This window comes from Orbicella faveolata, unplaced genomic scaffold, assembly GCF_042242905.1.
Source record: "Orbicella faveolata isolate gen_17 unplaced genomic scaffold, um_ofav_v1 contig_3, whole genome shotgun sequence".
Taxonomy (NCBI): domain Eukaryota; kingdom Metazoa; phylum Cnidaria; class Anthozoa; order Scleractinia; family Merulinidae; genus Orbicella; species Orbicella faveolata.
Window position 1 is genome coordinate 2,670,957 of NW_028301558.1, and position 286,769 is coordinate 2,957,725.

Genomic DNA, 286,769 nt, shown 5'->3' on the forward strand with positions numbered 1-286,769 from the left:
CAAAGTTTTATATGAGGGCGGGAGAGCCGCACAAGGTAGAGGTCCAAACCTTTACACTCTTGATATATGCATGAGGCTAAAATTCTAAAAGCTAGAAAAGAAAAACTTAATTATTACAAAAACCGAACGTTTTCGACTTATTGTCGTCATGAGGGTTTCCCTTTCCCTTTTTATTAACCATTTTTGACAGAAAAGGTAAAGCCTTTCATAGACCATTCAGTGCTGTGGTATCCCTTTCGGGAGGCTTCACCCGAAAGGGATACCTATACCGGACAGAGGGATACATATGCTGTTCAGTACGGGGCTTTTACTAACCTTACAAAACAGTCCACCAGAAAATTCCTAACCTTAGAAGCCCCCAGATCATTTCAAATCCCAAAAGGCCTTCACAACTCCTCGTCACTAATATAACGTTACAAGATATTTTGAAAGGTTCTTTTACATGAAATAACAGTTTTTGCTACCCTTCTCTATAATATAACTCGTGAAGACCCTACCCTTTTATCTACCTTCAGCATCTACCTTATAGTTCATTATAGGAAGTACTTCATTGAAGAGGAGGTAGTGGTGGGGGGGTTAAAGTCTGAACGGCAAAAACAACAGACCAGAAATGTGTTATTTGAAGGATGTTTGCAAATTAAGTCTAGATCTCCTGCTGGGAATAGATTTTTGATATTTAAAGACGTGAAATCGTGAAAGCTCTCCTATATTTGAAGTGTTGTCTTTCCATCTGCAAATAACGACGAAAACTGGATTATCTTCAACTGCAACAGCAGAACATTTTTGCAATCGCTGCCAATACCACTTGTCGTATTTCACGAATTTTCCAACAGTACAGAATCGGATTCAGCGAGGAGTTCACAAAAATCAAAGTCGCACTTAGGAACCTAAGAATCTTGATGATTCTGTTGACTCCCCTTACATGAATGACAATCAAAATGCAGAATAGTGGAAGATAGCAAAGGATGAAAGCTAAGTAGACATACAACATATTGTTAACAGTCTTTTTATAACGAGCTAGGTTGAAGTTGTGTCTCTTGCTTAGTGAGCGAGTCCCAGATGAAAGCTCTACAGGGGCTACCGCTCGAAAGCGCCCATTTTGATGTCTCAGTGTTAAATATATCTTAAAGTAACAAACCGTAGTCAAAAATAGAAACACTGCTATTATGGCATTAGCCAGAGCGTTGTAAACGATGTGATTCCACAAAACAAATGACGTGCCAGCAATTGTGAGTATCCACAACAGGATCAAAAGGATGATCACCCTTTTCGTCGTAACCAAGATACGATACCGCAAGCGAAAATACAGCGCCAGATAGCGGTCAATGGCAACCCAGTTAGAGTCGCGAAAGAAATATATGGTATAAGCCAGTTCACTACGTAGAAGATAGCTCCGATCGTGCGCGAAGCTTCAAGCCGGCCAGTCATCGCCGTCAAAACAGCCGTGATGTACAGCGGTTGAACCACAGCACCAACCCCCAAATCTGCTAATGCCAAACTGAACAAGAATACCTTAAGCACCGAGTGGATTTGCAAAGGGGACAATTTCCGAAGCGCAACCATTATGAACGTGTTGCCAAGTACTGCTGCAGCTGAGAAAACCACGTTTACTGCAACATCTGCTATGTACAAAGCGAACGGAATATCTGAATCGAAGTAAAGTCTACTTAAAACGACGGAAAAGTTGTCCGCCATTCTTTTGTATATACCGGAGTTTCTTGTCTTGTGTCGACTGTTAGTCACTCTGGGTAATTTGAGACGTTCAGTTGAAAACGATGTGCATTAAGCCACTTTATAAGGTTCATTCACAGTCGCAGTTTCCTTCTCAAACTTGTGACATGAAATTTGATCTTTCGTTCGCTTGGATTAAACAGCCGACAAATTAAAAAGAAATCACTTGGGTATTGCAATTAGTGTGTACATAAGGAGCATTTTCTGTTGATTTTGATTATAGCTTATGTTCTAGGAGGAAATTGGGTTTTAGGAAAGGAAACCATTGAAGATTCAAATGATATTAAGAATCTATGATGAAGAAACTGTAATAAATTAACCCAATGGTAGATGGTAACTCACTCTGTCTTACTTTATCAACACTGACATTAACTTACTGACAACGACCAAGTTGCTGTTTTCGATTGAACAAGGGTCTGTGTACCACATGATTTCTGAAAAGGAGGGAAATTGAGAAAACACATGATTATTTATCTGGTTCTTAGATGTTAACTCTGGGGTGGATAGAGGATTTTAGGGGGTACGAGATACGGACCGCCGAATGCGGTCCCCTGTAGGGGTGGGGGGGGGGGGGGTTCCGAGGGCATCCTCCCCTGTAGAGTTTTTAAAATTGAGGTCCTTGGAAATGCGGTTTCCCGCATTCTGAGGCAAATTCAGCATGTTATATAATGTCTCTCTTTTTTAATTTAGGGGGTCATTGACCGAACCCCCCAATCCCCCCTCCTCTTTGATCCGCCCCAGTAATTGCGGTCAAAGCTTCATTCACGGTATTGCGGCCTTCAATGTTTATAGTCTTAAAAGCAGAACTTCAAGGATTTTCTTTTTCAGGCGATATGTTAGTCGAGGAGAAGCACGGAAACGGCCAGAGGAAAAAAACAAACGATCATTTAATTTCGCGACTGTAAAACATCGCGAACTTAAGCCTCGCGAATAAAAATCCTCGCGAAATTTACCCAATTTGGTAAGAAATTTAAATTAAAAAAAGGTTATAAAAATGATCAAAAACAACATATACAGCTTGTATATTGACATAAATAAAAAAATTATTAACTGGTAAGCTCCATTTTGCATCTTTTCTTGTGAGCAATAGAGTTAATTTAATTGCACGGATATGAATATATCTAACATTATGGAACTTCAGGGCAATATACAGTTAATCTTATTTTGTTCCAGCATAATTAATAACTGGGAATGACTGAACTTGACAAAGTTCTTTGTCGTATGTTTTTATTCTCATTTTTGGCCATGACCGTGCAGAAAACGCAATAGCTTTTTACTACTGACCGAGGAACTAACCAATAGAAACGTTTTGGTTACGTAATTCATGCATAGCGTATGAGCGCAAAACAAAAGATTGTGCACGGTCGTGAACCTTCCAACGTAAATCTTGTCAGCTTTGTTTGCTCCTTTGATGTTTGCCGGGCTTCATAATCATTCCCCTCTATTAACTATGGTTCCAGTTTGCTAAGAAATTTTTTTACCATTTCTTCATTTTCCCCTATCGAAATTGCGAACTAGTAAAGCCTCGCGAAATACTCTAGCAAAAATCGCGAAATTAAGTACGAATAAAGTAGAATCCAATCATTAAATGCCGAACAAATCGAGATACTGAATACTGGCTTCTCACAGGCTTTCAGAGTTTTTAAGCGAGCGGTCTACATTGCTATCTATGATGATCTATTGCTATAAACAAATAGTTACTTTTGACGTTGTTTTTCTTACTTCAGAACTTTTGCCATGTTTGCCTCCAGCTTAATTTTGATGCGAACAGGTGTTTCAACAGTCGTAATGATGAAGTTGAAGAACTGGCAGAGCTGTAAGTCCGCTAGTTGAAACAGTTGACAGATGAGAAGATTGGAAAGAAGTATATATAAATATAGTGTACACCTTTAATATCATTGTATTACCATAACTTATACAGTATTTCTCGCATCTGTTCTAGGTTTTGTTATTTCAATTTGTCTTTGCAGAATATATAATGGCCACATGGCTGGCAAAATTAACTCAGAGGTTCACGATTCCCTATTCCCTAGCCTGCGTAGCAAGCCGGCATTCCGGTAAGAACAGCTTTATCCACATTTTGGCCGCGCGCAAATTGGCGTGACAGGTGCTTGATCTGTACAGAGTCCAATGCGCTAACTGAGTCTCCTAGAATGTCAGTTTTCCAGCTCTATAACGAGCTTTTGCAAGTGGGTTCCACGCAACTGTATGTAAGCGGTATTCCATTTCGTCATGATCATACAGTACTGGCTATTCCTCTTCGGTTGTTTTAATTGCATTTATCTAAAACGAGTGGACTCGTGGATATATAATATGACGAAAAAATAAGTTAACCATTTAACAAAAAACATTCAATTTGGATGTTAATGGCTATCCTTGGAAACCCAGGGGGATTAACTTAAGGTGGGACCACGGGCTCTTCAAGCCGTTCTTGAAAACGTTTGCCGTGTTTACTTCGCCGGTCCCGTTCCAAACAACCGTCCTCGGGTCTCCACGGGTGGATGGCAAACGGTAATACTATTGTGGTCAGTTTCCATAATTTCTGACCAAAATGTTCATTGAAACGGACTACCATTTGCCACTTCAAGTTCCTGGCCTTCTGTAAGTCTCGACCGGAATGCGTGGCTGCTAAGCTCACCTCGAGGCGCTGCGAGTAAATCCTGGTCAATGCATGGAGCACGTTCACAACCATATGAAATTTCCATTCGGAATGTTTGCTTATCATTTGCTCAAACCGTGAAGTAACAAGTTTCACCGTGTTAATGGAAAACTTTGACTTCAATCCATTGAATCCCGCGTCTCTCCCCATCACGACTATAGCGAATCTATTCTTATTAGAAAAATCCAGACTAATTAAATGACAACTTTAAGCACGACTAGTCTGGTACTTATCGCAGCATAATAAAACGGATCTTGATTCAAGAGCGCATTCACTGTTACTCAATTTTGTCGTCGCCGTTTACTTTTTGGTGTTTGTTCGGTTATCCGAGACATTCCGTACACACTGACGGCAGAAATGTGTTAAATTTCAGGATTATCAGCTGAGGACTGAGAAGTTTTTTTTTCTGCTGGCTTAGATCACAGATCAGCAAACTTTCTATGAAATAGGCTGTAAGCAGGAGCCATAATCAGGGATGGAGACTATAATTAAGTAGCATTTGGGGGGGGGGGGGTGGGGGGATGGGCTTGTCCTCCAGATATGTATCAATTTTGAGGAGATTAACGAAGTTTACTTTCATTTTGTTCAGTCCACGTGATCGGGTGGGTCATGGACTAACTACTCTACCTCCATATTTGCTCTCCCCGTTACGCTCTCCTCCGTCTTTTAATTCAGATTACTAAGCTAAGATTACCTATTTAGCTTGCCCAAAGCGACGCTAATGAGCTGCGAGCTTGCTCAAGCTCGAAGCGTTTAACGCTTCACCGAACAACTGCTCAACCCCAACTTCTCTTACAATGCACATAAATTCCAAACTCACTAATTGAACAGTTTAATGTGCCTCGTCTAAGTCCAGTGACGGATTCGCTTATATTTAAACATTTCGTCATGCTTATCCTGAGCACTTGGCGATATACACATAAACTTACCTTTAAGCTAATAATTCTATTTATTCTCATAATTCGTCTCGTTGTCAGTCTATACATATTGTAAAGAGAAATTGAATGTTGATCATACTGAAGATTGACAGGTAGAATAACAAGATAGAGCGGGATCAAAGGCTTACGATCATAAACTGAAAAACAAATTGATGTTTAAACCATATGGATTGTGGATAATGTACCTGGATGTTCACCGCAAACAAATTCCTTTGGTCGGTTTCAAAATGTGTCAAGAATTTATTAAAGGAAAATTATGAATAAATCAAGTTTGTACCCTCTTTCTAGAAACGCAATTCAACAAAAGGCCATCGCCTTAGCAACCAGCGAAATACTTGCTCAAACAAATGATTAACATTGATTGATATCAATTCTTTCATCTATTAAAAGTAACAAACAGACTTTAAAGAGAGTGTTTCAGAGTGAACGCTTCATTGCGTTGGAGCTGTGCGAGGAACAGGCCCAGGCAAATAACTTGCCCTATGACGCATTAAGATACAGACTTGATTGAATGCACTTTCGTTTTTGTCAAAACAGTTTTCAACTGTCTCTCTCTTGAAACTTAAACGTTTAAATTCGCTGCGGTAAACAAAAGCTGATTTATGGCGTTGAAAATGAGGAACAAAGTAAGCTCATTTATGTATGATGTCATAATAGCGGGAATTTCCCAGGTACGCAGAAAATTTAACCAGCATACGGTATGGCAAGAGCGTTTGGTAGGAGTGTTGACAGTGCTTTGATGCCGACTAGCAGCACAAATAACGCAGTAATAAGCTTGCTGCCGCATTGTTTGATTTTTCTCAACTGGCCAGGGAAGCAACAACCGAGGTCTTGTGACTGTAAGTACTTGTACAGCGACAAGTGCAATGTGTTCTTTTCATGACACTGATGACGCTGGCGGCGTTCTGTTTAAAAGCTCGGATTGCTGCGTGCCCGGAAACGACAAGACGACAATGGACAAAGAGGACAAAGACGCTGCTCTAAACGAAGAAAAGTGCAATCATACACAAATTCTCTTCGAAATACATGCTTGAACCACAAGGAGGAGGCATTTGAAGAACTCTAACGTGCTACGAGCAACTGCACTGACATCAGCCGGTACGATCTGGAGTAAACAGGCCCCATACAACACATCATCTATGTAACTGAGATAATGAAGCATTTGATACAAGTCGCCATCTTGACTTCGATCGCGTCGGGTCGATCGGGTCAATCGCGAAAGACACTGGGACGAGGATAGGACGCACATCGCAGCTGGCACAGTCCAATCAAGAAACCAGAGCTGCAATCATGCTTTCTCAGTGAAAAAGACACCACTGAAAGTTGAAGTTTAGTCTTCTAAGGGTACAACAGGACGGTAAGTTCCATTTTTATCATTCGAGGATACTATCCATGCTGGTATGACTTAAGTTTCGTTTCATATTGACGTCTACTTAAAATAATCTTGCACGTGGTTCCAAACAGCGAAGCCGCGCTGAAACACAAAATGAAGACAAAGTTATAGCACATTTGTGAACTAACAAGTATAGTATAGTTTCTCGTTTAGTGGTGGTATCAAACCATATTTGTGTTGGTCTAAACCCGCAGAAAGCACCGGATGTTCCACTTATAAACAAGGGCTACAAGGACCGGCTCGTGTAGTTAGCGAGGCAAATCTAGCGGAAGGGTACACGGCTACCCTTCTCACTGATGCGATTTACCCTGCTTGATGAAAACATGCTACATTTCAATTGTCAAGAACCTTTTATTTCTAAAATTCATTCCTAAATTCCTCTAATCCATGCAAATCTAGAATTTATTACTAAATTTTTCTAATCCATGTTACACTGGGTGTTCTTGTATCTTCGCAGGTCGGGGTTGTGTTCGTAATTCACCAATTAAACAGGATCCAAGCGTCAGGTAACAGCTTCTAAAATCATTCTTAAGGAGTGAAAGGAATATTTGAATGTACATATAACACAGTTTGTAGGGTCTTCAGGTAACAGTACTTATTATTACACACCGCCTTCTTGTCTTGAAACATCGGATAAACACTCTTCGCTTTCTACAAGCGAAAGAAAAATCGAATACATCTCGTATTGAACAAAACTTCGTTTGGAGATCGTACTTTTGATACAAATTTGTAGCACACACTGCTAGAAAGTGAGATGACAATCATCGCTTCTTGAATTGTTTCATTTGTTTAAAGAGCATTGAACCTTTATTTTCTAGTACGAAATGGCCACTACATGGCAAAATATCCTCGAGACTCTTGTTGCAAATGGTGGACTCGTCGCAAACTTGGAAAACGTAAAGGTAAGAAGTCCTATAAAATTCCAGTGATTGATAAAGGTTGTTCTCACACGTACACCACGGTAAACACATAGCTCTTAAAGTACTATAAAATTATTGTCTACATGTTTTTATTCGATTGGCTTCTAGAGAGAGTTTGAATCAGTATTTGAGCTTCGAAGTTCGACTGGCTATCAGAATGGTAAAGTAACTGCTTGAGTAAAACGTGGATATTCAGGGTTTTAGGTGTAATATGTGCCCGAAAACGTCAACACGTGGAAAGTAATCAGACTCGAAGGAAAAGTGGTTGCCCCACATCGATTCCAATCACCTAAACAACGAACCCCTCCAAGATTGGAAATAAAATTTTCTAGACATCTGCTCTGAGACCGGGAACTTTCCAGTCAAAAAGCCCCTTACTTTCATACACAATTAAAAAGGTCTCAATTAAACGAGTTTTCCCGAGCTGGAAAAGAGCTGCATGTGTTGTTTCTTGGCTTCAAGTGCTGATTAAAATAACAGGACCCCTAAAATAGCAACGTGGCCGTATTTTAATCAAGAAAACAAACTCAAAACAGAGTCCGAGTAAACTATGTTAAAATACCGTAATAAAGAACAAAAAAATCCCGAAAGAAAGTAGCGAAAAGGCGAGAAAGGCTAATTTACAAAGTGCCGAGTTAATGTTCCTCTTCACTGGACAGATTTACACATTCTGCTACTACCAAGCTGGTTTCCTTACAAATTAGTACTCTAAATAGCTTACTTCTCGGCCCATAGCGATAACGAAAAGTCGTATCTATATGGTTTTCTTTCGCCTTGATATTGACAGTTCCTCTCATAGATAACACTATTGCCTTGCTAGGACTATAATCCCTTTGGATTAACAGAAAAAGGAAAAATAGCTGCACAGTGCACGGAGGAGAACGATGTCCACGCAGGGTAAGTTACAAAAATAATCTAACCTCAAATGTTTGACACCCCAGAACGGTTTTCCTCCAGCATTTAAAACACTACTGCATCAGATCCATTTTCTCCTCGTGTCGTCTATTCTTCTCAGCAAGCTGGCTATTATTCAGATTGACAACTAACGCTGGAAAGGAGACAAGGAAAGAAATTAAGCCAAAAAAGGATCGTGCGCTTTTCGCCTTGTCTAAGTCTTCAAGCGTTTAGATGAACTACCCGAGGTCTAACAAAATATTCTGCTGTAAATTGTTTGTAGTGAACTCACATGTTCGACTATAATTCACCGTATGACAATTGGCAGTACAATGATTATAAACTGAACACACCGAAGCATTTTATTGAGTTTTGAAATTGTTTTGTTTCTGTTCAGAGCCACTTTTCCACGAATACTGTCAGCCGCTGTCAGCAGGGTAAGTTCCTATTTATATAAAGAAATTACAAAGAAAGTACTTCTGTACCCTTGAGGAAAGCCTTTCGTTCCACTCTCAAAAAAGGGATTCTTTAACCGCCTCCCTTATGTCTTGATGTGTCAAATGAGCTGGCCATGATTCACGGAGCGCTTGGTAGTGCTATGACGAACTGATAACGAACATCTGACTCCAACTCACTCTACAACAACGCTCTGCTGCCACAGACGGTCCAAAAGGAATGGCAAGAATCAGACCTCCTTTTGACGATATAAAGCAATCATAAGCGCACGAGGATTGATCAGTTTTTCCCTTTTCAACACCTCTTGTGTTTTAGAAGAATGTTCGCGTGTTTGGTTGCTTGCTCAGCCAGTGCGCATCGAGGCTATGCATCCAAACTTATTCGTCTTGCAACTGAACTCTTTGCTTCTGACCTGAAAGAGAAAGAAATATTAACAAGAGTTAGAAAGTGGTTCTCAATCGAGTGTCGTTAAGCCAAATCAATATGATTCCAGAGCCAATCACATGGGGCCAAGTGAACTTAAAGGAAAGACGTGTAATTCTCATTCAGCGCGGGAACTAGGTTCGATTACCAGGCGCTGTTCGTAGACCGGACTCGAGAAAGCGGCGGAAATCGAGCCTACGCGGGAACGCCGGGGAAATCGAGTGGCTCTGGTTTTCCATCTGATTGGTTAAATAGGTGGTACAAGGTTTTTTTAAACCAGTGATAGAGCTTAGTAAAGCTCTATTACACTGAAAACCGCTTTATTGATCAGGTCCTTACCTCGCAGTCGTCAAAGTTTACACATTCTACCACCAATGTCAAACTGACTTTTCCCGCTGTCTCATTTCATCAGTTCTTTTGTTTTTTGCAGATACCTGTAAACATTCCAATAAGGACATCAGGAAACACACCAACAGAGGGAGATGATAACACCCTACATGGATGTTGAAGATCCAGCATGAAAATGTTCTAAAGTATTTATTAGTCTATGTCACGGACATGACCTTTTATTACCGAAACATTTAAGGGCGCGATGTACATTCACTACTCGTTACAAAGATAGAGTCGATATAAGAACACGAGTAGGACATTTCAGGACAACAATAGGTAGTCACAATTGATAACATTATTAATGAAGTCCACCAGGTCTCCGTCGTTCAAAGGGTGGAGTAATCTATCCACCGAATAAATCACTATCCATTGGATAGCGGGGTTTGTTTTGTCGACCTCTACCCACTGGATGCTGATTTATCTGCTGGATAGCGTTATCCAATCTTTGAACAACTCAGCCAAGTGCCCATGCTCCTGTACTTAAGATTATTTATTAACATCTGTTAAAAAAGGATTTTTTGTCACATAAAATTTTTTAACTCTGGAATTTGCTCGTGTAGACGGTTCAGTAAAGTAAACTTGTCAAAGATTTGAATAAAGTTAGTCCCCAGACCTTTCGATCGCGCGTGTTTTGTGCTGTTAAGACTGCACACTAACGCCCTCGACCCAGTGATTGCTCCAATGTCCAACAACTGACATTGTTCCCAAATGGAAAGAAAACTTGTCAAATGAAATTTTAGACTGCGAGCAGTCTCCCTTTTCCTCGAAAAGCCGTGCGGAAGAACGCAAAACAAGTAAGCGTGCGAGCGTGACTGTGAGCGTGACGTGCGAGCCCCTAGGAGCGCGGGCGTCGCACGTCACGCTCAATCACGCTCAGTCACGCCCGTACACTTGCTTGTTTTGCGTTTTTCCCCACGGATTTTCGAGGAAAAGAGAGACTGCTCACAGTCTAATTAAATGTCTGACCAGAAAACAAGAGAAAATAATTTGTCAAAGAAAATTTGCTCCTGTGCAAGTATTCGTCTCGTTTGTAATCACGTTACTGTTCAATGCCTGGTAGACCTGTCAATTTCAATTAAGTTGCACGCATACCACGAAGACCTCTTTTTCATACAAATAAAGTGGAATAAAAAGAGAAGAAGAAAAAAAGAGATATTGAACCCAAGAATTGAACTCGGAAAGCTGGATTAACTTACGAGTGTGGAATCCACATGACCACCGACGACAGTTTTGCCACCAAAGCCTAACCCCATCTTTTGACACCTATCTAGAGTAATGCACTACTTGTTTGTTATCTGAAGTTCTATTCTCTTGTAGCTGGATATCTAAGTAATTTAGTGACCGCTCCGCTTAGCTGAAAAGCTACTTCACAGGAAGCCTACTCTTGAAATAACATTAATGTACATTATTAATAAACAAACAAATAAAAAATAATAATAATAGCAATAATAATAATAACAATAATAATAATAATAATAATAATAATAATAATAATAATAATAATAATAACTTTATTTATCTGGTAAAGACCGGTCAGTCGATCAAGATATAGATTGACTGGTATTAATCGGTGACCAGTATAAAAAGCATAAAAAAAAAGTCAATAAAGAATTACAGGCATAGAATTTACAATTACAAATCTAAAAAGTATAAATTATATACAAAAGTTTAAATTTAAATTGTACGAGTGTGATTTGCACTATCCATGTTTATTAGGTAAGTGAATGTTTTGCCTTTAAATTGTGCAAGTGTTGTGAGCTCGCGAATCTCTCTTGGCAGTTTGTTCCAGGCACTCGCAGCCGAAAACTTAAACGAGGTCTGTTCACATTCGGTCTTAACTTAATAAGTTTATCAAATTCATGGCCTCTTACCGCGTTCACAAGGTTATTAACTATTGTCTTCCTGTGAAGTGAACGGAACGAAATTGTCGCAGATTAGCATTTTAACAACACGCAGCAATGACTGTGCCCTAGACTGGAAAGAAAACTATTAAAGAAAAATAGCATATTTGTCGACAGATTAATGTCAATGCTAGAGCGACTCTTTCACTTTGGTTTATCTTGGTTTCCACTAGACATTCAAAAGTGGTGAATAATCCCGAATAATCTAATCTATCTTTAATTAATAATTTAGCAACAGAGATCAAGGTCGTAGAACACTATCTCGCATTACTTTTTGTATCTATTTTCGGGTTTAGTTTCAAATGCTTCCTTTACTGATGGCAATAGCACGATGGTATTGGCTAAGTTTGTATAAGGACATGCCAATCTGGTTATCTAATCTAAATAAATAGCTGCACTCTAGAAACTGAATGACAGCAGAGGGCTAAAGACAAAAGGAAATCCAATATGGGGTCATTCATAACCCTAAATAGAGCTCGAAAAATACCGAGTGAACCAATCATGAGAGAACCTTTTGGACCGCATCATCCGATTCACCGCATGATTCGTGCCTGTTTCGTGCCTGATTCCAGCTGAAGAAAGCTGGTTTCGCTAGCGAATATTCTCACGACAATCTGGTTCTTTTTTCGCATCATGTACTTGTGATTTGATGGAACTGCTAATGCTACCGTCCACATCGCTAAGAAAAAGACCACCACGATCAAGATGTTATTTCAAACGTACGTAATCACAGGCCGGAAAAAGTATCTCAACAAGCCACAGACGCAAACTTTGAGAGAACCGACGCTGTAGACGAGAAGGTAAAGTCCATTTCTTTGGATAGTCAAGTTTAACTTGGCATTAGCTTGACAACATTTGTCCATGATGTCGTACAACCTTTTAAACCCACAAAAAGTTTGTAAGTAGCAACAGTTGTTCCGTTGCTTAACAAAGCATGCAACAGTGATCCTTTTACATATCATTTTATTAACGAAAACCTTTCTTTTTCAGTGGTTAGTTTGGGTCACGAATAATCATCATATCAAATCAAAAGGATGAAATAATCCATTCTGTTCCAAACACCAAGAGTACCGAGACGTTTGACAAGGACACTTAGAACTTGCCAAGCGTAACTGAAGCACAACTGTAACCGACGTTATTCGATAGTACGTTAACAAAATCCTTCACCCCAACAACGATAATGCATAGAGCGAGAAAAGACCCGAAATGGATACAGCTCCGCTCCTTCTAAATATGGGGCACGGGTTACCGTTCGAGTTAAATCTTCAAGTTTATAACGAAGAAGAGGGCTGCATTTGCGACGATGTCCTGTTTGACTAACGACATGCTACGCACTTTCCGCGAAAATGACGTGCTACGCGCGAAATGCAAACTGGGTACTCGCAGTAAGCAGAAATATCCAAGAATCTTTCCAGTTTGGCCTAGCGCGAACGTTTACACTTCGGGCAAGAACTGAATTCCAAAGGAAGCTTAAAGCAAGGTAAGACCCTAATATAACCAAACTAATGAAATACTGTTCGACGGCCAGTAGTTACTTTCGATTGTACATTTATACCTTTCAAAAGGAACATCATAAGTTCAACACCGTCGCTTTTGCGGCCGCCATGTTTTAAAAGAACATAACGCAAATTCGTCGCCAAATTCTACCAAGCAGACTCACTTTTCGGTGGTTTCTCATACTAAAAATGTACAAGACGAATTCCATCCGTGGGAATCCTAGATGTAGCACACGCAAAGGAAAAACGACCTTCGTAACGATCGCTGGTTGCAAATTAGTCATTGTGGAAAACTTATTCGAGACCACCACTCAGTCTTGTCGAAAGAATCAAACTGACTGAGGGAAAGGAACGGTCTACAGCTGTTATCACGGTGGAAAGCTTCAAGCGGAGCATCACACAGTTATCATGTACAAAGATCTCCAGGTTTAAAAAACAAAACAAACATATCAGAATTTGGTGTTATAATAACAAGTCTTTCAAGACTCGTTTGAAACAAACACTGAACAGACTTTTAATAAGAACTTCGAAGACATAACCCATCTCCTTATGTATTGGTAGTCAGCATCACAACATTTTCAAAAGGTGTGAACTGCTCAAGCAATACCTTAATGTGTTTAGGACGTGTTTACTAAACGATTAAAGTACTCCTATAATTAAAAGCGCATGGCCTCGTGTGTGCTATTTTATCAATCTCAAAGCATGCCAAGTTTACCTAACTTTTGTGCAATTTTACTATCCAAATACAACACTACCAGCTTCCAACGTACATTTATACAAGATTAATTATCCGCCGAAACGGATTGCTCGTGGATTTGTAATAATGGCAGGAGTAGTCAACACGACAATGTGCTACCTAATTATCCCTTTGTTCACAATTCAAAGAACATTCAACACTCGATTGTTATCTCTACTGACGGAAATACTCGAAATAAATACAATTATATGGCGATCAATGGATTTTAAGTCCTTCACAGTCTAGTAACGCACGTGGCGATCACCTCCTGTGTTCTTTCTAGAAAGGAAAAAAAAACATTCCGCTTATTATTTCCGGCCATAACAATATTTGACTGTTACTGTTAAGAACACGGTCGGTTTGTTTTGGAAACTTTTATGAACACAGGTTGGTTTGTTTTGGGAGGCTTCGCCTGTCGTGGCAATTGAGTTAACTGTGTGAGGTGACACTCAGTTTGCCTTTTCTAACAAAAGTAAACCGCAACCGCCACAATCAGTCACCACAATGCAAATTGACTTCAATTAATCTTGCGTCAACAGTAATCATGCTATCGAATTTGAAACATTCCTTTGATAATCAAGATGCAATTTCCACTTTCTCGTTTTCTTATCCATGATTATAACGGTGGACTTTCCTGGTAAATGATCAAATAAGAGATTTAGTTGCAGTCTGTTACGCTTTTTGGCATTATATGGTTTATTGATCAAGCTTGCTCGGTATCGGTAGGGCGGATATCGGCCGCGTTCATTTTTTCGTGTTTATGGACCGAGAGGCAGACGAGGTCCATAAACACGCAAAAAACAAGAACGGGCCAATATCCGGCCATCTTTATCGAACAAGCTTGGTCAATAAAGGATTTATCAAACGGTATGAAAAAAAAATTTCAAGCGGGTAATAGCGAATAATCCCAAGCGGACGAGACAGTTCAATCTTGTTCGCTCGACTACCCAATCACGGCGCAGGATTTGACTGATCTCGACCACTCGGGAAGCTTGCCTAAATGTTTCACCAGGTATGAAGTTTCACTAGCTCTTTAGCTGCCTCGGGTCAATTCATATCTAACATGTTTCCTTCTGTACGCAAAGCCGTATGCAAATGAGCAAAAATGTAAACAATGACGTCAGCATGAATCTCCCTATACTGTCAGTAAGGTGACAACAATTGTTGTCCGAGCTTTCAGTTCAGAAAGTCGCGGTTGATCGACTCGTTACTATTTACATGTACTCAGATGCGAAGGCATGCTCGTGGTTGTTTATGTTCTCCTTTGGAATCTCACAAGTGGAACCATACACGAGCTAACTGCCGTCTAGAGATTTTGCACGTTCGAAATTGTAAATCCCATATCTCCTGCGTTTGCAAAGTAATTCGTTCACTTAACCAGTCTTGTAGCTTATTTCGCTACATAGCTAATTTTGGGTCCTTTGCTAGTTACTTTCGGGGACTGGTTCGTTTGGTTATTACGCATGCTCAGTCGAAAGCCCGCACCCACGCAGTCACCCACGTAGTCTGCAGTGGAACTTTCTTGGAACGTCTGCAAGGAACGTGTGTCACGAAGCTATAAAGGAACGGTTCTTCGTACAGATTAGGGTCTGGTATGTTTGCTTCGTCTGTGTCAATATACAGCTATAATACTCTCCACAAGCTATTCAACTACAGCTTCTCGAGCCGCTGGCGAGTAGAATCATAATACACAAAATCATGCTAACGTATCAAGTACCAGGTAAGCCCAGGTAAGCAAGCCACGTGTAGCTTTAGTTTTATTTCAGTTACCAGTACTTGACGGATTTCGAGGCTTGGCTACCAAGTTCCCCAACTTTGTTTATCGAGTCGTTTTGGGAGAGTCCTGAGCTTCTTTGGTGTTTTGCCTGTCTTGTAAAGCCACTTCTTATCTCTTCACACTTAAAAAGGTTCGTTTGAAATCATCATGTTCGATTTTGTGAGCATTTTACAAAAATTATCGTCAAAAAGTCCGTATACATACATGTTGCTAAACTAGATAAAACGCTTGTGTACATGCCATAATAAGCTTACTAAAACTTTCTGTTGAAACTTGCTGTGATTTGTTCACATATCCGTAGTAGCTGAAAGAAAATTCTGAGAAATACAAAATAAGTTTTCCAAGAAATTCTTACCTGGAAATTAAGAAAATCTAGTTTTTGGCCTCAAAAATTGGGGGTCGACTTATACACGGGATCGACTAATACACGGGTAAATACGGTAGGCACGACTTTCTACCCAACTTTAAAAATTCAAAATATCAACCTTGTTACTCTAATACATTACGCGGAGTACCAAAACAGTTGTTTGCTTCGTGAAATAAAGAGGAGAGTCTACAACCAAGGTTTCCATATCGTGAACTGATAACGTGCAAACAAGGTCTAGAGAATTCTTTTCAGTTTCAATTTTTCCTGTCAGGTTTTCAAGATTAACTCGCTTTCAGATAGTATATTTGCTGTAATTCACGTCCACGATCGCAAAGATCAATGCAACGGACACAAAATGGCGCCCACATGGCCCTAAAGATTCAGCGATAAACTTGTTCTTAGATCTCTTTAGCATCTGAACCTCAGCACAACGAAAGCACTGCATATGGCGACAATTAATGACAAAAAGACCAGTCCGAGTGTTTGAAAATTACAACTGCCTTATATTTTTTTCTTTTTGATTTCAGATGGCAGCTAAAAAGCAGAAGGTGAGAAGTTCAAAGAATTCCCTGTTTTCAAAGGATAATAACCTCCAAAGTGTAATTGTATTTTGCATGAAACGCCGAATATAATTCGGTAAATATTAAATCGAGTTTTCAGCTTAATGTAATGCCATCGGACAGGAAGAAACTAATTGCTACAGCACGGCCAAATAATCTGTTTTTTGGGACTGCAGGAAAAAGAAGGAAGTTCCTCAGACGAGGATGAAGGCACTCCGGCAGAGAAGTTTCCTCGTGAGAGTACCGGGTAGGATAATGGGCAGTTTAAGCAACCTACGAATCTCGCGATTCATCTCTCTCTCATCCACTTTTTATCATTATCAGAGTTTCTCAAAAAAGAATTCGTAAGATAGCTTCAAACTCGCGTTTCTGTTTTTAGAGAATGACAAAGAAATGCACCAACATTTTTCACATACGTGCAAAGCCATTGAACTGCTTTTTTCGGACAAAAAGGAAATATTTCTAAACCCGAGTCAATATCTAAAATACTGTCCTCCCTATAATGCTGATAACGTTGTTGTACGTGTCTTAGAACACCAGCATTGGAGAAGAAAGCGGAAGAAGAAAGGTCAGTCGCCATGACAGGAAATGAGAAAGAGGTGAATGGTCTGGATAACAGTCCTCAGGTAGAAGGATATTACTTGCTTACAACACAAACATAACTGTACAGCACAGTCAGTGCTGCATATATCTTGGAAGACTTAACATAATAAAGTTACGAACTTTTCACCAATGTACCTAACCTTTACAATGACCCTTTTAAGAATTAAACACAATTTATTTCATACCATACGGAAATTTCTTCATCCAATCACAATCGGGAAACGACTTTCTCACACGTAGGAAAAGCGTTTCATCCAATCAGAAATCAGCTGTCAAGATGAATCAGTCAGTTCGCAACGCTTTCGCGTTGTTGTTGGCGCCTCTTCAATCTTCATTCACAGAAGTTTGTAGAGTTTCCACGAGTTTCCACTAGTTTCCTAGCAAATTAGCTATGAGCCACATACAATCTCTGAAGACTTCTGAATGGCGGAAAGTCCGAACAGTGTAGATAAACCCATTGAAGACAGCAGAACAAAAACACTCGGGCAAAACCCTGACGCGATGTTAGCTTGTTCTAGCCAATTCCTCAAAGAGAAGGAAGAGATAAAAAAAGTGGAAGAAATCAAATCAGAAATTCAACTTGTATTTTAAACGGCAAACGAAAAGATGAACGGGATTACAAATCATCAAGCCTTCGGGGGCTCTTTTCAAGTTTTAGCCGGTTTTTAAAGAAGGTAAATATCCCGTAAGCATTATCGAGGACAAAGGGTTTTACCAAGCAAGGAAATGTCTGGAAGCTCGAAGCAAAAAACTTAAAAAACAAGGCAAAGGAAACAAATCAACCGTGGCTGAGGCGTTGACTGATGAAGAGGTAAACATTCTGTACCAAAAATATTTATAGTAACTTTCGAAGAAGCGTCAAAGTGCTCTCGGACTGAATAAAAGCATAACTTGACTATTGTTCAGCTGAATGCTTTGTACGATATTCACGCACTCATTGTTTTTGTATCAGAATCTGATACGTCAACAACTCGTGCGTAAATATCGTACGCGCGCACTTTCCACGAAGTAATCTATTTTCGTTTTTTCTTGTTTAGGAGGACGATCCGTTACCAGGCTGGACAACGTCCGGCCAAAGGATTCATCAATGTTCTGACCCCGGAGACGAACACAGCCCAATAGTGTAAGCAACGCATAGACAATCACTGTAAATCAAATTGCAGACTTATACAAGCCTACAATTACTTGCTTGGCAACATATAAAACTAAATATCCGTGCTACTGTAAAGTGCCACTGCAAAAGCTGATTCTATGGCCTCAAGGATCTACTATGATAAATGGCGCACGCTACACATCATGGGGGAAGGGGTGGCAACTTTTCATGGTCGCAGGTTACAACCTGAACATTGTAACCTCTTACTTTGCAATTGTAAATTGTGTAAATTATGTACTGTATCAACACAAATATTTGTAATTTTTCCCCGTCTTTTTATTGATTTTTTTTCTTCTGGCACTTTTCTTTTCTGAGGGAAGGGGGTATCTGCCTTCTTTTCATCCGTTTGTCGCGAAATAGTAACGAATTTAAAGTAAATGCTTGTTTTTACAGGGGTGTTGCTTGCCCACTATCCTACGACGGAGATCGTCAGGTGAGTAGCTATACACCTGATTGCAAAACGTTGTTGAATGAAAAGTATAAAACATAAACGATACGACGTTATGATTTATGGCAAGACTGAAGAAGCGTGGGCACAGTCATGAATATTCAAGATTGTTTCTTCGTGGCATTTAAATGATCACAGATAACAGTGATGCAGAAAAACATGGAAACTACTCATACCTTCCTAAAGGTGGCGAAGTTAGAACAAAGGAGAGTTTACACTTACGGAAAATGCGAGCAATCCTGCAATTCCTTCAATATCATCCTTCAGTTATACAGCCCGTGGCATGTTGATCTCGTAAACCGCTTTAAAGCATGTACACGGTGCGAAACAATGCAAATTAGTATTAGTTTGCAAGTTTCCCAGAAACTACTGTGTCGTATCGTTCATAGGTTATACTTTTTTCTTGACAATGTTCTTCCAATTAGGTGTATACTTTTGTTACCTTTATTTCTAGCCAGAATACTACTTAAACATCACCTGTTGTAAGTGTACCAGCCTTACCTGTACTGTACATTAAATGACAATGACTAAAAGCAGGCCAATTTTATGCAAAAATTACAAAACATCCTTAAGTAGCTTCTTGAAAGTGTTCGCGGGAAAAAATCCCGGGGGTGGTACTGTTGAAAACATATATCAAACAAAAAAAAAGTTAGCCAGAACCCCGAATTTACTGGAACTTCAAATGAATCGAAACGATTACGTGACAAATATCAAGCATTACAAGGCTAATGAAAAAGAAAAAAATACGCAATGACTACAGAAAGCATTATCATGTTTTTGAGGAAAGGTACAGGCTCCAATAATTGTTTTGGGGGGGATTTTTCTATCTACGATCTTTGTGTGGTTTTGTTACAGCAATATGACAGTACGTCTTATCTTTTGTTCAGTTTGCATAATATAATTACTTTTTTCCAGTTAACCAATACTGACAATGCTTGAAAACAAAAATACTGAATAGATTCACTTTACACAATTATTTAACTTTGTATAAATTTTTCTACTGCAGGAGCCTGACGTAGATGCAGCAATCATAATATTTATAATAATGTATCTTATATTCAAGATGTAAATAAATTTGCTTTCACTTCTGGTTATGTCATCATGTTTTTTGGGGGCGTATCCTTTAGTACTACGAATAGCAAACAAAGATTATTAGTGTGCGTTCGACACCTTCAGTAGCTTCAACGATTTCATTAGCCGACATTCAACCCCTATATATTGCTAAAATTACCTTTTTTATATGTATTACTCTTCGTTGGCTGTAGGTGATTTTATTCAGAAAACAAAGTAAGGAGTGACTGGATAGCCGAAGTTTTACTGGCAGTTATAATATCATAATGATAAAGCGTAGCATTTTCCTGTTGATTTGATTCCCTTGGTTTACGGTTAGCAAGAAAGGATTCACTCTATAAACTACGATTTGTTTAGAGTGGAGTTGATATGCCGGGAGACAATTTCCAAAGATATAAAAATAAAATATCTATATTTGTCTTCAAACTTCACACAGAGAAACTACTTCGTGAAGGTGTAATTCTTCTACATGTAGTGTTTTAAGCAGCTAAAGCACGAATATTTGCAATCGCGTGCTCGTTTGATGTAAACAAACTATGTGCTACTAGCGGGTGATTCGAATCGGCTGTGATGTTTTCAACGCTCGGCTAAGATTTGTTTTGCTATAAAGAGAAGAACACAGGCCGTATTTGCATTGCTGTTTCTTGATACTTGTTTCAGACTTGCTGCTATAGATCTTAGCTTTGGAGGTTCAAACTAGGCTGGACTTGGACTGAGTGTGTCGCAACTTAATCTAGAAGCCAGTGGAATTCAGCTGTTCCCACAGTTAACACACCAAAGCCAAATCCCTTCAAAGTTGTGTTCTTGAGCGAAATCAAAATAATTGTCCAACTTATATAGCAAATGCTCATCATCTCGCATCTCGAACCAGGTTAATGTTGATTTGCACGGTTCAGAAGCGCTTGGCACATATTTCACTCAGACTTTGACAAGTCAAATGAAATTTCTTAACATTGGCTTCAAATGGGTAACTAAGAGACGCATACTTGCCCAGAAATATCCGGGGCCAGAGTCCACGTTACCCTTGATCAGCGGTTCGCGTCATGCATAAAAAATGTGACGTCATTGGTCGAAAAGTGATGAATAAAAAGACTGAAGGGTAGCCTACGTGTAGCCGTACCCACCCCCCGAGGAAAAACGGGAGGGAGGGAACGTCTACGAAGAGCTGGCACGAATCGTGTTATGTGACGTCACAGTAATTTATGTAAGTTATGTAAATAAATTATCTTTTCCGTCCGTACTCGTGTCCTCGCGCAGACAAATGCCTCGTAAATATTTATTCTTTCGAGCCTATTTGCAAGTCAATGTCCCTTTTCAAATGTATATTGTGTTTTAAAGAGATTGAAAAGGATTCCGAGCGGTTTTTGATCCAAAACAACAAGAAGACAATCTTTGATGTCTACGTCGCGCTCGCAAATTTGGAGTTCCATGTATACGCTGCATCAGTGTACATTTGTAGGCAGAGTCATGGTCTCCTCAAGAAAAGAAATAATTTGCCGCAGAACCTGGAAGAATTACAAAAATCTATGAGAATCAACTACGCCACAAGTTTGGCCTTGTTTTCCAGCCGAAAAATTCGCTAGAATGCGCGAATTTAGGTTCGAAGAGGTTGACTTTTCTACAAGACTTCGACGGTTCGTGACATTTGTACATTTGCCGTTCTCTGTTCGGTCACTTGACCTTTTTTGTCGCTTCACTCGTGTTTATGAAGGGCACTTCATGTTGTGTAATAAGGAGGAAGTTAGCCGTTAGATCGTGCTATGGCAAATTTTTGTAGGTCATGGGTCTGCATGGTTTCCGCTGTTATCTGCATGTCGCTTCGTAGAGTTTGACACCTCTGTAATTTGCCATGTGTTTTTGCATTGTTTAGGCTCATTCGTTTGCAAGATATGCTCTCAAGTCTCCACGAATTTGCTTTTGGGGGACAAAATATGAAATTTACCGTGAACATGTTGCTTTATACTTGCATTCTATATTGCAACGCCGGGCCCGGCTGTGATTTGAGCTGTTTGCAAGAACAGTAGGTAGATCCTTATCACGGATATCATATTTGTTGTTGGTCATTCTGGAACCACATGATTCAAAAGTAGCTGTTTACGCGCAAGTCTGCTGACTGTTTTGCGTGTTTTATATGCCAATGTTCGGCTTAGTTCAGACAAGACCATGGTTTCGATCCTCCATGTGGATCTCATCAATTGCCGGTATTTCAAACTGCTCTGTACGTTTGTAGTTGCCACTAACTCAACTCGTACAGACGTGAGAATGAGACATTTTGCGGCTTGGCACAAATCTATTTTAGCCAATCAGTATTATCGAAAGTATTGCTCGCGGTCTTTATCCAATAAGGAACCATTATATATTTTTATGCAAAAGCGTGACGTCACATAACACGATTCGCGCCAGCTCTTCGTAGACGTTCCCTCCCTCCCGTTTTTCCTCGGGCGGTGGGTACGGCTACATGTAGGCTAACTGAAGCGTTGGGTTTAGCACTCACGCGACTCACACGCGAGAACACACGCAAGTGTGCGCGTGGTAAATATGCGGGCCACAAACACAATAATTCTGTATTGACGTCTGTATTGATTTGAAGGACAGGGCTCATGTAGCCTGTCCTAAGCCTGAATTCGAAATGAAAACTTAGATGATTGGTGCAGAAAAAAAGATCGCCTATGCTTTAATAGGAAACTTGTCCCAGCAAATTACTGCTAAAAAGAGGTATTATGAGACAACGTTAACGCGACAGTAATGTGACCACTCAAGTCAACACACGAACGGCCTGTGACACGGATATTTGTACGAGTTAAACTACGAAAATATAATTCAAGTGTACATTCAGTGTGTGCTCGAGATAAAGTGAGATTTCGTTGTCAAAGATAAGTGTTACAAGAGTACAATCGCGATATGAGTTTACCCGCTATGGTCTTTGATAAGCATGTTTATAGACCGAGACAAGTCGTTTATTAGTATGCAAAAGGGAGGTCTACGTTCTCCGCTTTGTTAACTGTTTAGTTATCTGGCTGTCAACACATATCAAGCGATGCATTGTACACCAACACAAGCTTCACCACTGTATAAAAAAACGCGCCGTCATTAGTGGAGGGATTAGAAGCCCTTGAGCCATTGAGTAACAGAGGAAGTACATTCACTCTCGGTACTTATCCCTTGGCAGTTTTCATTAATTTTGTACTCATTTAAGTGCCTCTCCGATCTGCTTTATGTCGAGTCATGAGTCAATCGGTCCCTTGCTTATTGTTTACTTTATGACTCATGTTCAGGGCAAAAACCCCGCATTGTAAAATTTAATGTCACGCAAATTGCTGGTAAAAATCCCTCATCCCGCATATATTAAAATCTAAAATAGGGCTTTGTCCCAGATAAATCGGCTTCCAATAAAGAACTAAACAAACACAAATATATTGTGCTCAATTCTAGAAGCCAAAAGGACGAGCTTTTGATCTATTGCAGGTCTTTGGCAAACTTGGTAAATTATGCAAACTCAACTACCCGTTAACTGGCGCTCCAAATTTAAAACGAGACGTCATGTTGTTTACAGAAATTCCAGTCCGCCCACACAAAACCCCAAACATTATTTTGGTTTCAGTTTCTACATTGTTTATTTACAGAAATCAAGTCATCCAAAATTACTAATAAAACCTTAAAAACACTACCACTCGGTGATCAAAACGCCCGAGACATATCACAACTTATTATCGCCAGTAAATCGAAGACAGTTAACAACCAAGTTTGAACCCCAACCTAAAGTTATGTTGACATTAGAACACAATTGGCATAACCAACGTTCTATCAAAACTTGCCCGGGCAGATCCCGTTTAAAACAAAGGGGTATATCCCGCCGTATTCGACAATTTAATATCCACTTCAATATTCAAGTTCCAATTTGACTTCTATTGCGTCAAGTCATGTTCTCTGGCTGATCTCTGGCACAAACGTTATACGTTCTACAATACGCTCTACACCATTACCGCAAGTCTACACGAGAGAGTGCAAAATGACAACAAAACGGAGGTAAGTCTATTACCAAAACAGCAACAAACAAATTGACATAAAAGTTCCTCAGAACTTTCAGCTGGAGTTAAGTTCAAAACTCGTTTGTCCTCTTAAATGGATGTACTTCTATATGCAAAAGGAATCAATAATTTCTTGCAATATTTCATTTTCGTGTCGAAGATTTTAAAATGATGAGCATTTTTTTCCTTGCTGTAGTACCCAAGATGGATGGTTTATTTGGGCCAAGGAAACACGAGTGCGGACTGGAATGATATTACGATTAACAACCATTCCAAACCTCAGACACGAGAGCTGTGGGCTAAATCGTAATATTGATTGGATTGAATAACTAAATACACCAAACGAAACCTTCACACTAGCAACTTAACCAGCTTTGAAAGAGTTTGCAAACGAAAGAACGGAAAGACAGACGTTAACAATTGGCAATAAACGAAAAGGAGTTTGTATGGATTAGATAGAACATTGTCTAACCAGCGGACATGTTTGTAAAAATTTAGCCAATTTTTTAAAGCCTTGTCACGCAACAATTTGCGTGACGGCCCAGAGAAGACTGCACATTCCGTAGCCTGGATATATAATTTACCACTCGAATTGTCAAACTGTTTCTCAATCCAATCAACAAAAGACCAATCCCCTGCATTCTCCTCCCTTTTGGAATGGACCTGTCCATTAGCCTAAACACAACCTTTCAAGTTGGGTCCGTCACGCAAGGAGCTTTCTGACGTCACACAAGACAAGATGTTACAAAGAAGGTACATGTACTTGCGTTAATGAATTTCTTTTCCGGGTATATACTCACTAAAGGATTCGTAGCCGAACAAAAACATAGCATGTAATTTACTGAAAAAGATTCAAGTACGGCAACAGCTTGGAATCATAGGTTCTCCTAGGTCATGAAAATAAAATATTTTCCCGTTTTCGATGTAAAATAGATCCACATACAGTTCCTAGTCTAACTGATTTTTCCAAATCTTTGTTCCACTGGACCTATGATTACAATATCAAAATTCAGTATTTAATTTTGAAGAACTGTGTTATGGTACCTCAAAACAATATCACTGAAAGTGCACTTTATTTAACTGCAACGCGATATATCCAAAAGGTATATGCAAATATTTAACAAAGATGACGACCGTGTTTTACTTTCTAATCGAAGTTTAGAATAGGAGAGTATTACAAACAATGAAAGAAAAAGGCTACGATCGCTAAGATACTTGTCATCGCTCTTTCACCAGTTTCCACAAAATCAACACCAAATTGCCACCGAGTGAAAAAAAAAAATTGCCCGACAGGACCTCGCTCAAACAACGACACAGTGCATTCTGATAAATTTATTATCGCAACGATCGCTACAATCTGTGGAAATTATTTTTACGTCGTCGACGAAAACGATCGTGGAAATGGAAGTGAAGTATCTGGTAGTGTTTTCAAGGGTAATATTTAGCTCTAAAGTTAAGCCGTTTCATTTTCAAGCCTGTTGTTAGCGTAACAATCGATTTCGCATGGTCTGAATTCACCCAAAAATATATCATTCAGCAGGTGCAAGTGGAAGACGTCGATGTTTGCTGCCATTAAAACTAAACATGTTTCGTTTTCATAATCGAGGTTGAATCAAGTACTTTAATACTACTCGTTTCTTCGTTGTCTTTGAATTTAAAAAAAAATAGCAAAACTACTACTGGAAAACAATCGGTATTTTTCCACGGGGTAAATACTACTCAAAGTAAAACAGCCAGAAGGCCTAACTCAGCTTGAATCTGATTTCATTGCTGCTTGAGAAAGCGGAAACCGCGTCTAATGGCCATTCTGAAAGTATTCCCCAACGGGATCGTGCAAGAGCCACAGGCCGTCAAGGATAATAAAAGAGTTTTGCACGGCCTATCACGCACTAGATGCTGGCTTAAAGTCAGCAAACAACGCTATAAACGAAGCTGTCCGGCGACACTTCCAACACAAACGGATCTACTCAACGTACCATGCTGTTTTGGTATCCACATGTCGCGTAAACCCAAACCAGTCATCCAGGAGATAAGCGTTATTTCACTGGCTGAAAAGAGCGCTTAATAATAATTCTTTTGTTGCAACCACCGATCGTCAACAATATAGCAGTTTTCATTCGAGCGTCGAAGAAAGTTCATAAATTTGTTTTGCATCAACCACGTGATACTGTTGGCATCCAATCAGCAGTCGCACTGGTTTTCTCGCGCTTTGGGTCAGCTGCATGTAATTACTGCGAGTTTTGATTATTGGTTCCCCGTATTGTCTGTTTCCTTTGCGATTGGCTAAAGTGATTAGTTTTTGTTTTGGCTTAATGACACTCAATTGAAAACGGCTCAACACGCAGCGTAGTAAGTGCACGTGCGTTTTAGAGATCTTTCGGTTCCCCGGAATCTAACTGCACTCACGCTAATCTCTGTGGATTTTTCTTCCCGACTTCGGATAAGGTAGGCTTTAATCGACAATGCAGCACATTTAAGGTCTCAAAAAACGCCCGAAATTCGCAAGATGATGCGCCTCATTACAAGGTGAATTTGAGATCGTTTCATTTCGTAGAGAGGAATGTGTACACCTCACTCGGCGGCAATTAACAGGTACTTTTTGGATAGTCGAATTCCTCGGAAAATGTGCCATAACCGTATATTTCAGTTACTCGGTAAAAGCATTGCTTCAGACACTTTTCGACGGTCCTAAAAGATAGCAAATTATCGGTTAAAGGAACGCTCACGACGGGCGAGTGTTTTACATATAGAAAGGGTTATCAATCTTGTCCGAACATTCAGATGCAATCGCAGGCTGTTTCTTGTAGTTTAAAGCCTTGTAAGAAACGAATCACTGTAAAACCAAGAACTAGAGAGCCTTAGCATCACATAGAGGTGAAAACTTAACATCACCAGCAGCTATCACACTACGCAGGCCATGAACATTAATTTTGATTGAATTTGCATTCGTACACACGAAGAGGTCCACCCTATAACATTACCAACGTTTTCTAATTTTGCAGCAACCTAAACGAGATGGCTGGAAGTGTCAACCAAAATGTAAGTAAGAAACACGTCAACATGTATTAACAACTTTTAGTCTTATGCTAATACTCGAACGGGTACATCACAAATCTTGAAAAAGTTCGTGTTATTTCATTATTGTAACGAGGACGATTGATATTACCTGCTTTATTGCTTGTTTTTAGGCTTCTCGTCCCCTCCTTCTAAACCCATTCTATATAATTCTTTTATTTGTTTGCACGTCTAATTGTTATGATCAATAAAAGCCTTATGCTAACAGGAATTCTCTTTTTTCTTTTTTTCAGCACGAGTATACCAGGTAAATAACACCTTTCCTACTACTCTGCTGCTATCTAAATATTTATTTTGCCAGTCTGAAAGCAAGTAATAATATTCCTTATGTTGTTGGTAGTGTATGACTATAGTATCAGTACTACCTGTAGAAATGTTATCTAATTTTGATGAACGAAATAATAATTATGTACACTGGACTTGGATGAAGTTTAACACCAATTTACACTGGTCAATACTGCAGTGATCTTTCTCTTGCAGGAATATAGTTATAAAATATTCTATAATTTAGAGGTGTACAGCAAAATCAATGTACCACACTGGCTATACCATACATGAGTGACATACATTCAGCTATAAAAAAACACTTGTTCTTTGAAGTTGTTAAGAAACAGAAAAATGTGTGGAAACAGATCTTGTGTGCAATGAGCCTCACTGGAACAAGCAAATGTTTCCATTTCTTTAAAACTTGCCAGCCATAAGCAGGGTAGCCCCAACCTTACCCATACACTGCATGTGATTATCACAGATTTAATACAGGATTAATTTTACACAAATATTACAGCAGCTTATAATAAATGTACATGTACTTACATCGATTTGCTTCAATTCCAGAGACCAAACACCGATCTTCTTCTTACAGGATCCTATATTAGACCTAGAGGTAAGAAAAAATAATGCAGATTAGTAAAATTCTACTACTAGTATGATGCAAATGCCGCAATCTGATTGGCTGAGCTATTGTAACTTTTAAGCCATTGGTGTACTATGGCTGGAGGTCATCTTCGAAATGGTGATGATTTGTATGTTGTTTTCCAAAACAAAAGTTTTTTTTGTCAGGAACATTTTTTGGAAAGAATAACTTGGGTGATTGACCATATTTGTATTCTCGGTATTGGACTGGAACTAGCTTGCAATGGAGGCTCATGCGGGGGATATCATTAAAAAGAAATTAATGTCATTTGCATTTGAAAAGACTCCCTGCATTAGCCTCAGTTGCAGTCCAATACCAAGAATACAAAAACGGTCCATTCAGTTCCAGAGAAGACAAAATGAATGTCACTTACAGTTCCTTGACTTATCACGACTGAGAAAATAACTTCATTCTTGAGAGAATTTTGAGAGAATTTTCAGATATCACTTGCAGTGTAAATCCTTAACTGTACTTGCATTCACGCAATTACCTATACTACATGTAATTGTTGAGAAAACTGGTCAGCAAGTATTTTTGAAGGGATCTTGATCATGTGCAATTTTTTATTATCCAACAGATCAGTGATCAAGAATCTGAAATGATAAGGTACATGTAACAACTACCAGCAATCAACAAATGAAAAAAATACATGACTGTAAACATATAGATGTTGGGACACATTGCTTTGTACATGTGTTATTAAGGGGGGGGGTCCTCCTTAACTACAGATTTAGAACAGTTGCTAAGGGATTGCTAATGGCGATATTTAAAGGAAAGTTGTTTTGGAGCATTTTGCAGTGCTAATTAATAGTGAATTTTATACAAGGGAATGTTTACTTTGCAAAAAGATGATTTCAAGTGCGTAACTAGTGTTAATCCCAAACCGTGCATTAGCATTTTAAATCCCTCAAACTTGGAAGAAAAGAGGAATAGTTCTGATTTTTCTTATGAATCAGAAATAACTCAGCCTTCTTTTTAATTGTATGTATGGAATTGTTGTTTACATGTAAAAGGAAAGCTACTGTACAAAGTCTGTTAATACCAGTGTTTATTACTTCATAACTTTTATGATGCATAGCATTAAGCACCTGGACATTCTTAATCTATTGACACTGATTTAAATTTTTGGATTTAGATGCCTTTAAAAATGTTAGGGTTTTTTTTTTTTCTATTCTGGTCATGTGACTGGTCAAATATGGCCGTGATTAGAAACTTTGGCAGGACTCTACAGTGGGACAAACCTGTGCAAAAAGCTTATCCTTAGGAGGTCTGGTTTTCAAAAAAAATGGTTAGAAAACTTCCTTACAGCAACAAATTCATGGCCAATTTTTAGTTAAGAAGGACCCCCTTAAGATAAATGTACATGTACTTACATCTGATTTGCTTCAATTCCAGAGATATGGTGACAACACCGATCTTCTTCTTACAGGATCCTATATTAGACCTAGAGGTAAGAAAAAATAATGCAGATTGGTAAAATTCTACTACTAGCATGCTGCAAATGCCACAATCTGATTGGCTGAGCTATTGTACCTTTTAAGCCATTGGTGTACTATGGCTGGAGGTCATCTTCGAAATGGTGATGATTTGTATGTCGTTTTCCAAAACAAGTTTTTTTTTTGCAGGAACATTATTTTGGAAAGAATAAGGTAATAGACCATATTCATATTCTCGGTATTGGACCGGAACTAGCTTGCAATGGAGGCTCATGCGGGGGATATCATTAAAAAGAAATTAATGTCATTTGCATTTGAAAAGACTCCCTGCATTCGCCTCAGTTGCAGTCCAATACCGAGAATACAAAAACAGTCTATTCAGTTCCAGAGAAGACAAAATGAATGTCATTTACAGTTGCTTGACTTATCATGACTGAGACAATAACTTCATTCTTCATTTTGAGAGAATTTTCAAATATCACTTGTAGTGTAAATCCTTAACTGTACTTGCATTCACGCAATTACCTATACTACATGTAATTGTTGAGAAAACTGGTCAGCAAGTATTTTTGAAGGGATCTTGATCATGTGCAATTTTTCATTATCCAACAGATCAGTGATCAAGAATCTGAAATGATAAGGTACATGTAACAACTACCAGCAATCAACAAATGAAAAAAATACATGACTGTAAACATATAGATGTTGGGACACATTGCTTTGTACTTGTATTATTAAGGGGCGGGTGGTCCTCCTTAACTACAGGGATTGCTAATGGCGACATTTCGAGGAAAGTTGTTTTGGAGCATTTTGCAGTGCTAATTAATGGTGAATCTTATACAAGGGAATGTTTGCTTTGCAAAAAGATGAATTCGGGTGCATAACTAGTGTTAATCCCAAACCACGCATTAGAATTTTAAATCCCTAAAACTTGGAAGAAAAGAGGAATAGTTCTGATTTTTCTTATGAATAAGAAATAACTCAGCCTTCTTTGAAATCATATGTATGGAATTATTGTTTACATGTAAAAGGAAAGCTACTGAAGAAAGTCTGTTAATACCAGTGTTTATTACCTCATAACGTTTATGGTGCACAGCTTTAAGCACCTGGACATTCTTAATCCATTGACACTGATTTAAATTTTTGGATTAAGATGTCTTTAAAGCGTTAGGGTTTTTTTCTATTCTGGTCATGTGACTGGTCAAATACATGTATGGCCATGATTTGAAACTTTTGCAGGACTCTTCAATGGAACAACCTGCACAAAAAGCTTATCCTTAGGAGATCTGGTTTTCAAAAACAATGGTTAGAAAACTTCCTTACAGCAACAAATTCATGACCAATTTGTAGTTATAAGAAGGACCCCCTTAACATTATTGTGCCTTTGGCAATGCATTGAGTACTCTCCCTTGATTAAGGGCCCATTAACCGATTCACGTGCGCACTCTCGCGCTTTGCTAAGGAGGTGAAATTTCACTCCTGGTCACTTACGTCAGCCTGAGCACAGAAAACAAAAACAGCTCAAAAACTTGCAAATTCGCATACATTTTTGATGTTTTGCTTTGTGTTTTGCAAAATGCAAAGTAAAAAATGTACAAGCAAAGACAAAATAAGAGAAAGACAGAAAAACAAAAGCAATAGAAAGAGAAAAACTAACTCCGTGTGGCTTTGTTTGATCTTACCGAAGTGCACTGGTAGTGTAAATTGCGCACACGCTGATAGGGTAACTTCCAATATATATCGAGCGCACTTCCGGTTTCTTTAAATGCTAAAGGAAACACAGTTTTTCATTAAATCAAGCCTTTTTCGATGAATTTCAATTAAAGCCAACGTTGGCAACATAGCCATGCAGTCCTTTTTTGAAATTATGCTTTTTTCAGAAAATTACAAATTTTTCAATATTTTGAAATGCTCTCAAAATCTGACCTTTTAGAAATGAAACAAAATCGATGCATAGTGTAATAAGGATTTAAATTAAATTTAAATAAAGATATTAAATCAATGAAAAAAATCCCGAGAAAGTAATTTGCCGGGAGCCTTTGCATTTATTCTGTATTAGTCACATGACCATGGGCGTGGCCTGATGACGTCATCACTAGTGTTACTATTCATAAAAAAGTTGAAACACATGAAATAACTCTGAACTAACTAAAAATGATGAGGTTATATGAGACTAAATTTTCCTTAGCAACGGCTCGAAAAGATCGGTTAATGGGCCCTTAAGAGGCCTCTACTGATAACATTTAATTATGCTTAGATCACACTGAGCTTATAAATGCATGAATATACTGCTCATATGAACATAACACAAGAATCAGTGACATTAGTACAAGTAACAAATTTCTCATAACATTTGGATGTTAAAAACTGACAATTCAGCCCGACTTTTGACTTTAAAACAGCCTTCTATAAGAAACATCGATCTAGTTTATTCTCTTTCTTATCCATGTTAGCACGAGAATACCAGCTTTAAAATCCAAGTCTGATTTGATGACACCAGACTACGAAAGACAAAATAACTCCAGCTAACATACACACATGTATATATACAAAATGTTTATCACAAACTTCATTTAAAGAGCTTAATGAGACCTGTATCAAGAATGATGCAAACCAAAAGCTGTTCATACACTGTACCAAACTGCAACTGTCCCTTTTAACAAATGATCAATAGTGGTCATCAAAGTTGCTTCCAAGAAACCAAAAGCAACGAAATGCAGTTCAGTTTGAAACAGATGTAAGTGGAGTGATACGTCACAAAACATCTGACTTGTAACTATAATTATTATACATTGAACTCACTATCTCTTTTCTGATTGGCCAAAAGCGTACAGTGAATTTTCAAAATCAGTGCCTGTGACGTCATCTCCGCAGATTATACAATAATCATGTCGAGGATACTCAAGGTCATGGGTAATCATGTCATGTATGACCACGGTGCATGGTTTCTAAGGGTAATCATGTCAAGTTTACGTGCTTTGTGTTGCTTGCCGTTAGTGAAGAAGCAAAAACATGACTTCCATTTTTTTTTTCGGTCAATGTAGAATAAAACAATAATTATTATTAGATTTGGTTTTTGTGATATCCAGAATAATCAAGGTCTTGGTAAGGGTTATCAGCCTCAGCCTTCGGCTTCGGCTGATAACCCCTACCTCAACCTTGACTATTCTGGCTATCACAAAAACCTCATCCACTAATTGTTTATAACATGCAAATTGAATCTACATGTAACTATAAAGTACTGAAATTTAAAAAATAATGGAGAAACCAAACTATCGACTGTGAATGTTCATTTCATGTTCATTTCATTTTACAGAATTTTAGCGCAAAATATGGCCCAAAATCAACCCGTGCCTGCTCTGCAAGATGTCCAGGAATGGCCAGGGATGGTCATTTTAACAAATGAAGTGGTAAGTACAAGATCAAGTTACTTGCTGATTTTTTTAAATGTTTGTTTTTTTTATGTAGTTCATTTATAACCTGAGACAAATGTATTGGAAAAGGTGGCCTTTTTTCTCCTCCTCTAATCCACTCCCCTACTATATTAAACATTGAGGTTGAAGCAAAAAACTCAGGTCACACCATATTATCCAACATTGATATCAGGAAGAGGGGAGATCATCAAAAACCTCAGGCTTGTTGTAAGTCTACATGTACATGTAGTTCAAATTGAAATACACGTACATGGTATATGGTTTTCTTTCATCCTCTCCAACTACATTGTCATCCATAGTGTGAAGAAGCCATTAAAAAGGTCTGTGGTTGGCATGGGTTTCATTAAGGGACAAGCAGTGGGCAAATTGACCAGCTGTGAGGACAATTTTGCCCGCCTGGTTTGACCATCTAACAGAAAGTTTTTATTACAAAAAAAAGTTGAGTTCTAATAGTTTTGTCCACCTGTGAAAACCAGTTGCCCTCCTGCCGACAATGTTAATGAAACCCCTGGGTTGGTAAATGATGTTTGACACCAAAACAAAGGTCATCATCAAGTTGTAACCAGCAATCGGGAAGTTGCTCGTGCACTTTCATTTTCAATCTATCCACTGCTAGTCATTAATTACCTGCACTAGACAGTGTCAGTTCTATTTTGTAAGTCAGTGTGTTTCTCTTTTTTTGTTGAGATGATTAATGAGCCATTTGTAAGGTGCTAGCTGTGGTGGATGTTGTTGAAGTTGACCAAGTAGTGTTTGTTCTAAGTTAGTGTACCTGTGAGTAGTGTCTCAGTCAATTCTGTTAGTTGCATTTTCATTGGTGCTTTTCAACAAGCATTGTTCATTTATGGCACTCATGAGATGCCAACTTAATCATGACCTCAACAAAACCAAAACTGAAACTTGAAAATGGATGAGTTAACACTAACAACATGTAACTGACCAATCGCATTAAGTACAACTTGTTTTTGCACGGCTGAAATAACGGCCTTAGTCATGGCTGCCAGTCAAGATGGCTAGCCAGATTTTCCCTTGTTTCTGGTCAATCAAATACCACATGCAATTTTCCCCTAGTAATCAATAACAACCTGGCCCTCCCCCTCCCTAAAGCAACATCTAATTCCAAACAATACAAAACTGTTTTCAAATTGCAACTTGTATGTTATGCTCTTACCCACTGAATGAATGAAACACTTATTACAAACATTGTTTGCCTCAGTTCAGAATACATGTATATGCTCCACCCTCTTTCTGGGTAAAAAGATGTGGTAAATACATGTATGAATGCTTTCTCTCATATCTTCGAATTTTTCTTGTTTCAAATTTTCTTTTCTTAAAATTTTTGTTTTGATACTGCCATATGACTGCAAAATTTTGCTTGCATGAATTTCTGCCACTCCAAAATTTTGCTTGAACCAAATGTTAAATTTCTACCCATTTTTGGCTTGACAGACATTGGAGGCTTTTCAAAATTTCAAAGAGCATAATTTGACAAAATTTGTTTGCATTACCAGGGATCCATATTCGCAGTTGTTCGGTTGTCTGAGACGGCTAATAATTTGTAAGGACAACCAAAACACCGAAAAGTAGTCTGTAGGATGAGTTTAGTTTGACTCTACCAGAAAAAAAAAAAAAAAAAGATCTTAAATTTTGTCATTCGTGAGTTCCCATTTTGAACTTTTAGAAATTAGAGAAAGATTTGCAGCTTTCTTTGGTGACAAAATCATCATTTTTGTCCACCATCTTGGATGATGTGTTTTCTCCATGAATGAAATCATTGCAGGCTCAATTTTCATTTTGTCAACCACTGATGCTCTACACTGCATCTGCTTCAGCAAAAATATGCAGCGCAAACATTGCACATTGTCAAACATTGTTTACTGCTAACACCCTTAAGAAGTCTGAGGCCTTTCTGTTAACTTTGCTTCTGATCCTACTAGTATAAAATATATTATAATTATTTAAATTATAAACAGATTGCTGAAACAGTGAGAGAGTTCCAAAACATTAGTGTTGTATCTTTCATCTAAGGTTGAGTTTCTTTACATATTTAGGGAGGAGAGGCACTATAAACAGTGAAAATGAGGGCACTGCATGTGACCAACAAGTCAAGTTGACTTTTTTGTAAATTTTAATTTGTTTTCAATGAAAAAGATATGTCAAACTCCATACGTTAATGAATGTAACTGTACATTTCTTGATTTAATGTCCATCTACTTGGACAAAAAGTAAAAATAGTTCAACAGATTACACCGAGAAATTTTTTGTCACACATTAAGTTTTTAGTTTAGTTGACATTTGCGTAGGTATATACAATCATGTACAGTTCATTGAAACATAAAATGTATTATTTTATAACTATACACAAATAATAAAAGAAAGATTGATTACATTATCCTGCGAATATTGAAGTTTAATAATAGGAATAAGATAGAGTGAAAGGCACAAGACCGACTTAAAAACAAACAAGGACAAGAAATGGTGAAATCAACAATCAAATTGCACATACATTGTAATCACCTTGAAAAAAAACATATTATCTAATTGCTGGGTAGTCCTCCAGAAATGTACATCACAAAAGCAACAACATGACACCATTGTGCTGTTGCCATGGCAACACTCTTGGCTCCACTCTCTTTCTGTCAAAAACCAAATATTCCCATTTGCAACCCTTTAAAGTGGGACTTGGGGTCCTGTTTGGAACACACAGTGTGCCCATATTGCCTTAAGGTATCAGTATTTAAGCAATAGAGCACTTTTTCCATGTTTACAAAGCTCCATCTAAATACAAGGAGGGTTAAGAGAACTCAACACAGTTATGCAAACCCAAGACATATTTGAGGGTTTGCATAACTTTCAGAAATTCTCCCAGCCCTCCTAGTGTTTAGATGAGGTTATGTAAACACAGAAAAAGTGCTTTATTGCTTTCATCAGATAATTCTCAAAACTGTGCGTAATTGATATGAGCTCTATTGTTAATTAGTAAAATGAGCCTTCACTTTATCAATCAACGCGTTATTATTTTCACACGTTTTGTGTAATTATCTCATTACATTGGAAAAATGCCCCAAATTATATCTTCCTTTGTATCTCGAAAAAAAATTTCAGAGAATGAAGCACACCTCTTGAGTTCATTTCCAGAGAGTTTTTAACACTTTTTTTGGAGTGAAATCTGGAGAGAATTTTGCCTGACAATCAGGCAAATAAACGGTGGTGGGCAACTTTTAGTGTTTACTTCTTTCAAAACTTATGACTATTTTAGTGAAGCAAATGCATGTTTTATCAACTCTTAAAGTTTAACTGCGTGTCAAAAACAAACTAGACAAGTAATCAAAATTTCCAAACACCATTTCTAAAGAAAGGTGTCAAGAAGACATCCAAGGTTGATCACGTCTTCTCACTCAAATCTGACCAGAAACAAACTTGATTAGCGAACCTCTGTACTTTGGGAAATAGGGCGGTACAGTTATTCAGAAACCTTAATTTTTTTTTCGTTTCAATAAATATACTTCGTAATTTACAATTCTTAAGCCTTTAGAAAATATATTCTTTACTGGGATTTGCGTCAAATGTCCGTTCGTAAAGCAGCGCCAACGAATGAGAGTCATTTGGGGTATACTGTTACCTTAACTCTCCTCATTAGATTGTTGGGAGTGCCAAGTTTAAAGAACACTACTCTGACACATGTATTTCTAGAGATACATGTATTTTTGATTCAGTGTTATATATTTTAGTGGAATGATTTATGACTTCATCACTCTCCTCATTTGCATAATTACAAAGACATAAATCTCCAAAATGAAAGGAGATATTTCGAAAGGGAAAACGCTATGATGATTCCTATTTTTTGAAAAGCCTTTCAAATAAGGAGCAATTGACTTTTTTCTCCTTCACATAAGCACTTCAAACAACGCTGGCATTCTTTCAGAAGTGTGACAAATACATGTACAAACGAAGTAGTGAGATCATGCTCGTCATCTCTACCCTACACACCATACATAACAGTGCACTTTAATTTACATTCTCTACTCAGTCATACATGTGTACATGTATGTACATTTATATAGTCTACACTTTACTTCAATGTCCACACAGTACTGGACACTGAGACAAGTCTACACTGTATACTGTATGCATTGTTTTGCTCTACACTTCTCACCATATCACTTCTCACTCGACCATCTACATCACGTATACTCAACAACACTCTATAGCTCATTTATCAAGGTCTTTTATACAGAGTAGTATTCCACTATAATGATTTTAGCCACATTGTGTAAGAATTGATATTACATGTACCTCTATTGCGAACAAAGGACAAAATTTTCCACACATCACATGTCCATTTTTTATGAATTATGTGTAAACTAAACAAAAGGTAGACTCTGGACTATTTGTTGTTAGTCACACTGTGTGATGGAATCAGAAAGCTAAAAATGCAATAATTACATGTATTAAAAAAAATTGATTTGACAATTAGGGATAACATAAATTAAATTCATTTAGCTGCTAGAAAATTCTCATTTATTTCAGTCAACTTCAGTAATATCATTATTTATTACTGGTACTAATAAATAACTATTTGAATTCTAGAATATTTGATTATGAACATACAGTCATGACCTAAATGATTGTCCTCAACCAAGTATTGCATAAACTTACCTTTACTTAATTACCATAAAATGATGGTTTAAACATTCTGATCCTTATTGCACGATCTTGTAAACCTTGTGTTGTCGGGCAATGGTTGCCATGCATTTCCACAAAGTCACAAAAACAGGTGAACTGCAATGAAATTTACAATACAAAATCAGTCTTCATTTCCTCCAGAGAGGTCTCCTGGTTTAAGACATACATGGCATTAACCATAGCATAGTATGAATAGTATGATTCAGTGGTGGATTCAGACCTTGAGCTCCTAGGGGGAGGGGGGTGGCTTTTTTTAACCCAAAATAAGTGGGGCCTGGGACCCCTGAGCCCCTGCCCTAGATCCCCCACTGTGATTGTATTTGTTGATGTGCCAGGCAAAACCTTGGGTATGTGTCTTGTTTTTGTGTCAAAATGTGAGCTTACTGTGATAAAATGTATGTTATTGAGATACTGATGATAACAAATTAAAAAAGAAATTAAAAAAGAAATTATAATAATTGCAAGATGCCATTAACAAGACTAAAAAGTTAAAAATTAAAAGAAAAACTGAAGTTTTTGACTTGTTAGTCATTTCTCTAATCTATTCAAACCTACTTTGGATATTTTTTGACGTTCCTGAAAAATTTTGAAATCCAAGATAGCAGACTTTAAATATTTACATACATATACATACATACATATACTTTTTGTTGAGGCAGGTTGGTTTGAGGCAACCTAAAGGCTGGTGGGGACCCGCCAGAAACTTAATTAAAAAACTATTTATAACAAAAACTTAGTACTTAATTTACAAAAATTAACAACAATTTAAAAATACAGAAAGTCCGTTTTTGAGCTTCTTTAGGTAAAAAAACAAGAACTTGGTGCAGAGTAAGTTAAGGAGAAATATCCGAGTCCGAGTATCCGGCTGAGGTTATCCATTCGAAGAAAATCTTAATCCGTTCGAATGGCTGAGGTTAGCCGTTCGAAAAAAATCGTCATCCATTCTAATAAAATCTTCATACATTCCAAAACAATGGTCATCTGTTCGAAAAAATAGTTATTTGTTCAAAAAAAAAAAAAAAAAATGCAGCCATTTGAACAGCTGATGATGTCCGTTTGAAAGAAACTGTGGTGGTTCAAACAGCTAATGTCACCTGTTAGGGAAAATAGTATTCAGCTGTTTGAACAGCTGCAGCCATCCATTTACTTAAAACTAATCAGCCATTCGATCGGTCAATGATATCTGATGGGATTCAGGTTTTTGAACGGCTGGGAAAATCTGTTCAGAAGGAACCTTATACAGCCGCCCGAATGGGTATGTTCGTTTAAAAGAAACATTCAACCTTTCTGATTTAAACACCCACTCTAAGGAGAGATGTTGAAACAAGACAATGTTATTGTTTTCTATTGAGTTCTGTCAAAGTGCACTTGATCTCTATAGCAAAACTTGCATTACAGGTCACGCACAATGGGTCAACGATTGGCGTGCAAATTTCCGCACATTAATTTTGTGAAGAGACAGATTTGGGTCTATGATGGAAAACAGTTATTGCTGGTTCTATTCTGTTAAAAGCTTTTGGTGTCCATTTCTAAGTTTTGTCAAGTTTTGAGAGCAGAAATGAAGAAAATTAGTGTGTAATAAGAATTGCAGCTATAGACCTATGAAACGGGAGCAAAAACCCATCCTTTATCAAAACATCAAGATCTCCCGCATTTAGCTGCTGGGCCATTTATAACCATTCGTTCAATAGAAACCCTTTTCTTCGATCGTTCGAATGCCTGGAATCATATGTTCCAAATGTTTCTTTAGCAGTTCGAACGCCTGGTGTCACCTGTTTGAAACTTTTCCTTACCTGTTTGAACAGCTGGCATCATCCGTTTGAAATTTTTCGTCAGCCATTCGAATGGCTGGCATCACCCGTTCAAAATTTTTCATTAGCCATTCGAATGGCTGGCGTCATCCATTCAAAATTTTTCATTAGCTGTTCCAATGGCTCACGTCATCCATTTAAAAATTTTCCTGTGCCGTTCAAACGGCTAGCATCATCTGTTCGGAATTTTTCCAGTGCCGTTCGAACCTTTACAGTATCTGTTAGAAATTTTTTCCTGGCCGTTCGAACAGTATTTGAAATCGTTTGAATGGCTGGAACATCCATTTCTGATCCGTTCATTAGCCCTTCACCAGCCGTTCATTTTGACCATTCAACGGATATCCGTTAGTGACGTTTCGCATGAGACATTAGATACTCACAATTGATCACTTTTGAGTTTCTGATCCAAGAAAAACAAATCCTCTTTTTTCTTTATGATTAATTATTGCAATCAGGAGGCTTGGCTAAATCTATTTAGTATCACCCAACTAGTGGACTAATGCAAATCCTGCATTTTAATTGGCTCCGCCACTAGAGGACTAGTAGTAATAGTCCTCGAGTAGCGAAATTGGCACAATCAAGCGTGACGCTTTCTTTCGTTTTATTCCCAAATAAAGATTTCTTCAACTTGCATTTGCTAACTTTATTATTGCCTTTTCTGTCTGAGTAGTTGGGTGATACTAAAACAATTAGACCCTTCACCCTCAAGGGCCACGGGTCAAGAGTCCATGAGGCAAAGCCCTTTACCTTTAAAAAGCCCAGGTCACAGAACACCAAAATGATGTGACCCATTTCAAAATGTCTGCCATCTTGAATCTGCTATGTTGAATTTCAAAAATTGTTCAAATAAGTCTGAAGAGATTGACAATTCAAGGATATCAGAGCTGTAAAGAATTTGCAATAAAATTGTCATAAATCCAAATTCAAATTATAACAGAAAAAATAAGCTATAGAAACACCAAATTCGGTCAAAACATCCTTTTAGAACCTGGTTGCCATAGAACTGTTAAGTGGCATGACTAAACAATGTTCCCTGAATGACATTTAGGAAAAGTCACAAAGTTTGACTGCCATAGCTTGAATGTTGTTTTAGTTAGAAAAGATTGAAATTAGCATGGGCACTTTCAAACATTGAACACGAAGTGAAGACTTGAAGTGAAGGCTTGAAATTCTATTTTAGAGGGAATACAACCTTGATACTTTTAGTAATAGGATGGGACATAATCACATTTAGAGGAAAAAAGTGTTTATTCTCAGTCTGCATTTTGTATCCAATCTGCAGTCTATTTCAAAATAAAAATGAGCGATAGAAATTTTATGCAACATTTTGATGTCGTCATGACATCATTATCAAGTGACAAGAAAATAACAGTTCAACAGTGTTATATATGCGGTGAGAGGTGTGATTGTTCATTAACATATTTGTTTAAACAAATAGTTTCGCGCAGATGGAATCTGATTGCGTGTTCAGGCTAGATTTCTTCTTTCTAATAAACAGCATTTCGTAAATCAAACAATCCAGTTTTCCATTGCATTTCTTTAGGAAGGAAAAATTATTGGCAAGGTCGTCGAGGTTATAAAGGCCATGAACATTCTTTAAATGCTTTCCGATTGCGGAGAACCTGTGTTCATCAATACGTTGGTGTAAATGCTGGCTGGTATACCCAACATACTCTGCATCGCACAGATCACATTGGTAATTGCACACTACGCATTGTTGATTAATTAGAGGTGGTTTTGGTTCACGCATCTTGAGATCTTCACAGATTTTGCGACTCTTGAATACTGGTTGAAGAGTGTGATCGATTTTCTTGCTCAGATCAGATAGTTGTTTTTTCACTGCATCGGCCGACGTTTGATCTTTAAATGGCAATACCACTCGGTGAACAGTATCTTTGTTGACGGGTAGTTGAGGTGACATGGGAGGATCTTTGGTCATCATTGAGGTGACAAAGTGAGAAATGATGGAGTTAATTAGGCTTTCAGGGTACTTGAGGTTCGTAAACATCAGCTTCAGGCGATCACATTCAGTCACGAAAGACTCCCATGTGGATGACAGGTGAAAAGGACGGTTTGACATGGTTTTAATGAGTGATTTCTTGTACCTTTTGTCCACATGGCTTTGGTGATGGAGTAGTAGGCCAGTATTTGTTGGCTTCCGGTAAACACTGGTTTCCAGTTTCTGACCTTTCTTAAGTATTTCCATACCAATAAATGGTAGCTTGTTGTCAGAAGCTAGTTCCATTGTGAAATTATGGATGGGTGACAGTTGTTAAGTATTGTGGCAAGCGTGTCATCGACGTACCACCTATAAAACTCTGGGAGCTTGTTGTCATGTTCTAATTTCTCTTCGATGGAGCAGAGAAAAGCGTTTGCCATAAGGGGTCCCAAAGGTGAGCCCATTGCCACTCCGTCAGTCTGTTCATAAAGCTTGCCATTGAACTGGAACAATTGGTTCTTAGTTGCTACTTCTAGAAGTTGAATCAGGTCAGGCTGAGTGATGTTTAACTTGTGTGTTTCGTTAAACCAGTTGTTTACAAACGCTTTTTTGGCGATCATTTCGATAGTTTCCTTAAGTGGTACATTAGTAAACAAAGACGTGACATCATAGGATACCAAAATGTCGTTTTCGTCAACTTTTAGGTTTTGAATCTCTTCTGCAAAAGCGAACGTATCAGAAATCGCGTAACGATTAACTGACAGTGGCTTCAGTTTTTCATCAAGCCACTTGGCAAGGGCAGTCTGCATGCAGTTTTGAAAATATGTCACCCATGCATTGCTTCCACACTAGAATGATTCTAAAATCTGCCCTCGATGTAGGCTCGACTTCCAGCCATTTTGGGAGTATGGTTATGATTGGGCCACTTCGGAGCATTCGTTGAGCTGTCACTCTGAAGAACTGTAAAAGTAAGCTTGTCGTTATATAAACGACATGCAACTGCGCATGGTCGTCATTTAAACAGCAAGTGTAAAACGCCGACTTCAGTTATGATGTTATTTCCATATTACCAAGTGCTCATAACCGTCTAAACAGGGTTATTCAGGATAATCGTAGTGAAAGTCTGTACTCTTGAACAACGCTTCGGTTATCCTGTTTATGGTTAGCTCTCAATGATGGAATTGGTGGCACAATTCAGTTTTAAAATGTCTACTGTCTGCAGTCTGCATTTTATTCCCGGTCCGTAGTCTGCAGTTCGCAGTCTGCGTTTTACACGGACCGTTAGTCAAAGCTTTCCAACACATGTGAACGAAGGTGAACCTGAGTTCTGTACTCGCTAAACATCGCTGCCAGTAAGCTTACAGATTGAAAACAGCCAAGCATCGTCGCCATTTTAATTTTATTAGAGTGCGACTTCAATCACATTGAAATTACACGAAATCAGCGCTTTCGTTGGAGACGTCTTTCGGAACTGCAGATTAGCCCAGTTACTGAAAAATTTGTTCAGCTCTTGTTGTTCCTTTTAGCGGTATCTTGTTAGTTGAGTTGGAAAACATATCATAGCGCGAAACAAACTGCTGAGCCATTTATAACCATTCGTTCAATGCAAACCCTTTTCTTCGACCGTTCGAATGCCTGGAATCATATGTTCCAAATGTTTCTTTAGCAGTTCGAACGCCTGGCGTCACCCGTTCGAAACTTTTCGTTACCCGTTTGAACGGCTGGCATCATCCGTTTGAAATTTTTCGTCAGCCATTCGAATGGCTGGCATCACCCGTTCGAAATTTTTCGTTACCCGTTCGAATGGCTGGCGTCATCCGTTCGAAATTTTTCATTAGCTGTTCCAACGGCTCGCGTCATCCGTTTAAAAATTTTCCTGTGCCGTTCAAACGGCTGGCATCATCCGCTCGGAATTTTTCCAGTGCCGTTCGAACCTTTACAGCATCTGTTAGAAATTTTTTCCTGGCCGTTCGAGCGGTATTTGAAATCGTTTGAATGGCTGGAACATCCGTTTCTCATCCGTTCATTAGTTCGCAGTCTGCGTTTTACACGGACCGTTAATCAAAGCTTTCCAACACATGCGAACCAAGGTGAACCTGAGTTCTGTACTCGCTAAACATCGCTGCCAGTAAGCTTACAGATTGAAAACGGCCAAGCATCGTCGCCATTTTAACTTTATTAGAGTGCGACTTCAATCACATTGATATCACACGAAATCAGCGCTTTCGCTGGAGACGTCTTTCCGAACTGCAGATTAGCCGAGTTACTGAAAAATTGTGGCGTAGGTTTTAATTTGTTCAACTTTTGTTGTTCCTTTTAGCGGCATCTTGTTACTTGAGGCGGAAAACATATCATAGCGCGAAACAAACTGGTGGACTTTCAACACGACCATGCATGTCCCCGGCAAGGTACTTCAAGTTTGGTTTTCGGACTTTCTATCCTGAACGCAATGTCGTTTGACGTAAGTTTAGTTCTCTTCTCCACAACCTCACTTACCTAAATTTTGCTTTGTTGAACTTCCTTCGCCCAAAGACGTGTTCGCAACTACAACACGATGACACCCGGGGAAGACACCCGGGGAAGACGCGCGGGGAAGACGCCCGGGGAAGACACTAGGCTACGAAATGAAAACCTTCCCAAGGGAGACCACCGGCACGGTCCAATCGCAGCCCGCCAAAGGTTTGTTTGGCCAATCAAGCGTTTGTTTTGGTCAGGAAAGATGGAGAAAAAGACATGGAAAAACAACAACAACAACAACAACAACAAAATCAGAGAAGAATAAGAAATACCGTGTGGCACGAAATTTTTACGTTTCCTATTTTGTTCGAATTTTGCGTTTTTTTTTTCCCCACGATCCCCAAAAATACGTCGACACGAAAATTCTCTCCACACAAATTTACTCCACTGGCAAAATTATCATGCAAACAGCACATGTAGAATCTTGTTTCGTTCAGAAACAAAACTCGAGGGATGTGCATCAAGTGGTACCGTAGTTTTTGCTGAGCCATAGGCCTTATCACGGTTTTCGACGCCATCTTGACGGGTAGGCAAAGCGGTCAGAAATTACAGTGTATGTATGGGAATCCGATGGCAAATAACTTTATCCAAAATTAAATTTTACACAATTTGTAAATCACAACGTTAAAATATTAGGTAGAAGATTGTATTCACCAAGTTTGGAGGGTGTAGCTTAGCTAGAAGACGCTCAGTTAATTTTTCTGATTTTCCATACATTTGTCTATTTGTCTGTAAAATTAATTTGGCTGGGTAGACGGACGTCTAGACGCGGTTCGCGGGAAAAAAATACAGACAAATGTATGGAAAATTAGAAAAATTAACTGAGCGTCTTCTAGCCAAGCTACATCCTTTCCGACGAGCATTCCCGACCTTTTCATGTGGGAGTTCCCGCCCCGAGCTTTTTTATCCATCTTACCGACCCCAAGAAGTGAGTTCTGTGCCATTTAGTTTTGATTTTGATTAGAGGTCAAACTCAAGAAAAGACTTGCAGTGAAACACTTCTGATGCAAAAGAAATTATATGAAAAACCTCGATTTTTATTAGCAATCATCGGCTTTTCATACCGTACTGTATTGAACTATTACGGGTAATTCTGGCGGGATTTCGTTCGCGCCTGTCTAGGACAGCAAAACTGGCAGCAGGCCTTGTTTTTCTCGTAAACTTGTGTCGAACGAACGCATACGTACGTATTTCATCAGCCTATCGCGATTTATAATGGTAATAGCACTGAGTGGAGTCCAATTCGGTCTGTAATCATACGAGTGATTAACAAAATCGGATTTGTTAATCCGATTTGCTAATTAACTACCATGATTCCCAGCATGCTTTTCTATTCAGGTGGCAGTGCATCGCACCGTTTTTACCAGACCTACCAAGAGAAGTAGAAGATCTGTGAAAGACTATTGCAACCGGGGAGAAGCGGTGGACGAATCAGTGGTTAGCGCGCTGGACTCGACTCCGTTTGAACACCGGGCCGGGGGTCCTCACGTTGTGTTTTTGAATCTAAGAGGAGAAAAAAGACTCCTAGTTTCTCCATGCTGTAGAAACCCGAGCGAGGATATGGACGTTTAGCGTAGCTAAAGCAAGCTTACCATATTCCTGGTCATAACAGCTTCAACCTGTTTCGGTTTTGTCTATTATGAAGGGGACATGGGGATTTGCGGTGTTGCGGTGCTGATGTTTTTTCAATGCGGTGATGCGGTGAATAAAATTTCAACTTGCGGTGTTGCAGTGATCTCAAACCCTACGGTGTGCGATGTTTGTGTTTTTCACGCTGCGGTGTTCGGTGAAATGAAATTGTTTGCGGTGCTGGGGTGTTTTGCTTTACCTTTCTCAAACCTAAATTTGACCTAAATCTAGCATGTAAACTTCGTTAATCGAAGCTAATTTGTGACAAACACGTACCATTGAGGTTAATAATTTGTAACAAAATACAGACCATCACTTTCCAGGCAATCTTCAATATGCTTCGGCTGCCAATCCGAACCTGTTTCCATTTATAAGTAACTTGTCAAGTAACTCGACCTCTGCCACCCGGAGCTCAGTGTTTGGTAGACACGTGGAGGAGCGAGGACAGAAACAATCCTGGAAATTCTAGAAACGCCAAGGCCGAATATAATGTATTATTGACTGCGCAGCTTTTTCCTACGAAAAAAGGAATAGGCGGCGAAAACTACCGGCCACAAAATATATTCAGATGTCGTGTCGGCAGGGTAGAAAGAAGGCTTTCTAAGCTAAGGAAGCTTTGTAACTTACACGCGTTTACAATTTTTTTCCTTTTGCTATTCGGCTTCGTCTAGAGGTCATTCTGATACCGGTCTATACCCGCTCCAAGGTCCTGCGACTTTCTTCACCTTCTATTTTTTCAAACGATTATCGATATCGAACACAAACGCAGCTAGCTCTAGAAAGCAATACTTTCAGTCCAGATAGGGTTTCAGTCAGTGGGTTTAGACACCTAGAAAAGTGAGCGAAGTAGAAGAAGAGAGGGATCTCGGGGTAAAGGCCATCTCTCGAGGCTCCTCTCTTTTTTCTTCGTCCGCTTCCTAGCTTCGCGCAAGGTTTCTTCACAAGAGCAAGAAAACGGATTTACAGGCATCAGCAGTATCGACATATGCGCAATGAAAAGCGTTGTGATGTGCTTATTTTGTGGAAAATTGTTGAGGTATAAAGGTATTATTTAAAGTGTAGACTCGAATCATGGCGCTAAAAATACGTGTCGCGGCCGGGTGACGGTGTCTCGTTGACTTTTCTTGCGGTGATGCGGTGTTCGTTAATTTTTTTTTTTTTTTTTTTGCGGTGTTGCGGTGTTCAGAACCCTCCATGTCCCCCTCTATTATGAGCGTCATCACTTTATGGATCTGACCGTGGAGTTGGACGTGATTTGAGCCGAGTGGTGGGAACTGGTAAGAGCTGGAAGAATTAAACACCTGGGTCGAGCTGTGCATTGCAGTAGCTAGCCGACAGATACGCAGAGTGTGTATTTCCGCTCTTGGTGTGTGGTCATAATAAACCAACTTTACATAGCTGCATACTATTACAGCCTTGAAACATAGTTTTAGTTGACTTTTTTTTTTCCAAACAGTAGAGAAAACCTCGAGAAGGATGGGATCAGTGAAGAGACTCATACCAAAACTTGTTATCTCGCTCTTTAAGTCATTAAAATAAGTCATTTGTTATCAGTCTATCATACGGGAATTTACCCTTGAAAGACGCTTGGGGGCTCTCCCGTGAACAATAAAAAGTGAAACGTCACTGCAGCTGGGCTAGATTTCCGCAGCCGCTCTCTCGAGTCCGGACTTCCCTACTGCAATGTGAACGTTATAGAAAGAAACAAATATAGCAAGAAACGAAACAAGTCCGGTGACGTACCCAGACAGGACACAAAACTGGAGAATTCTTCGTAACTCGCGTTTACGACGCTTCTAGCTCCGCTGATAATCGCAGATCCAGTGAGATTAAGGTTGGTAGCTAGAACGTTGTGCATTATATAATTATATCATAACTCGCTTTGTTTTGCTTCGAGAATTCATCTTCTAGATACAACTTATTCCAGTAACTGAAAGTGCACTGATGTTCAGAGGAATTTAGTTCATCTGCAAGTTTATGGTACGTATTTCAGGAATAAATTAACACCTCTAAAAAGTACCCCGTTTGAACGTGAAATAACTTCTTTACTATTGTTTTCTTTGGTTATTTTTTCCTGCTCAGATATCTGCGAGGACCATGCCAAGTCCGAAGACATCGTGTGTACTGTAAGTAATGAACAGTCTTCATTTTGTATTAAATTCGATCGAAATTATGCTGTTGTTGCTTTGTTGGCACTTCTAGACCGTCAGGTCGTGCGCGAATTTCTCGACAAGATACAACTAGAGACGGGCTTTCCGGCAAACCATCAGAGACACCGTGAAAATGCCTTTATGCAGGGAAATAGCTAGTGCGCTCAGTAGAAACGCGCTAAAATCGCACACTTTACATACTACAAGCTAAGTTTGAGGACAATTTGGTAAGTTAACTAGGATTTTAATCCAAAATATATGCTGAAAACAGGCTTGTAAGGACATGCTTGAACATGCCCTTGGAGGGGTTTTCCCGCTTCTCAAACCTGTGATGTGATAGGATAAGAAGAATTAAACGGAAATGACGCAAGTCTGAAATTGACCAATAGGGAGAATAGTTCAGGCACAGCACTAATTTTGAAAGTTTTAGAAAGTTTATGGACGCTAAACTATTAAGACAATAATTATTGTTGCCACGACCTTTAAAATATTACTACTCCATGCCGCATTGTTTGTGGTCACTCTTGTGGAAGGCCAAGCCCGAGAGAGCACGGTTAGAGATCAAATTGAGCTGCAAATCAAAGCCAACGTAATTATAATAACTTTTTCAAATGCACAGTGGCACTGATGAAATTTGGATGGCACATAAGTGATTTAACGAAATAGCCTGCAATGTTAATATGATAGATATTTTAATGTCCTAGCCACTAAATCTAAAACCAATATCCCTTGTTCTCGCTTCTTATCTGTCTATTCATCTAGTTCCATATTCCCGATCTCTCATTTTACATCTAATTAAAGCTAGCGAAGCTGTATTTGATGAACCAAGTTAAGCAAGATTTACTCCTCGGCGTTCTTATTTTAAAATACACCTACTGGGACAACTTATCAGGTTCGGTTGATAAAAGAAACCATTCTTTGCAATCACTTGACGCTCGCTGACCTAGGCGGGCATGACCTCTACAATCAGTAATTGCAAATATAAAACAACGAGAGTTGCAAAAATCGGCTAGCTGCAAATGGAAATCGCATTTCCCCAGTAGAACCTAACTAAAAAGATACAGAAGAGCCCTTGACATAGATACCGTGCGACATTGCCACCCATTGGCATTTCAAACTCCGAACAAATATCTTTTTACCGAATGAAATTTGAATTTTAAATGGTTTGGTAAAATGAATGTTTGTTCTTCCGAATTCACAAAATGCCATGCAAACAATAATACGTACACACCAATCTTTCTGTCACAGGCTATGATACAGAGTAGACAAAACCATTCTCTTTGGCTCCGAACAAGTATAACCTCGCAAAAGAAGTCTATGTACTGTAGACGTCACAAGCGCACAGATTGCGAGAACCTACGAGCTCCAGATAGTTTGGCAAAAATGTTCATCGTCACAAACGTCATGTTCAAAGTGAAAGGTAAAGTGACCTCGAAATTTGAAATTTCGAAAGTTGAAGGAAAACTGACTTTCTATTATCTATTATTTATTGCAACTGGCATGAACGTAAGAAGGCTCTTCACACCCCTAGGAGATGAGAGGGTGTAGAGAATTTCTACTTTTAATCAGTAGACAAGACGACAACCAGGAGATTCGCTGTTGGGCTAACTACGATTGTGAAAGCTGGCTAAGGTTGGTTTCTATATGACTGTTGCGATCGCTGCAATCGCTCTAAAAGTTGAGCAAACCTTACCGTACTAGATTCCATATGATCCCTACGATCGCTTCAGGGAATTGATAAAAGAAAAGCTTTTACACCGAGGGCAACCCCTCGCGAGGACCTGGATCAAACAACGATACCGCCACATTCTGGTTTGTTTTTTCATACAATCTCGCAGCTGGAGTGTGGTATTCACATGATCGCAATGAGTGATGTTCATATGATTCTACTGATCGCTCAATCGTTGATATAGAACTGATGGAGATCATTCTCAGCGGCGATCGATAGTTGTCACAACGATCGCCACGATTGCTGACCAAACGATGGAAATGATCGCAGCGATCAAATGGAAACCAGACTTTAATTTAGGGAAGACAAAGAAAGCCATGCATTGTATTATACACTGGTTTTCCGGTGCTCCGCAATAGAGAGTGCATTTTAATATCGCATATATAGAGGTTATCGTGCTTGTATGTGGGCCAACTTTTGCGCCACAGCTTAAAATTCGAGGAAGAAACATAGATTAGAAAACTATTTCGGCGAAATTGGCTTTTGTGGCGTGATGGTTGACCTTCACATGCTTTAAAATGATTTACACAGTGTAAACAGCGAAGAAAGCATGCATTCAAATCACCAGACGAAATGATAAGAACACGAGAAGTCGAATATTTACTGACTGTCTCCCCCAAGATTTTAACTGTTCCAGATGAAAGCTTGTGAAGCCTACGATGTCAATGAAAGAAGAAAGAAAAGAAAGTTACATACCTTTGTTTATATCTTCTGAACTCTCATTAACGTACTCCTTTCTGAGCTCCGTAAATCGTAAAAGGTTTCAAAACATACTTCGCGTGATGGTCTAAATTGAGAGCATAAAAGCACTAGACACTACTAAGGTTTAAACACGTTGGAATTGCGTGTCTTGTTCCCCTTGGCCAGCGGTCGGGAACCGAACGACGCATTCCGAGAATATCGGCTGAATTGCGCATGCCTAGCTGAAAAACACGTGATGTTCTACTTGCGCTCATTTTCATTGCTTCTAAAAGCAAACAAAATGGATCCGGCAACGGAATCACCCGTTTCCCCAGGCTTGCGCACTTCAGAACGAAGACTCGAGGTACGAGTTAGATTGCCGCTGTGTCCATTCTCGCCCCCAGAGGCCGCGCTCCTTTTGATCAGCACCAAGAATCACGATCTCTGGATAGGTCTAGTAAGATTCCGGTTCTGATTGGCTTTGCAAACACAATAGAATGAGACTGGAACCAATCAGATTTGTCAGACTTGACTCTGAGCATGCACAGAGTGACGGAAAGTCCGTGAATCGCGGACTTCCGGTGTTGGACTCGGCCGGAGGTCGCGATTCTTGGTGCTGACCAAAAGGAGCGCGGCCTCTGGGGACGAGAATGCGCTGTGTCGAGCATGGGTGGTCGGGAGGAGGGGAGGGGGCGGGAAGAAGAGGTATGTGCATGCGTCGTAATTGTTTAATGAGCGTAGTGAGATATTTATGCTCGGAACTACAGTTTGTAGTCGAATGCGTCACCCGCAAAGGCTGTTTTCAGGTGTATTCCGAAGTTGTGATTTTCAGGGTGTAAAAGGCAAGTTCTCGGGGTGGGAACAAATAAGTTGGTTAAATGCCCCTGGAGGGGCAAATGTTTTACCCACTGTTTACCCTAACATTAGGTCTTGTGTCATTGTGCTCCTAAAATTGTCTATAACTGCTGTTAGCATTGTTCCCAATTTAGTTGAATTATGCCAAAATTATGCCAAAGTTCACAAACCATGCTCTTAGCATACGAACTTATGCTCACAAAATCAGAAAAATGTTTCCGCGTATATAACTGCGTAAAGATATTTCAGAAACAAATGATTACAACTTTTAGCGCGTTTTTAGAATATTAAATTTTTATTGGTTGTGTTTTTCTTAATTAGTTTTTAATGGTAACTAGGCAAGTGAAAATTCCTAGATCTACTGAAAAAGTAAATAAACAACACTTATTGTGAACGTGTAGCAAACACACTAAAAAATTAAAATAAGTGTTTAAGTCTGTCGTATATAATTATGCTAGAGTAAAGCATATTTGAAAATTATGGTCGGATACTCGAATTATGCCAAAAAGTATGCTAGCACAATGGGCCAACGGTTATACATTGAATCCTTCAGCGGTCAATCCACAATGGAGGACAAAAATCCTTGGAACAGTTATGGAAAACCTTGCTTCCACATCCTTAACTTATCAAACAATCAAATGTAGCATAGTTTCTCTAACCACGTGGATACCGAGAATGGCCCTCCCCTCCCCCTCCAAACAGTGTTGGGATGAAGAAACACTTTCAGGACAGGCGAAAGTGTACAGGGCTGCACAAACTACAACATTGCTTGGGGGCGAGGGAGAAAGGGGGAGAAATTAAGGCATATCGTGTTAATCGTCCTTAGAGTTTTGTCCCCCATTGTAGATCTGAGCTGAGAATGTCCTGCATCACATCTTACGTTGGCCAAAAACGCATTTATGTTTTTGTCCTGACGGCTTTTGTGTTTTGTGGTCATTACACTTCGCAGTAACTAGTTTAGTACTGAGAGCTTTGTATTTTGCTTTGCTATTTATTTTTTTTCTAATTTTTGTCGGCTATTTTGTCCGCCATTTTGTCTGAGCTGCATCTTTCAATCATTACCAATTTCACAGGTTTACTCTCAATTTCACTTTTCTTCATTCCACTGATTTAGGATTAATCGACCAATCGGAATACGGTATAAAAGGAATAAAAGTAGTGTTTATAGAGGTCAGGGGTGCCTTTTTGTTAAATTGACCGTCATGTGACTATAAATGTTACCGTAACTGACGAGTGCGTCTATACAGCTGCAAGTTTCAAACAACAATTCTGTTCAGCGCGCGGTTTTGCTAACGCTTTTGGCTTCTTATTTTTTTTCAGTTATGACAGTAATTCAATTCTATTTCCCGAGTGGAGGCAAATGCCAGGCCCCCGGGCACAAATAAAATTTCAAATGCACTATGCCGTGATTAGGATATGAGCAGATAACGGCTATTGCCCGAGGGGGAGGGGGGTGGGGGGGTGGGGAGAGATGGCCGCTGCTGGAATTAACTGATGAATTAAAGATCTTGGCGATTGTAGGTAGTCTCGGCGAGAAGGCGCCACACTTCGATCGCCTGTAAAATCTGGAACAAACCCGGCAGAGCATCTTGGAACACGCCGGAATCTCTCCCACTGACACGCCAGAAAACTCCCGGAACACCACGAAGCAGCTACGTAACAAAGTTGACCTGCACCTCTTTAATACTTCTAGTTTGATTCGTTCTTGTTAATCTGCAACTCTTTTGTTTTTAGGGCTAGGGACATTGTTTGTGTTGTATACCTATTGTTTCGTTTGGCCAATCATGAAGAGCCTTGTAAACGGTGCGTGGTCACACACGGAACCACCCGTAACATTAAAAATACTCGAATAAAAACAACAAGTATGATATCTCAACAATAAAAAAAACTCACTGACTAGTACATGTTGAAATAGAGCATGGTTCGTCAGCGCTTAGAATATTTCCTGATAAAACCCCGATAATGGGCAACTCCCAAATCGAGGAATTGAAAGTGAAGGCTTTCAAAGATAAACGAAAATCTCCGAAGTTGTCCGAAATTAAGCGAATACTTCCAAAAATAACAGGGCTGCTCCGAACGTTTTAAGAAGGCTGCCGAACATTTTGGAAGCTTCTACGAAAAAAAAACCCCAGCAAATTAAAGCCCCATTGCAATTATAACGTAGATTGGGTAATTTGTTTGTTTGTTTGCTTTTTTCTAAAAAAGCGACATACATTATTACATCAAAGAAATTTTAAAAGTTTCCATTAATCCGAGGGTTTATTTTCATTTCATCCTTCTGAAGAAAACTTATGTAGCGTCAAGGCAGGGGACCAGGGATGAATGTAAAAGTCACTTGAAACACTACATGCATGACACCTACAGGACAAGATGATTCCTAGTCGGCATTTTAACTACTTCCTTATTCTTGCTTTAAACAACTGCTGGTTGAAAGTGTTACTTTTCGATTTCTGACCCTAATTAGATCCTGAATTAAATCCATAAAAATTGTCTTTGTATTTCTTATTGTTCTTGTTGTTTTATTCTGGATTGACACTTTGGAAAGCCGTTATAATCATTTCAGAAAAGTATTACGTTTTCGTTTACTTGGTGAAAGATAACAGCGCTACCGGATGCCGTGCGCAAGAGTACAGTACGATCACGTTTATACACATCGCAAATTCGAGGACAAAAAACTTCGAGAACGGTTACAAGCCCTTTGTTGCTCGGTGAACATGAATAACATGCCTCCCAAAAGAAGACAAGGGCGGATCAAGATGCCAAAGAAAACAGTAATTTAGACAGATGATGAAGTGGAGTAACTGTTAGAAATACAGTTTGTAGAGTTCCCAAAAGGAAAGTGGAGGATTGGAGTGAGAAAGCGTTTAAAGCGAGTTCTCAGGAGAGTCGTTGTCTTCCATTATCTTTGTAGACTGTGTTTAACGTTAAGATTGCTTGCGGCAACAACTTCTAATGTCACTATTAATTAAGTTCAGAGACGACCCCATTTCGCTCTGTAAATTAAAGTGATCAGCAGGAAAAGAGCGGTATTGTTGACTACTGTCGCTGACAACAGTTTCCAGCATTTTTTAACACTTAACTTCTACTTTGATCTATTAATAGCATCATTCTTTGTCAGAAAAATCAAACAAATTTGTGAACAGCTCATAAACATTCCCTTGACATCACAAGTTACCATGGCAACGGTATGGTCTGTTGAAAACACCCTTAATTTTAACTTTAAGTGCTTATAACTAAATGAAATAGGAGTTTAGTGACCACTGCATTTTATTATCTCGAAATTGAAATCAGCATGTCAAGATTCAGAAAGTTTAAAAAATTTCAGTAACATTTAAGTGGCTGTGACCCCCCCTCCAACCCCTCCCCCCCGCACCTACTTGGCAAAAATTTGTATTTTGGCATGCTAACCACAGTTAGGTAATAAAAAAAAGGTCCCACGTGCAGACTCGTTTTTTAGTTGAAAACAACTACAAGTAAGGTTAATGTTATGCTGTAGCTACGCTAATCTTATTGGCCGCGAATCACCATAGAATAGACCATTTAACAGTTGTCTGCTCAGTGACCTGACTTTTGAATGGCAGCGATGCTGGAGGTGACCTTCTTTGCTACAGACCTCTCTGCTTTTATCATCAGTAAATGCACCTAGTTAACATTAGAACAACTTGATTTACACAACAAAAGCAGTGAGGTCTGTATCAAAACAAGGTCACCTCCAGCCTCGCTGCCATTCAAAAGTCAGGTCACTGAGCAGACAACTGTTAAACGGTCTATCGTTGTTTTTTTGTTGTTGTTGTTTCACGGTACTGTTTTGGCCTCAGGGATGAACTATTCACGTAGTGGCGATACATTCCAATCAGAGTGAAGTTCGCTGGGCAAACTAGCTGGTAAAGAAATGTTTACAACACAAAAAATAAGAGTAAAGACAGTAAATGTATCACAAATTAAAAGTTTGGATTATTGAAGTGATTCTAACTGAACTGAAACGACATAGTGTGCAACAATGCAAAGACGTTCCTTTCCATGTTAAAATTAAAATTTCGCCTAAATTCAGTGCGTCGCAACAAAAAGTGACATGGCGCTACTTGTCAACTGTTGCCGGACTCTTACAAAGTAAGGAGTCTCGCTTGAAATGTTCTTTTATTGTTGTTAGTGTATTAAAGAGCTATGTACTAGTCACTGTAATCGCAGCCTAGTCTTACCCTGCAGCGCACTCTTACACCCAGGTCTCCTAAAATTTCTCAACACTCTAGTCATTATATTCCAGAAACGAAACACTACTACTTTTTGAATAGCTCCTGTTTTTGACACCATTATTATAGTATCAACCGAATAAAGGGTCACCTGATTGATGGATCAAAGAAGGAGTTCTAAAAAATGGAGGACACTGCTTAGAGCCACCTTAGGCTTATAGTTAGGCACTTTAAGTTAGAAAGTATTGACAGCAAACTGCAACACCTTGAGGGTGCTTTTTACTTTTCCCAAAACATTGCATTTGCTCGTATTGGCCAATCTCTTTTGCCTAGTTAATAAAAGTGTGGTTCTCTTTCCTCTTTTTGTAGGGTCATGGGACGAAGTGTCCGTGTTAACCTGTTTTCACGTGGAGAAACTGCCTGTGATAAATTTTACATTAACAAAACCTTTTTCAGAACTCGTTGTATATATCGCAAAGCTCGATCCATCTCTGCGGTAAATTTTGGACGATCGCTCCACGCAAACAAAGTCTAAAGGCTGGTTTCCATATGATCGCAGACGATCGCGGATCGCAAATAGCAGATCGCAGACGATCGCAAAGAGAGTTGTTTCCATATAATCGCAGACGATCGCAAGCGATCGCAGAGCCGACTGTTGCATACATTTCGGACAGCGGAACTGTCAAAATTACACGCGTGTTGTGCTGGCGGGAAATCGCAGCAAACAATATGGCGGACGTCGAGGAGGAAATTTTGCTGCAAACAAATTTATTTCTTCTTTTAGTCAACCTATTTTGAAATTCTCTTGGCACTGCATCTCGCCCCGATCCAGAAGGTAGCGTTTTCAATCGCTTCAGATAACGACCATACGCAGTTCTTATGTTGCGGAATTTGACCTCCGCCTCAGCCGCCGATAAATTAAATTTCTCCCCGATTTTTTTCCCAGCAGTTAGCCTTTTCGTTTTTTTCTTTGAAATCTTTACTGTTACGGTGCTAAACCCAATGATATCGCGCAACTTCCTCCATAAATTTCTCGTTACTAACGTTACCTTGTTCAACGCCAGCCATGTTCAGTTTACAACAAATAAGCGGTTGCTTTGTTGCAAAGAAGTGTTGAATCATGGGTCAGAATTCAAAATATTATGGGATACGTTTCGATCGCAGATCGCAGAACTTTGGTTTCAAAGAAAGAAAAGTAACAAATTGTCCACAAGGTGTACAAGCAAATTGTTGTCGGTTTTATTGAGTTATAAGAAAAGGATGAGCTTTTTCGTGACCCAGACTAACAGGAATTGCTCCGAAAATTCTTGATCGTTCTTGGCCTGCTTTTCCACTAGATTTGTATTTTAAATATTCAAAAATTGCAGGAGCTGAAAACTGTCACTGCATCATGGGATCCTGACTGCATTCATTTTGGTTTTGCATCATCCTCGTTTTCTCATTCAATGTCAAGGATGCTATCAACAAGCTTGAGTTAAAATTGAAATCGAAACTGCTCATCATTATCAGTTTCAATAACAAACCGTTGATTTTCTTCGCTTCTTCCCCGGCGGCATCCTCGCAGATATCCGCGTGTACCACACGAGATGACGCAATTTGTTATTTACGTTCCTTGACGAACTAAATTATCAAGAGACGATTATCGTCTCTTGCTGCAAGCCCCTTCCGAAAGATGCTGCTAAATACTTCACAAGTGACGGTCTCCGTCCGCGATCAGAGCACCATACATACTCTGGCGGGGCATCCTCGTCCCTAGGGCCTTGATGAAAACGAGCCGCCATTTTGAAAATCGTCGAGAAGGCCCTGGGGACGAGGTTGTCTGGCGGGGTATAGTCAATGCTACTTACACAAAGTAAATTCTGATATTACAGGAACGCCGCTGTTGTTTGAAATCTCGGGTTAGAGGTACATTTCAAGATGGCGGCGGTGGCGGCAGAAACGGAACATCTCAGTATTTCAATACTCCTTTTGTTTCAGAATACATAGAATAAAGTGTTGATAGGAGAAAATTGTTTTTTTTGGAAAGGAAACCATTGAAGATTCAAATGATATTAAGAATCTATGACGAAGAGACTTGATAACATTAGTCCAATGGTAACTCCCTCCGTCTCACTTTATCAACACACTAGCTTACTGCCAAGGATCTGTGTACCATGTGATTTCTGACGAGGGGGGAAATTGAGAAAACACACGATTATGGGTGCTTACCATTTGCCAGAATGAACCTGTTAAGATCACCGTTGAATAATTCTAAGGCAATACTACTGTGGTCAGTTTCCATACTTTCCAACCAAATGAAACGGACTGGCCTTCTGTCAGTCTCGACCGACATGCGCGGCTACTAAGCTCACCTCGAGGCCCTGCGAGTAAGTTCTGGTCAATGCATGGAGCACGTTCACAATCACATGGAATTTCCATTCGGAATGTTTGCTTTTATCGTTTGCTCAAACCGTGAACTAACAAGTTTCCCCGTGTTAATGGAAAACTGACTTCAATCCATTGAATTGCGCCTCTCTCCCCATCACGACTATAGCGAATCTATTCTTATTTAAAAAAGGCCTAAATAAATGACAACTTTATGCACGACTAGTCTGGTAGTTATCACAGCATAATAAAACGGATCCTGATTCAGGAGCACATTCACTATCACTTAATTTGGTAGTCGCCGTTTACTTTTGGTGTTTGTTCGGTTATCCGAAACATTCCGTTTACACTGAGGGCAGAAATGTGTTAAATTTCAGGATTATCAGTTGAGGACGGAAAAGATTTTTTTATCTGCTGGCTTAGATCACAGATCAGCAAACTTTCTGTGAAATGGGCTGAAAGCAGGAGTCATAATCAGGGATGGACGCTACAATTAAGTAGCATTTGGGGGGTGGTTGGATAGTCTTATCCTCCAGATATGTATCAATTTTAGAAAGTGGATTTATTTCATGCAGAAAACGAGGTTTACTTTCATTTTGTTCAGTCCACGTGATCGGGTGGGTCATGGACTAACTACTCTACCTCCACATTTGCAGTCTCCTGTTCCGCTCTCCTCCGTCTTTTAATTCAGATTACTAAATAAGATTACCTATTTAGCTTGTACGAAGCGACACTAATGAGCTGCGAGCTTGCTCAACGAACAATAACTGCTCAACTCCAACTTCTCTAACAGTGCACATAAATTCCAAACTCACTAATTAAACAGTTTAGTGTGCCTCGTCTAAGTCTAGTGACGGATTCGCTTATATTTAAACATCTCGTCATGCTTATCCTGAGTACTTGGCGATATACACATAAACTGGTAATTAAACTGATAATTCTATTTATTCCCATAACTCGTCTCGTTGTCAGTCTATACACATTGTAAAGAGAAATTGAATGTTGATCATTATTGAAGATTAACAGGTAGAATAACAAGATAGAGACGGATCAAAGGCTTACGATCATAAACTGAAGAACAAACTGATATTTCAACCATGTGGTTTGTGGATGATGTACTAGGACGTTCACTCGCAAACATAAATTCCTTTGGTTGGTTTCAAAATGTGTCCAGAATTTATTAAAAGGAAATTATAAATAAATCAAGTTTGTAACCTATTTCTAGAAACGCAATTCAACAAAATGCCATCGCCTTAGCAACCAGCGAAATGCTTGCTCAAACAAATGATTGACATTGATTGACCTCAATTCTTTCTTCTATTAAAAGTAACAAACAGACTTTAAAGAGAGTGTTTCAGAGTGACCGGTTCATTGCGTTGGCGCTGTGCGAGGAACAGGCCCTGGCACAAATTGCCCTATGACGCATTAAGATAACAGACTTGATTGAATGCACTTTCATTTTCATCAAAACAGTTTTCAGCTGTCTCTCTCTTTAAACTTCAACGTTTAAATTCGCTGCGGTAAACGAAAGCTGAATTATGGCGTTGAAAATGAGGAACAAAGTAAGCTCATTCATGTATGATGTCATAATAGCGGGAATTTCCCAGATACGCAGCAAATTTAACCAGCATACGGTATGGCAAGAGCGTTTGGTAGGAGTGTTGACAGTGCATTGATGACGACTAGCAGCAGAAATAACGCAGTCATAAGCTTGCTGCCGCATTGTTTGATTTTTCTCAACTGACCAGGGAAGCAACATCGCGAGGTTTTGTGACTGTAAGACACCGTCCAGCCACAAGTGCAATGTGTTTTTCTAACGATGCTGATGACACTGCGTTCTGTTCAAAAGTTCGGATTCCTGCGTGCCCGGAAACGACAAGACAGTGGACAAGGACGTCAATAGACAAAGACCACAAAGACGCTGCTCTAAACGAAGGAAAGTGCAATCATACACATATTCTCGTCGAAATACATGCTTGAACCACAAGAAAGAGGCATTTGAAGAAGTCTAACATGCTACGAGCAACTGCACTGACATCAGATGGTGCGATTGGAGTAAAAAGACCGCATACAAGACATAATCTATGTAACTGAGATAATGAAGCATTTAATAGACAAGCCGCCATCTTGGGGGCGATCGCGCAGGAAAAGACACTGGGACGAGAACAAGACGCACATCACAGCGGGCTCAGCTCCAATCAAGCATCTGCCAGAGTTGCAATGCTTTCTCAGTGGAGAAGAGACCACTGAAACTTGAAGTTTAGTCTTCTAAAGGACACAACAGGACGGTAAGTTCCATTTTTACCATTCGAGGATACTATCCATGCTGTTAAGACTTAAGTTTCGTTTCATATTGAAGTCTACTTCCTTTAATCTTGCACGTGGTTCATAGCAGCACGCCGCGCTGAAAGGCAAAATGAAGGCAATGTTATAACACATTGGGAACTAACAAGTGTAGTATAGTTTCTCGTTTAGTGGTGGTATCAAAACATATTTGTGTGGGTCTAAACCCGCAAAAAGCACCGGATGTTCAATTTATAAACAAGGACTACAAGGGCCGCCGCCTCTTGTGGTTAGCGAGGCAAATTTTGCACGAGGGTACACAGCTTACCCTTCTCACTGATGTGATTTCACAAAATCGAGCTGCTTGATGAAAACGTTTGTAAGCTACATTTTAACTGTCAAGAACCTTTAATTCTTCTAATCCATATTACACTGAGCGCTCTTGTATCTTCGCAGGTCGGGGTTGTGTTCGTAATTAACGAAACAAACAGGAACTAAGCGTCAAGTAACAACCTGCAAGTTACTACAGAAAAATCATTATTAGTAGTGATAGGAATCTTTTAATGTGATGTAACACAGTTTGTATAGTTTTAAGGTAATTTAAGTGGCAGTACTTATTATTACACACCGCCTTCTTGTCTCGGAACATCGGATAACCACTCTTCGCATTCTACGCGCACAAAAAGGTTCGAATAAATCTCGTACTCATCAGCTAGAAAAAAAACTTCGTTTGGAGATCGTATTTTTGATACAATTTGTGCCACTCACTATTAAAAAGTGACATGGCAATAATTGTTTCTTGAACTGTTTGATTTGTTTAAAAAAACTGAACCTTCTGTTTCTAGTGCGAAATGGCCACTACATGGCAGAATTTCCTCAAGAGTCTCATTGCACACGGTGGAATCGTAACAGGCGTGGAAAAAGTAAAGGTAAGTCCTGTAGGAAAAAATGTCCGCTGATTGGTAAAGGTTGTTCTCAGACGTGTACCACGGTAAACACACAGCTTTTAAAGTACCATAAAATGATTGTCTCGATGTTTTTATTCGATTGGCTTCTAGAGAGAGTTTGAATCAGTATTTGAGCCTCAAAGTTCGACTGGCTATCACAATGATAAAGTAACTGCTTGACTAAAACGTGGATATTCAGGGGTTTAGGTGTAATATGGTGCCCGAAAACGTCAACACGTGGAAAGTAATCAGACACGCAGGAAAAGTCGTTACCCCACATCGATTCCAATCACCTAAACAACGAACCTCTCCACGATTGGAAATAAAATTTTCTAGACATCTCTTCTGAGACCATGAACTTTCCAGTCAAAGAGCCACTTACTTCCATACACAATTAAAAAGGTCTCAATTAAACGAGTTTTCCCGAGCTGGAAAAGACCTGTATGTATTGTTTTTTGGCTTCAAGTGCTGATTAAAATAACACTACCCCTAAAATAGAAACGTGGCGATAATTTAAACAAGAAAACAAACTCAAAACAGAGTTCGAGTAAACTATCCTAAAATACAGTAACAAAAAACAAAAAATCCTGAAAGAACGAAGCGAGAAGGCGAGAAAGGCTAATTTACAGAATACCGAGTTAATTTTTCTCTTCACTGAAAAGATTTACACATCCTGCTACTAACAAGCTGGTTTCCTTACAAATTAACACTACAAATAACTTACTTCTCCGCCTATAGCGATAACGAAAAGTCGTATCTATATGGTTTTCTCTCGTCTTGATATTGACAATTCCTCATAGATAACACTATTGCCTTGTTAGGATTATTATCCCTTTGGATTAACAGACAAAGGAAAAATAGTTGCACAGTGCACGGAGGAGAACGATGTCCACGCAGGGTAAGTAAAAAAATAATCTAACCTCAAATGTTTGACACTCCAGAACGGTTTTCCTCCAGCATTTAAAACACTACTGCATCAGATCCATTTTCTCCTCGTGTCGTCTATTCTTCTCAGCAAGCTGGCGATTATTCAGATTGACAACTAACGCTTGAAAGGAGACAAGGAAAGAAATTAAGCCAAAAAAGGATCCTGCGGTTTTCGCCTTGTCTAAGACCTCAAGCGTTAAGATGGACTACTCGTGGTCTAACAAAATATTCTGCTGTAAATTGTTTGTAGTGAACTCACATTTTAGACTATAACTCACCATATGACAATTGGAAGTACAATGATTATAAACTGAACACACCGAAGCATTTTAATGAGTTTTGAAATGGTGTTTTTTTTTTTGTTCAGAGCCGGCTTTCCAAGAATACTATCAGCCGCTGTCAGCGAGGTAAGTGACTATCTATATAAAGAAATTACAAAGAAAGTATTTCTGTACCCCAGTTTAAGTGAGAGAGCTGTGGAGGGACGCCTTTCGTTCCACTTTGAAAAAATGTATTCTCTAACCGCCCCTTTATGTCAAATGAGCTGGCCATGATTCACGGAGCGTTTGGTGGTGCCATGACGAACTGATTAACGAACATCCGACTCCAACTGAATCTAAAACAACGCTCTGCTGCCACAGACGGTCCAAAAGGAATGGCAAGAGTCAGACCTCATTTTAATGAAATCAAGTAATGATAAGCGCACGAGAATTGATCAGTTATTCCCTTTTCAACACTTCTTGTGTTTTAGAAGACTGTTCGCGTGTTTGGTTGCTTGCTCAGCCAGTGCGCATCGAAGCTATGCATCCAAACTTATTCGTCTTGCAACTAAACTCTTTGCTTCTGACCTGAAAGGGAAAGTGATATTAAAAGTGGTTAGAGAGCGGTTGTCAATCGAGTGTCGTTAACCCAAATCAATATGATTTAAGTGCCAATCACTCAAAGGAAAGACGTGTAATTCTCATTCAGCGCGGGTACTAGGCTCGATTACCAGGCGCTGTTCGTAGACCGGGCTCGAGAAAGCGGCGGAAATCGAGCCTACGCGGAAAGGCCGGGGAAATCGAGTGGCTCTGGTTTTCCATCTGATTGGTTAAATAGGTGGTACAAGGTTTTTCTAAACCAGTGATAGAGCTTAGTAAAGCTCTATTACACTGAAAACCGCTTTATTGATCAAGTCCTTACCTCGCAGTCGTCAAAGTTTACACATTCTGCCACCAATGTCAAACTGACTTTTCCCGCTGTCTCATTGCATCAGTTCTTTTGGTTTTTGCAGATACTTGTAAACATTCCAATAAGGACATCAGGAAACACACCAGCAGAGGGAGATGATGACACCCTACATGGATGTTGAAGATCCAGCATGAAAATGTTCTAACGTATTTATTAGTCTATGTCACGGACATGACTTTCTATTACCTAAACATTTAAGGGAGCAGTGTACATTCACTACTCGTCACAAAGATAGAGTCGATATAAGAACACGAGTAGGACTTTTCAAGACAACAATAGGTAGTCACAGTCGAAACACACCAACAGAGGGAGATGATAACACCCTAAATGGATGTTGAAGATCCAGCATGAAAATGTTTTAAAGTATTTATTAGTCTATGTCACGGACATGACTTTCTATTATCTAAACATTTAAGGGCGCGATGTGCACTCGTAATATAGATAGAGTCGCTATAAGAACACGAGTAGGACCTTTCAGGACAACAATAGGTCGTCACAGTTGATAACATTGTCAATGAAATCTACCAGGTCTCCTATGTTCAAAGTGTGGAGTAATCTATCCACCGAATAAATCACTGTCCAGTGGAGAGCACGGTTCGTTTTGTCGACCTGTACCCAGTGGATGTTGATTTATCTCGTGGGTAGCGTTATCCAATCTTTGAACAACTCAGCCAAGTGCCCACGCTCCTTTTATGAACAAATCTTGAAAAAGGTTTTATTTTTGTCACATAAAATTTTTTAACTCTGGAATTTGATCGTGTAGACGGTTCAGTAAAGTAAACTTGTCAAAGATTTGAATAAAGTTGGTTCCCAGACCCTTCGTTCATGCGTGTTTTGTGCTGTCACAAGTGCACAGTGGCACTGATGAAATTTGGATGGCACATAAGTGATTTAACGAAATAGCCTGCAATGTTAATATGATAGATATTTTAATGTCCTAGCCACTAAATCTAAAACCAATATCCCTTGTTCTCGCTTCTTATCTGCCTATTCATCTAGTTCCATATTCCCGATCTCTCATTTTACATCTAATTAAAGCTAGCAAAGCTGTATTTGATGAACCAAGTTAAGCAAGATTTACTCCTCGGCGTTCTTATTTTAAAATACACCTACTGGGACAACTTATCAGGTTCGGTTGATAAAAGAAACCATTCTTTGCAATCACTTGACGCTCGCTGACCTAGGCGGGCATGACCTCTATAATCAGTAATTGCAAATATAAAACAACGAGAGTTGCAAAAATCGGCTAGCTGCAAATGGAAATCGCATTTCCCCAGTAGAACCTAACTAAAAAGATACAGAAGAGCCCTTGACATAGATACCGTGCGACATTGCCACCCATTGGCATTTCAAACTCCGAACAAATATCTTTTTACCGAATGAAATTTGAATTTTAAATGGTTTGGTAAAATGAATGTTTGTTCTTCCGAATTCACAAAATGCCATGCAAACAATAATACGTACACACCAATCTTTCTGTCACAGGCTATGATACAGAGTAGACAAAACCATTCTCTTTGGCTCCGAACAAGTATAACCTCGCAAAAGAAGTCTATATACTGTAGACGTCACGAGCGCACAGATTGCGAGAACCTACGAGCTCCAGATAGTTTGGCAAAAATGTTCATCGTCACAAACGTCATGTTCAAAGTGAAAGGTAAAGTGACCTCGAAATTTGAAATTTCGAAAGTTGAAGGAAAACTGACTTTCTATTATCTATTATTTATTGCAACTGGCATGAACGTAAGAAGGCTCTTCACACCCCTAGGAGATGAGAGGGTGTAGAGAATTTCTACTTTTAATCAGTAGACAAGACGACAACCAGGAGATTCGCTGTTGGGCTAACTACGATTGTGAAAGCTGGCTAAGGTTGGTTTCTATGACTGTTGCGATCGCTGCAATCGCTCTAAAAGTTGAGCAAACCTTACCGTACTAGATTCCATATGATCCCCACGATCGCTTCAGGGAATTGATAAAAGAAAAGCTTTTACACCGAGGGCAACCCCTCGCGAGGACCTGGATCAAACAACTATACCGCCACATTCTGGTTTGTTTTTTCATAGACAAGACGACAACCAGGAGATTCGCTGTTGGGCTAACTACGATTGTGAAAGCTGGCTAAGGTTGGTTTCTATATGACTGTTGCAATCGCTGCAATCGCTCTAAAAGTTGAGCAAACCTTACCGTACTAGATTCCATATGATCCCCACGATCGCTTCAGGGAATTGATAAAAGAAAAGCTTTTACACCGAGGGCAACCCCTCGCGAGGACCTGGATCAAACAACTATACCGCCACATTCTGGTTTGTTTTTTCATAGACAAGACGACAACCAGGAGATTCGCTGTTGGGCTAACTACGATTGTGAAAGCTGGCTAAGGTTGGTTTCTATATGACTGTTGCAATCGCTGCAATCGCTCTAAAAGTTGAGCAAACCTTACCGTACTAGATTCCATATGATCCCCACGATCGCTTCAGGGAATTGATAAAAGAAAAGCTTTTACACCGAGGGCAACCCCTCGCGAGGACCTGGATCAAACAACTATACCGCCACATTCTGGTTTGTTTTTTCATAGACAAGACGACAACCAGGAGATTCGCTGTTGGGCTAACTACGATTGTGAAAGCTGGCTAAGGTTGGTTTCTATATGATTGTTACGATCGCTGCAATCGCTCTAAAAGTTGAGCAAACCTTACCGTACTAGATTCCATATGATCCCTACGATCGCTTCAGGGACTTGATAAAAGAAAATCTTTTAAACCGAGGGCAACCCCTCGTGACCACCTGGATCAAACGACGATACCGCCACATTCTGGTTTGTTTTTTCATACAATCTCGCAGCTGGAGTGTGGTATTCACATGATCGCAATGAGTGATGTTCATATGATTCTACTGATCGCTCAATCGTTGATATAGAACTGATGGAGATCATTCTCAGCGGCGATCGATAGTTGTCACAACGATCGCCACGATTGCTGACCAAGCGATGGAAATGATCGCAGCAATCAAATGGGAACCAGACTTTAATTTAGTGAAGACAAAGAAAGCCATGCATTGTATTATACACTGGTTTTCCGGTGCTCCGAAATAGAGAGTGCATTTTAATATCGCATATATAGAGATTATCGTGCTTGTATATCGGCCAACTTTTGCGCCACAGCTTAAAGCTTAAAATTGTATCTTCGCAGGTCGGGGTTGTGTTCGTAATTAACGAAACAAACAAGAACTAAGCGTCAAGTAACAACCTGCAAGTTACTACAGAAAAATCATTATTAGTAGTGATAGGAATCTTTTAATGTGATGTAACACAGTTTGTATGGTTTTAAGGTAATTTAAGTGGCAGTACTTATTATTACACACCGCCTTCTTGTCTTGGAACATCGGATAACCACTCTTCGCATTCTACGCGCACAAAAAGGTTCGAATAAATCTCGTACTCATCAGCTAGAAAAAAAACTTCGTTTGGAGATCGTATTTTTGATACAATTTGTGCCACTCACTGTTAAAGAGTGACATGACAATAATTGTTTCTTGAACTGTTTGATTTGTTTCAAAAAACTGAACCTTCTGTTTCTAGTGCGAAATGGCCACTACATGGCAGAATTTCCTCAAGAGTCTCATTGCACATGGTGGAATCGTAACAGGCGTGGAAAACTTAAAGGTAAGTCCTGTAGGAAAAAATGTCCGGTGATTGGTAAAGGTTGTTCTCAGACGTGTACCACGGTAAACACACAGCTTTTAAAGTACCATAAAATGATTGTCTCGATGTTTTTATCCGATTGGCTTCTAGAGAGAGTTTGAATCAGTATTTGAGCCTCGAAGTTCGACTGGCTATCAGAATGATAAAGAAACTGCTTGAGTAAAACGTGGATATTCAGGGGTTTAGGTGTAATATGGTGCCCGAAAACGTAAACACGTGGAAAGTAATCAGACACGCAGGAAAAGTCGTTACCCCACATCGATTCCAATCACCTAAACAACGAACCTCTCCACGATTGGAAATAAAATTTTCTAGACATGTGTTCTGAGACCATGAACTTCCCAGTCAAAAAGCCACTTACTTCCATACACAATTAAAAAGGTCTCAATTAAACGAGTTTTCCCGAGCTGGAAAAGACCTGTATGTATTGTTTTTTGGCTTCAAGTGCTGATTAAAATAACACCACCCCTAAAATAGAAACGTGGCGATAATTTAATCAAGAAAACAAACTCAAAACAGAGTTCGAGTAAACTATGCTAAAATACCGTAACAAAAAACAAAAAATCCTGAAAGAACGAAGCGAGACGGCGAGAAAGGCTAATTTACAAAATACCGAGTTAATTTTCTCTTCACTGGACAGATTTACACATCCTGCCACTAACAAGCTGGTTTCCTTACAAATTAACACTCTAAATAACTTCTCGGCCCATCGCGATAACAAAACGTCGTATCTATATGGTTTTCTTTCGTCTTGATATTGACAGTTCCTCATAGATAACACTATTGCCTTGTTAGGATTATAATCCCTTTGGATTAACGGAGAAAGGAAAAATAGTTGCACAGTGCACTGAGGAGAACGATGTCCACGCAGGGTAGGTTACAAAAATAATCTAACCTCAAATGTTTGACACTCCAGAAAGGTTTTCCTCCACCATTTAAAACACTACTGCATCAGATCCATTTTCTCCTCGTGTCGTCTATTATTCAGATTGACAACTAACGCTGGAAAGGAGACAAGGAAAGAAATTAAGCCAAAAAAGGATCGTGCGCTTTTCGCCTTGTCTAAGTCTTCAAGCGTTTAGATGAACTACCCGAGGTCTAACAAAATATTAGGCTGTAAATTGTCTGTAGTGAACTCACATGTTAGACTATAATTCACCGTATGACAATTGGCAGTACAATGATTATCAACTGAACACACCCAAGCATTCTAATGAGTTTTGAAATTGTGTTTTATTTTTGTTCAGAGTCACTTTTCCACGATTACTGTCAGCCGCTGTCAGCAGGGTAAGTGGCTATTTATATAAAGAAATTACAAAGAAAGTATTTCTGTACCCTGGAGGGACGCCTTTCGTTCCACTCTCACAAAATGTATTCTTTAACCACCTCCTTTGTGTCTTGATGTGTCAAATGAGCTGGCCATGATTCACGGAGCGCTTGTTAGTGCTATGACGAACTGATTAACGAACATCTGACTCCAACTCACTCTACAACAACGCTCTGCTGCCACAAACGGTCCAAAAGGAATGGCAAGAATCAGACCTCCTTTTGATGATATAAAGCAATCAAAAGCGCACGAGGATTGACCAATTATTCCCTTTCCAACACTTCTTGTGTTTCTAGAAGACTGTTCGCGTGTTTGGTTGCTTGCTCAGCCAGTGCGCATCGAAGCTATGCATCCAAACTTATTCGTCTTGCAACTGAACTCTTTGCTTCTGACCTGAAAGGGAAAGAAATATTAACAGGGGTTAGAAAGTGGTTCTCAATCGGGTGTCGTTAAACCAAATCAATGTGATTCAAGAGCCAATCACATGGGGCCAAGTGAACTCAAAGGAAACACATGTAATTCTCATTCAGCGCGGGAACTAGGCTCGATTATCAGGCGCTGTTCGTAGACCGAACTCGAGAAAGCGGCGGAAATCGAGCCTACGCGGAAAGGCCGGGGAAATCGAGTGGCTCTGGTTTTCCATCTGATTGGTTAAATAGGTGGTGCAAGGTTTTTTTAAACCAGTGATAGAGCTTAGTAAAGCTCTATTACACTGAAAACCGCTTTATTGATCAAGTCCTTACCTCGCAGTCGTCAAACTTTAAACATTCTGCCACCAATGTCAAACTGACTTTCCCCATCTCATTTCATCAGTTCTTTTGTTTTTTGCAGATACCTGTAAACATTCCAATAAGGACATCGGGAAACACACCAACAGAGGGAGATGATAACACCCTACATGGATGTTGAAGATCCACCATAAAAATGTCGTAAAGTATTTATTAGTCTATGTCACGGACATGACTTTCTATTATCTAAACATTTAAGGGCGCGATGTACATTCACTACTCGTTATATAGATAGAGTCGATATAAGAACACGAGTAGGACCTTTCAGGATAACAATAGGTAGTCACAATTGATAACACTGTTAATGAAATCCACCAGGTCCCCAGTCGTTCAAAGTGTGGAGTAATCTATCCACCGAATAAATCACTATCCAGTGCATAGCGCGGTATGTTTTGTCGACCTCTACCCAGTGGATGTTCATTTATCGGGTGGATAGCGTTATCCAATCTTTGAAAAACTCAGCCAAGTACCCATGCTCCTGTACTTAAGATTATTTATAAACAAATGTTAAAAAAGGTTTTTTGTCACATAAAATTTTTTAACTCTGGAATGTACTTGTGTAGACGGTTCAGCAGAGTAAACTTGTCAAAGATGTGAATAAAATAATAAAGTGTATTATCGTTTGTCTCACGATGTAGTCACTGAGATGTAGATCGCGACGTTTCGACTGCTTACTGCCAGTCTTCTTCAGGCGATAAGGTCGACTGATATCACGGTATCATTTATATCACAAAGGTCGGCTGTGATTGGTGCATTTCGATCCTCCTATTGTTCCATTGTTCGGGCGAGTAGCTGTTCCCTCGGTGGTCCGCTGCTGTACTGTTCTCCTGTTGTTGTGTTTCTTGATCGTGGGTATCCATGCTTCAGGAATGTCAATTCCACTATCCCTGTTGATGTTATTAGGATGAAGTCTTATGTGAATAGCTTCCTTGACCCTACGTGTGTACCAGTGAGGATCTCGATCAATAAACTTGACCTCATTCCAGATAGGATAGTGGCCGGTCTGGTGGGTGTGTTCAGAAACGGCGGAGGTCTGGGTACGGGCGAGTCGTATATCCCTGTCGTGTTCTTTGATCCTCTCCTGCATAGATCTCCCTGTTTCCCCGATGTAGACTTTGCCACACTCATAGGGAATCCTGTAGACAATACCATCTTGTTTAGCCGGGTTGACGGTGTCCTTTGGTCGCACTAAGTGTGACCGAAGTGTCGTGTCAGACTTAAAGACGGTGCGAATGCCTTGTTGTTCTAGGCAGCGGCGGAGAGACTCCGAAACTCCTTGGACATAAGGTAAACCGGCGGTGGATTTAAATTCCGCGACAGGCTCTCTTCTTGGAGTTGTTCGTGCCTTTGTGATCTTCTGTACAAAAGAGGAGGGATATCCGTTGGAAACAAGTACAGATGACAGATGTTTCTTCTCTCCAGCGATTACTGATGGTTTGGTGACGAGACGTTTAGCCCGGTCGTACAGACACTTCATAATACCGCGCTTTACTGACTGAGGGTGGTGTGAATCATACGCTAGGTACTGATCATTATGTGTTGGTTTCCTGTAGACACTGGTGGTAAGGCGACCATTAGGTTCTCTGTAAACTGACGTGTCGAGAAAGGCGATCTTGTTGTTGTTCTCGATCTCCATAGTGAAACGGATTGATGGTTGTTGACTGTTCAGGTGTTGCAGGAAGACGTCAACTCTATCCCGATCCAGGATGGTGAAAGTGTCATCTACGTAGCCTTTCCAGATCTTAGGCTTGCAAGGTGCGGACTCTATTGCTTGTTCTTCAAATATCTCCATGTAGAGATTAGCAATAACCGCGGATACAGGGCTCCCCATGGCTGCACCGTGTCGTTGTTCGTAAATCGATCCGTTGTACTGGAAGTACGTAGATCTTAATACGAAATCCAAGAGGTCCGCGATTTGAACTGGTCTAAGTGTCGTGCGGTCAGCCAGGCCTGCGTCGTTCTCCATTTTTTGTAGCGCGGCTTGTACGGCGCCCTCGATCGGTACGTTGGTAAACAGTGACTCTACGTCGAAAGACACCATGATCTCGTGGTCCTGGATCTCTTCACTGGCGATGGTGGAGGCGAAGTCAGTTGAGTTCTTCACTGTGAAGTTCGAGTTACCTGCAAGAGGAGATAATACGTTAGCCAAGAAAGCAGACAGGTCGTATGCAAAGCTGGTACGGTCCGGAATCAATTAGCGCTGACATTGAGTCAGCAGTCAAGTCAAGTTTATTGATCGAGATCCTCACTGGTACACACGTAGGGTCAAGGAAGCTATTCACATAAGACTTCACCCTAACAACATCAACAGGGATAGTGGAATTGACATTCCTGAAGCATGGATACCCACGATCAAGAAACACAACAACAGGAGAACAGTACAACAGCGGACCACTGAGGGAACAGCTACTCGCCCGAACAATGGAACAATAGGAGGATCGAAATGCACCAATCACAGTCGACCTTTGTGATATAAATGATACCGTGATATCAGTCGACCTTATCGCCTGAAGAAGACTGGCAGTAAGCAGTCGAAACGTCGCGATCTACATCTCAGTGACTACATCGTGAGACAAACGATAATAAACTTTATTATTGCATCTACCACGATGAATAACAACAACCTTTTCCTCGATGTGAATAAAGTTAGTCCCCAGACCTTTCGATCGTGCGTGTTTTGTGCTGTCAAGGCTGCACGCTAACGCCCTGGACCCAGTAGCTGCTCCAATGTCCAACACCTGACATTGTTCCCAAATGCAAAGAAAACTTGTCAAATGAAGTTTTAGACTGCGAGCAGTCTCCCTTTTCCTCGAAAAGCCGTGGGGAAGAACGCAAAACAAGCAAGTGTGTGAGCGTGACTGTGAGCGTGACGTGCGAGCGGGGCTTCTAGCAGCGCACGCGTCGCACATCACGCTCGTACACTTACTTGTTTTGCATTTTTCCCCACGGATTTTCGAGGAAAAGAGAGACTGCTCGCGGTCTAATGAAATTTCGGACCAGAAAACAAGAGAAAATAATTTGTCAAAGAAAATTTGCTCCCGTGCAAGTATTTGTCTGATTGGAATCACGTTACTGTTCAGTGCCTGGTAGACTTGTCAATTTCAATTGAGTTGCACGCATACCATGAAGACCTCTTTTTTCATTCAAGTAAAGTGGAATAAAAAGAGACGAAGAAAAAAAAAACAGAGAAATTGAACCCAACAATCGAACTCGGAAAGCTGGATTAACTTGCGAGTGTGGAATCCACATGACCAGCGACGACAGCTGTCAAAACAGCCCACAGTTTTGCCACCAAAGCCTAACCCCATCTTTTGACACCTATCTAGAGAAATGCACTACTTGTTGCTTATCTGAAGTTCTATTCTCTTGTAGCTGGATATCTAAGTAATTAAGTGACCGCTCCGCTTAGCTGAAAAGCTACTTCACAGGAAGCCCACTCTTGAAATAACATTAATGTACATTATTAATAAACAAGTACACAAATGAAAATAAGTTTATTAAATTCATGGCCTCTTACCGCGTTCACAAGGTTATTAACAATTGTCTTCCTGTGAAGTGAACGGAACGAAATTGTCAGAGATTAGCATTTTAACAACACGCACCAATGACTGTGCCCTAGACTGGAAAGAAAACTATTAAAGAAAAATAGCATATTTGTCGACAGATTAATGTAAATGCTAGAACGACTCTTTCACTTTGGTTTATCTTGGTTTCCACTCGTCATTCAAAAGTGGTGAATAATCCCGAATAATCTAATCTATCTTTAATTAACAATTTATCAACAGAGATCAAGGTCGTAGAACACTATCCCGCATTACTTTTTGTATCTATTTTCGGGTTTAGTTTCAAATGCTTCCTTTACTGATGGCAACAGCATGATGGTATTGGCTAAGTTTGTATGAGGACATGCCAATCTGGTTATCTAATCTAAATAAATAGCTGCACTCTAGAAACTGAATGACAGCGGCAGAGGGCTAAAGACAAAAGGAAATCCAATATGGGGTTATTCATAACCCCAAATAGAGCACGAAAAATACCGAGTGAACCAATCAGGAGAGGACCTTTTGGACCGCATCATCCGATTCACCGCATGATTCGTGCCTGTTTCGTGCCTGATTCCAACTGAAGAAAGCTGGTTTCACTAGCGAATATTCTCACGATAATCTGGTTCTTTTTCCGCATCATGTACTTGTGACATCGATTCGAGATTCGATGGAACTGCTAATGCTACCGTCTACATTGCTAAGAAAAAGACCACCACGATCAAGATGTTATTTCAAACGTACGTAATCACAGGCCGGAAAATGTATTTCAATAAGCCACAGACGCAAACTTTGAGAGAACCGACGCAGTAGACGAGAAGGTAAAGTTGATTTCTTTAGATAGTCAAGTTTAACTTGGCATTAGCTTGACAACATTTGTCCAACAAAAACCTTTCTTTTTCAGTTGTTAGTTTGCGTCACCAATAATCGTCATATCAAATCAAAAGGATGAAACAATTCATTCTGTTCCAAACACCAAGAGCACCGAGACGTTTGACAAGGACACTTAGAACTTGCCAAGCGTAAATGAAGCACGACCGTAACAGACGTTACTCGACACTACGTTAACAACATCCTTCACCCCAACAACGATAATGCAAACAGCGAGGAAAGCCCCGAAATGGATACAGCTCCGCTCTTTCTAAATATGGTGCACGGGTTACCGTTAGAGTTAAATCTTCAAGCTTATTACAAACAAGTGGGCTACATTTGCGACGATGTCCTTTTTGGCTGACGACATGCTACGCACTTTCCGCGAAAATGACGGGCTACGCGCGAAATGCAAACTGGGTACTCGCATTGAGCAGAAATATCCAACCATCTTTTCAGTCCCTTTCCAGTTTGGCCTAGCGCGAACGTTTTACACTTCGGGCGAGAACACTGAATTACAAAGGAAGCTTAAAGCAAGGTAAGACCCTAATATAACCAAACTAATGAAATACTGTTCGACAGCCAGTAGTTACTCTCGATTGTACATTTATACCTTTCAAAAGAAACAAAATAAGTTCAACACCGTCGCTTTTGCGGCCGCCATGGTTCAAAAGAACATAACGAGAATTCGTCGCCAAATTCAACCAAACACAACTTCCAGACTCACTTTTCGGTGGTTTCTCACACTAAAAATGAACAAGGCGAATACTACCCGCGGGAAATCCTAGACGTAGCACACGCAAGGAGAAACAACCTTCGTAACGATCGCTGGTTGCAAAGTAGTCATTGTGGTAAACTTATTCGAGACCGCCACTCAGTTTTGTCGAAGGAATCAAACTGAATGAGGGAAAGGACTGAGGGGAAACTGACTGAGGGCAATAGCTTCGGCTGTATTAACAGCTGTTATCAAGGTGCAAGGCTTCCAGTGAAGCATCACAGTTATCATGTACAAAGATCTCCAGGTTTAAAATTAAAAATCAAAACAAGCATATCAAATTTGGTGTTATAATAACAAGTCTTTCAAGACTCGTTTAAGAACTTCGAAAGCATAACCCGGTCTCCGTATGCATTGGTAGTCAACAACACAACATTTTCACAAGGTGTGAACTGCTCAAGCAATACCTTAACATGTTTAGGAAGTGTTAAGTATTTCCGTAATTAAACGCACGCGCCTCGCTGCATGTGTGTGTTGGCGCTAATAAGGCGTAGAAATAACAATTTTGCCTATCTCAAAACATGCCATGTTTACCTAACTTTTTGCAAACCTCTAATAATCTTGCCATGCAACTGCAATACTAAGCCATACACAACATCACGTTTTAGACTTACTAGCTTATTACGTACATTTACAGATGATTAATTACAGACTGACACCAATTGTAATTTGCAATAATGGCTTGAGTAATCTACACAACAATGTGATACATAATTATCCTTTTGTTCACTATTCAATGACTGTCATCACTTGATTAACATCTTTACTTACGGAAATGCTTTAAATATAAACACTATTATATGGCGATCAAAGTGATATGAAGTCCTACTCAGTCTAGTGAAGCAAGTGGCGATTTTGTGTGTTCTTTTTAGAACAAACAAACAAACAAAACAAAGTGCCATTGCAGTTATTATTTTCCGCCATAACAATATTTGACTGTTACCGTTAAGAACACAATTTGCGGTCAGCTAGTTCTAGAAGCTGTTATGAACACAGTTTGTTTTGTTTTGAAAGGTTTCGCCTATCGTGACAATTAAGTTAAGAGTGGGAGGTGACAGCAAATATGCCCTTCCACAGAAAAGTAAACCGCAATGACGACAATGAATGAGTGATTTCGATTTGAAACGTTCCTTTGATAATTAGAATTGTAATTTCTACTTTCTCTCTTTCTATATCCATGATCCTAACTGTGGACATCTGATACGAAATTTAGTTTCTGTTTTTCGCACTTGTTCCATACTCATGGTTTATTGACTATGTGTGAGGTCAAGATGACCGGATATTGGCCAAATTCCTCTTTTAGCCAGTCTTCCTAACGCTGAATAAACTAGACGTGTTTTTAAATGCTGGTTCGCCTTTTAGGCCTGCCACGTGCTTGGTTATAACGCATGCTCAATCGTAAGTGCACGTGTAATCAAAGGTAATCTAAAGTGGACATTTCTTGGGACTCCCATCACGAAGCTATAGATAAACGGTTCTTCTCACAGATTACGGACCGGTATGTTTTCTTCGTTTATCTTCAGACATAGATATGATTCTCTTTACAAATTACTCAGCTACACTTAAGAGGCTGTGGCATAGAATTACAACACACAAAATCATGCTAATGTATTATACAGCCAAGTCCTTCTATTCAGCCTTAAAGTGCCACTGAAACGAAATTTTTGTATGTGAGATTTTTGCTTAGTAATAAAGTTTCAACCTTACTTGGAAACACTGCAAACTTTTTTTTCGCATGCGGTAAGCGAAAACTGCTTTTTCAGCCGTTCGAAGTTGGCTGGTTAAGCCCAAAATTGGCGGCCATTTTGGCGCGGCCAAAACAGCCTAGTGACGTCACTGGTTGTATTACTCTCATGCTGCGCTGAAAATTTAGAGTGATTATGGGAGAAGAGATTACTGTTCGAAGCCCCCCAAAAAACATCTTAAGGACATCTCGGAGCTGTAAAGCAGATAATCACAGTAGCCTTAAACATGAAGAGGTCGAGAGTCGATCCTGGGGCTTTCCAGTCTATTTAATTGGATATTTGCAGGATATTTTATGTAAGCAAGCAAACGAGTGGGAGTTCTTAGATCGCAAAATGATCGGGACTCTTGGTGAAATGCCAGCACTCAATTAAACAATATCTACACTCATAAAGTAAAAAAGACATGAAAACAAGAGAAAGCGGCTTTTGAAAATATTATCCGGACTGCTGCTGCACGAATCGCAGCAACAACGCTTTGAGTTTTCGAGTTGCTTCGCTTCGAGGAAACCGGACGCTTTGTGAGTTTCACGGCGGACGAGATTGTGCCACAGTGACCTTTAGTCCAGTTGTATCTGCTACATCCTGCAAGTTATCACAACAGCAACAATTTAAGAAACCCTCTTCTTTTATATGAGGGAGCGAATTTAAACTATAAAGGTAAACTAAGCTGCCATGACCCTACAGGTATGTTTTCAGGAAACGAGAGAAAGCGTGACAATGTCGGCGGCGAAAGGTCATATATGCAAATTAGTTCAAATTCTGTTTAATGAACCTTCGAAAGGAGTGTAAACTAGTGACGTTTTAACGAATTGTTTTGAACTTGGATATTATTAAATGAAGATCATAGACATAAGTATGTGCTAAAGAACTCAAAGTAATCCATCGGCCGTGGAATATTGCAATTGGGAGATACGTGTAAAAGAGAAGCGAAATTCCCGCTTTGTTTACACTGATACGTATGCGGCGATAAAGCAAACCCTGCTGCGGATCACAATTTTCAAAGATACATTTTGTCTACCACAAGAACTCTCACTTATTAGTATCATAAAAAGATGCCCTCAGTGTGCAAAGAAGTACTCGACTCAAAGCTTGTGGACCGTTAATAACTTCGTGATTGTGCGGATGGCTGATGCGCTTACGGCTTTTAATGCAGTAAAGTTGCCGAGGATATATTCGAACCTTGTTAATAGACCTTAGATCAACGTGAGAATCCAAATTTCAGAACCAGGCTGAAAACAGACGACGAAATATCGTGTTTAGGCTTCAGGACGTGATATAAAAGTTGCCACACTCGTCTTCGAAATCTCCAATCGAGTACTCAAGATGTTCGAAAAGTATACTGAGCTGTTATAATCTGTAGCATTTACTCTGGTGAATCTACACTCTCTGGCGCCCTCCAACGTTTATGATGTGTATTTCCTGTCAAGGCTGGACAGAAATTACAAGGTAGAAAACTAGTAGGTATCGACAATATGAAGAATAAACTTGAATAACTCAAGTGAAAACAAGAGAGAATCTATAGCGCTTCTTGCGTGAATACCAGTGACGTCACAAGGTCCTTAAACTCGGTTCCAGAGCCCGGACACAGTTTTGCTCCAAAAAGTCGATTTCAACATCTAAAAAAAGCACTTTCTGTTGGGATATGGCAGAAATAAAGTTCACCATTATTTTCAGCACGTTTGAAACTATAGATTGGGATAAAAAAAGAGAGTACGAAAATTTCGTTTCAGTGGCACTTTAATAATTCAAAACAAAATCCTTGTCATTCTAAAACATTACTCGGGCTATGAAGCATTCCGATGATCCATCGGTCTTTGTATTGTGATAAATAGAGGTGTACATTTGATTCGCTTGGCAACATATCAAGGTTGCCTCTCGCTACATAAAACAGGGCACGAAATTAACTTTTTTTCAAGGAGCCATCTTGCTCCTAAATTTTCTAAAGTGGTCGCCAAGTCCAAAAAGTGAAGAGCCATTTTTTTTTTCAAAAACAAGACGCTTTAGGAAGTGTAACTGGGTTGCATTTATGATAGTGAATATTTCAAAATTGGAAAAAGGAAATGGTAAATTGTATATGTTGCATGGAAACCTAGATATTACAATGGTACATCTTAGGTTCAGTTAAATGTTATACACAGTGAAATTTCTGCAAAATAGAAGATAGGAAAAAATATGCAAGAATCAAGGAAAAGCTGAAGGTTTTGTCAATGTTGATGTGTTAAACTCAAGCAGTTACCTTTCTCGTTGATGTACTTGTTGTTTAGGCAAAATGACTGCCTCCATTTTAAATGTGGAATTGTAAGGCGTATAACGATTTTACTTAAAAGAGTCTGCACACGAGTCAAGCGGCCCATCAGCACTATGGTTATTTCTGGTTTACCTCTGTAGCATGGAGCAACCAGGAGTATTTCCTGCAGTTTCCACTCTAAAAACTGGCAGCCTAAACAGTCTTCTGGTCGACCAAGAATAGGTTCTTCTCTCGTTCGAAAGGCGCGAAGGAAACAAAGCACACACGCATTGTCTTCTGGGTAGCGATTGCGCAATTTAGCCATTTTTCGACGTAGGAGACAGCCCCGTTCGCACTTTATGACTGGGTTCGCCTGCGGCAACCCAGTAATTAAAAACCGGTCGGAAAAGTACGGACTGTTTTGAGCTCGCAATATGCATTGTTAGCAAAAGGGACATTTCATTTCACAATATACAACGTAACGTTTGGAAAATCCAAGAAGGCGGATGTTGACCTGTTTGCTTCGTTGCATTCGTGACGATTTTGCTTAACAGCCCTCATCGTAAGCACCGATTTATATACCTTAAAGCTTTATTTACGGGCAAAATACATTAAGGTAAGATATACAAAATCCAAAGAGTTCTGGTCGGCAACTTGGTGACTAATTTTTGAATTTTGGTCGCCAGCTTAGGAGTATTGTGCGACGTCGAACACTCGCGCAACGAGAAACACATTTCCCTTGCGGTGTATACGAAGTTAACCTTACTCTGGCCACGACCGTCTATCACTGAATTAAAATGCACGCTTACGTGTACCGAGTTTGATAGTGCGGCTTTCCTAGCCATATTGTAACTGTGTGAGTTTCATAATTTTTTTCGCCATGCAGTCTTCAGTTACTAGACTATAATAAATTACAATAATTATAAATAGGTTTTTGCTGTCATAATCTCGAAAAACTTTCTAATTTCAGATGGCAGATAAAGACAAGAAGGTAAGACGTCAAACACTCCGCTGTTTTCATAAGATAATAGAGACCTTGCACAAAACATGACGGCGACTACAACGACATAACACTTAATGAGCAGAAAGATGGATCTGCTCGAGCATTATGTAACTTTGTACATTTCGTAGCCGTCCTTTGTAAATCAAAAACATGGCATGATCAATTTACAAGTTTCTGGACAACGTGAAGCACTGCGGCTAATTTGTCTAATTTCTATTTTGGAACTGAACGCATTTGCAGCACATTCGACAGGGTCAGCTTTTATACAGATAGACACAATAAATAGATCTACAACCCTGGCAAAATGTCCTGGGAACACTTGACAAAATGACAACTGGTGATTCATTATTTTAAAGTGGGAAGACATTCAGCTTTCCGAGCCCCCTCCTACTCTCCCAAAGTAATGTTGGAATAGTGGGTCTACATTGGATGAATTAACATCAAAATTGTGTTGGGGGTGGGGAGGGGAGGGTGGACAGAAATACCATATGATAGCAAAAGTTCAAAGTATTTCAGGACTTTTGCCGACCAGGATTGTAGATAACTGCGAAATTGTGAGGTGAAATATACCGTTACTAGTAGGCCTTGTCCTCGCCGTTGCCGTCGTGTATGCGTAAGGTCTCTAATAAAACCATTTTAGTTTAATCCTATTTTGTGTGAAAAGTCAAATCTAATTCGGTCGACAGTAAATGGAGTTTTCAGTTTAGACCCATTTAGCGTCTAAAAGAGAGAACCAAATTCCTATTGTCCCACCAAATAAGCAGTATTAGCATAATCCATCTGCATAATTTCACTTAATAGGTTCGTTCAATCATCAGCAAAGTTGAGTTCTTTCTTCAAACGAGGTACTGATTTTCAAATTAGGTCAACATTAACATTTTCTTTGCATATTTTGTTCAAATTCATTTCTCAACTCATTGACAACTATCAAGATCTAAACAATTTCACATCTTATTTTTTTGGATTCCAGGACAAAGGAAAATTAAGTTTATCAGACGAGGATGAAGGCATTCTCGAGGAACAGTTTTCTTGTCTAAGCACCGGGTAAGAGAACAGGGCATTTAACCAACCACGACAGCAACGCCGAAGACATTTAAGTTTATCTCTAACCTACGAACGCAAAAATCTAGTTTCATCAATTTTTCTTATCATTAACAGAGTTTCTCAAAAGACAATTTGTAAGACAGCTGAAAGTTCACGCTACTGTTTTGAAAAGAAAGGAAAAGAGATGTACCAAAATGTAACATACGAGCAGAGCCATTGTACTGCCAGTGTTAAAAACCTTTTGGTCATTAAGAAGGTCCCTAATGGTAAGACCTTCAGAGACGAAGCCACGATTGTCAACCGTTATCCCAAAGGTTGGACGTACTTCATAACCTTTTGAGATACTTCTGAATCAAGAACCCGGAAATCGTTGACTCGACGTGATAGTTTGTCTGCTATGTCTAATCTGATCATATTCTAAAGCTGTGCCTGATTTCTTAACTGAAGGTGTTTTTGATCGCATGTTGTATGCAAAAAAGAGAAACATTTCTTTGCAACTTTGCTTCCTCTTTTACATTTAAAGATTTATATGTCATAATGATACTACAAACAACACTTCCTTCAAACAGAATACTTTTTCGGGCAAGAAGAAAATAGTTCTAAACCCAAGTCAATACCTGAAATGCTGTCCTTTAAATACAAGATGAGATAGAGACCCTGTCTTGGAAGTTAAATTTAAATTCATTCTCGGTTGTTCAAAGGCGGTTTTGTTGGAGCAAGCATCACATTATTTATCATTTAAGGCTTAAAATATCCGTTAACGTTCTATTCACCATAAATATTTGTCATGCATTCCCCTTACTAACATAGTTCCATTGTCAGGCTGAGCGGAAAACAGCCAGAAGAGGAAACGGAAGGGGAAGAGGACGACGAAACGGAAGAAAAGGCGAAAAAGGAAGAAGAAGAGGAACAAGAAGAGGAACAAGAAGAGGAACAAGAAGAGGAACAAGAAGAGGAGAAAGATGAAGAAGAAGAAGAGCTTGTAGCCCTAGCACTGGCACAAACTGAAACAGAGGCGAGTGGTCTAGATAATAATCATTAGATGTTTGTGACAAAAACCTGGTGGTAATTCCAAAGCGGCACTGTCTGTGAGTTATCTAACTTTTAGAATAAATATACACCAAAGTTACTAACTTATTACTTGTACATTGCCTTAACAATGGCTCTTTTAAGAATTAAATGCAATATCTTTTTGTTGTTGTTGTTTAGGAGGACGATCCGTTGCCAGGCTGGACAAAATCAGGAAGAAGGATTCATCAATGCTCTGATCCCGAAGGGCGACACAGCCCAGTAGTGTAAGAGATGCATACACAATGGTTATAAACTACAGTACATTGTTTGGCAACATATAAAACGAGAACTCTGTTGAAAAGGTGCAGCTGCAAACGCCTATTTAAAAGTCTCAAGGACCTAAAACAGGATGTGAAGGTGGCGCATGGCCGAGTGGTTAAGGGTGCTGGTTTTGAAATCTGAAAACTCGGTAGTCCCGAATTCAACTCCTCGACCGCGTTGTGTAAATAGCCAACTGGTCAGCCTCCTACCAGTTGGGAATCTTAATAGTTTAAGTTCTATTTGCAATATTTGTTTATTTATTTACAGTGTTCCTAATACATTTGGCGCTTAAATTAAGTTATTTATTGTTATTTATTTATTTATAAGTGGGGGCAGTTGTAAATTGTGTGTTTGTATCAACTCAAAGATTCCCAATTACACTTTTCTTTTCTGAATTTACTTGTGATGCAAAGTAGAATAACGAAAAATTTTTAAAAAAATACAGAAAAGCAGTCCTGGTACCAAAGGTTTTCTTTCTGTTTTCTTCTTATTTGATCGAAAGAGAAAAAAACTTCTATAACCAGGTTATTGACGATCATTATTCTCACTGTGGTCTTGGTAGGTGTGGAAGGGAGTCTACCTCTTTTTCATCCGCTATGTCGCGAGATAGTAACAAATTTAAAAAATAAATGACTCTAGTGTTTTTAATGTCCTGTTACAGAGGTGTTGCTTGCCCGATATTATACGAAGGAGATCCAGGAGATCCTCAGGTGGGTAGTTACAAACTTTTGTTACCTTTCTTTCGAGCCAGAATATGACCTTAACAACAAATGCTGTAAGTGTACCAGCCTGATTTTACTGTACAGTAGATGATTAAAACTAAACGCAAGACAATTTCAGGCAAAAATTACAAAACATCCTAAATCTCTTCAGCTTTTTAAAAGTGTTCGCAAGGAATAAATCCCTGGGGTGGTAGTGTTGAAAACATATATCAAATTAAAAAAAAATTAGCCAGAACCCTTACTTACTGGAACTTCAAATGAACCCGAACGATTACGTGACAAATATCAAGCATTACAAGGCTAATGGAAAAAAAAACGCATTGACTTCAGAAAGCATTGCCATGTTTTAGAGGGAAGGTACAGGCTCCCATAAATTTTTTTTTTGGGGGGGGGTGGGGGGATTTTTCTATCAACGATCTTTGCGGTTTTGTTACAGAAACATGACAGTACTTATCTTTTGTTCAGTTTGCATAATTATAATTGCTAATAAGCACAGTAGTGAGAATTTAATCAATACCGACAATGCTAGAAAACAAAAATACTGATTCACTTTACATGTTAAACTTTGTTTAAATTTTTCTACTACAGGAGCCTGATGTGGATGCAGCAATCTTAATATTTATAATAATGTATCTCATATTCAAGATGTAAATAAATTTGCTTTCTTTTCTAGTTCACGTTGTCATGTGTTTTTGGGCATATGCTTTAGTACTACGAATAGCAAACAAAGATTATTAGTGCGCGTTCGACACCTTCAATAGCTTGAACGATTTCATTAGCCGACATTCAACCCTTATTTATTGCTAAAATTACCCTTTTTTTATGTATTACTCTTCGTTGGCTGTAGGTGATTTTATTCAGAACACAAAGTAAGGAGTGACTGGATACCCGAAGTTTTACTGGCAGTTATCATATGGTTAGCAAGAAAGGATTCACTCTATAAACCACGATTTGTTTAGAGTGGAGTTGATATGCCGGGAGACAATTTCCAAAGATGAAAAATAAAATATCTATATTTGCCTTCAAACTTCACACAAAGAAACTTCTTTGTGAAGGTGCAAATCTTCTTCATATAGTGTTCTAAGCAGCTAAAAGCACGAATATTTGCAATCGCGTGCTCGTTTGATGTAAACAAACTACGTGCTACTAGCGAGTGATTCGAATCGGCTGTGATCTTTTCAACGCCTGGCCAAGGTTTGCTTTGCTGGTAAATAGAAGAACACAGTATTTGCATTGCTGTTTTTTTGATACTTATTTCAGGCTTGCTTTTATAGATCTTAGCTTTTAAGGTTCCAACTAGGCTGGACTTGGACTGAGTCAGTGTGTCGCAACTAAATCGAGAAGCCACTGAAATTCAGCTGTTCCCACAGTTCAACACCCCAAAGCCAAATCCCTTCAAAGTTGTGTTCTTGAGCGAAATCAAAATAATTGCCCAAGTTATACAGCAAATGCTCATCATCTTTCATCTCGGACCACGTTAAAGTTGATTTGTACGGTTCAGAAGTGGCACATGTTTCACTCAAGCTTTGATACGTTAAATGAAATTTCTAAACATTGGCTTCAAATGGGAAACTAACAGACATATACTTGCCAAGAAATATCCACGGGCCAGTGTCCACGTTACCCTGAACCAGCGGTTCGCGTGATGCATTACAAAAATGTGACGTCATTGGTCGATAAGTGATGAACGAAAAGACTGAAGCGTTGGGTTTAGCACTTACGCGACTCACACGCGAGAAAACACGCAAGTGTGCGCGTGGCGTTCCACAAACACAATTCTGTATTGACGTCTTTAGCGATTCGGAGGACAGGACTCATGTAGCCTGTCGTGCGCCTGAATTCGAAATGAAACCTTAGATGATTCGCACAGAAAAAAAGATCGTCTATACTTTAATAACTTGTCCCACCAAATTACTGCTAAAAAGAGGTATTATAAGACAACGTTAACGCGACAGTAATGTGACCACTCAAGTCCACACACGACCAGCCGCTTCAAAGTGTGTGACACGGATATTTGTACGAGATAAACTACGAAAATATAATTCAAGTGTACATTCAGTGTCGGCACGAGATAAAGTGAGATATCGTTGTCAAAGATAAGTGTTACAAGAGTACAATCGCGATATGAGTTTACGGCTATGGTCTTTGATAAGCATGTTTATTGACCGACACGAGTTGTTCATTAATATGCAAAAGGAAGGTCTACGTTCTCCGCTTTGTTAACGGTTTAGTTATCTGGCTGTCAACACATATCAAGAGATGCAGTGTACACCAACACAAGCTTCACCACTGTATAAAAAAACGCGCCGTCATTAGTGGAGGGATTATAAGTCCTTGAGCCATTGAGTAACAGAGGAAGTACATTCACTCTCGGTACTTATCCCTTGGCAGTTTTCCTTAATTTTGTACTCATTTAATTGCCTCTCCGATCTACTTTATGCTGAATCATAAGTCAATCGGTCCCTTGCTTATTGTTTGCTATATGACTCATTTTCAGGGCAAAAACCCCGCATTCTAAAATTCAATGTCAGGCAAATTGCTGGTAAAAATCCCTCATCCTGCATATATTAAAATCTAAAATAGGGCTTTGTCCCAGATAAATCGGCTTCCAATAAAGAACTAAACAAACACAAATATATTGTGCTCAATTCTTGAAGCCCAAAGGACGAGCTTTTGATCTATTGCAGGTCTTTGCCAAGCTTGGTAAATGAAAAGTCAACTACCCGTTAACCGGCCTTCCAAATTTAAAACGAGACGTCATGTTGTTTACAAAAATTTAAGTCCGCCCACGCAAAACCCCAAACATTATTTTCGTTTCAGTTTCTACATCGAGTCATGCAAAATTACTAATAAAACCTTAAAACACCACCACTCGGTAATCAAAACGCCCGAGACATATCACAACTTAATCTCGCCAGTAAATCGAAGACAGTCAACAACCGAGTTTGAACCGCAACCTAAAGTTATGTTAACCGATTACAACACAATTGGCATAACAAACGTTCTAACAAAACTTGCCTCGGCAGATCCCGTTTTAAAACAAAGGGGTCTATCCCGCCATATTCGACAATTTAATATTCACTTCAATATTCAAGTTCCCATTTGACTTCTACTTGTGTCAAGTCATGTTCTCTGGCTGATCTCTAGCACAAACGTTATACGGGCTACAATACGCTCTACACCATTACCGCAAGTCTACACGAGAGCGTGCAAAATGACAACAAAACGGAGGTAAGTCAATTACCAAAACAGCGACAAACAAATTGACATAAAAGTTCCTCAGAACTTTCAGCTGGAGTTAAGTTCAAAACTCGTTTGTCCTCTTAAATGGATGTACCTCTATATGCAAAAGGAATCAATAATTTCTTGCAATATTTCATTTTCGTGTCAAAGATTTTAAAATGATGAGCATTTTTTTCCTTGCTGCAGTATCCAAGATGGATGGTTTATTTGGGTCAAGGAAACACGAGTGCGGACTGGAATGATATTACGATTAACAACCATTCCAAACCTCAGACACGAGGATGTGTGCTAGACCGTAATATTGACCGGATTGAACAACAAAATACACAGAATGACACCTTCACACTAACAACAACCTAACCAGCTTTGAACGTTTTTGCAGACGAAAGAACAGAATGACAGACGTTAAAAATTGACAACAGATGAAAGAGAGTTAGTATGGATTAGACAGAACGTTGTCGAAGAAGTGGACATGCTTTAGACAAACTTAGACGATTTTTTAAAGCCTCGTCACGCGACGATTGACGTGACGACCGTCGTGACGACCGTCGTGACGACCCAGAGAACACTGCACATTCCGTTGCCTGGATATGTAATTTACATGTACAACTTGAACTGGCAAAATGTTTCTCAATCCAGTCAACATTTAAGACTAAAGAATAAAGACTAAAGGCTCTCCAGCATTCTCCTCCTTTTTGGAATGAACCTGTCAATCAGCCTCCTAACCAACCTTTATTTGGGCTCGTCACGCAATCAGCTTACTGACGTCACACAGGACAAGATACAATTACAAATAAGGTAAAGTGTATATGCAATTACGTTAATAAATGTATTTTCCCAGCTGTTTACCCAATGCAATAGGGACTTGTTACCGAACAAAAACGTGGCAAATAATTTAATTAGAAAGATTCAAGTACGCTGACAGCTTGTAATCATAGGTTTTCACAACGTCAGAAAAATAGTCGTAAAATGGGCCCCCGTGGGACGAAGATTTAGAGAAATCTGTAAGGTGGTTTTGGACTACAACGACAATAATTTTTTTTGCCAAGGATTTTGCTTGGTCTCTACAATTACTTATTAAAATAGTCTATCTTTCAATAAATTTGAGTTAATTTACCTCAGCTTTTTCGGATAGTAAATACTGTGTAAAGTTAAGGATGCATGGTTACGACCCAAAATATTGAATTTCGAACTAATGCGTTGTGGCACCACAAAACAATATTGCAGAATTTTCGTAAAATCGGTCAGCCATTACAATGGTTATCTCTGTCAGCGATTGTGTTATTTGGGGCAAACTTTTAGCTTCAAGTAAAGCCGTGTCATTTTCAAGTTTGTTTTCTTGGTAACAATTGATTTGGCATGGCCTATTTTCCCCCCAAAAATACTTCATTTAGCAAATTAAAATGGAAGACGTCGATCAGTATTTATTTAGTGCACCTGCCATGTTAAGATCGTAGGCGAAACCCCAGAATGTTTGCCGGTATCAAAACTTAACGCGCTTCGTTTTCATAATGGTCCAATAGAGTGCATTAATTTAATACTACTCATTTCTTTGTTACCTTTGAATTACAAAAATAGCAAAAATACTACTGGAAAAAACATCATTATTTTTACACTGCTAATTATTACCTGAACTTCGACGTCGGGAGGCTTAACTCTACTTAAAACCGATTAATTGCTGCTTGAAAAAGAGAAACCGTATCTACACCATAAGGGGCTTTCAAGTTTCCCTAATTGTTTCCCTAATCGTGCAAGATTCAAATGTCAAAAGAGTTTTGGACTGTCTAGCACGTACCAGATCCTGGCTAAAAGTCGGAACACAACGCGACCAGCCAAACGGCCGGCGACAATAGACTCCACACGAAAATACTCTCTATTCCTGTAGCTGTTTTTGTAACCACATGTCGCGTGTCATTGTCGTAAACCCAAACCAGTCATCTTATCTTATCCAGAATATAAGCGTCTTCACTGGCTGAAAGCAGCGAAAGCATGATTTCTTTTGTCTTAACCACCAATCGTCGACAGCTCTGATCACGTGAACAAAGCGTAGTAACAGTTGCACGTGCGTTGTGCAGGTTAGTTCCCAGTTCGGCTTCACGTCTTCTTGCTGAAATCACGCTAACTTCTGTAGTTTTTCTTCTCCGACTTCGGATAAGGTAGGCGTTAATCAACATTGCTTCACATCTAGGTCTCCAAAAACGTCCGAAACTCACAAGATGGCGCGCTTGTTTGCCTCGCTACAAGGCGGACGAGAGCTCGTCTAGATGCAAATGTCATTTCGTAGAGAGAGATCATTTTGCACTGATTAACAGGTACTTTTTGGGTAGTCGAGCTCCTCGGAAAATGTACTATAGCCGTATATTTCAATTACTCGGTAAAAGCATTGCTTCAGTCATTTTTTGATGGTCCTAAAAAGCTAGCAAATTATGTCAAAGGAACGCTTACGACGGGCGAGTGCTTTACATTACATGTGGAAAGGATTATCAGTCTTGTTGGAGCATTCAGATGCAATCGCGGGCTGTTTCTTGTTATTTAAAGCCTTATAAGAAACGAATCACTGTAAAACCAAGAACTATAGAGCCTTAGCATCACATAGATGTGAAAACGTAACATCATTAACACCCATCACACTACGCATGCCATAAACATTTCACTGAATTTGCATTCGTGCAGACGAAGACGTTTACCCTATTTAACATTACCGACTTTTTCTAATTTTGCAGGGATCTGAACAAGAGATGGCAGGAAATGTAAGTAAGAAACACGTCAACAAATATAAACAAACTTTCAGTCTTCTGCTAATACTCGAACGGATACAAGTACTCAAAATTACTGCGCTTCCAAATCTTAAAAAAGTTCGTGCTATTTCATTATTGTAACGAGAAAGACCGATATTATCTCCTTTACTGTTTGTTTTTAGGCTTCTCGTCCCCTCCTTCTAAACCCATTCTATCTATTTCTTCAATTTGTTTGCACATCCAATTGTTATGATCAATACAATTTCATTGTAGAGCACGAAAATCCGTTTATAAATTAATGTTGCTCGCTTACTGAACAGAGCACCACAAACCTTATGCTAACATGGATTCTCGTTACTTTTTTTTTCAGCGCGAGTATACCAGGTAAATAACGCCTTTCCTACTACTTTGCTGCTATCTAAATATTCATTTTGCCAGTCTGAAAGCAAGTAATAATATTCCTTATGTTGTTGGTAGTGTATGACTATAGTATCAGTACTACCTGTAGAAATGTTATCCAATTTTGATGAACGGAATAATAATTATGTACATTGGACTTGATGAAGTTTAATACCAATTTACCTAGGTCAACACTGCAGTGATCTTTCTCTTGCAGGAATATATTTATAAAATACTCTATAATTTAGAGGTGTACAGCAAAATCAAAGTACCACACTAGTTATACCATACATGTACATGGTCTTCATTTCCTATGAGTGATAGACACATTCAGCTATAAAAGAAACACTTGTTGAATATTCTTTGAAGTTGTTAAGAAACAGAAAAATGTGTGGAAACAGATCCTGTGTGCAATGAACCTCACTGGAACAAAAAATTGGAACAAGCAAATGTTTCTATTCCCTTAAAACTTGCCAGCCATAAGCAGGGTAGCCCCATCCTTACCCAGACACTGCACGTGATTATCACAGATTTAGAACAGGATTAATTTTACATTACAACAGCTTATAGTACATGTACATGTACTTACATCTGATTTGCTTCAATTTCAGAGTTATGATGACAACACTGATATTCTCACAAGATCCTATATTAGACCTGGAGGTAAGAAAAAATAATGCAGATTAGTAGAATTCTACTACTAACAGTAGCATACTGATGCAAATGCCACAATCTGATTGGCTGAGCTATCATGCGTTATCAGCCATTGGTGTACCATGGCTGGGGGTCATCTACGAAATGGAGATGATTTGTATGTTGTTTTCCAAAACAAAAATTTTTTCTTTTGCAAGCTCATTATTTTGGAAAGAAAAACTTGGGTGATTGACCATTTTCTTATTCTCGGTATTGGACTGGAACTAGCTTGCAACGGAGGCTCATGCGGGGGATATCATTAAAAAGCGATTAGAGTCATTTGCATTTGAAAAGACTCCCTGCATTAGCCTCAGTTGCAAGCTAGTTCCAGCCCAATAATGAGAATACAAAAACAATCTATTCAGTTCCAGAGAAGACAAAACAAAGGTCATTTACAGTTTCTTGACTTATCATATGACTGAGAAAATAACTTCATTCTGATTGGCTAAGACTGGACCAGTTAATTGTTACTTTTAATTTACACTGCAGCAAAAAATTAATGCAGGTGCATTCATTATGTTATCAGTAATATAATAAATGAATAACCCCACAAAAGCTCAAGCCATTAAAGATTTACACTAATCGCGATATTTAAAAATTCTTTCTAATTGAACTCACCTAAAGGCTCACGCAATTTTCAAATATCACTCGAAGTGTAAATCCTTAAATGCACTTGCATTACTGCAATTTCCTATATTATTATACATTGTAGTCGACATCTGCCCTCATTGGCTAAAAGCCTACAGTTAATTCTGGGAAACAGCGCAACCAGTAGATTAGTGAACAATTCGTAGGTTGCGCGTGCAATGCATGATTTCCAAGAGCAATATCAAGTTCACAGACAGTGAAGTAGAACATGGCTTGTCGAAAATAAATTGTGTTCAGTGTGATAATGCATTTGTCGTTGTTTTCTTCAAAACAATGTATAATAAAACAATTATTAGATTTGGTTTTTGTGATATCCGAAATCATCAAGTTCTCGATTAGTGTTATCAGCCTCAGCCTTCAGCTTCAGCTGATAACACTTACCTTGACCTTGATTATTCTGGATATCACAAAAACCTCATCCAATAACTGTTTACTACATGTAATTGTTGAGAAAAGTGATGAGCATGTAGTTTTGAGAAGTATTCTTGAAGGAATCTTGATCATGTGCAATTTTTTTTATTATTGAACAGATCAGTGGTGAAGAAGCTGACACAATAAGGTAAATTATAACTACCAGCAATCAACATACAAAAAAACATACATGGCTATACACATGTACATGTTGGGACACATTGCTTTGTACATGCATTAATTATTAATATTAATGTGACTTCAATGCACTGAGTACTGTCCCTTGACACAGAGTCCTCTACTTATAACATTTATTTATACTTCAATCAAACTGAGCTTATAAATGCACAAAGACTATGCTGCTCATATGAATATCACACAAGAATCAGTGGCACTAGTATGGATAACCAACATACAAATACCGTGGATGTTCCGCAGGGTATGCAGAGAGAAAAATATGGCCATTATTTTTATCAAGCCTGCAGTTCCTAACAATGTTTCAATAACATTTGGATATAAGCGCATATAACCCCAAAATTTTTTTTTACTCCAAAACAATATTGACACATTCTTGATCACAATACCGAAAAAAAGTTTGGTTTTGGTTGAAACTGCAATTTTTTATGAATTTTCAGTCGTGAAAAATTGCTATAATGAAATCATTACCGAGTCAAAGAATGAGTCAAAAGGATCTGGGTCTAGTACATTTTGTGACATCATACACAGAGATCATTTGCACAACATTCGCACACATATACTTGCTTGCCTCAAGTTGTTGTAACATTATTCTGCGCAAGAAAATGTACATAAAACTGTGAGAGCCGATCCAGTTCTTGGCAGTGTACATTAAGCACCTCAGCAAACAAGATTTGGGAAGATTGAATCACCAGGTTTGATCAATTGGAGAGTCTGCAGCGAAGAATGAGTAAAGCTGAAATTATAATTACAAGGCTTTGGTTCATTCAGGTTACAGAATTTTGGTAGAATTCAGGGTAATTCATCTTGTCAATTGAAACAATTACCTTTGTTTGAATGCATTAAGTGATTCTGGTGGCCACTGCTGATCTGAGTCAGAGTTTCAAATCTTCTCAGTCTGTTTACACGTACTACGCGAATGATTGACTCGATTTGTGGCAGTTCGCATTTGTGCATAGTTTACTGAATGATCTGAACAAATACCATCACAAAATTAAATGTGTCAGACTTTCGTCGGCAAATTGCAATGTAAATAGTTATTCCAGGTCAAGGTATTCTGAAATTCTTCCTACAAATCTTCAAAGCAATTCCAGTTTATTTAGATCGGCTTTGCATTCCCTGTGGAATGAGAATGCTACATCAACTGGGTTTACAAGCTCATGGACACAGTCTTCCAGAGTTTAGAATCTGAAGAAGTTTGGATGATAAACGTGCAATACATCTAAACAACTTACAGTATATGTTTAAGATTGCCAAGAAAAGGTTATTTCATTGACATACTAGGGAAGTTCATCACTACTCTTCAATGGCAGTCTACTCTGGAGACAACCATTTATGTTCACATCACTTTACAGGATTTTAGATGAGATTATGGTTGAACTTGATTACATGCCTTCCCAGCAAGATGCCCAGGAATGGCATCAACTTTTAACAAATGAGTTGGTAAGTACAAGATCAAAGTATAATGTTGATTTATTTTTTATGTAGCTCATCTATAACCTGTGACAAAAGTATTGGAAAAGGTTACCTATTTTTCCTCCCCACTCCCCTACAATTCAATATTGAGGTTAACCAAAAAACTCAAGTCACACCATACTATCCAATCATTGTCAATCACTGAGAGAGGCAGTCCTGGTCATTTGACACCAAAGCTGACGTCATCAACAAGTTGTAACAAGAAGATCTTTAAGATCTTACAGCCGCACTTTTAAAAGTTAACTGTTTTGGTAGCGCTACAGTCACAATGTAATGCACATTCCAAAGCAGTCGTTGATGATTCATTGATTACTGCAGACACCACATCACTTGATCAACACAACCTGTATTATTGCACCATCAGTCATAGCCATTGTGAAATCTCCAATGACGTAATTACTTCCAGCACATGTCATAATATGGGATCCTGAGTGACCCGAAGAAAAAAAAAAACATGAAAAAAAATATATATATCGGTTTTGAACCTATTTCCAGCAAATTTGGCACACCAGAAGCTGAGAAAATTACCCTATTGCTGGCCATCATTTTTCAGCTCTTTTCGTCATATACCCCCTCGGGAGGGTTTTGTAAAGTTAGCAAATTAGTATGCAAGCCACCGTATTGGTGATTGCCGTTGGCAAAATGTTTATTTGCTCAAAAATTGCGGCCAAATATTTTCGGAGATGGAAGTCAGGACATTTTTAAGGATACAGAAAGTAATTTGGGACCAGTTGCTTGCTTGCAAGGCTGAAATTATCCAGAAGTAAGGATTTTTTAACTTGAACATAACGAAGGCGACGCGGTGAACAAATTGAATAAATTATCGGCTCTTCTCACTGTCTCGTTCTGTTTTTTGTTTCGTTCTCTTTTGGAGCCTGCCGAGGTCATTTTTTCGTCTAAATAGCCTGAGAAAAGTTCGAAAAAGATGTTCCTCTTCAATTTTCAGCTCTCAGGCAATAATCCTGGATTTTTTTGACCGAAAAGTCGGTTTGTCTTATGTTCGTGTGTTTCGGTGGCTATGGGCGACCATCGCTTCCTTTGTTGACTCAAACAATGAAGCAAGGTGACAAAAAAATCTAATTATATTTAGTTCTGGTTTTGTTCGATTTCGTTGAAATTTTAATATGATGAAGCTGGGTTTTTAAGGAATAGATTTTACTACTGCTGATATGAGGTAGCTATTAATGCTAAAGTGATATATTGCTTCAAAGTCAGGGTTTTGAAGAGATTTTTTGCAAAGCACGAGTTCGGCATGACTTTGTAATCTGAGATTTTTGTTGACCCTGGAGAAACAAGGTTTCGCGAATAAACATTACAGATTGCGTAATTCAAAGTTGGCTGAGTGGAGGTCTGCATCTGGTCTCCGACAAAAAAAAAAAAAAACCACGGGTAGAACATGAACCGCACTCGGCCCATGGCCGCGCGGTTAACAAGTGATTGACCAGTTGTTCATGAGTGGTCATTTTCAATCTATTGATTGTTAGACATTCAAAACAGTGTCAGTTCTTAATTTGTAAGTAAAAAAATTGTTTCTTTTTTGTTGAGGTCATAAATACAAGTGATCAAAGGTGCTAGCTCCAGTTGTAGTTGTGGAAGTTGACTAAGTAGTGCTTGTTCTAAGTTAGCATACCAGTGAGGGGTGTCGCAGTCAAAATTTTCTGCCATAAGATTAAATTTATTGTTTCAATTGGTGTTTTTATCAGATGTTACTTAGAGGTAATTAAACATTTTTTTGGTTATAACTTTGCTTAGAATCCATCCCTTTTCATATAAATTTTTTTAAATGAAAGATCACAATAAGATCTATCTGAAAAGCAAAAACAATTTTTTTTTGGTAAAATGGTCAATTTTGATGTATACTGATACCTTAATTGAATGTTACTGGTCAACATGACTGCCTAGATGAACGGTTGACTGATCAAATCCCCAATCAGGTTAGACAGTGTCCAATGCCCAGTCTTTATTTCCAGCCATGTTTTGAGTTTGGATGTTCAAGAGGTTGCACACTTACTAAAGCAGAGATTTATACAATGCAGTTCTTTCAAGATTAAAATTCACTCTTGGCTTTTTAGCACCTTTTATCTCTCTAAAAGTTGGACTGCTAAACTCAAAACAGTTTTCTGCTTTTCTTTCTTTCTTTCTTTTTTTTTGGAGACTTATAGAACTAGGTGCAATTTTTCAGGCTTGGTCAACTGCATTGTTTTGAATGGCTGTGCAATTTTTTAAAGATTACTTCCCACCTTCAAGGACACAAAAAAATTAATAGTTTTTTTCTTCTAATTGACAAAATTTAAGTCGGTCATTTTACCTAGAGTTTACAACAGAAAAATATTAAAAATCTCAAAAAGCAGCCGAGTTATTTAGAAAAAACGTGTTTTCAAATAAAGTTAATAAACCAGGAAGGTGTCATAATTGCTTAAATAGATGAAACCGCCAGGGGAAATTTTCGTAGCAAGCACTCATTTTGGAACTCATATTTCATGTCTTTTCGCATTGTTTTTATCAAGCATTTGTTCTTTTGCCTTTGGCTACTTTGCCCAATTAAAGTGTCTTTCTTGCGCACACGTGAAGGTGGTCCACTGATCAGTAAAGCCCGCAATTCCACGTGAATAGGACCGTGAATGTTTTCTTTTTTGCTCTTGTCGTTAGCAGCATAAGTGCTAGAGGAAAAGTTCCATAAATACCCGAAGGCGAGACTGGCCAAGTAGAAAGAATGAAGAAAACCCGAAAAGTAGTTTTTCCTGCAGTTTTTTTGAATGATAGCTGGCCCGATTGATCATAACATCAACATCACAATTTTTGTTTCAGCACAATGGTTTAAAAGAATGTTTTTCCTTTGAAATTGCCTGAAGGATGGATGTTTTTGAAAGAAAAGATAACTGATAATGCAAATAGCTAACTTAACTTGGTGGAAACAAAGTTTTACGAAGTAGGCCTCACACCGCCATGTTTGATTTGATTTTTGCAAACTTCAATCTCGCAACCCCTCACTGACAGGTGATTGCGTGATGCCTTGCGCTGAAGTGCGCGCTAGAGCCCAGGTGTCTCACGCAATTATTACTGTTTTGAGCCACCTTAAATATGGTGATTGAAATAAGCCTTTCTCGAGCCTGTCATCCTATCAACAAAATAATAACTCCCAAAGACTAAACAGAACCCACAAAGAATTGGCGAGAACAAAAGGATAAAAAAAAACTTATTAAACAAAAAAGACAGAGAGTGGAAAGTAAACAATGACATATTAAAAACACATGCTAGCTTAATAATTATTATTCTTAATTGGTAATTTTGATTTGCGTTGCTTCAAACAATCAATGAATGCAGCATTTTTTGTTTTCTTAAGCATTGATCAGCAATTTTATCCTTATACTATATTTGTTTATTTGTGGGTTGTTTCCACCATTTGTCAAATTATCATGATGAACTGCTCAAGCCTGTCCAACATTGCACATTGTTTACTACTCACACCCTTAAGACAAGTCTGAGGCCTTTTATTATTTAACTCTGCTTCTGATCCTGCTAGTATAAAATATATTACCTTTAAAATATAAACAGATTGCTGAAAGAGTAATAGGGTTCCAAAACATTTTAGTGTTATCTCTTTCACCTAAGCTTGAGTTTCTTTATATATTTAGGGAGGAGAAGAACTATGAACGGAAAATCAAGATGGCCAACACTTGAGTCAAACTGTTGACATTTTTGTAAATTTTAACTTGTTTTCAAAGAAAAGAAAAATTAATGTTAAACTCCACACATTAATGAATGTAAATGAATAATTATACATTTTATTGATTTCATGACCACTGCACAAGTAAAAATTGTTTGACAGATTACACTGAGCAATTTTCTGTTACACTTTTAGTTTAGTGGCAATTTTTGCATATGTATATATACACTGTTTATTGGAACATAACATGTATAACGTTTTATGTACAAACAATAAAAGGATTATTGATTACATTATGCTGCAAATATTGAAGTTTAATAATAGGAATAAGATAGTAAGAGTGACAGGGCTAGCCTGTTACAAGAGACTGACTTTAAAACGAACAAGGGACGAGAACTGGTGAAATCAACAAATCACATTGCAAGTACATTGTAATCACTTTAAAAACACACATTAATGACTGGGAAGTCCACTGGGAGTCCACCTGTCATACAGAAACAGTGCTGGAGATAATTTTTCTTCTTTAACAGGACAGGTGTCCTGTCAAATCTTCATTTTGGTTGGACATCTCATCAATTTGACCGGACATCAAAGATTTTCAGCTCTAAAGATTTTCAATACAAATCCTTCAAAAGTAAATTTAAATTTGATTTATTTATCATTTATGATTAACCAGATGAATTTATCTACTAGATGACTGCACCGATCTCTCCTGGTTATCTCCTGGTTATATGTTCCTCAAGCAAACCTACTGTAGTTTTCTATTGAATGCTATCATTAAAGGCACACAGTCAGCTTTGGGACCACGCTGACCTGGACACTAGTTTCTCTCTTTGAAAAAAGTTCACCTCAACCTGAAATCAAAGTACATCTAGAAATCCACTTCAATCTTCGCAGTGTTTCAATCACTTACTCAAAAAGCTGTTTTCGAGTGTGCTTTTGCTCATCCTGTAATTTATTTTTATCATATTTGGTTAAAAACAGTGTGGATGGGGTCTCTGTGATATGCAAATTAGCTACGGAATGGTATCTAATACGCATGTGCACCAGCTGACTGGGTCCCTTTAAAGCAGGAGCCCATCACTAGGAGTGTGAAACTACCCCAATTATTCCTGTCCTGTCCTATTTTTAGTTTGAATTTACCGCAAATTCAGACTCCCATAGGACTCTAGGGTACATACATGAAATGCTAACAGCATATTGCAATGTACGTAATACATCATAGGGCGATTTCTGAAGAGTACTTTATTTGGCAAGTACAGGAAAGATGAACACTTCTGCTTTACGATATGGTAGAAGGCCGTAATCGGCTCCTGGATATGGCTCAAATTGTCAGAGTCATTAGGGCCCAAAATTAAAAAAATTCTTACATGTAAGTGGCCATTTGGCAACTAGATGATGAAATTCAAGTAGGAATTTTATTCAGAAAAGAATTCAATCATTAAATCTGTAAACTAAGAAAAATATTCCAACACTTTTTTGGTAGGCTCGATTTCCGCCACTTTCTCGAGTCCGGTCTACATTCCTCCCCAAGAAGAGACAGTTGGACGTGTGAGGGGCAAAGCATGTCTGTGACATAAATTCATAATTCAATTCTAGTGGTGCTTCAGGTGGCCGGAAATGTCATCTGATGACAATCATAGGCAGGCCCATATGACGCCTACGGCTCATAAAATTTGTGGCTTTTTCACCACTTCTTCCTTTAATTTTCACCCTCCAACCTATTTTGTTTCACATTTTGTTGCGGAAGGGCATTACATGCTGTGTTCTATAGAAGAATTCTTTTTAAAAAAAGTAGAGCAGCACTGTTTGACTATAGTGTAGCAACTGTCATGTCAAAGGTCACACATATGTTGTATGGTGTGCATGGTGTTGACACCATGTCTATGTTTTGCTAGTTCGGTTTGCTTTGGCTCATTTAAAAATTTAATTTTGTCTGGCTTTGCCAAAGACTGGTGCCACGCTTCCCTTCAAGAAAACTAACATACAATTTGACTAAGTGTTTTGTTTCTTGAGATCAATGTTTGCATTTATCCCTCTCTTTGTTGACTTTGTTCATTATCTGACATTCTGGCACCACGATTCAAATATAGATTCTAACACATAAGTCTGTTGACTATTTTGCGTGTTGCATATGACACTATGGTTAAGATCTGGCAAGGTTTCATCAGTTGACAGTATTTGCATTTCAAATCGCACAACTTCTTTGCTACTGCCAGAAAGCTAATTTATGCAGCCTGCTCAATTCACGCAGGCAGATTTCTTATTGGTTGGAATTAACAATGCCAAAACCACGAGTCCAGCCATGCATTCAGGGGAGGAGGGCGGGCTCCTTTCCTGAACAGCGGCTGGTAATCGAGCCTACCTTTTTGGCTGCTAATTTTGTATATGTAGCTAATGTAATGTCTATGAAGGATTAATGCATTCCAAGAGACACCATCAGTAGGCATACATGATGTACTCAATGCTCAAGGGTTTGCAATGCATTATAGGGCGATTTCAAACCCCGATCAGCCATTTGCAAGTTTTCTGATGTGAGGGAATCCTCTACAGCAAAGCAAAAGGATATATTGCTTTCTTTTCTCATGCTGAATATCATAGAAGCAAAGATCTTTCACTGTGTATTTCTGGAAGGTCATAGTGTTTGAGAAAATAACTATTATTGATCATCATAACAGAGAAATGTAGTTGCCATTATGGTAGCCTGTGAATGCTGATGTATTTTTGGCTGTCCACTAAACCAGAATTTTTGGTCACCAAAGATGAAATTTAAGCCGCATTGGTGACCGTTCCCGTCGCAATTTTTAGCCTTTTAACAATGTATCTAACCAAATTTTATGGATGGATAATAACTTGGTGTACTAGGTCAAATGTTTGGACATCATGTCCGATCATAATGTGAAATTGACCAGACATATTCAAAATTTGGTCAGACTATGTCCAATGACCGACTGTTATTTCCAGCCCTGCAGAAATGTACATCAGGAAAGAAACGAGACACCCACTGTGCTGTTGCCATAGCAACACTATTGTCAAAAACCAAACATCTCCTTTTGCAACCCTTTGTGAATTTACGACTTTCCTCTTTCCTTTTTATCATTTTCCTCACTTCCATAATAAAAAAAACGTAAATCACAAAAACGAAATGAGATACAGTCGAATCTCCGGTTGCCACCACCTCTCGTAAGCAACCACTTCTCCTCAGCAACCAGTTTTCCACAATACCAAAAGTTTCCAAGTCAAATCACTATATTTGGAACCTCTTGTAAGCAACCACCTCTCTTAAGTGACTGCAACCACTTTTAGAGCTAAAAATTTGAACTTTTCCGTGAGCGACCATTTGACACATAATAGATAGAAAATTGGATAATCAGTTGTTGTAAAGTTATTGTATTCCTAGATAGTGCAAGAGACGAAAATTTCTCAATTGGAAAAACCAGATTTTTTCTCGAAATTGACTTTTCATAAGAATAAAACATTGCATAGGCATTGGTGCATGGGGTAAGTCTTGGCAGTTACCATATTCTTATGAGGCAAAATTTTGATTCAATGTAGTCTAAGCTCTCATAAGCGACCACCTCCTGTAAGCGACCACCTGCATGTACAATCCCAGACAAAAGTAGTTGGGACAGTTGAGCTAGATCCCGTATCCCCCATCCCCCCTAATCAATGTTGGAAAATATCACATTTTTCTCAACAAAACGGGAAAACATCACCCGATTATCAACAATGTAACTGGGGGAAGGGGAGAACTTGTTTCATGTCCCACCTTTTTTGTCTGGGATCGTCTGAAAGAATAATTTAAAGAATGTCACACCACACTCTGTAAAACAAGTTGGAGAAAAGGGGAGTTGTACTGTCTCGAGGGTACAGCTAATGAGTGTCACTAAAAAGAAACAGCATGCAACGACATGTTTTACCTGGGTAGGCACTAAAGAGTGTAAAGTAAAAAAAAAAGATCTTGTTTACTTCTTTAGAGGGGTGGTTGATTCGCGCTAAACAGAAATGATGCAAATTCAGTTGAAACAGTGGGCACCAAGCAGGTGGATATTTTTGCTTTGTCCAAGCTGTTTCATGGAGTTTATCAGTGGACAGCAACAAAGCGTTGCTGCTACCTAAACACAATTAAATCATGGATGTCTCTCTCTGTTTTCCTCTCTAACACCGGAATGTGTATAAAGCGAGGTGTGTTGTCAGCTCCAGAAGTGTCAGCGAGTTAACTGCCACGATTAGCCCTCACGATTAACCATTACTGGTAAAACAGTTTGGTTCCAGGCTGCTTCGTGTCCTTCGAATTACACATGTACCTTTTTCCGCTTTATAGGAATTACTAAAAACCATTTAACATTGTTTGGGATCAAGAGCTAGCAAAACAGAGCTTTGCGAGAAGGTTTATACCGTTAACTGTTCCATTGAAATAGAAAGAATACTTACGTATTTAACTTATTGTCTCCGGCAAATGGTTAACCAAATTTCAAGTGTCAAACTCTACTATTTTCCACACATCACACGTCCATTTTTTATGAATTATGTGTAAACTAAACAAAAGGTAGACTCTGGACCATTATTTGCTGTTAGCCACACTGTGTGATGAAATCAGAAAGCTTGAAATGCAATAATTACATGTATTAAAAAAATTGATTCAACAATAAAGGATAACAGAATTTAAATTCATTTAGCTGCTAGAAAATTCACTTTTACCTAAGTCAACTTCAATAATATCATTATTTAATACTGGTACTAATAAATAACTATCTGAATTCTCAAATATGTGATTATGAACATAGTCATGACCTAACTGATTGCCCTCAACCAAGTATTGCATAAACTTACCTTTATTTCATTGTCATAAAATGATGGTTTTAACATACTGATCCTTATTGCACAATCTTGTAAACCTTGCGTTGTCTGGCAATGGTTGTCATGCATTCCACAAAGCCACAACAACAGGTGAACTGCAATGAAATTTACAGTATAAAATCAGTCTTCATTTCCTCCAGAGAGGTCTCCTGGTTTAAGACACATAAATGGCATTACCCAAAATAAGCGTCCACCGCTAGATCCGCCACTGTGATTGTATTCTCTTCAAATGTATATTTAAAAAGTATAATTTCCTATTGTTGATGTGCCAGGCAAAGCCTTGGGTATGTGTCTTGTTTTCATGTCAGAATGTAAGCTTGTTGTGATACTATGTATTTTGTTGAAATATCGATGATCACAAATTGAAAAAGATGCAAGATGCTACTAACAAGACTGAAACACTAAAAATTAAAAGAAAAACCAAAGTTTTTGACTTGTTAATCATTTCTCTAATCTCTTCTCTTGGATATTTTCTGACGTTCCTGAAAAATTTTGAAATCCAAGATAGCAGACTTTTTTAAATGTTTGAGCTTCTTTATGTAAAAAGCAAGAACTTGGTGCAGAGTAAGTTAAGGAGAAAACATCCGAGTCTCAAGAAGAGGTTGGGGGTTCTAGTGTGTGGCATCTAATGCTGACCTCAAAATTGGCATGATACATACACAGGTACGAGGGTAACAAAGAGGGCAACTGTGATCCCATCTCACTCCAAAATTTTAACAAAATTACCACACCACATACTATAGTTTTAACAGACTGGTAATCAGCGTTAATTTGGTGAAAGGAAATTTCAAGATGGGTTGATTGAGAATGCGGTTGTTACCGGTAACCAGTTTTATGTGTCAAAAATGGATGCGTGACTACTGCATATTGGTGCATGCCATGTCACAGTGAAAGAGTTGATCATTACCGATCTATTGTGATGCAACAGCATCTAAATGAGAAAATATGTTTGTTGCAGAATGTTTGTGCTATATGTTACTACAGTCGAACCCCTATTAAACAGCCACCTATTAAACGGGCACCCCTATTAGGCGGCCAGTAATCAAAGTCCCGATGACGGCTTGTCTATTGCTTTTACTTCTATTAAACGGCCAGCCCCCATTAAGCGGCTAATATCCATTTCCCCCAGGGTGGCCATTTAATAGGGGTTGAACTGTATATATAGTGTCCTGGATTTTTTAATGGTATGTGTCTTACTAACCAACTAAATAAATATATTATGGCAATGTAATAAATCAAAATCAATCACTAGAAGGATATCAATGAATTGATATTAAACAGTCAATATTAATGGCTGAGCTACTCCATGCCGACGAATTTGGTAACCCATCGATCTGAAAAAATTGGTTGTCGCACGACTGTCCATATGTCCACATCCCAAACCCAATATCTTGAAAAATAAGATAGTAGCACCATTACCATAGATACATCTTGGATATTGGACATCCATGTTATGGTTAATTGACAGCTGTGAAAATAAGGTATTCGCTGACCAGTATCACATGACCATATCATGGGCTCCAGTTTAGAGCTCATTGAGGTCGCTTTTTTTTTTGTTTGTTTGTTTGTTTTTTTCTGGGGGAAGAAGGACAGAGTATGTGCAAAGACAAAATTTTGGCACAAATTAGCCTCTGGCACGTTGTTGACTTTTCTTTCAACATATTCCTTGCACAATCGTCTCTTGGAAAGTCCCTGATATATTGCATACGTAATTCCTACAATCTTAGTAATGCTTACTGGGCATAGCTTGTTAACATTTAACTGGAAAAATCAGCAAAACCACACATTGAACAATTAGATGCTCACAATTGATCATTTTAGAGTTTCTGATCCAAGAAAAACAAATCCTCTTTTTCCTTTATGGTTAAGTATTGCAATCAGGAGCTCTGCTTTTAGGCTCAGCCAAATCTATATGTTATCTTTAAATAGCCCAGGTCACAGAACACCAAAATGATGTGACCCATTTCAAAATGTCTGCCACCTTAAATCCGCTATGTTGAATTTCAAAATACTATTCAATTAAAACAGATTGACAATTCAAGGATATCAGAGCTGTAAAGAATTTGCAATAAAATTGTCATAATCCAAATTCAAACTATAACAGAAAAAATAAGCTTTAAAAACACTTTATTCAGTCAAAACATCCTTTTAGAACCTGGTTGCCATAGAACTGTAAAGTGGCATGACTAAACAATGTTCCCTTAATAACATTTAGGAAAAGTCACAAAGTTTGACTGTCATAGCTTGAATGTTGTTTTAGTAAGAAACGATTGAAATTAGCATGGGCACTTTCAAACATTGCACACAAAGTGAAGACTTGAAGTGAAGGCTTGAAATTCTATTTTAGAGGGAATACAGCCTTGATACTTTTAGTAATAGGATGGGACATTATCACATTTAGAGGGAAAAAGCGTTTATTCTCAGTCTGCATTTTGTACCCAATCTGCAGTCTCCATGCAGTTTTGAAAATGTGTCGCCCATGCATTACTTCCACACTAGAATGATTCTAAAATCTGCCCTCGATGTAGGCTCGACTTCCAGCCATTTTGGGAGTACGGTTGTGATCTGGCCACTTCGGAGCATTCCTTGAGCTGTCACTCTGAAGAACTATAAAAGTAAGCTCGTTATAGCGACATGGAACCACGAATGCCGACTTCGGTTATGGTGCAGTTATGGTGCTATTTCCATTACCAAGTGCTAGCATAACCGTAAACAGGGTTATTCAGGCTAACCGTAGTGAAAGTCTGTACTCTTGAATAACGCTTCGGTTATCCTGTTTATGGTTAGCTCTCAATGATGGAATTGGTGACACAATTCAGTTTTAAAATGTCTGCTGTCTGCAGTCTGCATTTTAAACTCGGTCTGCATTTTATCTCCGGTCCGTGGTCTGCAGTTCGCAGTCTGCGTTTTACACGGACCGTTAGTTAAAGCTTTCCAACACATGTGAACCAAGGTTAACCTGAGTTCTCTACTCGCTAAACATCGCTGCCAGTAAGCTTACAGATTGAAAACAGCCAAGCATCGTCGCCATTTTAAGTTTATTAGAATGCGACTTCAATCACATTGAAATCACACGAAATCAGCGCTTTCGTTGGAGACGTCTTTCCGAACTACAGATTAGCCCAGTTACTGAAAAATTGTGTCGTCGGTTTTAATTTGTTCAACTTTTGTTGTTCCTTTTAGCAGCATCTTGTTAGCTGAGTTGGAAAACATATCATAACGCGAAACAAACTGATGGACTTTCCAACACGACCATCGCATGTCCCCGGCAAGATACTTCAAGTTTGGTTTTCGGACTGTCTGTCCTGAACGCAATGTCGTTTGACGTAAGTTTAGTTCTCTTCTCCACAACCTCACTTACCTAAATTTTGCTTTGTTGAACTTCCTTCGCCCATGAAAAGACGTGTTCGCAACTACAAAACGATAACACCCGGAGAAGACACGAGGCTCTGAAATGGAAAACTTCCCAAGGGAGACCCTACCGAGGAACCGGTCGCACCGGCACGGTCCAATCGCAGCCCGCCAAAGCTATTGTTTGGCCAGTAAAGCGTGTGTTTTGGTCACGAAAGATCGAGAAAAAAGGACATGGGAAAAACAACAACGACAACAACGACAACAAAATCAGAGAAGAAGAAGAAATACCGTGTGGCACGAAATTTTTGCGGTTTCTATTTTGTTCGAATTTTGCGGGTTTTTTTTCCACGATCCGCAAAACTACGCTGATAGGAAAATTTTCTCCGCACAAATTTACTCCACTGGCGAAATTATCATGCAAACAGCACATGTAGAATCTTGTTTCGTTCAGAAACAAAACTCGAGGGATGTGCATCAAGTGGTACCGTAGTTTTTGCTGAGCCATAGGCCTTATCACGGTTTTCGACGCCATCTTGACGGGTAGGCAAAGCAGTCAGAAATTACAGTGTATGTATGGGAATCCGATGGCAAATAACTTTTTCCAAAATTGAATTTTACACAATTTGTGAATCGCAACGTCAAAATATCAGGTAGAAGATTGTATTCACCAAGTTTGGAGGGTGTAGCTTAGCTAGAAGACGCTCAGTCAATTTCTGTGATTTTCCATACATTTGCCTGTAAAATTAATTTGGCTGAATAGACGGACGTCAAGACGCGGTTCGCGGGAAAGAAATACAGACAAATGTATGGAAAATTAGAAAAATTAACTGAGCGTCTTCTAGCCAAGCTACATCCTTTGCGACGAGCATTCCCGACCTTTTCATATGGGAGATCCCGCCCCGAGCTTTTTCCTCCATCTTTCCGACCCCAAGAAGTGAGTTCCCGGCGTTATAATCTTTTTCGGTGCCATTTAGTTTTGATTTTGATTAGAGGTCAAACTCAAGAAAAGACTGGCAGTGAAACACTTCTGATGCAAAAGGAATTACATGAAAAACCTCGATTTTTATTAGCAATGATCGGCTTTTCATACCGTACTGTATTGAACTATTACGGGTAATTCTGGTGGGATTTCGTTCGCGCGTGTCTAGGACAGCCACATTGGCGGCAGGCCTTGTTTTTCTCATAAACTTGTGTCGAACGAACGCATACGTACGTATTTCATCAGCCTATCGCGATTTGTAATGGTAATAGCACTGAGTGAAGCCAAATTCGGTCTGTAATCATACGAGTGATTAGCAAAATCGGACGAGAGTATTGATTAAAGTCTGCGAGAAGTTAGCCTTGGAGGAGGAGAGCTTACCATTAGGCTTTCAAGAGGTTGATCATAAAAATTACAATTTCCTCGATTATGATTGCTTTAAAAAACTTCTATTTTCCACTAATAGGCTCTTTGCACGATCCGGTCACATGGTACAAAATCACACATGCTGGTGAGCAAGTTGCACAGTGGAACTTCCAAAACAATGCCACTCGAACCAGTCCACCTGGACCTGCCTTTGTTTTGGAAGTCCCACTGCGGAACTTGCTCACCAGCATGTGTGATTTTGTACCATGTGACCGGATCGTGCAAGGGGCCTATTCACTTGCCAAGTTGTTATCGGACAGCTTATTGTCGGACAGTTTGTTATTGGACAGTTCAATAAACCAATCACATGCAAACTGTAGTTTAAATCAACCAATCACAACCTTGGTCACATTTAAACAATTTACACCTGCATTGTCAGTCTTTCAATGCAAATTTTCCCTTTCTTTCATAACTTGGCTATTCTTCTTTTCTCGGAAATCGTAATTTTTATGATTAATTGGTAATAAGACTTCGTGTCGTCCAATTCGGTCTGTAATCATACTCGTGATTAACAAATCGGACTCCCGCTGCGCGGTCGTCTGATTTTGTTATCACTCATGATTACAGCCCGAATTGGACTCCACTCAGTCCTATTAGGCCCAGTTCAGACGGCGTGCTTCTGCCGTGCCGAATTAAATTCAGGAATTAAGTTCGACAAAAGCACGGCAGAAGCACGGCGTCTGAATCAAACTTTTGAATTAAGTTCGGCAAGCAATTAAGTTCGACAAGCTCTGCCGTGCTACACGACTCTGGCACGGCAGCGATTCAAACGTCGTGCCTCTGTCGCGCCAAACAAAATTCATAAATTAGATTAATATATTTTGGCGGGATTGCGTTCCCACGGGGAGTTAAGAGGAGAATTGTTACGAGGCATCAATAAATTCTAAATTTGATTCGACTCTGGCACGACGTCTGAATCAGAGTTGTTTTTCTGCCGTGTCATAGTCGAACCAAATTGCAATTGAGTTCGGCACGGCAGAATCACGACGTCTGAACTGGGCCTTACCATTACTAATTAAGCGGGTGTGATAAGACGTGACGCGACGTGAAAAATGTGTTTGCACCAATAAGCCTGAATCTCCAAAGGGATTGAATACTTCGAGCAGTCCTTAGACTCGCAGTTTAACGAGTCTAAATAGTTTGAACCTATGACCACTGCGTATAGACACATAAAGCCACACATTGGCTCTCATAATGGCAAATTTCCTCTTTGATACGCACCTGCAGGGAATCATGGTAACTTTATCGACAAAATAGATTATGAATTCAACTACCATGATTCCCAGCACGCTCTTCTATTCAGGTGGCAAGGCATCACACAGGTTACTATGAGGTAACGTGAAGGATCTAGGAACGATGTTAGTCATCAGTTCAAATCCTGCGCGCATGTTTTTACCAGCCATACAAATAGAAGTAGAAGGTCTGTGAAAGACTATTGCAGCCGGGGAGAAGCGGTGGACGAATATGTGGTTAGCGCGCTGGACTCGGCTTCGTTTGAACCAAGAGCCGGGGTCCTCACGTTGTGTTTTTGAATCTAAGAGAAGAATAAAAACTCCTAGTTTCTCCATGCTGTAGAAACCTAAGCGGGAATAAGCAAGCTTACAATATTCCTGCTTATAACAGCTTCAACCTGAGTGCCATCACTTTATGAATGTGATCGTGGATCTGGACGGGATTTGAGCCAAGTGGTGGCGCCTGGAAAGAGCTGGATGGAGGATCTGGCCCGAGGTGTGCATTGCACCAGCCGACAGAGCCGGCTGGCAGCAGAGTGTGTATTTCCGCCCTTGGTATGTGGTCATAATAAACAAACTTTACATAGCTTCAGACTATCACAGCCTTGTAAACATATTTTCAGCTCATTTTTTTTCCAGCAGCATAGAATTCCTCGAGAAGAATGGGATCAGTGGAGAGACTCATGCCAAAACTTCTTGCTCAATCGAAACAACTGGTAATAACAAATTCTATCTCGCTCATTGAGTCATTATACAAGTCATTGATTTTTAGCCTATCATACGGGAATTTACCCCTGAAGGACGCTTGGGGGCTCTCCCGTACGTGAACAATAAAAGGTGAAACGTCACTGCAGCTGGGCTAGATTTCTACAGTCGCTCTCTCGAGTCCGGACTTCCCTACCGCAATGTGAACGTTATAGAAAGAAACAAATATAGCAAGAAGCCAAACAAGTCCGGTGACGAACCCAAAGGTAGCACAAAACTAGAGAGCTGTTGAACTTGCGTTTACGAGGCTCCTGGCTCCGCTGATGATCACAGATCCAGTGAGATTAAGGTTAGTAGTTAGAACGTTGTGCGTTATATAATTATATCATAATTCGCTTTGTTTTGCTTCGAGAATTCATCTTCTAGATAACAACTTATTCCAGTAACTGATAGTGCACTTATCTTCCAAGGAATTTAGTTCATCTGCAAGTTTATGGTACGTATTTCAGAATAAATTCACACCTGTAAAAAGTAGCCCGTTTGAACGTGAAATAAATTCTTTACTGTTGTTTTCTTTGGTTATTTTCCCCTGCTCAGATATCTGCGAGGATCAGGCCTAGTCCGACGACATCGTGTGTACTGTAAGTAATGAACAGTCTTCATTTCGTATTAAATTCGATCGAAGTTATGCTGTTGTTGCTTTGTTGGCATTTCTCGACCGTCAGGTCGTGCGCGAATTCCTCGACAAGATACAACTAGAGAAGGGCTTTCCGGCAATCCATCAGAGACACCGTGAAAATGCCTTTATGCCGAGAAATGGCCGGTGCGCTCAGTAGAAACGTGCTAATATCGCACACTTTACGTACTACAATCTAAGTTTGAGGACAATTTGGTAAGTTAACTAGGATTTTAATCCAAAACATATGCTGAAAACAGGCTTGCAAGGACATGCTTGAACATGCCCTTAGAGGGGTTTTCCCGCCTCTCAAACCTGTGATGTGATAGGATAAGAAGACTTAAACGGAAATGACGCAAGTCTGAAATTGACCAATAGGGAGAGTAGTTCAGGCACAGCACTAATTTTGAAAGTTTAAGAAAGTTTATCATGGACGTTTCCGACCTTTAAAATATTACCACTCAATGCATGCTTTGTTTGTGGTCACTCTTGTGGAAGGCCAAGCCCGAGAGAGCACAGTTAGGCCAATGTGATTATGATAACTTTTTGAAACGCGCGATGGCACTGAACAAATTTCAATGCCACAGAAGTGTTTTAACGAAATAGCCTGCAACTTCAGCTTGGCAGAAACGTTTATGTCCTAACAACTAAATCTAAACTGACCAATATTCCTTGTTCTCGCTTCTTATCTGTCGATTCATCTTGCTCTATATTCCCGATCTCCCATTTTGCAATCTAATTAAAGCGAGCGAAGTTACATCCACGAGCCAAATCAAGCAAGATTTACCCCTTGGGGTTCTCATTTAAAAATACACCTACAAGGATATCATCTCAGATTGCATCGATAAAAGAAACCATTCTTTGCAATCACTTGACTCTCACTGACCTAAGCATGACCTCTACAATTCAGTAATGGCAAATATAAACTAGAGTTGCAAAAATTTGGAATTTGGCTAGGTGTAATTTAAAATCGCATTTCTTCAGTACTAACTAACAAGATCCAGAACAGCTTTTGAATAACATAGATCCCGTGCCACATTTCCACCTATTAGCAGTTCGGACTCAAAACAAACATCGCTTTACCGAATGAAATTTGAATTTTAAGTTTTTAGTTCCGAATTTACAAATTGCCATGCAAAACAATTACACATCAATCTTTCTCTGTCACCGGCTATGATATAGAGTACACAAAACGATTCTCTGTGGCTCCGAACAAATATAAACGCGCAGAAGAAGTCTACTGTAAAGAGTGTCGAAAACCTGGTTGAGAATTAAATGTTAACGCACAGATTGCAAAAACCTACGCGGTTCTGAGAGGTTGGCAAGGATTCCCCAACGTCAACTTAATCAAATTGAGAGATAAAGTGATTTTGGAATCAACTTGAAGGAAAACTGACTTTGTTTTATTTATCGCGACTCACGTGAACGTAAGAAGGCTCTTCGCACCCATACGCTAGGGCTGGTTTCCATATGATTGTTGCGATCGCACTACCCGGCGAGTAGAGTCTCCTTCGATCGTCCTATTTGTCTAGGAAGATCAAAGGAGACTCTGCTCGCAAGGTACGATCGCACCAGAAATCGTTGAGCAACCCTTACTCGACTACCAGTTTCCATATGATCGCCACGATCGCTACAGAATAATAATAAAAAATTAAAAAGCAAGAGAGGACCTAGATCGAACACCGATACACATCCTCGGTGTGTTTTTAGTCGGTGCGATCTCTGGAGAGTGGTGTTCAAATGATCACTACAATCATAACAAAAAACTGACTAGAACTGAGCCCACATCTCAGGGGCGACTGTTGTCGGAACGATCGCTACGATAACGTTCTCAGTGATCACAGCCTAGCCTTAAGTAAAGACACAGCGAACTATGCATCGTATTATATATACACTGGTTCTCACTGGTTCTCCAGTGCTCCTAAGCAGACTTTGTATTTTAAATGATCACATATAAAAAGGTCATCGTGGTATCATGACTACTGTACCGAGAGAACATTTCATATTAGAAGAAGAAACATTGATTACATGACCATTGTATCTGTTTCGGCCAAACTAGTTTGTGTACGGAGACCATTTACATGCTTGCAGTGTAAATAGTGCAGAAAGTATGCAAAGCAGCGATGAAATCAGTAGACCAACATGGTAATATCGACTAAACTGACTGTCTTCCCCCCAACTGAGTCTTTCAGATTATTACTTGTGGAGAATATGATGCCCTTGAAATTAGAAAGAAAAGAAAGTTACATACCTTTGTGTTTATATTCTGAACTCTTTAAACCAATCCTTTCAACGACCCCACAAATCGTCAAGGTTTACAAAACGAAGTTCGCGTGATGTTCCAAAATTGATAATCAACACCAGACACGCACAACGTGATGATGCCTGGTGTCTTCGTTCCCATTGAACAGCGGTCGGAAAGTAAGAGAAATGCGCACGCCTAGCTGACAAACAAACACGCGAGTTGCTGGTGTTTTACGGCTCTTGCTTTCGTTTTTAAAACCAATCAAAATGGATCCTGCAACGGAACTCTCGATAGTCTAGTCGCTCGTTTCCCCACGCTTGCGCAGTAAAGAACGAACTGAGACACAAGATTGCCGCTGTGTCGAGCATGAGACGCACGCGTGGCATGCGTCGTCACAGTACGCGGTCTCGTGAACTCGGCGAGATATTTTAATGAAAACCTCGAATGTTTATGGTCGGTTCTAGAGTCATTTGTGGGGTTTGCCGTCGAATTTCTCGCCCAGAAAGGTTGTTTTTAGGTTTAATCTGAAGATTTCACATCTAGGGTCTTTGCATCTTCCCCAGATAAATATTAAAGTGGGTCAAATAGCCCTGGGTGAGGGCAAAAAAGAAGGAAAATGCCCCATCCCAGGTTCATCCAGAAAAAACTACACGTCTTCGCAGCGATAAATTTAAAGTGAAATATATCATATTGAAAAGATGCCATTCACTCCGGCCGTTATGTTATGTCGTTTTGCTTAGCAGCGCGTCTAGCTTATCGTAAGGACTTAGGCCCAATTGTGTTCATATAAAAAGCGGCATATGCTGCTAACACGGCTCCCAATTCAGTCGAATTAGGCCAAAATTATGCCAAAGTTCTGAAGACAGGAATTATCGATTGTTATCGATTTTTACTAATCGATAGCGATCGATAAAGATGTTTTCCTGTGAGCAATCGATTATTCTCGATTGACTACGCCTTGAGCGTGTCAGATTAGTTCCCACTTAGTTCTTAACAGGAATTCTGTAGTAGCTGAATAAGACTCAATAACAACACATTTTCATTCAAGATGAGGCAAAAAGAACTTTTCTAAAAGGAAAAAGATGTCCAAAATTTTGCAGACGTGCCGGCTTCGCTGCATTACAGCATGTTCATATTATTCTTCAGGCTAAAGCGAAAGCTTGACTCTGTTTTGCCGACGACTTTTGCAGCCATTTTATCGGCCGTAGCTTTACTAGTCGTTCCAAAAATTCAGCTTCGAGGCAATACTGTACATTACCATTTTTGTTTTCTAAAGTCCAGGAAGTTGCTTTAAATCCCGGCAAGATCTGTGTTCAAAACTCACTTGAAAGCGCACCGATCGTGATGTTTTTAAAGGAACGAAAAATTCTTCGCCAGAAAGGTTTGAGGACTCTGTACACTTTGATATTCCATTCTGAGGTCGCCTAAAGGACTTGACTGCCATTTGCGATTCAACGTAAAAAAACAAAACAAACGAAAACAAAAACAAAAACAAAAAAACAAAGCCGAAATTTCAACTGGGGCGTTTCCTTTGGAAAGCCCGAGTAAAAAATGACAACATCTTTGTGTACATAACAACAGCGAAAAAATAATTCAGTGGCAAATTATTACAATAATTAGTGCGTTTTTCGAATATAGTATTTTTATTGAATTTTATTGATTAGTTGTCATTGGTAATAACTAACTAGGAAAGTCAAAATTCCCAGATCTACTGAATAAGCCGGGTAAACTAACAGAGGTTGCAGTTATTCTAAAACCCCAGGTTATGACGGTTATGACTGTGTAGCTAAGGCACCAAAAACTAAGACTGAATTTTTTATAATTCTTCAAAGAGCGTGAGCATCGTATACCTGCGCTAGAGTAGTGCCTCTTGTGAAATTGTGCGACTCAGATACTCGAATTATGCCCAAAAAATATGCTAGCTCAATGGGCTAAGGGCTATGCCTATTTTGGCATTGGTCACAATATTGTCTTGACATCTCCCTGACAATACTGCAATCTATTTTGAAACGGCACAGTTCTTCTGTACGGTGTATTTCAATAGTTAAGCTTGTTTTAAAAATTGTTATATGGCCTGTCTCTTAGGACTCGGAACTACCATATTCACGAATGTGATCGGCTAAAATCGATATAGACCACAGCCTAGATTTTCCCATCTAAACCGGCATCTTGATCGCTCTGCCTTTTACATTCGCACTGGGAAAGTTGAAAATCATTTGGCTTGTTTCCAATAAAAATGCTAAATAGAAGACCGTTAGCCCAAAAGACGAAAAGAAAAAAAAAAATAAATAAAACGAGCAAAATTTGATGAAAGTTCAAACCAGGCAATCAAAACAACAGCTAAATGCGAAATTGAGAGCGAATTATATTAAACGCATGTAAGAAAGTTTGTTCTATATATATAGTCGATAAAAGAAGCTAGAGAAATCGAAAACATACCGGTCAGTGGGTTCGACTCTCATAATTCTGACCAAATTTTTCATCCCATAAATTCACAAGCAAAATGGCAGCGCTTATAATTACAAACCGGCTACACCGAATTGAAGTTTTCTTGTTTTGTGAGCCATATAATGATAAACATCTTATCAACCGAGCTTGGTCGGCCTGTGTGGCAGCATCTTGACATCGGTCGTAAGTACAGACCTCACTGCGTTCTTCGAGTGCTCATGAGGAAATGAGTAATTGTCATTGAGGACTTAAGATGTATTATACTTTTGTGACCAAAAAAAAAGATTTTATGAAACTGATCATCGCCGTATCTTAAAATTTTTACATAATATAGAGTTAAATTCTCTTGATCCATATTTGATCAACAGGGGATTAAAGAGATAAGGAAACCTGCAAACAACTTCATGTTTACATTCTCCACGGAAGAGCAAAATCACAAGCTAAGGATGCCAAATGCGCCGGGGTTATCCGGTTATCCCGATGGAATGTAAATACCTGGCCTCCGGGCACTAATGAAATTTCAAATGCCCCACGTCGGGATTAAGATGTGAGCAGATAATGGCTATTGCCCGGAAAGATGGGTGCTGTTGGAATTAACTGATGAATTTAAGTTCGTGGCCGTTGTAGGGTAGTCCTGGCGAGAAGGCGCCACACTTAATATCTGGAACAAACCCAGAGCATCTTGGAACACGTCGAAAGATCTCCCACTGACACCCAGAAAATTCCCGGAACACCGCGAAGTAGCTACGGAACAACCAGTAACGTTAAAAATACTCGAATATAAATAAAAAAATATATTAAAATCTTAACAATAAAAAACTTACTGATTTATACGTGCTGAAATGGAGCATGGTTCGTCAGCGCTTAGCATTTTGCCTGATAAAACCCCGATAATGGACAACTCACAAATCGAGGAATTGAAAGTGAAGGATTTCAAAGGTAAACGATAATCTCCGAAGTTGTCCGAAGTTAAGCGAACACTTCCAAAACTAAAAGGACGGCTCCAAACGTTTTAAGAAGGGTGCCGAACATTCTGGAAGCTTCTAGAAAAAAACAGCAAATTAAAACCCTATTGAATTTATAACGTAGATTGGGTAATTTGTTTGTTTTTCTGCAAAAAAAAAAAAGACCGACATACATGATTACGTGAAGGATATTAAGTTTCTATTAATCCGAGGGTTGATGTGTCGTCAAGGCAGGGAACCAGGGATGCATGTAAAAGTCACTTAAAACACTACATGCGTGACACCTAAGGGACAAGATGATTCCTAGTCGGCACCAGATCTAGAGGAGCCATATTTTACTACTTACTTATTCTTGCTTTGAACTACTGTTGGTTGAAAGTTTTATTATAAGGTTTTTGACCCTAATGAGATCCTGAATTAAATCCGTCAAAATTATTGTTGTATTTCTTATTGTTCTTGTTATTTTTTTCTGGATTGACACTTTGGAATGTTGTTAAATCATTTGAGAAAAGTATTACGTCCTCGTTTACTTGGTGAAAGATAACAGCGCCACCTGTTGCTAGCTGCATTGCACAAAAGTACAATGCGTAGACTTTTTCACACTACGTTTATACACATCGAAAATTCGAGGACAAAAAAACGTCGAGAACGGTTACAAGCTCTTTTTTGCTCGGTGAACATGAATAATATGCCTCCCAAAAAGAAGACAAGGGCGGATCAAGATGCCAAAGAAAACGGTAAGTTAGACAGATGACGAAGTGGAGTAACCGTTAGGAATACAGTTTGTACAGTTCCCAAAAGGAAAGTGGAAGATTGGCAACGGTATGATATGTTGAAAACACTCTTAATTTTTACTTTAAGTGCTTATAACTAAAATCAAATAGGATTTCAGTGACCACTGCATTTTGTTATCACGAAATTGAAATCAGCATGTCAAGATTTAACTTTCAGAAAGTTTAAAAAATTTCAGTAACATTAAAGTGGCTCTGACCCCCCCCCCCCTGCCCCACCACTTCTCTTCATAATTCCGACTCTTACAAGGCAAAAAGTTGTATTTTGGCATGCTAACCACAGTTAGATAATAAAAAAGAGTCCCACGTTCGGACTCGTTGTTTTAGTTAAACGCAACCATAGGTAAGGTTAACGTTATGCTGTAGCTACGCTTATCTTATTGGCCGCGAGAATCACGATAGAATAGACCATTTTACAGTTGTCTGCTTGGTGACCGGGCTTTTGAATGGCAGCGAGGCTGGAGTTGACCTTGTTTTGATACAGACCTCACTGCTTTTGTCATGTAAATGCACCTAATTAGCATTAGAACAACTTGATTTACACAACAAAAGCAGTGAGGTCTGTATCAACACAAGGTCACCTCCAGCCTCGCTGCCATTCAAAAGTCAGGTCACTGAGCAGACAACTGTAAAATGGTCTAATGTTTTTCTTTTGTTTCACGGTATTATTTTGGCTTCAGGGATGAACTACTGGAACTACTCACGTAGTGGCTTTACATTCCAATTAGAGTGAAGTTCGTCATTGTCAATGTTAATATGTCTCGCTAGACAAACCAACTGGTAAAGAAACGTTTAAAACACAAAAAATAAAAGTGATCACAAATTAAAAGTTTGAATTACTGAAGTGATTCTAAATGAACTGAAATGACGTAGTGTGCAACAATGCAAAGAAGTTCCTTTCCAAAATAAAATTAAAATTTCGCCTCAATTCAGTGCGTCGCAACAAAAAGTGACATGGTGATTCTTGGCAACTGTTGGCTATTAAGAAAACAAGGAGACTCGCTTCAAATGCTCTAGCTTTTCTTGCTGTTATAGTGTGTTAAAGGAATATGTACTAGTTACTATCATCGCAGCCCGGTCCTCCTCTGCAGCGCACTCTTACACCCAGGGTCTCCCAAAATGTCCCAACACTCTAGTCACCCCAGAAATGAAACACTACTACTTTTTGAATAGCTCCTTGTTTTTGACACCATTATTATAGATCAACCGAATAAAGGGTCGCAGTAATGGATCAAAGAAGGAGTTCTAAAAAAACGCAGAAAACTGTTTAGAGCAACCTTAGGCCTATAGTTGGGCGCTTTAAGTTAGGAAGTATTGAAAGCAAACTGCAATACCTTGAAGGTGCTTTTTACTTTTCCCCAGAAACATTGCATTTGCTCGTTTTCGCCAATCTCTTTTGCCCAGTTAATAAAAGCGTGGTTCTCTTTTCTCTTTTTGTAGGGCCAGGGGACGAAGTGTCTTTGTTAACCTGATTTTACACCGAGAAACTGCCTGTGATAAATTTTACATCAATAAAACCTTTTCCAGAACTCGTTCTGTATATCGCAAAGCTCGATCCATCACTGCAGTAAATTTTGGACGATCGCTCCACGCAAACAAAGTCTAAGAACAGAAATGAAAGAAAGAAACGTAACAAATTATCCACGAGGTCTACAAGCAAATTGTTGTCAGTTTTATTAAGGTATAGGAAAAGGATGAGCTTTTCCGTGACCCAAACAAACCGGAACTACTCCGGAAATTCTTGATCGTTCTTCGCCTGCTTTTCCACTAGCTTTTTTTTTTTTGAAATATTCAAAAATCACAGGAGCTGAAAACTGTCACTGCATCATGGGCTCCTGACTGCGTTCATTTTTGTTTTGCATCATCCTCGCTTTCCCACTTCTGTCAAGGAGTTAAAATTGGAATAGAAACTGCTCATCATGATAAAAAACCGTTGATTGTCTTCATTTTTTCCCCGGCGGCATCCTCGCAGATATACGCGTGTACCACACGAGATGACGCAATTTGTTATTTACGTTCCTTGACGAAGTAAATAATCAAGGGACGATCATCGTCTCTTGCTACAAGCCCCTCCCCAAAGATGCTGCTAAATACTGCACAAGTGACGGTCCCCGTCATTAGGCCACCAGACATACTCTGGCGCGATATAGTCGATTAGCACTTACACAAATCAATTCTGATATTAAAGGCACGCCGCTGTTGTTTGGAATCGCGGCTTCGAGGTACATTTCAAGATGGCGGCGGTGGCGGCAGAAGCGGTACATTTCACTATTTCAATTCTCCTCTTGTTTCAGAATACAGAGAATAAAGTTTTGATAACGTCTCTTACATTTTCTTTAGATAATAGCAAAAGATTTACCGGAAGTGATATCAGCCATGAGGGAGATGGAGGAAAAGGTAAGGAACAAAACTACAGAGTGCACGTGTATTGTAAATTTTACAATTAAAAAGAAGTTGTTTACTGTTGACTTTTGGTAATTCAAAAAATGACTAATTTCTAAGCTGAATAGTAAGTAAATCAAAGGTTAAATTTAACCAAAGCGTAAGTATAGGAGTCATGATTAAGACCTACATGGTTAATCTCAAGTGTATGTTACATCTTTAATTTGGTGGTTTTATGAGGTGTCGGGTGAAATAGGATCGAAGAGACCTGTGCTCGTACGGTAGGGAAAAAGCTGCTTGTAGCTAAAGAATACACTGTACTACCACACTTTGTAATAGTGTATGCCTATGACTATATGAGTTTTTATACTGTTTAACTCTTGTTTATTGTGCACTTAAAGTACTGTAAGGGTGACACATACATGTTCAGTGCACAGAAACATACTAGGGCTTAATTAGCTGCAGAATACCAGCTCAGCTCTGCCATTCCATTTATAACATGGACAGCATATCAACATGGTTGCCAGGGCTGTCATTAAGGGCCGTAACCCGTAACACCTGTTACGGCTGAGTTCACTCGATGTTACGGGTGAAGATGTCAATGGATGGTACGAACATGCTACACTTACCGAATTTATTTTTAAACATTTCCCTGTTGAAATAAACATAACTGTTTCTTGGTGTCTTACCTCCTTGGTTCTACTATTTATATTTTACCCTGGAGATGAACTTTCAGTTTGCTTAATCGTCGTGAATTACATTTAGACGCCATTTTAAGCAGCAAAACTTATCTCGCAATGCGCTGCTCCTGCCTTTTGAGAAATTCCGCCGACCGATGTAGGGTGTTGTCCAGGCTGATCGATCGTGTTAGGTCCCGCACGTGTGTAGAGAAAGTTATGTTTTAATATGAATAAGAGGAAAGAACCCACATCAAAACAGCCTGGGATCGACAGATTTTTGTCTAAATCCCAATGGACCGATGGAAATGAGGAAGCTCACAAAACAGCTGGTTGAGGCGGTCGACAAATACCAGCGATCACAGCTTCAAGTACTGCAAGTACTTCAGCCACATGTGGGCAGCCTGTAGAACTGAGTATTATGCTACAAAGAGTGGAAGAAAAATTTCCCGATTCTAGAAATGGTAAAGCATTTCATTCTTATTACCACTGTAACGGAAAGAGATGTTCAATGTCTGATCCAGCTTATTTGAGTTCCTCTAATGGTAAGATAGCTCGGTAATGTAGAGGTGTTATTATAATTTTTATTTCCGGTTTCACTCCTGTTTTATGCATTTGACCATAATAACAAATTATTATACCTGTTAGCAAACATAAAACCATATTGCTGATTATGGACTGTCATTTATTTATTTATTTTTAAACAAGGAACACTCAGGTCTGTTGGAGATATTTCATAACTTTATTCATTTGATCTCTGTAAATTAAGGTGCATGAATTTGAAATTATGCACTGTGAAAAACAAACAGTACTGAAATAAGGACCACTTGCATAGGTTGATGCAACAAAGATGCTATTTCACTATTTGCTGATGATGTACTACAACATATTATCACTCTGCTTTATCAGCATTTTTGATTAAAAAATTGCCATTTTCATGCCCTAGAAAGCAGGAAAATGCATTTCTAGGGGTTTCATGCTCAAAAAATTTCTGGGGGGGGGGCATGCCCTCAGACCCCCCCTAGATGCTCAGGCCCTTTCGGGCCTTCAGAACGTGGCCGTGGGCCACGTATTTCACTGCTATGGGTGATAACTTACATGCAACGGCTGCTTGAAAACTTAGTGACAGCCCTGGTTGCAAATCTACATGATAATAATATACTAAGTTGAAAAGGTAAAGGTTATCACATTTATTTTGTTGTAAAAGCATATTGCAGAAAGACATTGTACGTGGAACTACAGGTAGACTGGTGTGGGTCCTAATTTCTAAGTAGTAGGGTAATTTGTAGTTTTTCCCTAGTGTACATATTCAACATGTATTGTAAATAGACGTATAGAGGCTTGTCACCATCTCTCAATGTCCAATCAGACTCAATCTGAGCAAAACTATTTATGCGACATTGCATGAAATTAATTATGTAACATGTTTATCCTTTTCTAACAGAGTATTTCTTATCTTTTTGAACTTGAAAATGTTGTCATCATGACTCCAAAATGTCATTTCCTTTTATCATTTATTTTTTACTTTATTGTAAATAGGTAAGGCTAATTATTTTTGTTTTGTTTGTATAAGGTATCAGACATAGATCAGCATGTAGAGAATTTGATGAAGAAAATTTCAAGTGGATCATTAACAACGAAAAAGGTCTGTGTATGCTAGGTATTTTTACCACTGAGTCTGACATTCCACTAGGAATTTTAAAATATTGTGTGGTTAAAAATCTCACTACAAAGCCTAAAAACTGTATTTTAAAAATTTGGGTACTGGCATTTCAGAACATGCTATCTGCACATGTATGTAACCTCGTGCCTAGATTGAAACAATATTCTTTGGTTGTTATTGCCAGTTTGTGACGTCATCATTTTCCAAAATTGAAAATTACTAATCCTACTGAAAATTTAGTTCGATCAAAATGTAAGAGTCTCTAATAACTTGCCGTTTTAAAACATTTAAGCTCGACAGCGTTCTTCATTTTTTAATAGAGCGCATTTGAATTTCCAAGTTTATGCATTGCATGACATCAAATGGCAGCCCCAGGAGGCTCTTGCATAGATCAAAAGATGAGTCATCGCGTAAGTTTTTGCAAACTGAACAGTTTTTGCTCTAGAAGAAGTATTAATTTCAATGTGTCCGAGCTCTAGTAAAGAGTAATAACTTTTCGTTTAAATGGTAAAACTCAATGACAGATGTTTCTGTTACTTAGCTGCCATGTTTGTGTCCCTCTGAGGGGCACCAATGTGACACCTCTATACAAAGCTCTAAAATTTGGGTGAAATACTTCTCCAAATAATGTGGGAATGAAAACTTGCCTAGACCTCAATCTTAGGGAGATTGTTCATATAACAATCATCTATCATATCCCAGATTCTTGGGTTAATTTATTGAATGGTTGCGATTTTTATTTTTGATGGTATGACAGTACAAACCAGCAATAAAGAAAATGCTTGAAGACTGAATTGTACTGAATGTTTCTCAGATCTTTTTGTACTTATATTTAATTAACATATGTACATGTATGTCACTATATCTGAACTGACTTCATTCCATTTTGGGTACATTAGATTAGTACTTCACTTTATATTATACTGTATGCCCTGGTTATTTGTGATGAGTTCAAAGATTGCAGACTTGGACTACAATTAACAAATTAAGGAAGGCATTCATTTCTTAATCCTAAGCTTTTGTTATTCCCAAGATCTAGAAGTATTTTCCGTTGCTAATTTTTTAGCTTACACAATTATTAAATGTTAGACTGAGATTAAAAACATTTCTATTTCTTTCAGGGTGTTAGTTTTTTAGAACTGAAATTTCATCTGCTTTTAAGGTATGTAAATGCTGATATAATAGTTACATGCTTTGACTGCAGAAATTTCAATTTACTGAATAAACAATTACTGGTAAATTGCTATTGGCTGGAAGTTTGAAATTTACTCATAAAAGAAAAATATTGATCTCACCAACTGCAACAAACACACAGTTGTATTGTGCTATTTTTTATTCTTCATTTTGTTGCAGCTATGTTATTGATCTCACATACTACCTGCTAACAAAAACTGATGGAAAACCATGGCAGGAAGACCCGGCTGCCGAAAGATTAGTAGAAGTTCGCACTGTGAGTAATACTTTGATAAGATGTAATGTTTGTATTCTCCCAGTACAGTCATCTTGCTTGGTAAATACCAGATTTATCACAAGACTTTATAATAGAAAAAGTGCTGTAGTCAGTGTATAGACTGGCAGATTTATCACAAGATGTTATGATGGAAAAAGTGCTGTAGTCAGTGTATAAACTGGCTGAACACTTGGAAAAATTACTATCTGACCTGTAAGAGTCTTGAATTGAGACAAAAAAAGAAGATCTTGTAGATCTTAAAACAAAATAGACATACTTTACTCACTCTCAAGTGAAGTACATCTGTGTGTGAATACAACCTGCTGATGAGTGTTATCTCAGGTAAACTTTGCCTGCCAGTTTACCACATCAAAATCTATAATTTATAATCTTGCTTTTCATAGATGATGAGACACTTGTCTGTAGGGATTCATGGGTTATTCTTCTTGAGAGAAATAGTACAAAGCATGTAAATGTGATCTCTTATGTACAGCATGTATGTTTTTATTTCTCTCAATAACACTCCATTTAGGTTTTGGAGAAACTGAGACCCATTGACCAGAAAATGAAGTATCAGATTGATAAAATGATTAAGACTGCCACAACAGGGATGACATCAGGTACATTTACACTGTCTGTTTATTTCTCATTAAAATAAGTACATATATGTCCTACAGTGTATAAACTGTCAGGAATGTGAAATTAAATATTGCTTAGAAGACTATCCCTCCAAGCCTTGTCCATAGAATTACTTCAGCAGCAACTTACAGTTTCCTTTTCACATTCACAAGTGTAAAAGCTAACAAAACTTTTGAAAAAAAAAATTTTCCTCAGAATGCTTAAAAAACAAAGAGTTCTATGTAAAACTACTCTCAAATAGCTGTTATGGTCACACACTTGCATACAAGGCTTCACTCGCTGACTTACTCCTGTCTTGACTTGAGTTCCAGTACAATGTCATGGCCACATACTTTAACAGGCTTTTACAGTACCTTTTTTTTTTTTTTTTTTTTTTTTTTTGCTGTATCGACTGCTTTTATTTTTATTATTATTTTTTTTATTTACATTATATTGCTCTAATTATTTACACTATTTAAATTACAATAACTAAACGACTTACATTACTAACAAATACAGTTACACGACTTACACAATTAAGAAATACAGTGACGACAAGGGGCAAAGAAAGAAAAAAAAAAAAAAAAAAAAAAAAAAAAAAAAAACTGAGAAGAAAAATAGCTAGTTATCATTACAGCTTGAGGTTGTAGTACAGAAACATAAAAAAACAGACCAAAGGCATGTGGTACATTAAAAGTAAAATGAGTTATGCATCTGACAGGAGATTAGAAGTAGATTAATGGGTAGGAGATAGATAACCCTACAGAAAATATAATCTAAAATATTAATTAAATCCTCATGTATCCTGTAAGAGGTTTCCATTTCTTCGTGTCTCCACTTTTTGTTTCTATCTCATATTGTAATTTTAGTGTGCATATGAAAAGCGTAAGATTTGGATGATCATTTTTTGTTTTAGCGAGCCATATGTGATATCGTGCTAAGGGAAAGCAGTAATTTATAAGAAGCGCAAATTGAGAGATATCTGGCCTCAGACCCAAAGCAGTAATATTTGTCAAAGCATAATCTCTAGGAAGTAAATTTAAGTTTTTCAGCCATTCAGTAAGTTTATTCCAAAAGTGAGATGTTTGACGGCATGACCAAAAAAGATGAATTATTGACTCAGAGGAGGTGTGACAAAAACTGCACTTTTCATCGCCCTGTAGACCTATTCTAAATAAAAAGTTATTGGTTGGTACACGTCTATGTAAGAATTTAAACTGAAACTCTATCAGCTTAGTGCTCTTTGTGCATTTTTTAGCTAAAAGATAGGCAGCATTCCAATTTATGTTGTCATTTATTGGTAGGCCACAATCCTCTAGCCACTTCTTTTGACTTGACTCTGGGGTTAAACTCTTGTTACTAATCAGTTTTTTATATATTATTGTAGTTGCTTTTTTGACCTGCAAAATTCTTGTTGTAAGTGGCTCATATTCGTGGTCGGTGTTCTGTAAATCTTGAAAATTAGAATCAGTCCAAAGAGACTTTACAGCCGATATTAATCCGTAGAAGCTGAGAGGGCGAGGGTCTATTTCATACTTACAGTGGAAATCATTTAACGAGAGAAAGTTGTTGTCCGGTCCTAAAAGATGTTTCACCTGAGTTATTCCCTTGGTGAACCAATTTTTAAAAAAAACTGTTTTGTTGGCTATCTTTATTAGGGAGTTATGCCAAAGTTGTTGATCCAGAAAGTGATCTTTCGATGTTATTTCAGGTTCAAAGTTAACTTCCGCCCAGATTCCTAATAGTTCTTTTAAAAAGGCATCCGAAGTTGTTATTGTCGATAAGGTGTCTCTAACGTTGAGGTTGTAGGAAAAAAAGTTTTGACAGCCATATTTTTTTAGGGTTATATCAAAAAAGATTTTCCATTTTCCCTTATTGTTGTTATCTAAATATTTTTTAATCCATGTGGTTTTGAGAGATTTATTGAAGGAACTAATATCAATCATTTTTAGGCCACCACCACCGAAATCATTGATTATTACCTTCCGTTTTATCTTGTCGCCTTTACCATTCCATAGAAAAGTGTAGAGTAAATCATTTATTTCTTTTAAAACCCTGTAGTTTGAGCGAAGAGGCGAGAGTAGATAAACCAATTGGGAGACCACTAGTGATTTGATAACAGTGATTTTCCCTAACAATGTGAGTCAGCGGTATTTCCAGCATCTCAGGATTTCTTTCACTTTTTCAAGTTTCTCATTGTAGTTTAAAGAGGCAGATAGTTCAGGATCTGTTGAAATCCATAGACCTAGGGATTTTACTTTGTCTTTTGGCCATTTAAGCTCTTTTCCTGATAACAGAATTTTATCACTTCCAATACTTGCGCCAATCCATAGAGCTTCCGTTTTCTTATCATTGAGTCTGAGGCCAGAGACTTTGCTGAAATCGTCAAGCATTGCAAGGGATGAAAGGAGAGATTCACGTGACCCGTCTAATATAAGTGTTGTGTCATCGGCATACTGACTTAACTTAATTTCCACATTATTTACAGAGATTCCCTTTATATTAGTATTTTTCCTAATTGCCGTGGCCAGCACTTCTGCCGATAGGATAAATAAATAAGGTGAGAGCGGGCAGCCTTGCCTAACACCTCTTTGAATTTCAAAAAAATTACTTGCCCATCCATTATTCAGAATACAGCTTTCAGTATGACTATACAGGGTTTTCACCCAGTTAATTAGCGAAGCACCAAAACTGTAGGATCTTAATGTTCCATGTATGAAGGACCATTCGAGAGAATCAAATGCCTTTTCAAAGTCAACAAAAAGTAACAGGCCCGGGATATTCTTTTCTGTGGCATATTGGATAATGGAGTCAATGAGTCTGATATTTTCGCCTATAAATCTGCCCTTCAAAAATCCTGTTTGATCGTGATTGATAAGGTTTGGAAGTACTAATTTAATTCGGTTTGCAATAGATTTTGCTGCGATTTTGTAATCAGTGTTCAAAAGGGTAATAGGCCTCCAATTTTTGATGAAGTATAGTTCCGCATCTTTTTTTGGAATTAGTTTTATAACTCCTCGTCTTTGTGTTACTGAGAGGCAGCCAGAGTCAAAAGCATAGTTGAGGGCCGAGATTAAAAAAGAAGAAATGTCTTTCCAAAAAACTTTGTAGAATTCGGCGGGAAGTCCATCCGTGCCTGGCGTTTTGTCAGACTCCATCTTCTTCAGGGCTTCGAAACATTCCTTTTGAGTTAAGGGGCCTTCACATAAAGTTTGTTCTTCATTGGTCAAAGAAGTGGAGTTCACTTCAGAAAGGAATGTTGACTGGATGCTGTCGGGGCTTTTTGACGTATAAAGATTTTTATAAAAAGCCGTACATTCAGATAAGATATCTTTGTCTGTGGTGACAAAGTCGGTGTCATTAATTTTTAATTGACTAATTGTTCCTTGTTTACAGTGCCTTTTTTCGAGGTTTAGAAAATATCCGGAGTTCTTTTCGCCCTCGTTGTACCGTTGCGACTTTGACCTAATGATAGCGCCTTTGGTTCGATACTCAAAAATGTTTTCTAGCTCTTTCTTTAAGGTAAAAATTCTTTCAGCAACAATATGATATGAGGGGTTACTATTGCTTGCATTGTCTAAATGTTTTTCTAACAAGGCGATTTCGCGTTCCAACATTTCTTCGCGTTTCCTTGTTGTCGCGTTTTTGTATGCAGCATAAGATATTGATTTTACTTTTACAGTACCTGCTGACATAAAAAAGTGTTAACTTGAGTTACAGTACAACATCAAACTTTCACTTCAGGGTCAAACCTCAGTTGATGCCGATTTAAAAACAACATGAAGTTACATACCCAACTGTCATATAGCCTAGTGTAAATGTTATTAGTTATTACAAGGCAATGCGCAGTTAATTCATAATTCACATGATTTTGTACTTTTAAATGCCTCCTCAAATGCTAAATATTTCTTAAATTAATCTTTGTTTATTTATTTTTTCATAAAGGTGCTGAAATTGATCCCCTAAGGTTTAAACCAAATCCTGAAAACATGGTATCAAAGGTGGGTTGCTTGCTGGTTTATTTTGAAATCACAGATTAACCATAAGATTATGTCTTGATAGTAAAACTAACAAATTACAATGTTAGTACAGTGAAATTCACCAACAGTCACCTCCTGTGTGGGGATGCACGTGGTCACAGCCAAAGGTTTAATTTTAAACACTTTTTAATGTCACTATTCTGCATGCTAATAGAAAGCATAGGATACGATTCAACCAAAAAACATGACAGGAACAAAATCCACAGTATGTGACTTTAGGCTACACACACAAAATAAAAGTCTCACAAGTTTGCATGTATTCCCCTTAACATTGGGATGGAACAAGAGTATTGGCAGAGCCCCACACAATTTGGTTATCTACAATGTACTTGCTTACTTTGGTTATCTATTTAAAAGGGGAGTTAAAATATTTTCTTCAAATGACAGTTTACAGTCGTGTTCCCAGATCTGTGGGCAAAGCAGGAGGCAATACCTGGTCAAGTTCAATATTGGTTATTTAATCTGCCTTTAGAGATGTGTGTGTTAGGGTTAAAATTGCTCACTCAAATGATGAATACTACTTCAGGACGAAGTAAAGTGCACACTGATAGAACTTTTTCACAAATGTGACCTTGGACAATTTAATAAACATAAAAACTGTACTAAAACCAGGAACACTGTACATGTAACAGAACACTCTTAAAAGAAAGCTTAACCCACCTATATACATGTATGTGCATATCGCTAACCACTAGCTGTTAACTTTTAACTGCTAAAAGACAAACCTACACTTACTACAGGTGGCTTGGTGCTCATGTGAAGAATTCATTATTTGAGTGAGTACATTTAGTCAGAAAAGTGTGCTCTTTTTCAGAATGTATAGCGAGATTCTGTGGTGATTAAATTGTTAAAGGTCTGCATTTTTTTTTTCTTTTTTTTTGGAGTTACAGCTTGATGACGAAGATTTTGAAAGCAGTGATGAAGAAGATGGTTCAAAGAAGACCAAAGTCTATGTCCCTCCAAAGGTTGCTGCTGTTCCTTATGGTGAGCTCTCAAAAGCATTTTATTTCATTATTAATATTTTCCACAAGTGAGTCCCACAAATTTATCAATGAAAAATTTGTAAAATTCTTTTGCTACAACCTACTTCAAACCTTAAAAACTCAACTACTCCTCTTACAGCAAAATTGAAGTGCACTTTCCAACAAACAAAACTGTAGTTTTAAGAACATGTGTTAGAAATCTCATTATGTTTATAATACATTTTTGGAAAGCTGCAAAACACATAGTTATTATGGCTGAGAGAGGGCTCCCGGAACAGTGAACATATCTGACAAAGTAGATGTCATAACCCATTTTGTACAAAATGGATATGCTGGGAAGGGATTCTAGTAGTCTTGAAGGTTGACGTTTGTTTACTTCAGTTGGTGTCACTTTAACATCTATGTCCATCACTTTGTAAAATTAAACTGAAAGGTCTTGTAAACATTATTGCATAATGGCTACATCCTGTATGCAGCTGTGCAATAGATGGCTACTCAGTCAAAGTCTCAGAAAACAGCCCTTGCATTGTGTAGGCTGCTGAACAATGATAATTTAGTAATGAGCATATTGTGAATGTATTTTGTTGGAAATGTTTCCAGATGAGGATGATGATAAGAAAACTAGAAAAGAGAGAGATGAAGAAAGAGCCAGGAAAAGAGTACTGACAAGCTCACTTTTACATGATTTAAGAGGTGACATGATAACTATTTCTTAATTTGTTATAATTCTCATCTTGTTTAGAGAATTGCTCCTTGACTATACAAGCCTCTAACTACCACATTCTGTAATTAAAGAACTACTTTATTGGCAATGAATGCAAAATTTGCATTCTTAATTTTACTGTGTACTCCTTGGGTATCATCTGAATGGGCTTACATTCGTAATTGTGTAATGCAATATTCTTGTTTGCCACACAGGTATTTTTCGTGGCGGGGCATCCCATATATTAATTACAGGGTTCTCGTCGCACCTTTTAGGGGATAAAAAACGCAGTTTTGGTACTTCTTAGGGTGTTCAGCCTCAAAAGCTCCACAGCAAGAACTTTTGCGGTTCCTTTTAGTGTATCGAGCTGAACAAAATGTGACAGGAGATAGTGTGTTGTTTTACTGTAGAATTGGTACCTCTGAGAGGTGAAAAAATTTCAAGCCGCACCCACCAAACATGATCTTAGTATCTCTGAGGGGTTTCCAATGAGCACCCCAGCCCTTTTTATATGGGAGTCCCCCCCCTCCCGGGGGGGTATTTTTGTTGTTATGTTTAGTTTTGTTATTTGTTGTTGTTTCTAGTTGTAGCTCAATCAACATTTATTATTGAATTCACTTGAGTTTTTGGATCGACATATTTGAAGTAGCTTATGTCTTGTTTCTGCACATAGAACGTGTAACTTGATGTCTAACGTTTGACTGGCTTGTTCTGTTTCTAGATGAATACGGTGATGCACCCCAAGAGATTCGGGTATGTGTCATGTCTGCTTATTCAAATTTCATTCAATCAACACGTATTAAGCCTGGCACAACATTTTGTTATTTATCCCTTCTAACTAAACATCTGCAATCTTTGTCAGGATGAAACTTTGTCACGCTGGAGAAAACAGAAGGAAAAAGAAGAAGAGGAAGAACGAACACGGTAAATTTTGTTCTTTTTCTTTTCAGCTACAACTAGTAGTTGCAAAAATGTCGATACATGTCGTGCAAAAATGGCTTTACATACTTAAAACTTAGTTAAATGGATGGTAAATAACAACTTTGTTACAGAATAACAATTAGCCCCCCGCTCCCTGATTCAGTTTTGTTCGTCTAAGTATTGTACATGATATTGCTTAGCTAGCAACATTGGAAAGGGAGGGAGGGGGAGAGATTACACGAGATAGTGCGGTGAGAAGTTTTCTCCCGATGTCTCAAGTTTTCTTGCAACTAGTTGTAGCTTCAAGTTATTATCACCAGATTATGAGCCGGGATAGGTAGAAGGTCAAATTGCTAGGTTCGCATACACGTTGTACAGGTAACAATTTGCTTTTTTATCTCATAGATATGAAGAGGAAAATCTGCTTCGACTTCCTGCTAAGAAGAAGAAAAGGGTTTGTTGTCTAAACTTTAAAACCTGAATATTATTATTGTCAACAAACCAGTTGAACGTATTATTGCTGCATGTTGTTCGTGCTTTATGCAGTTGACTTTACTCTGTTTGATTGATTACCCAGATATCTGAGCGTGCTCAGTCAGGCATGGATGAACTGACGTCATTCGCTGACTTGTCTGTGCTAAATGCTGGAGAAGATGACAGGGTGAGTGAACTTGACTGAAACAATTACACAGGTTACAACATTTTTAGGTTGCAACAACTACGTGGCAGTACATTGTAACATTAAACTAAAATATGAGGCTGAAGGCTCTTTAAAAGGTGGCAAATAGCTGGTTTGCTAAACGTTTCAGGCTTAGTGCTTCTTCAGAAGATAAAATAAAGCGATCCACACCATGCAAAAAACTGTACGCGTACGCACGGATTGTTTGGGTGGAAGGAGAGTTATCTACTTCATTGTAACATGAAGTGTAATTTATTCAGCCATTATTAAAATGATTCTAAAATAGCTCTTGTTCGAGTGTTCAATGATATTGTTGTTTTATTTACTTCTTTTTGCTTGCGTTACAGAATGGTGAATACTCTACAAAATCTAGGTAATTTGTTTCTTTTTTTGTATTATCAGTGCCCAGTTCTCTCTTTGTAGTATGAGTAACGCAGGCGTACCTTTAATTAAATGAAAACCGGCAATCCATGTAATTGAAACGGTCTGTTGAAGTCTCGCAGTCAACTTTATCGTTTCTAATGTTAACCATTTGATTGTGTCTTGCAGTTCAAGCAGTAAGAAATCAAAATCGAAGGTATGGTACATGTCTCTGTCTTTATCTGCAGTAGCTCTCTTAAAAGTATTCATCCAAACCAGGCGCGGAGGCAAAAAAAATCACGGGGGGGAAAGAAAGTGTTTAATCGTGCCTTAACCTCAATGCGATTTACTTTGTTTTTGTCCTAGAGGCCTCGGAGCCATGGAAATTTTAATAGAATTATCGAAATTGGCTTACTGTTAAGCGTACTGTTCGTTTAATTAAATGCAGTCTGTAAAGAAAAACGGCTATTAATTTAAATACTTAACAGCGTTATTTTGATCCCTGTGTAAACCTTTCAGTAAATGAAAAGAAATACGAGGATTTCTAGGGCTGTTTTAAAGTGCCAAAAAATGTTTTTCGCTCGATGAAATCTTTATATGAAACTAACAAAAAAAGCTGCAAAAATTTTTGCATTCGGTTGAAACCCGAATTACAATATGACAATCGCCAGCAATAAATAAATGATATAAACAATATTTCACATTACTTATTTGATAGCCACAAGACATTTTCATTATTTATTACCATCCTCTATGTGGTAATCTGCCAAAAGTCTTTTCTGGGCGTGTTTGTACTTCAGGTTTTTTTAAAATGTTTTTATCTTTTGCTCGAAGGGGACTGTTGTTTTTCAAAAGGGTGATTGGGCCTGTTCGTTAACCATGTTTTCATGCTGGAATTGTGTTTGCTATTTCGTTATGTTTCTTGCAGTGGAAGAAGAAGTTTGGAAGCGCGAAAAAGAAGAAAGGTAAATAATCATGAAATATACATTTAATTCTTGGCCGGACTTTTCCTTTGGCAAGACAAACAATTGAAGGTTTCCACGTGCCAAGGGCATGTTTGCTGTTTGTACTCGTTAGTTTTTTTTTTTTTTTTTCATAATCAGTCAGGGCAGCCAATGCTGTTTTTCGTGAATTTTTTAGCTCTAAAAGAGTTTCCGACCCATCGAAGAATACCTCGCGACCACTCAAAATATTGTGACTCGACTATCGCGCTACGAGAATTCATCGCCTCACTTGGCAACGTTGAGGCCAAAATGGCGGCCTCGGTCAATCGTAGGATGACATGCATCAACTGTTAATTCTGCCCTCCTTCCCCCCGCCTCCCGACACACATACACACCAGACTGTAATTTGTTTTGTGCTGCTTCAGTTGCGAAACACTATGCCTTGGCGTGTGTGTTCATCAGCATTGAAATGCAGGACCTGCCCGTTATCTCTACAATAGTTTCTTTCTTCACCTTGAGATATCATAAAAGTCGTTACTGCCGAGAGAGGACGACGCGAGAGACTATGAACGCGTGGTAATTATTAGACCAAGTTGCGTAACCTCATACATCGTTGCAACTTCCAAATTTTTTGGCGAGCTGTCGTTCGGCGACTTCGCGGTAAAACAGCATGGATCTAACCAGATGCTGTCACGAACCGTATAGTAACGCGCGAAAACATTTAACCTATTGTGTAATAGGCGTTATCTACAAACGGCTTAAAATAGCTTAAAAAAATTACTAGAGAGGGCAACCGTCTTTACAGGGGAATCCACCTCGAAGATCTTCCTCTCTTGCTGGCGACAAACTGCAGAGGCACTGCAAATAGACCATGTCACTTCACGCTGCATTTAAGCCCCGGTGCAGACCAGCCATCGGACTTGCCTAATCTCCTATGGATTGAATGATAAGTTCGGTTTTTCGGTAACCTTTTTTTGTTTTCTTCACAGGATTTAGCAAACGACGCCGAAGATAAAACAGCAACGGGGAGGCAAACAACGCTTTCAAATCAATAAATATTTTGCCGCCAGTAAAATCAGATTTAGTTTGTTGATTGTTTGTGTTACTGAATTTTGTAGTTTGTCCAATAGTGATCTAATTCGTTTGCAAACAGTCCAGCTGCATTTCGTCTTTGTTGTGCGTTTCATAATAATTAATTGGTGACGCTATTTTGGTATTCTTGCCCCTGGACCTTGCTCGAATTACGCTCAGAGAACCCGGCATTAAATTCTTTAATATTGGCAGTTTCTATATACAGTGCGAGCTTAGCGCAGTGAAATTATACCATCTTTCGCACAATTACATCCGGGGTTCCAATCTTTGGCTCTGAACTGTGAGTTGACCACACGTAGGCCGCAGTCTGGGGAATCGCTTCAGCGCTGGACGAGTAAATACGATCTCCAACCTTAAAAACAAGGTAACAGCTGATTACAGTGTTTTTGTTTTCGTTTTTTTGGAACTTAAAAATGGCCTAAGGCGATATTTTGATAACCGATTTTTACCGTGAACAATTACGGTAGTGAAAAACTGAGGGAAAATTGAGATTTGCATTTGTAGGTGTTAACTTGGGTGTTATCGAAAAATGGCTCTGTTTGATCCGTTGTTTTATCGTCATTGGACAATTTGTTACTTCAAGTGAGCATAAAAAGTTCCAAGTAGATTTATTGGGTTTGGCCTTTTAACCCACATTTCAAGTAAAGAAATTGCAACCCGCATTACCCTAATTACCTGTAGCTGACGTAATTTTTAAACGATAAAATGTTTCCTTCTCGGACAATTAGTTACAAGTATTTGCTGAATTTGGTATCTATGTCTGAGAACAAACCTGTGAGACCAGTTAAATGAAGTAGGGAACTGGTTAAATGTCACATAATTCCAAAGAGAAATTTTCACGCATTTTGCTTCCAATATATTTGGGTCTGATACATGAGAAATTCGACTCTGACACCGGTCTTATTGACTGATTCTGAGGTCATATTTTACTTGGGAGGCAATGAACTTAAGGACACTTTGAAGGTGCCGTTATTTCCAGTGAACGCGTCTGAATCTCAGCTATAAACACAATTTACCTTCCATTCGTCGAAATATTTTAACAGAAACATCTGCTTGCCCCACGTTTTCTATAAAACACTGTCAAAGAAACGTCATTAAACAGATCTACCGCTTTTGATTGAACAGGTTACTGTTTCAACTACCATAAAGCTTGGCAGGTATTGCTGAAAAAAAAAAGGAATAACAAGCAGGGTTTTCTTTATACGAAGGCATAGCAGGGATGTTCGCAGCTAAACATATATACGTTGGAAACAAGGTGCATATGCAATGTTGAGCCACGTAGAACTGATAAAAGAGAAGCTGAAAACCCGAATATTGTATCTACGCTTTGCGTACCTCTAATTGTCACGCACATGAGCACAAAGAGCACGTCCGGGCTTGTGTTGTTCAAAACACATTATTTTTATTTGCCAAGAATACAATACCGAGGGTTAACTCTAACTCTTTTTTAGAAACTAAAAAATGACCAGGGAATTTCCCCCAGAGCGTTAGCCTCTCAGAACGGAAATTGGGTCACACGATGCAAAGAAATATTCTTTTGAGTCGAACACAAGACCACACGAGAACTCGTCTCACTCTCTCTCTCCCTGTGGTGCGCGAGGGAACACTTTTTTTACAGGTGCAACCATGTAAGTTTATGGATCCATTTTAAATTTTTGTCAGAAATAAAGGTTACTTATCGATTTCGAATGGTCAGTTGCTTGTTAAAGCATCTAACATTATCAAGAATAGCAATCGTTACATACATCGAAACGTCGAATTACGTTACTCCTTATATTACTTATTGATTTCTAGTCTAAAATCAATGTTCTCGGAATAGAGCTAAATTAATGCTCAACTGAGTTATAGGGATGTTCCGCAGTCTTACTTGTAAACTTTATTAATGCCTTACCGTTACACAATGTAAACTTAAGTGCATTACTTTCAAATCTCCGGGCATTTACATGTAAAACCTCGGACAGATTTATTTTTGGACAAATTTTTGTCCGAAATTCAGGAAACGCTTCTGACATCGTGGACCAACAACATGTTTGGAATCATAACCCTTACGTCGAATGTCACGGAAGTTCACCAAATATGGTCATACCCGGGCAAACGGGTGGTTCAAAGTCACGTCATACCGTCGCTAGTTGAATAAAGTGTATCAACGACGGACAGACAAGGCGGAATTCGCAAATTTCGTCCCTGTAGAACGTGGAACGTAAGTTAAAATTGTGAAGTTATTTCCACGAATAGCCTGTATTTTGTTTTTCTTTCGTCTGCTTTCTGCCGATCTTGTCGATCAGCATGGTAGGCAACTTCTTGATGTTTACCTTGCAGAACCGCTATCGGTACGGCTGATAATGGATATGTACAGGAAGTCTAACTGTACTTCATATAGAGACCACGATTAGTTGGCATTCATCGTGTCAGGTACATGGGAGCATGTATTAATCTTGCTATCCTCACAACACCAAGTATAATCTATGGGGATATATTTTGAAACTTCCTTGAGATATTATTTGGCCCGCCAACCTTTGAAAAGCAATCACCACACAATGGCTGCGAAAATAACGATATTTCGGCTTCTTGTATTGATTTAAATTTAAATTCACGGTCTAATAGCTAGACACAGCTAGACAAGACCGTTGCCGAGGCAATATCGGAAAAACGCTTCATTTAAAATGCTTATTTATTTTTTAATGCATAGCCTCCGACGGGAACTTGAAATCAATATTAAATTCAAAACGTTTACCGAGGAAAATGCCTCGGTTCCCCTCCCTGAAATCATTCATTAGTTCACATAAAAATACTGTCTGTTCTAGAAACTGCGTGACGGCTGAAGAAATCAGCTACATGAGCTTACATGTACGCTGACTGACCGACGCTGATGCTGCTCTTTGCAATTTCCGTATTATGAACAAATCTTACTTTTGTGTATCATAAATTGCAATTTTGAATAATTAGTTTGACCCAATTAGGCTTTTGTCGATTGTGCTAGAATAATCTTTGGCATAGCGAAGATCTATGTTTACAAACATTGTCTTTGTTATTTAAATGTTCAAAACGTTAAACAAAAGAACTCTTTGTCTCACCACCCAATAGTTCTCTGGTTGGCATATTAATAACAATAGGTGACGTCACTGATATCTTTGTTATGCTATAAGTTAGCAAACCGGGCGTAATTTTTAGCTTTTGCTAAATTCAGCACTACTAGTGTATTCTGGCTTTTCTGCCCTTGACGTAATGACGTAATTTCGTTTTGAATACCGTAAATACTAGCGCCCCCATCGAATAAGCACCCCTCCTATAGGTCAAAATTTGAAATAAGCGCCCCCCCTCCCGTCCCCCCATTTTGTGGAGGAGTACTGAGACAACAAAGGATGTATAGTTTTCGTCGTGTAGTATTAGATTTGCACACTGTTTCAGTTTGGGAACACGTTAAGTGAACGAGTTGAACATGTTAAGTATGGTGCTGTGCTTTAAACTTTAAGATCAGTATTTTATACCGATAAACAGCTTATGTTGTTGTTTACGCGCAGATGATGTATTAAAAAAAATAGGTCCGCAATGCGTACGCGTGTTTAATGCGTTTTCAGCCAACTGGAGCCATAATCATAACGAGGGAGCCGTCCATGGAGTAGTGGAAAAGATTATAAGTTTTAAGCATGAAATGTTATTGACAGACGTTTACCGACAAATGTCAAATTAACTTGTACATGAAGTGTCAAGATGGTTTCCTGGAATTACTAAGCCTACTACATAAAAGTCAGTAACTGAGAAAGTTAGCCCCAAGTCAACGCCTTAATGGCCTTGAATTACACTGAAGTTCTGATATTAAGTTTTTACCATGGCTGTAAAGGGAATATAGACATGTTGAACAACAATCAATTTGCATGGAGAATTTACAAGGTTCTTTCATTAAAATATAACTGTAAGTGCAATAAAAAGAAAGCAATAATGCTAATCACTGTACATTTTGTATACTTCTTACGATAGCCTGTTGTAAGTTTGCATGTTGATCAATGGGTAGTTGTTTGTAGCATGTCTGCTGCACAGAAGAGTGTTTCTAATAATTAACTGAATCAAAATCTTCAAGTGGTTGTCAGAATACAATAGTTGGACAAAGAATTATGTGAATTAGCTCAACTCCTCACATAAAACATATTGATGAGACGTTGATACAAAGTTAAATACTTGTATGAAAAAATAATAATAATAATAATAACAATGGAGAACAGAGTGTTCCATTTCCCATTGCCCAGTGTGCCTGACTTTGGCTTACTAGATTCTTGCACTCACATCTGACATGACATGGTGCAGATGTCTTGCGTTGTTGTTAGTATCAAAATTGTTCAGTGCCAACTTTAACTCAAAGTGTAAGAACATGTTTCCAAAGCAACTGTCCTCAACTTTTCTGTACATTAGTTACTTCTTTGTAGGTGCAGGTCAAAATCTTGGTATTTCGTTTGCTTTTGCATCTGAAGGTAAATGTCAGCACTGTTAATTTTGAATTTGCATTTTACATTATGTGTGAAACTCAGTGTTGCTTTGTTTCACTGGATCTGTTTATAACTCACATAATTATGTTGAACTGCAGTAATAATAGTCCAAAAAACACGTGAAAGGGTACAAACATACAGCAAAATTGTATAATTAGTTATTTTTATAGCAGAAATCCGACTTGTCAGGTCTGTGCAAGACATGCAAAACTGTCCCACTTTCCCTCTTTCACTGATAAATAATTATTGACTACAACATTTGGGCAATAAATCGCTTAGTAAAAGATTTCATGTGCAGTATTGAAGTATAATTTTACTCTTTGCTTGTGTATTGACTTGCTCATCAAAATACAGCACATTGACTCATAATAATATAGAGCAATACTTTGTACATCAAAACATCTATTAAGATATATCTGTTGTATTGCATTGCATGGTATGCCATAATAGCCATTCCCTCCATGAGATGGGCCTTCAGGGAAACATAATGGTAGTTGTATTAATTATCTTGGAGTGGATATTTGTTTTTATAAATACAACTACCATGATTCCCTGCAGGCACATCTCACAGAGGGAATAGAGCATTTCAAGGTATTGTATTGTATTGTACATGTATACATCTATCAAAAATTGAAAACAAACATGGAATGCAGTGTATGACGTTTGCAAACTGCAAACTACATTTAGGCCTAAATAGTGGCCTGGTTAGCCTAAAAATCACTCTGCTTAGCCTAAATATCACTCAGGCTAGCCTAAATAATGCTCAGGTTAGCCTGTTTACAGTTAGCTCTCGGTAGTGGAAATGAGGATGCGATAATGAATAAAAAGTGTGCAGTCTAGAAATGTCATAGACCCCCTGGATGTAAGTCAGCTAGCTACGTGTATCAGTCTACAGCAAACAGTCATTTGTTCATACAGAATATCTTGAAGAGCTATATAGGTTATTTCCACTAATTATGTTCAGAGTGAAATAAGTTTGCAAATTAATATATTCTATTTGATGAGACAATTTAACACATTGCTCACCAGTATCTTCACCAAAGAATGTTGCATTCCCTTGATTTGTAGTCTACAGACACAGTGGTCATTGGACCAATCATATCAAATATATATATATATTTTTTAATAATTTTAATTTACAAAACACAGTTCTACAATACTTACTTACGTTACTTACAATACGGGTTACTTATGCTGGCAATACAATACTCAATACAGTTCCTTACAGAAAATACAATTACTTGCGATACGGGCTACTTACACTGCTAACAGTGTAATACTCTACTTACATTACTTGCTGTACATACAGTTACTTACAATACGTTATACTGTATATTGACTTTGAGGAGGGAGGAGTACTTCTCACTAAAACATTTAATTAAGACAAATTTTCAAGATTGTATTTAATGTGTAGCTTACTGATAAAATCCTGAATGGAGATGGCCAGGCTATTTAACTTGCTTGAATAAATATAATGGCGCATAAATAAGGTAGTGTAGTTGAATTTCCGTATTATTGCTATGTCGTGGGAGCTTGTAGTAATACCGAACAAGGTCTCCTCTGTGATAGGAGAAACTTGACACGCATTCACTTGGTTGAACCAGTTCAAGACTTTTTGGGTAAACAATTTGGTAAACATACATTCGATAAAAGAGTGCTCAATTGAATCTTTATCTCCGCAGTATAGATATTTATCGTCCGCCTTAATACCAAATCTGAATAATTCTTTCTTAGTTACTATCGTTCTATGGATTAATTTAAATTGAAACTCTTTGAGTTTAGTTTCCTTACAAATGTTTTTTAGTGATTTAAAGATCTTAGTCCACACGTCCTTTTTTAACGAGAGTTTTTCGCTCCAACGTTTAGGGCCCGTTTGATCTTCGGTGTGAATCCTGACGTTAAGCAAATTATAAAAGTCCTTTGACTTAGCCTTGTACAGATTAATTTGTGTGGATTCGTTGAGGGAAAAGATATTATTTCCGGTAAAAAATGATTTGTTGATGACGTCGGAGCACTTGGCTAAAGACCTTAAGCGTTCCGGAATAGCGCTAACAACTTGATGATACTGTAAAAAATTGGATTCACAGGAATATTTATCACAAAACTCGCGGAATGTTAAAAAATTGCCGCTTTCATTCAATAGGTCATTAATCGATAGAATACCCTTTTTAAACCATTCACTAAGGAAGATGGGTTTCCCGTCCACCAATATATCTTTGTTATTAAACAAAACTAACTCCTGCTTTTGATCATACGAGTAAAGAGTTTTTAATTCGTTGAAGAAGTCTAGTATCTTATAGAAGGGCGGGAGGTCTTTAGAATAATTTGTGTCGTAGTTGCACCCTAGTAGAAAGTTTAACCCTCCCTTTCTTCTGAAATAGTGCTCTGGAATAATACACCAATTACTATTGTCCGAAGTCCGCAACAGTCTCGGGATCCAGGCGAGTTTTAAGGCTTTTAACATAATATCAAAGTCGGTCATGCGTATTCCACCATTGTCTGGATCTTGGTAAAGGCCTGATCTTTTTATTTTATCTTTTTTGTTTTTCCAGAGGAACTTAAAAGATTTTGTTCTTACAATTTCCACAATTCCTTTGGGAACATCCACATTAGAGGCCGAATAAATAAGTTGCGATATACCCAAGGTTTTAATTAACATGGCTCTTCCAAATATCGTCAAGTCCCGTGAACTCCACATATCCAGCTTAGTTTGCAACTTTTGGATCTTTTTGTCGAAGTTGAGCTCGTTATTCTCCTTAATATTATACGAAAAATATATCCCCAATATCTTAATGGGGCTGTGGAACCATTTTAAATCCAGAGGCTTACTTCTATTACTTTTCCATTTCCCCAACCAAAGCGCCTTCGTTTTCTTTACATTTAGCCCGGGGGGGGGGGGGCACTGCCATATATGGGCTATATAGGTATGTGCCGCTGTGAAGGGTATGGTTTTCAAGCAGTTTACTCTAGGAAAGGGTATATAAATCAGAGCTTTTGGGTCTAGAATAGGGTATCATTTTTCACAAAACTGACTGGTTGGTTGAAGATTTCATCTAGACTAAGGAAACCAGGAATTACCACTCAAAAATATATTAAAAAAATCAAATCAGCAAGTTTAAATTTACGCAAATCAGCCTCAACAGTGTCGATAGATGGGGGGATTTGGGGGAGTTTTCTCTAGTATAGGGTAGCAAAATTCAGCTGAACTAACTCTGGTTTAGGCTAAGGGTTCCAGGGTCCCAGCGGCACATCCCCACCCAGAAATTCCCAAAGTACCTCCCCCGGGACATTTAGGGACAGACCAGCAATTCGTTCGAAATCCCCAACAATTTTCAAGGCCATTTCTAAAGATTCTATGTCCGCATTGAATAGAGTTGTATCATCAGCGAATTGGGACAGCTTGATTTCCTTCCCGAAGACTTTGATTCCTCTCACGTTGGAATCCTGACGTATCTTATTTGAGAGTACCTCCGCAGAAGGAATAAACAAATAAGGGGAGAGTGGGCAACCTTGCCGAACTCCTTTTGATGGTTTAAGCCAACTGGTTATAAAACCATTGTTTTGTACCGCACTTTCTGTGTTCGTGTAGAATATCTTCATCCAGCGCTTGATGTCACTACCAAAATTAAAATGGTCTAGCGTTTTCATTATAAAGGGTCATTCAATCGAATCAAAAGCTTTACGGAAGTCTAGGGAGGTTAGAATGCCAGGTGAGTTTTGTAGACTCGTATATTCCGTTATGTCACCTATAAGTCGGATATTTTCCCCAATGTATCTCCCTTTTACGAAGCCTGTTTGGTCAGAGTGGATCAGGTTTGGTAGTGTCGGTTCAATGCGTTTGGCTATTGCTTTTGACGCTATTTTAAGATCAACATTAAGCAAAGTAATCGGTCTCCAGTTTGAAAGAACTAGGAGTGACCCGTCTTCTTTCGGAACTAAAGTAATTATTCCCCTTCGTTGTGAAATGGAGAGTTCACCTTTCTCGTGCGCTTCGTTGAAACTTGCTATTAAATCGTTTCCTAAAAGATAAAAAACAGGTATAAAATTCAACGGTAAATCCATCTTCCCCCGGTGCTTTATCATTCTGAAAGGTTTCTAGTATCTTTTTGCATTCTTCGTACGTAAGTGGACCCTCCAAGGTTCCTTGCACGTCCTCTGAAAGCTTAAGCGATTCAACATTTTCAGTGAATGTGTCATGAGCACTTTCAGAAAAGGTTAAATCCGAGGTATATAGGTTTCTATAATAATCTACAATTTGCTCTAGAATCAGTGTCTCGTTGCGCGTAATAGAGTCATCTTGTAATCGAAGTTCACTGATAGTTTTTTTTGTTGTAATTACTTTTTTCAAGATTGAAAAAATACTTTGTTGGGCGTTCACCATTTTCTATCCAGCGGCAATTTGCTCTAAACATTGCCTGTTTTCCTTTTTCTTCGTAAATTGACTTAAGTTCCGTTTTCAGTCCGTCATACTCCCGTAGTACTCCATCGATGTAAGGAGAAGAAAAATTATCGCAGATAATAACATCAAGTTGGTCTATTCTACGTCTTAATTCCTGTTCTCGGTTGCTGATACATTTTGCTTTATTTTTGGAAAAGGAAATAGTCGCAGATCTGATTTCCATTTTCATTAACTCCCAAAAGAGTCTCTTATCCGTCACATGGCTATAATAGGCACCTTAAGATACCAGGACGGGACGAGCTAGGACGGCTACCGGAAGCAAATTCACTCAACCGGGCATGCGCACGAGAACTCTCGACTCATCTCTCTGCCGTCCTCATCTCGTCGAGGACGGCATTTCGCCCAACCAGCCGTCGTATCGAAAGCGTGAGTATTTTGCTCTTGTTTTGCCTCGATAACTGTTCCAATCGACTTTATTTTCAGTTATATTGATAGGAATGTTTATAAGGTTCACAGTTTTCGTGATTGTAGTGTAGAACACTACGCTGAGATACGAAAATGTGAATAAAAATATTCCTTGTCTGTTTGTTTGTGTTTCTGGAGTCACTGTTCAGACGCTATGACGAGTGAGCAAGCTCAATACAAACTGTATGCATTGAGAATACATCAGTGTAAGTACAGTCGATAAAATGTTGTAAGAATGAATGCCATGGAGCATCTATCGAGCAAATAAAATACACATTTTTAAACTGACGTTTAGTTTTTGTATGCTACCCGGAACTTGAAGCAACGTTTGTTTGATTTTTATGATGCTTGTTACAATTGCAGATGGAAATTGAAACGTTCACCAAAAGTCAGGATTTTTCGGCGACAGAAATCCCAAACGCTCTAGTGGTAACTGAAAAGCCATCTGAAGCAGGTCGATCAGATTGTTCGTTTAATTTTTCATACGGAAATTATGGTTTCTCTATTGAAATATTGACAGATGTTTGCTTCACTTATACAGAAAAAGAAATTCAGCATCGCTGTTCACTATCGTTTAAGCCTAATAGGATAAGATTTCTACCATCTCTTTTATAGTCTAATGGATGTCATTGCTTCTGTGAATAGCTTGTACGAGGTTCGAATTATTGACTTCGCCGTCCTTTGCGAAAATGCACATCTTAAGCATTTTGTTTTTGGCGACACTACGGTACCCGCGAAAGTTTCTCGCGTCCACTGCCGTTGCCGTCCTGGCCTTCCCGTCCTCGTATCTTAAGGTCCCTAATAACTGCACGCGTGAGCGTATGTATCACGAACCCTACTCACATACTGCATGTCATTCAATAGGGTGTTGTTAAATTTCCAGAGTCCTGGTCCCTGAGCAGGTTTGTTGGGCCAAGATAGCGAGATATAAATTGCGTTATGGTCAGGTGCGATAGCATGGAAAATTTCCGAATTCTTTACATCCCCAGAGAGATTTTTTGCAATTAAGAAAAAGTCAATCCTAGATTTAAGTTTAAGAGATTTTGATTCGTACGTGAATTTGCGTAACTTTGGATGTCGCATTCTTTGAATATCCACTAAGTCAAACATTTCCATCGTTGCCAGAATGCGATTACGGTAACTGGACGGTTTCCACGGTGCACCTCCGATCTTATCTTTTTTTGATAAAGTACAATTTCAGTCTCCCCCGACAATTAGCGAGGTGAGCTCTGATTTATCGATTATGCAATTGTTGAGCTCTTGCATGAATTGGAGTTGATTGGCCTGGTCATTAGGTGCGTAAATATTGCACAGTGATAGTTTTTGTCCATTAAGAGTGACTGTAATAAACACTATTCTGCCCGAGTCATCGGCATAAGAATAATCAACTTTTGGTTGTACAAAGGGATTAATTAAAATACACACACTTTACTATGCATGGTGCCATGTGAGAAAAATAGCTCGCCACCCCATTCTTTTCTCCAAATATTTTCATCGGCTCGTGCTGAATATGTTTCTTGTAAAAAATAAATGTTTGCTTTTTGATCTTTTAGGTATGAAAATATACTCCTCCTCTTGATTTGATCTCTGATTCCCCGAACGTTCAATGATAAGATGTCAAATTTGGACAAACTACCCGTATTCATATTACACGATAGAAAAGAAAAAAAGGAATTAAATTACGAGAAAAAAAAATACAAAAACTCACTAAAGTATAAACAATCCAGACAACGCACACAGACAAATACACACAACAACACAAAAGAGAACAACTAAACTTTTTTGCAAGTAGGGTAAAGAGATAAGTCACAGTTCCAAACAGAGTCCGTCCTCTCTCCCAAAATAATTCTAAAAGCAGGCTACAGATTCTCGAGGTCCTCTAATTCGATGATTTTGATGGGTCTCCCGTTCGGCGAAGTCTTCACGTAAATTGTTCCGTCCATCGACCATGCGCTCAATAGTTCGCCATCTCTACGTTTCTCGTTAGCTCGCGACATGATGCGGCGACGATAGGAAGTTAAGTTTTCGTTGATGAAGATCCTTGTCGTCTGTACTTTCGTTGCGTAGGAGGAGTCGGGGAAGAGGTCGGCCAGTTTGACGTGTTTAAGTTTTGTTCTAGCTCTGTAGAGATTCGTCTTGGCTTTGTGACTAATAAATTTTGCAATTATTGCTTTGTTGCCCCGAGTATTTAATTTATGGGAAATTTCAATGTCATCGGAGTTGACAGGAACCTCTAGCGCTTCTGCTACTTTTAGGATGGCCTCTTCTGTGGAGTTGTACGCGCTTTCTGGAATTCCATGGAATTCAAGAGAGTTTTTCCTGGTATATTGTTCTAAACGGTCTTGGAGGTCGTAAAGCTCTGCTATTTCCTCTTGTTGTTCATTTATTCGTTTCTTCGCATCGTCGAGCTCTTTCTCCGTAGCTGCAAACTGTGTCCTGGCTTTCGAAGAAAGGGAGAAAACGACATAGTGACTGAGAAATGGATAATAACTTAAGATTACCTTGAAAATTAGAAACCAACTCGCGACGGAAAGCTGTCCAAATTATTCGAAACAGAAAAAACGGCAACGACAACACAACATGTAGCGATAGGCCCAGGAAGTTATGGCAATGTGGCCGCATTTACTTGAACGCTCGAACGACAAGTTACTCGAACTCTGCTTCCATGCACACGAACGACGTGAACCAGCATTAGGTCGCCATTGCGCTCATATACTTGGTGTACGGCCTTCCCGATTTAATACGATGACAGTGCGAAATAACACTCGTGACGATTCATTTCTTCGGGACCTCCGAAGTTTTACACACGGGATGGTTTAACACGGAACCGTTTTCAACATATTTGTTTAATGCGCATGCGCATTAAACACAAAAATGATCATGTCAGGCCACCATTGGGGAAAAATTAAATAAGTGCTCTCCCTCTCCCTCGATTAAGCGCCCCCTCGAATAAGCACCCCCCATCTCCTCCTATATTTGAAATCAGCTCCTTGGGCGCTAATTCGAGGATTTACGGTATACTTCTTTTACCTGTTCTGTTTCTAAAACTTCTGTTACTGTTGTCTCCGGGCCGCCTTGGGTCGGTGTGATGTTGCTTGATCTTGGGTCCCGCGTATACGTACCACTTACGCGCGTACCGCCGCCTTAGCTCATTTGGTAGAGCGCCAGTCTGCTGTGCGGGAGGTCGAGGGTTTGAGCCCCAGACCGGACCAAGACTCAGGGTCCTAAAATAACTGAGGAGAATTTACTGCCTTTGTAATTACATCTGCAAATGGTTAGACGTTCAAGTCTTCTCGGATAAGGACTTTAAACCGTAGGACCCGTCTCCTGCATCTTCAGTGTTACAGGGTTAGCAGGGGACGTTAAAGAACCCACACACTTATCGGAAAGAGGAGGGCTCGTAGTTCCGGGTGTGGTCTGGCCTTGTCTCGCGGGTTGGTGCTTTATGCGAATTGTCCAAGAAGAATTACTGTGACTACGACTTTGACTAATAGCGACCTTCTTTGACATTGGACATCCATGATATGGGCAATTGACACTGTCAAAAAAAGTGATCTGCGGACCAGTAACACGTGACCATATTGCGGGTTCAAGTTTAGAACTCATCGAGGACACGTGTTTTATGGAGTTGACCGCTGGCCAAGTGCTGGTTTTCGATTGGATGGCGAGGCTCATGTCAAATTAATTTGCTGTAATCAGGACTAGGTTGTTCGGCAGCCGGTTAACGCTAACCCAGGATTAAAAGTTTAACCGAAGTATAAACTTTTCTTGTATACAAATGTTTTTCAATGCTTTTGTTTCGAGTAGTTTGAGATTTATATTCAAACTCAAAACAGAAGGCCAAACTATATACAGAAAACCTCACTGCAAAGTAACAAAAACAAAACTCAAATCAAAATTCTCGCTTTCCCTGGGTTAGCTTAATCGGGCTTTGAACAACCCGGCCTAGGAGCTCTGCGTTTAGGCTTGGCTAAATCTATATGTTACTAATATTAGCTATTTCTTTAGATGGACATGATCATCAGATATTGATATTTATCTACAAAATGCATGTTGAACAATGGCTTCTACTGGAAAACATTATTTTATTTATCAGCTCCTCCAGACATTTCTCAAATAATCTTTTCATTCATGATGATGACGGCACAATGGCTGAGACATTTTCTTTTTGAAAACAAGTTGCTTTGCTCGCCTGAGTGTTTTAATTTTACGCTCGCCGGAAACCTGTTCACGGGCTAGATTTTATTCAACAGCAAACACCGAAGCGGAGATGATTGAAAAAATTAACTCGAAAACTCAGCTTTAGCGCTGTAGGTCGCGCGAAAGCTACTGATAACCGCTGTAAGTTTTGTTATTTTGTTTTCAGTTGTTATTTTGTTGACGTTCATTGCTTCCAAAAAGAATTGTAATTCAAATAATGAATTTATTGACCGGGCAATACAAGTGTAGAAATAAGTTAGCCCCACCATGGGGCTATTAATTTCCAAGAACGTCCCACGTGGGGTGGAGGGAGGAGAATAACTGGGCTTGTAATTGACGGACGAAGCTATGTATGATGTACGCATGTCAAACGTTTGCATTCACTCAGAAATGTTGCTGAAACTTACTGTTTTTGTATTTCAGATTTCCTATAATATTTTAGGGGATTCATAATCAAGCAAGATTCTTTCAAAATGATGGCTCGTCTGCCACATATTAGCGACAACGAGGTTACTCAGGATGAAGTAAAATATCTTGAGAACGAAGGCAAGGATTACTGCATGTCACACGGAATGGTTTATAAAGACTCTAAAGGAGAAACACAACACATTCCCTTCACTCTTTATCCATCACCCATTCCACTGAAGCTTTTCACAGATGCAAAAGAAGTGCAGACAGATTTTAACCTGCTTGTACACAAAGTGAGCCGGGACTACGAATTTACAAAGAACGCGCTTTTGAGGTATTGTACGTTCTGTCATGAGAAGTTACAATGATCCCCATTGAATCAAATAATATTTTTTTAGCTCACGATATGAAATTGTGCAAATACAAAAATAGGTTAATATACAATCTTGTGCTTCTGCTACATTGTATCTACAGTATCAGTTCCACATTTTAAAATAACGATAATATGTACTGAAGTGTGTGTGTGATGTATGCATGTCTGTTTGTTTAGAAATTTTGAACTTTTGAAATCAATTAAAGTTAATCAAAATGCGCAAGAAAACGATGTCAAAGGGGAATCTCTTTGCAAGCATAGAACGTGATTTGTAAGCTCAATTAATAATGCGGGTTGCGTTCGTTGTGACGGTGGGATAAGATTCTTTGGAAAGATATCGTCCTTTTTGCTAGCCTCTTCCAGGTGTTCGGTTAGTTGGGGGCGCAGCGCGAAAACCGGCGAACGAAAAAATAGGGGAGAAGCACTTTGTCTCGCCGCGCTTCTCCCCTATTTTTCGTTCGCTAAGTGTTTTTCGCGCTGCTGAACACCTGGAAAAGGCTACCTTTTTTCCAGACTTCATGACGATACCAGGCTCTCTTTTACTGTTGTCGTTGATGCCATTAATTATTTCTAGGCCTTTTGCTAAAAATTGAACCCCATTTTTGAAAACAAACAACCACAAAACTTTCAAATTAAAAACCTAGGCAAACATATCCCGACAAACTGTGCTGTCCAATAATTTTTTACAAAATGCATTTTAAACCGGTGGGTCAGGTGTACATTTCGCGTTAAAACGTACCCATAACGTTTGTTGCCTCTTTGTTGTACGGACAGTCCTGTGGCAGAAGCACCTTGAAGAGGGTTTCAATGAGATTGTGGCTTTTATGGCTACTAACAACGGTTAATATTTTGGATTTTTTAAGGCTAACGGTTAGTTTATTTTCCTAACGGTTGGCAGATATATCTTATAAATTAGTAACCATCGCTTAAAAAGTTAAAAATTAATGCATGTTCGTTGTACGATCGTTCCGGGATGGAAAAAAGTACTATTATAAAAATTGTAGACTACTATGGCCTACTACTATAGTAAGACAAGACATGTCTTAACAAGAGATCTTGAAATTTTCGTGGCTAAATTGTTTTTTACGGTTAACACTGGTCAGTGTTACGGTTAACGGTTAAAAATTTTCCAATTTTTACGCCTAAAGGCTAAAGTTTTGGCCCATTTTATGGCTACAGGTTAACCCCAATAAGACCATCTTTGAAATTAGCTGGCTTATGTAGAAAAGTAATCTCAGATGATGATCTATACACACGTTTTCCTGGGATGTAAGAAAAGTGCGGTTTTTTGCGCTAAGTGAACTACAACCTTGGAGTTTACGACTCCTAAAGGCCCAGAGACATCTTCCTCTTCCTAGTTCGTCACTCGTTTTTATTTAGAGATTGTTGTCGCCACAACAACTGAATCCTCAACTGGTGAAATTTCATTGTTCTGGTGGGATACGACGGAAACGACTTGGTTTTCTTAAGCCCTGGCCAAACGATCGCAACATGTCAACGCAACGTATCGCAACATTGGCTACCCCGTTGCGACGTGTTGCGACAGGTTGCAACATGTTGGGTGTTGCTGGCTCAAATTTGAAAATGGTCAAATTTTTCATGCAACATTTGTGGATGTTGCATGATGTTGTAGTCGTTTGGCCAGGTCCGTCCAACAATGTTGCGCCCGGGCATGCGCACTAGTTCGATTTTCAATACCCGGCCAAACGATCGCAGCATTTCAACACAACATATGCCAGCGCTGTTGGCCCAGCATTTGTATGCTCCTGCCAAACGATCGCAATATTTGAACGCAACATATCGCAACATTGTTGGGAGCAACATGTTGCGCGCGTCTGACCACCGTGTTGCGACATGTTGGGTGTTGAAAATCGAACTAGTGCGCATGCTCTGGCACAACGTTGTTGCACGAACCTGGCCAAACGACTACAACATCATGCCACATCCACAAATGTTGCATGAAAAAATTGACCAGTTTCAAATTTGAGCCAACAACACCCAACATGTCGCAACATGTCGCAACACGTCGCAACAGGGTGGCCAAACGCGCGCAACATGTTGCGCCAAACAATGTTGCGATATGTTTTGTTGAAATGTCGCGATCGTTTGGCCGGGGCTTGCAATGAAACCACATACAGTGGAGGGCGGTTAAACACATATTTAATAATGCTGCAGATTGTTTCACTTGCTGTTCGGTTTTTGGCGATCCAGAAGAATCTCGATAATTGTCACTCACTACGAACAGTATTGAGTGAAAACCGCCCAGTTATAAGTGGCACTGGTAAAACCCTGATTTTTCACCGGCAAAACCTGTCAAATTTCCATCTCGCTGATTGGTTTAGAAATTCATGGTGTAGCTTGCTTAACACCAAATTTAGTAATCATCTTTCTTCAGTACAATGTATGGTATAAGAACATTTTTTACATATGTATATATTAGAGATCACTGTTCTAAGGTAATGACGATTTATTATTATCGGTTACATCTATTCACGTTTAATTTAATTTTTTTTTATATAATTAAATTTCCACAACTTAGCACAGTGGCTGCTGATCCCTTTACATCAAGACTCTTTGACATTTATGAAAAAGTCTGGGAACAAGGAAATGCTCAGGTTAGTACAGTCAAGCTCCCTACCCCACCCCTGCCCCCCCCCCCCCACCCGCCTCTCAGTTCCTGACGGCAACGATCTTCCGCCCATCATTCCACTAATAACGGGCTTCGTATTGTTTCTTAGACTGTGATAGACTTGAGGCCGATTATGACGATTATGATTTTTCTTCATCATTAAAAGTAGAAAACCAGTTGATTCAACCAGAAAAAATAAAGTATACAGTGAAACCTGTATTAAGCGGATACCCTCTATTAAGTGGACACCAGCTGAAGTCCCATAATTTTCTTCCCATATTTACTGTAAAATAAACCTGCATTCAGCGGACACCTCTGTTAAGCGGATGCGGACACCAATATTAAGCCATTTTGTTGCACAAAACCTGCGACAAGCGGACACTTCAAGAGCTTTTTACTTCTAAAGGTCTAGGCGAGACTCATTTAACATTGTTCAGCGATGTCGTTTTATAAGCAAAGTGATTATTCCAGACTGATGCATTGACTGACTGGATCGGACATTCTCCTATGAGCAGTGTTTGATCTTACACTGTGTTACACTGTGTTACAAAAGAGTTGATAATTAACTATTATTGCACAACACCCTGTATTAAGCGGACACCAGTGAGTGTACGTCCCAAGGGTGTATGTTTGGGCGAAATGAAAAAACATAAATTACTGACACTGAGCAATGAGCTAGTACTAGCTTGCAGACTGCACGTCAGTGGTTATCTTGACGTCATTCAGGTCATTCCGTTCTATACAATTTACTTTATAATTTACGTTTTAAGTTTATTTCACGATGCAGGAAAAAATTATGCTTTTAAAGCTGCTATTCTAAGGCGTATTTCTCGCCATTTACTGCCTTTCTCTGGGCTGAGTTTTTCCATTTTAATTCAACCAAGTAAAGCTCCGCCGAATAATAAGCATACGACATCGGAGAGAAAGAAGCAAGTGATAAACTGTTTTATTTTGTTTTCTTTCAGTCAATCTCATTAGGAATTTTTCGGTCTGACTACTTGATTGACACCACAGGCGGGTTACTCGATCAATGTTGCAGTTGTACTAGCAGTAGTGATGCCTCTGCCGACTCCATTTACATCAAGCAGGTTGAAATGAACACCATATCACTCGGTGGAATCTCGTTTTCTTGTCTTGTTCCCGACATGCACAGGTAATTGGCGTGTAAAATGTTTAACTGTCAAGGTCATTTTCTTTCATTGCTTACCCTTTATCTAGACCGTATTTACAGATTGTTAACATTTTACTGCACTCTTCTAACCAGGAATACTCTATAAATGGTTTAAAACGGTTAATGGTGGCTAGAAATGCTCTTTACTCATGACACATTTTTCGTCCTTCACATTTCAGATATCTTTTACATTCAATGGGACGAGAGAACAAGGTAATGTTATCCCTAATTTAGAGAATTTCTCTCTGTTATATTGACGCTATAATACCTAATAATTGCTAGTCGGATCAAGTGCACCTACAAAATATATTAGACATTTTCTTATGATAAGAGCTGATCCATTATAGAGGGGAGCGGTTTGCGCAATTTTTCAGCTTCAGATGTGGGAAACTTTTCTCGATTTGTTACTCGATTAGTTTTTTTTTTTCTCTCGGCTCGGGAAGCCAGTCGCAGTGCAGGATTTGATTCATCTTTGCCGCTCACGGAACTCGCCATGTAATAATTACTGGTTATGTAGTCATACCTTATCTCATGATCAACACTTTTGTTCTGTGACACACAGTCTCGGTCACATTCCAATAGAGTTTTGTTCCCAGGCGTGATTCTCGGGCTCTCAGTCTCCTCTGGTTTATCGGCCGTGTTAAGAGTATCGTCCAAGACCAATTGTTTCGGCCAAACCTAAATCTCCTACTCTCGTGCACTGAGTTAAATATCTTATGTAAGTTAACGATTTGTATTGTGTCCTTTCTCAAGGTGCCTCCAAATCCCGCATTAGATGAAGCAGCTGGTGCTCTCATTAGGGCCTGGGAACTATATGGATCAGACAGGTTAGAGCAGTTTCTTATTGTTCACTTGTTTGTTTGTTTGTTTGTTTGTTTGTTTGTTTAGTTTGTGTAGTTAACAGCCTTGCTACCGTTTTGTTTTTAGTGCTGTCATCATGTTCGTTGTTCAGCCTGACGAGGTTAATGTTTATGACCAAAGGCTGCTGGAATACCGTATTCATGAGAGGTAAACACTTAATTCTGTTCACTCAATAACACACATGCAAAGGATTAACAATTGCTTTTAGATATAATAACAAGTCCAACCATTCTCTAGATGTGGACACGCTGAACATCTCCACGATTTTATCAGAATACATTCTGACAAAACGTGCGTTAATTTGATAGAGGTTTTGTTGCCCTAATTCTTGTACCTGCAATGCCCTCACGTGAGAACAAAAGCTTCTAATTATCGGATTCTTTTCATGTCTCTGAGTTTCTTTTTTCTATTGCTTTTGTACGTTTTTCTGTTTATGCAGGAACAATGTTGTAAAAGTGATCAGGCGGAGCCTTAACGACATTTTTAAAGACGGTAAAATGAGCAACGATAAATCCATCTTTGTGTAAGTTTCTTTGTTAATTTTTTTTCCTTTCGAGACTAACGCGCTCATAATCGTGGTCTATCAGCGAATAATCGATCGTGACCGAGCCAATCAGATTCGTGGATTTACAACACAACAGCACACGATAACTGCCTACTATTAATCAACAGCTTTCAGCGAATCAGTCAGTGCTATTCAAGCAACACGTACAACTGTTTTAGAGCGGTTTTCACTTGAGTGCGGAAAAGTGATTGATTTTGCATTGCTACGCTTTACGATTGGCTTAAAAAATTCGCGCCACTTTTTCGTCCAACCAGAAGTAAAACTAAAACCAACTGTGAGTCGCTTGCACGCATTTTCCCGCGCTTCGCGTCAGTTTTAATTGGTTCACAAGATTGCGTGTGTGCTTTGTGATTGGCCCGAGTGATCACTCTGGTTTTACGACTCAGTTGAAAACCGCTCGATTACAAGACTTGAATGGACTTTGTCAGTAACTGATATATTCTTTACATAACATTCATTTTGTCGAGAGGGTCTGTTGAAGTGACAATTATCTGTTCTGTTCTTGGTGAACAGGACTGGACTTGAAGTTGGCGTAGCTTATTTCAGAGCAGGCTACACACCCAAAGACTACCCCACAGATAAGGTAAGTTGATTATGCATAATATAAACAGTTGGTACCAGTTAAGTTCTAAGATAAGAAATGTAGCAAGAACACTGGAACTTAGTTTAGAGGACGAGAAGTCTCTCTAATTCAGTTATCTTCATACGCCAATTTGCTATGTGTGTATTTAAAGCATACAAATCCTTACCTCTTTCTACATGGCCAGGTAGACGTGTAAACGTATCCTTAAATTTTGAGAATTAATTGATCATTAAAGGTTTATTGCTACAATGGAGATCGCAAGTAGTAACAAATAAAGAAGTGGTTGTAGCTAAGTGAACCTATCAGTTTTTGTGATGTATTTTGCAGTCTAATTGTGAGTGGTAATAGTTCAACAAGTGCTTGGTGTTTCAGGAATGGTCAGCTCGTTTAACATTAGAGTTGTCTCGTTGTATTAAATGCCCTACAGTGGCGCATCATTTGATGGGAACCAAGAAGATACAGCAAGTGCTAAGCGACCCTGGGGTCCTAGAAAGGTATAACTACGAACCTCTATACTAACACTACATTTACATAATCCTTCCCCAACCGTCCCGTAAAGGTTAGCTTAGTAATTGGCTCTCCTTAAATACACACCGAAGCCCCGAGATATTGCCTAGATAACAACTGCGAAACGCGTCTCTTATATTATACGGGGAACACAACTGGCAAGTATTATATCTATCCCTTGCATTCAAATCAAATGACCTACCACTCGGTCTTCTGTATGGGACGAGATGCAATGGTCTCCAAGTAGGGGATAAGTTAGGAGTTGTTCAAAATGGTTAGTTTGTCACCATTGGGGTCCTTTTACTTATATTGGCAACACCCTTAGTAGCCGTCAGCAATTTTACGAGGTGATAATAACTAATCTGCAATGATCCTTAGAGTTCAGTAGAATGAACACTCTTACATCTGATATAAGAAGTGTGGCAAACAATCAACACATAGTGGCCTGATAGTAAAGATTCTTACTGCGATCGCATTCAGATTGTGCTTGTGCCATACTCTGTAAGCAGATCATAACATTTTGTTTTCCAGGTTCCTACCCGACAATGAGTCAGTAGGCAGAGTGAGAAAAACCTTCACTGGATTGTATACTCTAGACCCGGTAATGTCCGCTCAGTTAATGACTTTTTTTATCAAAACAATCTTTTTCCTGGATCATCTTGGGATCTGAGGGTCCTGGCAAACGTGGTAACATATCCCACTGGCAGTGAACCCTCCGCCCCCCTTTTCGTTCACACGCCGGCACAAAGTTTGTTGCAGGAGCAAATTTTGCTTTTTCGTAGCGAACATTGCTTCCAATTTTTTTTTTCTCAAAACAATCTCGTTCCCTTGCAACGCAACAGTGTTTTCCAGTTGGACATGTTTGCAAGGGCTCTAAAATAGTAAGTGTAAAACTGTCGTTCAAAGATGCGTTTTTTAACAATATTTTCTACACTTTTCCCACACTTTTCCCACTCTAAGGTCTGTTGTTTTGTATCGCTCACATTTTGCAGCGGACAATTGCCAAAACACATGAATGGTGCGTACATCAAACTGATTCAGTGGTAACGTTCTCAGCAGCGCTAGTTAGCCAGTAACTTTCAGTTTGTTTTCTGATGGCATGATGCTGAAGTGGCAGCTTTCACTATACTTATTGTATTTCTTCCTGGTTAATAACTAGTACTGTTGGAAGATAATTCTGTCACGTTAGATCTGAATTCGTCTGAATAGGGTGAAATTTTTGCTGTAATTATAGGGACCCAAAGGCGATCATTATATAGAGTGTTGTCTTCAGATGGTAGATAAATGTGTTCTTAAGCCTCAGAGGGAAGGAGGAGGTATGAAAGCTGGCAATAATGATTTATACCAGGTGGTCGTATTGTCTAAAACCCATTAAATAACTAGGTTAAAATTAGTTGGTTTTCGTCCTATGTATCACTTAGAAATAGATGAAAGTTTACGAAAGGTTATCATTTGCAAACTGTAGCGCTGAGATTGCACAGGACATCCGAGTTTCGTCAAGCAGCCAATCAGAAGGGTACACACAGAAATATGAAAGTGGACCTAACATATGTAAAAGCTGTGGGGAGTTAATTTACTTGTGCAGTCGGTGGTCAGTGGTTTTACACTAAAAACTTGACCAGTGCACTGTCCAGTGCGCTATCGTGATTTGATTTATACAGATATTGTATTGCTAAAAAAAAGACAAACCAAAGCTTGAAGGTTGCCAATAGTTTTGAAGCAAAACAGCAGGCGGCTTGTGATCAGATAAAAACAGGACAAAATGAGACATTGCTGGTTTTGGAGATCTCGTCGTTTCAAAATTAATGTACTAGGCAAACATTAACTGCGTTATATCACAGCAAAGCATTATACCTTGGACGTGTAAGGATGTAAGCGAAAGAAGTAGTTGCGTCACATGTCACAACATTGAATTGGTTACCTTGACATTTCTTCTTCTTTTTCTTTTTCTAATTATTCGACTTGGCAGGCAATAACATCTACGGTGAAGACATCCGTCGCACGTTACTTAACAACTCTGAAAACAGGACTCAGTATATATTGATGGATCGTATCTCACCTCAAATTACCAAGAACTTTATCGTTCGTCAGGAGTGGACAAGTATACGTCCTGCTGACGTCATTCCTGAGCTTGGCATTGTGGGTATTTTTATCAGGTAATAAGCTTTTAAACTTAAGTTTTTAAAATTTTTTTGGTATTTTTTATTGCAACAATAACATTACATGACAAGCAAAAATCACGTACTCTTCTTCTACTGCTAACATAACTTACGATTTAACAAAACTAACAAATCTTACAATACTAACATTATTTACAGTTTATTAATATCTTACGTTAATTGCATGTAGCTACAATAGGTGGCTTTCTTACATAGTTTATCTGTGATTTAGATTTATGTTTGTCAATTTTAATTTTATTTGTCAGAAGGCATCCAAATAAAACTCCTCTTTCTTGAAGCAGTATATAAATAATAATTGGCTATAATCATGCAGAGATTTAAGCCAAGACGACGAGCGAAGTTATCAGTCACATCATATATTATTTCATTTTCATCGAGAGTGATCGTACCTCCGTTTTTGGTTCCACCAATTAGTAAGAGAGACCAAAAAAGTTGAGCTTCAGAACAGGTTACAAAAAGATGGGTTGACGTTTGTCTTTCGCCTCAGAGGTGACATTTATCATGTTTCTTCATTGAATTTCTAAAAAGTGTCGAGTGGGTAGAATGTGATGAATAATCTTGCATTGGAAAATGGCGAGTCTGGTGTCTTTGGTAACATTCAACGGAAGACTATAAATGAGTTGTATTGCATCTTATTATTTTAGGTTGCCTTCTTTCATCCTTTGTTCAGCTGTAGGCGTAATGAATTTACCCTTAACAAAGAATTTAGTTGCCGATTTGCAAGAAAGTTTATTCAAGGATATCTGATCCTTCACAGAACGTTTTTCCAAAGGTTCAGAAACATTTCCTTTGAAAATATTGATTTGAGGGACTGCGTGGCATTGACCGTAGTATTTCAAGAAATTTGTTTTAGTTTTGAACTTGCTACAGAATTCGTTAAAAGTTAGGAACCTGTTACCTTGAAGAAAGTCTTCAATTTTGTTTAATCCAGTATCGTGCCATTTTCTATCTAATAAATGGAATATCCCTCTGTATTATTTTAATGTGCTTTTAAACTAAAGTACTGGCTGTCATTTGCTCCCTAATGTAATCAGGTTTTCGTGGTAGGGATAAGCGTTCTACAGTTGTGTGATCATCAAGTGCTCCTTAAATGCGCCCATCCAAAAAATCGTTTGCCCAAAAGTATATTTGAGGCGTATTGTCGGAATTTTAAGGTTTCAATGTAATTTGATTTGTCTCTTAGGCCTGAGTAGGTGAATCTGGTAGATAAGTAGGCAAGTCTGGTAGGTGAATACCTAAAGACAAGTGCATGTTGTGTATTGGGGTTTACAGCGCGTTCGAGTGGCCTGAATAGTACCTTTTGATTGAGTCAATTCCTTTTACATTACTAATGAATTGAACAGTTCCAGGTATTTACCAATGTGATTTATCTCACGTTGCAGTGTTGTAGAAAGATAGTTTCTAATAGATCTTATATCGAGAAAGCGTGACGCCCTGTAGAGCCACGTTTTAGCTTAAAAGATTGTTCAGTGACGATTTTGTTGTCTTTCTTGTCGTGGTTGCGCTAGTAGGGGCATTGAATATTAAACGTGAGACTTTGCTGGAAGACGAGACTTCGAGCCTGAAACATTTTGACTTGAAAGTGCTTTAAATGCGAGTGCTAGGCGTTCAGTCCTAAGACTTTCTTGGTCTTGCAAAAAATTGACACTCCAAGACTACCTGGTAAAAAAAAAAAGATCGAGACTGTGAGATGCTTGTAACCTCCAAAAATACGAGACTGTAAGACCGCTGAAATTCGACGAACTTTTTTCGAGACCCATGAGTTTTGAACTACTATTCTCTACCCCCTTTTCAAGTGAGCTATCACAAAATATTATCCAGTTTGTCGCTTCCGTTCATGTTTGCCGCTCAGCTAAAAAACAAAACACGAGGAGGCAATAGAAAAAAATCTATACCCATAAATTACAGTTTCAAGTATGATAACATCATGTACAAGCATTAAACTAGCATTAAAGTTAGTCAATTGTTTAAGTTTAATTTTGTTTCAGTCGCGGAGATGAAGTGCTGGTCAACAAAGAGGGAGGTTACCTAGTAAGGACCAAAACAACTGAGCATGCGGATGGTGGAGTGTTTGCTGGAAGGGCTGCCTTTGACAGTCCATATATGGTATAACAAGGACATATGTGTATCTTTGTGAATTCAATAGTAACAGTTAGGTTAAACTGGACCTTGATTCTCAAATCATACTCGTTGACAGTGTGGTGTGCTTCCTAAGCAGTGAAGGGGTTGCCATTTTCTTTTGTTAAATTTTGCTTGTAGTTATCAAACCCGTACTTTTTACATAAGATGACAAATTTCTTCAACTTGAAAGTATTATTCGATAGCTTTTATTTGAATGGTCAAACAAGGATTAAAGTTTCATCTGTAGATTTAAGACGAAAAGCATCCGACAGCTGATTGATAAACTTAAGGTTTGACTCTGAATGTTGAGCGAGGGTCACCACAGTAATATCACTTTATTTCAGCAGTACATTTCTACGTGAGTGGTAACCATTGCTATAGTTATATAAGCATTGTAAAGTAGTGCATTAAACACTTGCAAACAAAGAACTTAAGGAAAAATGTCTAAATGTAATCGAGTTGCCACGTTAACGATTTTTTCCTCCATCTTTTTCACAATTCATACACAAACAAAATGAATACGAATGTGTCGTATAGCACCTAGAAGACCAAGCTAGAAGTAGTGGACAGCGAAAATCAGTCATTTTATTGCTAGCCGGTTTGGTTTTAATTACCGTACTTTTTAGTTTTCACTCACGCCTATTATACTTGTCATTTCCACGCTATGTATGATTGATTTTTGATGTGGGCTATATTCCGGGTTAATTTTAGAATATAAAAAAGGGTAAATATATATGTGGATGACAAGGATGAGGCCTGTTTTATGTTCATAAGAAATAAGAATAAGCATATTAAGAAATTTTCGGTAGAATTCATTGATTATTAGAGATGCTCCGCTAGTTAGATATATTCTGATTAGGCGATTTTGTTGTACAATAAATTTGCATTTTTGATTGATTTGTTGACACTTAAGGCTGATTAGATAAAATAAACAGCTTTTGAATCAACCTCGTTCAATTCCCAGGGCTTGTCCCTCACAGATTGGGAGGGGCGGCGAAAGACCCTGGCATCGGCTGGTCATAAAGCGTAGGACCCGTCTCCTACATCTTCAGTGTTACATGGTTAGCAGGGGACGTTAAAGAACCCACACGCTTATCGCAAAGAGTAGGGCACGTAGTTCAGGTGTTGTAGCCTGGCTTTGTCTCACGGGTTGGTGCCTCATATAGGGTTAACATCATTGCATCTTTTCCCCTTGGACAGAATTGTCCAAGAAAGATTGCCATGTCTATGTCTATGTGATCATCCAACACTTGAAAATTCTGGTGTGATAAATTACGATATGACGAAGATGTGAAATAATTTCCAAGCAAGATGGCGGAATTGCAAGGTTTTGGTTATGTTTTTCTGTGCTGCGACGCTTTTCTATTGGAGAATTGAACCTCTGAGAGGTTTTAATGCTTCGGCTAGCTCGGTTTGATTTTTATCATCTCTTATATTTCTATTTTGCAAAACAACCTTGCGCATACACAGCTACGTTTGAATCATGTGGTCTCAGAACGAGCATAAGAGATACTGATAAACCTAACCATCGAGCTCGAGAGACAAAAGCTCGACCAAATTGATGCAAGAAACAGGAACGTCTCTACACGTATGTATAGCTTTCGCGAAGTAAAGCTATTGCAGTCTCTGAAGAAGTGCTGGACGAAGAATAAATATGATACATGCTTGATACGTACTTGCAAACAGTTCTCATCCAACAGCCCGGCCCGGCGTCACAATATCAATATAGAATGCGAGTAAGCAAGGGCGGATTTAGGGGAGGGGCTGCGCCCCCTTTTTTTCTTGTATTTTTAAAGCGTTTTTGTAACCAACAACATCAGTCCGTCTAACCGTCTTTTGAGTGGTATTATTTAATGAAGCTTTCCTTTTATTTTATTCTCGGAGCTTTCCTTATTTGAAATACATTTTGTGTTAAATGAGATTTTACTGCCACGCCAGTAAAATATAGTTAATGGAGCGTGACGTACGTTCTGAATGAGCCGTTCATGGCGGCATCACTTTCTATAGAGCTATTGAGCAGTTATATTCCAAAGGTCAACAAACTGTAAGCGTTATCATAGCTAAACCTGAAACATTGTAGCTTTGTTATCTTCTGAACGTTATAACGTACCATAGTATTGGTGCAAAGCATTAAAGCACTATTCATGTTTAAGATGTTACACGTGTCAGGGTAAGCTGTTCGGTAGTACAGCCTTTTCTACTGGCTTACAAGCAGACGAACGTCTCCATATAAAAGCTCGGAAAACTGTTCAGAGTCCATTCTGAGTTCGTCTAAGCAACGTAGCTATTACTTATTGTAAATCTATCGTTTAATTTTTGTAAACCTTCCATGGCTCGCTCTCGCCGCTCGTCGAATACTGCTCGGGTCGCTACCAGAAGTGAGGACCTCTCGAAGCTATCCAGCGAGGTCCTCAAACTCCGTCTTCAATCGCTGAATTTGCCCATAACAAGCTCCAAAGTGCAACTCCTCGCCCGGCTCAAGCGAGCATCGACGGGAAAGGCCAGTCAATCTAAACGAAGACCTGGTCGGCCTCAACGCACTCGTCATACGGCGAACAAAACATCCACGCAACAGCCGTCCACTACAGCCAGTGAAATCGACGCCACTCAAGGCCGGCGTCTCAGCATTCCGGAGGACAGCGCCCTCTCCGACCGCGCCTCGCTGTCTTCTATTGAGGACATGCTGCAGTCAGATACAGAGGAAGATCTCTTCCATACTAATCACTCTACCGATCGAAGAGACGCCCTCAGTCCAGCGCAGCGTTCTGCCATTGAGGACATTGTATCCCGGTCCGTACACAGCGCTCTGGACGCCGTTCGTACAAACAGCGCCTTCAGCCCAACGCCCTCCAACCAAACTCTCGCAGCTTCGGGTATGGCGTCTCCTTTGGGTCTGTCGAGGCCAGTGGACCGTAATATGGAGGACAAAACTCTTTTCAGAAGTGGCTGGAGGCCTACATGGTGTACATGTTGGTCATTGTAACTGCCTATCCAAGACGGGCCCTTGAGCTGATTAAGTACCAGCAGATAATTAGTCGCGCGGTAACTAAATTCAAGGGTCTTGCTTGGCTTCCCTACGACCAGCAATTTCGTCGCCGTGCCTCTTCCAATTTGTCCCTTCAGTGGGACAAAGTAGACCTGGAGTTATGGACGTGACCTTCTCAGGCCTAGCTAAGCCCATTACGGTATCTGCTCGAGTCCCTATCACGCTGAAGATGTCTGTCCTTCCGCTGACCCCTACAGAAAACAGCGTCGTTCCCAGACGGTGTGCTTTGACTTCAACAAGTCCTCTGGGTGCCGGCGCCGAAACTGCAGCTACCCGCACGTGTGCCGCCGCTGCTACTCAAACGGCCACACCGTCCAAGACTGCCCTCAGCAACAATCCAGTGGCCAAGCCCGGAACGCGGGAGTCCCCAGACCTAGTGAGCGAAGCAAGAAGTAAGGTGGAGCAGCAAAGGCGTCATCAGAAGCCATTAGTATCCTCACCTACTGACATTTATCGCTTAGATTTAGAATTAACTGATCATCCAGATCGTAATTTTGTCCTTAATTTGCTAAGTACGCTTAAAGAAGGCGCTCGTATTGGTTATTGTGGGCCGCGTTCAGCCCGGATTTCCCCCAACCTTATATCTGCGACGCAGCACCCTGATGTAGTTTCTGCCAACCTGCAAAAGGAAGTAAACTTAGGACGGGTGGCCGGCCCCTATCCTGCCCCTCCCTTAGCAAATTTCCAGTGTCATCCAGTGGGAGTTATTCCTAAAAAACACTCAAATGACTGGCGAACTATCTATCACCTCTCCTACCCACAGGGAAATAGTATAAATGACCACATTGCCAAGGATCCCTATTCCCTGAGCTATGTTCGGGTAGACGATGCAATTCATATCCTCCAGTCCCTGGGAAAGGGAGCCTTTATGGCTAAGACTGATCTTAAATCAGCCTTTCGCCTTATACCAATCCACCCCGAAGACTGGAACTTACTGGGTATTTTGTGGAAATCTCAATACTATGTGGACATGTACTTACCCTTCGGGCTTCGCAGTGCCCCGTTCATTTTTAATCAGCTCTCCGATGGGCTCGAGTGGATCCTAAAACATAACTATGGTCTCCAGCGGGTCAGTCACATCCTGGACGACTTCTTCATTGCTGAAAGTTCTAGATTAGCTTGTCTTACTAGCTTCAGCACTCTTTTACGGGTATTCATGTCACTTAGGGCCCCGTTAGTAGCGTCCAAGACCATAGGCCCCTCCCAAGAAACAGAATTTATGGGGATCGTTTTAGATAGCATTCGCATGGAGGCCCGCTTACCCCAGGACAAACTTTCCAGGACTTATGACTTGCTGACATCCTTTAAGAAACGCCGCTCCGTGCGCCTGGTTGAGTTACAATCACTCATTGGTACTCTCCAGTTTGCATGTAAAGTGGTAGTCCCCGGCAGGATCTTCCTTCAACGCGCCATTAATTTAACTAAGGGTGTCCCTAGTCGTTTTCATCACATCAGGCTTAACAGGGAGTTCTTTAGGGACCTCGATATGTGGAAAGTTTTCCTCTCCAAATGGAACGGGCGCTCCCTTTTTCTTGAGTCCACCACTACCCCCACTCCAGACCTAGAGCTCTACACTGACGCAGCGGGCTCCGTGGAGCTCGGCGGTTATTTTCAGGGAAAGTGGTTCCAAGGGCACTGGCCTCCCCATATGCTTTTGAACCGAGAGCGGGGTATAAGCATTGAGTGGCAAGAACTCTTCCCCATCGTTGTTGCCTGCGCTATATGGCACCCACTTTTCAAGGGAAAACGTCTGCAGTTTTGGTGTGATAATGAGTCAGTGGTATCTATCATAAATTCGGGGCATTCAAAAGCTCCCCTTATCATGGAACTGGTCAGAAAGCTTGTTCTCCTATCCATGGAACATAATTTTCTCGTACGGGCCCGTCATGTCCCTGGGGTTTCAAATGAGACTGCTGATGCCCTCTCCCGCTTTCAGATGCAGCGTTTCTGGGCCCTCGCACCCGACGCCGACCAGATTCCTTGTACCATCCCGCCTTCACTAATGACCCTTTGAGAGAGGAAGTGCTCAACTACGCTTCTTGGGGTCTTTCCAAGAACACAAATCGAGCCTACAGCTGTGGGGGAAAACGCTTTTTACAATTCTGCCTGATGAATCGTCTCCTAGGTCCAGACGGGGATGTCCTACCCGCCTCCGAGGGTACTCTTATTTATTTTGCCTCCTATCTCGCTAGAACGGTGCGTCATAGCACAATTTAACTCTATTTAGCAGCTGTTCGCAACCTCCATATCACTGCTGGGTACAGTGACCCTCTGAAGGGCAAGCTTCTTCTCCACAAGGTTTTACGCGGTATTCTCCGCTACCAAGGCGAACAGCGTATTCGCCGTCAACCGGTTACCCCTCAGGTTCTCTCGGCAATCCGTCCTGTTCTGCAATCATGGCTTAGCCCCCGGGATTTCTCCATGATCTGGGCCGCCTTCAATTTAGCCTTTTTCGCCTTCCTGCGATGCAGTGAATTTACCTACAGCAGTGTTCGCAAATTTAGACCGCTTTTTGAAGTATAGCCTTTCATCCAACACTGGCATGCCGGCAGCGCATGACGGTGCAGCTAAAATCTTCAAAAACAGATGTTTACAGGCGAGGGCAATCTCTCACCATCGCTCGCACTTCGTCCACCCTTTGCGCGGTGTCGGCTATGCGAGAGTACTTTCTCTTAGCACGGCCGCAACAGGGTCCCTTATTTTACTTCCAGTCAGGTAATTTGCTTACTCGGGGAGCGGTTTCGCACCTTCTACGGGACAGTTCGAGGGTCGCAGGTCTTCCTTACCAAAGTCTCAAGGGCCATAGCTTCCGCATAGGTGCTGCGTCGGTTGCCGCTGCTGCCGGCTTACCAGACTGGCTTATTAAAGTCATGGGTCGCTGGTCCTCAGACTGTTACCAGCTTTATATAAGAACTCCTCAATCTACATTAGTCAGTAGCTCCCAGGATGGCTAACATTGTTGAAGGTTTCTCGGCGAACTAGCTTCTCACCGGCTTCCATGGCTTGGGGGGATGCATTGTCTTGCTTGCATCAGTGGCGGTTAAGTCTGCGCAGCGACTTCCCCCAAGCTTGTTGTTTTTTTCATCACCTTTGAACATCGCTTGCTAACCGATACTCTTGTCCGATCCAGCACGTGCTGTCTGTCATTCAGCTCGTAGTGTGGGGAGATAAGTGAGGTTGTTTTGTCACGCTATCGCCGGAAGTCGCATGGGCTAACCAAACGCAAGGCAGTGTTCCCCCATTAACGCCATCACGAGTTGTTCGTATTTGAGTAATAGCTCTGGTTCAATCGCAAGTCGCCACGGTTAACTTACTTTCGCTAGGAACAACGACATTAACAATTATAATATATTATCTCAAATATTCAAACAGAACATGACCTGAAAAATCCGCACTTTTATAAGCGTTTCTATCGGTGTGAAATGACGAAGAACACTGGACATGAATATTTGCCCTATCACGTCCCTTGTTAAACTTCACGACTGCTAATGAGTGAAATAATTTTTGAAGTTTTCGAGGAAAGCAAAGAAGACCCCCTGTTTATAATGATATTTCATCGTAAACCACGTGAGTACGTAATTGTTCTTTTTTAGATCTGTATGTGTCTGTCGGCGGGCAACGTTCGAGCTCCTTGATCTACCTTTGAAAGTCAGACTGTTTGGTAATCATCTGCCCCAGCAAAAAGGCAAATGAATTAAAAATAATAAACTTACATTAAGCTTACATTAAAGCACTCCATGTGATGATTTATCACAAAGGGTTTTGCGTAAACTGATTTAGAAACCTGAGTTAATTTCTGGATAGAAAATTCTGACATAAACGATTAGAATTAATTTATTACAGCAATGACAGTTTACTGATGATATTTCAAAAATGGATTACAGTCGAACCTCCCGTAAGCGTCCACCCAAAATGTCAAACCTGGTCGCTTGCGAGAGCTTACAGACCATATTGGGTCAAAATTTGACCTCATTAGCATATAGTAACTTACTTACCCAATGGGTTTTAAAATTGTTTTATTCATCCGAAAAGTCAATTTCGAGAAAAATCCTGTACTTCCCATTGAGAAATTTCCGTCTCTTGTGCTACCAAGGAATGCCATAATGTTACAACACCTTATTACCGTAGAATTCCGATAGTAACAGCCCCCGTTACTTTCGGATTTAGCAGCCAAAAGGTGCCATTACTTTCGGGTAGCCGTTATTTTCGGATGGTTAAAAAACGTTTGTACGGTGCAGTAATTCACAGTCTTTTCTGAAATAAGAGGACACATAACACTACTAACCACCCACATAAATAAAGCAGACTGTATACAACAAAAAAGGTCCCAAACGTTGGTATTGTAAGACAATGTAACTAATTCCACTTAACTCTGCTGCCAGACAAAAACCGTAGAAATTATTTAAAGTTCAAGAAATGTTTAGCAAAGTTCGAAGTCATGATTTTAAATCCTAAGCTCGACTACAAAATTCAGAAAATTACTTGAGACAAAAATGGCAGGTTCATCATAGCCAAATTAATAACTGAAGGCACGCACTTAATTTTAGTTAACGTATACTCGCCTAACGATGTTAATCAACAAGTACTCTTTTTTTAATGATCTGCAAAATCAACTTCAAGAATTCCCGCATGAGAATATAATTATTGGTGGCGACTTTAACTGTGCTCTAACATAGTGCGATAAAAAGGGAGGAAACCCTCTCACACGAAAACTTTCAGTAATAAATGAAATTAAGAAGCTCTGCGAATTGTGCGATCTTTGCGACACATGGCGCTCTGTAAATCCTGACGCGTGTCAATTCACTTTGAGAGACAAGTCTTTTAAGGTGCAATGTCGGCTGGATTACTTTCTAATTTCCAAAGAGCTGAACAGCCTCGTTTCAGATTGTCGAATTGTTTTTACACCCAGTACCGATCATTCTGCTGTGCAACTTAATCTCATTTCTGAAGCATCTGAACAAAAGAAAGGACCAGGTTTTTGGAAATTCAACTATTCCCTTCTCGAAGATAATCCATACGTTTCGCGGCTACGTGAAAACCTCCCACAATTTAAAAGCAAGTATCAAACTGTTGAAGATCTAGGGCTACGTTGGGACCTTATTAAAATGGAAATCAGAAGCTTCACGGTTAAATACACCAAAATTAAAGCTCGAGAAAGACGTGACGAGGAAAAGTTCCTTCAAAATAGAATTAATGATCTAATCGCGAAAGCGAAAAAAAAAACAAAAAAAACACAGAAACAATAAAAAAAATCATTTACGAGCTCAACTCAACCAAAGCACGTCTAAACAAGATAATAGGCTGATTCGGCAAGAGAACGGGAACGTCACTTGACGACGGCGCGTGCAGTACAAATACCCAAATATGGTCAAATTAGGACAGAATCCAGGTTATTCCGCGGGCCCTGCAGTCGTCATCTGACGTTCCCGTCCTGTTGCTAAATCAGCCTAATGGCTTACAAAACGCGCGGAACGATTCTTAGAAGCCGAGCCAGATGGCACGAACAGGGTGAACGTAACAGCAAATATTTCTATGGTCTCGAAAAAAAGAAACTACTCAAGAAAAGTTGTCACTAGATTAAAGCTGAGTGACGGCTTGAACACAACTAATCAATCTGGCATCTTAGAAGAACAAAAAAGATTCTATGAAAACCTCTATAAATCGCAAGTATCTTCCGCACAAAGTACCCACGACAACGACGTTTTCTTTAACCCAAGTGCCGTCCCCACTTTGAACGGGGATGAACAAGCTTTATGCGAAGGACTTATCAAAGAAACAGATGCGCTAAATGCCTTTAAGGATTTCTCCGCAAACAAAACTCCGGCACAGACGGACTGTCTGTTGAATTTTTAAAATATTGCTGGCCTGAACTGAAAAACTCAATTGTTGACAGTTTCAATCATGTTTTCCATAAAGGCTACCTTTCAATTTCACAAATGTGTGGAATTATCTCTCTCAAGACCCAAAAAAGAATAAGGATAAAACACTTCTAGAAAATCTTAGACCGATCTCACTGCTAAATGTAGATTATAAAATTCTCACCAAAGTTTTAGCCAAACGCCTAGGAAAAGTTCTTCCCAAATTAATAAATGCTGATCAAACAAGATACGTAAAAGGACGTTATATTGGCGAAAATATTAGACTAATACAAGATTTAATGTTCTACACCTACAAAGAAAACCTCCTAGGAATGGCTATCTTCCCTGACTTTCGCAAAGCTTTCGACACTACTTAGAAAAAGTCCTTACCCACTTCAGTTTTGGTCCTAATTTCTTTCAATGGTTTAAATCTCTTCATGCTGACATTTCCAGCTGCGTTTTAAACAACGGGCACGCTTCATGCTTTTTTCCTATAAACCGTGGCGTGAGACAAGGCTGCCTACTATCAGGTTTACTTAAAAATATTGAAGATCCGATACCAGGATTCATCATAAAAGAGGTAAAAAACGTTCTCTGGTAAAATTGTTTAAAATTGTGAGCTTTCAACAGCCAGTCTGCTGTCTACGACGGACAAAAATGAAATGATAAAATAGACCTAAGAATTTTGAATATAACAAGCGAATGGCATATATTAAATAGAATACGTGTGAAAGAATGTGAGAATGCTAAAAGTGTAAAATTAGCGTTTGTTTAAAAGAATGTTATATTGTCCCGGCAGAGGGCACGAATTGTTGTCAGCCTCGACAGTTTTCGTTGTGTGCCAGGATTCCAGCGTCTTTCTAATGCGGCTATTGCCTTTGTCAATTATCTCAGCATTGTTAAAGTCGACGGTGTGATCAAAGGTCCAGGCATGTTTCGCTACATTGGAGCCTTTAGCACATTGTTTAGTATTTCTGACATGTTCTTTTCGCCTTGTACTAAACGATCTTTTGTCTTACCCATCGTAACATGCATCGGTTGTGCACTTTACAACACCTCAAAATTTCTCATCAACATCTTAGCACCTATTCAAAATCGAAATGGCACTCACAGAAGTTCTCCAGGATATAGCTGACATCAACATCTTAGATGATGAAACCATGGTCTCTTTCGACGTGGTTTCCTTATTCGCCGCTATTCCTGTAGAAAAAGCCTGTAACTACATCAGGAAGAAACTGGAAGATGATTATTCTCTCCATTCCAGAAGCAATCTAGACGTTGATGACATAATTTGTTTACTAGACTTTGTGCTGTCCAACAATTATTTCATTTACAATGACGACATCTACAAACAAATCCACGGCTGTGCTATGGGTAGCCCTGTCAGCCCCGTAATAGCCAACTTATGTATGGAGGAAATTAAAGAAACAGCAATCGATTCAACCCCGGTTCCACCCAAAATCTGGAAACGTTACGTAGACGACAGGTTTTGTGTCATCAAAAAGAATGCAGTTACTTCTTTTCATGACTCACTGAACTCTATTGACCCGCATATTTCCTTCACCATCGAGCACGAATCTAATGGCCAGCTGCCATTCCTCGACACCCTTATTTCTCGCGATAATGAGAGGCTCAACATTGATGTCTATCGGAAGCCCACGCACACGGACAGATATCTTGATTTCCGCTCACATCATCACAGAGAGCACAAAATCAGCACTGCAGCGACACTTTTACATAGGGCCCTAAAACTACCAAACTCGGAAGCTGGAAAAGCCCGTGAAATTGATCGCATTAGCACCGCGTTACAATCTAATGGCTACCCACAAAAAGTCACTGCTGATATCATAAGAAAGAAATCTTTGACTCCTCCAGTACCTTCACCTGGAGAACTAGTTGGGATGTTCTTCGGTTGAGCTGATCCAACGAATAGTCAGAGCTTCGCGGTCCTTCCCTACATCAAAGGCATCACCGAGCCTCTTTCCAGAATTCTCAAAAGTCATGATATTCGAGTAACCAACAAGCCAATCAAGACACTACAACAAGAGTTCCCTGTTCCTAAGCTTCGACCTCGAGTCGACGACCAGTGCAATGCTGTTTACAAAATCCCTTGTGGGTCTTGTCCCTGGAGTTACATCGGCGAAACAAAAAGATCGTTTAGTACAAGGCGAAAAGAACATATCAGAAATACTAAACAATGTGCTAAAGGCTCCAATGTAGCCAAACATGCCTGGACCTTTGATCACACCATCGACTTTAACAATGCTGAGATAATTGACAAAGGCAATAGCCGCATTAGAAAGACGCTGGAATCCTGGCACACAACGAAAACTGTCGAGGCTGACAACAATTCGTGCCCTCTGCCGGGACAATATAACATTCTTTTAAACAAACGCTAATTTTACACTTTTAGCATTCTCACATTCTTTCACACGTATTCTATTTAATATATGCCATTCGCTTGTTATATTCAAATTCTTAGGTCTATTTTATCATTTCATTTTTGTCCGTCGAAGACAGCAGACTGGCTGTTGAAAGCTCACAATTTTAAACAATTTTACCAGAGAACGTTTTTTACCTCTTTTATCAGGTTTACTGTTTGTCATTGGCCTTGAACTTCTTGCTAGAGCCATCAAACGTGGCAATCTTATTGAAGGAATCACAACCGGGGAAAAAGAAATAAAAATATCTATGTAGGCAGACGACACCATTGTTTTTGTATGCGACCTCGACTCAGTAACGCATTTACTAAATATGCTAGAGAAATTTGCTTCTATTTCCGGTTTACAAATCAACACGTCAAAAACTGAAGCTTTGTGGCTTGGCCTTTGGAAAGACAGACAAGACACCCCCCCTTTGATTTTAATTACCCACAAGATCCTATTTGTGCAATAGGCGTTTTTTCCTCATACAACACGCCTGGGGCGGACAAATTAAAACTTCCGTGACAAGTTACGTAACATGGGAAAAGTTTTGAATGCTTGGGAATGCAGAAAAATTACGTTAATCGGAAGAATTAACATTGTGGAAACTTTAGCGCTATCGAAACTGATCTTTAACGCCTCTAACCTCTACGTACCACCTCGTGTCGTTGACGAAGCCAACAAATTGATTTTTGATTTTATTTGGGAAGGCAAGCCTCCAAAAATAAAAAAAAAGCACAATCATAGGTGAGAAAGTCTACGGTGGTCTTAAGATGATTGATTTTGGCGTAATGGAAATTGCCTTTAAAACCTCATGGATTCAAAGGATACAACAAAACTCTGATGCAGGATGGAAAGCTACACCAGAACGCTTGCTTGGCGACCTCGATGGCCTTGCCTTTTTATCTCACTGCCGTTATGATATAAATTTAATTCAGTTACACAACCTACCTCCTTTTCATCGTTCTGTGCTGAAATACTGGCAAGACTACAGATAAGATTTCACTGATGACAATACACAGATTCAGAATGAGATAATTTGGAATAACAGTTACATATTAATAAACAAGAACACAATTTTCTTCAAACCGTGGTACCAAAATGGAATCATACGCTCGCAAGACCTGCTTGATGTTGATTGCACCTTTCTATCCCTCCAAAAATTCCAACAAAAATTGCGGCTACATGTTCCCTTTACCACATATCATTTTTTTAATTTATTTTTAAATGAAGCACTTTATTAATACACCTAAAACACACGTACATTACACTTACATGCACTGTTGAAGTTTTACAATGTTCAATAACTTTTCTCATACATAAAAGAAAAAGAAAGCGTGACAGCTAAGAACTACACAGAACAAAAAAAAATATAATATACAAAATATACAAATACAACAAAAAAAAAAAAAAGAAAGGGGGGGGTCTATGCATTAGCTTTAAGTATTACAATTTTTTAACACTGCATTATAGATATTAATTGAGAGCATTTTTGGATTTACTACGTTAACCTTGTATTGTAATAACTCTGTTAATTAATCAACTTAATACCCCATAAGTGGTGTTTTTTAGATAAGCGATTTTACGTTTAAGCACATTTTTCTAGTTTCCATTGAATAATCAGTTTGTTTACAAGTTCATCTAGAGACAATTCTTTCTGAAGATATTTAGAAGTATAGATATATTGTTTGACCAGGATGATGAGCAAATCTAGCTTGCGTTTTAAAGGATCTGACAGCACATCAGTCACGTGACATGTGTCATGAAAAGCAATTTGTTCTTTTGAAAGTGTTATCTCAGTACTTTGAGAATGATTGAACCATGATATAATTTGTGAATAAAGTTTTACAGACTCCTTGCAATCAATAAACGTATGTTCTATTGAATCCGCGTTAAAGCAATATATACATTTATTGTCCTCGGCTAAATGATATAGTTTAAGTTCTTTCTTCGTTACAATTGTTCTATGTAAGAAACGAAAACAAAATTGGCGAAGTTTATTGTCCTTAGTGAGGCGATATATATATCTTGAAAGCATCCAATCCAGTCACCAAGTTTTTCAGGAAATTTACTCTGCCACTTTTTTGCACCACTCGGGACAATAGGGGTATGATTATTAAACAATTGGTAATAATTTTTGCAGCGTGCTTCAGCCAGATTAATTAGAGTTTGATTTGAAAGAATGGATGGGGAGGTCGAAGAAAAATCAGCTGCAGGTATAAAAGTTTGAGTTGCTCTCCTTTTCAACTCAGATGGAATGGCTGAAATTAGCTGAAAGTAATGCGTATAATTTGTGGTGATGTTAAACTTGTTGCTGAACTCTTCATATGATAGAAACTTTCTCTTAGAATTTAGCACATCCTTTATCGTCACAATTCCGCGTTCAAACCACGATTTCCAAAATAGAGTTGCATTATCTATAATTATTGAATTGTTATTCCAAAGAATGAGTTCGCCATTTGGAAAGATGTTAGCTGTATTTTTGAGATCTTGAAAATATTGAAGAAGTTCTCGATAAAAGAGTGGCAGACCTGTTTTCAAAAGTTTTACATTATAATTACACTTAAGGAGAAATAATAAACCACCATAATTTCGAAAATAGTAATTAGGGATTACCTTCCATTTATCGTCAGACTCGCCTAGTAATCTACCAATCCAAGCCAAGCTTAATGATTCAACGACCATGTAAAAATTAACAAAATTAATTCCTCCTTCTGCTACTGGTTGATACATAACCATTCTTTTTATTTTGTCTTTCCTGTTTTTCCATAGAAAGGCGAACAGATTCTCTTGAACTGTCTTAATAACCGATTCTGGAACGGTCAGCATAGATGCTGCATACACTAGCTGTGATATACCTAAAGCTTTCACCAGTAAAGACTTGCCATATATTGTAAGGTCTCTTGAAAGCCATAAATTTAATTTTGTTTTCATTTTGTTGATCTTATCATAAAAATTTTTCTCAGTACATTTACTTTTGTTGTAGGATAAATGGACGCCAAGAACTTTAATGGGTTCTTTAGTTGTTTTAAAGTCAAGTACTTTCAAATTACTATCTTTCATAGAGCCGATCCACATAACTTTAGTTTTCTTCTTATTTAATTTCAATCCAGAAATAATTCCAAAACAATCCAAGATCTGTAAATGGGGTTTGAGAGATTCAACATTTTTCGTTATTATAGTGGTGTCATCAGCAAATTGTGAGATTTTGATCACCTGGTCATCTGGGAGGTCAACGCCTCTGCAGCTTGGTTCTTGGCGTATCTTTATTGCTAGCAGTTCCACCGCAAGGATAAATAAGAGAGGACTTAGCAGCAACCTTGACGAACTCCTCTTGATATATTGAAATAGTTGGTCAAAAATCCACCATTTATAACTGCGCTTTTTACACCATTATAAAAGATTGATATCCATCTTTTGACATTTGGGCCAAAATTGAAAACATTCAAGGCTTTAGCAATAAGATCCCATTCAAGGCTATCAAAAGCCTTCTCGAAGTCTATAAAAAGGAGAAGTCCCGAGGTCTTTTTAGCATTTAGATATTCCATTATATCGCTTAAAAGTCTTATGTTCTGGCCTATATACCTTCCCTTAACAAATCCGGTTTGATCTGAATCAATTAATTTTGGTAGGTATTTTTCTCTTCTTTTTGCCAAAGCTTTAGTCAAAATTTTATAATCAATATTTAGCAGTGATATTGGACGCCAGTTGGAAAGTTCGGACAGATCCCCATCAGCTTTTGGTATTAACGTTATTATTCCCCTCCTTTGAGAAATAGATAAAGACCCACCTTGAAAAGCTGCATTATAAGAATTTACCCTTTCTTAAGTAATAAGATTGATACCCTTGGGCAAATTGTTCTTAAAAACAAACAGCTGGAAGAGTTTGATAAGAAGTGGAAGAATTTCACCTAACCCGTTTTCTTCAGTTTTTGTTTTATTTGTTTCCGTTTGACGTTTACACTTTCATGTTAAATTTATATTTTTTTCATCCTCTTTTTCTTTTAATCGATACAATGTAAATTCAACACATATTATCCACATAATTGTAACACACTTTTGTATCTTAGCTTTACGTTTTGCTATTATATTGCTTTGCTGTATGTATAGGCGTGATCCTTTTTTTTTCACTTTACAATTTTTTTCTCTTGTAAAACTGTTGTAACTATCTTGTGTGTTAATAAAGCATTTAAAAAAAAAAGTTCGAAATCAGATCACAAGTCCCTCTTCACAGTGTGTGAAGAGGGAACTAAATGATTTTGTTGAGGTTTTTCCACGTTTTTTCTTGGAGGCAGCGTGGCCGAGGTTCAGGGCGCCGGACTTGAAATCCGGAGGTCGCGGGTTCAAGTCCCGCTCTGACCACTAAGCTGGGGTTGTCTCTCGGTAGACCCTAGTTCAACTCCTCGGTCATGCTTGTAAATAGCCAACTGGTCTGCCTTCCGCCAGTTGGGATTTTTAAGCCTGTTATGTTTAGTTGATATATTTGTTTCTTTCAGTTTAAGTGGCATGCCTGTGAACTAGCTAGGTGCAGCTAAGCGCATTGACCACTATAAACAACAACATCTGAACATTTTGAACATTTTTTTTTTGAGTGTTCAGTTCTGCATCCCGACCAGTTTCTAACGGGAAAAGTAACTGCGAGCGAAAGAAGGGTTCTTTTTACTAAATGGACGGGGCAAGCTTGGCAAGACATTTCTTGCCGTCTCTGGTCCGAGATACAGTTATTCGTTTTTTCGTGAAATGCGGAATCGCCTTGCCAACGTCAGGGAAACGCGATAGCGAAGTCAATCTTAGTGGCCTGGAGAACTATACAACGGGCCACTCGAGCGACGAGGAGCACATTTGGTTCCATGATGATGAATAAATGTGACAACAATTTAAGACTGTACGATGAAACGCGCGAAGAGTTTTATGGTTTCAATGTAAATAATAAAAAATCATTTATCACATTCCAATGGCGTTAAGTTGAAACCTCTCATCTTATTGATTTGTTTCAGTTGTACACAGCGTGGCTACCATCCACAGTCCAAAGATTTTCTTGCGTTCTTGTCATCTAATGCAAAGTTGATTTAAACTGCGCCCTATAGAGTCTTTACCCCCGCAATACAGGCATTCGTCATCAGCTTTGATGCCGAATATGAATAGTTCTTTCCTAGTTATCACGATTCTGTGAATTAGTTTAAACTGAAACTCTTTTATCCGAGTTTCCTTACAGATGTTTTTCAGTGACTTGAAAATACTGGTCCACGAATCCTTATTTATAGAGAGGTTTTCACTCCAACGTTTGGGGCCAGTTTGAACATGGGTGTGAGTCTTGGAAACAAGCAATTTATAGAAATCTCTTGACCTTGCCGTGCCAAAATTCACTTGTGCTGATTCATTCAGAGGAAAAATATTGTCCTTACTGGTAAAGAACGATTTGCTAAAGGTGTCAGGTTGTTTGGATAAGGACAGGAGGTGTCTAGGAATGGCGCTGAGCACTTGATAATATTGTAGAAAACTGGTTTTGAGTTAATATTTAAGTGAGGATACTCGAAAACTTAATAGATTGCCGGTTTCATCTAATAACTCCATAATGGCAATAATACCCTTCTTAAACCAATCACTCCAAAAAATTGGTTTCCCGCCAATAAGTATTTCTTTGTTGTTGAATCGAATAATATTATGTCTTGTTTTTGATAATAATCATAGCGGAGCTCCGGCGGCCCCAAGGGCCGCCCAAGCGGAGCCCCATACTCACATGGTAAAGAAAAGGAAAGCCATGAATGGATTTTCTCATGGTTTTCATGGCTAGAGGTATTGTTCGTGGGTGCGTACGCACGACGACGACGACGACGGCGGAGTTGTCCAACATGGCGGCCGTATTCCAGCTAATAGGTTGACAGAAGCATGTATCCTCGGATTGTAGCGGAAAAATGCTTTCTTTTCTAGGCGGGATTTTTAAAGAAAAGAAAACTCATTTCAACAAACGATAGCGGAGGTTGATCTAACGATAGGTTTGTACTGAAGCAAGGAATTAAGATAACAACAGAAAGCAAGAATTAACAGGCTGCAAGTCTTCGCCTGGAAGATTTACACTGGCCGAAGTGAATTGCCAACTTGCGGGTAAGTGACTTGTTATGGCGTTTGCTATAATAACTATCAAGTTGCCTCGGAGAGATAAGCTTATTTTCAATAGGAATCTTTTTTTAGAGTCCTCTTTATCTGAAGCCATGTTGTGAGACATTTTATAAATTACATCATTTTAATTTCGGTCATCTCTATAACATTTGATTCACTTCTGACAGTCAGTAAGTACACTCAGGAAGTACAATGTATAACAATGCAAGGAACGTCATCTGTTGGTGTGCAAAGATTATAATAAATTATAATTGATATGCCTTTGTATGAATAACAGTGGTGTTCAAGTAGCAGCAACAGTATGATTACATGCCTGTTCCCGTCAGTCAATATATGAACAGCGTACACATGGGTAGTCTGGATTAAAACTTCAATGAAAGATTTTCAAAGCAACCATGGCCAGGTGAGATATTTCTAGAGGAATATAAATTTAAGGTCCTTATGATTGCTTATAGGCAGTGATTTTTATTGTAAACAATATCTTGCTGAGTGTATTTTTCTTGTGTACCAATTGTTGTAGAACACAGAGACCACTGTGTGTGACAGAGATATTAATGTGTGAACGGTTCTATAAACAAATATATCTTGGAAACTAAATTAATTCATCATGGATGCAGCTTTTGAGAGATCCCCAATATTAATGGAACATACACTGTACATACACAAGAGTTCAGTTAATTAATTCATTACTTAAGATTGTAATGCTTTGTTTGGTTTCTCTGGGTTTACAGACAACTTGATGCGATTACAATTTCTGCACTAAGTTCATTGGACAAACTGACTTGGAAGTTGAGTTCTGCAACCCATCCTGTGTGTAGTAATATCATAGCTGCAACATTGTGACAGCTACACTGTATTACATTTTTAAGAAACACATATATTAACTAATTAATCAGTTTTTCTTAGAGATGATTATCTCATGATTTATTTTAATAATTGCTTTTTTTAAATCAATTTTGTGATAATCTGCATAGGGCATGGAATAAACTAATATCTTGCCAACATGAAATGGAGAACTGGGTCTTATGCAAAGTTGCAGGATTAGTATTTTTGTGAAAAGAAAGGGTTTGAGAAATTTGTGACATTCTACAGACAGCTTTGCCATTCGCAACGTCCAATAAAGTTAGTTTGTTCCCTAGTGTTGTACAAATAGAGTCCTCTAATTTATAAATTATTTCAATCTGTTGTTTAAATGATTGCCCTATAACCCCATGTCCGGCTTTGGGGCATGTAGGATATTGCTGTATTGTTTATCCATTTTGCTGTAAATTGAATTTATCTTTAATGGATGTGTCAATCAAAACATGTCTTGGATATGCTGGGCTCTTCTGTCAAATGTACCTATGCCTTATAACCTTTGAGTGCATTTGGTTGTGTAGTGCAGACATAATACATGTACATAATATAACTTACTTATAGCTTACTTATAATTCTTGGTATAATTTAATCATAGCAAAATTAATTAATGAATCCAATAGCAGCTCCTGTAGTCCACAATCTCAATCAAGACAAAGGACAAATCACATTGAAATTGAACAATAAAATTATACGATCAGCAACAAAATGTCATATTTACTGTTTATGCCTGAGTGATTTTGCTGATACTTATTCTTTGAGAGATGGTGCAAACCCTTCCAGCAGGAGGAGACTCCATACAAAAGTGAAGATGGCTAACTGTGTCTTTGGGGATCAAGATAGAAAACAATGCTTTCAATTGGTAGAGATTTAGGGACTTAATACATTTTAACTACTGCATTTCAATCATACCCCACAACCAAAAAATGTAAACTCCTTTTGTGTGGTAGTCCCCAATTAAGTTAACTCAGAAAGAATATGATGATTAAAAAAGACTGTCTTGTCTTTCTGAATAAAGTGCCCCCAAAAAGCTCAGAAGACAGTTCTGTAATGTGATCAAGATTTTGGTGGTTCCCCTAAAATCCTTGAAATCATGGCTCTGTTTTCATCATCACACCATCTTACACCTCTTAATCTGCTGATGTAAACCTAGTTCGGGGTGAAACTATAAAATCGTTCGCAATTTACCTCACCAACATGTTGGATTATTTTCAGTAGTAACAACATTCCAAAAACTGGCTAAATCTATGTATTAGCGGTTTTTTAATTCATTAAAATTATCGAGAATCTTCTTGTAAAAAACTGGTAAATCTTGAAGTATTTTGTATCGTAGTTACACCTTAAGAGAAAGTTCAGGCCACACATTCTCTTAAAAAAATGGTTCGGGTTGGTGCACCAGTTACTTTTATCCGATTTTATCAACCTAGGGATCCATGCAAGTTTTAAGGCTTTGAACATAATATTTGGATCGGTCATGCGTATTCCTCCTCTATCTTGGTCTTGATAAAGACCTGATCTTTTTATTTTATCTTTTTTGTTTCTCCAAAGAAATCTAAACAATTTTGTTTTCACTAAATCCACCGTTCACTGAGGAACTACAAGGTTTGAAGTCGAATAAACTAATCATTGCGATAGGCCCAAGATTTTTAGTATCATTGCTCTTCCGAATATTGTCAGGTCTCTTGCACTCCACATATCCAGTTTACTTTGGAGTTTCCGAATCTTTTGGCTAAAATTAAGTTCGTTATTTCCTTTTTCACCGTAAGAAAAATGGATTCCAAAAATTTTCACCGGGCAATGAAACCATGAAATATTTAGGGGTTTGTTTTTGTTATTGATCCATTTTCCTAACTAAATCGCCTTTGTTTTCTTCACGTTTAAGAAAACACCCGCTAGTTTCCAAAAATCTTCCACTATTTTCAGTGGTTTTTCTAACGATCCTAAGTCAGCATTAAAGAGGGTAGTATCGTCCGCAAACTGAGAGAGCTTGATTTTATTTCCAAATATCTTGATGCCTTTCACAGTTGAATCCTGACGGATTTTATTTGCAAGCAGTTCGGCTGACAGAATATAGAGGTAAGGTGAGAGAGGGCAGCCCTGACGTACTCCTTTAGACGGTTTAAACCAGTTCGTTCTATTGACGTTATTGACTACCGTACTCTCTATGTTTGAATAGAAAGTGCTGACCCAGCGTTACATGTCAGTTCCAAATTATTAAGGTAGTCTAGCGTTTTCATTTTAAAGGGCCATTCGAGAGAATCAAAAGCCTTCCGAAAGTCTAGTGTTGTTAATATGCCAGGGAGATTATGTGTTTTTGTTATTTCCATAATGTCGTTTATGAGACGGATATTCTCCCCTATATAGCGTCCTTTAACAAAGCCTGTTTGATCCGAGTGTATTAGGGATGGAAGTATTGGTTCGAGATGTTTTGCAATTGCCTTGGCAGCAATCTTAAAGTTGACGTTAAGTAGCGTAATCGGTCTCCAATTACTACCGAAACAGGTAGAGTGTTTTTTGGGAGACGCGCGAAACAGTTGCCGTTGGCGACAAACGAGAACGTTTTGGGTCACGTGGCTTGAAGCCTTCAAAAGTCAACCGCGCGTGAGCACATTCCTTCGCGTGGTCTGTGGCTCAGTTCTTCCAGCCTGAGTTTTTCTCACGCGCTTCTTCTCATGATCAGTCGTCGATCTTTCGCTCTGATTGTGACTAAGTAGTGCAACATGATACAGATAAAAGTTTTTTATGACATTTCTTTTCCCGAAGATCGATGTGAGGTGATAACGACGGACGAGAATGAGGTGGCGACTTGGGATGATCTTATGCAAATCGCACGGGATAAATTAGAGTGTTTAGGAACGTGAAGGAACGTGATCACGTGCGCTTACCTATTTGGCGTCAGTTTTAGACCACGTGGGCTTAATTCAATTACGTTTCTCGACAACGGCAGCTGTTTCGCGCGTCTCTGAATAAACAGTCTACCTGTTTCGGTAGTAGATAGTTTTAAGAGCCAGCCATCCTCTTTTGGAGTTAGCATGATCGTTCCCCTTTGTTGAGAGATGCTAAGTTCACCTTTCACATGTGCTTCATTAAGACTTGCTAATAAATCATTGCCTAGTAGATCAAAGAGATATTTCTAAACCTCGATAGTAAAACCGCCTTCTCCTGGGGTTTTATCATTCTGGAAGGTTTCTAATGCTTTCCTGCATTCGTCTTATAGGCCTACTCTGGGACCTTAAGTCGCCGTAACTTAAGGCGACTTTGGGCGATTTAAGGCGACTTTAGGCGACTTAAGCAAAATTGGCAGAAAAAACATTGCAACTTGAGGGGATTTCAGGCGATTTAATTTTTAGGCGACTTAAGGCGATTTTAGGCGACTTGAGGAGACTTTATTTCACTTGAGTGATATAAATTTAACCTTAGCAGCAGTCTCTCCATATATCTCTCGCAATAAACCAATATTGTACCAATACTGGTACATAATTAAGTCACCACAGTCTCAAATATCCAGGCCCGGGTTGTTCAAAGCCTGATAAGACTAACCCAGGATTAGAGAGAATTTTGATTACTCTCATTTTTGTAACTTTTCGGTCCAGTTCTCTGTTTATGTTGTTTGTCTTTCAGTTTTGAGTTTACTTCATCTTAAAACTACACAACCATAAGCAGTGAAAGATATTTCTATACAAAAAAAATATATTACCTGGGTTAGCGCTAACCGGCTTTCGAACAACCCGGGCCAGATTTCAAACCAGTAGAAAAAGCTATTAAAGAAAGAATTACCACAACACTGAACACTTACTACTCCCCCCCCCCCCCCCCCCCCCTGGATGGGATGCTAGTCCATCGAAGGGTTACAACCAGCATTAAATTTTACCGGTACCCTGATTTATACACCTGGGTGCAGAAAGGCACTGTAAGAGTAAAGTGTCTTGCAAAAGAACACAACACAATATCCCCAGCCAAGGGCTCGAACCTGGACCACTCAATCCGGCGAGCGCACTAACCGTGAAGCCACCGCTCCTCCACAGACGTCAAAATGTGGTAAGAAAAAAAAAAATGTGGCACACGAGCCGTTAGGCGCCTGAGTCACTGATGTTCTCACCATTTTTACTGAACAGACGTACGGCAACATGAAACCTATATATTACAATAAAGAACCTAAAATATGCGAAAAAAAGTTCTTGACAAAATAATAATTAAGAACTAATCAAAATGCGAGAATAACATCACTTGTTATATAAAAGGTGACTAATTATCATGATAATATAGCTGCCAAAAGTGAATGTTTAACTGCAGTAACGAGCGGTTATATCGTACAAAGCGCTTGGAATATTGGCATTTTCTGAAGAAGGCGGGAGTGTTGGTGAGTTGAATAGGGAGCTGATATAGAACCGGATCACTGAGATCTTTCTTTATAACTTTCGGGGTTCAGATCCGTGATGAAATTATGTTTGCAGTGTGAGCATCCTGACGAAATAGCAACACAACAGCATGAACATAACGACATTTCCTTATATCTTTATGTCGATGTTCACATTACCGACATCAGTGATTATGTCGTTATGTCATACGTTATGTTGCCAGTGTGAAACCAGGCCTTAATGATAGAGGGAGACTTCAACCTAGTACAAAACATGCCACTCATTTTAAATCACCGTGCAGGAGAAAATGAAAAGTTCAAAGCAAATATGGATCTGACAGACATTTGGCGCGACCTTCACCGCAACATTCAGCGATTTACTTGAAGAAGAAATATACCAGCAATTTAATGTCGATTATATTTTTACTTAAGCAGTGCAAGCTAATTTACCGATGCACTTAAGGTGGATATTCTAACAGGCTTTAAAACCGGTCACTCTCTAATAACTTTATCTCCTGCTACCAAAAGAAGCCCCAGAGGACCAGTTTTCTGGAAGTTGAATGGCCACTTTCTAAAGATCATGCGGAATATGTGTTAACCTCTTCAAAGAAACTCGAAAACGAAGTGGGAAATGATTACAAAGCGAACCACAAAGTAGACACAACACTTCTATATAATGTGGTTAAAATGCAAATCAAAGCAAACTCGACCAAGCATGCACAACAAAAACAAACCGAAAAGACTCTGGAGACCGAAACCCTAAGGCCGGAGCAAAAACTCGAAAATAATTTTTCCGAAGTAGAGAAGTGTGAAATCCGTACGTAACTGGAGTTTAATTTAAGAGACACGGCCTAGAGTTTAGAGTACTTTATCTACTTTTCTTACTCTCCTTAACACTATTTTTTAATCACAATTGTAAATTATTTCATTAGTGCTATTTATCATCTTCCTTACGTAATTTGTATATATTTATATGTATTCTATTTTTTTTCTGACACCTCTGTAAAATTAATGTTTGTGAAAGTTGAAATTAAAATTGAATTGAATTGAATTGAATGGATCGAAACAAGGTTCTAATATTAGGTCCAGAACACGGTAATCTGAGGGAGGGAGATGGCGTGACTGAGTGGTGTAGGGCGCTGGATTTGAAATCTGAAGGTCCTTGATTCAAATTCTCCACCCTACAGCTATAGTCTGGATTTGTTCTCGGTAGTCCCGAGTTCAACTCCTCGACCATGTTGTGTAAATAGCCAACTGGTCAGCCTCCTAACAGTTGGGTTATCAGTTAATTTGCAGTGTTTGTTTGTATATTTACAGTGTCCCCAATTAGCACAACAGTGCCATACATTTGACACTTAAATAAAGTTATTTATTTATTTTATTTTATTTTATTTTATTTTATGTAAACGCCAGCCTAAATACTGATGAAGAAATTCTAAATGAAGCCAAACGATTTTATCAGACACTTAACACGTTAAGCAAGAGCTCTTCATCAAAAGTTCCTGGTGAAGACCTCTTTTTTCAACAAGATAATCATTGTAAAATAAGTGATGACGAAAACATTTTTATGAAGGTTTGCTAACGGGTGCAGAATGTTTGGGAAATCTTTTAAGACTATGGGATCAAACAAGACACATGGGACAGTTGGTCAGCTGGATTTTATAAAGTCTTTTGGAATGAAATAGTCCTTTTTTCTCGCCTCTGTTAAGGTGGTGCGTAACAAAAATTTAAGACCCTTGAAGACTTGTTAAAAATATTTTGAAATGATCTTGCCGAATTTGCCCCTAGATAAGTGTGAAATTTAAGGAAAGTACACAGTGGTATAAGTTTTTTTACGTAGCAACGGCCATAGCAACGGCTGTGTACAGTAAGAACATGACCAAAAATATAGATTAGTTTTAACATACATGTATATGAAAGATACTTTGTAGTAAAGCTGTAAAGAGATGTACAGCTCGATTGGTATAATTACTTGGGAAAAGCGTTGCCTGATTTAGCATCACAGGCTTATTCATTTCCAGCAACAACAACAACAACAGTTTATTTCTACTACTGTAAACAACTAAAAGAATTTACAAGATTATAATTATAAATATATAAATAAACAGTACAGTACATACAGTAGTGGGACACCCAAAATAACTAAAAAGCTAAACTAGTTGGGTGACCGTAATTATAATAATTAAAAATGTAAGAGTCAGGAAAGAGGCGCAACAAATACATTGGTACACATAAGTATCACAAACTTGGTACAAGATTAAATATACAAAACAAAACAATCCTTTATGAAAAGGAACAACTGCGGAACCTTTTTACAAATAGAACAACAATTCCACTCCCCCCGGCCCCCTACCGAGATCCAGCATGCACCCCCGCAATTTTTGGCTTGTTAAATGCTTAATCTATCGTGTAAGAAACTTTAAGTGCATTTTTCTCAAACGTCTTCTTTTGTACGAAATGACTTCACGACAGCATTTCTAAAGTATTTAAGAGAAATTCCCGAAACGTGGCGTAATTAAAGACCAATAGTGTCGTGATGCAATAAACTAAGAAAATTATAACATTTTAACGTCTGTCACGTGACACCGGATAATTTCTCCACTGGCTCTAGTGCAAAAAAAGGTTATTTCCGAATAAAGCCTGTAAAAAACACTGAGAACAAGAGTTAACTGTCAAAACTTAAGTTTATTGCACAGGACGAAACAGAAACTTACAAGATATGCTTGTTTGAAAGTTAGATATTGTTTTGCATAAGAGAAGAAACTTTAGGCGTCAATGCTGCAAAATAAAACCTCAAAAGGGTGTGGCTGGTTGCCATAGCAACCATGTTGAGTAAAACGTTCAAAATGTATTTTCTCTTCATGAATGCAATCGCACACGATTGATCTTTCTTCACCATATTTAAACAAACTTTTTGGTCCCTTTTAGCCTATATTGTGCTGCCTTAACGCTTCCCATGCTAAAGGCCTTCTCTCTCTCGGTATCACAAAGGAGAGGATTGATAACGTTCTTTGCAAAGAAAGATCAATCTCTGTGTACATTAAAAATCAATAGAGACCCATCTCGCCTTTGAATTGTGATTATAAATCGCTTTCAGCAGAGAAAAATGAGGCGTAGAGTCCACCAAAACTCAATTTTTTTTGTCCAGACATTTAACGCTAAAGGTCGCGCACATCTGATTGATATGATAACCGCTGCACGTTTTGTTACTTTAACGTGCATTGCTTCCAAAAAATGACATTGGAAAATCCCTACTGATTTTGACTTTGTCCCGTGGGTCGGGCATTTGTATTCTTCTCCAAGCTCTACTGAGGTAATTTGTACAAATAAGCTAGCCCCACCATGGGGCAAATGCCGTCCTCACGGGGGAATAAGCGGGCTTGGAATTGACAGTCAACCGTACACCAAGTTTTGCATTCACACAGACATTTTACCTTTCGGAGCCAAGCCGGGTAGTCGTTCAACTGTATGTAAAGCGTTGAAACTTAATGGTGTTTTTGTATTTCAGATTTCCTATAATATTTCAAGGGATTCATGAATCAAGTAACAAAATGACGGCCCGTCTGTCACATGTTAGCGACAATGAGGTTACACAAGATGAAGTAAAATATCTTGAGAAAGAAGGCAAGGATTACTGCATGGCACACGGAATGGTTTATAAAGACTCTAAAGGAGAAACACAACACATTCCCTTCACTCTGTATCCATCACCCATTCCACTGAAGCTTTTCGCAGATGCAAAAGAGGTGCAGACAGATTTTAACTTACTTGTACACAAAGTGAGCCGGGACTACGAATTTACAAAGAACGCGCTTTTGAGGTATTGTACGTTCTGTCATGAGATGTTACAGAGGAAAATCTTTGTAGGCAGAAAACGTTATTTATAGGCTCGATCAATGGTGCGTGTTTGTTGAGACGGTAAGATAGGGCACTTTGAAGAGACATCGTCAGTTTTACTTGGCCCTTAGTCTGTTTCCATTGGTTCTATCTCTTCAATAAAAATGGCTACTTAGCTTTAATCAGCTCTTCAAATCAAAATATCAATACGTATTATTCTCCGACCATATCCAGCAATATAAATATTGCTATAGGAACGCTTCTTCTTTTCTTCCTCTTCCTCGTTCGTTTCTCGTTTTTATTTTAAGACAGTTGTCGCCACAACAACTGATTCCTCAACTGATGAACTTTTATTGCTCTCGTGGTATACGACAGAAACGACTCGGTTTTCTTAAACTTTACAATGAAATCACGTACTGTGGACGGCGGCTTAACACTTATATTTAATAATGCTGTAAATTGTTTCGTTTGCTGATCGGTTTTGGGGGATCTACTCAATAAATAAGTTCATTGTTGCCGGGCGCCTGTTCAGTATTGGTATAAACCTACTAGCGTTCTATCACGAATGCCGTTCTCTGATTGGCTACGCTACTCAGTATCTATTCTGTGATAAATAGTGAGTAGCGTAGCAGTGTGCCCTTACAAACAAAATGACGGCCACTTCTTGGCGTTTTCGAAGTGTCTGTGAAAAGGATTTAGTTTAAGTTTTGAACGACTCGTAGATTTATACTAAAACAATTTGATTATTTGCTCTCGATTACTATAGGTGATAGTTGACTTGGGCTGAGGCCTCGTCAACTATCACGCGATAGAAATCTCGAAATCATAATGTAATTGCTTAATAGATCACAGATGACGTCAAAATGTAATAAGAAAGAAAAAGAGGAATATCGATTATTGTCACTCACTACTATTATTTTTGACTGAAAAAAGGCCCAGTTACAAGTGGTACTAATAAAACCCTGATTTCTCACTAAACCACGTCAAATTTCTTGTTCGTTTATTGGTTCTGCGGGGGCAATTTGTATATCGACAATCCCCGTCACTTTTTTTTACTCTTCACGTCAATTGGCCAATTTTCTTCGAAAGGTAAACTAACTACATTGTATTCAATCATTTTACATTTATGTTTGCCCATGCAGTTCTTCATTCAAGTTGTATCATGAACCGTTGTTTTTCTGCAGCAGAATTCAAGTTGAAATCGGCGGCGTAGCTGGTATAACAAACTTAGTAATAATCATCTACCTTCACTACAATTTACCAGTATTAAAAGCTCGTTTTTTTTACATTGTTGATCACATTTCTGAGCTAAAGAAGATTATTATTATCAGTTTCTTTTATTCACTTTTGTTCTTTTCTTTTAATATCCATCATTTAGCACAGTGGCTGCTGATCCCTTTACATCAAGACTCTTTGACATTTATGAGAAGGTCTGGGAACAAGGAAATGCTCAGGTTAGTACCATCAAGCTCCCAGCCCCACCCCCCCCCCCCCCCCATCCCCGGCGCCTCAGGCCCGCCTTCTTGACGGCAACGATCTTCCACCCATCACTCCTTTAATAACGGGTTTCGGCGTTCTTTTTTACGTAAGTTTTTGGAGCGAAATGAAAAAACATAAATTACTGACACTGAGCAAACTGCCTGTCAGCGGTTATCTTGACGTCATTTATATTAAAGTTTACTTTATAATGTAGGGTTTAAGTTAAAGGATTTTACGATGCAGAAAATTTTTATGTTTTGAAATCTGTTGATTTCTTATGGCGAAGTTTCCGAGAGGTTCACCTTTTCCGATTGGCAAACATTTGTGCTTTTTTCCGACGAGAACTTTCTAAGATTTAGGTCTCTTGGCGTGTTTCCAGCGGTTTACTGGGCTTAGGTTTTTGCCAAAATAAACAAGTGAGTTCTGTTTTATTTTTTCTTTCAGTCAGTCTCATTAGGAATTTTCCGGTCTGACTACTTGATTGAAACCACAGGCTGGTTACAACATCAGTTTTGCAGTTATAGTAGCATCAAGCAGGTTGAAATGAACACCATATCAATTGGTGGAATCTCGTTTTCCTGTCTTGTTCCTGACATGCACAGGTAATTGACGTGTAAACTGTCTAACAGTCAAAGTTATTTTCTTTTATCGCTAACCCTTTACAGATTGTTAACATTTTACTGCACTCTCTCCCTTTAGAGTCCTAACCAGAAAGACTTTACATATGGTTTTAAACGTTAAAGTTCATTTTTACTAACTTACTTGGTTATCTTTAGCTAGAGATGCTTTACTCATGACACATTTTTCCTCCTTCACATTCCAGATATCTTTTACATTCGATGGGACGAGAGAACAAGGTACAGTGATGTAGAAAATTTCTAGAGTATGTTGGTCACATTCCCTGCAAGGAAATTATAAAAGACGTCAAAACGAAGAAGAAAAGGCTGCAAATTGAACGACATCATGCCCGTGAAGGTTCGTGATTCTCAGGCTCCCAGTCCTTTCTGGATTATCGCCGTGTTAAGAATATTTCCCAAGACTATTTGTTTAGGCCAAAACTTAATCTCTTAGTCTGTTGCACTTAGTTAAGTATCTTTTCAGTCTAAGTTAATGATTTGTGGTGTGTGCTTTCTCAAGGTGCCTCCAAATCCCGCATTAGATGAAGCAGCTGATGCTCTCATTAGGGCCTGGGAACTATATGGATCAGACAGGTTAGGGCAGTTTCTTATTGTTCACTTGTTTCACTTTGTTTGTTTGTTTGTTTGTTTGTTTAGTTTGTGTAGGTAACAGCCTTGTTAACGTTTTGTTTTTAGTGCTGTCATCATGTTCGTTGTTCAGCCTGACGAGATTAATGTTTATGACCAAAGGCTGCTGGAATACCGTATTCATGAGAGGTAAACACTTAATTCTGTTCATTCAATAACACACATGCAAAGGATTAACAATTGCTTTTAGATATAATAATAAGTCCAACCATTGTCAGATATGGACACGCTGAATATCTCCCCGGTTTTATCAGAATATATTCTGACAAAACGCGCGTTAATTTGATAGAGGTTTAGTTGCCCTAATTCTTGTCCCTGCAATGCCCTCACTTGAGAACAAAAGCTTCTAATTATCGGATTCTTTTCTTGTCTCTGAGTTTCTTTTTTCTATTGCTTTTGTACGTTTTTCTCTTTATGCAGGAACAATGCTGTAAAGGTGATCAGGCGGAGCCTTAACGACATTTTTAAAGACGGCAAAATGAGCAACGATAAATCCATCTTTGTGTAAGTTTCTTTGTTGTTTTCCTTTTGAGACTAACGCGCTCATAATCGTGGTCTATCAGCGAATAATCGACGATGACTGAGCCAATCAGATTCGTGGATTTACAACACAACAGCACGCGGTAACTGCCTACTATTAATCAACAGCTTTCAGTGAATCAATCACTTCTGTTCAAGCAACACGTACAACTGTTTTAGAGCGGTTTTCACTTGAGTGTGGAAAAGTAATTGATTTTGCATTGCTACGCTTTACGATTGGCTTAAAAAATTCGCGCCACTTTTTCGTCCAACCAGAAGTAAAACTAATTAACAAATGGTAAACGCCATAGCGTGCACTATTGAGTTATGGATGCACGCTGGAGGTTGCTAAGCACGAAAGAAGCGTAAGAGTCGCACGAGGCGATAGCCTCGTGCGACTCTAGCCTCTTGAGTGCTTAGCAAACCTCCCGAGTGCATCCATAACTCAATAGTGCACGCTATGGCGTTTACCATTTGTTTTATAACATAACATTGAGACATTAAAACAACAGAAGTCCTTTTATTGAGCTACATCACAAAAAAGTGTCCGTGTAGTCTTACATGACAAGAGAAAACAAGCTCGCGAAAATTCATTCATGACAACCGACTGCACACCAGTAACGCGATAAAGTTTTATCTTCAGACAACTGTGAAGACGGTTTCGCATTTCTGGCAGAAGAACGTCGGCCATTACTTTGGAAACAATGTCTGTCTAAAGATTTGCTTTGTAAACATAAGCACACACGTCAGCAGCGTACACCCATGGGCACATAGTAGACGCTAAATTAACCAATCAGAGCGCGCGCTTTGCTTTAGTTATGTTATAAACCAACTGTGAGTCGCTTGCACGCATTTTCACGCGCTTCGCGTCAGTTTTAATTGGTTCACAAGATTGCATGTGTGCTTTGTGATTGGCCCGAGTGATCACTCTGGTTTTGCGACTCAGTTGAAAACCGCTCGATTACAAGACTTGAATGGACTTTGTCAGTAACTGATATATTCTTTACATAACATTCATTTTGTCGAGAGGGCCTGTTGAAGTGATAACTATCTGTTCTGTTCTTGGTGAACAGGACCGGAATTGAAGTTGGTGTAGCTTATTTCAGAGCAGGCTACACACCCAAAGACTACCCCACAGATCAGGTAAGTTGATTATGCATAATATAAACAGTTGGTACCAGTTAAGTTCTAAGAAAAGAAATATAACAAGAACACTGGAACTGAGTTTAGAGGACGAGAAGTCTCTCTAATTCAGTTATCTTCATACGTCAATTTGCTATGTGTGTTTTTAAAGCATACAAATCCTTACCTCTTTCTACATGGCCAGGTAGACGTGTAAAAGTATCCTCAAATTTTGAGAATTAATTGATCATTAAAGGTTTATATATTGCTACAATGGAGATCGCAAGTAGTAACAAATAAAGGAGTGGTTGTAGCTAAGTTAACCTATCAGTTTTTGTGATGTATTTTGCAGTCTAATTGTGAGTGGTAATAGTTCAACAAGTGCTTGGTGTTTCAGGAATGGTCAGCTCGTTTAACATTAGAGTTGTCTCGTTGTATCAAATGCCCTACAGTGGCGCATCATTTGATGGGAACCAAGAAGATACAGCAAGTGCTAAGCGACCCTGGGGTCCTAGAAAGGTATAACTACGAACCTCTATACTAACACTACATTTACATAATCCTTCCCCAACCGTCCCGTAAACGTTAGCTTAGTAATCGGGTCTCCTTAAATACACACCGAAGCCCCGAGATATTGCCTAGATAACAACTGCGAAGCGCGTCTCTTATATTATACGGGGAACACAATTGGCAAGTATTAGATCTATCCCTTGCATTCAAATCAAATGACCTACCACTCGGTCTTCTGTATGGGACGAGATGCAATGGTCTCCAAGTTGGGGATAAGTTAGGAGTTGTTCAAAATGGTTAGTTTGTCACCATTGGGGTCCTTTTACTTATATTGGCAACACCCTTAGTAGCCGTCAGCAATTTTACGAGGCGATAATAACTAATCTGCAATGATCCTTAGAGTTCGGTAGAATGAACACTCTTACATCTGATATAAGAAGTGTGGCAAACAATCAACACATAGTGGCCTGGTAGTAAAGATTCTTACTGTGATCGCATTCAGGTTGTTCTTGTACCATGCTCTTTAAGCAGATCATAACATTTTATTTTCTAGGTTCCTACCCGACAATGAGTCAGTAGGCAGAGTGAGAAAAACCTTCACTGGATTGTATACTCTAGACCCGGTAATGTATATGTCCGCTCAGTTAATGACTTTTTATCAAAACAGTTTTTTTCCTGGGCATTCCAGTTCGTCTGGGGTCTGAGGGCCCTGGCAAACGTGGTAACATATCCTACTGGCAGAGAACCTTCCCCCCTTTTCGTTCACACACCGACACAAAGTTTGTTGCATAAGCAAATTTTGCTCCTGAGAAGCGAACATTAATCGCTTACAAACTGTCGATCAAAGATGCGGCTTTCAGAGAATATTTTCTACACTTTTCGCACACTTTGGTAGACGTAAGAAGATCTGTTGATTTGTGTCTCTTTTTAATTTATTTTCATAAAATCGCTCACATTTTTGTAGCGAACAATTGCTAAAACACGTGAATGGTGCGTACATCAAACTGATTCAGTAGAAACGTTCTCAGCAACGCTAGTTAGCTAGGTAGTAACATTTATTTTCTGATGGCATGATGCTGTAGTGGCAGCTTTGAGTGTACTTATTGCATTTCTTCCAGGTTAATAACTAGTACTGTTGGAAGATAACTCTGTCAAGTAAGACCTGAATTCGTTTGCATAGTGTGAAATTTTTGCTGTAATTATAGGGACCCAAAGGCGATCATAATATGGAGTGTTGTCTTCAGATGGTAGATAAATGTGTTCTTAAGCCTCAGAGGGAAGGAGGAGGTATGAAAACCGGCGATGATAGAAATGGGTAACACCAGATGATCGTGTTGTGTATAAACCATTAAAGAACCAGGTTAAAATAAGTAGATTTACGTCCCATATATCACTTAGAAATAGATGAAAGTTTACGAAAGATTATATATGAATGAATGAATGAATGAATGAATGAATGCTTTATTTAACGTGGATGTAAATTAGCTTGAGAGCTAGTTTACAGGTATTCCACGTAATAACTAATGAAAACCTAACAACTAAACAACGCTAATATCACAATTCATCAGATAAAATCACAAATTATCATTTGCAAGCTATCATTTGGCAAAGATTATGATTTGCAAGGTAAAGCGCTGAGATTGCATGGGATATCCGAGTTTCGTTAAGCATCCAATCAGAACTGTACACACAGAAATATGAAAGTGGACCGAACATTTGTAAACGCCGTGGGGAGCTAATTTACTACAGGTCAATGTTGCACATGGAACTGGCTAGCTCAAAAGACCACCACAAACCGCATAATATCAAGCCAAGGTTTAATAATTTTTCGATCTAAAAGAAATACATTTGTAATTCGCAATCAGAACAAACACAAATAAATTTTATCTCGAAGCTTTATTCAGAAAACTTGAATTTCAACTTACTTCTGTGGCGGGTAGTTACAACAGCCGCACTTTACGGGTTAGCACTGAGTCTTTAACAGTTTCTCCAGGTGAGCGGGTTTAACAGACAGATTCTCCAGGTAAGCGGTTTTAACAGACAGACTAAAATAACGTCTTTCTCACTTCGATTCTACTGAAAAACTGGTTTGAAACACAATAACCTAACGCTTTTAAATCAATGTATATAATTTATGTCAATCACGATTATTGTCATCAAATAAATCTGTCAATTAAGAGGCAACGCCTAATTGATCAACGAAACAGTACGCTGTCCAGTGCGCTATCGTAATTTGATTATGTAAGATATTGTATTGATAAAAAAAGACAAACCAAAGTTAGAAAGTTGCCAATAGTTTTGAAGCAAAAGAGCAGGCGGCTTGTGATTAGATAAAAACACGACAAAAATAATCTCGTCCTATCAAAATTTATGTACTTTTACCAGGCAAACATAAACTACATTATATCACAGCAAAGCATTATACTTTGGACGCGTAAAGATGTAAGGGGAAGAAACAGTTGCGTCACATGTCACAACATTGAAATGGTTACCTTGACATTTCTTCTTCTTCTTTCTCTAATTATTTGACTACGCAGGCAATAACATCTACGGTGAAGACATCCGTCGCACGTTACTTAACAACTCTGAAAACAGGACTCAGTATATATGCATGGATCGTATCTCACCTCAAATTACCAAGAACTTTATCGTTCGTCAGGAGTCGACAAGTATACGTCCAGTTGACGTCATTCCTGAGCTTGGCATTATGGGTATTTTTATCAGGTAATAAGCTTTTAAACTTAATTTTTTTAAAGTTTTTTTTTGTATTTTTTATTGCTCTAATATAATTACATACTCTTCTTCCACTGCTAACATAACTTGCAATTTAACAATACTAACAAAACTTACAATACTAACATTATTTACAATTTATTAATATCTTACATAACTTTCATGTAGGACGGTAGCTACAATAGTCCAGTTTCGAATTCGCCATGACCGCTGATTAAAAGCACTGAGAACGCATTTCACAGGGTTAGCCTCGATCTAAAGTAATATATTTACTAATTCCAGCGAGAAGATGACCTGTTTACAGCTCTGTGTATTGTTTAATTTTCAAATTTGTGGCACCTTCCCGCCGGTATTTGTGAATATTTTATTTTAGGTCGAGGCTAACCCTGTGCAAATGCATCCTCAGTGCCTTTATTCAGCGGTCATGGCAAACTCGAAACTGGACTATAGGTGGCTTTTTTACATAGTTTGTTTATGTTTCTCAATTTTAATTTTATTTGTTAGAATCGACAAGACGGCATCCAAATAAAACTCGTCTTCTTTTCTTGAAGCAGTATATAAATAATATTTGGCTATAATCATGCGGAGGTTTAAGCCAAGACGACGAGCCAAGTTATTAGTCACCCGACTAATTATTAATTATTCATCGAGAGTGATCGTATCTCCGTTTTTGGAGCTGGGTTGACGTTTGTCTTTCGCCTCAGAGGTGACATTTATCAGGTTCCTTGATTGAATCTCTAAAAAGTGTCGAATTTGTGGGTCAGTAGAATGTGATGAATTATCTTGTATTGGAAATTGGCGAGTCTGGTGTCTTTGGTAACATTAAACGGAAGACTATAAATGAGTTGTATTGTATCTTATTTTAGACTGGCTTCTTTCATCCTTTGGTCAGCTGTAGGCGTAACGCATTTACTCTTAACAAAGAATTTAGTTGCCGATTTGCAAGAAAGTTTATTTAAAGATATCTCATCCTTCACAGAACGTTTTTCCAAAGGTTCAGTAACATTTGCTTTGAGAATATTGATCCACTTTTGAGGGACTGCGTGGCATTGAACGTAGTAGTTCAAGAAATTTGTTTTAATTTTGAACTTGCTGCAGAATTCGTTAAAAGTTGGGAACCTGTTACTTTGAAGAAAGTCTTCAACTTTGGTTAATCCAACATCGTGCCATTTTGTTTAATATATGGAATATCCTTCTATATTATGATAACATCATGTGCAAGCATTAAAGTTAGTAAATTGTTTAAGTTTAATTTTGTTTCAGTCGCGGAGATGAAGTGCTGGTCAACAAAGAGGGAGGTTACCTAGTGAGGACCAAAACAACTGAGCATCCGGATGGTGGAGTGTTTGCTGGAAGGGCTGCCTTTGACAGTCCATATATGGTATAACAAAGACATATTTGGGACACTGAGAAGTGTATCTTTGTGAAGTCAATAGTAACAGTTGGATTAAACTGGACCTTTATTCTCAAATACTTGTTGACAGTCTGGTCTTCTTCCTATAGCTAAATAGAGAAGGGGTTGCCATTTTCATATGTTAAACTTTGCTTGTAGTTATCAAACCCGTACCTTTAACATAAGATAACAAATTACTTCAGCTTGAAAGTATTATGCGGTAGTTTTTATTTGCATGGTCAAACAAGGATTAAAGTAAAGAAGTTGAAGTAGCTGACAACTGATTGATAAACTTAGGGTTTGACTCTGAATGTTGAGCTAGGGTTACGACAGTAATGTAACTTTATTTCAGCAGTACATTTCTACGTGAGCGGTTAAGAGTGTACATTAAATACTTGTGAACAAAAACCTTAGGAAAAATGCTCCAATATTATATATATACACCAATCACGACCGGATGTAATGAAGTTGCCACTTAAACGCTTCGTTCGATCTTAGTCACAAGTCATACACAAATAAATTAAAATTAATACGAATGTGTCGCATTGCACCTAGAAGACCAAGCTTGAAGTAGTGGACAGTAACAATCAGTCATTTTATTGCTAGCGTTTGGTTTTAATTACTGTACGTTTTGGTTTTCATTCACGCCTATTACACTCGTCGTTTTCACGCTATGTGTGATTGATTTTTGATGTAGGTTATATTCCGCGTTAATTTTAGAATAGATTAAAAAATGCCAACTGGATGGCGAGGGTGGGGCCTTTTTCATGTTCATTGTAGATAGAATAAACAACTGTTGGTTATCGTGGTTTGGTGCGGTGTGCCGATGTGGTGTGGTGAGGTGTACTGTATCAAACACGAAGGACTGTGTTTTACCACATTTCCAAACACCAAAAGTTCAAAATATGTCGCGTAGCGGAGTCTTTTTGACGTACCTCGAGTTGTTTGGAGATGCGGTCAAACACTGTCTTGAGTGCTTGATAAATCTTTGCAATCGACACTAAGACTAAGGAGAAAACGGAGAAATAAGATCGCAAAAATCTATGCTAAAACGAGCATTGGCATAGATTTTTACGATATTTCATTTCTCCGATTTCTCTTTACTTTTAGTTTATAGATCATCCTCTCTTGATGCTAATTAAAATCAGATATCCAAACAACCTCAGGGTCATAGTTTGCTTGATTTAACATTGACGAGTGTGAGAAAGTCAAATAGAAATACCATCACTTAAGTTTTGCTTGCATCGATCCAGCTGATCTTAAATGGGCATCATGCCGAGAGCTCTTGGGTGTTCCATAGGGAGCCAGACGTTCTTAGCAACCAAAACAACAGACCTGGAGATGTAGGACTAAAAGTTCTACATCTCCACGGGATATCCAGTGGCTTACAATAGTGTAATCATATCCATGTAGGTGACCGTTTATGTTCCACAAAACGCGTCAAGTTTTGCACGAATGTGCCATAATGCTAAAGTGTGAAAGTATATTTACTGTAAACATCGTGTCAGAAAGATACAAAACATTTTAATAGTCGGCGATTCGGGAAATCGACTGACGTGAAGAATTTGGATTAAAAGAAAAAATAACGTTGAAACAATGTGTCTTCTGGGCTGGGGCGCAACCGCCAGTTTAAAACTTAGACGCTTTGATATATTTCTTACTCTTGTAAAGCTACGGTGCATGTATAGCTGAAACGTTTTTGCTAATCTCAGTTTTCACTGCTATTCAGTAAGCGAAGCGACTATGCCCGGCAGCCCAGAAATGCCCAAGAGGCAGAAATGTTCTCAGATTTTCCACGGAAAGCCTGATTCAAACCTGTTTAGGGTATTTTCTGTATACATGTTTGTTGCTCAGCGATTCCAAAAATAAATGATCTAAATTTCCTAGTGGTCGAATTCGAAGATCATGTGTACCGAAAATCAGTTAATGTTATGGGCAGTCAGGAAATTATCTCAAAAATAATATGACTGAAAGCTCTCAAATTATATTGTAGGATAACATCCGGTTTTCTTTCAATACTGTTACATTCGAAATAAGGTACCGTCAAGTTTATGGTGCAAGATTATGACGTGAGAATATTTTAGTGAAAACGAAGGAAATTCCTATAAAAAGGTACCGCAAAACTCGTAGTACAACGGGGGAATATGTTCTCCCGAAATATTCCTCGCTCAATCTATTTTAAGGCAGACCTATTTCTTAAAGATTATGACAAGCCAGAAACGTGTACCCGAGAAACGAAGTAATAGTATTCATGAAAATTACCCGCCTTGTGCAAATCAAATGGAGGAAGGGCTACAATTCTGTTCCTCAAAATCGGTCAAGTTTCACTGAAGTACAAAAGGACAAAACCCTGATGAAGGCTAAGAAGTATTCAGCTTAATTTCATGCAGAAAATCTAATTTCACTTTCTAAACGAAGTCGAGCCGGTTTAGAAAAGTGGAGCGAGAAAAATAAAAATATTGAACATGAAGTCAACGGAGGTAGTCGTATCATCTTCTATTTTGTATCCGTGCGTCTTCCTTTGGACTTGTCACAAGTCGACCATTTCTTAATCCTTGACTTTTTTTTTGAGCTTTTTGTTTTTCTTTACTATTACATACAATAATAACATTACTTACACTATTAACACTTCTTACAATACTAACATTACCTACAATAGTTACAGTACTTTAAAGATTAATATCACTTACGCCACTACTGATATTACTTACAATACGACTGTTACTTGCACTACGAATACTACTTACACGACGATTACAAACACTATAAATACTACAGATACTCTGCCTACACAACTAATAATACAAATCTTACTCTTCCTTGTACTCTAATTACACAATTACTTTTTGTGTTAACAAGATACTTTATATAAAATTACAATACAGGTATTTAAATCATCACAAAAATACATATAAATTTATATAATTCACATAATTCCATATGATAGTAAGAAAAGAAAACAAACAAACAAGCAGCGCTTACTCCTTTACAAAAAAATTGGATTGTTGATGCTTTGAGAGGCTATAAGCTTTTCAATTTCATATTTTCTATTGACTACATCTTCGAAAGGCAAAAAGAGAGGGATTTTTTTATTTTTGCGGCAATTCCATAACTTGAATAAATTTTACCTAAAATGATAAAGTAGTTGAGCAGGTTAGATCTCTGATCTAATATTCCTAATATAATGTTAATATATTCCAGTTTTATTTGCTCCCTGGTTATTGTCAGTAGTATAGGACGCTCTTGGGGGGCCCTAACCAATCAGGAGCCAGCAAAAAATGACGTGGCAGTCTCTCGACCAATCAGATTGCGGCATTTGCTGACGAATTAAAAAGTGGGCGTGGTTTGAAAAAATTGATGACGTCACAGCTCAGGTGATGTCCAAATAAGGACCGTTGTGATCAGCGATAGTGGTGAGTGGTGATTAAAAGTTTTGAGGGGTGCCGTAGGCGTCAGCGGCTCGCGCGCGCTAAGGTCAGTGTTTTTCAGGGGTGCGTAGCGCGTAAAAGATCAGGGTTGTGCGCGTGCGCTAAAAAGGTCTCAATTGACACAATTTAAATGTGAATAAATGTTTTTTAATTATAAAGTAACAAATGTTTTTTACATTTGAGAAACGTCGGATCTAATGTGAATAAATTTTGTTTATTATAAAGTAACAAATGTCTTTACATTTGAGAAACGTCGGATCATTGTCCGTGGATCAGGTGGGCTTCGGCGATTCCTCGGGGTGGTTCGTCGATCCATTGAAAAAACTTGCAGGTGCGCTTGGGGCACTTGAGATAGAGTCGGCCTGGGTTATTGACCGAGTACGACGTGGCCAATACCAGGGACTTGTTGCACAGACAACGGAAACGGGCTGGGTCTATTTTCTTGTAGCAGGGGTGGGTCTGTTCGGCAACGCGTTGCAAGTAGGCGCTCACTTCACTGGTTCCGCAGGTCACATAACACTTGGTGAAGAATCTGGAAGAGGGACACCGGTAATACTCCCAGGTACTACCGTCGGGGGTTTGCACACTCCCGAATTGCATGGATGCCCAACAACGCGGGCAGGTGTGATCTTGTTTTTTCAGTTGGTCCAAGAACTGATCGGGGTTAAACTCCTCCAACACTTGCACTTCGGTGAATTCCCCTTTGCCGTCCACTTCTGGTGGCACTTCTACGAGGTTGTCTTTCTTGAACTTGTCGAGTCCTACTAATGACATGAGTCCGCCTTGAATGGTGGGTGGATGTGAGTCTATGAGCAAAATGAAAAAAGAGTTAGTATCCCAGTCGAGTGTTTTCTCGTAGCAGTCTTTCCAGGATGTGCGTAGTTTTTCGCGCAATTTTGGGAGTCGGTCTTTGTCTTCGCCAGTAATGGTTACGTTTCATTTCACTTTTGTCGTTTCTTTGAGAAGGCACTCCATGGTTCGGAGAAGCCTTTGAGAGGTACTGAGGTCCAACGCACGGAGTCGGGCGTGATCTCTTTGAGGAGTACACGAGAACGTGTTTTGAAGAGCCATCGGTCTAACGTATATTGTAGTTTACCTATTTCTCTCTTGGGGATATCCAGTTTCAGTTTCTTGCGAGCGGCTTTGTCTTTGGTGGCTTTTTTCTTGTCGGGATACTTGGCGGCGGAATAAGCTCCGTAGTCGATGTGACTGTCTGGTCCGAATTTACCGGACGGATCAGTCGGGTCGATATGGGGTACCTATTTGGGTTCACCGAGGGAAGTCATGACACCTACGAGTGTTTACATGAAATAATGTGTGTGATTTGAAATTGCGTGGATCAATTATATTGCGTCGTTCGAGGACCAATCAGAGACATGTAATACTCTGGCTCCTGATTGGTTGTGAAAAAATAACTCGTGGTCAGTAAAAGTGGAGATTGCGGCTCGGCTATAAAAGGCGCGCGCGCGTACGCTGCATTCTTCACTTGTGCAGTGATGACTCGTCAACCCAGAGTTTTGAATGAGACAGACGTGAAAGAGATTATTGAAGATCTGAGAAAAGAATTGAACCTATGTTCTGAGCGCTTGGATCGAGGAGGAAAGACGTTTAACGATTACATAGTGTTTTGGTCAAAATGACTTACTACAGCAACTCTAACCAGATTCGGGAACTAGTGATGCAGATTGTGGAAGAGAAGGTGAAACCCTTGAACGCTCTCGAGACTATGTCAGACGTGACAGTGTACATTTTTGACAATCTCTTTGAACCGTTAGGGAGATTACCCGAGGGTACATGGCATTTCGATACGTTGATGAGGCGTCGCCCGGACTGGGGTGGTACGATTCTGGAGTTGATGAAGAAGAATGAACAAGTGTATCTGTTTTGTGGTGAGTGGTGTCGTGTGCTGTATAGACCACGGCTGAACGATTTTCGCTTTGTTCGTAGTCGGGAACCCGTCATGGATGCGGATCGTACCTGTTTGATTGCCACCCAAAACATCACGTACATGATGCGTGAAGCCGTCCGTGATCTATGTGAACCCTTGCGGTTCGGCAGGGCCCTGGCACGACGGGTGATGGAGGCAGACGAGAGTCCCAGAGTGAAGTCTTTGCTGACCTTCACACGAGCGATTATAAGGAGATCTGTCTTAAGCTGGAAGAGTTGATGAATGATGTCATGCGTCAACGTGATATGTGGAAGGAGCGGTTTTTCTTTTATGCCAGAGATGCGTCGAGCATTTTATGTGAACGGAGACGAAGAGGAAGCCCTGAAATGGAGACCCGGTAAAGGGGAATGTTGTTGGAGAAATTGTAAACATTTTTCCTGGGAGTCCTTCGAGGACGAATATGATGAAGAGTATTTGAAAGATGTTAAGAACATGGAAATAACGGACGACACGTCCGATTACGAAGTGTATACTCAGTAGGTCTTTCGCCAATCAGACACGATGTTTGTACCTATATAAGAAGTTGAAATAAAAATGTGTTGAGTCATTAATCATGTCTCATGCATTGAGTTGGTTGTTGTCGACAGTGTGTGTGAACATGGCCGATCGGTGGAGTTGGTACACGCTGTGTTCCAAGTGCGAGAGAGTTTATGCGAGATACGGCGATGGTAGTCCCATTCCCGATCATTTCAGCGATTCACCCCTGGAGGTGTTGGACGAGACCAATGTCGAGGTCAACGTGATGTGTTTTGTCGTTTATATCTTGTGGTTGAAACAGCAACCCGATTCATTTAAGAAGTATCTCGACGTCCTGGAGCAACGTTGTGAGTTGTGGAGAGAGTGCGTTTACAAACTTTGGCGATTATGAAGAAGAATTCTAAGAAGAAAAAAAAGCTTTCGACCGGGACGTTATTGGCGCGGTATCGGGATCCTTTGAAACCCGGTAGTCTGGGTGGACTGACGCGATTTGCTAAGGCCAATAAGATTTCCGTCCGATGAGCTCGCGAGGTCTTGCAACGCGATTTGGGGTACACGTTGCACAAACCCAGGCGTCATCGGTTTCCCACGGCACCCGTGATGGTGTTCGGAATCGACGAGCAATGGACGGCCGATTTGATCGATGTGGTCAATATCGCCAAGTACAATCGAGGGTATCGTTATCTCCTGACGGTGGTGGATGTGTTTTCCAAGCACGCCTGGGTCCAACCTGTGAAAAACAAGACGGGAAAAGCGGTGACGGAGGCGATGGCCAAGATCTTGAAAGGCGGGAGAAAACCCATCAATCTTCAGACGGACGACGGGAAGGAATTCTACAACAAGACGTTTCAAGTTTTGATGAAACAGAAGGGTATTCATCATTTTTCGACCAGTGGGGATACGAAAGCCAGTGTGGTGGAACGGTTCAATCGGACCTTGAAACAACGTTTGTACCGGTACTTTACCGTGCAGAATACGTTGAACTTTGTTCCCGTGTTGCAAGATCTGGTCAAAGGGTACAACCGATCGTATCATCGTAGTATCAAGATGGCTCCCGATCAAGTGACCTCGGCCAACAGCCAAGACGTGTGGGAGACTCTTAACGGTAAAAAGGGCAAATTCTAGAAACCTCAACTCAAAGTCGGGGATCGCGTGTGACTGAACAAGAAGTTCAGGCAGTTCAAGAAAGGGTATCTACCCGGGTGGACCGAGGAGGTGTTTGTGGTGCGAGGGGTGCGTTCGGGCAAGGTTCCCACCTACAAGGTGGAAGAATGGGATGGTACGGCGGTAGAGGGAACGTTTTACGCGGAAGATTTGCAGAAAGTGACCGTGGAAGACGACGATCTGTTCCGTATCGACAAGATCGTCAAACGGAAAGGGGATAAAGTCTTGGTACGTTGGAAAGGTTGACCAGTCAAGTACGACAGTTGGTTGGAGAAAAAGGACGTGTTGAAAAAGACAAAATGAAAGAGTTTTACGTGCAGTTCATGAGCAATGCCAGCACGGGGGAGTTCCCCGACAACCAAGCCAACAGTTTCAAGAATCGTCTACCTTATCCCCTCTCGTTCGACGACAAGGAGTGGAAAGTGGGTTGGCTAGCATTTCTTACCCGATCCCTCTGCACGACCGCATCAAGCACTCACTCATCGAACGCACAACTTTGACGATGACGATATGTTGTGTCATTTTGAGTGGACCATTGAGACGTTTATCAGGACATCCGATGGTTTGTGGGTCCCGTCGCGTTACCGTGTGTCATTTGAGGTCACCGGGAAGGAACTCCACCAAGACAGATACAAAGTGACGAGTGGTAAATCTCTCATGCAATACATCGTCAATCGTTTGCATGATCGCTTGACCCGGTACATGGATCACGAAGGTGAAAGTCTACGAGCTCTGGACGGAAACAAATACTACCCCGTGTTCAAATGGGATGGGAATGATTTGATTCTGGATAACACCGACACGTTCCTCGATAAATCCGGAGACAGACGGCGTCCCTAAGTGTTTTTTGGTCCTAAACTGGTCAAGACGATGGGCTGGATTAACGAGGAATCGTATCACTCTGTTCACATGACTACTAATATGGTGAAAATGTTCCAAAACGACCTGGTGCCCGGGGGTTTCAAGAAAGATTGGACCAACGATGACACCTCTCGCACCAATAATTTTTGGAATTTGACGAACGACAGGGTGTTACAACTCAGTTCCTATTGCAACTGGCGCTTCAGTTATCTGGACGAGGAATACGCCAAGGTCTACCAGGGCGGTAGCGTCACTCCAGACATTCCTCCTCGTAGTCCCATGTACCTGTATTCGAATGTAGGACGTAGCACGATCACGGGGAATCGAGTGACGAACCTATTGAGAGAAGTGCCTCACGACCCTACCAAGATGACGTTCGATCCTTCTCAGATTCAATATAAACCTGTGCGCAGCAATCTTCTGGATATAGTGGAAACGCAATTGGCCGAGAACGATGGAAAACTGGTGGACTTTGCCCCTGGGGTGACGTCTGTGACGTTACACTTTAACGATGAATGAGAGTGTTAGAGACTTTTACGTACAACTGATGAGCAATGCCAGCACGTCGGAGTTCCCCGATAACAAGGCCAACAGTTTCAAGAATCGTTTACTGTACCCGTTACAGTTGAGAGAATCGGGATGGAAAGTGGGTATAAGCGACATCTCTTTTCCGTCTGCTCTCCGAAAACTGGATTTGAAAGATTCTCTTCTGTTTCGAATGGGTTGGATCGAGTTGATAGACACAAAAATCAACCTCCACTCAGAAGAAATGGTCGAGATCAAAGAAAGGGATTTGAAATTCACGCCGAGGACTGGTACCGAGTTCATGAACATGATACGAGATCGATACATGTGGTCTTTGAGGGATGAAACGGTGTACGACTTGCAAATGTTCAAGAAAAAGAGCAAATCCGACGATCCCACCGAAATGCTGTACACGATCATGCATCGTGCCGAAAACAGACAATGCGTCATCGACAACTCGAGAACGTGCACCACCATCCAGATCAATGGTAAGGCTAGGTATCCCGAGATGTCTATCGGCATCGAGTTGGCTAAGAAGATGAAATGGATCAACATGGGAAAGTTGCAAAACGGACGACCTGGTTACGTCTTGGGACCCAATTTGAGAAAAGAATTTCCCGTGGAAGTCGTACCCACTGCCTTCGACCTGATGAGACCTGTGAATGATGGGGACGAGATTTTGTACAAGATCGGCCCAGACGCATAGCATCTGAGTGCTTTCATCAATTGGGTTTTCATGGACCTGGATCGTAGTTACGAAGAAGCGTTTTGTCACAATCGTCGTTCTTTGTTCGTGTATTCGAATGTGGGACAGAGTATGGTGACGGGAAATCAAGTCACGGATCTGTTGAGACAGGTTCATTACGATCCGGATGTGGTCAACGTTCAACCCAGACACGTCCTATATCTACCGGTGCGCACCACCACAGTGGACATTGTAGAGACACAAGTGTCGGAGAACGACGGAAAACTGGTGAACTTTGCTTCGGGTGTGACCACCATCACGTTACATTTCGTAAGAAAAGATGAGTGATTTTTATGTGAGCTTACCCGGTCACAGCAACAAGAGCGAATTTCCGGAGAACACGGCGAACCATTTCAAGATCAGGAGGGACAAGGATGGAAAGTGGGAATGAGTAGCATCTCTCTACCCGACGCCCAAGTCTCGATTCCTTCCTTTACGAATGAAAAGACGGATAAGAAAGTCACCTTGGCCTATTACGCATGGGGACGTATTGAACATCAGACTTCAGACGATTATACGTTTGGAGAAGCTTACTTTGACACTGATGACCTCAAAGATGTGTTCCACAACGCGACCGGTGTTGGATTCATGAAATCCATGATCGCCTATTTCGAGCGACAACGCATGTACAAAAATTCCGGTCCCAAATTTGGAGCGGAATACGTCACCGGTGGTAAAAGAACCTACGTCAAGTTCAAGTGGGAAGGTGAAGAACTGGTCACTGACAACAAAGACATTATACAAATTTCTTTCTCCGACATTCCGGCTTTACATTTCAACTTTAACTTAGCTGTGAAAATGGACTGGCTCAAACAAAATGAAACGACCAAGGTATACGAACTGGGACCTAACATACAGACGGAATTTTTTGACGATAAAATTCCCAACAAGGGTGTCGTCGATGACTTACATGACAAGGACGGAAATCCTGTTTTTTGGACAGTCAGCGAGTATGGATATTTAAAACTCAGCATCTATTGCAATTGGCGTTTTCTGAACCTGAACAAGGCTTTTGAAGCAGTGGTGGGGAGTAGTTCGCGTTCCTTGTTCGTCTACTCCGACGTGGGAGGAAGTAGTGTGGTGGGGAATCAAGTCACGGATTTACTGAGAGAAGTCAACTTGATTCGAAGAGGAGCTGGTGTTCAGTACTTCGAACCTCTTCACATTCAATATATTCAAGTACGCAAAGAAGTCCTAGACATTATAGAAGTGCAAGTGGCAGAGACAACTGGTGAACTGGTGAAATTTGGACCTGGCAATACGATCGTGACCTTACACTTTAAGAAATGATCGGAGGAGCCCTAGTACGATTTCAACCCAACAAACCTAAGCAGTCTGGAGACGGATTCGGGCAGACCTGGACAAACATCAAGACCCAAGGTCCCACTATTCTCAGAGACGTTCTGACCGAGACGACCATGGAGGGTCTGAAAGGTTTAAATGCGGGTGGCAAAGGAGGAAAGCCCAATTGGAAAGGTGGACTGGCCGGGGTCAAGCGAGGAGCGACACGAGCCGTCAAACGTAAAGCGACGCAAGAGATCAAACGAGCGTTGGCCAAAAAAGTGAGGAGAGACCTGTTTGGACTATGATTCCCATCTACTCGCGCCGCGTGAGGCGGATCCCTGGACGACGCACGTATAAAGGTGGTACGATATTCCCCACCCGATCACAACTTCCTGACTATCGTTGGGTACAGTCTGCACTGAGAAGGAAACGACGCCGTAGACGATGACGGACATAGTGGCTCATGCCCGGTCGGCGGGGGTACGAAAACCTCCGCCTGGACATGTTCAATGTCCCTCCCACAGATCTCATCATGTCGTCTCGACGTGTGGTGAGAATCAACCCGTTCAATACGGGGATCCACCCCGTGACCTTCCAAGTCGATCGGCAAGAAGACTTTATCGACTTGAACGAAAGTTTCTTCGAAGTGGAATGGACCGTTAAGAAAGGTGACGCCAACAATCTGGCGCAAGTGGATACCGTCGGACTCGCCAACAGTGTGGCACACAGCCTCTTCAAACAGATCAATGTGAGATTGAATGGCACTCTCATCAGCCCCCAGACCGATACTTACCACTACAAAGCCTACATCGAGACGCTGTTGAACCACGACAGAGACGACGGTGAAACGATTCTGACACCCAACGGTTGGTACAACTGTCTCGGTGTACCCAGTCGTGGAGAAGCAGATGTAATGACAGTCAATATGTTGGATACGACCAACGACGATTACAAAGCTCTGCCTCAAGATGTCAAGAATATGGCCCTGGGTCGAGTCCAGTTTCTAGGTGGAAAAGCAGTGACTTTAAGGTTCAAACCTTACCTGGAAGTGTTTCATCTCAGCAAGTTACTGGTACCTGGCGTACAGATCGGAATCGATATGTACTTCAATGCCCCACAGATGAGGACCATCCAATGGGCCGGTGCCGATACTCTCAGACTGACTGAAGCCGACGTGAAAGTGAGATTGTTCCTGTCCCAAGTGAGAGTGACTCCCTCGATGTACCGAGAAATCATGTCCGACATGCAAGGTGGAAAAGTGGTCACTTACCCCACGGTGAGAGGTGAAATTCGCACCTATTCTCACGCCACTGACAATCTCCACTTTGAGTGCAGCAATCCTTTCCACAACAAGCTGCCTAATCGGTTGGTGGTGGTGTTGATGAAACAAACAGCCTTCAATGGAACTGTGACGGTCAATCGTTCACTTTTGGAAGATTCAATATCTCTTCCATCAAACAATTGGTGCGAGGTGAAGAGTACCCCTACGAGATATTGGAGCTCCAACACGATGGGGACAGTAAAGATCAGAGAGGCTACTACAGATTCCTCCAAGCCTCAGGAGCTTTGTTTCGGGGAAAAGGGAACATGGTCAGAAAAGAGGACTGGGGGCACGGCAAGAGATGCAACGTGTTTGTATTTGATAACACGGCCAATGGATGTTTGGACAGTCCAGTGTTGAACCCCAAGCAGGAAGGTGAGCTGCGTCTGGTGATCGATTTTGGAGCTAATCCAGGAGCAAACCTGACCATCTTGTTGTACGGCGAATTCGAGAACTTGTTGGAGATCAACGAGAACCGAGTCGTCGTCTACGACGTTTACCAGTGAACACAATGGAGAAAGTAGCCCTGAATAATCTACAATTGGATCATTTGGCCCGAGCGCATCCGACACTCTGTCGCGTCTTTTACGGAACGGTACCCTGCGATCGGCTTCCCAAGACACTGCCTCGGGAAGGACCAACCGCATACATCGTGAACACGGACCCTCCCGATAAACCTGGCATGCATTGGATCGCTTTGTGGGCCGATAAGGACAAGGGTGAGATCCTGGACAGTTACGGTCTCCCGTTGGAGGTGTACGGAACCGTCGAACCGCTCCGAGAATGGTTGGACCGTCATTTCAAGTACCAGATTTTCAACGGCCAGAGTTTGCAGTCACTCTTCAGTCAAAGTTGCGGCGACTACGCCTTGATGTTCCTGATCGACCGAGCCGAAGGTCGTGACATGAACGCCTTTTTGAATCGTTTTAAGAGAAACGACTTTGTAGAGAACGATCATAGAGTAGGACAAATGTTAAAACGTTTGGTTGTGGACGAGTTGATCTGGCGCAAGATTTGTAAAACCCCGTGTCACCAGGACACGCGAGGTTCCTCTAGAGGAGTGCGTCGTTTGTTAAAGCAAGCTGGTTTGAATAAAAAAGTGTTCAGTTGAAAAAAAGATTTTGCGTGGTGAAGTCCGATGGTTCCCTCGATTCCTCAAACTGTGTCGAGACAAGTATCTCGACTTGTCCTCGAATCATCCCCATCGTAGGGTAATGGAACACATTGCGGATTGCGACAGTTATCGGCGAGTCCGATTCATACTTGAACAGGAAAAGGATATAGCCTATCCGACTTTACTTCGACACGACCTTTTCTACCTGCGACTGCGAGCCAGAATGCAAACAGACGCTTACCGATAAGTACTTCCGACATCACTTTGCGTGTTAGTCTGAAACATGGAACGACGCAAAGCCTTTCGATTTCACACTCCGTCGAGTCTGTTGATAGCGGGTCCGTCGGGCTGCGGCAAGACGGTGTTTACCACCAAACTTCTCTTGGAGAACGGCGACTCTTTCCAAGAACCCCCGAAGAGTATTCATTACTGTTACGGATCGTGGCAAGATGGCTTCGACGAGCTCAAGAAGGGAGGGGTCAAGTTTCACGAAGGCATCCCGGACAGCGAACAGCTACCCCGATGGTTCCCACGAGGGGGTGTCCTGGTCCTGGACGACCTGATGGACGAGGGCGGTAACGACAAGCGCGTGTTAGATCTCTTCACCAAACATTCTCATCATCGGAACATCACGGTGATTTACTTGTGTCAGGATCTATTCCCCAACGGAAAATTCGCCAAGACCATTTCCCGCAACGCCCATTACATCGTGGCCTTCAAGAACCCTCGGGATCAATTGGGTATACGAAATCTATTACTGCAATCGTTTCCCACGCGATGGCCGGAGGTGTTGGACACGTTTCGAAAGGTCACCGATCGCCCTTACGGTTACATGCTATTGGATCTTCATCCAGCCAGTCTAGACGATCAACGAGTCCCCGGCCGTGTGTTAAAAGACGAAGGATTCGTAGGATGCCATCAGTTCGCGCTACCACCATGTTGAGGAGTGAAGCCGAGTGGTTCCCTAGGTTTATTCTCCGTTACATAGCCATGCTACGTCGCATGTATTCCTTTCAAGAGGATTACGAGACGGTGAAACAAATCTGTCTCTGTTCGAGTTATCGTCAAGTGCGGTCCATCGTAAAAGCCTATAACGACGAGGATTTCGAGAATTTGATTCATACCCAAGAGGTGTTGGCCAAGAGAGCAGCATGTTGAGGAGCGAGTCGTCTTGGTTTCCGTTGTTCATTCGCCTATGTGAAAATTTATTACGTGATGAATCCCGATGAAATGGACTACGAGCCGATGAAACGTGTTACACAATGTGTGAGTCATCGTCAAGTACGATCCATCGTGAAAGCATATAACGGTGAAGGTTTCGAGAGTTTGGTTCATACCCAAGATGTGCTGGCCAAGAAGAAAGTAGCAAGAGAGAATAAGAAGCAAGAGATGGCATCAGGCGATGAATATAGAGCTCTGTCACCATCTCCAACCGTGGGTGTAGGCAGAAGTCCAAGGATGGCGCCACCACCACCCGTGGCAGTAGCTGCAGGTCCCACGATCGGAGTAGGTACAGCCAGCACGGGCGCACCACGCACCAACGTCACGATGGGAATGGGTACGACACCTTTGGTCAAACAACCGGGTCGAGGAGACCGTAGTCTCAACCAAGCCCAGATGCAGCAAAAACTGGCCGAGATTTTGCGACAACAACAACAAACGGTGGCGGGTCGTCGCATTGCCGGTATCACGACCACCAACACGATCACGACCACCTATAAAAACGGACAACGTTCTACTGTGACACGCAATTCGACCAGTGTACGTAACTGAGAAGATGAGGACCATCATGAGGAGACGTCGTCAGAGAAAGAGACAGCAACGAGGAGAAGGTTTCCTTGACATCATATCACCTGTTCAACGTGGTGTAGATCTTGTGAGTGCCTTGTCTACACTAGCTCCCATCGGTAAAGGGGCCGTGTTGGGGTTGGTCAAAGCTTTGGGCAAACGTGCCGTGAAAACCGGAATCCGAGCTGGAACTGGGGCTGCCATGGGTGCCGCTGGGTCAGGCGTTGGCTACGGGGTCCGAAAACTGGTGAAAAAACGCAAGAAACGACGATAAAAAAGATGGTAAGGAGTGAAGTCAAGTGGTTCCCCTTCTTCCTGTATCTATGCAGATGCTCTAGCTCTTACTGGGATGAGACCAAGATGCAAACGTTAGACGATGTCGTGATGGATTTTCACACCTCCTACCTACGAAAAACAGTTTCATCACGTTCCCATATGAAAATATAAAATCAGGGGAAAAGCATGCGAGTCCTCATTAGAATCATCATGCCTAAGACGTCAAGGGGAAAGAAAGCGTCGTCGCGTGCCAAGAGACGTAAAACCACCAAAAGAAGAAAGTCCCAAAAGGGAGGTGCTGTTACTACTGTGGTGGCAGGTTTACCCAAGACGGCTTGGGGTATCACCAAAGGTATCGGAAGCTTGAGAGCCAAACAAGAAGCGAAACATACCAAAAAGATGTTGGAACGAATGAGAAGAGGCGAAAAGTGGAATAGTGCTGGGGAATCGTTCAGATGCTCCATCATGTGAAAAGGACATAAAAGTACGAGGATTGACGTAATCACCACTCATTCGACACCATGCAAGCTCGTAGGAAGAGGAAACAAAGAGGTAGAGGTCTAACTCCAGAAGAAGCCGCGATTTTCAAAAGAAGATTTAAACAAGTAGCCCAAGGTTACAAAAAATTCCAAACAGCCAAACGACAATATCAAAGAGATATGATTCCATCATTTGGTTTATGGGGTCCTATCTACATGGAAATGGCAAGAAGGAAACCATAAAAGGAGGATGTCAATCCACTCAGAGTAGATGTCAACGATGAAGCGGTTGAGGCAACGTCGACGAAGGACACAGAAAGGTGGAATGGTTGGATATCTTTATTACAAAGGTTTCAACAAAGCCATGAGAAATCTAGCAAAATCCAAGAGAGTAAAACGAGCTTCAAGGAAATTGGGACCAGTACAGGGAGTTCCGTTGACGGACTTTTTCAAAATACTAAGTGGTGATAAAAAGCTGTGACCATCCACTCAGAGCAGACAAAAGTGGTGACCCGTTGTAAGAGTTGGTCAAAAGAGAGAGAAGACAGTTGGAAGGATGCCTAAAACGAAGAGAAAAAGAAGAAAGTCTCAAAAGGGAGGCACCGCTCCCTTCTTCGTGGACTTCAAGCAGGGATTCAAAGTCACTAAGGACATGATAAATGCCGTCAAGAAACCGGTCGATCATCAAAAGGCCAAAAGTAAAGTGGCTGGTTACAAACCTGAGTACCAAGAGTATAAGAGACGAGGAGGCAGTAAGAGTTTAGGCAGTTGGGCCGTCGACAAAGGTTACGCAAGAAGAAACAGGGGTTGCTGCATCATGTAACCCTGTTATAAAAAGAGTATGTCAATCCACTCGGACGCAGACGCGAACAATGAAGCGGTTACGGCGACAACGTCATTTCTTGGAGAGCGCTCTGAAAGAAGCCAATCGACGTAAACGTCAAGAATTGTTGCAACACGCCAACAAAGATCAGATCAATGCTGTCAGCGATGATGGTTCTCAATTTGCTGGAAAGGAGGATCCCCATCGACGCAGTGACTTATGGGAAACTGAAAAGGCATAAAAACGTATTGCTAGAGTTGAGTAAACGCAGAAACTCCCTCAAGCGTCGAAGGCAGCATCTCCTGCAGCAGAACGGAAGCGGATTCTGGAGCGGATTACGCGGTGGTTTTCGAGCATGTCGTGTACGGTAAAAGGACGCGACAAAGACGGTTACCCGCTCGAGGGTATCGACGTCGTACCCAATTTCCCACCCCGCCCAAAAGAAGAAGAGTTCAACACCATCCCCAAACTCGTCCAGTTGTTACAAGACGCCAATCGACGCCAAGCCCAATGGAAAGATTCGTCCGAGTACTGGAATCGTAGGTACCACGCCCTGTATCAAGAGCATATGGCTTTAAAATACGGTGAGTTTTGTGAAACCTGTCAAACGAAGCGAGATACCACTCCAACCGGTGGATGCATAGAGCTGTGCACGGAGTGCGGTCAAGGCAAGCAAACCGTCCAAAGTCTTCAACTGAAGCTGGAAAAGAAAGAGGAAGCCATACGATACTGGCAAGACTGTTACGAGACGGCCTTGAGACAAGTGTCCGATTTCCCCGATACGACCTTGAGTCAGGGATGGACGAAGTCATGATGGTACCCGTCCAAGAATTCAATCGATTGCAAGATTATTACAAGGGTCAGATTACCCAGAGTGCCTTGTTGAACAAAGCGGGACGTTTGGCCGCCGAAGAACATCTCATTTTGAAAGACAGTCGTATCCCCGACAGCATGGCCGTCAAGATGACCAAACCCATTGCCAGTGAAGAAACTAAACTGGTGAAACGTATACGGACAGGCACACGCGGTCCTATCTCGTACCAAGGCACGACACAACCCGAAGGCATGGCCGACGCACCCGTCGAAAATCTGTTGAAACAGATCATCGAGGGAGTCAACAAACAACCGCCAGCCCCCGTTGTCATCAAACAAGAACCACTTTCCACTACAGGTCTTAAAAAGGAGCTGAAAACTCCCAAACCCTCCACGTCAGGTCTTAAAAAGCCGCTGAAAACGCCCAAACCTCCCATTCCACCCAACCCATCCACCAGTAAAAAGGAGAAACCATCCACAAGTACAAAGGGGAGTGAGAAAAAACCACCATTATCTGCTGGAACCAAAAAGATACTGAGTTCACACGGTATTGACTACGACGACGACGGTGGTTACAGTCCCAAAGGCAAGGCAAAAAAGTGCAAAAAGGCCAAGCCGACAGAGGCGGAAAAGTTACAAGAAGGGTGGGAAGATTTTGAAGAGTCTTGGAGACGGGGACTAGGCTATGACAGTGAATAAAAAGAAAAAAAAAGCACCCCCACTTGGGAGGAGAAGAAGTACCCGACGTCAACGAGGCTACGGGATCGACATCCAGAAATGGTTGAGCAAGACTGGGATCGAGTTTCATTGGCCCGGTTATCAGTACATGGGACCTGGGACCAAATTGAAGAAACGTTTAGCGCGGGGAGACCCCGGGATCAATCGTCTGGACCGTCTGGCCAAACAACACGACATTGACTATTCCAGGGCCAAGAACTTACAGCACAAATGGAAAGCCGACGCCAAGATGATCAAAGGCATCGATAATTTGCCCGGACGTAAAACCATGACAGAACGCATTGTTAAGAGAATCATGCAAGCTAAGAAACGTTGGAAGTTGTGAAAGTTTTTTTTATTTGAAAAAAAACATTAAACTTGTTGTTCAGAATAAAAAGGTCTGGTTATTTTTTTCGTAACTCACACATCATACCACTGTAGAAGACACGAATAACAACCTAAGTCTGCCACGAACGCCTTCGCTTTATGCTAATCCCACTCACAGCCCCGGACGTGTGCCACTTAAGTAGACTTTGGGTTTACGCGCGCAGAAATCAACCTAACCCTGGCGCGCGCGCAGAAATCAACCTGACCTTGGCGCGCGCAGAAATCAACCCGTCCTAGGCGCGCGCAGAAATCAATCTAACCCTAGCGCGCGCAGACATCAACCTGACCTTGGCGCGCGCGCGAGCTGCTGACGCCTACGGCACCCCTCAAAAACATTGACCTTGGCGCGCGCGAGCAACTGACGCCTACAGCACCCCTCAAAACTTTTAATCACCACTCACCACTATCGCTGATGACAACGGCACCCCTCAAAATGCAACCTGACCGACACCGCGGAAATACGTTTTTTGGGGCGCGATACAGTATTTTGCTGGTCAGCGGTACACCTTAACAAAACTACAAAATGCCTGCAAGTTTTACAGTGTTATCGCAGCGAGTCTTGTCGACAGTGAAAAAGATACAAAACTTAGAGCGCACACTGTAAACTTAGCTTTTAAACTCCGCTCATTTGTTGGATAGTTCTCAGTTAATATTATATATTGTGCCAAAGCCAAACTGAACTTGCACACGGTGTGAAATTGTTGTTGTTTCGTGAAAGTTCATGCTCGCAAGGGGCGAGCCAGTGGCAATTTACGTTACGATGTGCGCTAAGACTAAAACTAAGCAGCTTTTGTGTTGCTGTAGCGGTGTTATGAGGACATCACCTTCTCAAGTTTGTTGAATTGATGGGCTTGAACCGTGTGAATCGGTATGTCAACGGCATTTCGATCAAATTCGTCGGGAAGACAAGCTCGTGTTCGTCCACTTGTTCGATTGGGGGCACTCGCGTAAGTAAACACGGTCATCCGGTCTCCACTCGGTATCACCAAATTATGGACGAAGTTGGCCGAAATCGAAGCAGTGCTTCGTATAAATCTTGGACATGTTGGTGTAACAAGTGTAGGACTGAATCCCAAAAAGGGTTCAAAATCTGGCCTCAACTCGGGGAAGAATTCACCGAGGTATGTTTTATCATAAAATATCCAATTTTAATTATACTGTACTTCAGTAAGCTTGAGGCTGGCGAAAATAAAATTTTAAATTTTCATGTTTATTATTGTTTCTTTGTTTCTCGTCATAATTTCGAATTGTTGCAGTTCTGTATTTTGCTTTTAGCTTCTCTAAAGTGTGAAAATTATTTTAAACTAGTTGCATAGCTATTAGAGTTTAGAAAAAAAGTTATTTAGCTATTAGAAAAAACCACAAGAAGTACATGACATCTGATTATCTTAAGATGGCAGAAGACATGGAATACAAAGCTGTTAAAAGGGTAATTAAAAATACATGCATATGTTATTGCAAGACAATGAAATTACCATAAGATCTGGGTAATAACAACTTCCAATTAAAACTCAATAAATGAATTTCATTTTTAGTTATAGATAGGCTATCCCCCCTGTATTCACACAGCAATCTTCTGATTGAAAGGCCACCCAGATAATGTCTGACCACATTACCTTAGAGCCTGAGACTCTGCATAACTTTCTAAGATTAATTGTTTACATATTACTATTATCTGGATTTCCCAATAGAAAACTTCTTCTATTGTACATTTTTTTCTATTTTGGCTCAGCAAAATTAACAAATGTTTAACGCCAAAGCGTGCACTATTGAGTTATGGATGCACACGGGAGGTTGCTAAGCACGAAAGAAGCGTAAGAGTCGCACGAGGCAATAGCCAAGTGCGACTCTAGCTTCTTGAGTGCTTAGCAAACCTCCCAAGTGCATCCATAACTCAATAGTGCACGCTATGGCGTTTACCATTTGTTTTATAACATAACATTGAGACATTGGAACGACAGAAGTCCTTTAATTGAGCTACATCACACAAAAATGTTCATGTAGCCTTACATGACAAGAGAAAACAAGCGCGCCAAAATTTATTCATGACAACTGACTGCACACCAGTAACTCGACAAAGTTCCATCTTCAGACAACTGTGAAGACAATTTCGCATTTCTGGCAAAAGAACGTCGACCATTACTTTGGAAACAATGTCTGTCAAAAGATTTGCTTTGTAAACATCAGCACACACGTCAGCAGCATACACCCATGGGCAAATAGTAGACGCTAAATTAACCAATCAGAGCGCGCGCTTTGCTTTAGTTATGTTATAAATCCTTTTAGAAACTGTCCATGGATGATTTCCACAACATCAGTGCCGTAAAAACACCGAGAGAACAGTGACCAATGCTCTCCATATGACAACTCCTCTCCTGAACATTCAGCCATCTGTTGATGGTGGGGAGAGGCAGGGGGCAGGAGCCCGGGAGAATAGGGGGCAAGAATCCGGAGAGAAATGCAAAATGCTAATTTTTGTCATTCATTAAGGCTTCAAATACTTTCAAAAACAAGAACTGAAAATGTTACTGGACTTTCATTTAGTGTCTTTAGAGACTTCTAGGCCGACAGGCAAAGAAAAATTCACCCTTGGGCTCAAAATGAGGTCCAAAATGAAACCCTTTGACAGTGGTTACGTCATAGGTCATTCACTTGAAAGACATGGGTAAGAGTAGCAAGGCTGAAAACGAAGGAAAAGGAAATGCCCAAGGGGTGTGCAGCTAAATGACTAAGATGTGTTTTGAGTCTCTTAATTTACAGGGGGCAGGAGCAGGACGAACAAGGGTGGGAGTCAAGAGATAGAGGTATGGGAAGTGGGAGGTTCTGACTCCGCTGTCTCTTCCCCCACTTGATGCAGTACCTTGTCCCTAAGTAAAAGGTAAAGTCTGCATAGAGCCAAGTGGCCCATCAGGCCAGGCTTATCTCGGGTTCTGTAGCATGAACCGACTAGGAGTATTTCTACTACCCCCTGCCGGATAGGATGCTAGTCGATCACAGGGTTACCCCCAGCATTATATTCACCAGTACCCATATGTACACCTTTGTGGAGTGAGGCACCGTGAGAGTAAAAGTGTCTTGCCCAAAAACACAACACAGTGTCCTTGACAAGGGCTCAAACACGGACTGCTCGATCCATTGCTGAGCGCACTAATCACAAGGCCACCGCACCTCCCACCTTGTCCCTTAGGCCTAACCTTAACCCTAAACCTAAAAAAAGGAGTCTGTAGATTTCAGTCAAGTTTATCTCTTTTATCACTTGTGTATTTGAGACAATTTCTAATTTCTTTGCTTTCCGCCATTCAGTTTACAGTACCAAAGCCTGATTTTAAGTGATTCGCAATTATTGACAGAACTTGTTTTTGCAACTTACAACTTCAGACTTTGCACAAAATTTCTCACCGGAGAAAAGCAATGTTGTAGAACTTAAGTGATGAACTAAATGCAATAAATATTAATTTGTAAGAAATGTATCTGTTCTTTAATACATGCTTTTGTGTCTAGTATCTGAGTTGGATGTAGCGAAGATATATTACCAATGGTTTGTAGACGACAGTAAGCGAATTCAGAGACACAGTGGCATAAACAAACCCACTTGTTAGCCAAATATCACAGGAAAAAAAATAAATACATATAATTATATAATTTATTGCCATCAGGTGCTATAATGTCTTGTAATAAAGTGGTTACAAGTTAAGAATCTTACAGAAGGGAGGATGATACAATATTATGACTAAGGGGATCATAATTAATGTCATATTGATTCAAAGCACGTGATATGTACATGTCTGATTCATTAAGCACATACAATGTAAAAATAATTTATTTTGTAGTGATTGAGCAAAGCTCATCTGAATTAAATTAAATGAAAGGAAAAACAACAACAGTCAATTATTTATATCAGTTGATACACTGCACATATAAGATAGGGAAATAGAAATCGAAAAGCTTCAAATGACTGAGTAAACAAAATAAACTAGTGGGTTTCATTGAAGAGTTGATTACTGCCTCTCTGAAATGTTGAATGTCTTTTCAGCATCCAAAGTTGTGGAACTTGACCACATCCCATAAGTGGAAGCGGTTTCGTGTAAACAAATTCAGGTGTTTGGGCATTTTAAAATATTTAGTTACCTGTGCATACATGTACAAGGAAACGGTCTTGAAAATTTCCATGTACTATCAACATGTAATCGATGTAAACAAAAAAGACCTCAAGCGAGGAAAAATGATCTATGAACCGAACATATTGAGCGGTCTTGAATGTTTTCAGTATTTCCAGCGTTCGCTGCGGCCAACAAATCACAATATTTTCGATCTCTACTCCCTTCGCAAACGCCACCATTATATATAAATGTAGGCTTAAACAATCTTTAATGATAGAGAAATATCTTGTGAATGAAATGAACAAATGTTTTATTCTGACAGCAAACGGCAGGTACAAAAAAATTATTTCACCTGTTCCAAAAGGCGCAGAAAGTCAGAAAGGTGATAGAAACGCCAATCAAGCCAGTCTTTAAAGACAAATTCTTATCAAAGTTTCTTTGACGCGTTGCGAAATATAGTCTGAATGAACAAGCACCACATGTCGGCGCAAAGTGAGTGTGAATAAAACGGTCCCGACTTACATGTACCTTAACCACTTCATGCAAATTACACTTGCAATCCAACTAGTCTTCAAAATCCTTGCAAAAGCTTCATACAGAACCAATCTTCTGCTTTGCTGGATACCCATCGTGTCCATCGTTGTTTTCGACAATTCTGAGGCGAGGGCGACTGAAGCAACACGATCCAGGCTCGAGTCAGCAAACTACACATTACTCCACACAAAATGACTCCCCTGTACCCCTATTCATTACCGGAACATTGTTTGAGTATTAAAAACCCATTTAAGGACATCAAACTCACCAATAACGAGAAGTATCAAGGATATTTTCGACCTTAAAACGAACCAAAATACTGATCTCGGAGAACTGATCGATCGAAGGACAGCACAGCCTGATGGTGGTGACCACTGACCAGTTACGGTGACGTCAAAAAACGTATTTCCGCGGTGTCAACCTGACCTGGGCGCGCGCTGTATCTCCTCAAAACTGGGCGCACCAATCACTTTTCAAGCTCGCGTGTAAAAGGAGCGGCCTAAAAATCGTTTTACTTACCACGCGCGCTGATCATGGCTGAGCTGACCGACGCTGAGATGAATCGCCCTATGGATCTGTACGAAGCCGTAAGTACTGATAGTTTAACGTGTTGCAAAGTCACTTCGTAGCCATTTGTTTGACTGAAATCTGGTCGCGCCTTTTTTCATAGAGTCACTCGGATTGGTTACCCGCAGAAATACAGTGTTTTGTGACTTTCCTAGCCATCTCGCAACATATCATTGACAGCAGAGGAAACACCTTGTTAAGAAGGCTCCTCAAAGAGATTTTAGTTCACGCCAAACTGAAGAAAGCCTGGGGACGTGGTCATGTAGGAATAAAAAGGTTTAAGTGTTATGCGATTTCACTAGCCTTTTCGCAACATATTATTGATAAGAAAAGGAACTATTGGACAAACTTCATGACGAAATTGTGGATTATGCAAGATTAAAGAAAGCCTGGGGATATGGTCTCATAGAATTAATAACGTAATTTAATGAAAAACCGCGTTTCCGTTAGCATTTAAAAGAACCTGGACGTGCGCCCGATATCTATTGGAAGTTACCCTATCAGCGCGTGTGCAATTTACACTACCAGCGCACTTCGGTAAGATCAAACAAAGCCACACGGAGTTAGTTTTTCTCTTTCTATTGCTCTTGTTTTTCTGTCTTTCTCTTATTTTGTCTTTGCTTGTACTTTTTTTTACTTTGCATTTTGCGAAACACAAAGAAAAAACACCTAAAATGTATGCGAATTTGCAAGCTTTTGAGTTATTATTTTACGCGCTCAGGCTGACGTAAGTGACCAGAATTGAAATTTCACCTTCTTAGCAACGCGCGCGCGCATGAATGGGTTAATGGGCCCCTAAAGATGCCTTGAATAATGTAGACGAGAAAAAACAAATCGTTCTCCGCTGACGTATGATTGGATGTGTTATTAGCCAATAAAAACTTTTGTGTTTGACCTCATACAAAAGCATTGTACGCGTCCTCAATCAGTGTGTCCTCATGTCTTTGCAGACTCCAAGACGAAGTCGGTCACTCTCCCCAGTGCCCTCGCCCAGACTCAACGTTTCACGTCGCACTCGTTCTCTGGACCGAGTCCGCGACGACGACGAATGGATCTTCGATGACGACGATGACTGAATCTTCGATCCGGCCATCGACCAGATCTTAAACGAAAACAGTAAAAAATCACACGACCAAGCCTTCTCGGATGATGACGACACTCAATATGGCGGCGGCGCCACCACCCATCCCCTAGACTTTGAACTGCGACCCGTAAGCGCCCCACGCAACTGGAGACACGTGGTGAACAAACGTCGATACGAAGCCACTCTCAAACAACACCGAGACGTGACTGCCAGGGACAACCTAGGCCAAGAACTGACCAGCGCACTGCAACGATCCATCCAGCGACAAATCGACCAGGATCCCAGCCTGACTCCCCATTCCACCGTCCATTTCACCATGCAGTCCAGCGCCTTCACGCACGCCTTCCAATCCGCCACCTTCAGCGTGCGCAAATTCCAAGAAGGCAGCCAGACTGGACACTTATCTCCAATCTCTCGCGGCCAAGCTCAACTCCAACCAGGACTTCACCCCGGATGACACCTTCACCATGGAGACCACCTTCATCCAGACTCCCGGACCCGGTAGTGGTCACGGCAAGCGATACCGACCCAGCAAAGCGGCCGTCCGGGGCATCGTCAAACGGTCGCGCGTGACCATCCAAAAGAAAGACCAACTCTGCTGCGCGCGCGCCATCGTCACCATGAAGGCCAGAGTCGACGGGGGATCGACAGATGCAGATTACAAAAACATGCTGCGAGGTCGTCCCATTCAAACCAACCGTGCCAAGGAACTCCATCGCTTGGCTAACGTCCCCGAAGGACCTTGCGGCCTAAAAGAACTTGACATGTTCCAGGCGGCGCTACCCGGGTACCAGATCAAGGTCCTGTCCATCGACCCACCGCACATGATTATTTACGCGGGACCCGTAGACTCGGACAAGCGCATTCTTCTCATCAAGGAGGACGGCCACTACGACGGCTGCAATTCCTTCGGCGGGTTCCTCAACAAATCGTAGTTTTGCCACGAATGCAACCGCGGCTACGACCACGACGACATTAAACATCATCCCTTCAATGGCAAATGGTGCCCCGTCTGCAAAAGAAAGGACTGCCCCGATTACATCGAAGCCAAAAAGACCGACAAGTTTCCGCGTCCATCTAAACCATGCACCCTCTGCCATCGTGCCTTCTTCAGACACCAATGCTTCATCTCCCACCTGCTACTACGGGGCCCGAACATCAAATCCATCTGCGACACCCACAAAAAGTGCCCAGACTGTTGTCACGTCTACCAACTAGACCATAAAGTGCGTCGCGGTGGCAATCGTCGTGCTCCACAACACGTGTGCGGACGGGGCGAGTGCCGCATCTGCGGCAAACAGGTCATGCTGTGCAGTCACCAATGCTTCATCCAATGCATCCCCGAAAAAGAAGACCAACCCAAAACCAAGAGGGTCCATCGCGACCAGGTCAATGTCCGTCCGTTCAGTGAACCCTCGGCGGACGTTCCCGATCGTCGTGTCCGGGTAGACAGAGATCCTCCTCTCCAGGTCTACGCCGATTACGAAGCCACCGTGGACCAGGAGAGAGTGCAATCTCCCATCCTCCTCTGCGCCGAGACGGACGAAGAGGACCAAGAAGTGTTCTTTTACGGACCCGACTGCACCACCCAATTCTTCTACTGGCTGGAGGAAATAGCCATGGACCAAGACGGCGACGATTGGGACGTCATCGTCATCTTCCACAACCTCAAGGGCTACGACGGCATGTTTCTCCTTGACTACTGTTACCATCATCACCGAGAAGTCACCAACCAGATCACCCTCGGTACCAAAATCCTCTCCTTCAAGACGGATCGCCTCACCTTCAAGGACTCGCTCTGCTTTCTTCCCATGCCGCTGGCCAACTTTCCCGCCACGTTCGGCATCCAAGAATTGACCAAAGATTTCTTCCCTCATCTCTTCAACACCCTAGAAAACCAAGAGTACCGGGGACCCATGCCTCCAGCCTCCAGCTACGATCCAGACGGTATGTCTGCCAAGAAAAAAATCCGAATTCGAGCGCTGGTATGCCGACAAGGTCCACAACCACTACACCTTCAATCTGAAAAGGGACATGGAGGCTTACTGCATCAGCGACGTCAAGCTCCTCAAAGCGGGCTGCCAGAAATTCCGACAGCAGTTCAAGCAAAAGGCCGGCTTTGACCCCATGGAAAAATGCTACACGGTCGCCTCTTCGTGCCACCGGTTCTGGCGCAAGAAACTACTTACTCCCGACACCATCGCCTCCGAACCTCCTCGCGGCTGGCACGGGGCTCGATCCAACCAGTCCGCCAAGGCCTTTAAGTGGCTAGCGTGGCAGGAACACCTTCTTCGTCGTGACAGCCCCAACCACGACGAGCCTCGTGCAGACCACATCAAGCACGCCGGCAATGGGGGCGAGCAACGAGTGGCAAAGGTCCTGGTAGACGGCCTGGATGTACACAACAACACCGCGTACGAATTCCACGGCTGTCTCTGGCACGGGTGTTCTCGCTGTTTCCCCCGCCAACGCGACAGATATCCCAACTGCCACACCGATCGTATCCTAGAAGAATTCTACGAGCACACGCTCAAGAAACAGACCCTTTTCAAGCAGCACAGCTACCATCTCAAGATCGTGTGGGAGTGCGATTGGGATCAGGAGGTCAAGACCAACGAGGCCCTCCAACGATTCTTGGCCGCCTACCAGAAAGTGGACCCCCTAGAACCGCGCAATGCCTTCTTCGGTGGCAGAACCAACGCCGTGCGTCTTCACCACTCCGTCGACCAGAGCCAGGGCGAACAAATCAAATACGTGGACGTGACTTCCCCGTACCCGTGGGTCAACAAGACTTGCGAATACCCCGTTAGACATCCCGAGATCCTCACCAACCCCACCGACCAAGACATCCACCACTGCTTCGGCATGGCCTGCATCGACATCCTTCCACCTCCACACCTTTGCCATCCCGTGCTGCCGCATCGCCAGGCCGGTAAACTCACCTTTCCTCTGTGCCGCTCCTGCGTCCAAGACCAAATGCCGCTTCCTCAGCGGGACAAATCGTGGCGGTGCTCGCACACGGAGACTCAGCGCGCCTTGCGCGGAACTTGGTGCACGCCCGAAATTCAAGAAGCGGTTCGACAGGGGTACATCGTCCTGCACATTCACGAGGCGTGGAATTTTCTCCCAAAGCAAAGACGCAAGGGTCTCTTTGACGACTACGTCAACACCTGGCTAAAAATCAAACAAGAATCCACCGGGTATCCCGGCTGGTGCCTCACCCCCGACGACAAATTACGCTACGTGCGCCAATACAAAGAACGAGAAGGCATCTCCCTCGACACCGCCATGATCCAGAAAAATCCCGGCCGGAAAGCCACGGCCAAACTCATGCTCAACTCCTTCTGGGGCAAGTTCGGAGAAAACCTCCACAAGAAACACACCGAAACCGCCACATTGCCTGCTGAACTCTTCGGTTTGGTATCCAACAGCTTTCACGACATCCGAGCCATCCGGATCTGCTCCGACGACGTGCTCGAAATAGATTACCTAGACCTGCGCGACAACCAAATCGATAACGGGCGCGTCAACATCTTCGTGGCCACCTTCACCACCTGCTGGGCCCGTCTCAAGCTCTATTCGTATCTCGACCAACTGAAGCAACAAGTGCTGTACTTCGACACCGATTCCGTCGTCTACTCCCACAAACCCGGTCAAACCGACATTCCCCTAGGCGACTACCTGGGCGACATGACCAACGAGCTGGACGCTGACGATTACATCGTCGACTTCACTTCGGCCGGACCCAAAAATTACGGCTACAAGACCAAACTCGGCAAGTCTGCTGCAAAGTGCGAGGGTTCACTCTCAATGCACGCGGCTCCCAACAACTCAACTATGACGTCATGAAAGAAAACCTACTGGAAGAGTTGGCCAATCCGCTCGACCAACGAAGGAACATTCCCGTCGTCAACCCCAACTTCTTCACTCGTGATTCCGCCAGCAAACAGATCCGAGTGGGACCCCGCACCAAACAGTACGGACTGGTCTTTGATAAACGCGTCGTCGATCGCCAGACCTTCCAGTCCTACCCTTACGGTTACCAGTGGAACCGACCGACCGAATTAGACGATGCCGACATGGACAACGTGGAGACCCTGATGGAGCTGTTGTAGTTCCGCCACGAACTGATCAATAGTAAAAACCAAATTTATTCACATTTTGATCAACGGACAATGATCCGACGTTTCTTGTTACTTTATAATTAAAAGACATTTATTCACATTTAAATTGTGTCAATTGAGACCTTTTTAGCGCACGCGCACAACCCTGATCTTTTACGCGCTACGTACCCCTCAAAAACATTGACCTTGGCGCGCGCGAGCCGCTGACGCCTACGGCACCCCTCAAAACTTTTAATCACCACTCACCACTATCGCTGATGACAACGGTCCTTATTTGGACATCACCTGAGCTGTGACGTCATCAATTTTTTCAAACCACGCCCACTTTTTAATTCGTCAGCAAATGCTGCAATCTGATTGGTCGAGAGACTGGCACGTCATTTTTTGCTGGCTCCTGATTGGTTAGGGCCCCCCAAGAGCGTACTATTCTACTATTGTCAACCAAAAGTTTTCAAATTTAGTCCAAAATTCTATTGAGAAGGAGCATCGATAAAAGAAATGTTCCAATGTTTCTCGAGAGGTTTAACAAAACGTACAAAGATCACTTTGAATCCTTCTGATTTTTGCTAATCAGGTATTCAAAACCAAAATGTCGTTTAAAATTTTGATCTGAAAAATTTGTACAAATGTTTCAAGAACAACTGATTTTGCCAGTACAAACACTTTTCGAGTCTCCTCTTTACTTTCGTTAAAATCTGACATTAGTTTATAGAAACCTCTTGAATGTTTAGCTTTTTCTTGAATGAGAAAAGCATAAAAGTTTCCACTCTTGCTCGGGAGAGGATCAAAATCTTTGTTATCAAATTTTAACTCGGGTGTATTTAAAACGTTTCTATCGACGATGAGATTCCTTAAATGCTTTGGCACAGAGCAACGAACAGCAGACCACGTCAAGTAATTTGAGCCTATTAGTCCCTTGTCCTTTGCTATGTTAAAGGATTCAACATTGTTCCGAGAATACAGTAAATCGCTGATAAAAATTACCCCAGCATTCATATAATTTTGATAACAGATCGGTTTGCCGTCTATCTTTATATTACAGTTATTCCAAATTATAGGGTCAAAAGCTTAAGAATCCGTCGCAAAATTTGAGCGAAATTCAGACCACCACTGCAGCATTTCTAAACAAACTAGTGAGACAATCTCAGATGGTACAGAGTGTAATTTCCGGCTCTGATATAGTAGTCACACAGGTCCTCACTCCTGCTGTTCTCTCCCTTGGTAGTCAACTAGGCCTTTTCCCCTTTGCAGAATATGAGTGGACAAAAACTTGATAAGACATAATCTTAGCAGTGTGTGTGTTTTATGTATGTGTTTTGCCCAAAAATAACTTCCAATTACCGTTTGTCAAGACGGTTTTAAAGTCATTGCAGCAAATGTGACAATTTGTACTTTTCACGCCAACGTTTGTAACTTGATACTTTTGTTTTCCTTACCAATGTGTCCATTAAGGTACCTTTGTTTCCAAGAAAATATAAGAAAGATGTGTATTCTTTTTTACTCACTGCTGGAGTTAAATGGAAAATAAAAGTGAAATATCTGCTGAAAAGTCGAAGAGGAACGATTTTGTTTTATTCAAAACGGAAATTTTCATTTCACCGATAAACAAGAACTAATCTTATTCTCAAATAATCACGTCGAGTCACGGAAGAGAGCGTTCTTATTCTGTTGCCAGCGTTGGTGTTAACAATAAAACCACGTGAAACTTAATACACAATGCTATCGAGTAACACAACTGAGGAGCGTTTCAACGAGAAGTATTGAAGGTAGAGATCTTTACTTGACCGAAGTTATATCCCACAGTCAACTCATCGGCTTATGAAATTAATTGGTGGCGGCGGAGTCTGCGGCAATAATAATGAAGTTTCTTTTGTCACAAATTTTACTAGTTTTACATTATATATTTAACTAACGCGGGAATGTTTCGGCTGAATATGAACTTTTGGCTCTCTTTCAGAGAAGAGGAAACAAGCAAGCTGAGGAGAAGCAAATTGTTTCTGTCATTTATCTGCACCCTGGCAAACACCTAATAGTTATAAAACAGCAGACGACATTTCTTGAATCGAGGTTGGGAAGATTCCGAAGGTATGCAGTCACAGAAGCGTTCTTTGCACTAAATAGGGGAGAACTGACGTTACCTGAAATATAGCTGTTATCCCCGGCCAAAACGAGAGCGCGGTATTACTCAAAAAATAAAAAAGCGTGCATTTGAACTCGAGAACGGAGTTTATCACGCTAGCAAAGTTAGAACGCATGCGTCTTACTTGCTATGTTGATTCTACCGCAAGGAAAAGCACTCAACGTTCGTAACATGTCATTCTCGTCCCCAGAGGCCGCGTTCCTTTTGGTCAGCACCAAGAATCGCGACCTCTAGGATCAACCTCTGGGAAGGTCCAACACTGGAAGTCCACGATTAACGGACTTCCCGTCATTTTGCGCGTGCTCAGAGTCAAGACTGACAAAACGAAACGATTACTCTGCGCATGCTCAAAAAATTGGACCTTCCCAGAGGTAGCGATTCTTGGAGCTGACCAAAAGGAGCACGACCTCTGGGGACAAGAATGCTAAGATATAGTGACTTTGACACTAACTAATCTGCGCATGCGTTTGGAGCAAATTTCTTTTGTTCTTAAGAGAATAGCACCAGAAGGATAGCATGAGATTTGCAAAACCATATATATATTTTTGTCAGGTTATGAAAGATAGCGACGTAAGCAAGGCGCGTTTTGCGAAATGCACACGGGTACCTTTACTTACCCTACCTGGGCCCCTTCCCGAAAAGCTAATTGATTAATTGAAATAAATTAATTAAACAAATAATAAAGTTTACACCTTATTGTGTTCCAACGTTAGTGCGCTAGCGGGTTAGTGCCTTACCGAACAGCAGCCCCCTAAACCATCCCAATAGTGCACTCTGCACTAAAAATCGAATTAATATGATAGTCATTAATATTATAGTTACAGTGAAAAAGGAAAAAACCTCCATAAGGTTTGAGCAAATGTCAAGATGGCTTTTCCATGGAGACGGTGCAGGATTAAAAATTTTCGAAATCCATGCTAATCTAAGAGACTTAATTGAAGTCTCTAGATCAGTGAGATTTAACCCACCATAGTCAGAACAATTAATTGTAGCGCTTCTGGTTATTTTACCAGGCCCTTTCCACAAGAATTTATATATTATCGTTTGAATCAGTGATATAAATTCCGAGGGAGATGAGCGGATAGAAAATATCTATACCAATTTAGGGAGAAGAAGACTTTTAATGATTGATACTTTACCAAATAGAGAGAGACCTCTCCAGCTCGACTGATGTATTTGTTTTTAAATTTCGGTAATCTTGTCGTAAAAATTTTTTCTGAAAAGACACTTCTCTGTTATAACTGTAGTGTACCCCAATAGCTTTTGCGCTTTTTTTACGCTTTTTTTACTATTTTAAAGATAATGGTCTCTCGGGGCTGTCACGATACGAACCAATCCACATTGCCTCTGCTTTAGTGTAATTAACCTTTAAACCTGATAGTTTTCCAAAACGATCAAGTAATTTAAAGAGATTTTGTGCGGATGTTTAATCGATAAAATAGCTGTGAGGTCGTCTGCATATTGGACAATAATGCAACTGGATACATTACTATAAAATGTTTCTATCCATCTTACAAGACTGTGACCAAAGCCGAAAATTTTTAAGCATTTAAACATAAAATTCCATTCAAGGCTGTCGAATGCCTTTTCAAAATCTATGAATAATAATATACCCAGAATATTGAATGTTTTAGTGTATTCCATGACATCTAGAATTGATCTAGCTGCTTCCCCTATGTATCGACCTGAAACATATCCAGTCTGATTGCTGTGGATTATCTCTGGTAAAATTTTAGTAATTCGTGTTGCTATTACTTTGGATGCTATTTTAGTATCAACATTAGTGAGAGAAATCGGTGTCCAATTTTCAAGACGAGTTTTGTCTTTACCTGTTTTTTCGATAAGTGTAATGACACCTTGCCTTTGTGAGTTTGCCTTTGTGAGTTAGACATTTCTCCCACTTCAGCCTCGTTAAAGCTTTCGACCTACTTGACTTATTTATTTTTGAGCGACGAAATCGCGAGCGCGAGCGACGTAAGTCGCGAGAAAAGGCCAACAGGCCCGGGAAGAAATATTGGAAAGGACTTTTAGAAAGTCTACTGTTCCGTTAACAGTTTCAAATGTTACCGGAAGAGAACGAAAGTGGTAACTGCGCGCGCGCAGTGCATTAGACCGCTGTGGACTGCGTATTCATGTTCTGTTGCTGCATGTTCATATTTTAACAAATATTTTAGTGATTGGGAAGTGACCAGTAGTAAGCAAGAGAAAGCGCGCGAAAAACGCGAGTACCTGACCTTTAAAATTGACAATTTTAAATCAATTACAGAGGAAAATTTAAACCACTGTAAAATCTCATACGTGTTATTCGAATGTACGTCAACTTAAATGCTGACGTTTTTCCACGTAATAAACGAATCCAAGGCAACGAGAAGTTTGTTCATTTTGGAAAGTTGTTGACACGGTTTGTGCGCGTTGCAAGCAACAATAATTGAACAAATATTTCTGAGGTTATTTTTATACATTATAATCAAAGTTGGATTGCGCAAGATGTGTGGGTCGCTACTGTCAAAGTTTAAATCTGCAAACAACAAGATCGATCCAGCAATGATGATTTTTCCGGAGCCGCGACGAGTCGCGAGTACAATGGAGCTTGCCAACCAATGCGCGGCGTGTTTTCAGGACCGAGAGTTCTGGAAAGACAAAGAACAACCGGTCCGGGGCAAGAGTTCACTCCGCAATGACAGTTCAAGCGATTCTGATGATTCCTCGCTCGAAGAAATAGAAGCTGCCATGCGCGCATTGGCCAACGAAAGAGTCAGTGTGCCACCTGTGCGAAGCAATAGGAATAACAGGCTTCGTGCTGCAGACCGTAATCGGCGACTAGTGGATACTGCGTTTGAAATCCTCGCATTCCAAGCTTACGGTAATTCTTCAAGTTCCAATACTGGCCACGCTATTTAGCCACTAAGCTCAACTGACGCCACTCTCCCACGAAAGGTGCAAACCGCGGTCGCTTTCGACATTCCTGTTGGAGACAAGAAGACGGTCTGCCCACCTACTAGAGTTCCGCGACGGTTTAGAAAGCGAAAGGTCGCGCCTGAACGCACTTTGGAGGAAATGAAAGAGAAAATGCGCGCTGCCGAGGAGAGGAAAGTAAAGGTATTGCAGCGCATCCGAGAGTGCGCGCGCAGTAGGGCTGGAGTTAGCCGACCACACCCCGCGGAGACGTCCGCCCAAGCTACTGCAGCCAAAATTGCAGCTAAGCAGGCAGCAGCCGAAAGTAAGCGGAATGAAGAAATGGAGAAGAAGAAGCAAGCAGGGAACAGAGCGTCATGGAACAGAAGCAGGATTGCCGCAGCTCAAGCCTCTGCTAAGACGCAGCTTCAGTCCTCCATTAAACGGAAGGTGGTAGAGACCGATAAAAGGATGCAGAAACAACAGAAGAAGATTGACAAGCAGAATAAACTGAGAGGAAAATACGCCAAGAAAATCAAAGACAGAATAACCTTTCTTCAATGTTACTTTTTAGTCAGGGATAATCTAAATAACTAATTTGCTAAAAAAAGATTTTAATCCGTTATTGATTTGACTCCGGAATAAAATTCTAATCTTAGCTAAAAATTGAGATGTCCGCAAATGAATATATGAAAAATCATATATTTGAACTGCGGAGAAAGATATGAAGACATGATTGATCATTGCAGTTATATACACAATTTAGGCAGTTGTGAAAAAAGCTGACCGGTAGTGCTTCAAATCGTCTGATATTCTAGCAAAAAGACAGTTCAGTCAATGAATTGTAGGCCTACAGTTTCATTTTTGTGGGATCTACCAGCAATTTTGCATGAACGCCGATCAAAAATCGAGAAAATTGCAATTCAGCCCCTTTGAAATTTGCAATGTAACGCAACACGCTAAAATAGGTAAGACCATTTTTGTTGGCTTGAGACAGGACAATTAAAGCCTATTAATGTCTTTTACATTTGAAAAGCTTTAAAAGTAGTATTTAACTTAAAAAATCGCCGACAAGAGTTAAAAAAAAAAAAAGAAACACCAAACTTTTAAATCGCACTCTCCATCTTCTCGCTGCCCAGTGTCACGCTCGAGCGATTTTTCAAGGGAAACAAATTTGAAACCATTTTTTCACCGTTCAAAATGAGTCAAATTTTAATAACAAGATCTTTGTTGTTGATGTGCGAAATCATGCATTAATAAGAGAAGATTGCCCAGTTAACCCGCCGAACGAAGTAAAAAAGGTCTCAATAGTATATACATATTGGAACGATGTTAGGGATTACAAGCTTTATGCCGTCGCTCGCCAGTAGGAGGCTATCTATTCCCGCGAAAAGCTAATGTCGTATCGATAACCAAGCAAACAACGCACTCATCAAAGAAGAATCGGAGTAAGCTTGATGAGTTAGAGACGCCCCGCGCGAGTTCGTTCTTCAATACGGTGGAATTTGTGCCGGCACGCAGTTACGGTCATACCGCTCATATAGTGTAACAAGGATATCAAAAGCCACTAACAGTCCTTCAGATTTTATCGCATTGAGACATACGTGAAGAATATTTCTGGCGAATGTGTGCGTTTCGAGAAACCGAGAAACTTCTTGGAATCGACAATCTCATTGATTAGGTCAGGAGCCCATGACCGGCTCCTGATTAGGTACAGGTCCAGAAGTTGATACATGTCACTCAAGGATCTGTGGAAATTACACACACGGCAAATGGAAATTTATTCAAGTCCGTGAATTCACTAGAAGATTCAGAACAGTTCTTCCCTGTGGGCTCAGGCGCGCCATTGACGACTGAAATCTTTGATGAACAGAGAACCAGAAACTCTCCTCAATGATAACAACGCATATTCCGCCTTGACTTGCACCTGTCGGCTTATACTTTAAAATCAGTCTGACCAGATAAAAAGCAACATTGGCTACAAAAATGCTTCATGCTACAGTGCTAGATAGCAATGAAAACCAACCGTGGCGTCACAAATTTGGTTTGTAAACAAGGCAATTTTTATCAGGAGTTTTTTCTCATCCCCACCCCAGCGTTGTCAATGCAATTCAACTCTTTTCTCTTCCTTTCTCGCCCTGCAAGTTGATCATGAAACTGATACTGACGTCTCTTTTTCCACCCCGATCAATGAGCTGAATGCAAAGGTAGGCTTTTTGTCCTGGACGAAGCTTCAAAGGAAAGCAAACTGATAGCTGAATATCGCATAATTTGAAAAAGCGATTGAAGCTTGAGTTCTGGAGAAAGCTCCATCATCTTCCACAGATTTGACGCATCTGCCAAGTCCGTCACGTAGTCGCTGCATAGTAGCACCGCGGACTGCAGTGTAAGGCTCTAGTACGCGTTGTTATCTGAGAAAGCTAAACAGTGCGTTTTAGCCGTCCCGAATATCCTTGCTCCCGCAGATTTGAATTGCTTCTGGGAGGAGTTATCTAAACGCAAAGGGAATCTAAGAGCAACTGGTGGGGAAATACTTTGAACGCTTCAAACACTCCGTCACTTATCCCGAAGCTGCATAAATTACTTGACCTTCGCCACAGATTGTCATTTCCAAGATCGTAGCATGGGCTAAGTGTATCATGCGTGACACAAAACAGGGAGAGTTAGGGAGTGATTAAGTTTGGTTCTACTCGTGTTTTTTCGCTGTTACAGGCAATTTCTAAGTTAAATACTATTTCTAAAGCGTTTCAAACTTTAAAGACATTAATAGGCTTTCATTGTCCTCAGTGTCTCAAGCCAACAAAAGATTTTTACCTATTTTAGCGTGTTGCGTTACATTGCAAATTTCAAAGGGGTTGAATTGCAATTTTCTCGATTTTTGATCGGCGTTCATGCAAAATTGCTGGTAGATCCCACAAAAATGAATCCGTAAGCCTAAAATTCATCGACTGAACTGTCTTTTGCTAGAATATCAGACGATTTGAAGCACTACCGGTCAGCGTTTTTCCTCACTGAAATTGCATAACTTTTGAGTTTTGTTTTAATTAGAAAAGTATGTCTACTTAAGGTTACAGTATACCTTCAGGGGTGTCTCGCGCGCAAGCGATGTAGCGCGTGCAGTTTAAGCTGTAGATAACTAAACCCCTATATCAAATTAAAGCTTATGGAGCTGGCTATCAAACTATACCAACAATTTTGAAAGAAAATGAATTGTCGAATTTTTCACGACCACTAAATGCGAGCGCCCGAATCACCTTTCGAAAGCTACAAGTCAAAGCGAATTTCGTTTTTCGCCAATTTAATTTTTTCCTCGGTTTCAGGGCCCAAAGCGCTTAAAAAACGTGTCTGCGTTTTGGCATATTCGATTGCAGTAAAAAGTTACAGAACATTTTCGAAATAGGATTAAAAAAATGTGGAGTGATCGTACAAAAATCGCTCTCGAAGAAAAAGTATTTCGAAATTAACAATTCCCAGACACGCTTTTGTAGTTTATATGTTAAACTAGCCACTGTCCAAATTTAAGAGCAATTGAACAAATTTCCTTTGAGTTATAACTCTTTAAAGTGTCTGCTTCAAGTGAAAAAATTTATTCGAGAAAACAGCGCTAAGAAAAATTTTCTGCTTTGCGAACAAACTCCGTCCACAAACGCCTTCGACTGGGTTCTCAGGTAACTAAGCCAATCATGTCAGTGCAGGGAAAGTTTACTACCGTTAACCTCCTGGTGAAATTTACGCGCGAATCTCTAAAAAACTCTTGTGTTTCGCAATGCGCTCAAGGAACCAAAGGCAGAGAGATAATTTTTCTGTAGCTCGGTATTTCTTGAAGCTGGTCTGGCAAAATAGGGAAGACTAAAAAGGATACGAACGCTAGAGTGGCTGAGCGAAGGAAACAAACAAAAGACAGCGCGGAGAGCTACTGTGTGTGAGCAACTGTGCATGGATAATATTTCAAATGGTCTCAATGAGTCCGACGATTCGTCGATATCGGACTCATCAGAAGAGTTTCTGTCAGCATCCCTGTTATTGCTGTCAAGTTCCGAAATTTTTACAGAACCTTTCTTTTCTCTCACCACGAATATTTGCCCGCCTTATACGATAACTATAGCTTCATCCGCGTGGCGAACTTTCGCTTCTTCACTCATTGATGTATTTTCATTCGTTCTTCGCTGTTTTCGCTTTTTCGAACCGGTCCATGGTTTAAACGTGGTCTATGTTTACTTATAACTTAATAGAGACACGCCTAATATAAAAAATGCTGGGTAGTCAGAACAACAATGCTGATCAACTGAGTAGTCAATTCGTGACATCCATATAAGTAATTCCCGCGAAAATCGTCTCGGTTGATTGCATACGCGCCATAGGGCTGTCAATCAAGAGGTAAACTTTTACTTCCGGTGAAAACGTAAAACCGCCATTTCTCCGCCAATATTTAGCCTTTTTCAAAAAAATTTTTCAGAAATTAGAGATTATTCTTCGACCTCTATTTTGACCCAAAAATCCAAATTTGAAGAAAATTGCCGACCCGAAGGTATACTGTAACCTTAATCGGGGCTCAGTTCGGCCAGAAAACACAAGAAATAAAAATGATCACTATGTCTTGATTAAGGAAGAATCAATGTATACATTTAAAGTTGAGAAAGTTTCACAGCGATGTAAACGACTGTGCAGCAAGAAGCTGAAAAGTGTAAAATTTCGGATTATAGCGAAGTGAAATCTAAGCTTTTGGTGCGATAACCGTTTTTCGTGAATTTCTGCCGTTATATTGGATATTTCAAAACACTAACTTGATTTCCGTCAGTTGCTTACCTAGGCCTTCAAACTGGCAAATTATGAGCAAAATCGATTTTTGGACCGTGGCCACGATTTCTTTGATTGTTAGTGGCAATTGCTCTTAAAGCCTGAAAAAAAAAACAACAAAACAAAACAAAAAAAAAACAGGCCTGAACGGGATTCGAACCCATGACCTCTGCGACACCGGTACGTTTGAAACATTTTTTAATTTGTATTATTTTCAAGCATATTTTGTAATCAAAGAAATTTTTTAAAAAAGCCTTCGCTGGACTCGTTGACTGAAATGATGTTTGAAATTTTTTGTATTTGCGTTATTTTAAGCATATTTTGTAATCAAAGAAGTTTTAAAAATAGGCCTTCTCTGGACTCGTTGACTGACATGACGTTTTCTCATTTGACAGATTTGAATTATTTTCAAGGATATTTTGTAATCAAAGAAATAGAAAAGGCCTTATTCTATGGACTCGTTAACAGAAATGACTTTTATAACAGTTTTTATCTGTATTATTTTCAAGCATATTTTATAATCAAACAAATTAAAAAGAGTCACGTTAAATATCACCATTTTCCTGCTTTGATGGAGACATGAACTTAACCTTTCGCTCGAGTTTTTACTTTTCCGTTTGTCCTCTTAAACATTTTGCTTTACTGTAGAACCTAACAATGCCCGACGGTATCCGAAAAAAACAACAAAAAATCCTTTTGATCTATCATTGCGCACAAACGTCTCATTGCAAGACTTGGCATTATCCTGTTTTTGCATTGACATTTAGGTCCTTTCACAAGTGGTCTGGCTTTTCAAAGTTTTCCGAGCCCACTTGAAGCTACTTGAAGCTGGCATGTGACTAGCTTATTTATACCCAGTGTGATTCATCACGCGTCCTGTATTACACCATCTCGTGGTCGCAGTGAAAGTGCATTTGGAAATTTTTAAATGTTGTGGTGCAAGATTACATCGTGAGTATATTTTAATGTGGAAGCGCGGTGACCTCACGGTTAGTGCGCTCATCTCCGGATCGAGTGGTCCGGGTTCGAGGGACATTGTGTTGTGCTCTTGGGCAAGACGGTGCCTCTCTCCACCCAGGTGTATAAATGGGTGCCGGCAAATTTAATGCTGGGGGTAACCCTGCGATGGATAGCATCCCATCCAAGTGGGAGTAGAAATACTCCTAGTCGCCTCATGCTACGGAAATTGAGATAACCTCCGGCCTGAAGGGCCACACGGCTGGTATCCAGACTTACCAGGAGTAAAGAAGTCCTTTTTCTGAAAATTTGTGACAAGCGAGAAAGGTTTATCCGGGAAACGAAAAAGTATTAGTGAAGATTAGCCGCCTTTTGCAAGTCAAATGAAGCAAAAGTTTATGAGTTTAAATGGCCGTTCAAAGGTACAATTGTGTTGCTTAAAATCGGTCAAGTTCACTGAAGTACAAAAGGACAAGTTCCAGATGAAGGGTTAGAAGTACTCAGCTTAATTCCATGCAGAAAAATCTAACTGGAGCAAGCTAAGATACTAAACATTGCCTTCCTGAGTTTTCAGCTAAAAATATTGAACATGAGTACGTGAGTCAACAGTGAGGTAACTTATTATTTTCTTTTTTGTACCCGTACGGTATGTTACGTTACCTTCTTTATTGTAAAACGTAACCCTTAAAGAGGCATTCATACAGCTACTTGTAATCAAGTAGCTCAGGAGAGCAGAATCTGATGGTGCTTGGGGCAAAAAGTTTAGTTTTTTTTTTTCCACAAAACGTAGGAAAACAGAAAGTGATCTAGCGAAAGAAAAATATAGGGGTCAACGAACATCTCAGATCCTGATGCACGCGGAACGCAAATAACCAAAGAAAATGGCCACATTTGAGTATGACAGAATTAGAAAGATCATAAATATCCTGCAAAAAAGGTATTGATAACTTCTGTGAGCAGTCCAAAGTTCCGGTTGTCAGGTTGTATGGCTGTCTTCAAGTCCCAAAACGGCGCATGACATAGATTATTAGCCTAGGGGGCACCCAGAATGCCCCAATATGCTCTCCTAATGTATGGATAAAGATATATAAAGGACAGCATAACATTAATTTTTTTGTTTTCTAGACAATAATTACTCTCAAGGACAATAGCACTCGGCTCTCACAGACGCCTGCCTTGGCTAACTCCCATCGCGACGGAGAATCGAATTCAAGCGGAAATATTGATTTAAGAGGAACCTTCAGTGCAGTAAGTTTTTTTTTTGTGGATAGACTTTTCAACGCTAATAGCTAGGTAATATAGCTGAATTCAACGTCATGGATCATGGCAAGCAATTGGAAGACAATAGTTGGTTCTCAGTTTCTGAAAACTACTCGTACGTTTTAGATTCATTTTGCAAACATTTAAGAATAATGACAAATCTTTCCTTTTGTTTTGCTCTTTGGGACCTAGTTTGAATAGAACAATATATTTAACAAGTAAGGTATGAGCTCGATTGAATTGTCAATGAGGCTACGGCCAAACAAATAGCGTACACATTTTTTTCTGACAACTTGCCTTCACGGTTCTATAAGCACTCAATGACTGGCCCCCAGGGACACAGTGACTTTTGTTTCCCCGAGACCCTCAATGTTCCTCGTGGCGAAGCCGAGACGAAACATTAAGTGTTTTGTTATACCTCCCAACTCAAAACTAGAAGAAAAACTGCGACGAAATCATTTGCTTGAAGGCGGCTGGCTCACAAATTTGCTGCGGTTTCAAGGAGCACGACCTGATCACGTGCGAGTCTAAAGTTCAAGTTGTTGTTTCGCTAGGGAGTTAAGGCCGGTCCTCACTTGCGACGCAAGCATAAGCATAAAGATAAGCATAAGAAGCTTATGAGCTAGTGAGGACAGCCACGACATAAGCATAAGCATAAGATTTCTTACTTATGCTTATGCTTATGTTCAGCGAGGACATCGTTGACATAAGCATACAGTGCTCGCTGATTGGCTGAGAGTCTTATGCATATGCTTATGTTTATGCTTTTGTCAACATGTCCTCGCTGGACACTACAGCGACATAAGCATAAGCATAAGCATAAGAAGAACGCAAGGTTTTGATATTCTTATGCTTATGCTTATGTCGTGGCCTTCCTCACTAGCGCATAAGCTTCTTTTTATGTTTATGCTGATGCTTATGCTTGCGTCACTAGTGAGGACCAGGCTTAAGTGAATTTTGTTCACCCTAGGGAGTTAGCGAGTTTTGACCCACGACACGTGACGCGTTCTCCTCCAATCGGAAAACGTATTTGAGTTGGGAGGTATAACAATTATAATTGTCAAGATTGCTTTTTTCAGCACGCAAATCAAAGAAAAACTCACTGCTTGTCTTTTGCATAATAATGGTTGCGAGGATTGCTGCATTAACTCGGCACATAAATTTAAAAAGAAAATGGCTCATTATGGATTAACTCTTCATGACGGAATACAGGCAAGAAAAACTCGTCGCTGTTTTATCAGTCTACTGTCGTCGAGTTTTTTTACCAATACCCAGCAATGCAATAATTTTGCCGACGTAGGCGGTTGAGTATTTGTCTGCTGTGGCCGCAGCCGGATAAATGCGTGCTATGTAATGATATAGTTTTGGCGACGAAGAAAAGTTCATAAACGCCGTTATTCAACGGATTCTGAATTTGAGAAAATGCGCTCAAATCTCAGAAGCGATTAGATTACGGATTCACTTAGTATGTATGACCATGTACACTCTATATTTTCGAGGAATTAATTATATATAAAACCAATTTTTGTCACCCTAAATAAAATACGCAGTTTAGTACGTTTAGTACGTTTATGGCTCTCAGACTGTCTCTGTTTTACGTGCTTGTGAAATCTCTTCTGTTGCCAAGGTTGCCCCAGTTTTCCTAAACTTCGTTTCTTTTCTACTCTCTCATAATAAACACCTGTTGAATGTCTCCAAGTCGAAAATTCGCACATCCCAATGTTGCTTGCATACAATAACAACAGCTCACTTTACTTGATGCGAAAATGTGAGAGGGCTAATTCTCCTCCGCTTTCCTATCCTCTGTTATTACAAATTAATATTATTCGAACATACTGGTCTGTTCGCTAAGTCACCATGATAAATTGCTAAGCGATTTTCCTTAACTTATTCTTTCCAACCCCTACTTGTCTGATTTTTTTGTTACGTTCTATTTTTCTTGCGGTATCCTTCAAAAATATTATAAACATTTTTGTATAAGATGCCTTCCATGAAGGTCTAGACTCACTAATTAAATACTATAAAAAGCGCGTTTACAAAATGTATTTTTAAAACTGCTACACATCATGACATCATGCTGATATTAATACCGTGATATTTTCCATAGGTTTGCCCCGGGAGTTGTATTACGTGGTGTAAGTAATTCATGTTGTTATGACAATGCAATGATTTTAATTTCGTTCACCTTGAATAAAGAAGAAGCTGCCTGAAAGTGGCTCCATAATCAGTTTTACGAATGCGCACGCGGGCTGTGAACAAGTTGACTGTACGACCAAATTTTCAAGTCAGTGTGAAGTATTTCAAAGAAAACATTCAGTCTTTTTAAATTCAAATATTGTTATTTACTTTCAGAGGTGATGCATTTGTAGAATTGGATGAAATTTCCTGTAAAATCGTATACAAACCAAGTGGTTTGAAACATGCATGCTCAAATGGGGATCTTGGCTAATCCTATGTTGATTGCGTAATATTGGGTAAAAAGTAAAAGCTTTCTTCTTGATTTTCTTCCCTTTCTTCGGTGAAAAGTCCCACAATTTAATTTGGCAGAGGGTTTAAAATTATTTTGCTTTACCTAGCTCTTCTTATTTTGCTTCACTTAGCCGATCTCAAAACCGCTGTAGTTTGTCAGTGTGAAGTCGACAGGGAAATTAACCACGATTTCTAACCATCCACAGGTACACGGCTTGACTCAAAACTGATGAGGATCTGAACACACTCCGTTTCCAGCGTCCTAGCCACTAGTGCACGTGCCAGTTTGACTCGTAGAATACAAATTGCTACGACAAATGGTTTTCGTCGTGAAGTCACTAAGGCTCATTAAGCTGTTGCTTATCTTACTGTGATAGCTGTTGTGGTTTTTTTAGCGTCATTTTCTCCAAGAGATGCCCCGTTCCCATTTTAGCAACCCAAACGTGAGCCTGCTCGCAGGTTACATAATAGACCATTTTCGAGTTCCCCTTTGCTTCTGTTTCAAAACGAGTCTCCGTGCAAAACTTTTCATATGAAAATGAGTTTGGTTTCCATGAAAATGAACATGTAGGCGGAACACATTTTCACATGAATGGTTCGCACGGAGACTCGTTTTGGCACAAAGGCAAAACGCAACTCAGAAATGGCTTATTTAGGTGACTAGCTGTCTGTCCTTGGTGTTAATCTGTCATTGTTGTTTTGTTATCTTTCAGTAAAGATGTCCATTTCCAATGTTTGTAATCAATCTGTGGATGACGTGGATTTTCTAGCACAAGAAGGGCGAGACTATTTCCTTACCCACGGAATGATTTACAAAAACCAAAACGGAAACTTAGAACACAGACCATTCACTTTGTTCCCTACCCCTTTTCCAAAGAAGTTTTTCACAGCTGCAAAAGAAGTTCAAACGGATTTTAATCTGCTTGTACACAACGCCAGCCGGGACTACGAATTCACAAAGAATGCGCTAAAAAGGTATGTAACTTTGAGCTTTGAAATTTATTAAGAAGACATGATTGATCATCACAACTTAAGTAGCAGTGAAATTAAAGCCTGAAAAAAAAATCAGGTTTCTAGTGAACGGGATTCGAACCCATGACCTTTGCAATACCCGTGCAGTGCTCTACCAACTGAGCTATGAAGCCAACTGGGAGCTGGTCACGTTGTGTTCGTAATATACCCGTAGATGGTGAAGAATACAAGTGAATATTTGAACTGAGATCATATATTTGAACAGCGGACAAAGATATGAAGACATGATTGATCATCGCAGTACTGCAATGATCAATCGTGTCTTCATATTTTTTCCCGGAGTTGGGATATATGATATTTCATACATTCATTTCTATTTTGAACTTTATTGCTTCCATCACTTTTAATACAATATAAACTTATTATAATTTTAAAAGTAATCTTCTTTCTTGGCTTGTACAAAATGCTGAAAATCTGTTCGCGGCCTTGCAGTAACGACTCTTTTAAGAGGGCTTTTTTTCAAGAGGGCTTGGATATGTAGAATATCCTCCATTTTCCTTCCCAGCCTATGCATTGTCTTTCCATTCGCCACTCTGATATAGCGTGTCGTAATGCGAGAGGTATACGTTATTCTACTGCTGATGGGACGTTTGTAGTTTAAGCGTTTTTCCTGTTAAGATTAAATGATATCAAGCGCTTTGCACTGTTTTTTTCTTTCATCCCTTAGCACAGTAGCAGCTGATTCATTCACATCAAAATTATTTGACATCTACGAGAAAGCGCGAGAACAAGGAACCTCTCAGGTCAGTGCACAATCTCCTACTTCAGGTATTCAACTACCATGCGTTTGTCCAGGCTTTGAAATAAGTTCCCATTATCCGAACACATTTTCTAAACGTTTAAACATGTTTGAAAAATTCGAATTAATTCATGTATCACCAGAACTGCGGGAAAAAACTGACGACGTTCATGCGAATTGACCTTCTTGGTATTCAAGGGGTAATTTTGGTGCCACTCATGATTAACAGCCGAAATGTTTCATCAGGCATTTCTCACTGAAATGCATGGCATCCTTTCATATTAACACATAGATTCCATGTTGCCGTGCGTCTGTTCAGTAGATCACCGATGACGTCAGAATGTGGTAAGAACAAGAAAGTAGCACACGAGCCGTGGTGGCACACGACACTGATGTGTCACCACATTTTGACGTCTTCTGTGATCTAATACAAAGATTTAGGCCAGCCTAAAAGCGTAGCTCCTGGGCCGGGTTGTTCAAAGCCCGATTAAGCTAACCCAAGAAAAGGTAGAATTTTGAGGTTTTCTGTATATTGTTTGGCCCTCTGTTTTAAGTTTTAATAATCATCATATACACAAAACAAAGCAGCAAAAAACATTTGTATAGAAGAAAAAGTTATAATTCGGTAAACTTTTAATCCTGGGTTAGCATTAACCGGCTTCCAAACAATCCTGCCCTGTTTTCAACAAGTTAACCTGAGATGAGCTCGCGATCCAATCGAAAACCAGCACTTGGTCAGCGGTCAACTTGAAAAAACACGCGATCTCGATAAGCTTTAAACTTGAGCCCGCGATATGGTCATGTGATACTGGTCAGCAGATACCTTGTTTTGACAGGTGTCAATTGATCATAACATGGATGTCCAATATCAAAGAAGTAAACGATAAACCAAGGCTGCATGTCTCTGTCAACCTATCAGTTGGAGTACGGCCGCCATGTTTCGCGACTCCGTCGTCGTCGTCGGCGCCCCCGTCGTACGTACGCGTCCACGAGCAATACCGCTAGCCATGATAACCATGAGAAAATCAACTCATGGGTTTCCTTTTCTTTCCAATATGAGTATGGGGCTCCGCTTGGCGGCTTTTCGGGCCGCCGAAGCTCCACTATTAAGGCGGCTCCATAGGGTAATCATTTATCACGTTGCGCGCGCTAGTGTTATGTTTTGAATGATGTTTTTGCATTCGTTTTTACACCCAGTCCTTTAAAACTCATTAAATGTAATAAGCAATGATGATATGTTGATTTACTATCATCTCTCTTAAGATCTTGGCTTTTAATGTTGAATAATAAATGCCCAAACAAATGCGTTGTTTACAGTTTTTAGGGCTTTATATGTGATTTTCTTGAATTTCCTTCGGTCAAATTTTCCAAAATTTTTACGGTACATTGAATACGGCGGGATGCGAATTTTAAACCCCAAAAAAGTAGGGTTTGTAAAGGCAGTTTTTTGATATTTTCAAATTTATGTCATTTACCGCTGCAAAAAATCTGGTTTTATAGATTTCCCTGAAAAACGAGCTCCGACTAAAGTAAAATGTTTACTACCAATTTGCCAAAGTTTACGGAATTTCACCGAAGGTAACCCAAGAAAATTCAGTGTCAGTTTTGCTTTTTGTGCTTATGTTGACGTAATAAAATATCGAAAAACACTGACGTTTTCCTTTGAGCGCGCGCAGATTACTTCCTCAGCGCTCACGCGATCGTAAAACTATAGGGAGCCACCTTAAGTTATTCCTCAGAATCGCATTGTGCACCCCTACTGCGCACGATTTTCGCGTCATTAGCGCGCGCTCACGAGCGCATGCATATACAAAATAGTGGCTTTTGCTAAACGGCTTGGGTTGCGAGAGACAAATCATCGTTTTTTCACGGAAACGAGTACTGGGACCCAACGATTTTTATAGCGAAGCTCCTGCGCGCCGAAGGCGCGCCAGCGGAGCATCCATTCCTTAGAAAACAAATAGTTTTCGCTAGCTCTCGCGGACTGCAACCTCACGTTTAAAAATAATCAAACTGTAAGCTTATTTGTAAACACTGCAAGGCGAATTTTGAATCTCTTTTTCACAGGCGCTCGCTTCATAGACTGCTAAAATTTCTTCCGCTGTTGTTGGAAACAAACAAAGGTCGATGAACCATTTTAAGCCGAAGCCAACAATATTTGCTTGTTTGTGGTGATCTGCAAATTGTGTTTACAAAGTATGGAATTTCCGCGTTTTGTTAGTTCAATTTATTCGGTTTGGTGAAATGCTTGGAGGTTAGAGACTGGTAAAGCCACCGCCGATAAGATGACTTCAGAGTCGTCGGCAAAAATAATATTCAAATCTATGCTTAATTATAAGATTAAATTTGGAAATACAGTTAACAATAAAGATTAGCGAAAAAACTGAGCAACGACGTTTCGGTGTCATCCTGGCACCATTTTCAAGTTAAAAAATATTTGTGCGAAAAGTAAACTAATTTATACCAATGGTAGAGGTGCGAAATTGAATAAATTAAGATTAAGATAGCTGTTCAATGTTCATGTTCATTCCAATGAGGTGTCAAACACTGGTAATGAGTTCAGTGTCTGTTCAAAGAATACGTCAGTTACACTAGCCGTCATCTTTACAAGCGCATTGAGGGACACCGATTTACCGCCATCGGAAAACACCTTCAAAATGAACACCGAGTTGATACAGTTGGTGACCTGACTAACAACTTTAAGATCCTAAAGAAATGTCAGGGAAAGTTCGATTGCTTGATCCACGAAATGTTGTGGATTCGCAAGAAGAAACCGAGCCTTAACACACAGTCAGACTCCATTCGCGCAAAAGTATTTGTTTAGGCTTTGAACAGACACTGAACTCATTACCAGTGTTTGACACCTCATTGGAATGAACATGAACATTGAACAGCTATCTTAATCTTAATTTATTCAATTTCGCACCTCTACCATTGGTATAAATTAGTTTACTTTTCGCACAAATATTTTTTAACTTGAAAATGGTGCCAGGATGACACCGAAACGTCGTTGCTCAGTTTTTTCGCTAATCTTTATTGTTAACTATGCTTAATTAAACGTGAATAATTATTAAACTTTAGCACTGCAAGTTTTTGAACTTCTATAGTGTCCTTTTCAGGCTTGTAAATGCATTTCTTGGCTTTACTTTGAATTTGTATCCTTTCGTTGATAATTTGGTCATCCATGCTTCATTAAAACGGGATTAGCTGTTTGATACTCAGATGTAGTGATATATGCATATTCTGTTTATTTAGATTTCCTCCTCTCAGAGGAAAATTTGCCATTTTGCATAATTTTACTTTTTTAAGCGGCTGGATAAATTTTAAGGCAATCTTCAAGATAAAAAAATCCAAGGAAAAATATTATATCTGCCGCTAGTTATTGCGCGAGAAAGTTTTTTCGCATATTAATTACTTAATTGAGAGTTGACAAATGCTGTAAAATGAATTAATTATCGAGGCAAGAAGTCACATGACATCAAGATCATGCTGAGTTGACACGCGATTCGCGCGCCATAATCAGTGCCGGATGCCCTCGAAGAAGAAAAAGCGATCTTGCCCGTTTTCATCGGCTAAAAGAAGGCCAAACAAGGCGAAAAACACTTTCGACAAAGAAAGGGGCGGTAAATTAGCGGAAAGCGGCAAAGGGTCGTTTTACAATCAAGAAAAATTGCTCGACAACGATCGCGATCACGAAGCCAGCGAACAAGCCGAAATGAGCGCACGGCCGCGCAAAAATACTGTTGCAAGAAACTGTCGAAGTAGAGGAGATTGACGAAGAGAAGTGGACGAAGTTGAAGGACAGATCGATTGTACAAAATTAGAATCAGCAGTGTAACATTTTTTTTTTCTTACCCAGCTATCGTCATTTCTTCCAGCATCTTTGCCTTTGCATCAACATTAGTCGATGAAGTCGCGTTTACGACGTCCGCTCCCTTTTCCCTTTGTGCACTTACATTTTCTCGGGGACCTTCTACGGGCCTTCCGCATGTTAACTGACATGGTCATAATTTTGAAGATTAGTTAACCGATACGTAAAATTTCGAACGCTAATATAGTAAATCAAAAGATAATTTCACGTTTATTTACTTTGGAACTCTGACTTCACACATGAAAAAGCGGTTTATTCACTGGTGAATAGTTTAACGCGCGCCGTCGCGGAAATCTGTACCTGTTCCATGTTAACTGTCACAGTCCTATTGTTATACAGAAAGTTGATTCCGCTGTGGTGTCTCCCTTGGTGTGGTAATCTCATAACACTTGGATGCCGCCGAATTTTATTGTTTCTCTGTTTCTCGAAAGTAAAAAAAAATAGGCGAGTTGTACGTGCATTTCGATTTCCAGGTCGGCAACCCCCGGACCAAATTGGCTGAAATTCGGAGAGAATGTTGTCAGAACGATCGCCGACAAAACTGTTTCTGCGAATTATGATATTTTTTCATTAAAAAGTTATGCCTTTTTTTTCGCGGGCAGTCCTACGTGGCAAGGAGTCTTTGTTCTCCCGAGGATTGCCGTGTCAAGGGGGCAGCTTGTTGTGATCTCCCTTGGAGGTGTAGATGGAGGATTTTGAAATCAGTTAGGGCGTTCAGGTCAATGTTTGGCCACTGTACATCAAGGTATCTTGAGGTTATACGCATTATACGATGTTTCTGTGGTTTAGATCGATTTAATTGGCGTAAAATTTCTTCGTAGATGAAAGGAAGTGTTGACTGGCATTTTTGTTGTCATTTGAGTCACTATGGCTCTTTTGTTGTTTAAAATAAAGCTTAAGCCGTGCTCAGGTTAGTCTGATCTCTGTTAGAGGGTTGATTGACATTCACAAGTTTCCGACGAGTATCCCCCACCTTTGGATGTGATTTAACAGTCCCCGTTCTCTAAATCTAGAATTGCGTAATATCACAAAAACCTCCAATGGCTGGCTTTTTACAAGAGAGGATGGCTATCCCTTTCCTTTCAACTGTAGATCTTTACATGTAGATGATATGGAATCACTCCTCACCTGAACTGAACTAAGTTTGAACCAGAGTTGAACTTATTATTCTCTGTTTCAGTCTATTTCATTGGGAATCTTTCGATCGGACTACTTGATTGACAAATCACACAACGCCTTTGAAGAGAAAGTCGCTGATCTTTGCCTTAAGCAAGTTGAACTGAACACCATATCTATAAGCGCAATCACTTCTTCATGTCGGACTACGAACATGCACAGGTAAACATTTGTTAGAGTAGAAGATTTGCTTCCGAACACAAATTGAACATTATTTAGAGTGTCTCTTTCTGAAGTAACCCAACCGGGAATAACGTTTTCTCTCTTGGATGTTTAAAACTGAGCTAGTTCCCGAAGAGAAACTTAAAGCGGTTTTTTCAGGTTATTTTCCCACTTTCTACAAAGACAGTTTTACTGTAATCAATCGAGTGGGCTCGAATTTCCGACTGGGTTATTGTAATCCTCCCCGGACAAGGGAAGCTGGCTGAGAAAACGCCTGGAAACCGTGGCTAAAGGTCGAGATGATATAAATGTTGACTTATTAGTGTACATACCAGTAATCTCTTGTCCAATAAATGTTGTGTTTATTTATATGTAATTTTGAACTTGCTAGACATCTGCTGAATTTAACTGGATCACAATACGAGGTGAGATATTCCCGCTTTTAAAATTTATGCCCACGGAATGTTATTGGATTATCGCGTTAACCAGTCACATGCATAATTCGTAAAAGCTTGTTGTTTGGTTCTTTAGAGGTACTAGATGTGGCTTCGGAAATCATTCTTTTAACTCCGGCATTTAAATTGTAGTTATTGAGAACATAATCATAGCTAAGGGAATACTGACCACTTATTGCAAATCCCATCATCTGGACTCTCTCATAGCTCCTGATTACATTTGATCAAAGAAAAGTCTGATGCCCCGCGTATCGCTCAAATATCGATTGTGTATGCCCGACTCTAAGAGCGCCTATCTTGTTCATTTTTCTCATACGGCGAGCAGATTCAAAAAACAAAATACTTGTCAATCCGCATCGTAAAATGCCAGTTATCAGCCTCCCCCCTGTCCTTGCTCTCAAGTCCCTCTGGTACACGTGCATCTTTCCGTTGAAGAAAAAAGAAACCCAATCAAAGGACCCTTCGGATAGAACCCTTCCCCGTCCGACTTTTACATATTTACTTCCTAACCAACTCCCCAGGTCAGTTCCAAAACACTGCATTTCAAATAGAAATATCGTATAGGTAAAGAATACGTTTGCAGGTAGATTGTAGATCTAAACGTATACTGAATAGACTTTCGACTTTCCTGATAGACTTACTTGTATCCCTTATCGGTATTGCGGTATCTGCTTTTGCCGGCTCATTTTCAAACGCCCTTTTTTGCCGTTTACGATTCCCCTGGGTATAAGCTGCCGATCTGCAAGTAAGCCAACCCAAAACCCCTTACGAAGTTGAAGTTGGAAGCCACGAGGAAAGCAATCTAGCAACGCTTTTTACTATCCAGGTCCTGTTTTTGATGTTGAAAAAAATTCTTGCTCAAGCTGTTGCTCAACGAAAAAAGTCCGCGTGCACAACCTCAAAAAACTCCCCCTCCTGAAATAAATAATGGTCCATCCCTAATCTGTATTTTACGATATACCTTGTCTCTCTGCTTTCTTGCAGTTACCACCTCCAAATTCTGCGTTAGATGAAGTGGCCGATGGTCTCATTAGGGCCTGGGAACTATATGGAACCCCAAGGTAATAAGCAGGTTATCCTCTTGCTTTTGGCCGGTTTGTGTAATTTTGTTTTGCTCGCTCGTTGAACTCAGATCTTCTTTTTGTTTAATTCTTTTTAGTGCTGTCATAATGTTCATCGTTCGCACTGATGAGGTCAATGTTTATGTCCAAAGGATACTGGAGTATCACATCAAAAACAAGTAATACTGATATAAGCTTATCTAACCGTGGTACGAAAAATAACGACCTCCAGAAAGTAGACGATAAAAAGTTATGGTTGTTAGCAAATTCCGAAAGTATGACGCAAATTAAGGGTTACTCCGTTTCATTTAACACGAATTCTAGATCTGTTCAACAAGAGGTATCCCGTTTTTTCTCTATATATGCAATGATAACATTATTCTTGTATTAAGAAGGATCAGTCCATATGTAATGCAGGTTCAAGTTTAGTTGCTCAAAAGTAGCGACCCCAGAAAAACGCGTCTGGAGAAAGCTGCAAATACCAACTTGTAACAAGGATCCGTCTTTATTTTTCAAACTTTGCGGTATCATCGCACACAGCAATTTTTCTTTCAAGGTTACAACACATCTTTATAATGCTAGACGCGAGAGTAATTTTTGGTCTTGCGATCGCCGATACTGAACTGAAAGATTCAAAGGTGATAGTATCAATTACCATGGGTAAAAATACAATTGCAAACCTTGTTTCCCGTAACATCAAATAATAATCTGGATTTTAAATTTGTCCCACATTCTGGGATAAATTTCATTACTAACCACCCGTGCGGGAATTCTAGTATTTTACCTTTAGGACAAGGTCCTTTCATTCGGAGGAAAGGAAGTATATCATCATGGAATTTTGAATTGATTTGTTCATCACGTGCGTTGGAAGGAAATTGATTAAAATTAGTTTTGAAACCTTAAGTATTGTGAGACCAGAAATCTTCTAAGAATGACTTTTACTACTTGTGCTAAAGTTAATGCTGAATTCAGTGCTACTATGACTAATAAAATGATAAACAGCTGACGCGCTTTAAATCGCAGGAACTCCGCTGTAACGGTAATCAGGAGGACACTTACTGACATTTATAACAACAACGAAATGGACGATGAAAAATCTCTCTTTGTGTGAGTAATATCAGTATTTTCCGTTATATATCTGTTACAGTCAAAAGCCTCTAGCCTCTCGTTACGGAATCCTTTATATAATAGATACATCTCTGTGCCTCAGAGAGTTACCTTTATGTCTGAGAAACCGAAATTCACTGTTATAATCTATACCCCTTTACTGATACGGACACCTACATAACAACTCACTCTAGGGTCTGCCCCTTTGGTTTCGTTTAGCCGTTGTAGTTAATTGGAATTAACACGGGTGTTTTTTGTTATGCTTTCAACTGAGTGTCGAAAGTTATCAGTCAATTACTTTGGTTTTTGGTTTTACTAGAGTCCGAGATTAGCTGAGTAGTCTTTTTGGGATGTATTTAGCTTGGTTTGGTTTTACTACACTACAGTTTGAGACTACCGCTCTATGCTCTGCAAGATTTATGTAATTCACCGTTGACCGTCTTAGTTGTTCTTCTGAGGTGTAGTAATGCAACTTGAATAATTTGAACAGGAATGGACTTGAAGTCGCTGTGGCTTATTTCAGAGCTGGTTACACGCCCAAAGACTACCCCACTGATAAGGTAAGTCGATTATTTGTTAAAGGCTACAGAGCATGACATAGAGCTGTGTCTAATTCTTCAAGCACATTCTCTACTAACTATGTTTACATCAGAAGCCGGTAGAGAGAAATTGCACGCGTGTACATGTTTACATCATCAGGTGTTGTGAGCTTGATGGTGCAAGAATGCTCAGCCTATAGCAATATCAAGATGTTTTATTCACCCATTTTCAAAGCAGGATTCAACTAATTTAGCATGACCGTGAATTTTTATTAAAGTTTCCGTGACTTTTTAATGAGGATTTCTGTTGATAATTTCTTTCTTTAAGCTTTGAGCTTGTCTCATTTGAAATTCCAGAAATCATTAGTAGTAAAAAGCACTTTTACACCTTGCAGAGAGAAATTATGATAGCCTTAATCTCTGATCAATTGTCACTGAAAAGTCCTCTTTCGGGAGTGTCAATAAGTTTTGTAATGTATTGTATCAGCTATAATCGGCTTTTGAATAGCCGTTTCTCCACCTACTGTAAAATTCTTCGGACCTCGACCCAGTAGACCATTTGATTAATTATATTGAACCTGTTTCCGATGTAGGAGTGGGCAGCTCGTCTGACAGTGGAGTTATCGCTTTGTATTAAGTGTCCAACAGTGGCGTATCATTTGATGGGAACAAAGAAGATGCAGCAAGTTTTCGCTGAGCCTGGAGTCTTAGAAAGGTATTACAACAAACAGAGAGGATAATGAATGTCTCCTGCAGTGATTGCTGTGTATTAATATGATATTGTTATATAGATTCTCTCTTGAAACGTTTCTATTTTGGAAGGCATTTAAGACATAATTTCTAATTTTCCAGGTTTCTGCCAGACAAAGAGTCAGTGGCCAGGGTGCGGAGGACTTTCACTGGATTGTATTCTCTGGACCCAGTATTAAACGGCATTTGCTGTTTGTACTAAAGAAAAGTTAAATAATTTAGTGATTATTAACGATTATTAATCATTTGATGAGGCAGTCTTTCGCGAGAGATTTTGGCATATTTGTCTTTGGAATTACAATTACTTTATAATCATAAGTAACTTCCAACTGTTCCATCTTTAATCTTCCTTTCTTTCTCTGTCAGACTGTGTCCCTGTAGTCAGTCACTGTACTTGCGCGTCACTGCAGTCTCTGTCACTGAACGTGGAACGTGAAAGTTTAGCCTACATTTTTCAAGCTTGTCGTTTGTAATCCCTCTTAATCTTCTCTATCCTTAACCATTCTCGTTCCTTTATTTTTTGTTATTCTCTTTGGTGTTTTTCTATCTAAGTAACTACTATTTTCAGGTTTCCTTCAATTTAAAAGTAGTTTTGTACGTGGCCAAAATAACTGAAAATACCGTGACTGAGCTCCTTCTGTCTCTAAATCTGTCTCTGTAATCTGTGTCACAATGGGTTTCTCTCCGTACGTAGGCTTGTGTCACTAAAAGCCTTTATAATCAACAGCCCCTGTAAGACTGTTTCCCAGGTATTGAACTACACCTCAGTGAAAAATGAAATTGAAATTTTTCAGGGTCCAGAGGGAGACCTCAATGTTGAGCTTTGTCTAAAGACGGTAGAAAAATTTGTGATGAAACCTCAAAGAGAAGGGGGAGGTAAGTTCCAAGTATTCAATCTTTCCACCCAATATTGATGTCATTAGAAGCAGTTTTGAAAACAATTCAACGTTGTTTCACGAAGTGTCGGTGTATTTAATTAACATTTCGGTGCTAGTTAGGGTAACTAGTGAAAATCAACTGGTAAATGTTAAATGCGAGGAGGATATGAATCTGATTAAGAATTCTCTTGTAACTTGTGAAAGATGACCATTTACATCGGCGTAAACAAACAGCTTCCCACAATTGCCATGCGTCGACTCCTGCCGTATCATCGAGGAAAAGCCGGGACGCTGGCACGAAAACCTTACTACAATTTTGATCATGTAACATGCTTATTTTGGCTCACTGAACATGCGCGAAATTTCTTTCGTTGGTACAAGGATGCTTGCGGGATATATCTTTTAAAAAATCACCCATCCCTCATATGTCTTTTATCAGCTTTTTTTGTGTTCCAGGCAATCTAATCTACGGCGAAGATATCCGTCGAACGTTACTAAACATCCCTGAAAACCGTGCACAGTACATACTGATGGAGCGCATCGGGCCTGCTTCCATCAACAAAACCCATATTGTTCGCCAAGAGTCCATGACGCCGGTTGACATCATTTCCGAGCTGGGTATTTTTGGGATTTTTATCAGGTAACAAAGATACAGTATTCAATCGATATCAGATCCCACCCCCCTTACCCTGTCAAGTTAGACTGTTCCCAGCCTTCTATTTTCTCGTATTTTTTTTCGATCGTGGATCACGCAGATAGAACCGCGAGAGAGCTGGACAGAAGCGCAAAACGGACGTCTTGCTCGCTTTGCTCGCAAGCTCCATTCCCCACCCCCCGCGAGCTTCGCGCTCGATTCGCTCACTTTTTCTTTCGCGTGCGACGTGCGTAAATAGAGAGGCTGTAAACATGTCAAGTCTCCCGTTTTGCGCTGGCGTCCAGTTCTCTCGTAATTCTATCCGCGTGTTCAATAACGCGAACGGGTTCAATGAAAAAAAATTAAATGAAAAAAATTAAAAAATACGAGAAAATACGAGGAAAGAGAGGGCTGTGAACGGTGTAAGGCGGAGAAATGGGTTGGATAATTGCTCCGGGTAAAAAGGCAAGGGAGTGAAGTTACAACTGCATATTCCCGCAAAAAATGACGCTTTTCGCTAATGGTTACCTCGCATCTGTACTTCCCACTCTGGAAAGGTGCTGCTTTTTCCATGTGAAAGATAGGTTAACCTACGTCTTTATGTTCTGTTAGTCGTGGAGATGAAATTCTGGTCAACAGAGAGGGAGGCTACCTGGTCAGGAACAGACCATGGAACAAACTGGAAGTTAAAAGTCTACATGGAGAGGGTGCTTATGGCAGTCCGTATTTGGTTTAACTTGTCCTCGAGTACATCTTTCGTTTGTTTGCTTTATAACCAAGAGTCTACAAAGGCCAGATACAATTCACAGCTTGCAGATTAGCTGAATACATCAGCAATTGCTATTTTTGCCCGCTTTATGCCGTTTTATGCAGTTTGGTTCTACTTATTCCGTGATCGAAGCATGTCTGAAAAAAAGCATACCGAACGCAGTGTCTTAATTATAGTTTTTGTTCCGTGTTCGTTAGGCAGTAAGTTGTATTTTTCCTTTCAAAAATATCAGCAATTCAATTGGATGAGCCGCGCAAGCAACAACGCGAAACTTGTAGTATTAATGTGGTGAGCCTTTCCAAGAAAACACTTTATTAATGAGTAGCCTTGAGGGTTTTAAACCTTCTCGAACTATTCTCTTTGAGGAACTACTTACAGACTTATTGTTTATATAGAACTAAACTAAGTAACATTTTGTAAAAATTCTATAACTCCAAACTAAGTACAAAGATTAGCAATTCTCCACGTGTTATGTTATGCAATTTTCTAAAGTCCTCATTAGCAAAGCAACTAAATGACCGTCCCTTTACTTAGAGCAATTTTCATTTGAGTGCCGTAAAACCAAAACCAAAGTAATCACTCTAGCCAATCACAAAGGACACAGACAATCCAACAAACCAATCAAAGCTCGAAGAGATTACATGTAGCAGACGCAAAGCGCGGGAAAACGCGTGCGGTCGAGTCACGATTGGTTATGGTTTTCCTTCTGATTGGATGAAAAAGTGGCGTGAGTTTTTTAAGCCAGTGGTGTAGCGTAGTTGATGCGAAACCAATTACTTTTCGACACTCAAATGAAAACCGCTCTAAAGCAATAAGCTTTTTGCTTGATTAGTCCGCTGACATCGCGAACATTTGATTACAGTCAAAAGCTATACTAGCACACTACTTTTAAGTTTTAATAGTAATGTAACGAAGCTAAATAACTTGTCAATAAACATGTTTGCTGTATTGTTGTTGTTGTTGTTTTTCATTTTTGCATATAAACATGCTTTGAAATGGAGAAGTATCCTCCGTTCACAAGTCTTTTCACATCAGTGAACTGGCCGCCTTTCTGAATTGCTCTTTTCAAATTTCCGAGAGGTTCTACTTACTGTCTAGTGGACTTCATAGATGTGAGGAGATGTAAAACACAATACCAACATTTAAATATTTCACATACTATTTGGTACAGAAATTGTCCACTTTTGAATGCTTTTTTCCCATAAGAACACTGCATTTCGCCCAATGTTTACTCCTTCAATGGCAGCCAGAATACGTGAAAAGGCTTCTTGTTAAAGGAGCTCAGTCACGGTATTTTGAGTTATTTTGGCCACATACAAAATTACCTTTAAATGGTAGGAAACCTGAAAATAACTGTTTAATAAGATAGAAAAACACCAAAGAGATAATGATAAACCATAAAGGAACAAGGATGGCTAAGGATGGAGAAGATTAACACGGATTACAAACGACGAGTTTGAAAAATTGAGGCTAAACTTTTCAATATGCGTAAACCGTGACTGAGCTCCTTTAAGTATTTATTACAGTCCCTTTTCATTAACTGCCCTGAAAAGAAATGCTCTTGCTGGTTATGGAATAGACTAAACAATGATAGCAATCTAGACACTATGGTGCTTCTTAAACATGATGCATTTATTTACTGTTATGTACTTGTTGGTGACTTAAAAAGTCTACCCCATGATGCCTTGAGAGCCTGATTATGAACTTAAGATATGTAAAATGTGAGAAAACAAAACAAAAAAAAAAGGTGCTCAGACTTACCTCTACACATGAAAGTTAGGAAAAGTTGTTTTAAGACAAAGAAAATAGAGTTAAACCACTCAAACATGAAATACTTCATAGGGGACTCAATTGGCCAAGATCAAGAACATGAGGGCACATTTTCGACCTTGTCCATTAGCAATTTCTATCAAGCATCTTAACTGCTCTCTATTCTAACCTCTGCTTGATCTTAGTTTTGGTAGCTGTCCTCAACAGAGAGCAACTAAAGTCAGGGCGAGAGGCTAGCCTTGGACAGGCCTCGTGTTGGCTGGGAATACCAATAACAGCATACTTTGAAATCTGTGTCCAGCTTGCTTATCAACATTCATTAATTACAATGAGAAAGGGAAAAGAAAGAAAAAAACTACAGAGACGAAAAAAAAAAAAACAGAAAGAAAAAGAAAAGAAAAGAGAAGAGGATAAAAGAGAGTGAAAAGAAAGAATTATCTGAAAGTGCCACTTTATACCTTTTGAATGGTTACACTTTATGCATACATATACATAGCCCACACTCAAGAGCTGGCATGTTGGTGGCCAAATGGCTTAAAACAATTTGCAAACCATTCATTTTGTTTGTAATCAAAAGTGACAATAACAGGTTTTTGTAAAGTAACTAGACTACTGTTACAAAACATTATTAACTTCACTTCCAGCCCCTGAGTTCCTCTAAATCAGCCGGGACAGTGAACTGTCACCCTCCAGCTCGCGGTAAATCTTACGCTGCCGGCAATATAGCACTGTCATTACAATGGTTGTAATGAAAAAGACGACAGCAAAACCTGTGGCCACCCACTTGCCACGGTCAGTACCATGCCCTGAAACACAAACAAGGTCATGTTTCTCAAACTATTGCTTTTAAAAAAGAACTTCAACAAATTTCAGCTTTGACTAGATATTACATATTGTCAATAATGCATCAACAAGGTGGTCCATTATCACTAGAGGTTTCCTTTAAGGCACATTATTATATGGCTGGCTCCGTGAGTGGGGTAATATGAATCAAATCCTGCACTGTGATTGGCTACCTGAGCAGGCAAGATGGAGCTGTCTTGCCCACTCGGGACTTCCCACTGTGTCCTGCCAGGAAAATTTCCCCAAAAGCCATATAATAAATCCCTTATTGACCACATTTGCTCGGTCATGTTGGCCTGATATTGGCCTTGTTCTTTTGTTTTTTTTCTTTTGCATGTTTATGGACCTCGACTTCGTCTTGGTCCATAAACATGGAAAAAAAGAACTTGGCCAGTATCAAGCCATCTTGACTGAACAAGCTTGCTCAATAACCCATAATTATGTAAAGTTACAGTGTAAGTTATGCATGCACATGTGAGAGTGTACTTAAACTACTCATTTTCATATGAACTAGAACAGCTCTCAGTCTTAAATGTACTAGCAGGTCTTCTAAACCACACATGTATCATAAGGAATAATAAACAGTAAGAAAATAAAAACAGTAATTAATAGATAAAAAAACTAGAACATATGAACTTGTCTAAAAATAATCATTAATGCTGCTCTAATCATGATAGTTGGCAAGTGAAACCAGATGACTGCACTCTGCAGATATGGTATCGATATGGTATTGATTTCCCATTTCCATTACTGAGAGCTACAGCTGGAACTACAAACAGGCTATCCCTCAGTGATAATCATATTCAGGCTAACTGGAACACTACTCAGGCTAACCTGAGTGATATATATATATATATATATATATATATTATACTATACTATACTATACTATACTATACTATACTATACTATACTATACTATACTATACTATACTATACTATACTATACTATACTATACTATACTATATTATATTATATTATATTATATTATATTATATATATATATATAATGCATGTAGGTGATGTGAAGGACAGGAAAACATGTGCAAGTCAAAATTGGTTGCGATTAAATCACTAAATGACAAAAAGTCAGTGGTGTGCACCGCTTTTTTTAAGGCAGATGCTAAGCATGGTAATGCAAACGTAAAGCAAAGACAAAATTGCTCTTGACACTTGGGTGAAAACTGTGCCATATGTACACATTAAATGTACATGTTGCAGATCAATGTAATGCTCAGTTTGAACAATACATGTGCACTAATTACATGTACACCCAGGATTACCCGCAGGAAGGTTTTGCAGTGTAATACTATAAAATCAACTAAGTATCAAACATTTAAAACATGTCTTTGCTACTTACCTTCTGGTGTTGGTGTAGGACTCATCGTATTAGTAGAGCTCACTGTTGTGCTATGATTTCCATGTGCAGTTGGCGTTGCTGTGCTTGTTCCATTTGATGTTGGTGTGCTTTTAGTTCCATTTGATGTTGGTGTGCTTTTAGTTCCATTTGAAGTTGGCACTGCTGTGCTATGATTACTAGAAGTCGGCAGCACTGTACTCTTTGGTTTTGCAGTTACTGTTGTGGCTTTGTGTTTAGTAGTTGGTGGTACTGTTGTCGATGATGTGGTTTTGCTCTTGGTGGTTGGTGTTGTTGGTTTAGTACTATTAGTAGGAGGATTTGTAGCACTGGTACCTGTCCCTGTATCTGGTGGTGGGTTGAATATTATACATAATGAGCTCACTACAAATTAAATGCTAATTCAAGTGTGGGGCTTTCATTGCAGGCCTTGACCTTCAAAACAGTGTGACAATAAGACTTAAGTTCAAGTCACTCTTCACTTATGCCTTCAGAAACACTTATAAGAGGAAAAAATGAAGCCCTGAGTACTGTAGTGTAGCTGTGTAAATTAAGATTAAGGACAAAATGTTTATTTATGATTTATGATGATTTGAAAAAGCTTTCAGACTGAGTAAGTATTACACAAATAATATTCAGTTCTCACAGTTAGTGATTTACTCCAGATCTGCAGTTTCATCTTGACTCTGATTGGACTGACAACACAACAACCAATCCAGAAATGTTTAAAGTATTTCATGGTTTATAAGGTTCCATGTTTCTTTCGAGCTATAGAGGCACGAGTGGAAGTTTGGGAGAACAAGATATGCTGTGAGAACATGAGCCAACAGGCAAGTGTTTCCACAGCTTTTTTGACTTCTGCCAAACTTCCACAAGTGTTTCTATTTGACAATTAGATTATGAGCTCCAGATTTCTATGAGGTGATAGTTGATGAGGCCTTCGTCCTTATCAACTATCACCTCATAGAAATCGAGAGCGAATAATCTTACTGTTTTAGTAGAATTCTTACTAAAATTTACTTCAAACAACAGTTTCCAATTATTTCTCGACGTATTATTCTCGTCCTCATCAACTATCACCTCATAGAAATCGAGAGCGAATAATCTTACTGTTTTAGTTTTAGTAGTAGAATTCTTACTAAAATTTACTTCAAACAACAGTTTCCAATTATTTCTCGACGTATTATTAAACTTTGTGCCTTAAAAGATTGCTGGGATTGAATTTTCATTTAAAATTGAAGTTGTGTGCTCATGCGCATCAGTTTTTTCAATAATTTCAACTTTTTTTAAAGTCAAGAAACCGTAAATGTCCTTCGTTTAGCATTCTCGTGCATTTGGATCAAAATTTTCCTCCAATACTTTGGAAAAACGAAAAAAGAAAAAACATCACCATTTAGTAGCTGACCTCCAGCCACTGCACACTAATGGCTGATGGTGTTCAATGGCTCAGCCAATCAGATTACAGCATTTGCATTAGTATACTAGTAGAAGTCTACTAAAACTTGACACAAACAAGGAGGACGTGTTCTCTATTTCATTTAGAAAATCTTGCAATGAAGAAAAGGGAACAACTTGTTTACTTTGATCATCACAATGTAAATTCTCTTTGCCCGCCCCATCATTATCATTCTAGTTCTGTGTTTCTATCAAGTTACAGAAACACAATTTTACACAGTTACAGTACTGTAGGTCCAGTCACTCTATTCTTTTAGAATCTCAAAGACTAAACTGTATGCACAGAAAAGCCACTGAGAGTTTTTTGGACAATAATTTTTAAGAATTATAGGTTAACTATTCAGATTTTGAAAAAAAGGCATTTCGATCAGTTTTCTTCAAAAGCAATCGAAGCTTCTGAAATCATACCATGGTAAGAAAGAAGTTCTATAGATTAAACCAATTTTGGCTGATGAACAGTGTAGATCACAGTTGCTGTGTTGTCGTATCATGTTATCCCTGTTATCTGACAGTAAACTAATATTTCTCTGGAAAAGTTATCAACTGTGCATTGTGTTTTCTAGCCTCCTACACAGTTGCTCTTTGAGCGCACCATGCAATCTTCCTCCCCCACAAACATCTGCTGAAACACAGGGTCATTCACCTAGCCTAATCACAGCAGAAATTGTGAAATTGGACCCACAGAAATTTTGCAAGAGACTTAAAGTGATACCACATACCAGCATGGCCTTTCAAAAAGTGCTTGGACATTAAAACCATTGATTTAAATCAGCAAGAGGCTGTAGAGAATTATGTGAAGAAAGAGATGAACGTGTTCATAAGGTCTTGACAGTATGGACCAAGCGTAGCAAGGTCTGTACCAAAAAGACCGACGGCCAATATGCTCCCAATATCATTGTATGGTCCTGAGCAAGCCTGGTTAATATGTAAGAGACTTATCATAAACTTGAAAATGAGAAAAAAAATAAATGCCACGATAATGAACTGGAAAAAAAGTGCACAATACTGGTTGCAGCTGATTAGGTGAAAACTCTCGCCTGATGTTCAACAAACCAGAAGAGAAGAGGGTTGGAAGAAAAAGAAAAGGACTATCAGTAAGTTCTTTCAGACACGTAAGCCATAAAACAACACAAGGAATCTTCAAGAGTGATCATGTGGAATCATTTGGGACAGTGCCCAGTCCAATACTTAGAGAATATTGGACCAGCAATGAAGCAGTCTGATTCGTTGATTTTTAACTTATTGGCCCTCTGGACTAACTTAGTTGTGTAATAGATTAGGACCGTAGCCAGTATGAGGCACACTGAGGCACTTGCCTCAGTCATTTTTCGTTTCTGTAGTTTCTTTTTTGAATGGGGGAAGTAAAAAAGCTACTATAAGAGAAATTTAAACAAAATTACACAAAACAAAAGAAAGTAAATGAGAATTTAACCATGGACATTGCATCAGTAGTTTTTCAGCCAGAAAATTTTACTTGAGGGCCAAAGTGGCCCCTGAAGATCTTTTTTAGGGGCCAATTTTTTAGGAAAGGGGCCACTAAATTGAAAGCTACAGAAAGAAAAAATGCATCAGGGTACCAAGGAAATAAAGCAGTTTATTAGGATCTATGATAAAATTTAATAGTAAGTGTTTTTTGAAGGGTTTCTACTCAATAAAGTTTCTTTTGAATCAGATACTAGTATGAGGGATCCGTGCATTACAAGAGAACAATCCTTAGGCCTACATGACGTAGTCAATGATCAAGGGTTTGCAATACATTATAGGGCGAATTCAAACACGGTCGTTGACTTCTTTTCTTATGTTGAATGTTTTAGAAGCAAAGATCTTTCAATATGATTTTTCTAGAAGGACATAATGTGTGACAAAATAACCGTTTCTGGTTGTCAGCACAGAGAAATGTAGTCGCCATTATGTCATACTATGGCGACTAAACCAGAATTTTTGGTCGCCAAGGATGAAATGCTTGTTGCATTGGCGACCGTATCAATCACGATTTCGAGCTCTGGGATGGCTTTTAAAATATTATGACTGTGTTAAGCCTGCAGTCTTGAGGAAAGGGCCAAATTGGCCCCTTTTTAGTTTTTCTAGGGGCCATCCCTGACTGTAACGTGGAATTCCAGCAATGGCGCGCTCTGGTGCAAACACTGATCAGTCATAATTTTTTTCTGGCAATGTTCCTGTAAATGACTGTTATTACAGACACAATTAGACTGTAAGTCTGGCTACCAATTAATCATAAACTTGTATAAAAACTAGTTTGAGGAAAACTCTGGAGAAAGCAGTGCCTGTTGAAAATGTAACATTCTGGTGAAAAATTCACTAAGTAAAAGGTATTTCTGTGACTAAAGAGGTTTTTCAAAATGTGTGGTTTCAGAAAATATCCATACCCCCACCACATAGGGAATGGGAAATTCTGGAGGGGTGGGGGTGGGGGTTATAGACCCAGGAAATTCTCGAGGGGAGGGGGGTTGGACAGTCGATTAAGTTTCTAGATGCCCTTCGATTCAATATGGATTCAAGGATCGCTCTAGCTGTTCAAAAATCCTTTCTAACCTGCTAAGTAGATCTTTGACATAAAAGAATAATAGCGTGAATACTTGTATTTCAATTGCATATTTGAAATAAGTTTTCTTTCTTCAAAGAGCACTTTGAAAACTAACAAATGTGGAGAACATGGAAGTGGCTGCCATTACTTGTTACCAGTCTTGCATGGAGTCATCTTGTGGACCTAAAAGCACTGGTGACTAGCCTAGTTTGTTTTTGCATTGGTCTTCAAAGCTGTTGAATGGCAGTAAATTTCTTTTGTGAAAATTAGTGTCTTTATAAAGGAAGAAATGATGTTACGATTTCACAAACTTGAGAATTTCTTATTCTTGTTTATCTCTGCCATTAGCATGTAATTTTGCTGTAAACGTGGGTTTTGTCATGAGTGTGTTAGCGATCGTGTTTACAATAAAAGTATGGTGTCAATTTCATCCACACTCATTTTTCACTAGAATGTTAAATTTTCAACAGGCATTGCTTTCTCCAGAGTTTTCTGCAAACTATTTTTTATACAAACTCATACGAACTACGCTCATCAGTCTTAGTCTTGTGGGAAAGTAATTTGGCAATTGATTATTTTATCTATTTTCTTTTAAAGCATGTTTAAATAAATTGCTGTATGTTTTCGTTGTGGGTATCTTCAGATGTTATGATCGAAAATAAACAGCAGTGAAGCATAATGCAGACGGTTAAGTGTTTGGAGTGTTTACTTTAACTTTTAACTTTTTAATTAACACACTTTCTTACCAAAACTATTTTTTCCAGAGGGTATGGGGGCAGACGGGTGGGGGAGGGGGTTAGTTTTGGATTCAAAAAATGGAAATTCCGGGGAGGAGGGAGGGGTTTATGTGAAATTTCAACCATGGGTGGGGGTATGGATATTTCCTGGAACTACACGATGTTGAGAAGGAACCAAACAATGCACACACAGCACATGGATTTTGTTATTGGACAACTTGTTATAATCTGGACGCTTAATTATTGGGCACCTTAGATGCTAAGAACCAATCAGATTTAAGAATTTTGTTACTTAAATAGTTATGATTAGCTTGCAAATATGAAAAGAAATTAATCAGTTACCCTTAATATTACCCCGCTGTAACACTGAACCAGGTTTTGTCCAGTGATCATGAGAACTAGAGAAAACTCTTTATATGTGCTAAAAATTATGTTTCTTCCACACTTTGTTGAAAATTGGACTTCAAACCCAGATCATATGCTGGAGTCACATCACATAGTAGTGACAGTATCATCTGTGTCTGAATGGGCAGGAAGATAATCGATCTTCATACAGGTATTAGACTTTCAAAATATTAGACTTTGGCAATTCTTGATGCTGACCAGATGACAAGTGAGTACTGGGGACAGGACTACAGGATTTCAGGATTTTGAAACTTTCAGCATTACTTAGAGCAATATAAGCATGCTTCACTGGTAATTTGAGTACTGACACATAAAATCATGTTGGAAATTTGACCATAAGCTAAAGATTTCACCCACTCGCAACCTCAATTGCTACTCACTAAACAGGCCATGCTCAAGAGTGTTTTGGTGCACGTGATCGAATGTGATGTCAATGTTTAGCAACAAGAAGATCTGTTAGATCTTATAACCGCGCTTTTAAAATTTAACTGTTTTCTTAATACTACAGTCGCAACGCAGTGCATATTCCAAAGCAATCTTTGATGATTCATTGATTACTGTAGACATCACAGCACTTGATCAACACAAACTCTATTATCGCACCATCAGTCGTAGCCGTTGTGACATCTCTGATGACGTAATAGTCTTAATCTGGAACTTTCTTCGGGATATGTATGGGCATGAAGATATGAACACTATTACAAACCGCTTTCTTTCTTTAAAGTCACGATTAAATTTAACTGTTTTTTTCCCTTGAGTTAAGGGTTAGCAAAGAAGTCACACGAGTCACATAATTCAAGAATTGCGTTATCTACGGCTATCTTTAGTACGGTGGTTATTTCCCTACCAATGACGTAATCTTTGCACGTTCTGACACGTTCTTTGCTTGGCTTGCAAATATTTAATTTTCCTTCCGATCTATGAACTGGCTGCGATGAAACAGTCAAAGGATTTACTTCATTTGCCTAAAACCGCAAGAAATACTGGCAAAATTACAAATAAATTAATGACCGTCGCTTCTGCCGAAATAAACTTGCAAAGTAAACACGATCTTATTTGTCACGTAGCAAAAGTGAAAGCTGCAATGTCAGCGCATTCCATGGCTGACGTAATACCTTTTTTCACCGTATTTATTATTCCCTTTAAATCCAACGCTTTGATAAAAAAAAAAAGAAAATATATTTTACCCACAAAAAAGAAAAGAATATCCGTAAAATTGTCCGTGTATTTACGTTTTAACAGCTTCTGGCGGAAAAACATCACACGTTGCGTGACTCAAAGTCTGGCCGAGCGGAGGTCTGCGTCTGGTCACCGACAAAAAAACAAGAAGATCTGTTAGATCTTATAACCGCGCTTTTAAAATTTAACCGTTTTCTTGGTACTACAGTCCCAACGCAGTGCATATTCCAAAGCAATCTTTGATGATTCATTGATTACTGTAGACATCACAGCACTTGATCAACACAAACTCTATTATTGCACCATCAGTCGTAGCCGTTGCGACATCTCCGATGACATAATAGTCTTAATCTGGAACTTTCTTCGGGATATGTATGGGCATGAAGATACGAACACTATTACAAACCGCTTTCTTTCTTTAAAGTCACGATTAAATTTAACTGTTTTTTTCCCTTGAGTTAAGGGTTAGCAAAGAAGTCACACGAGTCACATAAGTCAAGAATTGCGTTATCTACGGCTATCTTTAGTACGGTGGTTATTTCCCTACCAATGACGTAATCTTTGCACGTTCTGACACGTTCTTTGCTTGGCTTGCAAATATTTAATTTTCCTTCCGATCTATGAACTGGCTACGATGAAACAGTCAAATGATTTACTTCATTTGCGTAAAACCACAAGAAATACTCACAAAATTACAAATAAATTAATGACCGTCGCTTCTGCCGAAATAAATTTGCAAAGTAAACACGATCGTATTTGTCACGTAGCGAAAGTGAAAGCTGCAACGTCAGCGCATTCCATGGCTGACGTAATACCTTTTTTCAGCGTATTTATTATTCCCTTTAAATCCAACGCTTTGATAAAACGAAAAGAAAATATATTTTACCCACAGAAAAGAAAACAATATCCGTAAAATTGTCCGTGTATTTATGTTTTAACAGCTTCTGGCGGAAAAACATCACACGTTGCATGACTCAAAGTTTGGCTGAGCCGAGGTCTGCGTCTGGTCACCGACAAAAAAAAAAAAAAATAATAAACCAGGGGTAAACCTAGAACCGCGCTCGGCCCATGGCCACGCGGTTAAAAAAAAATAAACCACGGGTAAACCTAGAACCGCGCTCGGCCCATGGCCGCGCGGTTAATAAAAACTGTCTCCTTGATGAGTTCACGATAAACCGAAATATTCTTGCTCGAATTTGTGTTTCGGTAAGTCATTAGATTATACAACAGATAAATAATTATTTGAAATTTTGAACTCTATGAAGCATTAATTCTGGTTTCTCCCTCGAAATGATCCAAATCTTCCGAAATTTCAGGAAGAATTCTGTGTTAGTGGATCTGACCACATAATTTACGGTCATTGTGCTTAAATTGCAAATTATTGACCAGGCTGGATGTTTTGAATTCTGAATACAGTCGATAACAAAAGAGCTCAACAACAACACCTGACAGACGAAAGCGCTACCACGAATTATCAAGCAATAAAAGTAGAAAATCTACAGAAGAAATCCGGCTGCATGATCACGATTGGGGTTCTTTTCACCGGCGCTGACACCACTCGACACATCAGAATTGCTAATCGAATCGAGGTGTTCGTTTAATACTTTTTGCAGATTGATCAGAAGTTTTATCCCACGCAGCGCAGCTCATAAATACAAAATACTAACAAAAAATATCACATACACACTTACCACTGTTGCACAAAACCAGCATCATCAAAACGACCCCGTAAAACACCATGCCGAAGCGGAAAGTTGCAGCCGCCATGACCGAGCAAAATTTGATCGCAAGTTGTCACGTGACGTAGGGTACTCAAGCATTTCCTCGAACCCAGGGCGCGATGCGATAAAAGCGAACTACGGTCACGTCTGTGGATAGTGGGGGGAGTGGGGACTGGATAAATGTGCGAATAAATGTTAAAGCTGTGGCCAGTTGTACCTTATGGACTTGATGGTACTTTCTGTGGTGACCCTCTTTCAGATGTTTCGTAGTCTTTTTGTACCTCTCTTACTGACGGTTGAGTTCCAGAATATAGTATACTCTTTAGCGTGGGCTTTTGTTTCCGTCCCTCAGCCTGGCGGCACTTTTTGACTGTTTTGCGACCTATTGCTGGTTTTTGAAAGAAAAGATCAAAATCAGCGCGAGTACTTTGCCCCGCCCCCCTCACCCCCACCCCTTGAGCTAAATAGAGGTATAAGTTGGGGTTTACGTTTTTCAACTCGCTTTGAAAGTAGTTGTAAAACTCAAATTGTCCGCCAAATATAATGGACAAACGAACTTTACTCCTCAACAAATCTGTTTTCTTTTCTGCAATGTTTTTAGAAAGCAAGTCGAGAGTATCCATAATAGCAGCCCGCCAATTCCGACCATTCATACCGCTCAGCGAGCCAATAAGAACTTTCCTTTTCATCTAATCATGGACCAGCTTGCCACAGAAAAAAAAAAAAAAAAAAAAAAAACCATCAGTGCGAATAAGCGCGGGCTTCGACGCGCGCGTTACTGCACGCGCGCGCAAGGCAAATGACGAAACAAACGAAATGGAAATCATCACAAACGAGAAAGAGATTTCGAGACAGATGGATTCAAAGACGAGAAGCGAGAGGTCTGTCCTTCGCAATGTGTTTGTTATCATTTGTCTCTTTATTCCTTTTCTCATGATCACTGTTTTGAAAAATGCGGTGGTATATTTGAAACAGAAAGTTTACGATTTCGTTCAAAGTAAGTTGAAGAAGTTTAATGAGATTCACGGAGATAACAAGACGCTCCAGCAGCAGACGGATCCCGCGTTTACAGCGTACATAAAAGACGAGGACCAAGTACCTGGTAAGGGCTATCGGCAAAAAACAACGAAAACTGCTGAAGATCGTCGCGTCCAGAAAACAGCTCAACAAACCAACAAGCGCACGTACAAAATCCAGAAAAACAAATCAACTGGCAAGAAAAGAAACCAGCGCAAGATTAAAATACAGCCGCCGCCAGTTGAAGAACTTGTTTTGAAAGGCCCCATTGACACTGTCCGTACACCAGACAGTCCTAGCCCGACCTCAACTTTTGATGTTCCTGGACAAGTACCAGCTAACATTAATGTCCAAACAACTCTTGCTGGTGACCGTAACATGTGCTGTTGCAAACACGCTTCAGCTTCAAAAGAGTCGAAGAGAAGAAGCGGCTTTTACTTCCATTTTTGTCGTATTGTTAACGCTATGGTGGATGCGCTGTTATTCATGCCGAGGATAGTTTATGCATACGTTCAACGAGAACTGGAGCAGTTCAATGATATTCACCAAGATAGCATGGAGGTGCTACCCTACACGGAGCCCGCATTCATAGCGTACCTAAAAGGAGAAGAAGCTGCCCCGTTCATAGAGAGTCCCCACATACGATTTTCCTCATCAGGCTCGAAAGACTTGCCATGCAGTCCTTTGCCGAGTTCTTCTGGTCTTGAAAAAGAACAATCATCCGCTCTACCAACTGTTGTCCAACAAGCGCAGGCAAAGAGTGAATTAACAACTAGATGGAAAACAAACGGACCACATTCAACTACGCTCTCCAAAAATGATTTTGCTACCAGGGTTCCTGGGACGGAGAAGAAAGCTAAACCGAAAGTAAAATCACGTTTAATCTCATCCGCACATACGGATGTTTTCGCACCAACTCCAGCACTTGAAGAAAAGACAAAAGGGAAAGACATTCCATCTCCATCACGCTATGTACACCATGAAATCCGGGCTCCTGGTAAAGTAAAGGATCAAGAACATTCATCGTCAGGAGTCACACATTCAAGTCAAGTGCGTTCTACTAATGTAACTGGAGATTCACAAGGTATCGCTTCTCGTGAGACTGATGGAAAATCGTCACCTAAGGGACAGGTTTTGGTGGAGCCAACAACCCCTGCAGTAAAGCAGGCAAAGAACGAGGAAGAGTTTGAGCAAATCAGTTGCTGGGACGACCATGCTTCTATTGACAGGACGCAGAATATGTCGCAGGTGGCGAGAGATGTTTCTTTGAACGTAGCTATAGAGGTGGCTAGTAACATTACAGGAAAACGGAACACCGAAAGAAGCATATATGTCAATTCAAAGGCCGCACCAACTGAGTTTGTGGGAAGGCAAGCACACCGAGACGTAAGACAGCCAGAGGAAGCTATAGCAAAGGAGCCTCAGTTGATAGAGGTAGTCAAGAGTGCGCTGAGTGTGGAACGTCTGTCCACTGGCCATCCAGAGGTAATGGAAACAGACGGAGAGCAATGTGCGGTGACAATTTCATCTGGTGAACCAGCGGAAGCAAAGCAGCAATCAGAGATCACAAATGCAAGTTTCATTGAACTGATGGGGCCGATGGAATTAGATCAAGAGCAATGCCAAAATGAGATTTTGTCTGGCGATGTCCAAACTGAGGCAATGGAGACAAACCATGAGTCTGCTTCAGTAGACGACAGCTCATTTGGAGTGTGGGCAAATTTTGTCAGTCAGCCATTCCTTGCACCGCCAACTGAAGAGATGATGGAGACAGATCAAGAGCCATTACTGACCACACCCTCTAATGCTCATCAGCTTGAAACAATGGAAACCACCCACAAGCTAGCTAATGCATGTACACCTGAAGCGATTCCAGTCGAGGAGAGAGATGCCAAGAGGCCATCATCGTCTACAATGGGAATGTTACAGGAGAAACATATGTTAATGAAGACACCGATTGCTGATCAAGGATTGACGCAATCTGTTATGAAACCAGTTACAGCGTGTATGGCACCAGGGACTGAGCAATGTTGTATGCAACGTGGCGCATCAATCTATAACGACCTTCCACAAGAAATGGAATGTGAACCGCTTGACACGAACCAGTGTTTTGGTATTATTAAACAGCAGATGTCAGCAGTTGCTGAGACTGATCACTCAAAATCAACAAATCAGCCGACGATGGAACAACAGCAGCTTGAGCCCGAAGTTTCTTATTTTTCTGATGACTTGGATTCCGATTCTCAGGCTGATGGTTATTGTGACCTTGGACTTGGAGAACAAGTTCTTCTTATAATTGACTTACTAGCTTGAAAGGAATTTTCCTAAGTGTAATGCCCTCATGGTTAAGGCTGTATAATACGCAAACTGGTTGAAATTTTCGTATTATGTAAACAAGCTATAATCTAATTATTTTTTTAACGAGTGACACTAACACGAGAGGAATCTATGGTTTATGATACCAGCATTAAGAACTTGTTACTGACTTTAATTAAAGAAGAATGAGTGTGTTACTGGTTGAATAAATTATGGGAAAGTTCGATTAATTACACAATCATTCCTCTTTCAGACTAAATGTTTTTGTAAATATGTCTTAAGATAGTGTCTTCAAATCAATCAACCAGTTTAGTGTTCCTTTTATGTAAAAAAGGTTTTGATTGTGTTCACAAAGTGAAGAAGTAAATTGTACTGAGTTGCTATGTTGAACACAGTATTATACGTGAGTCATGTTACCCATAATAAAGAATACAAAAAAAGAAATATCTCAGTGTTTATTAAAGCTTATACTGCACGGCACGATGAAGATAAGTGAGTTAGTCAGTGGGTGTCGTTTTCGAGCTATAGTTCAAGATGCTTCAGTTTAAATTACGAGTGCCTCGTTTTTTTAATTTATTTATTTTTCGAATCCCATCTCGTAATTGAGGTCGAACGTTTTTCCCCTAACAAACTATTTTCGTATCACCTTTTTCCATATTGGTTACACCCATAGCAGGGTCTCTCAGACAACAGAGAACTGCTCTCTGGAACTTGGGCCGTATGGATGGCAGGCAAGTGCTTTCACAACTCTGCTCCGTTTGAAGGTAATTTTTTTAAGTCAGCAATTCGTAGAGCTTCGTAGCATGTTCCCGAGCCTCTCTTGTTTGTGGGAAAAACAGGTAGCAAAATTATTAAGGCAAATGCTTGGGAACGAAGGAGCGGCAGAATACGTTTCCCATACATTTCAATCGGTCCCTCCATCAGGCGGGCGGCTCGTGCGTAAGTGATTTCGGACATCTACCTAAAAGGTTGATTTAGGTACAAACTTGGATCCAGCTCGAGCCCTCATAACTCTTATTTTCATTAAGAATTGAAGAGCCCGCATTGATTGGCACGGCATTGGTGTTTCCAAATGAAAAAATTTCCTTCCTTTGGGAAACGAATTCTTTTCTGTGCAAACCTATTGTTTGGAGACACCAATATGGCAATATAAAAAGTGAAGCGTTGGAGCCGACTGGCTTATAGCTGCCGGAACTTATCCCGGTTTCTGTAGCATGAAGCGGCTAGGAGTATTTCTACTCCCCCTGGACGAGATCCTAGTCCATCGCAGGTCACTCCCCCGCAATTTGTTAGGTTTCCCCAACAATTTGTCGGTACCCTTTTATACTCCTGGGTGGAGAGAGGTACTGTGAGAGTTAAGTGTCTTACCCAAGAACACAACACAGTGTCCATGGCCAGGGCTCGAACCCGAAACGTTCGATCCGGGACGAGCGCACTACCTATGAGGCCACTGTGCCTCCACAATATGGCAATATAGGCTGAAGGAAAAATTAGGCAACAACTGTTTTCTTTGATATTTCATTTTCACCTTAATTTCACCTCAAAGGTTCCAAACGGAAGGTACTTTGTGTAATAACAAGAGTGGATCAAAGTTTTACTCATAAAGTATCCCAGTTCCAAATCTATAAAGTAATGTTAAATATAGTCAGCATATGCTACAGGAGTATCTGTAATAATAGATACAATATCAATTTGATACAAGTCTTTTCTGTTTGAGTTTCTCATCCCCGTGTTTCCTCAAGAGATAAATTAACAGGCTAAGAAGTTTTTTGTTAACATGTTAAATGCAAAATGCTAAAATTGACCACCATATTTACTGATTTCCAACAGATAACACTTGACTTCTTTTTTTTCCAAATAAACCATTGTATTCTTAACTGTGCCCAACTAAAGGTCGCTCCTGACGTGCTTTGTATACCAAAGTCTTCTGTCTGTTAAGGGCTTTCTTCATAGAATCTTGATCCCTCTTCACTTCAGACATGCCTTCGTATAGAGTTTTCTCCAGCTCGCTGATTTGTTTGTTCATTACTCTTGTCTCTTCATCCTTTTGTTTTGCAGGAAAAGAATCACCCACTGCCCGCTGTTTAAGATTCATTGCTTTGCCTCTGGTACGGGACAACTCGAGATTGAGCTCATTCAAGTTGGCTGTGGAGTCTTGAAGCTAAAATCCAAGAGTAAACAAAAAGATTGAATGATTTTATTACATAAAGTAACTCCACATAAATGTCTGCATCTATACAGCATATTTAAGCGTACAATCAAACCCCTATTAAGCAGCCATCCTCTGGGAAATAGGAACTGGCTGCATGATAGGGTTTTGTGTGCTTTGAATAATTTTTTACCATCAGGTTTAATATTGCTTCACGGGCGTGTTGTGTTTGAATGTTTCTACCAGTGGTCATTTTCTATTTCAGTCTTACCTGACATAGCCTTTTTGAAAACAAACCAAAACTGCATGTAATAAATTTAAGGCGGTCGCTTATTAGGAGCTCAGGACAATAGAAAACCCTCCTCAGGACGACCAAAAGGTGGCCGCTGCGACTCAAAAAAGGTGGCCGTTTAACAGGGGTTTTATTTGAAGCATGTTATTGACAATAATTTTGGGACTTTGATAACTGGCAAGTTACTAAGGGGGTGGTGGCCGCAAAATAGAGGTTTGACTGTATAAAAATTTATCAAACTGTCTTGACCAGTAAATCGCTGAGAGAAAAGTACACAAAAAGGGCCAAACCCTGAGTGAATAAAACAATATCAACTGAACGACACAGAAATGTTGCAGTGGAACAATAATCCTGTAAACTAATGGTCTGACAGATAATACTGTGTCCATTTTTGTCACTGCTCTGTGTGTGTCATATGTTTTGGGCTAATGAATATCATTATGTATATACCATATAGTGACAGGGTGATCAAGACAAATTGCATATATTATATATTAAGTATTGACCAATAAGAATGATAATCATCGAGTGGTCACTAATAACAAACAAAACTAAGGAAAGGCCAGTCTAGGAATACATGTAGTCACTTGCAAGAGCTAAAAAATTACAAATTACAACTGTCATCTCAAACTGAGTTTTGCAATGGTGACCTAACTAGACCTGTTTGTTTGGGAATGAGTGGTCCAAGAAGAGTTCTGACTGTGTACACAGTTGTTGTAAATACATTTCATACAGACTGCAAAAATCACTCAATACCTTTGAAATCAAGAGCCCAAGAGTTATAAGTCTAACGATCTTTGTGGCATTTTGAATTCTTTCATTTAACAGTTGCTTTCTTTTGTACAGCTACAAAGTTGTTTCATTCAGTGATATCAGAAAGAATGGAGCATAAAGTGTCATATCCCTCAGGGGCAGATCTTGGGGGAGGGGGTGCAATCCCCCCCCCCCCTGAGATGAAGCCGTCTTCTTCATATTTGTTTACCTCACCAGTCAGTTTCACCATTCCTTAGTGGTGAAACCCCCTCCTGAGAAAAATCCTGGACCAGCCCCTGTCCATAGTAGTGAATGGTGAATAACATGTTTTTGAATTTATGTCATGTAAGAAGTTGCAAAAGGTTACATGAATCAAAACAAAAACATGTTCAATCCCTTGGGAGTGTGCAATATGGACTGGAAATCATCTTGCCTGGTTCTTATATGCCGCCAGCATACCTGGGACATAGCTGCCGGCACTGCCTGGGACATCGTTACGGCATATGTAAACATTTATCGCAGAATCATAATCTATCCCAGGCATTCACCGTCAGCTTGACCACGAAGTTGAGCCAAGTTCAACTTCGCAAGCGAGCCAGTGGTTGTCGGCGGTTGTCGGCGATGAAAAATTTTATGTGAACATCATCTGCGGATGCAACGTACTACAGTAGGATGATTCGATCCATATTTACAGGTGAAATGGTGAAAATTGCAAGCGCCAATTTGATTTTCATTTTGCACAAATTTGAGTATGTTGGCGATCCATCGCAGATGTGCCGGGGACCCACTGGAACAGATCACCGAATGTTGTCAATTGCAACATGGCTTGTGTTCAAAATCTGACAATGCTGTAAAAGTTCTTCAGAAACTGCAAGATGAAAAGGTTTAAAATTCAGCCTGGGCTGGGAAATACACCGATTCTATTACAAGGTCTCATAATAAACAATAAAGAAAACAGAATTTTTGCCACTGGCCATGTTGTGAAACAAGTTTTCAAGAGGCTTATGATCAGAATTTTATGGTTTGCTAAAATTTCCCTCTAGGATGTTAATATACCTAATGGTTCAGTGTGCAGGCATTGATGAAATGACAGTACCCAAGGCATACAAATATAATATCATTTTATCTTTTTAAGCTTAAATAAAACCTCTTGACTGATACATGTACCATAAACATAACCAGAAATATTTTGGGCAAATAATTATATATACTTATGCTTTTCCAAATGCGTGCATAATAGTCCTTCATTTGCCTGCGTTGGTAATTAAGCTGTTGGTTTCGTAACTTATTTTGTAGAGGACAATTTGCCATATTACACTGTAGCAAAAGGAAATAACAAAAATCCCTGGTAACCCCAAGGTCAAGAACTAGCGTGTAAAACATTTTCCCAGGGGGATGTGGTAAGTTTGTATAAACATTCACGATAACCTCTGTCGCACCAAAGTCTTACAGCAACAACGGTCAATAAGTACCCAAGGACTAAATGAAATTTCCAGCCTTATTTAAATGTGTAAAAGATATAAGCTTAAGGTTAATTTTTGTATTTACATGTACCTTTGACAGGGCGGTCGAGACTGCTTGATCTTGGCTTTTCAGTTTCGCTGGCAACTCAGCATAACCGTATTTCTCTTGCAGCTCTTTCAGCAAGCCTGCCAACTCTCTTTCGCGCAGTTCTTGCAAGTAAGTCTTATGTATAATCCAGGCAGCATCAATGTAAAGCTTTAGATCCCGTTTTCCCCAATCGTTGTAAGCTCGATCGCTACACAGCTCTTCGGCGGTGTCGTTCCAAAAACGCCAGTATTCTTTTGTCATCTCTGCGTCCTGAGACTCGATTTCCCGATCACTGAAGATCCTTATACCTCTTGATCGCGCAAAAGGATATTTGTCTTGGCCAGCACTCGCGGACTCTGCGTTTGCAGCCTTCTTTGCGGGGTTTTTCTTCGACTTCTTCTTCGGCGGCTGACCTTGTTCTTTCTCCTCATCTGCAACAGCGTCCCTTTTTCCATCTGCAGCCGTTGCTGTTCCTACTTCGCCTCCTTCAGCTGTTTGCTCGGATTGCACTTCTGCTTCATTTGCTCTACGGTGAGCTTCTTCGATCACGTTCTCGGCCATCTTTTCGGTCACTAAAAACTTACGAACTATCTGATTCTTCGCTTTCTTCACAGAAATCCCTGCCACAAGTTCGAGTCCTTCGCAGTAACCACCCCTCCCCAACAACTCCCAGCGTCCTCCTAACTAGATACTAGTCCTTCTGAAACTTTTATAGGCTCGCTACGCGTGCAAAGTATATGTAACAGTTCTAATATTACAGCAAAGATTTCTGCCAAACTTCGGAATTTTGTCATGTTTCCTTTCTGTCAAGTCTCTCAAGGGAATTACCCAGTCTGTTCCAGGCTCTCGGTCAGTACCAGTGGGAATTACCAGACAAAGGAGTCTTAAAAAGTTTACAACAGTTTTTGGTTAGAAAACTGAAGTCATGTTAGAATTTTAAAATCAACAATGGACTATTCAATGATGAAAATGTGATTTCATTCTCAGATCTAAACTTCCACTCTTCAAATGAAGAGCTTGACAGTCAAAATTAGAATACATGCCAAAAACTATTCAAAACTTTAACTGGAATAATAATGTCTAGCCTAACCCATCAGGAAAGCATCATGAAGTGTTACTTCCCAAAGAAACTGCTGGGCTGTGTCAGAAGGCAAGTGAAACACAGAACTATTTATCAACTACCAGTAAGTTTTTTCGCGGCAGTTGATAATGGTAAATCAATCTCCATAGTGAATTAGCAAAGCCCGGGAGGTGGGGGAGGGTATTCCCAGAAAAAAAAAATGGGTGGGGGTGTGCAGCCTGCTGCCCAAATCCCTTACCTCATTTGACCAAATTCTGCTGTTTTCTCTACCCTATTTATGACCTGATCAAAAATTTGATACCCTATTAATGACCATTGTGGCTGGCAGTTGCCCTAAACATTCATTACAATCACTAATAGTAACCAATTCAAGAGATTGACTTTGTCAAATTGTGAAGGTTGTCTCTGGTGACTGTTTTGAAATAAACTTCACAGCCATTTTGCAAGCTATTCTCCTTATGTTTAATTATAATATTTAAAATGACTATTAAAAGCCCTTTTTCAAATGAAACTTTTACTTTTGTGGCAAATTATAATGGTTAGGATTAATGTGGTAACAGGACGTCGTGTTGTCGAATTCAGCCTGTAATCATACTCAGGATTAACAAATTGGACTCCTGCTTTGCAGTCGTCTGATTTTGTTAATCACTCTATACTTAAAGACTGAATTGAACTCTACTCAGTCCTTAATTACCATAATTGGATTAATTATTAATCCAGTTATTAATAATGGTAATTAAGGATGGAGTGGAGTCCAATTCAGTCTGTAAGCATATAATAATTAACAAAATCAGATGATTGCGAAGCAGGAGTTCGATTTGTTAATCCTGAGTATGATCACAGACTGAATTGGACATATATCTTATTAGATGTTTTGGTGTGTAGTATCTCCGTATATTTTTATGAGTTGTGCAGTATTTATAAAACACAAACGACGAGTAATAATATAAAGCAAAACTACACACCAAAACATCTAATAAGAGATTTATTATCCAACTGTTGTCAGTAGTCAATAAATTTATCAGTGAAAGAGGGAGAGTGTGACAGTTTAGTGCGCGTGCCGACCTGTCCAGCAAAGGGGTTTTCTTCTGTACAAATAACTGTACAATATAGCTTTTTCTTTGTACTGTTATTTTGACGGTATTCGATACAGTTGGATAATAAAACATGATATCCAGAGAATGATAATTTTTTATTCCCTGAAATATATTTTTTACAAACCCTGAAATAATAGACTTGAAAATATTGCCTTTATTAACCATCAACAGATGCCAACAGTTTTTTTCTATCACTGAATACCAAAAGAACAATGAACATCTTTTGAAACAGAACTCATAGATGGAATCAAATCACCAACAAAGGAAGACTGTTGCATAACAATAACAAATGTAAAATAATTGTTTTACTGCAGATTATTGCATTGTAAGGAGCAATGGATTATTACTACTCTTAAACTCACAAGAATAAAATCGCCAATGCTATTAAATTTGGGATTGATTTCAGATCCATGTACGATAAATTCACTAACAAAAAATTATGTCATTTTTCACTCTTCAGAGAAATAATAACAACAACACTTCTTCCTTTAACATGAATCACTAACGGCCAAACAGCAACCATGCAGTGAACAACTACAACAAGGCATTCCAACAACTGACTGAGGTACTCATTCAGTGATGTAGATTTTTAGTCACAACATTTTGTTCAGTTGAAGGTGGTAACACTATGTGCCCACAGTTTTGTGTCTTGTGTACATTGTTCTTGAGACATCAATCTCCCAACCTCAGTCTCCCTCAGACAATAAGATGACTACTAGAGCTATGAATGGATACGTCAAGATTCATTGACAAGAAAAAGGAAAAAACTTAACATTTAAAAAAGCTACTACATGTATAAAACTTCCCCAATAGAATTCCCCTTTTTCCATTGTATAACAAAATTATGTATTTTTCCCATATGCAAATAATGTGTAGTATCAAAATATATCCATACCTCCCCCACGGAAGGGATTTTCCTAAGACCCCTACACTCCTCTGGAACTTCCAATTCAGCTTCATACATTTAGAACTTTATCACACAGAACCATCCCCCCACCCTAGGAAATTCCAATCCCTTCTGTGAGGGGAGTACGGATATTTTCTGGAGCTGCACATTACAAATAAATATAGAGTTAATCTTGTTGATTCCTCACTATAATTAGACTAACGCACATGTATGGCAGTGTGGTACTGGACTGTGTAAAATGTATACATGTAATGTTTCAAGTGACATCACAAAGTGTTCACACATGCAATGCATCATAAAATTCATTTTGCACACCGGTGTTGTAACTCCCACCAAACTTTTCATAAGGTTATACACAGTTAGACTAATAATAAAAAAATTGTTTAAACTATTTAAGTCATTGGACTAGTATAATAATATTGTTATTTGTGTTTAAATTCAGTGATCGTCTTCCACGAGTTCAGGTAACTGATGGTATTCCTCTTCAGACAAGAGGTCATCTGGCAGCTTGTCTGGCTCACTGAGTTGAATCTTAACTAGCCAACCTGAAAACAGAGAAGAAGAATTAACAGAAGCTTCATGAATGGCACAAAGTGACAGACAGAGTCACATTAATGTCATAGCGGCTTTAATTAAGCTTGCCCGCACTTCTCTCTCTCTTGGGATTCAGAGGAAAGTTCAAGGTACAGATTCCATAATTGATATAAACTCTCCTTTCCTACATTTATAATTACATGCACTTATTTCAAGTAATACGTGAAAATCAAACAAGTTTAATAAACAAAATTAATTCCAAACACTTAGAAGAGAGTTGATAGTACAATAAACAGTGGAGTAGTGTTGATGAACTTCGAAGTGTTTGTAAAAGTGGCAAAACAGTCTCAAATGATTCATGTCTTATCGATCAAAATTAAAACTAAGGAGGAAACAGAAAATTAAAATTGGAAGAATGCATACTTACAAAGATCAGATATTCAAACACCCTCAAGGCTATGATATCCTTTGTTTAACTTGATGAATTATAAATACTTGGAAGTGTGAAAATGTTCACTCTCAATTTGAATGTACTCGACAATAAAGAGCAAATAATGTTTTCTTCACTAGTACATGACAGGTATCGTTCTTACAATTTTCATTTTTATGTTTTTGTCAGTAAATATAAACAGTCTAACTCAACATGCTAGCAAAAGCATCCATGCATAACTGAATGGGCACACGACAGTGCCCATGCTGTATAATTAAAATGATGAGTACAAATGTTACTGCCACAAAACAAAAATGTCTTCCACTCGCTCTAAGCAAGGGAAATCCTTGTCAAGTTTTGTCAATGGAGAATGACAGTGTTTCTAACTGAGTGTAGATTTTCCACCTCATAAAGCATTAGAAAACACAAAGGAAATAGAGTACAGACCGAGTCATTGCACTTTCTGAATCATAAGAAGGCTACTGGTCAAAGCTTTCCTGATCAATGTCCTTCAGTTATAAAATAGTCAGTATAGGTCCCGCTTTCAGCCATGTCTATCAAGCTATAGTTGCAGTTGGGAAGTTTGGAGAGCATGCAAGAAGTTAGATTGGCTCTTCTCTATGCCTAGTATATCAGGGATAACTCATAGTAATGAAATTAATGTCCCTGGTGTTCTGCAAAACCCCTGCTTCCATCCATAACCTGACAGATGTACACCTCACAAAGACCAGTTGATTGATTTTATTATTCATAATTTGACTCTGTGGCAATCTGAACCAATTGACTCCTGGAGCTTTTTGCCAAAAATGCATTTTTTGTACATTTTGGACTGGAGTCAAATTAGCTGCAATCTACTCAAAAAGGCATTTGCAACAGGACAGTATGCATGCACAGAAATCAAAATTTTGAAGCATTTGAACCAGAAAGTGACCTGCATCTTGACGCTTTTCATTTTTCTTCTTTTTTTTGCCTTTCCTTTTCTTCTTTTCTTGTCTTTTTGCCACAGCGATTGACTTTCAACTGGGCTTGCTGAACCAGTTCAAGAATTTCCAAGAAAGCATCATCCAGACAGGCAATTCTTACCACAGAGTAGCCGAGTGTAGTTGAGAATAATTTTGCTTTGAGCCTTTCAATCAAATTTCTGAGCATTTTCGTGCTTTTTTCAGGCTCCATTGACCCAATCACTCTTATTTGGGTATCACTGGAGAGATCGCTTCCTCCAGCAGAACTTGAGTAATTACATGTATAAGTGATGCTAATTTTGATCAAATGTGATGACATCAGAATTAAGTGGAACAAAGGCCAATGCTCGTCATGGCCTGTTAAGGCTGGCATGGGCGACATTGCAATTAAAGAATCAATTCCTCCTCCCTGGTAGATCCATTGCATTAGTTTCTTTTCAAATAAGAACATTTCACTCTCTTTTTAGCTTACACCTTTTTTGCAGTTAGCAACTGTAAGTGTAAAGCACTTGGCAGAGAACAGCCACATCAGAGATTTTACAGACCCGTTTTTAACGTCACCTTCATATTTCTGTAAATTACCTTCGTCATAGGGAGACTTATTCACTAAGTCTGGTTCATTTTCTAAGTTGCTGTTAATTTCACTAATTTCCCCTAAGACTGGGGAGTAGATATCCGCTGCAGCCTTCACGCTTTCCAAAGCGCCAAATTCCACTGTGAAAAAATTTATGGACACAATGCAACAAGTTTCATAACACAAATTCCACACATGTTTTTGAAATAATCAAAGAATGTTAGGGTTAGTACAGACAGTAACAGAAACGGCACAAAAATTGAATGGTTAAATTATTATGATTGTGACAGGGTGGGTGCATTAGTAGAGTCTGCCTTAATGAGTTTTCGTAGCGAAATTCCCATACAGACTACTGGAGAGCACAGCATGACCTAATTGCCAACTACCCTACATGTAAGTCTGTGAAAAATCATTTGTCCTATAAAATGATTAAGAACAAGAGAAACAGGTTAACGGGCATTTTGTGTCATTGAAGCATTTTCTGTTAGAAAAGCAAGTGTGTCCAGTGGTTTCAGCAATGCAAGTAGTATTGACAAAATTATCAAAATGGATAAGTAGTCAGGGCCCGCCCAGTATTTGAATGAGACCCCAGCTACTCTAGTTCCACATTCATGAAGATGACAGTCAAGCAATATGCAACTTAAATGTCCCCAGATACAATGTAGGCTACATGACCAACAAGTACTTGTAACTTAACTGAGACCTCAGCCTCTTGTTTTGTCAAGTCACAGAGACTTTCTAATAGGTTTCTTACCTCCTTCTGTCACTGTCTCGCCCACATCAGGAAGCTGAACATATACAATATCTCCTAATTTACTCTTGAAAGAAACAACAAAGTAAAGAATGTGAACGTTTACAGTTAAAATACACTCTACACCACTTAAATCTCATGGTGGAATCTACATTGTGCAGCAAATATTGAAGATGAGACTTACCTGAGCATAATCTGTAACTCCTACTGTACCAATTCCATTCTCCACACTTATCCACTCATGCTTTTTTGTATATTTCCTCTCTAAAATTTAAATGCAAGAAAATTATCCCACTGTGAGTACCTGTATGTGACTGATGAATGCACACGATTCCTGGTGAAACTAAGTGAAAGAAATTAAATTATACTGAACTTGAATTGAATCAAACTCAATTCAGGATTGAATTCAACTGAAAATTAACAACACTCCTTCTCCCATTCCAGTGATGGAAAAAATGGTATGTTTTGACTCTAACAATTTTTTTATTCATAATACATTTGGGACGGGACGGGGGGGGGGGGGGTTGGGGGGTGGTTTTATCTCTTCAAATTCTCAACAAGATTGCAATTACTTACAGTGTGAACAACCGACTCTGTCAAATCAGCCATAATCAGTGGGAACAAACATACCAAAGGGTTTCCCATTGTTTCAGAGAGATACAACAAGTAGTCTGGAGATTATATTTGTTTCCAGGCTACCTCATAAATTATCCTCGAGAGTTGGTAGGTTTTTTTCATGCTTTTTCCCCACTGCTGGTCACATGGTTTGCAGCTGTTGAAAATGGCTACAAATACCAAAATATGGTGTGATATAGGCAAAGCACACATCTTCAGAAACGACTGATGTGAGCTCAGCTGTGATTGGTCTGATGACATTTGCAGTTGACTGTTTGCACAAGTACCAGTAATTGAAAACCACAGGATATAAATTTGATTCACTTCATCATAACGTCTGAATAAACATTTGGGTGTTTGAAGAAAAAAAATCAATAGCTGAGGACATTTCACGCAGGCCCGGGGAATATTCGATGCCGCAAGACTGGTCGGTTCTCGAAAAAGCCCGGTTCTCAAGATAAGAACTACATGTAATGTTACGCTTAAAAGTGTCTGCCTGCTAAGGTTTTAAGACAGTTTTATTTCTAGAGGAGAAACTTCTTTAATAGAAGAGCCCTAACCACCTTACTTATTGGGAGTTGCGCAATACGATTGACTACAAAATGCAGACCATATAGCCCCGATCGAAGCTTCCACGTTGACCAGGTATAAATTTTGCGCAATATCGAATACCAAAGCACGAGCTGGAATACGATTTACATGACTTTACCTGCTAAAAGCTGCCTCGTCACGTGTAGAAACCGCTTACTCTCAAAGTTGGTGATGCATATCGCTGCTCTTTTTGAGGATAAATTATAAAAAAGGGGCAGAATTGCTGAAGTTTTCCTCAGAAAACCCGCCATGCTTCCTCCCTCACTATTCACGAGGCTCCCAGTCGCTCGAGTAGCATTGGGCTCCATTCTCGTCCCCAGTGCTACTCGTCTCATTGGGCTTTATAAAGAGCCCGTCTGCGCATGACCACACGTGCGTAAAACTCTAATGGCGGCTTTCTCCTGAGCTTCAATGTTGTTTGTTTCTTCTGGAGTATTTTTGCAGGATCGAAAGCCTTTGAAGTACATACTTTGGGACATTCTTACAAGGAATCTCCTCTAAAAGGTGTTGGTGTATCCATTTTGAAACTTTGAGCGTGAAATTTTTAGAAAAGTAAGTAAATTAGGGTAGTATTTTCTCTTAGTTACACGAGGAAAGGTCAGATAGAATGATTAAAGTCTTCATATTTTACTTACTGCATTATAGTATTATAGAAGTTACAATAGATACTCTTTCATAAGCGGCATTCCAGTAAAAGCTCGATTTAGTGCGAGAAACGGAAGACCTTTTAGTTAATTTGCATCTGCAAAACAGAAGAACAGCAGTACCAGCAAAACAGAAATTCAACTGTCAGATCTATCCAGGTTAAACGAAGTAAGCGTAAGTCTGTTTCCCTTCAATGATTTCCCTATTTTCCATAATTTTCGTTATCATGATCTTCTAAAGTTAAAATGTTTGGTCATTAAAATAGTTAGAGCGGTTTGATATGACTCAGTCTTAGGATACAATGGCCAGGGTGCATTTTAATGCACCTGTGATGCCAAAGAAATGAGAGGGTTTTTAAATTCTAGAAGGTCATCAGCATGCCAACTTAGAACAGTCACTGCCTTGATTTTATACCTGGGTGCATATCAAAGATGTCCATAGCAAATATTTTCTTTATTATTTTAATAGGCCATGTTTGTGTTTCTGGAATTGGACTGGAACTACTGTTAGTAGCTTTGAAATGCAAATTACATTAATCTCTTTGAAATGATACTCCCTCACATGAGCCTCCATTACGAGCTAAATCCAGTTCAACACTGAGAGTATGAGTATGGCCTATTACACCATGTCTCAAAAGAATATTATCTTCAAGAGCATATAGATACATTTATACCATAAACCACTGCTTATAAGCTCCTCTGGTTATATTACAAGCCTGTCTACCTGTGAACTAAAAGATACATCTGGCTATAAGCCCCCCTCTAGCTTTCGGATTCCTTATTTTGAATTCATTTTATTATGAGGTTTTAAAGCATAGTTACCAGTAAATGAAAAACTTGTTTCGATTAACATGTGCAGCTGTCAGTAGCTCGTTTATAAGCCCATCTATAAGTCTTTATGAGGTTGTATAAGCCCAGGGCTTATAATTAATGTAAGCGACAGTTTACTATAGGAGAGTTTATCCGAAACAAATTAATCAATTATCTTCACATTACTACTAATGTTGAAGTATTAATTAATACAGTGCATTACATGTGAATGTATACTATTTCGATTTTAATTTCTCCAGGCCACCATGCATTTGTACGCATTAACTCTTCAGAAGGCGTCTACTATCAATCATGCAATTCACGGCAATTTCTCTGGCTCCAAGCAGCAGGAGATTGTAATCTCACGAGGAAAGATCATAGAACTTCTTCGTCCTGACCCAAACACTGGCAAAGTGTTTCCATTGTTAGCCATGGAAATGTTTGGGGTTATCCGAGATCTTATTGCATTTAGACTCACTGGTGGATCAAAGGGTAAGTGCGTATAACTTTCCAAAATCCCATAGCTAATTTATTTGTTTTGGGGAAGTACATGTAGTTTGTAGACTAACTTACATTTTAGACTTTTAAGATGCAAGGATCATATTGCATTTATTTTTCTTGCACATGCAATAGTAACAAAGTGATATAATATTGTTATGTTTACAGATTATGTAGTGGTTGGAAGTGATTCTGGAAGAATTGTCATCCTGGAATACATCCCTTCTAAAAACACTTTTGAGAGGGTGACTAAATCTTTCTTGTTACTAACAGAACAGTATCCACTTTTTACATGTGTGCAATGTACAAATGTATTGGTAATGGTTGAATAGAAGAAGTGCAAGAAGTATATTATTATTAGTATGTTCTGATATATACATATTCTATAATAATTATGTAGTGTTAAATACATGCATGTTGTAATTTTGTTGCATTGCAGAAGCAGGGCTGCAAAAACTAATTGCAACTTGCCTTTTGGACAAACAACTCTCAAATCAAACTACTCTCAAATTGTGCTTGCCCTGCAAGTCTTAAGTTTCCTTTTTTTCTTATTTAGTTGACAGATGACTTGAATTGCCTGGGGTCTTGCCCATTGGGCAAGTGATCATGAAAAGTAACTTGCCTGGCAAGAAAATTTACTTGTCCTGGATGACTGGTTGGCACTTTTTTTGAGCCCTGAGAAGTTATGCTGTATTTTAGATTAAAGATACATGTACATATACATGTAGGCTGTTATTTAAAACATTGGTGACAGAAATGTTTATAATTTATTCACTTCTTCTTCCCTACAGATTCATCAAGAAACGTTTGGTAAAAGTGGCTGTCGGCGTATAGTTCCTGGGCAGTACTTGGCTGTTGATCCTAAAGGACGTGCCATCATGATTGGTATGGTTTATCTCTTCATTTATGCATACTTATTAGATTAACAGTCACTGGCAAGATGTTAGTAAATTACATTGTGTTGTGTCAAATGTGAACTCGGTCTATTTCAGTATCAAAGCTTTTATCTTAATTTTCTACACTTCCTTTTTTGTACTTATAAGAAAAAACCTCCCAGTTAGACTATCCCAAAACATAAACTTCACTTCCAGATTTACATGTAGCAGTCTTTTGTATGGCTAGATTTGGAGAGTTGCATCTTTCAGGGTTGCGACATGTACATGTGCTATTGAATAGCCTAAAATGTGTACACTGTATGCTATATTTAAGTTGATCCATCTAATAAAAATTAAATGTTTTGAATAAAACTTCCTGCAAATGATCTTTCTTTGTTGTTGTTTTTTTAATACAAATGTACAACAAAATGGAGAGTAATTCATTACCAAGCATGTACTTTGGAAAAATTATTTATTTATCAATAAATAACTAATAGAATAAAACATCAGGCTCCTACTCTTTCCTTCTGTTATTTTCACTTTTTATCAATGATTGAAAGTTGTGTTTGAAAAAAGACATGTTATGTACATGTGTGAGATCGCTAGTTTTAGAATTCTATTACCTTCAAATGGCTGCTGCATTGGGAATCTACATGTAGTATAACCATAATTACATTTTAGCATTGGTTTATCTTGAAAGATCGCTATTTTAAGGGGCTTTTTGCTTTTGGAAATTAATGTACTTGGACAGTGTGCATACATGCTCAGGATGATATCGTATGTTTAAAATCCTTATCTACCTCTGTTGCTTAAAATGTCTTTTTATAGGTGCTGTGGAAAAACAGAAGTTAGTTTATATTCTGAACCGAGATGCTGCAGCTCGCCTGACAATTTCATCTCCACTTGAAGCGCACAAGTCTCACACTTTGGTGTATCACACTGTTGGTGTTGATGTTGGTTTTGAAAATCCAATGTTTGCTTGCTTGGAGATGGATTATGAGGTACTGAAATTATATTTTAAATTTATTTAGCAGTCTGTGTGTTGTTATTGAATACAGTAATCTTGAGATTGTTGTTAACATTTTGTACACCAGGCCAATGCTATTTCAATCTTGCATGTACATTTACATCGGGGAGTCAGTTTAATTTTTTAATACCAAAATCTCAGCAGTTCTTAACAAACTGTTCAAACCCGCTAATTCCCACTAACCCCTGGAATAATATGATCGAAAGTTCAAAAATATCAAACTCCTGGTTATAATTATTACAAATGCCTAGCTGATGAAGATATGGTACAATCAAGTCACAGACCAGTTGGTGTTTTACTTCGACTCATTTTCATTGTTTTTAAAAGAATCACAGTTGAGCCTGTAACAGAGCTTTTGTACAAATTTTGATGTGACAAATTGCAAATATGCATGAAGTACAGTTTAAAACATATAGGAACTGAACTTTATTTCTTTAATTGAGCATCCATTTGCAGCTCTTTCACACTCCATGTGAACTCATCAACCTAAACAGCCAACCATGCAGAGCCATTTTGTCACTGTGTTGTGGGAACCATGTAGTTACAATTATTTGTTTACCTCTAGACGTCTCAAAGGCTATATGGAAGAAGTTAAGCTAGTAGTATTGACAGTTTGTTTCTGTATAAAACATTAACTGTCATTTCTTGTAGGATGCTGATAATGATCCAACTGGAGAGGCTGTCCACACAACTCAACAAACCCTTACATTCTATGAGTTAGATCTGGGCTTAAACCACGTGGTGCGTAAATACAGTGAACCCCTTGAAGAACATGGAAACTTTCTCATTCCTGTTCCAGGAGGAAATGATGGGCCAAGTGGAGTGCTGGTCTGCTCTGAAAACTACATCACATACAAAAATTTTGGTGATCAGGCAGATATCCGCATGCCTATTCCACGGCGAAAGGTTTGTACGTGCAAATCCTACATGTAGGACTGGTTAAAATGTTGTGCTGTCCTTGCCATATCGTTCTGTTGAACTCAATTGATCAATAAAAAGTTTGACCTCAGGATGACTACAGGCACATGTATAGCTCATAGTTTTAATCAAGGTGAATCAATGCCTGGCCAAAGTCAGGTAGCATGACAAGCTCAGTCAACTGAGTTCAACATGAGCAGTGGTTTCATTAACATTTTCAGCAGGATGGCAACTGATTTTCACAGGTGGGCAAAACTAACAGAACTGAACTTCTTTGTAAGGACAACTTTCCACTAGATGGCCAAACCAGGCAGGCAAAATTGTCTTCACAGCTGGTCAATTTTCCTCTTGCCCGGCATGAGTATAGCATGGTGTTTCAATTAACTATGGACTTACAGTCATACTAAAGTCAAACTTTAAATACAGTTGAGTTCAACAGGACAATTAGCGTGATGTTTGAATCAACTATCGAACTGTACGTGTACTCACCCTCAATTATAACCTCTGTCAATACAATTAAGTTTGACACGATAATAATGCAACATTTGAACTGGGCCTTAGAGTTTGTTCACTTATTCATGATCCTTAAAAATTAATAATTTTGGACACTTGCATTTCATGGTTTTGATATTTACTATTACATGTACATTTGTACATGTATGAAAAAGAACCACTGAGGTTGCAATTGGGGCAAATGTTCTCGTAGTGGATTGTGGGAGGGGGGAGGGGTCCCCACCAGGACTGCCAAGCATTGAACTGCTAAATGAACAGCAAAGACAAAGCAACACAATCTAGTAATATTTTCAGCTCAGCATTTCTCCTGGGTTGAAACACTTAATTGAAAATACATGTATATGCGAATGTCCAATAGTTTACATGTAATGTAAAAGGTCAGTAGATGTACATGTAAAGGGTTACATTCTATTGCATTATTTTTCTGAAATGGTTTGATGTCATTGTTTGGCATCAGAGCATTTCAAGAAACAAAAATACAAAAAGCGCTTGAGAGTAACCCTTTTGGTCTTGCTTATAAATATGTATATGTACAAGACAGTATATTTGATATTTCAGTATGATCTTGATGACCCAGAACGAGGAATGATATTTGTTTGCAGTGCTACTCACAAGACAAAGGTACATTTAAAAAAATAATAAAATTTTGTGCTATCATCAACCCAATGTTATATAACTGTACATGTATGTGGTATGCAACTGCATATTTGAATCTTGATAAGCTCTCCAACCTGCAAAATCTTGTTCCATTTTCTGATAGCATACATACATGTAAGTTCACCAGTCCAGTTGTTAATTAATATCCACAAGATAGACATATTTCCACATCTTGTTAATTTCTCTGCCTACATGTAGGTACATGTAAGGCTGTCGTTAAGTTTTGATTCACCAGTAGCCTTGATCTTCCCACCCGTAACAAACTTGTTACTTTATGGGTGAATTGTATCAACAACTGGCAAGTTTACCCATAACATCAAGGGGCCCATCATTCATGCTCAGCTATAACAGGTGCTATGGGTTACGGCCCTTATTGACCTCCCTAATTGTTAAGCTGTATGTATTTAAGCCAAAAACAAATACCTTGGAACGTCATTTTTAAGCCACTGATAAATTAAATCTCAAAATTACTATTGTTCCATCAGGGGTACATACCATTTATTTGTAAAGGTGCATTATATACATGTTCAACAATTACTTGACTGAATAATTTACATATTACCTGTTATGCATAATTATGATCATAATGATTTTAAAATGTCTTTGTCTTTCAATTGAGTGATAGCTGTTTTTACTATAATTATGTTAACCACACTGCTTATAAATTTGTAAAAAATAAATGATTAACTGTGTTTAGTGTGCAGTAGCTCTTAAGGGGGCTGACTTTTACTGTTTATCATGATGATATAAATTTAAACTGGTTTTCTTCTCTAGTCCATGTTCTTCTTCTTAGTACAAACGGAACAAGGGGACATTTTTAAAGTTACCATGGAAGTTGATGAAGACATGGTGAGTATGAGAGTGGTTGAATTTATAGCAGTTCTGCAGGTTTCTGATTGCTAGGTAGATTGCAAATACATGTAGGTACATGTACATATGAATGTATTTTTACCACCTGGAGAATATTAAGTGGATTTCATTTCAGGTCCCTGGTTGAATTAAAGAACTCAACCTCGCAAAGATCACAAGTGGCAAAGTGTATCATACAGGATTTAAGCCAGGATTTTGATAGTGGGCATCCAAAATGTGCAATGGGGTCGGCTCAAACGAACAATTTATAAAACAACAGGCAAAAAGTAATTAAACAATTATTTTAAAAGGTGGATGTCCACAGGACGCCTGGACACCCATCTGGCATAAAGCTAGGCATCATGTACCGTTTATTAAGTATAGTTTTGAAAATCTGAAAATTTTAGTTAACCTTACTGTGAAACTGTTGACAGGTAGCAGGTACATACCTTCAATTGATAACTAAGGCTGATTGTGTTCATCTTGCATGTAGATAAGGTTTAACAGTACACAATGTACATATCACATGTAATTAGCTTAAATGTGCTTTGTTTACTTCTGCAGGTAACAGAACTGCGCATGAAGTATTTTGACACTGTTCCTGTTGCTGCTGCCATGTGTGTGCTGAAGACAGGTTTCCTCTTCTGTGCCTCGGAATTTGGAAACCAGTAAGTACAGTGTACATTGTATGTCATGTACCTTTGTGTACAACAACTTGTGTTCAACAACTACTAAGTTCTAAGATTCATCCATTAATTTGTCAGATATAAATTACAAAGATAAGTAAGAATAATGTTCTGCATGCAAGTTAATTTAGTAAAAGAATGAACATACATGGTAAGTTCATTAAAAAGGTTTGATCAAGCTTTTAACATATCATAGATATCTTGTCTAGAAAATAACATGTAAGGGTTCACCCTTACAAGGAATCAGGTACATGTGCACTATGGACAATGTACTTGTGGTGACTCTGAAAAGGGACCTTATGTACCCTGTTACATCTAAGATGAGAATGCTTCTATCAGTACTTACACTGTACAATGACACTGCACTTGTAAGCACTGCATTTGTGAGTGACTTGTACTTTGTGGTGTTGATAAATTCCTTTCATTCTTTATTTCAGCTACTTGTATCAGATTGCTCATCTTGGTGATGATGACGATGAGCCAGAGTTCTCCAGTGCAATGGAGCTGGAGGAGGGGACAACTTTCTTCTTTACTCCTAGAGGCCTTAAAAATTTGGTACTTGTGGATGAGATGGAGAGCTTGGCTCCTATAATGTCCTGCCAGGTACTGATTTTCATATTGCATGAGCTATAGTAAGTCCCAGGTAAGTACGGGATAGAGTACTTAGGCTTCTATGGTCTTTAAAGATCACGATCTCTACATGGACATTTGGTCAGCACTCAGGTCAAGGCGTCCCACACTGTAATAGCTTAGCCGGGTTTCCCTGGTGTGAATAACAGTTTTCCATTTTTCCATCTATTCTCCTGGGTGAGAAGGGCAACTGTGGGGATAAAATAATGTCCTGACAATCTAGTTGCTTGCAATGTGAATCGCTGATCTGTAGTCCAGGGCTTTAAATATCAGACCAATGCATCCCCTGTAGATTTTAGTTTGCCTTCCTATTTCCAGTAGGACAATGTGAATCAGAATTGCTTAAGGTACCATACTTTGTCAAGATTCCCCTATACTGGGATTTTGTTCCCCATGTTAGCATGTCTCAGTGTACTTTGTATGTCAGGTATCAGGAAAATCCTGTATGTTAACTTGTAAGCCTTGCAGTAGTTCTTTCGCTGAGTTGTAATTTTTTCCCCTTCAGATTGCTGACTTGGCTAACGAAGACACCCCTCAGTTGTTTGCTGCCTGTGGCAGGGGTCCCCGTTCATCCATGAGGGTCTTGAGGCATGGTCTGGAGGTAAGACACACGCAAATTAAGATATGTATAGTGTAGGTTTTTTTCACTTTTGAAATGCTATGAAACAGACCTCTCAACCTTTAATAGTTTGTTTATGACAAAATTATGCCCGCTTTCAGTGTTACACACATAGGTGACATCTTTCGACATGCTATGTAACCCAGCCTACACAAAAGCACAATGGACTTCCCTACGGTCGAACTCAACTTTTAGTCATGAGAGATCATCAGAATATCAGAGTGTTAAGCAGTCATTCTGTCAGAGATAATCAACTGTTTTGAATGTTTGCATTTTTCGAATACTAAAAGTGGCAGCTGCCCAATACTACCGGAAGTCACTGTTGAGAGCCGATTGACCACACTAAAATCATTTGAATTATCCCGTAAATCAGGAAACATGCACACAATCTTCTTCAGCCATTTGAGGTCAGTAATTATCATTTATTTGTCATTTCTTCCTCAAATAACTGGAAATATTGCCAGTTAAATACGTGCAGTTAAATAATCTTTCAGCCATTTACATACATGTTCATATGTAGCATGTCAAGAAATGGCAAATCGAAAGTTGGTCGAAAGATGTCACCTATGCACGTAAGACTGAAAGCCAGTGTGCACATAAAATTGGACAGTCATACAATTCGTGTTCATGTACATTTGGCATGCTTCTCTATACTTGTGGGTATTTTACAGTATATTTCTAATCCTTTAGGTTTCTGAAATGGCCGTGTCAGAGCTACCAGGTAATCCCAATGCTGTTTGGACCGTGAAAACACATTCACAAGGTATGTTTTTGTGAAGAAATAAGCAGGACAAATTTTACCAATGACTGGAAACTGGAAACTGGAAACTGGAAACATAATTCTGTTACAACTACTGTAATTTGTTGCATAGTTACGTCTCTCAGTCTGATCTCAAACTGCTTTTTTCTGAAATTTTTTCTGCACTCTCTTTACAGACGAGTTCGATTCTTATATCGTGGTGTCTTTCATAAACGCCACTCTGGTTTTGTCCATTGGTGAAACAGTTGAAGAAGTCACTGATAGTGGTTTCCTCGGCACCACTCCCACACTGTCCTGTTCACAGCTAGGAGAGGAGGCTCTGCTACAGGTACAATGCACACTGTACTTATGGAATTCCCAACAGCTATCAACGCATAGAAATGATATCATAAGAATCAAATTTAGATTGGAACCACGAGTGTAGCGAGTACAGAGACACTGCTGCGTTATTGTCATCCACAGCATGATTTTTTGGGGTGCAAGAATGTAGACAACAGAAAATTGTAGTCAACTAAATTACCGGGACATTAATGGTGAGAGCGCATTCAATACGAAATCATGACACGTGAGGTTGTTACAAGAGAAAAAGGTTTTCCGGACAGTCGCGTTGCAGTATAGTTCACAAGTGGACGTCATTTTTCATGGTCAAAACTGCCATGGAGCACAGCTATCGACTAATGAGTGCGGAATAATTATTTCTTCAGATAATATACATTGTAACACATGTCTTGTTATCTGCTTTTAGATGCCTTTGGAGTAAAATAATTAGTTTACAAGACTTTGAACGCACGTGGTACCATTATTTTGACAGGTTTATACAGACGGTATCCGACACATCAGAGCTGACAAGCGTGTGAATGAATGGAAAACACCAGGAAAGAAAACTATTGTGAAATGTGCAGTGAACGAGAGACAGGTGAGTTAGGCAGGGATTGTTGTAACAAGGTGTACAGGAGTGCTCTGTCGTTAGACTCACCTCTAAATGTTAATGATGAGTTTGGGAAAGGTTCTTAAGGGAGGGTGGCGCCAGGCGTGATACGAGCATCGAGCAGAGCACGCAGGTATCCATGACAACCCTGAGAGTGGCAACCCCCCAGTTCCACCGTCACACTTACATATACCAACTCGCATACTTACACTGTACCACAACCAGCTTAGGGAGCGCACTATACACTCGAGACAACAGCACGTCTTTGCATAGCTGGAACAGAAAACACATAAGCTCTGTAAGGCCTGACAAACCCTGTATGAGACCCCAAAGACCTACCTGAAGTGCCGCTTGCCGCCATTGGCTAGAGTGTAACTTAGCCTTATTTCTGGTAAATTCATTTTTATTTAACTCTACATGGTCGTCTACATACGTAACTAACTTAAATAGAATTTACTGTGTGCAAAAACAGGCTGTGCGAGCCTTTACTAATTCAGATTATAGAGCACATTCTGCTCCTTTATTCTCCCAATTAGGAATTTTAGACATTTATCAAATCAACACGTTTCAAATAGCTAAATTTATGTATTATTATCATAACAACCTGTTTCCTCCATTGCTTTTCAACTTGTTTTTTACAAACAGTCAAATTCATGGCTATAGCACCAGAACAGCCAATAATTATCGCGTGCATCATTGCCGGACTAATCTAAAAAAATTCACAATTCTTTACCAAGGTCCAAAGATCTGGAATTCCCTCCCTGTTACAATCACTTCATTGTCAAGTTTTCCTGCTAGAGTTTTTAGTAAAATAATTACTGCACTGACAAAGCCGCACACTGTTGCACTATTTATGTAACCGTATTCTTACGTACGAGGTGGCCTCAACTAAAAGCCTGATGGTTTCAAGAGGTCACCTCACCTCACATTAAAACATTTATAAATACTGTACATTAATTACAGTTAATAAATTACACTTAGTCACATTATAACAACAAAAGTAAGAGAAGAACATTGATCAGTAGCAAAAAACCATCGACCTTTGCCCTGACCTAAGCATTGAATTGTCTTGTAAAGGCGGAATTTTTTTTTCTTAAATGATTGTTTTGCAATAATTCTGTGGTTTATTTACCTTTCAGGTTGTCATTGCATTGACTGGAGGTGAAATTGTCTACTTTGAGATGGACCCGGTAAGTGAAGTAACATTTCAATCATTTATATCAGCGGCAGTGTGCTCCTAACGTTTTACCATAGGCCTTATTTCCTAATTTCTTGTAAACGTGTTTTGAGGCTCCATGTACTCTATTTTCTGGTGCTAATTTCAGTCCTTTAAATGCCTTAAACTTTACTTGTCGTGAAATACAAGGTTACTTGTTATTGCCTCTGACGAAACCAATAGTAGGATAAAAAATATTGGAACATATTCAGTTTGTAAGGAAAAAATCACAGGAGTGAAGCGATAGAAAGGAAGTGAATGGTTTTCTTTTAATTACTCAGCGTTCACTCTTACTGTTAGCGAAAACAGTACGTTATCT

The 286,769-nt window shown here is 39.6% G+C and overlaps 20 protein-coding genes, 1 long non-coding RNA gene and 6 pseudogenes across 39 annotated transcripts in view; 20 read left to right on the forward strand and 7 right to left on the reverse strand.

Annotated features, from left to right (window-relative positions):
* Window positions 1-754: 754 nt before the first annotated feature.
* On the reverse strand, window positions 755-27,896 carry LOC149106060 (adenosine receptor A3-like; annotated as a pseudogene). The gene is made up of 5 exons (XR_016210011.1): window positions 27,833-27,896; window positions 9,754-9,848; window positions 9,021-9,403; window positions 8,562-8,689; window positions 755-2,165 (listed from the first exon to the last, which is right to left on the reverse strand). The product of XR_016210011.1 is annotated as an adenosine receptor A3-like (transcript).
* On the forward strand, window positions 5,690-10,422 carry LOC149106061 (uncharacterized). Of its 2 annotated transcripts, XR_016210014.1 has the most exons (6): window positions 5,690-6,685; window positions 7,179-7,227; window positions 7,540-7,623; window positions 8,462-8,538; window positions 8,933-8,972; window positions 9,845-10,422. It is a non-coding gene; the product is annotated as an uncharacterized LOC149106061 (long non-coding RNA). The 2 variants fall into 2 exon arrangements; XR_016210015.1 differs by having other exon boundaries at window positions 7,179-7,623.
* On the forward strand, window positions 12,207-19,934 carry LOC110049445 (uncharacterized). 5 transcript variants are annotated; one of them, XM_089298752.1, is made up of 8 exons: window positions 12,215-12,505; window positions 12,696-15,667; window positions 16,609-16,629; window positions 16,818-16,888; window positions 17,174-17,267; window positions 18,282-18,367; window positions 18,791-18,830; window positions 19,852-19,934. In XM_089298752.1, exons 3-8 carry the CDS (start codon window positions 16,609-16,611, stop codon window positions 19,912-19,914), a joined length of 375 nt encoding a protein of 124 aa, XP_089154878.1. In that variant the 5' UTR covers window positions 12,215-12,505; window positions 12,696-15,667; the 3' UTR covers window positions 19,915-19,934. The 5 variants fall into 5 exon arrangements, with proteins under 5 accessions (XP_089154881.1, XP_089154878.1, XP_089154879.1 ...); XM_089298753.1 differs by having other exon boundaries at window positions 12,696-15,529; XM_089298755.1 differs by having other exon boundaries at window positions 12,207-12,505; window positions 12,696-16,629; window positions 17,174-17,240.
* On the forward strand, window positions 23,528-113,618 carry LOC110049443 (uncharacterized). Of its 2 annotated transcripts, XR_016210013.1 has the most exons (12): window positions 23,530-23,942; window positions 24,141-24,697; window positions 26,947-26,983; window positions 27,253-27,266; window positions 27,854-27,902; window positions 28,510-28,538; window positions 29,328-29,382; window positions 29,981-30,009; window positions 32,685-32,778; window positions 34,854-47,364; window positions 107,439-107,482; window positions 112,579-113,618. XR_016210013.1 is itself a non-coding variant. In XM_089298758.1 (10 exons), exons 2-10 carry the CDS (start codon window positions 24,684-24,686, stop codon window positions 95,269-95,271), a joined length of 333 nt encoding a protein of 110 aa, XP_089154884.1. In that variant the 5' UTR covers window positions 23,528-23,942; window positions 24,141-24,683; the 3' UTR covers window positions 95,272-95,576. The 2 variants fall into 2 exon arrangements, 1 of the variants encoding a protein (XP_089154884.1); XM_089298758.1 differs by lacking the exons at window positions 29,981-30,009; window positions 32,685-32,778; window positions 34,854-47,364; window positions 107,439-107,482; window positions 112,579-113,618 and adding exons at window positions 90,067-90,095; window positions 91,498-91,585; window positions 95,254-95,576 and having other exon boundaries at window positions 23,528-23,942.
* LOC149106062 (uncharacterized) lies at window positions 40,529-41,547 on the reverse strand. Its single transcript, XM_089298747.1, has one exon. The coding sequence runs from the start codon at window positions 41,542-41,544 to the stop codon at window positions 40,726-40,728; it is 819 nt and encodes a 272-aa protein (XP_089154873.1). The 5' UTR covers window positions 41,545-41,547; the 3' UTR covers window positions 40,529-40,725.
* Window positions 58,502-109,971, reverse strand: LOC110049452 (uncharacterized). Of its 8 annotated transcripts, XM_089298725.1 has the most exons (12): window positions 109,769-109,971; window positions 100,119-100,240; window positions 88,785-88,852; window positions 72,073-72,103; window positions 68,511-70,676; window positions 67,776-68,160; window positions 67,336-67,442; window positions 62,693-62,846; window positions 61,966-62,358; window positions 61,504-61,631; window positions 59,965-60,149; window positions 58,502-59,757 (listed from the first exon to the last, which is right to left on the reverse strand). In XM_089298725.1, the coding sequence occupies exon 5, from the start codon at window positions 70,594-70,596 to the stop codon at window positions 69,283-69,285; it is 1,314 nt and encodes a 437-aa protein (XP_089154851.1). In that variant the 5' UTR covers window positions 70,597-70,676; window positions 72,073-72,103; window positions 88,785-88,852; window positions 100,119-100,240; window positions 109,769-109,971; the 3' UTR covers window positions 58,502-59,757; window positions 59,965-60,149; window positions 61,504-61,631; window positions 61,966-62,358; window positions 62,693-62,846; window positions 67,336-67,442; window positions 67,776-68,160; window positions 68,511-69,282. The 8 variants fall into 8 exon arrangements, with proteins under 8 accessions (XP_089154851.1, XP_089154853.1, XP_089154854.1 ...); XM_089298727.1 differs by lacking the exon at window positions 72,073-72,103 and having other exon boundaries at window positions 109,769-109,969; XM_089298728.1 differs by lacking the exons at window positions 72,073-72,103; window positions 88,785-88,852; window positions 100,119-100,240; window positions 109,769-109,971 and having other exon boundaries at window positions 60,043-60,149; window positions 68,511-70,749.
* Window positions 60,024-63,560, forward strand: LOC149106063 (uncharacterized). Of its 2 annotated transcripts, XM_089298757.1 has the most exons (5): window positions 60,024-60,155; window positions 60,482-60,565; window positions 61,405-61,481; window positions 61,878-61,917; window positions 62,784-63,560. In XM_089298757.1, exons 2-5 carry the CDS (start codon window positions 60,488-60,490, stop codon window positions 62,859-62,861), a joined length of 273 nt encoding a protein of 90 aa, XP_089154883.1. In that variant the 5' UTR covers window positions 60,024-60,155; window positions 60,482-60,487; the 3' UTR covers window positions 62,862-63,560. The 2 variants fall into 2 exon arrangements, with proteins under 2 accessions (XP_089154883.1, XP_089154882.1); XM_089298756.1 differs by having other exon boundaries at window positions 61,878-63,560.
* On the forward strand, window positions 65,920-69,185 carry LOC149106064 (uncharacterized). The gene is made up of 5 exons (XM_089298759.1): window positions 65,920-65,991; window positions 66,318-66,401; window positions 67,236-67,312; window positions 67,688-67,727; window positions 68,599-69,185. Exons 2-5 carry the CDS (start codon window positions 66,324-66,326, stop codon window positions 68,674-68,676), a joined length of 273 nt encoding a protein of 90 aa, XP_089154885.1. The 5' UTR covers window positions 65,920-65,991; window positions 66,318-66,323; the 3' UTR covers window positions 68,677-69,185.
* Window positions 72,632-82,487, forward strand: LOC110049446 (uncharacterized). 2 transcript variants are annotated; one of them, XM_089298748.1, is made up of 7 exons: window positions 72,632-72,918; window positions 73,002-73,505; window positions 78,685-78,705; window positions 80,584-80,776; window positions 80,971-81,056; window positions 81,755-81,803; window positions 82,404-82,487. In XM_089298748.1, exons 2-7 carry the CDS (start codon window positions 73,315-73,317, stop codon window positions 82,464-82,466), a joined length of 603 nt encoding a protein of 200 aa, XP_089154874.1. In that variant the 5' UTR covers window positions 72,632-72,918; window positions 73,002-73,314; the 3' UTR covers window positions 82,467-82,487. The 2 variants fall into 2 exon arrangements, with proteins under 2 accessions (XP_089154874.1, XP_089154875.1); XM_089298749.1 differs by lacking the exon at window positions 72,632-72,918 and adding an exon at window positions 79,688-79,761 and having other exon boundaries at window positions 73,366-73,505.
* A 2,510-nt stretch (window positions 113,619-116,128) lies between the features above and the next one.
* LOC110049463 (neuroguidin-like) lies at window positions 116,129-130,461 on the forward strand. The gene is made up of 17 exons (XM_089298746.1): window positions 116,129-116,224; window positions 116,307-116,363; window positions 118,599-118,670; window positions 119,810-119,850; window positions 120,042-120,138; window positions 120,671-120,758; window positions 124,702-124,757; window positions 125,687-125,780; window positions 126,380-126,472; window positions 127,204-127,235; window positions 127,345-127,406; window positions 127,809-127,857; window positions 127,981-128,064; window positions 128,430-128,455; window positions 128,632-128,659; window positions 129,371-129,407; window positions 130,376-130,461. Exons 1-17 carry the CDS (start codon window positions 116,201-116,203, stop codon window positions 130,399-130,401), a joined length of 966 nt encoding a protein of 321 aa, XP_089154872.1. The 5' UTR covers window positions 116,129-116,200; the 3' UTR covers window positions 130,402-130,461.
* A 138-nt stretch (window positions 130,462-130,599) lies between these two features.
* Window positions 130,600-156,318, forward strand: LOC110049462 (glutathione synthetase-like). Of its 2 annotated transcripts, XM_089298721.1 has the most exons (15): window positions 132,569-132,678; window positions 132,798-132,890; window positions 144,447-144,765; window positions 147,344-147,419; window positions 148,399-148,586; window positions 148,784-148,817; window positions 149,358-149,431; window positions 149,532-149,612; window positions 149,905-149,988; window positions 150,544-150,613; window positions 150,986-151,107; window positions 151,652-151,721; window positions 152,355-152,436; window positions 153,090-153,276; window positions 155,289-156,318. In XM_089298721.1, exons 3-15 carry the CDS (start codon window positions 144,497-144,499, stop codon window positions 155,410-155,412), a joined length of 1,461 nt encoding a protein of 486 aa, XP_089154847.1. In that variant the 5' UTR covers window positions 132,569-132,678; window positions 132,798-132,890; window positions 144,447-144,496; the 3' UTR covers window positions 155,413-156,318. The 2 variants fall into 2 exon arrangements, with proteins under 2 accessions (XP_089154848.1, XP_089154847.1); XM_089298722.1 differs by lacking the exons at window positions 132,569-132,678; window positions 132,798-132,890 and adding an exon at window positions 130,600-130,842.
* Window positions 141,683-143,429, reverse strand: LOC149106065 (uncharacterized). Its single transcript, XM_089298339.1, has 3 exons — window positions 143,203-143,429; window positions 142,854-143,047; window positions 141,683-142,263 (listed from the first exon to the last, which is right to left on the reverse strand). The coding sequence occupies exons 1-3, from the start codon at window positions 143,427-143,429 to the stop codon at window positions 141,683-141,685; spliced, it is 1,002 nt and encodes a 333-aa protein (XP_089154465.1).
* A 1,172-nt stretch (window positions 156,319-157,490) lies between the features above and the next one.
* LOC149106066 (uncharacterized) lies at window positions 157,491-158,885 on the forward strand (annotated as a pseudogene).
* A 450-nt stretch (window positions 158,886-159,335) lies between these two features.
* On the forward strand, window positions 159,336-161,717 carry LOC149106067 (uncharacterized; annotated as a pseudogene).
* Window positions 161,718-165,485: 3,768 nt separating this feature from the next.
* On the forward strand, window positions 165,486-167,011 carry LOC110061737 (uncharacterized; annotated as a pseudogene).
* Window positions 167,012-177,990: 10,979 nt separating this feature from the next.
* On the forward strand, window positions 177,991-191,745 carry LOC110049454 (glutathione synthetase-like). 2 transcript variants are annotated; one of them, XM_089298229.1, is made up of 14 exons: window positions 177,991-178,082; window positions 181,588-181,899; window positions 183,295-183,370; window positions 183,840-183,997; window positions 184,219-184,252; window positions 184,533-184,606; window positions 184,709-184,789; window positions 185,081-185,164; window positions 186,253-186,322; window positions 186,699-186,820; window positions 187,365-187,434; window positions 188,017-188,098; window positions 189,349-189,535; window positions 190,808-191,745. In XM_089298229.1, exons 2-14 carry the CDS (start codon window positions 181,631-181,633, stop codon window positions 190,929-190,931), a joined length of 1,431 nt encoding a protein of 476 aa, XP_089154355.1. In that variant the 5' UTR covers window positions 177,991-178,082; window positions 181,588-181,630; the 3' UTR covers window positions 190,932-191,745. The 2 variants fall into 2 exon arrangements, with proteins under 2 accessions (XP_089154355.1, XP_089154354.1); XM_089298228.1 differs by lacking the exon at window positions 177,991-178,082 and having other exon boundaries at window positions 181,568-181,899.
* A 10,646-nt stretch (window positions 191,746-202,391) lies between these two features.
* On the forward strand, window positions 202,392-203,280 carry LOC149106068 (uncharacterized; annotated as a pseudogene).
* Window positions 203,281-204,087: 807 nt separating this feature from the next.
* LOC149106069 (uncharacterized) lies at window positions 204,088-204,747 on the forward strand. The gene has a single exon (XM_089298857.1). The coding sequence runs from the start codon at window positions 204,088-204,090 to the stop codon at window positions 204,745-204,747; it is 660 nt and encodes a 219-aa protein (XP_089154983.1).
* A 10,479-nt stretch (window positions 204,748-215,226) lies between these two features.
* On the forward strand, window positions 215,227-215,829 carry LOC149106070 (uncharacterized; annotated as a pseudogene).
* Window positions 215,819-216,747, forward strand: LOC149106071 (uncharacterized). Its single transcript, XM_089298238.1, has one exon. The coding sequence runs from the start codon at window positions 215,840-215,842 to the stop codon at window positions 216,305-216,307; it is 468 nt and encodes a 155-aa protein (XP_089154364.1). The 5' UTR covers window positions 215,819-215,839; the 3' UTR covers window positions 216,308-216,747.
* Window positions 216,748-217,406: 659 nt separating this feature from the next.
* On the forward strand, window positions 217,407-219,221 carry LOC149106072 (uncharacterized). Its single transcript, XM_089298343.1, has one exon. It carries the CDS (start codon window positions 217,407-217,409, stop codon window positions 219,219-219,221), a length of 1,815 nt encoding a protein of 604 aa, XP_089154469.1.
* A 5,051-nt stretch (window positions 219,222-224,272) lies between these two features.
* Window positions 224,273-225,128, forward strand: LOC110040255 (uncharacterized). Its single transcript, XM_020745473.2, has one exon. The coding sequence runs from the start codon at window positions 224,694-224,696 to the stop codon at window positions 225,126-225,128; it is 435 nt and encodes a 144-aa protein (XP_020601132.2). The 5' UTR covers window positions 224,273-224,693.
* A 9,436-nt stretch (window positions 225,129-234,564) lies between these two features.
* On the forward strand, window positions 234,565-248,135 carry LOC110040196 (glutathione synthetase-like). Its single transcript, XM_089297976.1, has 13 exons — window positions 234,565-234,989; window positions 235,714-235,789; window positions 240,837-240,994; window positions 241,386-241,419; window positions 242,434-242,510; window positions 242,609-242,689; window positions 243,534-243,617; window positions 244,108-244,177; window positions 244,750-244,871; window positions 245,009-245,078; window positions 245,701-245,782; window positions 246,241-246,424; window positions 247,031-248,135. Exons 1-13 carry the CDS (start codon window positions 234,733-234,735, stop codon window positions 247,152-247,154), a joined length of 1,419 nt encoding a protein of 472 aa, XP_089154102.1. The 5' UTR covers window positions 234,565-234,732; the 3' UTR covers window positions 247,155-248,135.
* LOC110040645 (uncharacterized) lies at window positions 247,468-259,282 on the reverse strand. The gene is made up of 3 exons (XM_020745916.2): window positions 259,171-259,282; window positions 251,162-251,506; window positions 247,468-249,763 (listed from the first exon to the last, which is right to left on the reverse strand). The coding sequence occupies exons 1-3, from the start codon at window positions 259,244-259,246 to the stop codon at window positions 249,615-249,617; spliced, it is 570 nt and encodes a 189-aa protein (XP_020601575.2). The 5' UTR covers window positions 259,247-259,282; the 3' UTR covers window positions 247,468-249,614.
* Window positions 259,283-264,037: 4,755 nt separating this feature from the next.
* Window positions 264,038-267,970, reverse strand: LOC110040657 (uncharacterized). Its single transcript, XM_020745934.2, has 2 exons — window positions 267,282-267,970; window positions 264,038-264,694 (listed from the first exon to the last, which is right to left on the reverse strand). Exons 1-2 carry the CDS (start codon window positions 267,837-267,839, stop codon window positions 264,407-264,409), a joined length of 846 nt encoding a protein of 281 aa, XP_020601593.1. The 5' UTR covers window positions 267,840-267,970; the 3' UTR covers window positions 264,038-264,406.
* Window positions 267,971-269,590: 1,620 nt separating this feature from the next.
* On the reverse strand, window positions 269,591-275,155 carry LOC110040478 (uncharacterized). The gene is made up of 5 exons (XM_020745712.2): window positions 274,939-275,155; window positions 273,799-273,878; window positions 273,618-273,681; window positions 272,872-273,003; window positions 269,591-270,908 (listed from the first exon to the last, which is right to left on the reverse strand). The coding sequence occupies exons 1-5, from the start codon at window positions 275,153-275,155 to the stop codon at window positions 270,802-270,804; spliced, it is 600 nt and encodes a 199-aa protein (XP_020601371.2). The 3' UTR covers window positions 269,591-270,801.
* A 19-nt stretch (window positions 275,156-275,174) lies between these two features.
* The window catches only part of LOC110040484 (splicing factor 3B subunit 3-like), a 30,191-nt gene continuing 18,596 nt past the window's right edge, over window positions 275,175-286,769 (forward strand). The window contains exons 1-15 of the mRNA XM_020745725.2: window positions 275,175-275,372; window positions 276,535-276,766; window positions 276,941-277,017; window positions 277,564-277,657; window positions 278,476-278,648; window positions 279,326-279,580; window positions 280,664-280,726; window positions 281,537-281,611; window positions 282,176-282,279; window positions 282,735-282,900; window positions 283,433-283,528; window positions 284,237-284,309; window positions 284,483-284,634; window positions 285,118-285,222; window positions 286,374-286,424. Of these exons, the coding sequence (XP_020601384.1) occupies window positions 276,541-276,766; window positions 276,941-277,017; window positions 277,564-277,657; window positions 278,476-278,648; window positions 279,326-279,580; window positions 280,664-280,726; window positions 281,537-281,611; window positions 282,176-282,279; window positions 282,735-282,900; window positions 283,433-283,528; window positions 284,237-284,309; window positions 284,483-284,634; window positions 285,118-285,222; window positions 286,374-286,424 (1,710 nt within the window). The 5' untranslated portion in view covers window positions 275,175-275,372; window positions 276,535-276,540. The remainder of the gene's footprint in view (window positions 275,373-276,534; window positions 276,767-276,940; window positions 277,018-277,563; window positions 277,658-278,475; window positions 278,649-279,325; window positions 279,581-280,663; window positions 280,727-281,536; window positions 281,612-282,175; window positions 282,280-282,734; window positions 282,901-283,432; window positions 283,529-284,236; window positions 284,310-284,482; window positions 284,635-285,117; window positions 285,223-286,373; window positions 286,425-286,769) is intronic.

Coding starts and splice junctions, on each gene's coding strand:
- LOC110049446 (XM_089298748.1), top strand. CDS start 73,315: ATGTCCTTTTTGGCTGACGACATGCTACGCACTTTCCGCGAAAATGAC. Junction 80,777..80,970: donor TGGCACAAACTGAAACAGAG/GCGAGTGGTCTA, acceptor GTTGTTGTTTAG/GAGGACGATCCGTTGCCAGG. Junction 81,804..82,403: donor GAGATCCAGGAGATCCTCAG/GTGGGTAGTTAC, acceptor TTTCTACTACAG/GAGCCTGATGTGGATGCAGC.
- LOC110049462 (XM_089298722.1), top strand. CDS start 144,497: ATGATGGCTCGTCTGCCACATATTAGCGACAACGAGGTTACTCAGGAT. Junction 151,722..152,354: donor GATTGTATACTCTAGACCCG/GTAATGTCCGCT, acceptor CTGTAATTATAG/GGACCCAAAGGCGATCATTA. Junction 152,437..153,089: donor GCCTCAGAGGGAAGGAGGAG/GTATGAAAGCTG, acceptor TCGACTTGGCAG/GCAATAACATCTACGGTGAA.
- LOC110049443 (XM_089298758.1), top strand. Junction 28,539..29,327: donor CAAGAATCTGAAATGATAAG/GTACATGTAACA, acceptor CTTCAATTCCAG/AGATATGGTGACAACACCGA. Junction 29,383..90,066: donor ATCCTATATTAGACCTAGAG/GTAAGAAAAAAT, acceptor ATTATTGAACAG/ATCAGTGGTGAAGAAGCTGA.
- LOC149106071 (XM_089298238.1), top strand. CDS start 215,840: ATGGAGACCACCTTCATCCAGACTCCCGGACCCGGTAGTGGTCACGGC.
- LOC110049445 (XM_089298752.1), top strand. CDS start 16,609: ATGGCAGCTAAAAAGCAGAAG. Junction 16,630..16,817: donor TGGCAGCTAAAAAGCAGAAG/GTGAGAAGTTCA, acceptor TTGGGACTGCAG/GAAAAAGAAGGAAGTTCCTC. Junction 18,368..18,790: donor GACGAACACAGCCCAATAGT/GTAAGCAACGCA, acceptor TTGTTTTTACAG/GGGTGTTGCTTGCCCACTAT.
- LOC149106065 (XM_089298339.1), bottom strand. CDS start 143,429: ATGAGTTCTAAACTTGAACCCGCAATATGGTCACGTGTTACTGGTCCG. Junction 143,048..143,202: donor AGCCCTCCTCTTTCCGATAA/GTGTGTGGGTTC, acceptor CAGTTATTTTAG/GACCCTGAGTCTTGGTCCGG. Junction 142,264..142,853: donor AAGTTTTAGAAACAGAACAG/GTAAAAGAAGTA, acceptor TTTCTTCGAAAG/CCAGGACACAGTTTGCAGCT.
- LOC110049454 (XM_089298228.1), top strand. CDS start 181,568: ATGGTGTTTTTGTATTTCAGATTTCCTATAATATTTCAAGGGATTCAT. Junction 181,900..183,294: donor ACAAAGAACGCGCTTTTGAG/GTATTGTACGTT, acceptor TCCATCATTTAG/CACAGTGGCTGCTGATCCCT. Junction 185,165..186,252: donor AACGATAAATCCATCTTTGT/GTAAGTTTCTTT, acceptor CTTGGTGAACAG/GACCGGAATTGAAGTTGGTG.
- LOC149106063 (XM_089298756.1), top strand. CDS start 60,488: ATGGCCACTACATGGCAGAATTTCCTCAAGAGTCTCATTGCACACGGT. Junction 60,566..61,404: donor CAGGCGTGGAAAAAGTAAAG/GTAAGTCCTGTA, acceptor TTGCCTTGTTAG/GATTATTATCCCTTTGGATT. Junction 61,482..61,877: donor GAGAACGATGTCCACGCAGG/GTAAGTAAAAAA, acceptor TTTTTTGTTCAG/AGCCGGCTTTCCAAGAATAC.
- LOC110040196 (XM_089297976.1), top strand. CDS start 234,733: ATGTCCATTTCCAATGTTTGTAATCAATCTGTGGATGACGTGGATTTT. Junction 242,511..242,608: donor GAACTATATGGAACCCCAAG/GTAATAAGCAGG, acceptor AATTCTTTTTAG/TGCTGTCATAATGTTCATCG. Junction 245,079..245,700: donor GATTGTATTCTCTGGACCCA/GTATTAAACGGC, acceptor GAAATTTTTCAG/GGTCCAGAGGGAGACCTCAA.
- LOC110040645 (XM_020745916.2), bottom strand. CDS start 259,246: ATGGCGGCTGCAACTTTCCGCTTCGGCATGGTGTTTTACGGGGTCGTT. Junction 251,507..259,170: donor GCTGGTTTTGTGCAACAGTG/GTAAGTGTGTAT, acceptor ACCCACCACCAG/ATACAGGGACAGGTACCAGT. Junction 249,764..251,161: donor TCCTACACCAACACCAGAAG/GTAAGTAGCAAA, acceptor TTTGTGTTTCAG/GGCATGGTACTGACCGTGGC.
- LOC110049452 (XM_089298725.1), bottom strand. CDS start 70,596: ATGGTGTCTTTCGACGTAGAGTCACTGTTTACCAACGTACCGATCGAG.
- LOC149106064 (XM_089298759.1), top strand. CDS start 66,324: ATGGCCACTACATGGCAGAATTTCCTCAAGAGTCTCATTGCACATGGT. Junction 66,402..67,235: donor CAGGCGTGGAAAACTTAAAG/GTAAGTCCTGTA, acceptor TTGCCTTGTTAG/GATTATAATCCCTTTGGATT. Junction 67,728..68,598: donor TGTCAGCCGCTGTCAGCAGG/GTAAGTGGCTAT, acceptor TGTTTTTTGCAG/ATACCTGTAAACATTCCAAT.
- LOC149106069 (XM_089298857.1), top strand. CDS start 204,088: ATGGAACGACGCAAAGCCTTTCGATTTCACACTCCGTCGAGTCTGTTG.
- LOC110049463 (XM_089298746.1), top strand. CDS start 116,201: ATGGCGGCGGTGGCGGCAGAAGCG. Junction 116,364..118,598: donor TGAGGGAGATGGAGGAAAAG/GTAAGGAACAAA, acceptor TGTTTGTATAAG/GTATCAGACATAGATCAGCA. Junction 127,858..127,980: donor CTGCTAAGAAGAAGAAAAGG/GTTTGTTGTCTA, acceptor TTGATTACCCAG/ATATCTGAGCGTGCTCAGTC.
- LOC110040478 (XM_020745712.2), bottom strand. CDS start 275,155: ATGAGACGAGTAGCACTGGGGACGAGAATGGAGCCCAATGCTACTCGA. Junction 273,879..274,938: donor GACGAGGCAGCTTTTAGCAG/GTAAAGTCATGT, acceptor TTTAAATTTTAG/AGAGGAAATATACAAAAAAG. Junction 273,682..273,798: donor GAGTTACAGATTATGCTCAG/GTAAGTCTCATC, acceptor GTTTCTTTCAAG/AGTAAATTAGGAGATATTGT.
- LOC149106062 (XM_089298747.1), bottom strand. CDS start 41,544: ATGGAACTAGCTTCTGACAACAAGCTACCATTTATTGGTATGGAAATA.
- LOC110040255 (XM_020745473.2), top strand. CDS start 224,694: ATGAAAGAGAAAATGCGCGCTGCCGAGGAGAGGAAAGTAAAGGTATTG.
- LOC149106072 (XM_089298343.1), top strand. CDS start 217,407: ATGGAGGCTTACTGCATCAGCGACGTCAAGCTCCTCAAAGCGGGCTGC.
- LOC110040657 (XM_020745934.2), bottom strand. CDS start 267,839: ATGGCCGAGAACGTGATCGAAGAAGCTCACCGTAGAGCAAATGAAGCA. Junction 264,695..267,281: donor TCTCGACCGCCCTGTCAAAG/GTACATGTAAAT, acceptor CTTGGATTTTAG/CTTCAAGACTCCACAGCCAA.